At 37.9% G+C, this 250,733-nt stretch overlaps 3 protein-coding genes across 5 annotated transcripts in view; 2 read left to right on the top strand and 1 right to left on the bottom strand.

The window, feature by feature from the left end:
• The window catches only part of ARHGEF38 (Rho guanine nucleotide exchange factor 38), a 145,064-nt gene extending 72,054 nt beyond the window's left edge, over positions 1-73,010 (top strand). Inside the window, exons 3-14 of the mRNA XM_052641982.1 lie at positions 1,140-1,263; positions 19,688-19,835; positions 26,811-26,828; positions 40,681-40,880; positions 44,768-44,901; positions 50,526-50,630; positions 52,787-52,909; positions 57,519-57,830; positions 61,363-61,506; positions 62,327-62,525; positions 62,674-62,933; positions 72,825-73,010. Of these exons, the coding sequence (XP_052497942.1) occupies positions 1,140-1,263; positions 19,688-19,835; positions 26,811-26,828; positions 40,681-40,880; positions 44,768-44,901; positions 50,526-50,630; positions 52,787-52,909; positions 57,519-57,830; positions 61,363-61,506; positions 62,327-62,525; positions 62,674-62,933; positions 72,825-73,010 (1,953 nt within the window). The remainder of the gene's footprint in view (positions 1-1,139; positions 1,264-19,687; positions 19,836-26,810; positions 26,829-40,680; positions 40,881-44,767; positions 44,902-50,525; positions 50,631-52,786; positions 52,910-57,518; positions 57,831-61,362; positions 61,507-62,326; positions 62,526-62,673; positions 62,934-72,824) is intronic.
• Positions 73,011-78,928: 5,918 nt separating this feature from the next.
• INTS12 (integrator complex subunit 12) lies at positions 78,929-100,212 on the bottom strand. Of its 3 annotated transcripts, none has more exons than XM_052641985.1 (7): positions 100,103-100,212; positions 93,285-93,449; positions 90,545-90,697; positions 89,338-89,525; positions 87,755-87,914; positions 82,928-83,074; positions 78,929-79,539 (listed from the first exon to the last, which is right to left on the bottom strand). In XM_052641985.1, the coding sequence occupies exons 2-7, from the start codon at positions 93,438-93,440 to the stop codon at positions 78,955-78,957; spliced, it is 1,389 nt and encodes a 462-aa protein (XP_052497945.1). In that variant the 5' UTR covers positions 93,441-93,449; positions 100,103-100,212; the 3' UTR covers positions 78,929-78,954. The 3 variants fall into 3 exon arrangements, with proteins under 3 accessions (XP_052497945.1, XP_052497946.1, XP_052497944.1); XM_052641986.1 differs by lacking the exon at positions 100,103-100,212 and adding an exon at positions 100,035-100,097; XM_052641984.1 differs by lacking the exon at positions 100,103-100,212 and adding an exon at positions 99,472-99,540.
• Positions 100,213-112,982: 12,770 nt separating this feature from the next.
• On the top strand, positions 112,983-242,475 carry GSTCD (glutathione S-transferase C-terminal domain containing). Its single transcript, XM_052641983.1, has 12 exons — positions 112,983-113,402; positions 114,344-114,811; positions 118,340-118,408; positions 122,416-122,667; positions 128,111-128,204; positions 211,150-211,265; positions 211,426-211,470; positions 213,602-213,730; positions 232,172-232,305; positions 233,821-233,851; positions 238,217-238,286; positions 242,339-242,475. The coding sequence occupies exons 1-12, from the start codon at positions 112,983-112,985 to the stop codon at positions 242,473-242,475; spliced, it is 1,965 nt and encodes a 654-aa protein (XP_052497943.1).
• The last annotated feature ends 8,258 nt before the right edge of the window (positions 242,476-250,733 follow it).

Below are 250,733 nucleotides of genomic sequence, written 5' to 3'. Positions count from 1 at the left end.
TGAATAAAAGACATCTGCTCCTTTTCCCTGTGGCAGCCCAGTGGAGCCTGAACCAAGATGCTGTTTGATTATGAAATGAGATCTGGTTTAAAATCAACAAAAAGATTTTGAGTAGGATCCAGCAAAATCTGGCACATAGGTCACCATGCTCTTCCTGGATGGGTTAGGATCATTGGCCATCCTTCACCCAATGCCTGTGACAGAGATTGGCCTCCACTGCAATTCTTGGTACATAAAAGGACTTCAGGAATTATTTAGTAAAAGAATGAATAAATTATTATAAGCACCAGCTATAAGATCTGGAACTGATTACACTGGTTTTTGAGGATGTGTGTGTGTGTGTGTGCTTAGTCACTCAGTTGTGTCCCTCTCTTTGCAACCCCAAGGACTGTAGCCTGCTGGGCTCCTCTGTCCATAGAAATTTCCAGGCGAGAATACTGGAGTGTGTTGTCATTTCTTTCTCCAGGGGATCTTCTGAACCCAGGGATCAAACCTGCATCTCCTGCATTGGCAGGCAGATTCTTTACCACTAGCGCCACCTGGGAAGCACTTTTGAAGGTGTGCATGAATTTATAAAATGTGATGAATCTTTAATTAGTAGAACATATTTGGTGAAAATTTCCATTCACATTTCTTTTAAGGAAAGAAAGCAGGAAACAACTCAGCACATCTACTTGTCATCACTTTCAGAACATCTGTGATTTTAAAGCAACTTTGAAAATAGTCACTTGCTTGGAGTAAGGTCTGACTTCTGCTGTATAAGCAGTAAAATGTTCTAAATTCATATGTACTCATACGTACCCTCATAGAGGGCAATTAATAAAACACCAACTATGGAGCCCAAATCTTCTTCACACTCTGGTTCTTACAGGGGGTTATGTAGATGTATACTCAACTCATTAAAATTAAGTCAAAATAAAGAAAAAGAGGAAGGTAACAACAGATGCAACATCCCAGTCTCTTGCATGAAAAACTGCACATTTCCTCTAGGAATCCCAAATAAGAATGTTTACAGAAGCAGCTGATGAAAGCAGTATGGGCTGGCATATAAAATGCTTACTGTTTAGCAGGAGGAAACGTCTTAAATGGCGTGCATCTCTCTCTCCATCAGCTGGTGCTCAGTGTTTGCATTTCTTCAGGTTGATCGGCTGGATGTGGATAGCTTGTTTAGTAACATCGAATCGGTGCATCAGATATCAGCCAAGCTGCTGTCATTGTTGGAAGAGGCCACGACAGACGTAGAACCAGCCACGCAAGTAATCGGTACGTTTTTTCTCTTCTCAAGTTCTCCAATACAGCAGGAAATAATATTTTAATAGCCTCCCATTGCTTTGGTTTTATGTTTCTGACTCACCAAGCTTCCCAGGAGATATATAAATGATAAACGCATCTTAGGGCTCATTGTAATTACACACACTCTGTATTTATTTTCACATGGGTTTCTATCTATTTGCTGAAGTCCCTCAGTAGCACTAAGCACACCATTTGCTTTTTAAATTTCCAATCTTTCAACCTCTTTGCCTTCCAGATGTTCTCTTATTTAGTTTTATGGCTAACAGTTACTTGATTCTTAAAGAATTAAACATTTAAATACTTTAATAGCTTTACTGATTTTAGTCACAATGTCTCATTCATCTTATGACTAGGAATCCACTGATTCTGGGACTGTAACATTTGCAAGGAGAGTTTACATGATCATTAAAACTTAACAACTACTTTTCCATGCTTTTCCTTTTTCTCTATATTGTTTGCTTTTCAAATATGTTTCTATTCTCACATAGTCGGAGATAATTTTCCTATGTTGATAAGATTTTGAAAAAAAAATACAGAGAAATCACTGGAAAAGTGGTGGGTCAATTTTTTGTTCCCTCTATATTCTCCATTCATTGGGCATTTATGTATCAAATCACCTAATGAATACCTATTAAGCAGTAGCATATGCCAGGATTCTTAGGAGCTTCAAGGAAATACTGTGTTGTGAACTACTTGAAGGCGATTGCCACAACCAAGATACCACAGACACAGTGCCATGTAGGCCAAAATTTTTTTAATGTACTGTAATCATTTTTTTCTGTTTCACACAAAATATTCAATATATGCTCATGACAAAATATTAAAACAATTTGGGAGTACACAGTGTAATTCAACCCACCAACACAACGAGCATCCCCTTAAATAACCATTATTATCAGTTTGATATGTGTCCTTCCTTTGAGACACACACACACTCACACCTTATATTTTTATTCCCCCTCCTTATGTCTTTGTTAATGGGGCTTCCCAGGTAGCTCAGCAGTAAAAGAATCTGCCTGCAATGCCGGAGCTGCAGGAGATGCAGGTTTGATCCCTGGGTCCGGAAAATCCCTCAGAGGAGGAAAAGGCAACCCACTCCAATATTCTTGCCTGGAGAATCCCATGGACAGAGGAGTCTGGTGGGCTACAGTCAGTAGGATCTCGAAGAGTTGGGCACTACTGAAGAGACTTAGCATGCACACACACAGTGGGAAAATGGCATGAAATTGATTTTGTTTCATATTTAAGGAAGATCCAAAATTTAATAAGCAAGACTGATCTTACACAAAGGTGAAACAACCTGGGCCATTTGTAGTGTTTTACATGTCAAAAGGCCAGCCCACTTAAAAATATTCTCCCACAGACAGTTTTTAATTGTCATTTCTTGTGATTAAATGTCCCCATTATATACTGCAGAACTTGAGGCCACCAAGAGAATACATTTATATGGGGAATCAGAGAATTCTTGAAAATGTTGCTTGGGCTTAAAGTATTAAGTCAGATTTCAGCAAGTGAGGTCCATGTTGAGAAGACTGAGTGGAAATAATAGCGAGAACAAAACCATGGACAGCAAATGCCAAGTGTGTTTAGGAAATGGTGAGTGACCAAGCTGGGCTGGAGTGAAGGATTCACGTAAGGGAGGAGTGAGAAATGAATCTGTTAAGTGTAGAACAGGGGCCAGCTGTACCTGGAATCAAAGTCTGGGATTACTCTGCAGGTAATGAGGAGCCATTAAAAGATTTTTCAGCAAGGATGTGATGAGACACAAAAGTTTCTGGAGAAAAGAAACTATGGCAGGTATGAACAGAATGGATAGAAAGAGAAAATGAGTCCTGGACCAAATAAACAAGTCGTAGATAATTTAGCCATGTGGTAAGAAGCAGCTAGGCTAACGTGGATACACTGAGAATAGAAAATAGGAGTCAGATTAAAGAGAAATGTGGAAAAAGCACAAACAAAATGCAGGGGTTGGTTGTATTTGCTGGAATCAAAAACAGTTCCGGGTGTAAAGAGTCTTGTATTCTGATTTGTCTAGAACATCTTGGTTTTAACCTGTTCAAGCATCCAGTCCGGTTTAGCATTTGTCCCAGACTTCCTCATTTTTTAAGGATGATCGTTATTTATAGTTGCACCACAGAGATTTGGTGAGACCTCTTCATCACGCTTTAATTTCTGACATGGCTTCTCTTAGCAGAGTCAGGTGCATTTGAAAGAGTTCTCATGTGGTAAACTCTGAAAGAGAGCCCGTCGCCCTTTTCCCAACCTTTTCTAGTCTCAAGGATACTTATATCTTCCTTTGAAGTACAGCACACAGGGAATCGACTGATAAAATGAAGCCTTTCGGAAATGAACAGCTAGCAAGAGCTAACTGCTTCCTGGGGGCAGGAGATGTACTTGATGCTATAAGTTCTGCAGCCACTGGGTAGAGCAGCAAGAGGGGTCATGACCCACACTGGGTGGCTTACGCCCTATGCCATGACTAGTGGGAGGCATGAAGCCCCTAGAATGACAGTCAGTGGGTTTAGAGGGACACGTAGAGAATTAAAGATTAGATGCAAATGAAATATGTGTAGGAAGTGGAGGCCATTTGTGTCAAAGGTGAATTTTCTGACCATATTGTAAATGCTACTGTTGACTTTAATTCAGAAAATGCAATGTGTTAATGCAGATTATCATATGAATACATATTTTGGTGGAGCATCACAGTAAAATAATGCTTTTTACTAAAGTAAGAAATCTATGGACCAGAAGTATTGTAGTGCGTATGTAATATACCTGTGATATTCTATTAATTGAAATGGTAACTGTAGTTAAAGTTCATATGCAGTTTTATGTATATAAAATTGAAGTGAACTATATATAATAGTCAGACCATGTGCACACTTTTTTTGGTGTTGGTTGGTCACTAACTGGCTTTTAGAAATTGCATATTGTTCAAAATCAGTTGGAAGTCTTTAGTTAAGATATTCAACAAACAGATGGAAAAAGTAACTTCAGTTTGCTAGTCTTCACGATTGCAATTACTGAAAACAAAATTTATCCCTAGGGAAACAAGGAATTAACTGAAAGATAATTAAACAATGAGAGATCATATTGTATAGCAGATTTAATTGTGAAACTTTGTAATTGTATTTTGGAAGACTTGAATTACGAAAAGAAGCTTTGGCAGAACTTCTATTTAGTAGGATAAAGTTATGTACCCTATACCAGATTTCACAATATCTAGAAAAATATTTCAAAATCACAGAGAGAAACAACTTGTTTAATGAGTTTCACTTTGCAAAAAGAGAGAAGAGAAAATGGAAGCAAGAAGACAAGAACTTTGAAAATATTTAAGCTCAAATATTTATATATTTTAATATAGAGAGATATATAATCTGAATTTTAATATCTTACATTTAGTAGAATTTTCTCTGAGCTTATGAGATGCCTCTGTGTTAGGAGGAAAGTATTTTCACAATTAAAAATATTATGGTTTATATATTTGAGCAGCCAAATAAATAATGCTAGCATTAGATTTTAACCATAGAATAAAACAGAGTCCACACTGATATGAATAAATGAGGAGAAAGGAAAGCTCTTCCTTACTTAAATTTCAACAAGTAAATATAAAGGAAAGAGGAAAATTTTAAATCTCCATTAGGTAAAAACTATAGTCATAGTCATAATTATTACAGAAGATGCTGCTGAGTGATGCCATATTTATTGAGTGAAAGTTTGAGGAGAAATATATTTTCATAGTTTCAAAGTGTCTCCAACATAAGTATTAACTTCAAAGGAAAAGACGGTAACTTTTCCTTGAGAAACCAGGCAACGAGTATCTTAACCAAGCGAGTGATCAAGGTCAACAGTAGCAGAAATAACACACATTCATATCATGAACCTTGTGACACAGGGCACCACATCATATCTGTGGTACTTTTGTCCAGAAAGATGTGCAATCAGGTCCGATCATTACAAAACATTAGACAATAGCAAATTCAAATGAAAGACACTGAAAGTAACTGATTAATATGGTTGTAAAATGCCGAAGTCGTTAAAGACACTGTAGGCTGCAGAGGAGCTCTTGAAGACTGCAGAAGACGAGGGAGGAGTAACAAAAAAATGCAAGTAGGAGCCTATATAGACTAGAATGCGAAAATACCATTAGTGTCAAAATTCCAAGTAAAGTCCTTAGTTAACAGTATTAGAGCAAATGTCATTTCCTATTACTGAAAATTGTACTATATTGATGGAATATTGGGGAAAATGAGTGAGGGATATTTGAAAACTACTGGTACTATTTTTGCGACTTTCCTATGAAACATAAAATTAATTCAAAATGCTTAAAATATAATGGTTTGCAGAGAAAACCCAACTGAAGTTGTTCACATTTTCAAGTTTACTAAGGATAAATTGCAATACTGAGGAAGATTATATAAAATTTATGAAAATAAAAAGTAAACCAGTAAGACCATAGTTGAAAGAGTTGGAGGCATAATTTTAATTCCCTACCCTTTATATCTGGCCTGGCTTCATGACTTTCTTTGACCAATAAAATGCAACAAAGTGATGTTCTACAATGGCCTTGTGACAGTCACTGTCTGCTCAGGGAGAGAGACGTTTCAAGCAACCCAGTCAGGCCAGTCAACACAGTCAAGGCCTTGAACATGTGAGTCAGGCCCTCCTTGGCCAGCTGACTTCATGCTACGGACTGCAAACGTATCAATAAATCCCATTAACACTACAGGGAAACAGGCCATCCCAGCTGAGCTCCACTCATATCATCAACCTGGAGAATCATGAGCAGATAAATGGTGTTGTTTTAAGCCTTTAAAATTTTCTTAGTGTGGGGAAGGGGGGTGATTTCCTGCATCAACAGCTAACTAATACAAAGAAGATACAGCTAAGATACAGAGAAGAAATTAACTAATTCAGCTCAGATAATAAAGAAAAACTTGATTTGAAAGGTGGCTTTTAACCGAGGACTTGAATTTACAAAGATGGAGATTTGAGCAAAGGACTTCTCAAATGACATAGCACAGAGGTAGAAGGCAGAAGAGTATGGGAAGTTCCTATAAAGGACAGCAGTTCAATGTGACTGGAGCACAGTGACAAGGAGAACAAGTCGCCATATCAATGGAGTTCACTGCCACTTTCCATCACTAAATCTTTCATCTTGCATTCCAAAAGGTAAACCAATTTGGGGTGACATTTTCCAAAATCATGCTTCCTAAAGCACAGCCGTTCCATTTCTTTGTCCTTAGATCACACGAAATGGTCTGTGATTCACAGTTCTAGTGCCAAAGGAGAAACTTTCCTGATACATAGATAAGCCAGGAGAGCTTTACTCAACAAAAAAAAAAAAACACAACTTGGGATTTGGATGAGGTTCAAGTTTAAGCACAGCAAAGCACATGTTTGTAGATCCAAGAACTCTGGGAAATTGTCTGGACTATCACGCCAAGATAGAAACTGGATTTTAAAATCTTGACTTAGGCAACCTGCCTAGATAGGAAATGGGTTTGAAATGTTTAGGAAAGGGAGTGTGAGAAGTGACTCTTGTTTCCACTTAAAGATCATTTTGTAACAAATGAATAGTGAACGAGGACCCAACAAGTAAAGTGATAGTGCAGAGTTGGAGAATACACAGGCTGCAATCTCAGGTTGATTTAGTTTATATCCAGGCTCAGCGGTCGCTAGATGTGGGCTTGCAGGCGAGTCACAAAGCCCCACTGAACTAAATTTGAGGCAATAATACCTATCCCACAGAGTGTTTATGAAGATTAAATAAAATAATGTATATGATGATAACCAGTGCCCATCCTTCATCAGTAGCCAATGCACGATGTTACTAACTTGTTACGACCCTGAGAATATTAAACATACCCACCTATTCACAAAGCTTGATTTCTTATATACAAAATGTGAACTTTTTAGAGATCCTGATCATGTTTTTCAATCAAAGATTCCTGGGCGTGTGTGGTTTCCAGGTGTTCCCAATATCTGTGCATCTTGATAATTTACCTATCTATTGATACTTTGGCAACGTGTTTCCTCCTATGGAGGATGATTTGAGATACCAAGTATCATTTCCACATTTGAAAGTGAGCAGCAATTACAGTAGTGGTCCTCAAGGAACTGTGCCTTCTGGTATTCACACTGCCATGCAGTCTGGTCCCATAACGACTCTAGATGGTCCTGAGAGTCATCAGCTAATACAATGCATAGGAAGAGACCCTGTGCCGAAGTCTTAAGGCTGGCATAGCCTTGAGAAAGCTGGACGTTTCTACATTTTGTTGATTTGGGGAGCCTGCCGTTTAAGAAATCCAGCCACCCCAGTGGAATATCACATGGAGAAAGATTAGAGCTGAGACTATCCTAGTGAGAAAGTGGTCCCACTGTCCCAGCCTCCCTGCCAAGGCACCCAGGCTTGGGAATGAGCCATCTCGGACCAGCCAGCCAGTTAAGCCCCTGAATGACCGCAGCCCCAGCAAACCTCAAGTAAAGCAGAACCACTGAGCTGATACCTGCCAACCCACAGAATCAGGAGAAGAGATCAAATGGTCGCTGGTCTTAAGACACTAAATTTTAGGGTGGTTTGTTACATAGTGACAGAGAACCAAAACAGGGCTATGTCCTCTTCTATACATTTTCAACAATGTTGTAACGTTTCAAAGTATTTTTAAAAGACTGAGTTCTGAACATGTGTGAGGTTGGTTACTGTCTCTGCTTACTTCACACACAGGGTAAAGAGAACCAGAGCTGACAGAAGCTTGTGGTATAGGAATTACAGTTTCTCACATGCTTTTTCCTCAGGGTGAGTTTATCCTCGGAGAAAAGACGGTATAGAGCTTTCTGTTCTTTGAAGATGGAGTGGGTGAAGCACTGCTACTCTGCGGCAGTCCTTTGTTCTCCTAAAGCTGTGTCTCCTGTATGTCCCTGAAGCAGGAATCTGTGCCCTTAGCAGTGATTCTGTGAAAAGAGATTAGTCATTGACAATGATGCTGTGTGGGAGATGCCACAAAGTAGTTCACCTGAATCACTGTTCTGGTACTATTATATCGCATGCACATGTGTGTGTGTGTGTGTGTGTGTGTGTGTGTGTGTGTGTGTGTGTATGTGTGTGTGTGTTACTCAGAACATGGAAAGGCCTGGCCTTCTTCATCCTGATCAGTGAGGGCAGGTTTGGGAGCTTCACCCCTGCTCAGTGGGATATGTGAGGCCAGCAGGTGGACAGGGACCCAGACACAGCAGTGAAAGGTCAGGGCGTTTTATTCCAAATACTGTCGGTAACAAGAAAGCTGTCAGCTTCAGAAAGCAGGACAGAAAGAAAGGTGGAGAGGGGTGGTTCAAGGTCAAGTACACACAAATCCACAGAGGAAAGGAAAAATCAGCAGGAGTCAGTCACCAGGATACAATGCAAAAGTTGGACCTCCGGTCTCCTGAGCGAGGTCAGGGTGGGCCCCAGGTCTACCAGGACTTATTTCTCACAATAAAAAGAAAACCGGGAGGGCTTAGTAACAAGTTCTGTAGTTCTGTTCTCTGAGGAGAAAGTGAAGTTCTACAATGTGGAGCTGGCTCCTGGGGGTCAGTGGCTGAGCTGTGCTGTTAGCCTTGAAAGGAGTGGTGGGAAGTCAGATATTGTACAGAATACACGCAGAAGTCCCAACCTTCTGTGAGTGTAAGAGTGCTGTGAGTCCCTGAACACTTTCCCAACTGTTAGGAAGCCAGAAGGAAAAGCTGTTAGCAGAGATGCCACACTTGAGGGACACAAGAGCCTGGCAAGAATGTAGCCAGATCAGTGCCCTGACGCTGGCTCCATCACTGCTGCCTCCATGTTGGGGCAAGTCGCTTGATCAGTGAGACCCACCCTTGCCTGCCTGGAATAGAAACTTCACCAAAAGGACTTAGCTTTTTCCCTCACATAACAAGAAATCCATAACTCAATAGCTAGAACAGAGACAGCTACTTGCTGCCTACTTCCAGCTCTTTTCTTCCCAGTACTTAACTTGTGGTATTTGGCTTCATGGCCTCAAGATGGTTACTCCACTACCAAGCATGCTTCCTGCAGGTAATAAGAGCAAAACCATCTCCTGCTCTGGCTTTTTTCACTTGGGGGAAATAGAAAGCTTTCCCAGTGACTTCTCCTATACCTCATGATCTCATTTTGCACACACATTATTCCATCTCTGTCTGTCTCCCTCCCTCCTTCCCTCCCCCCCCCCCCCTCACACACACACACACACACACACACACACAGAGAGACTTAACCACCTGCACTACCAGAGACTGGGGAAAAGGTTAGTATTTTTAACTGGGTGCATTTGTGGTCCAAACAATAAAAGTTTGGAAGATGAGAGAATAGATAAGCAACTGGCAACAGAAAGCAGGTTCACTGGTTCATTTTTTCCAATGGGGATGGCCAGACCTTGGTGGCAGAGGGGAGACAGAGTGTGCACCTGTCTAGGACCCAAGCCCCAGGTAGGGGGGTGGATTCCTGTCTGTTTTGTTATTGTTGTATTACCAGCACCTAGAATAGTGTCCTCAATAAGTACTTGGTGAATGAATGAAATGGATGGCGGAGACAGTGCTCAGTATCCAGGATGCCAGTTGGTACACTGAGGGAATACAGTAATTGTCATTGCTCTTGTTGTTACCAAGTCCTCCTGTGTCATTTTCCAAGGCTGCCAGGTGGTGAAGAGAAACTAGCAGAGGCAAGCATTCTCAAGAGAGGTATTTACCAAGGTGGTCTGAGAATGGGGTCCTTAGCATTATCACTCCTGAGGAGGGAAAGTTATTGTACCTTTTCCCGACCTAGGCAGCAGAAACGTTTTAACTTTCAACTCTCAGAGAACCAATGTTTCCTTAATGTGTGAGTTGTTATAAAAATCCCAACATGGAGTTGAGGTATCCAGGAAGTCAAAAAGGTTCAGGAAGAGACCTTGAGTTATTATCAAAATAAACAGTTTTATCCTTGAGCGTTAGTGCTAGACTAATACTTGAAAAGAAAAGAAAGTGTAGTCATTCAGTCTTATCCAACTCTGTGTGACCCCATGGACTGTAGCCCACCAGGCTCCTCTGTCCCTGGAATTCTCCTGGCAAGAATACTAGCGTGGGTTGCCATTCCCTTCATAGGGTCTTCCCAACCCAGAGATCGAAACCAGGTCTCCTGCCTTCCAGGCAGATTCTTTACCATCTGAGTCACCAGGGAAGCCCAATTCCAACCCAGCCATCTCACTGTTCAGATGAAAAAGCTAAGAGGCTGAGTTTCTCCAAACAGCATCACTAATTCTAGACACAGTTATAAGGGAGCCCTAGCTCTTCCTAATATAGGTCTTATTACATACTACATACAGTCCATCACTACTGCCTACTATTGCTCCCCAGTTTATCCTGCCCATCTGTTACACTGTCAGTGACGGAATAGCCTTTCCTTTGAGAGACCCCAGCACAATTACGACATTGTCCTCCCTGGCACTGGATGCAACTGTGATCATGGGACAGGACCTCACCATCTGCTCTGGCTCCCTTCCTTTTTTCTTTTTTTCCTCTTATGGTCTATCAACCTCTTACTGGTCTCACCCTGTTCCCTCCTAAAACCACTTCTCTAAAATTGCCGTTACCACATCACCAGAGACCTCAGAATTGTCAAATCCAATGAACACATTTTTCTGAATTTATCATACGGTAGCACTCTTGCCTGGAAAATCCCATGGACGGAGCAGCCTGGTGGGCTGCAGTCCATGGGGTCGTGAAGAGTTGGACACGGCTTCACTTTCACTTTCATGCATTGGAGAAGGAAATGGCAACCCACTCCAGTGTTCTTGCCTGGAGAATCCCAGGGTCGGGGGAGCCTGCTGGGCTGCTGTCTATGGGGTCTCACAGAGTCGGACACAACTGAAGTGACTCAGCAGCAGCAGCAACACTTCTGAAAATTTTTAACCGAATAATTCCTAACATCGGAAGAGAAATTTCATGAGCTCCAGGGAATGTGGAGTTCCAACCTGAAGCCACAGACACAGGCATGAAATAATTTGAAATCTCATTTTATCTTAGGAATTCAAGTAAATTTTCCATGCTATCCTTTCACATGAAAATAATGGGTTTTTTTTTCCTTCAAATATCTTTACACAATTGATACTCAAGGGACACGCTTGTTTGAATCCTGTGGCTGCACATTTCACCTGGCACTTGGGTTTGGATTTCATAACCCTAACTAGCGTCCCTGAAGTATCTCTCAGTAGTCAGTGTTATCCCCAGGCGAGGCAGGAACTGAATGAGACCAAAGGTAAAGGATAGTGGCTTCTGTAAGCTGCATTTACTCTCCAACCTCTTCCTTCTCGCCTCCCTCCTCATTTTGCCTTCCCCTGGAGAACAGAGTAGGCTCAGAATAAAAGGAATAAAACACATACACCTGGCATTTGGGCTGGCTGAACTGCAGCCTTGTTTAGTCCCAGTGGCTGGGCTCCCATCCAAGGAGGACAGCAGACCACGAGAAATTCTCCCAGTCAGTCTGGTGCAAGCTGCCAGGAAAGCTTTTTCATCTGGGGATGGCATATTTACTCACCCAGGAGGTGACATTCAGAGGCCTGTATTATCTTGCTCAGATCTCAGAACTTCTTTTCTGGAAGGGGGTCATACTCCATCCTCGGAGCAGTCCTACTCCCGTCTCTGTATTCTGAATGCTCTGTCCTGACAATCAGGTTTTACTCAGAACTGGAGAACTGCCTTTTGGGATAGATCTTAGATCACAGTTTATGCCTGAGAATTTTTCCTTCCCGTTTCATTGAGATATAATTGATATATTGCACTGTATAGGTTTAAGGTGTATTGCATAATGATTTCATTTACATACATCAAGAAGTGATTATCACAGTGAGTTTACAGACCACCCATCCTCTTATCTAAACACAAAATTAAAGAACAAAACCTTACCAGCTCAAATAAGATGTGTGCCCGCTAAGTTGCTCAGTCATGTCCGACTCTGCAACGCCATGGACTATAGCCTGCCAGGCTCCTCTGTCCATGGATTCTCCAGGCAAGAATACTGGAGTGGGTTGCCATGCCTTCCTCCAGGGGATCTTCCCAACCCAGGGATTGAACCCAGGTCTCCCACATTGCAGACAGATTCTTTGCCAACTGAGCCACAAGGGAAGCCCAAGAATACTGGAGTGGATAGCCTATCCCTTCTCCAGGGGATCTGCCCGACCCAAGAATCAAACCAGGGTCTCCTGCATTGCAGGAGGATTACCGGCCGAGCTACCAGGAAAGCCCTAATCTCTTTTCTAGATCTTCTATCCTGAATCCCAGAATCATATTGCAATTCCATAAAGGGCTCTTCACTTTAATATACTATGGGTGACTCAAATTCAATACTTCTAAAATTAAACTTGTTGTCTTCCCATAAAAACACCCTCTTTATCTTATCATCATTGTCTATCCACATGTTTACTGAAACCGGCTTCCTGAGATATGCCTGGAGTTATCCTCTTCATCTCTTACAAGGTCAATGTACGGTTTTTGTTCTCTCTTCTTCATCCTCCCTGATTTTGCTCTCATGGTTATAACTAATATCTAATGAACATTTGCACATGCCAAGATAGACACATTACATATTTTAACTCATTTAATCATTAAACAACCCTACCATTATGATTATTTCCTACTATAGATGAGGAAATTAAGAAACAGAGAAATCAGGTAATTTTCCCAAATGTCACATGAGTAAATGGTAAAACCAGAATCTGATACCAGGCAATTGATTTGAGAGCATTCTCTCAACCGCTGTAACATTCTACTTTAGCCTCATTATTTATTTCTTGTATAGTTATAGAAACCTCTCAATTGGTTTCTCTTTTCCTATCTCCCTAACTCCTCCCTCAAATTCCATTGTTCAGATAACTAACTCCCACAGTAAACTTTCTAAGATACAGTCTCATCATGTTAATCTGCTGCCTAAACTCCATCAGTGCTTCTCCATGACCTTCAGGTTAAAGTTCCAACTTCTTAATGATGCACAAAGTCTTCCATGGTCTGGCCCCTGCCTACCTATACAGCTTCTGCTGAAACCTCCCCCCAGGTGTGGCACCAGCCAGCCAACTGAGATCACTTGCAGTTTCTGAGCAGAGCTTGCTTCCTCCATGCATCTGTGTGCTTTTGTACTTACTCATAGTGCCTACTTCAAGGGTAGACTCTTACGGAAAGAGTTCAAAGTTTCTCAAGAGCAGAATGGCTCACCCTCTGTATTTATAGTTACTGTCATTCTTTTCCCATAGCATGCTAAATGGAGTTTACTCTTCTCTATCCTTTACTGACCTTCATAAGTCCCTCGAGGGAAGTGTTGATTCTTTTTCTCTGCAGACCTACCAAAGTACTTAGGGCATGCTAGTCCCTCATTGGCTTTCCCAGGTAGCACAGTGATAAAGAATCCACTGCCAAAGAGCAGGAGATGCAAGAGACCCCGGTTCCATCCCTGAGTCGGGAAAATCCCCTGGAGGAGGAAATGGCAACCCACTCCAGTATTCTTGCCTGGAAAATTCCATGGACAGAGAAGCTTGGTGGGCTACAGTCCATGGGGTTGCAAAGAGTCAGACATGACTGAGCATGCACCATCACAGTCACTCATTAAATGGCTATCAAATTAGGATGAACTAAATAAAGACTATAACTGCTTTGCTTCCTTTTATGCCATTTTCCTAAACAAGGCCTCTGATAGGCTTTTTGGGCATCATTGATTTCACCCCAGATCACCTACCTGCAAGGGAAGTTCATCTAGAAGTGGGGTCAGAATAATACATCTTAGGGATGGACATGAGAGTCTGGAGGTAAAGAAGAGGTGGGCCAAGAAGAAAAACATGAATATGTCTACATTAGTGAAGGGAGCAATGTGCCCCACAGGATAGTGAGGCCAGGACATAAAATGTGTTCAATAATCCTGAGAGTTGTTCTTAAAGGAGATAAGTAAGTGCATTTTTAAAAGTGCATTTTCTTCCTCCTTTTGCATGGCAGTTATTCTGAGGGGAAGCCAGTGTAGAAAGTCTTGGGATGCAGAATTTTTTAAAAAGAAGCACACAATAGGTATATTTATTTCATAGGATTCTGGTGCTTTTGTGACAGATATCCAGGAGGGAAATTACCTTCACCGATCTTAGCTCAGTCCCTTCTCCACTCTTAATCATCCCTTCAAACTCACATACAGTAGCAGAGCAGTTGGCCTTCACCACTGAAGAAACGCAGCCCAGAGTTACGTTACCGTGGAAACAGAATCTTTTCTTTTTTTTTTTTTTTTTGCTGCAAGACACGTCGCTTCATCTGCACTATTATGAAGCAGAATACATTGGTAGGGCTGGGAGGGGAATCAAATATTCTGCCCGCCAGTATTGTGCTTGGCCTCTGGGTGAATAGATGACTTTCAATTAGAGCGCTTAAATATCTTTTAACCTTAATCATTGTTATTAGAGGCCCAACAGAATTTTACTTGGAAAAGAGTAAAAAATTCAACTCTGCTGTTCAGGAGAGAGCTATAAATTTTTTCAAGCTAGAACATTTCTCTTAAAGAAAATACAAGAGAATTTACAATTAATGGTTTCATCGTGTGTAAAATAAATGCCTTTGTCCTTTGTGTTTTGACTTTCTGACTTGATCCCATTGTGGATTTATGAGATTGTCCAGACCTCTCTCTTCCTTTGTCTCTACTCTAAGCTGCTTTGTAGTGAACATACATATTTACAATTTTCTCTGGCATTGGGCTGCAGGTATTCAGGTTCACCCCTCCTGACTTATTGCCAAGCCCATCTGAGCCTTGACTCCCTAGCCCAGCCAAAGCCCTCGCTCCCATTTGCTGCCTGCTGCAGTGACTGCAAGGCTTGCCTTTTTGCCTTTTTTTATGCCCAACCCTAAATTTAGCCACTGTCCTATTTTATTCTCTCTGCTCTTAACTCTTCTCTTTTAACTCTCTTTTCTTACTATTTGTGTTGCTAACTGTCGTGAAGGGTGAATCTACAAGACCTCCACTGGCAAAAGGATCAACTCAGTAAAATCCCAGAAATCTAATAAGAAGGCCTCATCCCTTCAGTTCCAAAAATGCTTACAGTCACTGCATTTTTTTACAAGTCCAAAAAAAATTAAAAAAAGAAAACCCCAAGTAAAACATATACACACATGCAGAGTCTAATTTTAATCATAGGGAAATCCCATAAATGAAAAGAAAGAAACATCTTTTATTAGTTGTACGTAAATTAGGAAAATGGGCTTCCCAGGTGGCTCAGTGGTTAAGAACCTGCCTGCCAATGTGGAAGAAGTAAGAGATGTGGGTTCGACCCCTGGTTCCAGAAGATCCCCTGGAGGAGGGCACAGCAACCCACTCCAGTATTCTTGCCTGGAGAATCCCATGGACAGAGGAGCCTGGTGGGCTACAGTCCATGGGGTTGCAAATCGTTGGCCATGACTGAAACGACTTAGCATGGACAAATTAGAAAATAATATAACACTTTATAATACTTTAAAACTATTAGTATCTTAGTAAAATTAAAACAAAAATAAACAAATGGAACATAATTAACTTAAAAGCTTTTGCATAGCAAAGGAAATCATAAACAAAATGGAAAGACAACCCTTAGAATGGGAGAAAATAAATAAAGCAACCAACAAGGGATAAATCTCCAGAATATACTAACAGCTCATGAAATTCAATATTTTAAAAAAAAATCAAAAAATGGGCAGATCTAAATAGACTTTTCTCCAAAAAAAATATACAAATGAGCAAAAAACACCTGAAAAAATGCTCAATATCACTAATTATTAGAGAAATACAAATCAAGACTACAATGAGGTGTTATCTCACACTGGTCAGAATGTGCTTAGCTGCTCAGTCATATCTGACTCTTTGCAACCCCATGGACTGTAGCCCACCAGGCTCCTCTATCCATGGGATTTTGGAGGTGAGAATACTGGAGTGGGTTGCCATGCCCCTCCTCCAGGGAATCTTCCCAACCCAAAGATTGAACCCAAGTCTCCTGCATCACAGGAGGATTCTTTACCATCTGAGCCATCAGGGAAGTCTTGCCATCATCAAAATATCTACAAACAATGATGCTGGAGAGGGTGTGGAGAAAAGTGTACCCTCCCACGCTGTTGGTGGGAATGTAAATTGGTACAGACACTATGGAGAACAGTATAGAGGTTTTTAAAAAAATGAAAAATAGACCTATCATATGATTCATCAATCCCATTCCTGGGCATAGATCCAGAGAAAACCATATCCCGAAAAGATGCATGTATGCCAATATTCTTTGTAGCACTATTTACACTAGCCGAGACATGAAATTTACCTAAATGTCCATCCACAGAAGAACAGATAAAGAAGATTTGGTACATATATACAATGGAATACTACTCAACCATAAAGAAGAATGAAATAAGGCCATTTGCAGCAACATGGATGGACCTAGAGATTATTATACTAAGCGAAATAAGTCAGACAGAGAAAGGCAAATCCCACATGATACCACTTATACGTGAAATCTAATTTTAAAATGATACAAATGAACTTATTTACAAAACAGAAACAGAGTCACAGATCTGGAAATTATACTTATGGCTATCAAAGGGAGAATATGACGGGAAGTGATAAATTAGAAGATTGGAATTAACATATTAACACACTACTATATATAAAATAGATAACTAACAAGTACCTACTGTATAGCACAGGAAACTCTACTCAATATTCTGTTATAACCTATATGGGAAAAGAATGTGAAAAAGAATGTGTATATACGTATGTATATACACCAGTCATATATGTATATAACTGATTCACTTTGCTGTACTCCTGAAACTAACACAGCATTGTAAATCAACTACACTTCCGCAAAATTTTTTAAAAGTTGAAGAACTAGTGTTTTAATTCTGGAGACAGTAGAGCAGCATTAGAAAGCAAGTGACATATATGGAGGAACTAGTCGGTGCCAGCTGATTTTACATCCACATCTCATTTAATTCTCAAATTCATCTCAAGTGTAACTATTATCTCCATTTTACAAATGAAAGAAGTAAGGTTCAAATAATTTTTTTTTTAAGTCATTCCTGTAGTCACCACACAATCCTAGACAATGATTTCTGATTCTGACTCCAGTGTTGCTGCCAACTGTGTCCAGCATCCAGCAAAACTCTCCTATGGGAAGGGCTAAAATCTAAGGAGAAAATGAGGAGAATGTGGCCTCTAATCCTGGCTCTCCACCTCCTGATAGAACTGTGGAAAAACCATTTATTTGTTTTGAAGTTATATTTGTCCATCCTTATTTAATATGGATAAATAAGCCCCTTTCTCCTCATATGTATAAGGATTCAAGTAGTTAATGTAAGCAAAGTATGTTGAAAATCTAAAGGGCACTTTTATTTCTGTAGGAAGAATGCCTTTGTTATTATAATAGACCCAGATTAGCAGTCCATATCACTTGCAGTCAGTTCAGTCCCAGATTTGCAATGTTTTTGAGAGCAGATCTATTACATATTTCTTCTGTGTTTCCCAAATCCCCTTAACACAATTCTGGGTTGGATAGTGGATGCATTTTTATTAGATGAAGTGACAATTAAGTCAAACTATTGTCCAATATGTGCTTGAGCCATCAGTGATAGATCCCATTTCATCATATATCAAAAAGGACTCCTTCAATGCCTGGACATAATTAGCCCAAAATTGCTTTATGAATAGTCAGAACACTGGTTTATAGTATTATCCAACTGAATTGTGACAGGAATGATGGCCAATTTTCACATAAGAGAAAATAGTTTATTTTCCTCAGCTTCATTGCATATGTTTCAGACAAACTCAGGAAATGTTAGTAAAATAAATAGAAAAATAATTGACCTAGAACCTGAAATTTCACTCTCCAAAAATATCTCTAACTAGTGGTAAAGAATCCACCTGCCATTTCAGGAGACATAAGAAATGCAGGTTTGATCGCTGGGTTGGGAGGATCCCCTGGAGGAGGGCATGGCCACTTGCTCCAGTGTTCTTGACTGGGAAATCCCATGGATAGAGGAGCCTGGCAGGCTTCAGTCCTTAGGGTCACAAAGTAAGTAAGTGAAGTCGCTCAGTCTTGTCCGACTCTTTGTGACCCCGTGGACTGTAGCCTGCCAGGCATCTCCCTCCAAGGGATTCTCCAGGCAAGAATACTGGAGTGGGTTACCATTTCCTTCTCCAGGGGATCTTCCCAACCCAGGGGTTGAACTCGGGTCTCCTGCATTGGAGGCAGACACTTTAACCTCTGAGCCACCAGGGAAGATATCATAGGGTCACAAAGAGTTGGACGCAACTGAAGCGGCTGAGCATGCATGCACTCACTCTAACAAACTGACAATATCTGCTCCATTCTGGGCATTTGCTATCTATGTATTGTAATCTGAACGTTGCATACACTATCTCTTTAATTTTATAATGACCCTATGAAACTGGATCTATTAATGTCTCTGTTTTATAGATGAGGAGATAGATTCAAAGAGTGAAAAATAACTTGTCCAAGTCATAACCTGTCCAAGTCTGTTGCACGGCCTGGCCTGTACCATACAGACTGATTCTAAGTGTAGCCTTTAACTCATGTCAAAGAAAAACCCACAATGTACGAAAAACCCACAAAGTAAGAGTCGTGAGTTTTAGTTTTATTCAGGGACTTACCGAGGGCTCTAGCCCAAGAGATGACCTCTCAGTGGCTCTGAGGAAACTATGCCAAAGAGGGGGAAGAAAAGCCAATTCAAACATGATTTTGGGAGCTAGGACATACATGCAATCAAGCATACATCTTGGTAAAAGATTGCTACTAGTCACAAAGAACAGATATTCCAAGTTTTTAGTGCTTTTCTATGAATGGCAAGATGCAAGAGTCTGGGGTCATTGAAATGCTTCCTGAGACACACACCCAACTATCAAAGGGCCTGTTTATCCAAAGCACCAAGTGCCTCAGGTGATTTTTCATCCTCAATTCCTCTCAGGGTGGGCAGTTACAGTGGGTGAGGACAACCCTCATAGAAGCAGGTGGTGAGGGATGCCCTTTTTCTTTGTTTACACCAGGACTGTGTTTACACCAGCCAAGTGCATAATCTGAGAAAACCAGCTTTCTTTTGCTACCCATCTTCATTAAGCTCATTATCCTTTATTTTATAAAAGAAAAGAGGAAAGGGATGACAAGAGAAGAGAAGGAGGAGGGTGCGAAGAAAAAGAAAAAAAAAAGGGAGAAAAGAAGGTGATTCAATGTTGTCTATTGCTCCTCACCCCCTCAACCCGGACTAACATGGGTATAAAATGCAGCCCACCCAACTTTTTAACACTAATCAACATTGTTGTAAAACAAATACGCAAAGTGCCAGTTTGGTCTGACTTGATGTCATCTTGCCTTTGTTTTGGATTTATCAGGAGAAGTATTCTTGCAGATTAAAGGGCCACTGGAAGATATTTATAAAATCTACTGCTATCACCACGATGAAGCGCATAGTGTACTGGAGTCCTATGAAAAGGAAGAGGAGCTGAAACAACATTTGAGCCTCTGTATCCAGTCCTTAAAGTAAGGCCTTTTCAAATGATGGTTTCCATGCACTCTCAGTCGCCTAGCAGGGAACATTTTAACTGGATGTAGATGAAAGGTCTCCCATAAATCTTATGTTTTATGAGGCTTGCTGGGAGCGCTACTTTGTGTTCTCTTGATGAAAAGCTGACATGCCAGAAACCCTGATTGACTTTTTTTTTTTCCCTGCAAGGATGACTAAAAATAACACAGGCAAGATACAGGGCTCTGTAGAGATAGAAAAAAATGCAATATCAAAAATGAAACATAGAAGAAAAGCCCCTCTTAAGGCTGTGGTTACTTGTCTGCTCCCACCTAGGTCAAGAAGTAAGTGGAAGCCGGTGTGTCACCATTGTCACGGGAGCACGTCAAATAATAGAGCTAGGGGATATCCCAGGACCCTCTGAATGCCCCTGGCCGCTCAGAGACTGAAGGGCCCAAGGGGAGACTGGCAAAGACAAGTCAAGCCCTTTTAGAGATAGTTTCAGGAAAATTAGTTATGCCTTCCTCTTCTCTAAATTGTTCATGGGAAGTGCTATGTAACGTACAGTGTTGTTGGTTTTTTTTTAATCTGGTAGAAATATTTGTTTGCTATAAAAATCTGAAAAAGGAAGTTCCCTGGTGGCCTGCTGGTTAGGATTCCAGGCTGTGGCCCAGCTTCAGTGTCTGGTAAGAGAACTGAGATCCTGCAAGCCACATATATGGACCCCCCCAAAAAAAAATCTGAAAAAAATACATTAAAAAGCATGAATAAAATAAGAAAAATAACCCTTACTATTCTATCTATTAATTCTTTACTAACCATGGATTAAGGACTTCCCTGGTGGCTCAGACGGTAAAGCGTCTGCCTACAATGCTGGAGACCTTGGTTCAATCCCTGGGTGGGGAAGATCTCCTGGAGAAGGAAATGGTAACCCACTCCAGTATTCTTGCCTGGAAAATCCCATGGACGGAGGAGCCTGGTGGGCTACAGTTCATGGGGTCGCAAACAGTCGGAGACGACTGAGCGACTTCACTCACTCACCATGAATTAAAAACCACAGCTTGCACTTTTTCTGATCCTATTTGTATGCATAAATATGAAGACGTATTGGATTGATTCTTATAAACGGAATTGGTATCTGGCTTTATCTACAGTTTTCTACCAAATGAAGTTTAAAGCCAAAATGTCTGCCCTACTCTACATCCTACCAAATGGTTCTATTGTGGTTTTTCACTTCTAAGGTTTATCCATTATCAAATGGTCTTCATTAGGCTAAGAATGAACCAAGCAGAGTGCTATGGTATTTAAATCAATGCACCCAAACCCGTCTGATCCTCCCCTTTCCTATACTCTCTTGTAGGGGCAGAGGGTGGTCCTGACATAGTACAACTGAATTAGAGTGAAATCAGGAAGCTAAATGAGACTGCTCTGGATAATGCCTTTCCAGACTGGAACTGGGGCTGAAAATGGGTTTAAATTGGATCTGACAAATTTCTTAAAATTAACTTTATTGCCCTCTACTGGCAATTAAGTAACTGCAGTTCTTTAACCATTTTTCATGCTGTGGAAAAATAACAATTTTGAGTCACTAAATTGCAAGCATTTACATAGTCCTTGTTATAGAAAGCTTTGATCTGGTTCCTGAAAATACAAAAATAAATCAGTCTTTGACCCTGCTCACAAGCAGCTCAATATGATTAGGTAATTCTTAAGACAATATGCAATGAGTAATTTCAGTTCACTATTTCTCCATTAATTACTGTTTAGTTCAGTGTTAGCAAATCAGTTTAGGTAACCTTTAAAGTTGAAGTATCCATCTTAATAAATTCATATATTAGAAGCAACATCTAAATTTACAGGTACTTTTTCCAAAGAGGAAATAATAGTTTTATCCTCAGTGTAAAGGACGACCTTTCTTATCTTAAACTAGTGACAAGATCCAATAAATGTGTATCTTGAGTCATTTTCCTTCTTCAGTTTCCAGAAGTAAAAGAGAGAGATCTTACAGCAAGTAAAAAGTAGCACCTTGAATCCTCACTCCAATCCCAACCCCAGGACTGGAAGTCCATATGGGGAGAGGATGTAGTTTATTTTGGCACGTGCTTCTGACAACTGACCAGAAGTGAAGCAGTCTGTTCAGAGCGGACTGCACAATAGCTTTTGAGTCCTAAGAGGAAGAAATTAACTCTGTCAGAATAGTCCTTCAGTCAGTATAGGTCAGGATCATATCCCCTAAAAAGTAAGCTAAAGCAGAGATGATTTGGAAACTTCCTCATTACTGAAAATTACTTTCAGACCCAGCAGCTTATTTGACATTTTTTTCTGAAACCCTCAAGTTCTTGCCCTGGTGATATCCCAAATCTTGTATATTCTGCCCCGTTCTGATTTTAGGGAATCATTTCAGGCGTTGGAAGGTGCTAAGGTTTACAAAGCACAAAATCCAAAGAAAGTAATATTGGCAGGACTGTGTCTTCAGGGAAAGAAAAATCAAAATAAAATAGTTTAAGTTAGATCTATTTTCTCCAAAGTTGCCTTGCCATGAAAATAAAGTTAATGATGAATTGTACTAGTCTGCCTGAAAGCTGAGGGCAGGAGAATTATTAACATTACTATAATACTGACCTCAAATGAGCTAAGCTTTAAATTCTGAGAAACAGGTTTTCAAACAGGTTTATAGGCCAAAGAGAGTCTGGAACACCCCAAGAGCTTGACTTCCCTTGCCAGGTAATCAGTCAAAGCTATTACTGGGGCTCTGCCTTTTTCTTGTGGCTAAATAACGGAGCCCAAGTACACGGTTGCCAATTTCTAATGGGTATTAGGTGTGGCCTCCATTTTCAACCAGGCTGGCGGGTATTGGAACAAGTGTGTTTGAAGCGGTATCCACGAAGAAGGTGGCTTCATGCCTCAGAAGTTAAAGCCACAGAGGTTGCATTTTAACCAAAATTAAAATGTTTGTTGAGGGCCTAATAAATATTTATTATAAGTACTAAATAATGTTGAAAATATTTTTTTCAGATATGTAAGCATAATTCTTGCCTTCTGGGAACATACCTTCTAGTTGGTAGATAAACAAAACCATGTGGAAAGCTTAACAATAATACAAAAGTTAATTTAAATAACATACTAGAAGCTGTCACGGTGAAGTTCAAGACTAATTTCTGAAAGGAGAGTAGAAAGATTTCCTGGTCCGGTAACCGGGAGACTTACGCGCATAACCTTGGCCTATCCTTTGAAGCCCATTATCTTTCAAATGAACAAATAATATTTGCATCCAGAAAATAATTTTGACTCCCCTTGAAAGGTCAGGGCAGTGTTTCTTGCTGTGTGAGTCCTCCTGCATCAGACCCGAAAGGGATGCGTATTAAAGGAGCAGGTGCCTATGCTCTGCTCCAGACCAGAAAAATTAGGGTTGCTGGGCATCCAGGCCACGAATCTGCACTTTAACAAGCTCCCTTGGGTAATCGTGCATACACACTCAAATGAAGACCTACTTAAAAAAAAAAAGACCTACTTTAGAAGGAGAAAGCATGCCCACAGTACCCATTTCCTGCTTTCCCTGAAGCTGTTTCCATGACTGTAGATACAATCGAAGCAGTAATTTCAGGATTTGGAGACGTTAAGAAAGAAAAGACTAAAACAATCCAGAAGCACAATCCCACATCTTTGTCTATAGCCTATAAATTGGAAATCTGCAAGTTTTTAATTTATTCAACAATAAGTATTTACAGAGTCATATTAGTGACCTGTAAGATGACTTGAAATGTTGATTTAATACCGTTTCTAAATGTATGCAAGTTACTTACTAAGGATCTAGTTCTTAGCCTCTTTGGAGTTATTTAAGGTTTCTGATCTGTGTGAGGAAAATGAAAAATAGAATAGCAATGAATGCAAGTGTAGCTATAATTAGAATAGGCTGTCTGTAGCCTCCTTTGTCTGTTTTTCTAGTTATAAATACCACCAAGGCTCTGATGCCTTTCAGAGGCCCTAGAGACTTATTCGTAATAGGATAAGAATGAAGGAACTTTTCCAAGTTTTTTAGGAGGTAGCAGGAAGATGCATTTCTAGTTTCATGTCTAGTTATTACAAATTTATCTACATTTTTCTTCTTCCTAACCAAGGTCACCATCCTCAGAAGGAAAACTTCCAACTTGTAGTCATCTAGACACTTTGACTGATCAGATTACTGCTATAGTTTCTCCATACAGCAGTAGGAAGGAAGCTAAAAGCTCATGCAATACAGCATCAAAGGAATAGATTTAAATTTGTTCACCATGTTTTATGTATCTTAATATTATTATAATAGGGTGTTCCAAATGAAAATTAAAATCACTTTTGGAAACTCATTCATTTCCTGGTTATGTGGCATCATGTTTGAACAAAGACGATAATCCTTAAGAAATAGCCACATAAAAACTTGTTAATTGTAAGTCAAATTATAATGAACCCATGAAAGTGTAAGGTGGGGTGGTGGATATATTAAGTTACTTTACCCGCCCCAAAAGTGTAAATGGACCCAACTTAACTTCCTCTTTCCTGAAGTGTCCTTGGCTGGGGTTAACTCCTGGAAAATTTTAGCCTGAAAAGGAGATTTTTTTTTTTAATGATAAACAAATAAAAAGGAGTTGTTATAATAAAGTGCCACTATTCCACAACTCCAGATAAATTTCCCTGTTGGAAAATCTCAGGTTCCTTTTCATATAATGTTGTATTTACATTGTAGTAGTGAAAGTCGCTCAGCTGTGTCTGACTCTTTGTGACCCCATGGACTCTACAGTCCATGAAATTCTCCAGGCCAGAATACTGGAGTGGTTAGCCTTTCCCTTCTCCAGAGGATCTTTTCAACCCAGGGATCGAAGCCAGGTTTCCCACACTATGCAGATTCTTTGTCAGCTGAGCCACCAGGGAAGCCTGCATTTACATTAAATACAGTATTTAATATATGTTATAATATGTAGGCTTTATTTCATTGAAATAAATGAGCTTTATTTCACTGACATAAATGAAATTTATTTCATAAATAAATGAAATAGAAAAAAAATTGTCCATGTCGTCTCTAGGAGTTAAAAAGAACAATATTTTCTTTCAACTTCAAAGTATGTGTTTTGGTTCCAAAATGATCACATTTTCATTTGTTTGTTTTCATAGAAAACTGCATTTTTATTTTTACTTAACTTCTGTCCCAAATTTTCTCATCTATGACTCACAGAGCAAAATGAGAAAGGAAATTCCTTAATAGAAGGAGATAAAAAATCAGGGAAAGAATGTGAGTTTAAAGGAAAGGAATGGAAAGAAATACTGGGTAGGGGGTAGTGGTGGAGTATTTTCTCTCTGAAATTGTAGCACCTGCTGATTTTTAAAAGTTTATCATCCTCTGTTGGATTCCCAACTGGGAGGTTTTGGATTCAGTAAAACCTAGTCATTTCAAGATGTCTAAGAATCCATTCATACACTATGTCAGGACAGTGAAGGGTAATTGCCTTACATATATGTACACCATTGTTTTACACACCTATAAAGTACTAGGAGTAATTTTTTAAAACTTATTAATTCCATTAAAATTTATGAAATTCAGCACAGCTGTTGAATCATTTCTTATTGAATATGAACAGACCATCTACTAGGGTGTGATGGTGTCATAACTTTTTTTAATTTATTATTTTAAAAATGTTTATTATTATTATTCTAATTTTATTTATTTATTTGGCTGCATTGGAGCAGCATCTATAGTCACAGCATGTGGGATCTAATTCCCTGAACAGGGATCAAACCTGGGCCTCCTGCACAGGGAGCCTCAAGTCTCAGCCATTGGACCACCAGGGAAGTCCCCATAAAATGTTTCTGTGCTGGAAACAACCATAGTATTCCAAAGGACTGAAAAGCAGAGGCCAAGGTGATCAGTTTTAAATACAGGTTATCACTTTATTTCTCTATATCCACATGAGGCTTCTAGCTCCTTTATTCTTGAAATTTAACTTGAAAGATTCCCATTTTCTAATTGTTTAATTAATTTGACAGGTATGTTTTGTGGTCCTACCATATGCCAGTCAGTTTTTCAGGAACTGGGGCTGCAACACAGAACAAGACAAACGTACACCCTTGCCCTCATTGGGATCGGGGAGTAGAGAGATAAACACAATAAACCAAACAAACATATTATTTCAGAAAATGACAAAGCATTGTGGGGATAAATAAACATAAGGAATGAGGATAAAGAGTACAATGAGAGGCAGGTACCATGGTTAGAATGTCAGGCAGGGAAGGCTTCACTGGGAAGGGGCATTTGAACAAAGACCTGAAGGAGATAAAGAGGGAGTCATGTGGGTACCTGGAGGAAGGGCAGTCAGGCAAGGGCAAGGAAGGCAGGAGCCTGCCTGCCTTCTTTGAAAAGAGCAAGGAGGCCTGCAATTGCCACAGATGGGGAGTAGCTGAATGACAGGGAATGAGGGAGAGAAGGGTTAGGAGAGGCAGACTGCATTGCCTTGGGAGGACTTTAGTTTTGCTTGAGTGAAATGTAAGCCACAAAAGCTAGTGACGCCAAGTGAAATTTTTCATGGAAATTATCTCACTGAATAGATGAATTGTCTATAATCTATCAACCTACATAAAACTTTATGGACAGATATTATAAAGCGCTTGATAGTAGTTTTCTGCATGCCAGTTATACTCTCCTTTGTGATCTTGTAATCTGTTTCTCCTATTACTATTAGTATGTTTAATGGATTCTTATTTCATAATATAAACAAATGTTGACATTTAAATCCATTTTCAAAAGACTAAAATTTACTAACTATAGTTTAAATCAAGAGTTGCTAAGTTCATATAAAGTGTGAAACAAATATGGTAGATGCATACTATAATAAAATTTTAGGGACATGATTATACGACTAATTCTACAAAAACATTCATGAAAATGACTTACCATTTTACACAAGATTTTAAAATTTTTATGTTTGCTCTTTATATTAACTTACTTCTTTTTCCTTCTCTTCTAGGAACATATACATGCAACAGTAAGTACTTTTGTTTAAATAATAGCAAATATAAAAATCAGGGGAAAAGCTGATGAATATTTCTGTGCAAATTAGGATTTTTCATTTTTATAATGATGTTCATTGTTTTTAATAAGTAAGTCAAGATTTCAGACATTTACCCTAGACATTATTGATGCATTTATTTCCAATTTGTCTCAGCTGATTTTACATATTAGATTATTATATTAACCTTATTAAACTTTTTAGAAAAATCTTGGGGAATAATTTACTTAAATCACAAGTTTGCTGGTAATAGGAACTCTTTGGGAATTGCTCATCACACATTTATTAAAGAATCTTAATGTGTCCAAAAACACTTTTTCCTAAGGAAAACATTGGTCTAAAAAATTTTAGATTAATACCATAATGTTTTTTAAGGTTATATAGATTAATGTATAAAAGATTCCTTATTCATTATAGTAAAATATTGAGTTTCTTCTGACTTGGACTCTGATTTGCAGAGAAAAAAATTATACACACACACATATATAGCGTGAAGATGAAATAATTGGACGAGAGACAACTTTACACATAGATATCACCAGATGGTCAACACCGAAATCAGATTGATTATATTCTTTGTAGCAGAAGATGAAGAAGCTCTATACAGTCAGTAAAAGCAAGACCAGGAGCTGACTTTGGCTCAGATCATGAACTCCTTATTGCCAAATTTAGACGTAAATTGAAGACAGTAGGGAAAACCACTAGACCATTTAGGTATTACCTAAATCAAATCTATTAGGATTATACAGTGGAACTGACAAAGAGATTCAAGGGATGAGATCTGATAGAGTGCCTGAAGAACTCCAGACAGAGGTTTGTGACATTGTACAGGAGGCAGTGATCAAGACCATCCCTAAGAAAAAGAAATGCAAAAAGGCAGAATGGTTGTCTGAGGAGGCCTTGCAAATAGCTGAGAAAAGATGAGAGGTGAAAGACAAAGGAGAAAAGGAAAGATCAGCCCATCTGAATGCAGAGTTCCAGAGAATATCAAGGAGAGATAAGAAAGCCTTCCTCAGTGATCAGTGCAAAGAAATACAGGAGAACAATAGAATGGGAAAGACTAGAGATCTCTTGAAGAAAATTAGAGATACCAAGGGAAGCTTTCATGCAAAGATGGGCACAATAAAAGACGGTATGGACCTAACAGAAGCAGAAGATATTAAGAAGAGGTGCCAAGAATACACAGAAGAACTACACACAAAAAGATCTTAATGACCCATATAACCATAATGATGTGATCACTCACCTAGAGCCAGACAGCCTGGAGTGCCAAGTCAAGTGGGCCTTAGAAAACATCACTGTGAACAAAGCTAGCGGAGGTGATGGAATTCCAGCTGAGCTATTTCAAATCCTAAAAGATGATGCTGTGAAAGTGTTGCACTCAATATGCCAGCAAATTTGGAAAACTCAGCAGTGGCCACTGGACTGGAAAAGGTCAGTTTTCATTCCAATTCCAAAGAAAGGCAATGCCTAAAGAATGCTCAAACTACCGCACAATAGCACTCATCTCACACGCTAGCAAAGTAATGTTCAACATTCTCCAAGCGAGGCTTCAACAGTACATGAACCAAGAACTTCCAGATGTTCAAGCTGGATTTAGAAAAAACAGAGGAACCAGAGATCAAATTGCCAACATCCATTGCAAGAGAGTTCCAAAAAAAATCTACATCTGCTTTATTGACTATGCCAAAGCCTTTGACTGTGTGGATCACAGCAAACTGTGAAAAATTCTTAAAGAGATGGGAATACCAGACCACCTTACCTGCCTCCTGAGAAATCTGTATGCAGATCAGGAAGCAACAGCTAGAACTGGACATGGAACAACAGACTGGTTCCAAATAGGGAAAGGAGTACGTCAAGGCTGTATATTGTCACCCTGCTTATTTAACTTACATGCAAAGTACATCATGAGAAATGCCAGGCTGGATGAAGCACAAGCTGGAGTCAAGACTGCCAGGAGAAACATCAATAACCTCAGATGATATCACCCTTATGGCCGAAAGTGAAGAGCAACTGAAGAGCCTCTTGATGAAAGTGAAAGAGAATAAAAAAAGCTGGCTTAAAACTCAACATCAAAAAACTAAGATCATGGCATCTAGTCCCATTATTTCATGGAAAATAAATGGGGAAACAATGGAAACAGTGACAGACTTTATATTCTTGGGCTCCAAAATCACTGTGGACAGTGATTGCAGCTGTGAAATTAAAAGACTTTTTTCTTGGAAAAAAAGGTATCACAAATCTAGACAGTATATTAAAAAGCAGACATTACTTTGCCAACAAAGGTCTGACTAGTCAAAGCTATGGTTTTTATCAGTAGTCATATATGGATGTGAGAGTTGGACCATAAAGAAAGCTGAGTGCCAAAGAATTGATGCTTTTGAACTGTGGTGTTGGAGAACAGTCTTGAGAGTCCCTTGGACTGCAAGGAGAGCCAACCAGTCAATCCTAAAGGAAATCAGTCGTGAATATTCATTGGAAGGACTGAGGCCGAAACTTCAGCTTGAATACTTTGGCCACCTGATGTGAAGAACTACTCGTTGGGAAAGACCCTGATGCTGGGAAAGATTGAAGGCAGAAGAAGGGGTCACATAGGATGAGATGGTTGGATGGCATCATTGACTCAAAGGACATGAGTTTGAGCAAGCTCTGAGAGTTTGTGATGGACAGAGAGTTCTGGCGTGCTCCTTTCATGGGGTCACAAAAAGTTGGACATGACTGAGTGAGTGAACTGAACTGAGGGCAATATAGAAAAAGCAACACACACATATACCTACTTTGAAAGATGTCCATTTTCATAGAAAGAAAGCATATCTAGCCTAATACTGAAAGGATGATATTGACTTAAATATGAACTCAAATTTACCAGGACTTAATAAAGCACATCTACCTTAGCATGGTCAGGAACAACCTAAAGTCCTGAGTTCCTAGTCTGTTTGTGTGTTTGCTTTGTGTGTGTGTGTGTAGGTGTGTCTGTATGTACTCTAAACTGCTGAAAATTTACATCAACAGAATAGATTGAGAGGGGGAAAGTGAGCAATTCTTTTATTTTAATTTTCCTTTAGCCACAGACTTTATTATTTGAATATTTGCAACTACTATTCTATACACAAATTTCAATTTCTTACAAAACTATATATCCCATATTGTTAGATCACATCAGTCTCCATTTTATGCCACACTTCCATCAAGAAGTATTTCACCATGTACCTGATTGTGTGCTTTTGTTATTCAGTTGCTGTTTTGTCCAACTCTTTGAGATGCTATGGACAGTAGCCTGCCAGGCTCCTTTGTCCATGAGATTTCCCAGGCAAGAATACTGGAGTGGGTTGCCATTTCCTTCTCCAGAGCAATTCTTTTAATATGTTAGCATGCACAGGCTCCCACATACAGAATACTTAAAACAATTAGTACCTTGTATTGAAATGCTGCTTGAAAATTGCACTAGCTTTTGCGCAGTCCTGCTGTGTGGGGCTAGCCGACTGCCTGTGCCCTTCTAGCCTGTTCTATACATTAAGAACTCGAAAAGAGGAAGAAGAATCACAGTGTGTAACTGGACAAACATCAAAGCCACATTTGCCTTGAGTTATTTTCCTTCCTGATTCTCTCATTCAGGTCAGGCAGCACACACGCTACTACATAAAAGGGTAAAAGGCAATGTCAAGTGCTATGTAATTGTTGAGCTCCTCAGTAGCTAAGGCCAAAATGTTGCGGCTAGAGTGACGTTTATGGGATGTGGGTTTTTAAATGACTTTTTTAAAAAAAAAGATCTCTTACTTACTGAAACTAAAAACGGTCTTTTTTTTTTTTTTTTGCAATCTACATTTTAAAAAATACAGAAAGGCAAAGATATCATAATTTCTGAAATGTTTACTTTGAATTATAATCTTATGCAAACATCAAAGACAGTATTAAAGTGACAAGAATCATAGATTCTTCTACCAGAGTCTCCCTCAAATCATCTGATCCAAGTCTCATGTTCTAAAGCAAGAAAAATATCCCTATTATAAATTTACCTCCAGAAATAAACTTTATCTTAATTACTTAGACTCTTCTATATGCTTAGAAGTAGTCTGACCAGCTATTTCTACCTTTGCATTGCAGGATTTTAATCAATCTCAAAAGTTTTATAAGTTATTTTATTTGTTAAGTTTTTTTTTTTTTTAACTATTGAAGAAACACTGCAAAACATAGGAAATCAAAATGAAGACACTAAGAACTATTGGTAGTCACATTCCAGAGTGAACTACTTTAACATGACATGAGTCCCTCACTTTCCTGCCCTTTTTTCCTCTATACAGATACATGTCGACTAAAATAGGACAGCTATATATTTCCTGTATGTCAACTTGCTATCTCTTCATCAATACATCATGGACATCTCTCTATGTCAGTAAATATAAATCCATATTGCTGTATGACTACATAATATTCTATTTGATGTATGTACTATAATTTAGTTTACCAAACTCTTACAGATACTTGAATTGTGTCTGTCTTACAGATGACTTTATGTGTTCATTCTTATATAAAATTTTGAACAACAGTTTATTTTCTTTTGATGAATTTCTAAAACTGGAATTTCTAGATCAAAGGGCTTTTGATACTTATTGCCAGATAATTTAAGAGAAGTTGAACTAAGTTTTAGTCCTACTACTAGTTATGAGTTGCCCATTTACCTACTGCTTGCTACTTTGCTTGCACTAGATAAAATATTTGGATCCTTATAATTTATGGCAATATCATAGGCCAAAAGTAGCATTGCAATGTTTTAATTACCATTAAAAATGAGCTTGAGCATTTCTGTGTTTAACCATTTGTATTTCACCACTAATGAATTATCATTTTAATTGATTATTCACTTTTTTGGAGATGTTTGTCTTTTTCTAAAATATTGATAATGGCTCTTTAGTGAGTGTATTACCCATTTTTCTATCTTACGTACTATAAATAATTTTCCTTCTTATTACTTGACTTTTAACATAGTATATAGTTGCTTCTGTTTATGCTTTTATCTGTACAGTTTTACAGAGCTAAATTTTAAAATACATTGATCACGTTTTTCTACTGTAGCTTTTGGATTTTGTTTCTCACTTAGAAACTTCAAGTTTGTTTTTAAACCGTAATCCCACGTTTTCACCGAAGGTCTTGTATAGTTTCATTTTTAACATTTAAATTTTTGATCTGGAAATTATTTTGCTGTAATGAAATTAATTTTTATTTTTCTATATGCTTAGCTAATTATCACAATCCCTGATACTGAATAGTTCCTTTTTTCTACTGAGTAGGAATGTCACATTTACCATGCACTTAATTTCCATACATCCCTGTATTTATTTCTTGATTTTCTATTTTGTGCTTGATTTTCATATGTCCATACCAAATTGCCTTCATTTTTGTCATTTTATATTTTGATATCAGGTATAATTAATCTCTGGGCTTCCCTGGTAGTACAGTGATAAATAATCCACCTGCCAGTGCAGGAAATGTGAGTTTGATCCCTGAGTCAAGAAAATCCCCTAGAGAAGGAAATAGCAATCCATTCCAGTTTTCTTGCCTGGAGAACCCCACTGACAGAAGAGCCTGGTGGGCTACAATCTATGGTGCCTCTAAGAGTCAGACATGACTTACCAACTAAACACACAAACACACACATACAACTAATCTCAGCTTAGTAGTCTTCCTTTTCAAAATTTTCTTGAATATTCTTGCATGTTCCCTTCTTTAAAAACATTCTCTTTTGTTAAAATTATATCTACTCACGGTTTATAGACCTCCCTGGTGGCTCAGACGGTAAAGAATCTGCCTACAATCCAGGAGACCCAGTCCAATCTCTGGGTCAGGAAGGTCCCCTGGAGAAGGGAATGGCAACCCACTCCAGTATTCTTGCCTAAATTCCACTGACAGAGGAGCCTGGTGGGCTACAGTCCATGGTGTCGCAAAGAGTCAGACATGACTGAGTGACTAACACACACATGGTTTGAAAAGCCCAATAGTTCTAAAAGTTTTAAGAAAAATAGTAGTCTACTGTATAGCACAAGGAACTATGTTTAATCCCCTTGGATAAACCATAATGGGAAAACATATAAAAAGAATGTATATATGTATATAACTGAGTCACTTTGCTGTACAGCAGGAATTAACACAATGCTGTAAATTAATTATACTTCAATAAAAAAGTTAGTTAATTAAAAAAAGAAAAGAAAAAGAGTAATCCCTTCCACCTTCCTCTAGTTGCTCCTCACCAGAACACAAGTGTATTCACACCTTTTAGATGACTATTTTGTTATTTACCTTCATGACTCTAAAAACACATTTGACTCTTCCTTCTTATGTATTGACTTCTCTCTATGGAAGACAATAATTATTTTTCTTCCCTAGCTGATATCCATTATACACACACACACACACACACACACACACACACACACACATCCTTCTCACTTCTCCATTCTCCCTATGGAGTTACATTATAATTTGGATAAGAGCAATAATTTGTGTTTGAATTGTTATACCTGAGTCAATTTCTTTTCAGAGATAAACCTTGGAATAAACAAATACTTATTTTGCTGGGAATTAACTATTATCTTTTTCCCCTTTAATTTTCCTTGTGAAAGTGAAAGTGAAGTCGCTCAGTCGTGTCCGACTCTTTGCGACCCCGTGAACTGTAGCCTACCAGGCTCCTCCATCCTTGGGATTCTCCAGGCAAGAATACTGGGGTGTGTAGCCATTTCCTTCTCTATGGGAACTTCCCGACCCAGGGATCGAACCCAGGTGTCCCGCATTGTGGGCAGACGCTTTAACCTCTGCGCCTCACGGAAGCCCAGTTGTCTTTGTGGTAATCATTAATGCCAAACTCACAGCTAATTATCTTGAAGTCAGCCTGATGAAATTTGTAGGCTATCCATTTCATCTCTCTATAAAAGCCTTTCCCAGAGACTTCTGACCTATTGAGTTTGGACAAATTACACTGGACATCACTAACTCCCCTTGCCTGGAAAACTCCAAGGACAAAGGAACCTGGTGGGCTACAGTCCATGAGGTCACGAAGAGTCAGACACAACTGAGCGCATTCATACAAACTGCCGTCACCTAGTTTCTCTTTGCCTCTTGCCTGTTTTTAGTGGAGGACATCCTTCAATAGTTTCCTCTGTTCATCAAAAAATATATGGGAAGGAAATTTTAAGAACATTTACATCCAAAAGGTCTTTATTTTACCATCACACTTGACTTATATAGTGTGGTTTGGAATAGAATTCTAAATTGAAAATCATTCATCTTCAGAATATATGGGTAATTCGTCATCATTTCTAACTTTCAATGTTGCTACAAGAAATTGAACAGTTTTTCTGATTCCTAATTGTTTGTAACTGCTTAGTTTACACATTTCTCTGAAGGACTGTAGGCTTTTCTCTTTGTCCCTGATAATTTGAGGTTTTAATAATTCCGAGGTGTGAGTCAGTTTCATTCACTGTGCTGTGACCTCAGCAAGTTCTTTCAATGCGTTAACTCATTTTCATTGAATTATCTTACAGATGAGTTCCTTCCCATATGTGCCCTGTTCTCTCTCTCTGGGACTTATTATTTTGATATTGGACGTTTTAGGCTGATCCTCTAATTTTCTTATATTTTCTTCCATTTTTGTAGTTTTGCTCTTCGCTCTAGAAAGTTCTTGAACATTTTCTCCAACACTTATGAGTTTTTATTTCTGCTATTATCCTTTTAGTTTCCAAGAGCTCTTCCTTAATCCTCCAAATGATCTCCCTTATTTGTATAGCACCCTAAGAATTACGCTGTTTCTTAAAGAGGTTTTCAACTGGTTCTTCTTCTTATAAAACCCACACCTCTCTCCCTTTACTTCGATATATTTTCAAGGACTCTAGTTAATGAAACTTTGGAGGAGTGATGAAATAACTACTTCATATTACTGGTTCTTTCTGGTCTGCTATGTCAATTACCATTTGCTCATCTCCTTTAAATCTTCTAAGATTTGCTAGTAGTTCTGTATTTATTTTCAAAGCTATTTTAAAATTATGACAAGTGCTATTTGTTTATTATTTGTGCAGCAGTATATACTTTCCTCTAAAGCTGACTTATGATGTTTTTAAAGGAGAGTAAATGGAAAAAAATTCAATAGCAGTATGGATGGTTTGTAGCTTTTGTAGATTAAATATTAAATTTAGGATTCTTGCAGCCATAAAATAGAGGAAATTCAAAGTAGTATGATCAACAGTTACATGATTAGTTTTCCTTTCATTTTCTCCTTCAAATTAAGAAATATAGATACATCTCAGTGTTGAATCTGATTTTTTGTTTTCATCATAGTTTTTACATTGCTAAATATCACTTTAATTTTCATTGTACAACTATTTTCTTATACTTGATGCAAAATCTTTATAGCAAAACTGGATGCTTCTAAAACAAAGCCAGCTGTGTTTACTTGACTTTGTAATTTTTCGATAATAATTTGTAATGAGATTAGTGTAGCTACTTTTGGTACTAAATATTTGCCAAAGTGTTCATGATAATGTACAGGAATATGACACATAATTACAATTTAATAACTACCTTAGTTTTTAGCACAACATGAATGGGGAATTGTTATGCATTTGATTACTTTCTAGAGGGTAGGCATGTGATAATTGGCAGCTTGGCTGAGAAAGTTATATCACATATAAGACTCATCTGCCTTGCACAGCTGTCAGACTCAGTCTTACTGGGAGGGATTAGACTGGGTGAGAATTGTGGCACTGAATGCCTGGAGCATCATTATCTAGTAATACATTCTATCTTTTCTACCACACTGCTTGTCTGTGTAATGCAGGTATCAGAGCATCATCGCTCATCACTTGGGCAACTGTCCAAAGTGCTTATCTTAAGACAAAGGTGTCTGGGAGATTTCTCACTTTTGAGAAAAATTTTTTTAGTATTCACATTTGTGATGCTTTTAAGAGAAACAGTTATTATTTATAATTGTTATTACTGTCATTTGAAACCTGAAAGGGAGAGAATAGAACTTTTATGCCAAAGAGTGATACAAAAAAGTAATGATTAGATTTGGACAGAACTAAAGGGCCTAAGTTGGGTTTTTGATGGATCCTGATAAGGGAAGAAGGAGAGTAGCTCAAAGATACAATTAATATATCTGAGGATTTATTTTTTATAATTAAAAGTTTTAAAATATGTGTATAACAATAGACCACACTGATAAACTATCTTAATAAAATTGACTTTATTTGATTGAATTGTTTGATTACATCTACATTTTGATAGTATTTTCAGTGATTTTAGAAGATTAAATAAACTAATACTGTGCCATGCTATGTTGCTCAGTTGTATCTGACTCTTTGTGACCCCATAGACTGTAGCCCAGGCAAGAATACTTGAGTGGGTTGCTATGCCCTCCTCCAGAGGATCGTCCCAACCCAGAGATCAAACCTAGTCTCCAACATTGCAGATGGATTCTTTACCATCTGAGCCACCAGGGAAGCTCAAACTAATATTGGTGATAGTAAAAAGAAAAACTCAGAAGAAATCTGATCATATTCATAAGGATAATATGATTTTTTTCTAGTCATGTTAGTACCTTCCATATTCCTGACTTGTTCTTATTTAAGGAAATTATTTCTACTTAAGTGTCTAAACTCTTGTATTATTGAAGACCTTACAGTTAAGATATGTAAGGTTGCTATAGTTCAGATTCAAAAGTTCTGCTATTGATATACCAGTTAGAAAATGTTTTTAGTTATTATTTTTTAGTATTCATAAAAGATTACATATTTTCCCATCCATTTTACCCAGTCCTCTTGGAAACCAATAACATCTCTTTCTCCTTCTCCTTCTTTCTTCATTTCCTCTTTCCATCCTGTCTCCTTACCTCCCTTCCTTAGTAGATTTGGTGCGTTTGAGTGGAAAGTGCAAGATAAACCATACTAAAGCAACTGTTTCTCAATAAAGGGGGCAAGAATGTATTGATACAACAGAGAAAAGACAGTGTCTTCAGCAAGTGGTGCTGGAAAAGTTGGATAGCCATATGTAAATCAATGAAGTTAAAACACATCCTCACACCACATCGGCTTCCCCGGTGGCTCAGTGGGTAAAGCATCTGCCTACAGTGTGGGAGACCTGGGTTTGATCCCTTGGTTGGGAAGATCCCCTGGAGAAGGAAATGGCAACCTACTCCGGTACTCTTGCCTGGAAAATTCCGTGGATGGAGGAGCCTGGTAGGCTACAGTCCATGGGGTCGTGAAGAGTCAGATACAACTGAGCAACTTCACTTCTCATACCATACACAAAAATAAACTCAAAATGGTTTAAAGACTTAAGTATAAGACAAGACACCAGAAAACTCCCAGAAAAGAACATAGGCAAAACATTCTCTGATGTACACAGTACCAATGTTTTCTTAGGTCAATCTCCCAAGGCAGTAGAAATAAAAGTAAAAATAAACAAATAGGATCTTATCAAATTTATAACCTTTGAAAACCATAACGAGCAAAACAAATCATAAACAAAATGAAAAGACAACTTATGGAATGGAAGAAAATATTCACAAATGATGGGACTGACAAGGGCTTAATTTCCAAGGTACACTAACAGCTCACACAACTCAACAACAACATCAAAAAAACAAAACACACACACACAAACCAATTTTTAAATATGGGCAGAAGATTCAAATAGACATTTCTCTAAAGAAGACATATAGATGGCCAGTAGACTCATGAAAAGATGCTCAACGTTACTAATTACTAGAGAAATACATATCAAAATGGAGGAGCTTGGTAGGCTGCAGTCCATGGGGTCGCTCAGAGTCAGACATGACTGAGCGACTTCACTTTCTCTTTTCACTTTTGTGCATTGGAGAAGGAAATGGCAACCCACTCCAGTGTTCTTGCCTGGAGAATCCCAGGGACAGGGGAGCCTGGTGGGGTGCCGCCTATGGGTCACACAGAGTCGGACACAACTGAAGTGACTTAGCAGTAGCAGTAGAGATACTCTCTCACACCAGTCAGAATGGCCATCATTAAAAAGTCTACAAATAATAAATGGTGTAGAGAGTGTGGAGAAAAAGAAATCCTCTTACACTGTTGGTGGGAATGTAAATTGGTGCAGCCACTGTGGAAACAGTATGGAGATTCCTCAAAAAACTAAAGATAGTGTTGCCATTGGATCTAGCAATCCCATTCCTGGGCAAATATCCAGACAAAACTATAATTTGAAAAGATACATTCTCTCCAAAGATACATTCTCTCCCATGTTTATAACAGCACTATTTACAATAGGCACAACATGGAAACAACCTTAATGTCCATCAACATATGAATGAAGAAGACACTGTATATACACACACTGAGTAATGGAATATCAAATCAGCCATAAAAATGAAATAATGCCACTCGCAGCTACATGGATGAATCTAGAGATTATCATACTAAGTGGAGTAAGTCAGAAAGACAAGGACAAATACCATATGATATGCTTATATGTGTCTAAAAGATGACCCAAATGAACTTAACTATGAAACAGAAACTGACTCACAGACTCATAGGAAACAGACTTCTTGTCATTGGGGAGCAAAGTATAGGGAAGGGAAAGATTGAGAGTTTGGGGTTGCTGCTGCTGCTAAGTTGCTTCAGTCGTGTCCGACTCTGTAAGACCCCATAGACAGCAGCCCACCAGGCTCCGCCGACCCTGGGATTCTCTAAGCAAGAACACTGGAGTGGGTTGCCATGTCCTTCTCCAATGCATGAAAGTGAAAAGTGAAAGTGAAGTCACTGAGTCGTGTCCAACTCTCAGCGACCCCATGGACTGCAGCCTACCAGGCTCCTCCGTCCATGGGAGTTTTCAGGCAAGAGTACTGGAGTGGGGTGCCATCGCCTTAGCAGAGGCAAACTATTATATACACGATGGATAAACAACAAGGTCCTACTGTGTAACACCAGAACTCTATTCAATGCCCTCTGATAAACTACAATGGAAAAGAATATGAAAAAGAATATAAATGTATAACTGAGTCACTTTGTTGTACAGTAAAAATTAACACAACACTGTCAATCAACTATACTTCAAGAAATTTTAAGTTAATAAAAAGCAATTCTTTACTCCCTGGCAAACCTTTAACATTTATTTTAGTTTTCCTTTAAAAAAATGTTGTCTTTTGGTTTGATTCAGTGTTTGTCCCTATGGCTACCAATTATTATCTCAATATGTAAATAAAACTCAGTTATTTATTCAGGACTACTGTGCAAGTTTTTTGGGGAAAAAAGTTCAATGTAAAATAACAGCACATTACAGAAAATGTAAGTAATCTATCACTTCAAGCTACAAACATTCATTGAGAGAATATTATATGTCATGTTGGACATATAATGGTGACAGACAAATTGAGTATAAACTGGTCAATAGAGGAAAAAGACAATTTCAGATGGTGCTAAGTGCTATAATGAAAATAAAATGAGCACACGTGACAGAGTGATTGGTGTGTGTGTGCACCATATTTGCACTTACATGTGATAAGTTTCCTTAGTTTCTGATTTATCAAATGAAGAGTTCAAATAGATGATCTCTGGGGTATCTTCATTTCTTTTCTAGTGATGTAAATTTTCTAATTCTGTTCCAAGTCTTCAGATCCATTTCGCTATTTCAATTATGTAGTCTGTTGTCCACCCATAAAGTATTTGAAAAATAATTGAAGAATGAAACATTCACCTATCATAATTTGAAAGCCATATCTGTCTGTATTCTCTGTCTTCTAAATAAAAATCTAAAGGAAAACCAATGACTATATCTTTCCATCAGAAGGGACTCAAAACACAATTTTCATCCATGTTCCTCTTACAGTGTCTCTCTTTTTGCCTCTTTGCAGAAAGAGGCTTTTAAAAACCACTGATTTCTGGCTGAAAAAAATATGAATACAGTGGGTTGGACAATGGATGTCCAGAGGACAATGGCATGATCAAGTTTGTAGCTATTTCTTTTCCTGTAAACTTCTTGGCTAGTGGTAATGGCTCTAGGCTCATCTCAGACGCTCTGAAGGGGAGAGCCAGGGGTGAGTGCTCACTTTTGTGTAGCCATTTGAAGATCTGTGGGCTAAGAAGAATTCCACATGAAAAGGCATTGTGTACTAGTAATGATCAGTGATAGTGATGGCATTAATATATCTAGAGAAGTATTTGGAGAAGGAATGGCAACCCACTCCGGTATTCTTGCCTGGAGAATTCCAGGGACAGAGGAGCCTGGTGGGCTGCCATCTATGGGGTCGCACAGAGTTGGACATGACTGAAGCGACGTAGCAGCAGCAGCATTGCATTTATTATAAATCTCTTTTGGGGACTGTGGTAGAACCTCTGAAACACTGTAAATTCAACTTCTCAATTTGGTAGAAGAAAGAAAACAAACTTTGTGTTTAGATTTTTAAATGATGACTTTATTCTCCTCACAATAATATCAGAAATACTATCAAGAAAATGCATTTTTCTTCATTGTCATGGAAAAGTGCAGTCTAAAATTGTTTCCCACTATTATTATAAAGCCTGTTATTTAAAAAACCTGTAAGTGGAACATAGTTGGAAATCATGCTTTCAGTCCTTTTAGGTAGACAAATATACTTGTTTTCTTTTAAATTTTGTTTAGCAGTAGACTCTTTCAGCCTTGCTTCTTTCTGTCACCTATTGCTCTTGCTTCATTTAGAAACTGAACATAGCCAAATCAAAGAAAAGGGTGAAAATCATCTTCAGGATTAATCATTAAAAAAAAAATCACAAAAATAAAAAGGAGTTAAGAAGACAAATGTCTGTGAAACTGATATTATGTATCTTTATTGCAGAGGCAAACCAAACTTACTGGACATGGGCTCTTTGATGATCAAGCCAATTCAGCGAGTGATGAAGTACCCTCTATTGCTGTGTGAACTCCGGAATTCCACCCCTTCCTCTCACCCAGATTTCCAAGCGCTGGAAGATGCCTATGCTGCAGTGAAACACATTAATGTAAACATTAATGAACTTAAAAGACGAAAAGATTTAGGTAAGAGGAGATATGATGAAGTGGGAGTTTGGGGTTGGAATCTTCTGTATATGTTTTGGAGGATCAGAATGTCTCAGCAGTTACAGCAGGTGCCGTGATAATGATCATTTGTGATCTAGAGATACAGGCCAGGGAGGAGAGGATGGCTTTGCCTTTCTAGCTAGGTTCAGAAGAAGATCATGAGACACAAACATTGACAACTTTTCATCGAACAGCCCTACACTCAACCTCTTTTGACCACCACATGCCTGTTGACATATTACGGGCTGAAGAAACCCATAGCATATGATCCTCCTGTTCTTGGTGTTAAATATACATGGCAGGAGGAATGGCCAGGTAGTTGGGAGCAGTGAATAGCTAGAGCTGAAAAGCGGTGGTGAGAAAGGTGGATACAGGTAAGAAGACCTGGCTAAACTAACAGGCTTATTTGGTTCTGGAACACAAAGAATGGGTATTTTTGGCAATAATTGCTTCATGAAGGGAGCAAGTATATTTCTTCCTCAGATTAACAAATTATTGTTAACTATTCATTAACTAAGAGGTCAAGTGTTAGTCACTCAGTTGTATCCAACTTTTTGTGACAACATGAACTATAGCCTGCCAGGCTCCTCTGTCCATGGGATGTCCCAGGCAAAAATACTGGAGCAGGTTGCCATTTCCTACTCCAGGGGATCTTCCCAACCCAGGGATTGAACATGGGTCTCCCACACTGCAGGTAGATTCTTGACCATCTGAGCCACCAGGGAACCCCAGCTAAGAAGTAACATTCACCTCTCAAGGAGAATGTAGATTTTAAAACAGGAAGCACAATTAGATGGTTTCTATCTTCTCAGGGTTAGCAGTGCATTGGGGTAGACCCTGGGTCCTCTCTCAGTGTGATTTGTGTCCATAAATTCTTAATTGGCTTTGTAGTTCTAACTTTAAATCTCAGTTCAACATTTAGAGCAATGGTAGAACTGTGGAGCTAATTGATCCAACCACTGTGTTTATTTTTATTGCCTTTATTTTCTAATTTTTATTTTAAAAATTGTATATATTTGTATTAATAAATTGTAACTATAAAGAAGAGCATAGAGTGAAAAGGGAAAGTTGCAGAACAAAAGATGCCATTAAAAAATAGCCCATAGACAAAGGATTACTATCTAGAATATATAATTATTGATACTAAATAAATAATAAAAACATTCTAATAAAAAAATGTTAATAATAAAAATGAGCAACTCACAGAAAAAAGCAATACATTTTTTAATGCTAAGATCCACTAATAATCAGGGAAATGCAAATTAAAAACATAATGACAAGTGTTTCCAGCCCATCAGATTGGCAATAAGATTTTTAGTGAATAATGTTAAGTGCTGAATATTAGTTTGCAGGTAAGAATGTAAATCCTAAAGGAAATCAGTCCTGAATATTCATTGGAAGGACTGATACTGAAGCTGAAACTCCAATACTTTGGCCACCTGGTGCAAAAAGCTGACTCCTTTGAAAAGACTCTGATGCTGGGAAAGACTGAAGGAAGGAGGAGATAGGGAAGACAGAGGATGAGATGGTTGGATGGCATCACCGACTCAGTGGACCTGTGTTTGAGTAAGCTCCAGGAGTTGGTGATGGATAGAGAAGCCTGGTGTGCTGCAGTCCGTGGGGATGCAGAGTCAGACATGACTGAGCAACTGAACTGAACTGAACAGAAGGATGTAAATTGGAATCATCACTTTGGAGAACAATTTGACAATACTTATTAAGTTGAAATGCACACACCCAAGACACAGAAAATCAGTTTCTAGATATTTGAGAAACTGGCTCACATGCTCATGGAGAGGTGTACAAGTAACTAGCATTGTTCATAATAGCAAAAGGAAAAAAAAAGAAAGAAACAAGCACACAAAGAAAATGGAGAGTGGCTTCCATATTAATTCAGATAGATAAATTGTGTATTATAAACTATGATACCATAAGAGCATAAAATTAAAGTACATGTATCAGTTGGATAAGTCTGAAAAACACAATGTTGAATTTTTTAAAAAAGTAAACTAGCAAGTGACAGAAGAATGAATGCAATATGGTACCATTATCAGAAAGATTAAAAATATTCAAAATAATACTATATGGTATATGACTACATACCTATGAAGTAAAGGCATGAAAATAGGTACAGATATAATAAAGCTCATAATTGAGTATCATCATTTCCTTCAGGGATCAAAGATGGGGATCAGAGAAGCTTCAACTATTATGTGATTTTTTTAAATAAAAATATTGGAAACAAGGCAAAATGTGAAGGTTTGATAAAGCTGGGAGATGGACAATAGCTGTTGTATTAAATTAACTTTGCTGTTTGCTTAATCTTCAAATTTCAAAGTTTTAATAAGGAAAATTTTTCTAGTCCCATGGTTCTGGTTTGCATAGCTAGCATTTTAGTAAGTTTTCTTCAGAATTTTGATGTCTTTTTTTTTTTTTCTATTTTCTTTCATCTCTCTCTGCTTCTTCTTCCCTTCCTTCTGCAACATGTATGACACTGTTTTCTGGGTCTCTCAAAAAACTTAATTGTATATCATGAACATTTTTCAAGTTAATATGGTCTTCTTTTAAATGGCTCCATAGTTCAGTTCAGTTCAGTTCAGTTCAGTCGCTCAGTCGTGTCCGACGCTTTGTGACCCCATGAATCGCAGCACGCCAGGCCTCCCTGTCCATCACCAACTCCCGGAGTTCACTCAGACTCACGGCCATCGAGTCCGTGATGCCATCCAGCCATCTCATCCTCGGTCGTCCCTTTCTCCTCCTGCCCCCAATCCCTCCCAGCATCAGAGTCTTTTCCAACGAGTCAACTCTTCGCATGAGGTGGCCAAAGTACTGGAGTTTCAGCTTTAGCATCATTCCTTCCAAAGAAATCCCAGGGCTCATCTCCTTCAGAATGGACTGGTTGGATCTCCTTGCAGTCCAAGGGACTCTCAAGAGTCTTCTTCAACACCACAGTTCAAAAGCATCAATTCTTCGGTGCTCAGCCTTCTTCACAGTCCAACTCTCACATCCATACATGACCACAGGAAAAACCATAGCCTTGACTAGACGGATCTTAGTCGGCAAAGTAATGTCTCTGCTCCATAGCAGTCCATTTAAAAATGTGTCATAATTTATTAAACTAAACCTCTGTGGATATACTTTTAGATTGTTTCCAACATTCTGCTGTTAGGAAAAATGCTCTAGCAAATAAAACTTTGTAGGCTTGATTATGGGAAGTGTATTTCTCTACATGGACTTCCTGGTCATAGACTATACTATTTTTATATTTAAGGGTCTGCCAAATTATTCTCTACAAAAACTATAAAGATTTACTCTTCATCAACAGTGTATTAGAATGCCAGTCTCACCACATCCTTACCAAAGCTGAAGGTTGGGGATATTCAACATTTTGAACAATATGAGAGGGAAAATAATTTTAAAGATAGAAAGGTATAGCTCAGAGGGATGGCTCAGCTTACCTTAAATCTCTCAGCTAGTGGAGACAATTTTAGGATGGATATGAGGTCTCATGTTGGCTGCAGTTGTCTTTCCATTAGTTAGGTCTTGATGCTTCATTCCGGAGATCCCAAATAACAAGTGTATTGTCCAGGAAGAGAGAAAAGAGCTTATTTTTTCCCCCAGTATCAGGAATTTCCCTAATGTGGGAAGTAATTGCAGTAGGGCTTTGAAGAGCTCAAGTCCTAGGATGGTTTCTGAAGGTTAGTGGGGTGGGCGGCTGGAGCTGTGATGGGGCAGAGCGACTGGAGCATAAGCCAAAAATCAGAATTTTATCTCAAATATAAATATTATTCTTCAGTACTTTGGATGAAACACACACTTTCTGTACCGTATGTGTTCAGATATGTTATTGCCTTCTTCCATTTCAGTTCTGAAATACAAGAAGAATGATGAGGAAGAATCACTTAAAGATAAATTGTCTAAACTAAATATTCATTCAATTAGCAAGAAATCAAAAAGAGTGACAAATCATCTAAAGATTCTGACCAGAGGAGAATCACAGGTAATTTTTCTTCTTGGGCCACATACCTTTCCCTGGGGAACACGACTGCTGATACTTTTGTGAGATTTAATTTTATTGTTATCAGAGCTGTTTCTAGAACACACTGACAATCAAGGGAACTGGCCAGTGCTGTCCTTTCCTTGTCTCTCTCCCCCTCCCTCCCTCTCCCTCCCTCCCTCTTGTGGGATACTGCATTGGGTGGTGATGGTGTGGGGGGTAGTTTTGACTCTATTTTAGCTGTGGTGCTTCCATGCATGGAGAGGATAAAGGAGAGATAAGGACAGGACAGGGATCAACAAAGGATGCCCCAGGAGCCCTGACACCATCAATTAGCACATGAAAGAAAGTCGTGTCCAGCTCTTTGCAAACCCCTGGACTACAGCCTGTTAGGCTCCTTCATCCATGGGATTTTACAGACATGAATACTAGAATGGATTGCCATTTCCTTCTCCAGGGGATCTTCCCAACCCAGGGATCGAACCCAGGTCTCCCGCATTGCAGGCAGACTCTTCACCATCTGAGCCACCAGGGAATCCCAATTAGCACTTAATCTCATCCAAGGCAAGGCCCTCCTTTCATCTCTGTCTCCTTTCTGCTTTTTAAAAATCTCATTTCTTTTAGTACCCTTGGTGTTCATCCTATATTTATTTCACCTATAGTGTTTAGAGGCCTATCTTAGTGTGATTTTTCCTACCTGTTATCCCTTTCCTCTTCCCCTATCCTCAGGTGACATGATATTCCTGGGTAACTCTTTGGTGTCATCCTGAACACTTATATCCCAATCCCTAATAAACAATTAATGGATTAGCAAAGCCTCTCAAGCTTTAATGTGCATGAGAATGACCTGAGTAACTTACCAAAATATAAATTCCTGGGTTCCACTTGGTTCAAACCTGCAACCTCAAAGTTTGTGTTTTTATAAAGACTCCAGCTACTTTTCAGCTAATCGATTTGGAAATTGAAAATCACAAGATAGAAAGGTCAAGGCCCAGAAGTGGTAATACAGTGGGCCTCTAACCAACAGTAGGCAGAACAGTTCTTAAGATACTAGATAGTACTTCCCGACCCCGCTTTTCCTGTGCCTCATTGCATTCTCATTATGTTAGCATCCTAAAAAAAGTTTTTACTTTGAACTAGAGGCAACTGGTTCAGCTCTGACTCTTCTTATCTACCTCACTGTTTGGCTGCTGTCGTCTTTTTTCTTTTCATTAAGTCTTTGCAGCTTTCAGACCACTAAACTAGAAGTGGCCTCTTCTCTTCTGAATGCCTGACACACTTACTCAGTGTATCTCAGCCTTGGCAATGTTAGTATTTGCAGGAGTCAGCACAGAAATTAAGAGCAAAGTTTCTGAAGTCATTCAGACCTGGATTTGAACCTCACTTCTACCGCTTAATAAATATTTGTCTTTAGGTGCTTAAATTCAATGTAACCATCCGTAAATTATAGTAGGGGATTATAGTAGGACCTAATACAGGAAGTGGTTGTGAGGATTCAATTGTTGGGGGAGTGTGTAATGTCCTTGGTTCTGTCTTGCCGCAGCAAAGATTTGAAATGGTGGACCAGTGTTACAGCTCAGTTACAGCTCAGAGTTTTATTTGGCTAACAAAGGATAGTACACCCTCAAGGCATGAGGGCAGGCTGACCCCAAAGGAGAGGCGTCTATCCATCTTGTCTTCCTCTTTTTATGTTTGTCTGCTCCACCCCTTGAGCCTGCCCTATGCAAACTGGGCTGGCCGAGAAAGAGGCCTGTTTGTTTCACCAGAGGTTCTCACGCCTGTCCTCGGATTTTCTTTTGTTTCATTTTTGCAGGGTTTTTTCCTCTCCTTGTCTTTTAGCCACTGCCATTTTGGACTCCTTTTTCCTATTCTAACTACCTAACACAATGAAATGATACATATTTTTAAAAGTACTTAACATAATGTGTAAGCATTCAATATATTGGCTATCATCATCACTATCTTATTTTGCATATAAAATACTGTTATTTGCCTTTTAACCTGCAGACTTCTTACTCCCTTGCAGATAAAACTTCTTTATGCATAATGTATTAATCATATCTCATACTTCCTGTGTTTTATGATGTTTTGCCATCTTAAAAAAGCTTGCAGGCCAAAGAAAATGCCACTGGTAGGGCTAACCCACTCTTACATAGTGCAAAGAACTCAGCTGGAATTGCTTCTTTCATTTCAGACCAACCAATCCTGGGTCTAGAGCCACAACCACCTCCTTATCTAAATCTCACAGGTGAAGCCAATATTTCTCTGCCCTAGATCATTCCAAAGCCAGGTACCAGGCAACCAGAACCACTCCTATAGCCCAAAGCCTGCTGGAATTATTCAAACTGGCTAGTTCTAAACATTTTACTCTGCCCCCAGCTCTTTCTCTGTGGTTTCTCACAGAAACTCCAATAAAGACTCTAGGCTTGACTTTTCCCTTGCTCCTTCCTGCCAAATGACCCAATCTCACTGATTCCACTGTGATCCTGCATGACATACAGTGACCACTTCTCTAGAACCTGTGAGTATACTAAACCTCCAAGCTTCATTCTCTTTTCCTCCTGTGGCTGCACTGTCCATTCCCTACCATACCCAATATGGATATTCTTACATATGGCTTATACCATCCTGTACTTACTTCTTGCTTTTCTTCCATTGCATAGAGGAGATGATTCCAGGCCTCCCTCTCTTCAAAGTGGAACTATAACATGGGAAGCTTGGGACATTTATGGTGTGTGGTCATCGATCGGGAAAAGGAAAATCTAGCTGTTTCAACTAAAGACAATAGTAACAGAATTGAACTGGGAATTCTTTTGAAGAAGAGACTGTAGCCTCCATGAGCATGTGTAAATGTAATGTAAACAGTTCTTCCCTAGTCTTTAGGATGTTGCTTCTGACCCAAGACAATACTACTGAGAAACAATATCCAGGCCTTAATCCTGGGCAGGCTCCTGTAGAAGCTGTTCCAGTCTTTAATGCATTTGCCATCAACTTCTGATATTTTCCAATTGCAAACTGAAAGTGAATTGTAGTTAAAGTAGCCTGAAGGGATATTAATTAGATTTTTTCCCATTAATCTTTTGAGAGGATGTCCTGTCAGCAATGAAGCATTTCACTGTTAATCAGAAAATCAGCTGCATATGCTGGACTGTAGAAAAGATAAATCTCAAATCAGTCAATTTTGCACTTGTCAGCAGCTCAAATGAAATATTTGGTGGAGTTAGGGTATAAAACTGTTACCCAAGAGGAAGATTCTATTCCATTCATCACACATATATTGAACTCCTTTGTACCCAACACTGTTAGAGATTGCAAATGCAAAAAGTTCTAAATTCAGACAGTTTGGGTTGGAATCCTAGTCCTATTAACATGGGTAAGTTTCTTTAACTTCTTATATTAGGTCACAGGGAGATTCCAAAACATAGCATCTTAAGTCAGAGAGTCATTTATTTCTCTCTCTTATAATCATCCAGCTGGGCTGTGCTGCACAAGATCCTCCAGGATCCCAGTTCCCAGCTTTATGCTGTGTTGTTCTCTAAACATATTGTCTTTATCTGCCTCATTAAAGCTGGGTCACTGCCATGTCTTCAGTCAAAGTCCCAAGGACAATGTTGTAAGCCAAGATTCAGAAATGAAATGTATCACTTCCACTCACATCCTATTTGCCCAAATTTGCCATGTAACCCAGTTACCGGGGTAGAACCAGCTGCAAGGGAGTCCAGGAAGGGCTGTCTCTACCAGGGCAGCTGTGTGTCCATCTTAAACTAAAAGTGCAGGCTCTATTGGTGAAAGGTCAACATGGGGAATGTTCAAAATGTCTGCCACACCTTCTGGAACTTCTTTTTCTTTATCTCTAAAATGAGGGTTATCATGGTATCTACTTCACAGGGTTGTGTAAGACTTAAATGAGAAAACAGAGACAGGTTTTAGCATACGTGTCTAAAACACATTTGAAAGTGAAGTGAAAGTGTCAGTCACTCAGTCACTTTCTAACCCTATGGACCATAGCCCACCAGGCTCCTCAGTCCATGGATTCTCCATGCAAGAATACCAGAATGGGTTGCCATTTCCTTCTCCAAGGGATCTTCCCAACCCAAGGATTGAACCCAGGTCTCCCACACTGCAGGCAGGCTCTTTACTGTCTGAAAACGTAGTTAGTGTTTAGTAAATGTTACTGGTTATTATTATTAAGAAAAAATACTTCCTTTCCAATGCTTACAATCCACCAATGGAGAGAACTGCCTAAATCATTAACTAGTGAGAGCACATAGGATGGCACAATTAATTTTTGGGAGTGGAAAGAACAGGAATTAGAGGAAGGAGTTGTAGCAGGGGTGATAGTTGAGCAAGTCCTTAAAAAAAAAATAAACAGGAATTTTCAGAGAAGAAAAGGGACAGCAGCATATTCCAGCAAAATAGCACAGCATGAGAAGGCTTGGAAATAGGAAGTGGAACCGGGCAATATTGTTCATGTCATGATCCTTGAAACTCTTATTTTAGCATCATCTGGGTGCCAGCCAGGACACACAGAGTAAAGTAGTTGGTCCTTGAAAACTACATTTCAAAGAAATCTGTCCAAGCATTATGCTTCAAACTGGCTCAGAGCATAGAGCTCCTAGGGCAGAGGGTGATGAATTTTGTGCAGATTACAAAGAATGAGGCTGCCTATTTGATGAAAAGCTTTGCAGATAAACAATTTTAAAGGACTTAAAAATATTAAAATAAAATGTCACCATTTTCTATGCATTCAGTTCTAAGGTCAACCATGTGAACTAATGGATGTAAGAACTGAGAACAACTTCAGTTATTAGCCAGTACCAAACTGATTATACATACCATATTCCATAAAACAGGCGTGTGTTCACACAGATTTTGCCGATACAAAGCTGGTTCTGATCCTTTTCTGTATAATTTTGAATGTCAAGAAATATTTCTCATCATTAACAGAATAATGTCTTCTTAGAAACCACCAGAAGCACATAAAAAGCATATTTTTCTGAATGCTAACAGGTATACATGTAAGATACCAATGACAACAAAAAACTGAACACATGTGACCACAATCTTAACTCTGCAGAGTTTTCCTACCAGAACTGTTTTCATTAAGATTATTCATCATCTTAAAATTTGAGTTGATAATGAATTATCATATTTCTTTAGCCAAGACCCTAAGAATATTTTCTGAGTAACCACTGGGAAATAAATTGGGATAAATCATATCAGCAAAATGATAAATTCTACTCAATAGCTCAAATTTTTATTTTAATTTTTAATTTTATTATTTTATAGACCTAAAAATGCAGTGTAATTTAGGAGAACACATATAATACATGCCATTATATGCCACTCTAGAGGGAAGTTTTGCATCCCACAGCTACTGTGACTAGGTGAAGCAATGTGAAAAGCACCACACAGCTTTGCTGCACTAATTGAACATCAGTTGTATCGTGTGCTGGATAAAGGACGGACTGTGTTAAGACAGTCAGTCAGCATCGTATGAAAAGTTTTCTTCTAAACAAGGAGTTTTCTTGTAACATGCTGGGCCAATATGGTTTGTGGTTTTCTTAAAAAAGAAAAAAACAGATTCCTTTGAATTATAAAAATAAATAATTTCATCTATATTTTAGGTGAAAGACAATACCTTTAACAGAGAAGAAAAGCTATTTCGATCTTTAGAAAAGACTGTGAGGCACTGTGTGAAGAACATTTCATTCTGTCTCCAACACATACAGGTGGGTGAGACACCACTGTGTTTTTCAATGTTTCTCTACAAGAAGGTCCTGATGTCTCTGGTTTTAATAAGGAGTAGATGTGACTGTTCATTCATTTATATGATGACACCTATTGTACCAAATTTGGGAGGCTCCCAGGTGCTGGTGAAGGAAGCAAATACAAAGACTTGGGTTTTGCTCTCTGTCCCCTTCCTCTTCCATCCTTCCCCTAATCTAAGTCATCATACAGTGGGACAAGCATGGTTCACATGCTTGCCACATGGGGCTGGACCATTAGCATAGTTTCTTTATAATATGCTAAATGGCAGACAAGGTAGAAACGTTATTTGTTTGATTATACCAACATATGTCTTTCCTGGCCCTAAAACACATATTTGCAAATTTAAGATTAGGACTGAGAGAAAAAAGAAAACCAAAAGAGGGGAAAAAATAAAACTAGAGAAATTAAAAAGTAAAAAGTGCATAATCTAAAGGCCATAAGCTCAGTTCAGCTCAGTCTCTCAATTGTATCTGGACTCTGCCACCCCATGGACTGCAACACACCAGGCCTCCTTGTTAATCGTCAACTCCTGGAACCTGCCCAAACCTACATCCATCAAGCTGGTGATGGCATCCAACCATCTCATCCTCTGTCATCCCCTTCTCCTCCTGCCTTCAATCATTCCCAGCATCAGGGTCTTTTCTAATGAGTCAGTTCTTCTCATTAGGGTTAGGGTTAGTATTAGAGCTTTAGCATCAGTCCTTCTAATGAATATTCAGGGTTGATTTCCTTTAGGATTGACTGGTTTGATCTCCTTGCTGTCCAAGGGACTCTCAAGAGTCTTCTCCAAAACCACAGTTCAAAAGCATCAATTCTTTGGCACTCAGCTTTCTTTATGGTCCAGCTCTCACATCCATTTGTGACTACTGGAAAAACCACAGCTTTGACTAGATGGACCTTCGTCGGCAAAGTAATGTCTCTGCTTTTTAATATGCTGTCTAGGTTGGTCAAAGCTTTTCTTTCAATGAGCAAGTGTCTTTTAATTTCATGGCTGCAGTCACCATCTTCAGTGATTTTGGAGCTCAAGAAAAGAAAGCCTCACTGTTTCCATTGTTTCCCCATCTATTTGCCATGAATTGATGGGACCAGGTGCCATGATCATAAAAACCACAAAAACCCACATGTGCATCTCAAATTTAGCTGTAGGCTACCTCCCAGTCAACCCCAAAATGGAGATATGATCACGCAATTTTAAGACAAACCAAATACCTCTATTTATTTTATAACTGGTAGTTTGTAACACCCCCTTTACAGTTCTGATCCTTCTCCAGGGGATCTTTCCCACCCAGGGATCAAACTCATATCTCTTGCCCTGGCAGGCGGATTCTTTACCACTGAGCCACTTAGGAAGTCCTAGTTAATAAATGGTCCCTTCCTATTTTCTAGTTTTTCTCTTGGATATGTTTTGGAAGATGTTTGCATGCTTTAATAGACGATCATACCAACAGAAGATTAAGCTGACAGGCATAGTGATTTGGAGACAAGGTTCTATGTTACATAACCAACAAGCCATATTCTTTTTTTTAATTAACTGATGCAAAACCTGATTTTGCAGTCAGATTTGCTAATCTCTTCCTAAAGCCCTGACTTCTGTGAAAGGAAAATCAAACCATAGTTATAACATCCAGAGGGCAGTGGAAACCCTGTGCCTGATACACTTTTCAAGGAGTCAGTGCCTCCTGGGAACATCTACAGAAAAGTCTTATATTTCCACTAACTGATTCAACAAAAGTGTGATCATCTTCTCTTTAAAGAGAAGATTAAATTCATCAAGGAAAACTGATGACATAAATCAAAGAGGAGTGATTTTTAAAATACGAGATCTGTAAGAATTGAATGATTAAAAATAGCCAATGAGGGAATTGAAGATGGACTCTACTTAATAAAAAAAGGGTGTCATACCAACGGAGCAATATGAGAAAGTGACAAAGGGAAAAGTAAGGATATAGGTCATTACAAGTAACCTGACTGTGCAAAGGTTTACAGAATTTTTCCTTCCCTTTGTCTTTTTCTCTTGGTGGTAACAGTTATATTGATGAAGTGCACATTTGGGATGCACTTCCTTGTACTCACTTCAGAACTTAGCACTTTTGGTAACTTTGTTCTTGGCTTCCAGGATGCCATGCCTTTAGCTCTGCAGAGCATGATGGAGCTCCAGGAGATTTCACACAACAAAGATGAGGAGGAGAGCAGCTATTCAGAGTCTCCAAGTAATGCCGCAAATCCTTCTGAAGACTTTGTAAGTTATTTATATTCACAGGTGAATGCAAATGGAAATAGTAGGTTGAGAAGAAAAGCTGCTTTTCATTTACTTCTTTGGAACTAAAAATAAAATGTGCACTAAAGCAAATACTAATGTCAAAATTAGTAGATTTAAACAGGAGTTTTTTTTAATCATTAAATATTTTAAAGTGGATTTGTGAGGCTTTTATTGTAACCAAAATTTAAGAGGGCTCCAGACTGTGTTTGTAGGATATCCAGTGTCTGTGCAGCTTTTAAAATCAACATTTAGTTTAAGTCTGCAAATGGTATATTAGGGATTTATTAAGTTAGGAAGCTGTGATTTTCTTAGAGGAATCTCTGGAAATGCGTAGAGTTTTTACAGAAGGAGTGAAGATATTCTGTGAGGATGACTTTTATTAACATACTATACACTGGAATGTAAGAGAGTAATAGTAGCTCAGCTGTATCCAACTCTTTATGACCCCATGGACTACAGCCTGCCAGGCTTCTCTGTCCATGGAATTCTCCAGACCGGAATACTGGAGTGGGTAGCTGTTCTCTTCTCCAGGGGATCTTCCCAACCCAGGCATCAAACCCAGGTCTCCCATGTTGCAGGCAAATTCTTTACCATCTGAGTCACCAGGGAAGCCCAAGAATACTGGACTGCATAGCCTATTCCTTCTCCAGGAGATCTTCCTGACTAGGAATCAACCAGGCATCTCCTGCATTGTAGGAGGATTCTTTACCAGCTGAGCTAACAGAGAAGCCAAGTAAGACCTTTCTAATCAGAAGGGGCTTTTGTTTAAGAGTCATAGGTCTTCTGTTCTGTGGTAAAATATTTGTTTCCTAAGCATTATATAAAATATACAGAATTACAAAGCAAAAATTGGGAATCATTAAAAACATGCTTGAGGCAAGAAAGTATTTGGGCAGCAAACTAGTCTGAGTAATATTTATTTTAATTTAGTATCTTGGGTTAGATAGGTATTATTATTTCATAATAATATTTCAAGTATTATATAAAAGATATAATAAACTCCTCCATCATCCCGAAGGTCCTTGAAAATGACATTCTTTTTGTATTGGTATTATTGGCATTTGGGGTCAGATGAATCTTGATTGAGTGGCCCTTGTATTGAAGGATATTTAGCTTTCCTATCAGGCTCCGAACCCCAGTAAATGTCTGCCATCTCATATTTTCAAATCCTGGGAAGTGATACAACACCCACTCCAATAGAAAAACACTCAGAGACATCTAGCTTTCCTGGCACTGGGTAATGGAAAGTCATGATTATATCTGAAACTAACATGGTAGATTAAATGGATGGGAGAGAGGAAGGGGGTGGGAGAGGCAAGGAGAAAGGAGAGGGTTTTTATAACATGTTAAATGGAAAAAATGTGCCAATTCTTTACATGTTTTCTGGACTTAATTACAGTGAGCACATTTTAGAAAAGTCCTCATGGGTTTGCTCTCTGGTTTAATTCCAGCTCATTAAGGTGATAAATATTTATGGAACACTCTTTAAGACCATAGTATATAGCTTCCCCATCATCAAGCATGCTCCAGAACCTGACAGGATGAAGAGATAAGGTGTCCTTCCCTACCTTGCATAAAACCACAGGGATGATAAATTAGGCTAAATTAGAAAGCTCAATATAAAAGTACCTTTGTATGAATAAAATATATTAAACTCTTTTTTAAAAAATCAAATATTAAGCACTCACATCTATCTAAAGGCAGAGCAATTGTTTTTAATCTAACCATGAGAATATCTATCTACAGATTTTGTATAGCACAAAATATTAGAATAAAATCCGATTCTTATTTGTTCCAATAGTAATTCCTATGTACAGATGAACTGGTTCATGTCTGTGGGTCACAGAACATATATAACTATATACTAATATTGCAATTAGTGGAGTAGGAAATGGCAACCCACTCCAGTATTCTTCTCTGGAAAATTCCATGGACAGAGGGGCCTGGCAGGCTATAGTCCATGGGGTCACAAAGAGTCACACATGGCTGAGTGACTGAACATTGTAATTAGATTATTCATCCAACTATGTCACAAACACAGTAATTCATCCCAGAACAGTAAACATATTCTTTGCTCAGTTGACAGACTCATTAAATAATCTGCAGGTATATATTGATTGTTTTATAAGCTAGATATCAAATTTAATCTGTGCTGGCTATTGCTGGCGCCAATATGAGATTGGTTTCCCTCCTCTTCTCCAGTTCCCATGAATTCAGACAAAGTTACCAGAGGTCATGAGTGCGTGCTAAGTCATTCAGTCATGTCTGACTCTTTGTAACCCTATGGACTATAGCCTTCCAGGCTCCTCTGTCCATGGGATTCTCCAGGCAAGAATACCGGAGTGGGTTGCCATGTCCTTCTCCAGGGTATCTTCCCAACCCAGGGATCTAACCCAAATCTCCTGCACTGGCAGGCAGGTTCTTTACCACTAGCACCACCTGGGAAGCCCTACCAGGGATCACATAAGTTATTTAATACAAACTGCTGCTCAGATGCTGATTCCCTAGAACATCTTTCAGGGTGCAAAAGAGAAATCTTTTTCCAAATTGCTATAGCCTAATCATGATACCCCAAGCATATATAATAAAGGGAAATGTTGGGTAGTTAGCAAACATAGGAGACTTAGAACAGAGGGGAGGCAAGAGGAAACAAAAGAAATTAAATCTAGACTGCTCAGGTGCTGGCATGGAGCTAGGCAGGGATTCAGTGTTCATTTTCAATGCCTCAGACCCACAAATATAACAATTTAGGACATAGGATCAGCATCAGCTTAATCCTGCAAGGTATTTAAAGAGGAAGCAATAACTATCTAGCCATTTCTGTAACAGGAACAAAATACCTGTAATAAGGGGGTACTCTCTGTATCAGTTCAGTTCAGTTCAGTCGCTCAGTCGTGTCCGACTCTTTGCGACCCCATGAATCGCAGCACGCCAGGCCTCCCTGTCCATCATCAACTCCCGGAGTTCACTCAGACTCACGTCCATTGAGTCCGTGATGCCATCCAGCCATCTCATCTTCTGTCGTCCCCTTCTCCTCCTGCCCCCAATCCCTCCCAGCATCAGAGTCTTTTCCAATAGGTCAACTCTTCACATGAGGTGGCCAAAGTACTGGAGTTTCAGCTTTAGCATCATTCCTTCCAAAGAAATCCCAGGGCTGATCTCCTTCAGAATGGACTGGTTGGATCTCCTTGCAGTCCAAGGGACTCTCAAGAGTCTTCTCCAACACCACAGTTCAAAAGCATCAATTCTTCAGCACTCAGCCTTCTTCACAGTCCAACTCTCACATCCATACATGACCACAGGAAAAACCATAGCCTTGACTAGACGGACCTTAGTTGGCAAAGTAATGTCTCTGCTTTTGAATATGCTATCTAGGTTGGTCATAACTTTTCTTCCAAGGAGTAAGTGTCTTTTAATTTCATGGCTGCAATTACCATCTGCAGTGATTTTGGAGCCCAAAAAAATAAAGTCTGACACTGTTTCCACTGTTTCCCCATCTATTTCCCATGAAGTGATGGGACCAGATGCCATGATCTTCGTTTTCTGAATGTTGAGCTTTAAGCCAACTTTTTCACTCTCCTCTTTCACTTTCATCAAGATGCTTTTTAGTTCCTCTTCACTTTCTGCCAAAACGGTGGTGTCATCAGCATATCTGAGGTTATTGATATTTCTCCCGGCAATCTTGATTCCAGCTTGTGTTTCTTCCAGCCCAGCGTTTCTCCTGATGTACTCTGCATAGAAGTTAAATAAGCAGGGTGACAATATACAGCCTTGATGTACTCCTTTTCCTATTTGGAACCAGTCTGTTGTTCCATGTCTAGTTCTAACTGCTGCTTCCTGACCTGCATACAGGTTTCTTAGGAGGCAGGTCAGGTGGTCTGGTATTCCCATCTCTCTCAGAATTTTCCACAGTTTCTTGTGATCCACACAGTCAAAGGCTTTGGCATAGTCAATAAAGCAGAAATAGATGTTTTTCTGGAACCCTCTTGCTTTTTCCATGTTGCACTACCAAAACTAACCAGCAAGGTAGACAGGGAAGGGGTGGGGGTGTAGGTGTGGGAGGAACAGGACACAGCCTCTCCTAAGACCAACTGCCCTCCTCTTATTGCTAGCAAAGGAAGCGAATGATATGTGCATTATTAATAATACAGGTTTGGTAGTCCAAGGTGGAGATTACCTGCAATGCCATATTTGTGAGGAGCTCCACTTGGCTCTGAAATTACAAAGAAGGGGAAGGGGAAAGTGTGGAGGGAGATGACCCCACTGACAAAGCCAATGGTTGTGGAGGGAAGGCCAGAGCATAGTTTGGGTGTGCAGGTTTCAACTTTTGTATTCTTCTTCCTGTTCACTCTTCAGTTCCAACCTTAGAGTCTAGAGTTGCTATTTTAGGTCCTTGAACAGGTTTAGCTAGACAGAACAAAAAAAGTTAAAAAGAAACACAACATGATCCTTTGCTCTTCAAACTTGGCTAGGTACTTTCCTGCCTTCCTTTGTGCTCCAGCAAGGAGGAAGTGAGCTATTGATTACAGCCCCGGGCTTGGTATCGGGTGTTCCTCTCCGTGATGGCGTCGTTCTGTTCTTTTGGCAGGCAGCTCATTTGCAGAAGCTCGTCCTGACGCCTCTGTCAGCCCTGCTGTCCCTGTTCCCAGGGCCTCAGAAACTAATCCAGAAACGCTATGACAAACTGCTGGACTATAACAGCTACTTGCAGCGGGCGGCGGCGGATGAGTCAGACTTGGCCAAAAGGGAATATGAGGCCCTCAATGCCCAGCTGGTGGAAGAGCTCCAGGTGTTCAATCTGGCCGCGCGGAAGATCCTCCTCAACTGTCTGTGCAGTTTCATCACGCTGCTCAGGGACCTGATGATCGTGGCCCAGCGGGTTCACACCGCCACGGTGCCGGTAAGCACAGCTCCAGGATCTGTCAGAAACCACGCAGTGCAAAGCAGCCTACTCAGAGCGTGCTCGAGTGTAGTGTGCATGTGTGTGGTGTCCGTTTTAACTGAAGCCAGTCAGAGAGTGTTCTGCTCCTTATCCCTCTTCCCCACAGGAAGCTGAAAGCAAGCTTCCTGGTGCGGGTTTACTGTGACTTACTCACACGGAGTTCTTTTTGGAGATTCCTTTTCTAACACCGAACATCCTTCAGCTTGGCTCCCTTTGTTGGCGGAACCAATGTAGCTCCATCTGCCTGATGCGATCTTGAAGCTTATCAATTTATATTTTGTATTATCTTCCTATTCAACAGTTTCTAAATGTTAACCATGACTAAGACATGGATCCAAAAATAAGGCCATCTCAGTGTAGTGACAGAAATAGGATAGCCGTCAAAGTCTTTGTTTTGCTTTTGTTTTTCTCTGAGGAATAGAAGCCTGATGTGTGTCTGTGTGAGAAATATGTGCATATATATGAGCATATATCTAAAACAGGGCTTCTTGGTGGCTCAGCAGTCAAGAAGCCGCCTGCAGTGCAGATGTGGGTTCCACCCCTGGTTCAGGAAGATCTCCTGGACGAGGAAATGGAGATCAATCCACGCCCGTATTCTTGTTGGGAAAATCCCATGGTCAGAGGAGCCTGGCGGGTTACAGTCCATGGGATCACAAAGCCTCGGACAGGACCGAAGCGACTGAGCATGCATGCATATATAAAATGTAGATATTTTAATACATAAAATATATACCTATACCTATATATCTTAACTTTCCATTAGGGTATAATTTTATAATCATTTTCTGAAGAAGAAGAAACATATTTACAGCCTAATATCAACTTGAAAAAAATTAGCTTTGTTACCTGTCCTTTCAAGTATATTACTTATCTTTCAGCTGGTTAGATATTTAATGGACATTTGGAGAAAAATATGTTGCATAATTAACTTTCAACTTATCCTCTGAATTAAGTTGGATAAATAGGTGCTATATTTACTTGGCTCAAGAGAAAAAGCTATATAAAAATGTATAAGCAGCCTCACACCCATTCTGACTCCAAACCACCTCATCTCCTGCTGTCACCCCCATTGACATTAGTTTATTTTTACTGTGCTATTAAAAGTATAATAAATGCAAATATGTATTTTATTTCTCACCCAAACTATAGTACCCTTCTGCCACTTGTGTTTAACATCCATGTCAGTACATAGCCTCATCATTTCTTTTATATCTTTATATGTCTACTACATGCTGCTACTGCTACTGCTAAGTCACTTCAGTTGTGTTCGACTCTGTGCGACCCCATAGACGGCAGCCCACCAGGCTCCCCTGTCCCTGGGATTCTGCAGGCAAGAACACTGGAGTGGGTTGCCATTTCCTTCTCCAATGCATGAAAGTGAAAAGTGAAAGTGAGGTAGCTCAGTCGCGTCCAACCCTTAGCAACCCCATGGACTGCAGCTTACCAGGCTCCTCCATCCATGGGACTATAACAGCTACTTGCAGCGCTGGGATTTTCCAGGCATGAGTACTGGAGCAGGGTGCCATTGTCTTCTCTGGTCTACTGCATAGTTGTACAATATTTTTTGGTAACAACTTTATTGAGATATAATTCACATACTATACACTCCACCTGTTTAAAATATAACAATTCAATGATTTTTGTAGATTCACAAGAACTGTGCAGCCATCACCACAATTTTAGAAAATGGTCATCACTCCCAAAAGAAACTGTGCCATTAGCAGTGACTCCACTTTTTCCCTAGCCTCCCCAGTCCCAGACAACCACAAATCTCCTTTCTGTATCCACAGATATGCTTATTCTGGACATTTGGTATAAAGAGAAATTTACCACATGTGGTTCTTTGTGACTGGCTTCTTTCACTTAGTATAATGTTTTCAAGTTTTGTCCATGTTGCAATGTGTTTTACAACTTAATTCTTTTTATTGCCAAATATTACATTCTATGGGTATATCACATTATATTTATCCATTCATCAGTTGGTGAACAATTGGGTTATTTCTACTTTTTGACTATCATGAATAATGCTGCTATGAACATTCAAGTTCTTAATAGATATGTTTCCATTTCTCTTGGGTGCATATCTAAGAGTGGAATTTCTGGATCTTAAGCTAACTCTATGTTAACCTTTTGAAGAACTGCCAGTCTGTTTTCTGAAGTGGTTGCACTATTCTACATTCTCAACAGTAATGATTGAAGGTTCCAATTTCCTTGTCTTTTTATTATAACTGTCCTAGTGGATATGAAGTGATAACTCATTGTGGTTTTGATTTGCATTTCTCTGATCCATCCCCTATTTTAATTTTTTAATTCCTCCCCCATTTTTAAACTTCTAAAATTGAAGTGTAGCTTATAAGATTATATGCAGTAAAATGCATCTATCTGAAGTGTATATCTCAATGAATATTTGCACATATATGCATCTGAGTTACCACCACCCAGATCTAGACATAAGCCTTTTGTGGTTCCCTGTTAGGGAACTATAATTTCCAGATTACAGTGCTCCAAAGGTAACCACTCTTCTGACTTATATTACCATAGACTGTTTGGCCCAGTTTTTATTTTATATAAATGAAATCACACAGCATGTATTCTTATGTATATTAATCTGTCCCTATTGATAGATATTTGGGTTATTTACAATCTTTTTCTATTACAAATAGTGCCAGAGTGATTTTATATGTTAGCAAATGTATTAATATCTTTAGGAGAGATTTCTGAGTGTCCACTAGTGTGTGGAGCAATCTGATTGCAATTTCATTTGAGAACTCCTGGTGATAGCCCTCAGCAGGTCTTTCCTCTTGGGTTGTTCAGAATCTTCAGAGATGTCCTTTTAAGTTTTCTGTCTAAAGGGTAATGGTTGACTGTGAAGCCTGGCTGGCAGGGTCTCTGGATCCAGTCTATATCCACTTATTTAATTATCCTCTTTCTAACTTGGGTCCCCACTGTCATTTGTGCCTAGTGTCCAAGTCTAGAGACTTTCCACTTTACCATTTGCACAGAAGAAAACTTTCATCTTCTGCTAAAGTATGAAAGTCACCAAGACTCACTGAGATGGAGAAAGAATCTTGGGATCCAACTGCTTCAGAACAGTTCCAGTTGTCTATATCTGCATAACAGTTTCCACCAAACACGGTGGTGTGAAACAACCAATGGTCACTTATTACTACGGTCTCTCATAGTTCTGGGGTTCACTGGGATCAGGTAATCACTCTCAATGTCTCAGTCAGATAATAACTGGGGCTGAAGTGTCACAAAGATTTTCTCAGGCCACTGTCTAAGGTTGGTGGTTGGATGATGATAGAGACTCAAGCAGTTGGAGATTGGAATAGCTGGGGTTGCATAGATACCCCACTCCTTCCACCCCACTCCCACTGGATCTTTCAACATGGCCTTTTAATATGGTGAAACCAGTGCAACTGGACTTCTTCTATAGTGACTAGAGTCTCCCTAAATTGTCCCAAGAAAAATGTATCATTTCTACCTTTAGGTACCACAGTTGGCTTCAAGCATCTCTGAAATTCAGAATCGAGTACTAGAAGAGGTTCAAAACCTGAATTTTGTAAAGGATAACAATGCTACCTTTATTGAGAGGAAACTTAGTTTTGAAAAGAAGAAGCCTGTGCAGACTCTGGTGAGTTTGGTAGCATTCAGTAACAATGACGACTATCACTTGTTTTCCTTGTTCATAGTATGTTATTTTTCATATAACGTATTTCATTCTAATATCTTATAATTACCTACTTATTACACATGAAATTTCTCATTTATTTCTACCCTCTGCACTGTGAACTCCATAAAGTCATAGGTTTTTATCTGTTTTGTACAAGATGTATACAGAACAAGTGCCTAAATGTGCTTGACGCAGGTAGGCACTGTATAAATATCTGGTAGGTGAATGAACAGAATTTTGTAGAGCAAAATCATTACAGTTTAAACCTTACATTTTTCTAGATAAGGAATCCTATTCTGCAGAGAGGAAGTGGCTTTCTCAATGTCATTTAGTAGTAGAGCTGGGACAGGGGCCAAGCCTCTTGACTCCTGCCTAATTTATTAATATTATTTCCCAGAAAAATACATGCACATATTCATTTAATTAATTAAATATTATTTATCAAGTGCTTAATACATAAGTGCTTACAATATGGCAAAAAATTTAAAAATGTTCAACAACTAAGAAGGATTAGAACCTCTGCCTTTTTATTCTCAACCAAATTTTCTTTCTTCTCGACAACACTGCCCTCATGTGCTAACTAGAGAATTTTTCACTGCATAAGTCAGCTAAATACATTCACAATAATAGCCTGATCTATGCCTCAACATTGAAATAATCCCAAATTAATGTATGGCTTCCATATTTTAAAAAACCTCCAGAGAATAAATACTTACCAGTATTTATTTGTGAGGATTTTATTATACATCTGTCTAAACGAAAATCTCTCCTAACTTTCCAGCCAGAAGTGCCACGCCAGACGGACACTCACCGCTCCAAACTTCTATCCACATACAGCACAGAGGAACTCTACCAAGCTAAGCGCAAGTGCAATGCTACACAAGAATATGACATCAATCTTCTGGAAGGGGAGTTGGTGGCTGTGGTGGAGCAGAAAGATCCACTGGGGAGTACCAGCAGGTGGCTTGTTGACACAGGAAGTGAGTTTTTTGCATAAGATGCAAAGAACTTCCACCTCTCTATTACTTGAGATCTTCCCAGGGGCCTGCCTCTGTGTGCTTCTCCAAGTGCAACCGTTTGGAAAGAGTATATAAATAACCTTGTTTCTTCTTTTTATTTCCTCCCCAGTTATAAAAGGATATGTGTATTCCTCCTTCCTAAAACCCTACAATCCAGCAAGAGTGCAGAAGGTGGATGCTGAGAACAGGTTCTGCGACGATGATTTTGATAACATCAGCCTCTTTGTGTCTTCACGGCCAGCCAGGGACAGTGTCACAGGCACCCCAGAAGGTAGCATAAGTGGGAGCAGCTCATCTCTTAGTGGAACATGTGGGAAGTCTGAAACAAATGGTACTGACATTGACAGTTTTCAAGAGGCAGATGAACAGGTAAGAATTTGAACCTTGGTGTGAAGATGCATGGCTGTTCAAATCATGAAACATGTTCTCTCTTACTGTGAGACTCTGGAAGTGTCAGCTTCCGTTTTGTGTACCTTTTTCAAGGGATTTAACTCTCTGAGTTTGTTTCTTCAAATGAAGAAAAGTGAAGTCACTCAGTCGTGTCCGACTCTTTGCAGCCCCATGGACTGTAGCCTACCAGGCTCCTCTGTCCATGGGATTTTCCAGGCAATAGTACTAGAGTGGATTGCCATTTCCTTCTCCAGGGGATCTTCCCAACCCAGGGATCGAACCCGGGTCTCCGTCATTGTAGACAGATGCTTTACCGAGGAAAAGAAGACAGTAATTCCCACTTGGCCAAGTTGATGTGAGGATTAGAGATAATGTGTAAGTGAACTATTTATGAATCAGTTGTTTTTAGTCTCTAGTGTAACACGACCACATAATGACATATACTATATACTGAAACTTTTAAAAGCTCCGATTCCCCCATTTAACCAGTGCAAAGTCTATTGGCATAATCCTTTCCCAAAATGGTAAGTTAACTACTATATAGGGTTCCTTTTGCTACCTCAGAAAGTTTCAATATATTTGTTAATCCCCAGTGGTGACCAGTTAACTGGTTCCTTTTTTTAAACTTGTTTTTTTTTTTCTTTAGTGGCTTTTTTATTAATATTAACTTCTTCAAAAAAAAGGTTAATACATGTTATTTGTGAAAAGTTAAAATAGTAGAAAAATATATGTAAATTAAAAGTAAAGGTCTTTATTCTCTCCTCAGTCCTACTTTGCAGAGATAATATGCAGGTATATCTTTTCAAATACTGTATTTATGAGTATATTTATACTTACATGAGTGAGAACATATACATTGTACATAAGTTTTTTTCACTTAACAATACATCTTAGAGACAACCATACTTAAATATCTACCTTCTTCCTTAACAAATTCTTTATAGTACTTCATTATTCAGATATATCACAGTTTATGTAACTATTACCATAATAATAGACATTCAGAATATTTTGAGGTTTTTTAAAATTTCAAACAATATTTCAGGCAAGATGCTTATTCATCTATTTTTATACACTTAAATGAGTTTATCTGTAAGGCAAGTTCCTAAAAGTACTGGAGCATCAAAGGAGATATAAAGTCTTGATACACAGTGCCATACTGCTCTTCAAAAATATTTTATCTATTCAGTTTCTTTCAACAATACACGAATGCTGTCCAATTCATGTTCGAAACTTTAAAAATGATTTTATTAAGCACTTACTTACATATCATAAAATTTGTGCAATTTAAATATACAATTCACTGACTTTTAGTATATTAACAGTTACCTGAATCCAACTTTAGAACATTTGCTTTACCCTAAAAGATTCTTTGCACTCATTTGTAGCCCTTCTTCTTTCCCACTTTTAGCCCCAAGAAATCTTTAATCTACTTTTTTCCTCCATAGATTTGCCTTCTTTGTATTTTTTGTATTAATGAAATCACACAGTATGTGGTGTTTTACAGACAGCTTCTTTCACTTAGCATAATGTTTTTTGAGATTCACCCATGTTGTAGTACGGATATGTAGTTTGTTGCTTTTTATTGCCTAATAGTATTTTATTCTTTGAATATAGCTTATTTTGTTTATCCATTCACCAAATGATGGACATCTGGGATAGTTTCTATTATGAATAATCCTGCTATGAACATTTTTGTGCAAGTCTTTGTGTGAGTTTCATTTTTCTTGAGTGGAATTGCTTATTGGTACCATTAAATTTTTAGAAAACTGCCAAGCTGTTTTTCAAAGTGATTGCACCATTTTATGAATCCAACAACAATCTATAAGGATTGTGAACTGCAGTTGCTTCATATTCTTGCCTTACTGCCTATTTTTTTTTATCACAGCCGTCTTAATGGAAGTGAAGTGGTATCTCATTGTAGTTTTGATTTACATTTCCCTAATGACTAATGCTGTTGAATATCTTTCATGTTCTTATTGACCATTCCTGATTTTTTTTTTTTTTGATGAAATGTCTTTTTGGGTATTTGCCCATTTAAAAAATTGGGTTCACTTCTGTTCTTATTATCCAGTTTTAAGAATTCTTTATATATTCTGGATACAGTTCTTTATCAGATATGTAATTTGCAAGTATTTTCTCCCAGCCATGGCTGATTCTAAGCTCATCTCTATATTCCTGTGTGTTTTTACCACTTTCCTGTCTTGAAGTTTCAAAACTCTTTTCACTTATTCACTCTCTTAGCTTATTTAGAGTTTTAATAAGACTATATAATGTTACAATACCAACTGATTAATGAATTTTTAATTTAAGTGAAATCCATATACTTGATTAAATGTCCTGGCTGACTTTGCCTTACCTCAATAACCTGGAAGGACAGACATTGGAGGATGAAATTTGTGAAGACACCCTAAAGCTGGTTTGATGTTGAGTTCCTAGTTTTTACTTGGCTTTACAGGAACTTTTAGATTAAGTGCCTCATTTAGGCTCATCATGGATTTTGTAGTTTAAAACTGCATCTAGTGCCTACTAGCTGCTGCTACTGCAGAGTAATTAATTGCTTTGAGTAATCCTGTCAATATGCATCATGGGAATTAGGTCCATTAGAAGTTTCCATTACTGAGGGGAAAAATAAGAATTTTCTTTTGCTCAAAACAAAGTATATTAATGATATCTTTCCAAACTGCTGTTTGTTCTCCTTTTCCTCCGAGTTTCAAACCAATTCCAAATAGACTATGGTGTCATGGATATAAATACAAATATTATTACTGGTACAACTGAACTAGAAAAGGCAGCTTGGATCTGTGAACATATAGGATCCCCTATACCCTTCCTTTGACTTGAAATAACCCAACTCAAATTTCAGATTTCTTCCATTAAATAATAATGACATGGTCTGTATTAGTTTTCTGTGCTGCATAACAAATTATCACAAACTAAGTAGCTTAAAACAACATAAATTTATTATCTCATCATTTTCTTGGTCAAAAGTCCAGACCACAGCTTAGCCGGGTGCTTTGCTTGGAATCTCATAGTGCTGCAGTCTAGACATTTGCTTGGCTGTGCTTCTTTCCAAAATTCAAGGTTCTCTTCCAAGCTCGTGACGATGGCAGAATTTAGTTCCTTGTTCCAGTAAGACCAAGGCTTCCATTTTCTTGCTGGCACAATCTTTGGTACTTCTCAAAGAAAACCACATTTAATAATGGCTAAAATCCAGTTTTAGAGGTAAGTAATGTCTGAGAATCAGTGCTCTTTTCTTTTTCCATGTGAACAATACTGAGAACATGATTTTTGACTTCTAAAAAGTTGGTTGTTTTGTAATAATTCTAGATTCACTATCTGATCCCCTCTCTTAACGTTTTTCAACTGCTTATAATAATACTATATGTCTAGCATGTAATCATTTAAAAAGTGCTTCAAAAGTTAGCAGGCTGTAACATAATGTATCTAGTCACTAAAATGATGCTTTAGAGAGCTATTTATTGACATGAAAAGATTTTAAAATATATTTTGAAGTGAAAAAGCAGGTTGCAAAAATTATGTGTACTATAATTACATACTTAATACCACTTTAGGTAGGTAGGTAGAAAGAAACAAAGAGGACAAGGAAGAAAGGATAAAAGAACAAGGTGTTCACAGAAATTGGGTAAATTTTCCTGTGTTTACCTTTATTTGAAACTTTTTTCTTTTACAAAAATTACTTGCATGATAACAATTCATATTTGTTAACTAAAGAGCATGAAGGCTTGCTTTTGTGGATGAGAGAGAATGAGCATTTTTCACACAATATGACTATCTTGGCTTCCTGTGCTAATATGATATAATATTGTAAATGCTCATTTTGCAGATTTTTAGTTTTGGAAAGGAAGATTAAAATATGATTTTAGTTGTTGCCAATTAGAGAGCTGGGATGAAATCAGTAAAATGAGATTCAGTGAAGATAGGTAATGTGGCTCACTAAAGCAGGAATAATTAAATGCACAATTATAGAATAAGGAAATGCTGAATTGGCAGTGGCACCGCAAGGAAGGAGCTGGTGGTTGTAAACAGTAAGTAATAAATTGGATATGAGTCAATAATACAATAATACAGGGTGTTATTAAAAAAGGAAATGTTGTGGAGAACTGGATTGTAGTCACAGAATATTGTACATAAAATGAACCAGAGCTTTATATATTGCAAAGAAGTAATTAATAAAATATATTTTATTGAATGCCAAGGACAGGAGATGCTTATGGCTTAAATTTCCAAAACTGCAATAAATGTGTCTGGATCAAAACATAGTAACATTGAAAGTTGAATGATATGGCTTGGAACAATGAAAACATTTTTTAAAAAGAGAGAAAACCTTTAGCTCTTAAATCCATAACAAACTGAAAATTTCTAACTTGCAGTCTAATGTTATCAACTACTATCTCTTTAAAAGCAGATTTACTTCCATTTTGAATATTTATCTTATATTAAATGGAGGTACAAACATATCTAAAAATTGAAAAATTATCATCCTAAGGTAACTTTGGACTATGATCATCTAAAGTATTCAAAGTATATAATTTTGTAATTTAACTTTACAATTTTATGAGTGTTTATATTGAATGTTTAAAATATAAGCTTTGCTAGGTAGATTTTATATTCCCCTTGAGAGTATATGTCCCAAATTGAAGGACCACCACAAATATTTAGGAATCATATTATTAGCAGGTAACCTGACTTGATAAAAAATCTATAGCTGCACTGATAAAGTATGTATATTATGTATGCATGCTAAGTTGCTTCAGTCGTGTCCGACTCTGTGTGACTCTATGGACTACAGCCTGCCAGGCTCCTCTGTCCATAGGATTCTCCAGGCAAAGATACTGGAGTGAGTTACCATGCCCTCCTCCAGGGGATCTTCCCAACCCAGGGGTCGAACTCGTGTCTCATATCTACCTGCATTGGCAGACAGGTTCTTAACCAGTAGCGCAACCTAGGAAGCCCCATAATATGTATAAAAATTGCAAAAGATGACTAGCAACTACTAATGTGGGCTCTTGAAGATTATTTCAGAAGCTGTATTATAATCGATCATATTCCTGAAAGCTTTTGCAAACCATATCTTCCACTCTGTTCTTATGTATATATTCAATGCCTTTACTTTCTAAACAACAAAAACAGCAGCAGCAGTAGAGATTCCAGTCCCTTTCTACAAAAATACACTCTGCACATCCTTGCTAGAACAAGTCTGGTTCCTAAAGTACTATGAGAAATGAATGAAGCACACGATTTGGAGTTGGAAGGTACAGTCCAAGTAATACCAACTAGCTCTATGATTAGGACCATGTTGCTTCTCCAAGTTTCATCTCACAGGGTTGTTAAGGATATAGCACATTTGACATGTAAACTGTTGTGAGAGCTATAAAAGGTGGTCATTATTGCTACCATCTCTCACCTGAGATGGGAATACCAGACCACCCTACCTGCCTCCTGAGAAATCTGTATGCAGGTCAAGAAGCAACAGAACTGGACATGGAACAACAGACTGGTTCCAAATAGGGAAAGGAGTACATCAAGGCTGTATATTGTCACCCTGCTTATTTAACTTATATGCAGAGTACATCATGTGAAATGCTGGGCTGGATGAAGCATAAGTTCGAATCAAGATTGCCAGGAGAAATATCAATAACCTCAGATATGCATATGATACCACCCTTAGGGCAGAAAGTGAAGAACTAAAGAGCCTCTTGGTGAAAGTGAAAGAGGAGAGTGAAAAAGTTGGCTTCAACCTCAACATTCAGAAAAGTAAATCATGGCATCCAGTCCCATCACTTCATGGGAAATAGATGGGGAAACAGTGGACACAGTGTAAGACTTTATTTTGGGGGGCTCCAAAATCACTGCAGATGGTGATTGCAGCCATGAAATTAAAAGTTGCTTGCTCCTTGGAAGAAAAGCTATGGCCAACCTAGACAGCATATTAAAAAGCAGAGACATTACTTTACCAACAAAAGTCTGTCTCGTCAAAGTGAGTTGGACTATAAAGAAAGCTGAGCACTGAAGACTTGATGCTTTTGAACTGTGGTGTTGGAGAAGACTCTTCAGAGTCCCTTGGACTGCAAGGAGAGCCAACCAGTCAACCCTTAAGGAAATCAGTCCTAAATATTCATAGGAAGGACTGATGCTGAAGGTGAAACTCCAGTACTTTGGCCACCTGATGTGAAGAACCGACTCCTTGGAAAAGACCCTGATGCTGGGAAAGATTGAAGGAGGGAGGAGAAGGGGATGACAGAAGATGAGATGGTTGGATGGCATCACTGACACGATGGGCTTGAGTTTGATTAGGTTCGGGAGTTGGTGATGGACAGTGAAGCCTGGTATGCTGCAGTCGATGGGGTCACAAAGTTGGACATAACTGAGTGACTGAACTGAAATGATTGTTACCATTCCATTGCTTAAGAATCTATGGCATCTCCCTTTTGGTTTTCTCTTTACAAGCAGAGACATTATTTTGCCGACCAAGGTCCATCTAGTCAAGGCTATGGTTTTTCCTGTGGTCATGTATGGATGTGAAAGTTGGACTGTGAAGAAGGCTGAGCGCCGAAGAATTGATGCTTTTGAACTGTGGTGTTGGAGAAGACTCTTGAGAGTCCCTTGGACTGCAAGGAGATCCAACCAGTCCATTCTGAAGATGAGCCCTGGGATTTCTTTGGAAGGAATGATGCTAAAGCTGAAACTCCAGTACTTTGGCCACTTCATGCAAAGAGTTGACTCATTGGAAAAGACTCTGATGCTGGGAGGGATTGGGGGTAAGAGGAAAAGGGGACGACAGAGGATGAGATGGCTGGATGGCATCACGGACTCGATGGATGTGAGTCTGAGTGAACTCTGGGAGTTGGTGATGGACAGGGAGGCCTGGCATGCTGCGATTCATGGGGTCGCAGAGTTGGACAAGACTGAGCGACTGAACTGAACTGAACTGAACTTACTTCTTTAAATTGCAAAATGATACATACCCACCAATCTGTCTTGTATGTATCTTGTATGACTCAAGATATCTTGTGTGTTCTTGTATGACATCCAAGCCTTTCAGCCTTACTTTCAAAACAAACCAACATATATTTGAATTCCTACTATATATCATTGATGTGGTCAATGGAGAAAAGTTAAAATGTGGCTCCTCTCCATGAGGTGCTCATGCTAGAGCTATTGAAATGATACATGTCAGTGGTGTCAGAATACCATCAAAAGCTATATAGTTCAAGTTCTAAAGAACAGCTTATGCTGTATCTGTACCACTGACCCTTGAAGAACTCTGGGGTGAGGGAGCTGACCCCTGGGCAGCTGAAAATCCACAAAAAATTTTGATTCACTCCTAACTCCTAATAGTCTACTTTGACTAGAAGCCTTGAGGATGATATAAACACTTGATTAACATATATTTTATGTTTATGTATTTTATATATATATACAATAAAACTGAAAAAATGTTATTAAGAAAATCATAATACATTTTAAATACTTTACTGTATTTACCGATATGTAAGTTTGTCATTTGTTTACAAAATGAATCACTTCTTAATACATCAACATTATATAATATAAAGCAAATGTAGTTTTACTTGCATTACTAATGCTAGACATCAGAAATTAAAAAATTTATAAAAAAGAAAATCATATTTATTTACAGGTATAACAATTTATGCATTGAAAACAAAGCAGCACTCAGATTGTCTTATGGTAGCCTAATATAATCAGCATGATTGCTTCACAGTAGCCTAACCTCAGAGAAGGCAATGGCACCCCACTCCAGTACTCTTGCCTGGAAAATCCCATGGACAGAGCCTGGTAGGCTGCGGTCCATGGGGTCGCAAAGAGTCGGACACGACTGAGTGACTTCCCTTTCACTTTTCACTTTCATGCATTGGAGAAGGAAATGGCAACCCACTCCAGTGTTCTTGCCTGGAGAATCCCAGGGACGGCGGAGCCTGGTGGGCTGCTGTCTATGGGGTCGCACAGAGTTGGATACGACTGAAGTGACTTAGCAGCAGCAGCAGCAGCAGTCTAACCTATTCACTAATGACTAAATCATAAAATTTTTTTGGCATATAGTATTACAGTCATAGTCATAGTATTGGGTGGGCCAAAAAGTTTGTTTGGGTTTTTCTGAAAAATCCAAACAAACCCAAACGAATTTTTTGGCCCACCAATACAAACTGGAAATGTTACACTTTTTTAAAAAATCACTTACCTGTGATGACAGGCTGATATGCAGTCTCTTCAGTTATGAGGCATACTGAATGGTAATATAATTCTTTGAAAGCAAAGTTATAAAACAGTAAGAAAACTAACATTATTAATTTTTGTTAAATATCACTCATCTTATGCTTTAGTAATTTAGTATTTTATGCATTCATGACATTATTAATTTTTTCAATATTTCTTAACTATGTGGTTCATCTGTGAGTTTTTTCAAATAGTCACAAATCTCCCCATTTTTTTACAATATATTTACTGAAAAAAAGTGTGTAAGTGGATCCACTCAGTTGGGTATTGCCCAAGGATCAACTGTAGTCCCTGCTCCACAACCCAGCCTCCTGCTCAATGGATTTATTTTCTCATTTCCTTTTTATCCTGACCCTCAGTTTTGAGAAAGCAAATCTGCCTGCCTTTCCCATGTACTGTTTCTGTGTATTCATCTCTGTACCTTTGAATAGGAACTATCTATCCTCTTTATTAACTTTGTGTCCTATAAAAGGTTACTTCTTCCAAAACCAGCTCATAAATTAGCTTATATTTATATGCACACACACACACACATATATATACACACACATATATACACACATATATATGTGTGTGTGTGTGTGTATTTATCACCTGCATTTGCATGGTGTTTTTTTTGTTTTGCTTTGTTGTTTTTGCATGTACCCCCATTTTTTTCTGGCATTTGTTTCCCCTAGTGAGGTTATAAGTGCTCTGATGATATAACATCTGGCAACTAATAGATGCATAGTAAATTTTAATTAAATGTGAATGAATAAATATTGTTAGCTGACTGCTTAATTTTGTAACACAACTAAACATTTTTATTAACAGTCTTAGTGGAAGAGGGACTAAACACTTAGAGGCTTCTTATGCATCTAATAATTATCAAGTTTTCTTTTAAGATTAAATAAAAATTCTGGTCACTCAATTTAAAATATAAATTTAATAGTCATTATAAAAGTTTATAAAATAAAACAAAAACAAACAAGAAAAATTTAGTAATACTTCTAAATCTTGGAAATCTTTATTATGTTTGTGTAAAATTTTAGGTTCTACTTCTAATAATTATACTATTCAAAGAAAACCATCTAACAGTATTAGACTTATATCGTACATCTGGTTTCTTTTTGACTGAGTATTTTATCATAAACATTTTCCTGTGTTGTCTCAGAAAACAGTATTTTTATGACCACAAATTTCCTTAGTGTAAGCATCTAGAATTTAACTATTGTTTACTGAACCTTTAATGTTATTCCACCTCCCTCCCACTTTTCACCTTGTAAGTGGGTATTACATTAACATTATTATGCAGTAATCTCTTCCAGTGTTTCTATTTCTGTAGAAGAGACTCTTTGAGCTATTACTGAATCAAAAAAAGCTAACATTAAAAAGATTTAATAAAAAGTGCCAAATTGCCTTCAAGAATGAATAATTTAGACTCCTTCCAACAGAACAATAAGAATGGAAATTTAATTGTTTTCATCTTGGACCATACTTTGGCAAAATAAATCCAACAAAGGAGTTGGGAAAATGTAACTTTAGGAAAATTCCAAATCTTGGAAATCTTTATTATGTTTGTCTAAATTTTTAGGTTCTGCTTCTAATAATATCATTTGCTTCTTTGTCTAGATTTTCTATGCAGTTCATGCCTTTCAAGCACGGAGTGACCATGAACTTAGCCTTCAGGAATACCAAAGAGTCCATATACTTAGATTTTGTGACCTAAGTGGTAATAGAGAGTGGTGGTTAGCTGAAGTTCAAGGACAGAAAGGCTATGTTCCAGCTAACTACCTTGGGAAGATGACTTATGCTTAAGAAAATAAGCCTTTGACTTTCATTTTCTGGCAAGTTGTTTGTTGATTGACTACCTCATAAAACTGCCATTACAAAATGTTGGCCTAGAAATCAAGAAACCTCCAAACTATTAATATAAGAACTGACACCATTTCAGATTTTAAGGAAGACTATGCTTCCAAACAAGATTATTTCAAAATGTACTATAAGGAATGCATGTTGAAGGAAACACTAAACACACAGAATGGCAAAACAGCCAAAGCTCCAACTATCAACTCCTTAAAAGTGATCTTCTGAAAGGGTAAATGTATTCTTTATCATCATGAAAGGCTGGATCTAAGGATAAAGGTTTTTCAATTTACTGTATTTTTCTGTATTATGTATTTTGCCTTAAATGTTTTTGTTTTTGTATTTTTCTCTTTTGAACATGCATGCATGTATATACCTACACACACATATATACCATAATGTTACAGGGTTTACACACATATATATGTACTATGTGGTACAGATTATACATATATATGCATGAACCAGAGTGTACTAAAAAGACATAAGAACAGAAATCAATTACTTAATTAACAGTCAACTAGAAGCCTGATGTGGACTCTGTTTAATGGAAGTTTTGAATTTAAAAAAACCCTGAATAACATAATGATAATATCTAACATTTGCTGAATGCATATCAAATGCCAGACATTATTATAAATGCTTTATATGTGATAAATTATTTGATACTCAAAACATTACGAGGAAACTATGGCCTAAATAGATGCAGTAATTTATTTAGTCCAAGTTACATTGCTAGTAAGTGGTAGGGCTGAAATTCAAACCTAGATCTAGTTATAGAGGTCCATACCCCTAAACATTACGTGGTATATATTTACTATCAGCAAAGAACATAGTGGTAAAAATAATCAACACTGATGAGGACCATTTTCCTCTAGGTCCATATTTAAGTATTGAGAAATTTTTCAAAATCAAGGGCTATTGGAACTTCCATGATTAGCTTAGAGAATAGGAAGTACCTACGTTTATTATTTTTACTTTTTGCTTAAACATTGTTGAAAGTGAAATTGTTTAAAAACTATCCTACATGATCACTAATGATACTTTAATGAGAAAAAATTTTTGGATCACTCAATCATGTAGATGATGAATGAGGAATGTGTGTTCCATGTTCTGAGCCAAGATGTAAATATTTTTAGTTGCTGATTTGTACTTAGACAAGGCAGGCATTGAGGATAGCATTTGCTGTAACACAATGTCCTGGGACACTGAACTTTCATTTAGGAATAGCTCAGAACTGTCCTCTAAGATTTCAGGCATATTTTGTCCCAAGACATTTTGTTGAACTAAAGATGTTTCTTTGGAATAGAAAAAAAGATTAAATTTGACTAAGTGGTTTCTTTTAAAAACCAAACTAAGGTAGATTGTCATTGTCCACATAAAATTTGTTACTATATTAAATTTTACAATTTTAAAGTTAAGATTACTCTCAAAGATTTGATCTCAATAATACATATTGTTACATCTATTACTGAGGAATACAAAAAAATGAAGAATGCCATTTTTCAGAGAGCTGTTGACTTTTAACACACACAGGACATGTACATCCATAGAAATTCATGAGAAGACATTACATGACAGAAAAATTTATATTTTATGATATTGTTTCTAAAATTCTTAAACAAGGTTTATCAGGTTCTATTTATAAGTTGTTTCTGCGTAAAACTTTGTTTTGAGTTGGGTACCAAAAGATTGGATGTATAGCAACTTTTTGTCTTTTAAAGGGTCCTTTGTATTCAATAGTGAAACGTAAGTAAATTCCAGTTTGCTTAGGGTAAAGCAAAAGGAAATCCAAACTTGTAACTTGTGGCAACCATGAATATACCAACAACTAGTGGGGAATTTTTATAAAATTTAAATTAGCTGTGACCTAAATACTCCTTCCTGACATGAAGAATTATATAAATAACACATATCTGGGTTTATGGCTGAAATAAGTGACTAGAAGTTCTCTCTACCTGTGTAGTCCTAAGACTGATGCTTCCTATCTGACCTTAGAAGAAACCACACCACTGAAATCACAGCTGCAGTTAGTAACTGAGCAAGACTTATAGTGAAGCCACCTTCTGCAGGCCCCCCACTATTGTGGCAAATATGCATTACTATAAAGCAATGTTGTTGGTATTTAAAAAATATGACCTACATTTCATATGCTATTTTGGCTTTTTTTTAAAATTATACAATATATACATTTTAAAAGTATATTATTTAAAATCAAGTAATTGTAATTTTGAAGTCAGGCATTATTTTGTTGGGTCTAAGGGAAATAAAATCCCATATGTGTATAAGTCTTCAAGAAGTTTAAAAAGACAGACCTGTTGGTGACATCACTGCATTTAAGGGAAGGAATGCTAATGTAATTCTATTCTTTATGTCTTTAAAATTAAATGTTATTATATAGTAGACAATTCTCTGAAATAGGTATTTTTTACTAAGAATGAAGGGGAAATTTTTGTGGCTGTTTTTCTTTATTAAACAAATAAACAAGTATATGTATACACTTTAGTATTTATTTTTAAATACAGATGCCTTAAGCTATATACATAATAAAGTTTAGAAATTATTTTTTAAACTCTAGTAATAAAGAGTTGGACACGACTGAGTGACTTCACCTCACCTCACCTCAATACAATGTTACCATGGGTGCTTAAATCATGTGAAAGAGTCACAAAGCCACTATGTGAACTTTTCTTATATTTTAGAAAAATATCTGATCTTAGTATTTATTAATAAAACATTTCTATGAAGGAATAATTGTGCAGAAGAAATGTAATGCACATTGTTAGTCATATAAATGCAGCATTGCATAAACAGTTTTAAGTATTGGTATATTCTGTATCTTCCCTAGAATAAAACTTGGACTTTTAGAAATAAATGGCTATTAAGTGCCTGTCACTATTTGTGATGAATATCTAGATGATTTACAAACATTTAGTAAACATGGAATTAAAAACTCTTCATTTTTCCATCAACTTCTTTGACGTTTGTTAATTGTAAAACCCTCTCAAAGTTATTGTAAATAAAGAGAGGAAATCTTTATATCCTAAGATGGCAAAACCACTTTATTTAGATCCTATTTGTCAAAACTATATGGCTTCTTAAGGTACTCAGTACACAGTTCAATACTTGAATACATTGAGAAACCTCACAACATTTAAGCTAAATTAAGACATGTACATTTACATTATAGTGATGAGGAAGGAATTAAATTTCACTGACTGGAAGAACACTAGATTTTATATGCTTTATAGAGATATCCTACTATTCACAGAATGCTACTAATTTTAAAGTCTATTTTTTTCAATTACCTCTCATATATATACTAAATAGTATATATATATTAAGTTAGTCATTAAATTCTCTGTGACCTACAAAATCATTCCAATGTAAGAATATTTACTCCAGGAATTCAAGCTGCATCTGTGAGCCAATAACTGTGCTCACAATATTACACTCTAGATACAGACAAAACTTCCTTTAATTTCTCAGGAAGATAAGTCACATTTTTAGTATATGCCAGAACAAGATGTTCTTGTTCAAAAATCTTGTGAATGTATTCTTAGTAAATTAAATACAGCTTCTCTTAAAGAAATAATATTACAGCATGTAAACGTATGGCTTTCTCTACTTGCTTATAATTTTTATAATTATTGTGCCAAATGTATTTCTGTAAAATGATGTATTTCCTATACAACCTATGGTCACCATAGTTTATAATCTGTTACTAATAAATAGTACTACCACATCCTTGTTAAGAGTCAGAATCACCTAACCTTTGACTATTAGAGGCCTTCCATTTTATCTCATTCACTACCATTTATGTTTTATAGAGGAGGAAACTAAGATCACATAACTAACACATGGAGAGACTGGGATTCAAAAACAGGTCTTCTGACTTTAAGCCAGTGTCCTTTTAGAGTTTTAAGTCACTAAAATCTCTGATTAAATAATCTTAACAGAAAAGCACAATATGCAAAACAGAAAAGTGATACTGGCTAAATTTCTGCTAAAATGGGATTTCAACTTACAATCCTAAAAGCTTGCTTTTTGGCTCACCTACATTTCTTTCACTGAGCTAAGAGCTGCAGTGGGAACACCATGATGTGCAAGACACACAAAATCCCTGCCCGCACACAACTTAAAATTCTGTGGCAAAAACAAACGACACATAACAAAATAAAACAAAGGATAATACTCTTAATATAAAGCTGGCTACATTCATCACATGCTCAGTTATAAAGTTCACTTAATGATATGGAAAAATCAAGGTCTAAGAGCTACTTGGGATAAACTCGAATACCAAATATACCTCTATGAAATACCAAACTTAGTTATACACTGCTGGATGTATGTATCCTACACACGTCAAGATTCTAAATATATATTTATACACACACACAATCTATAAAAGAACCATGCTCAGTAAGTTAAATCACTTCCTAAACAAGTTTTCCAAAGTCCTGTCTGAAATACTATAGAAAGTAAAATGCTTCTTTTCAACTCTGTCCAGCAGATGTTTTTGACTATGATTGGATAAAATTTTCTAATCACTGGTAATACTACCAATGTGCAACTGTTTGCATTACTGCTTTAATTTCTTGTAGGTACTGAGGTTATAGTAGCTATTACAGCTGAGCTTGTATCCTATCATTTTATCCAGTTTAGTCCAAGATGACCCTGAACTATATAAACAAATGATGATGAATATACATATATTTTTTGGTCTTTTGACACTAAAGGGGACTTGGAGTTGATGCCAAATTGATATTTAATCAACAGAAAACTGAGTTTCTCAAAACAAAGACATATGCAGGCAGATTTTAAGCATGTAAATAGATGTTTACTGTCCTTTGTAAGTAAGAACTATTTCAAATTTGAGTTGTAACTTACCATTAATTCAGTGCCATTATTTAACAAAGCAGTTTAAAATGTCTTTCCTTAAAAAAGGCCAAGGTTACTTTAAAATGTTTTAACTTCACAGAAAGCATTTACCAATATATTTTAGAACAATAATGTGAGGAAAATATAGGAATTATGGGCAAGGGTTTGAGTTCAGAAGTTTATAGTTTTAGTAGCATACCTCAAAGCTGAAGAAACAGGCTGCTCAAGTTTAGTGAATGTAGGAATTTGCTGGATGTCTAGTTTCTGAATGAAATGAGGTATTCATGAAGTATAAAATGACTGCTACATTTTGCTGTGAACAATGAACTATTTCTCTGATCCAGAAAGCCTTATGTTTTCTGTTAGAATAAGGTAACAACTCAGATCCCTCACAATTTCTGAGAGAAAAGTGAGAAAAGCATTGCACTGAAAGGGCATGGGGTTCACAATCGATTGGAAGAGATAAATGCCTAAATAATTGATATGAGGTGATAAAAAGATAAAAGCATAACACAAAAACATGAAAAATTACTTTTGAAAAGAAGAAGTTGAAATATCTGGGGGGAGAGGGAGAAGCAATTGAAATGAGCCTGGGACTGACACTGAACATTCAGACTATGGTGGGCGAGGAGTGGAAAACTTTATTATCGGGCCATCCTTGTCTTCTTGTAAGGCACCTATTCAGCAAGATCAGTTACTGGGACGTTGTTAGAAGATGCTTTTTTTTTTTTTTTAATCTGCAGATGCACCAGTCTTCTGGGATTTCAGAAGTTTTTATTAAGAATTAGTCATTCTAATCATTGTTTTCACACACTATGAAAACTGTCAAAATAAAAATGTTAAAACAGATTTAAGATAAACATTTCCAAGTTTCACTAAATACTATTTAGCATTTTAAGAAATAGTAGAAATTTCATTATGAAGATTTTTATTAAATTACAGTATATTACAGTTTATATCTTAATAAGATCTTAATCTTTAGGGTAGTATGATAAAAAAAACCTACTTGGCCACATTACTTCTTGAGTTTCTTTTGGGCAGCCTTCTTCTTGACCATCTGTAATCGCTTCATGGCATTGAGTTGTGATTCTTGTGAAGTTGGACCTTTAAGGGATGCCGATGGAGAGGTGCTCGATTCAGAAGTGGTTTTGTTAGTGGTACTTCCACTAGGCCCTGATGTCCCACTATTTCCATTCCCACTGAGTTGGCTGCTGCTTCCTGGAACCAAACTACTCGGACTGGGAAGACCTACTTTGCTAACATTGTCACAACTAACTGAGCGACTAAGGCCAGTTTTGCCTAGAGTGAGAGGTGGAGGTGGTTTCAATGGTACAGTGGGTGAAGTGCTGTTATTGGAACCTATTTTGGAACCTATTCCCCCTTTGGATGTTGTTGCCAGACCAGTCAAACCCACGGGCTTCTGGTTAGCAGAAGAGGTAGCAGGTTTCCCGCTATTGTTTTGGGCTGCTGAACTCAATTTTGCTGTTGATGGACCAGCAGAAGTGCTTTTCGCTGCAAAAGCTGCCCATCCAATTAGGCCACTAGTTGCTGAAGAGGAAACAGTGGTGCTAGAAGAATTTCCTGAAACAACCGTGGATGCCTAAAAAATATAAGATAAATATTAGAGGAAAGTATAATTAATACCTAATATTCTTAAATACATAAGAAGATTAATGGTTAAGACTTTTTATAAAACTAATGATCTCGGAAATTTAAATCATCAAAATTAAGTTCTGATAAACTGATATGACAAAGCACATAGAAGAAAACCTATCCACAGCTAACGGTGCTACCATTTCCAAAGCAGGAATTATGGTATGTCATATTCTTATTCTAATCATTTCAGAAAAAAAATTTCCTTTTTGACGACTGCTTCTAGATTCAGCCACAAGCCACATCAGAAAATCAGATTTAATGCTTTAAGTTGTTTTTCATGCAAAAAGGTTATTATTTAGCTGTAAAACTTCTAATTCTTTAGACCTACTCCAAATGACTTGTGGATCAATTCAAAAACAGAATCCACTCTTAATGGACAAAAATGCTTATGCCCAGGATACTTAGATGTCTGAGATGAGATTCTGAACCTATTTAAAAGAAAAATTCCCCCTAAATTTTGAGCAAATACTTGCATATATACAGGTATACTGCATTAACTACATGAAATTGTACAACTGGTGATATACTAAAAACATTTCATAACTTTATTTTCCCAATTTGTGCATGTTTCCACTGAAACTATCACAAAGAGGTCCCTGTTTCAATATAAAGGATTTTTTATAAACTGCCTCAATAAGCTGTATAGTGACATTTTGGGTATGCCTGACTCACTCCCAGATTTATTCCTTAAAGGTGTAACACATATTAAATTTCTCTAAGTAACTTTCTAGGACAGTCAAAAGCTAACAGAGTACCAATGTCACTACATAAATACTGTTCTTTTTCATACAAAACAATGTTTCTCACATTAACATTTAGGGGAAAATGCACTTTGTTCAAATTGATTGTGAAATGAATTTTTCTATCTTATTTTCATGGGTCACGAAAGTGTTAAATATGTAAAAGATAAAAATCTTACAAATAGTATCTTACTTAATATGCTAGTTATCATGCTTAAAATACACCCAATTATATTTTAGAATTGAACTCCGAATGAGTTGATAAAAACGTTTTTAATTCTTACAAAGTAGTCTTCAATGTTGTCTGCACGAAACATTATAAACCAATGAGAAGAATACTGAAAATAGAGTGCTCTGAGGTCTTTAGAAGAGGAAGGTCCAGATTATTTTTCACATACTGTGAAAAATGATAGGATTTTTTACAGTTACATCATATAATGACTATCTCATAAGGTTATGCAAAGAAGATAAACTTTACATAAACTGCAAATTCCTAGAGAAATGCATATATTTAATGAGAAAAATTTAGTCAAGGTAGCAAAGGACACAGGTATAGTAAACTTAATTTTCAATTATAAAAGATGTTATTTTTTCCTTTTCTTTCTAATAAATATAAAACTGCCTGCCATTTGACTAAATGATCTTTCAACAAACTTTACAAAAGAAAACCCATCTGAAGTAATCAAAAAGACCAAAACTTATGAAGTACAAAGCAAGTTCCGTGTATACGACATTTTATTTTAATGGTTTGCTGTTACTGGTATTGCTTTTCAATTTATTGAATTTCATAGTAAACACTTATTCTATTTTATCATAAAAATATCAAAACCTCTTAATCAGAACAAACATGACAGCCAAGGCCTTAATTTATTTGCTGCAAAATAATTTCATATTGAGTTTCCTAACAATAAGCCTTGGTAGTAATAGGTTGGAGAAGGCGATGGTACCCCACTCCAGTACTCTTGCCTGGAAAATCCCATGGATAGTGGAGCCTGGTAGGCTGTAGTCCATGGGGTCGCAAAGAGTTGGACATGACTGAGCGACTTCACTTTCACTTTTCACTTTCATGCATTGGAGAAGGAAATGGCAACCCACTCCAGTGTTCTTGCCTGGAGAATCCCAGGGACAGGGGAGCCTGGTGGGCTTCCGTCTATGGGGTCGCACAGAGTCGGACACGACTGAAGCGACTTAGAAGCAGCAGTAATAGGTTAGTATAAAAATCTATCTGAAAATAATTTAAGTATAGAATATAGCAACTCTAATTATTTTCAATAAATTATTCTTACTTCTACTCTAGCTCACCAAGTCTCTATGTGACAAACCAATAAGGGCTATCCCTTGGATATCAACTCTTCCTTGGTGGTGGTGAAGTTGCTCAGTCGTGTCTGACTCTTTGCAACCCCATGGACTGTAGCCTACCAGGCTCCTCCATCCATGGAATTTTCTAGGCAAGAGAACTGGAGTGGGTTGCCATTTCCTTCTCCAGGGGATCTTCCCTACCCAGGGATTGAACCCAGGTCTCCCACATTGCAGGCAGATGCTTAACCCTCTGAGCTACCAGCTCAATTAAATTAAAAATGATCTGCAAATAAAATTATCAGTACCTTTCTCCAAAGTACTTTATATTTATATTCTTGATCTTCACTACCTATAGCCAATTGGACAAGGCAGTATCTTTAGAATTTTCTGGGAGTAACCTTTGAGAATCTGGAGCTAACATTTTTTTCTTCCATCTTTAGTATTCTGCTTAAAATTAGAATGTGTAACTCAATAAAAGCATTCCTTTTGTTATAAAATTAATTAGAAAAATATTGTATCCTATGATATCAAAATGCCAGGATAATGATAATAATGTAGCACGATGTCAAGGAGGAAGACCAAGGAATGAGAAAGGTGATACTCTCGCTAGATAATCCAGCCCCTTAGTATAAGAGAGCGCCACTTCATGGGAAAATTCATGATAATAGAAAAATATGAGAGAGAGCAAGAAAACTTCAATAGCCAATGAGTAGGGGGAAGAAAGCTCCCAAGTGATGGGAGGAGCAAAACTACTGCTACTGAGGACGAAGGCATTTAGAATTGAAACCAAATTCCTGACTGCAGAATATTGGCTGACTACATAGGAATGATAAAGGTTATCTCAGAATGCTCACAAATAGTTCCTAACCACAGTAAAAAGAGAAATAGCAGAGTTCAAGATAAGATAATTGCATAAATGTTCTCTTTCCACTTAATGTAAACGGTTTGCTGTTGTTTAGTCACTAAGTCATGTCCAACTCTCTTGTGGCCCCATGGCCACAGCCTGCAAGGCTCCTCTGTCCATGGGGTTTCCCAGGTAAGAATACTGGACTGGGTTGCCATTTCCTTCTTCAGGGGATCTTCCGGACCCAGGGACGGAACCGTGTCTCTTCACTGGCAGGCGGATTCTTTACCGCTGAGCGACCAGGGAAGCCAACGTTAATAGTAATACAGTCTTAATTTCCAACATATGGCCATTTGGTCTACAAAGTTCCTGATTAATTTTTTCAAGTAACTATTACTAAGTCAACTAAATTTAAATCCAATCTTAGATAAAAATAGAATGTACTATACCTTGACTTCTGATCTCTTAAACGCTAGAAAAGTTGTCTCTGGTTTGAGTTTAGTTTCTGGTTTCTTAACCAATGGATCTTTAACAGCTGGAGCTACAGAAACAACTGTGGGGGCTGGTTTCTGTGGTGGTTTCTGAGTTTTCTGAGCCTGCAAAAATCAGTGTTAAGATTACATTAGCTACAAAATCTTAGTTAAATGTACAAAAAGACAATAAAACCTACCACAGGACTCCTCAATGAACTGTAATACAGATAAACATTTAACATTAAAAAATATAACATTGTGATGACATGGAAAATATAAACTCTTGGACAAATTATTTTATCATATCAATTAATGACTTTATAGATTTTATTAGTTTCTAAGCAGTAAAGATAACGTGAGTTTTAAAAATCATGCAGCCTGGAGTTAATTAAATATTTTAATAAAACAGTCCAAAATCATTAAAAAGAAAAAACCATAAAAGCATTTTCAGTTTTATTTTGACCAACAATTGATCTTTTTCCTTTATATTAGGTACTTTACTAAATTCTCTTGTACATGAATCATTTTTCAGTTTATTCTTTAATGTTTTCCAGCTAGATAATATTAACTATATAAACGGAATAGTGCAGTGTTCGAGAGGACAGCTTTTGGAATCAAACAGAACTAAAATTAAAGCCCAGCTAAACTACTTCCCTATCTATGTTACCTCAGGTAAAATATGTAAATTTCCAGAAGTCTCATTTTTCATCTGCAAAATGTGGATAAAATCTTCTGTTCTAAAGGTGGGTTATGAGAATGCACTGTGATTATGTAAGAGTTTACACAGTGTCTGGTACATGTTAAGTGCAGATAATAACAGTTACTACTTATTCATCATCATTATTTACAAATGGTAAGAAAACAAAGTTTTCTTACTGAATCCAGAAGAACCCTTCTCTACTAGGTAAGTAATGATGCTCCCAGCCATCCTACTGTTTTTGACAATCCTAATAAGGTCACGTAAGACTATACCAAAAACTTTATTAATGATGTGTTCCCATTTCTGGAAATTTGAATGTAGCTGTTTTATCTTTGTTTAGACTTTCTTCTGCTATGGTTTGCCATATAATATATTTTCACCCTTAAGTCTCAGTTCATCCCATTTTTTATATTACATATTTTCCACATGAAAGTATACCTACTTTCAGACATCACTTATAAAGCAACACTCAGATCAAGAATATTATAAAGAATGCTGGAAGATATCTATGGTAAGATATCTCTTACTACCAAGAAAGATTATCTTACCTTGTACTGCAAACCATGTTATGAAAATGTAGCCTTCAGAGTATCAGGAGTACATGGTATTCTAATCTTACACTTTCCTCCACCCACATCAGTAGATGAGGTTAGACTCTGAAGACCGACCCAACTTATATGTTTTAGTAGATGAAGATTCATTACTATGAAGCTCAGAAAGAACCTCTGCCCAGGAGACTATGCTTGGATCTTCTGCTTCCTGGCTATTTCACCTACCCATCTTAGAACCTAAGAGATACTCAAAACCCTCTGCTCTTTGCTGGTAGTACTAGTTTAGGGAACTAGGATATTACTCAGTATTGCTCAACAAAGGCACTCTAATTTTTTAATTGGGTGACTGATTCACATAGTGTAGAATGTATGAAATTCACCACTCAAGGCAATATGGCCAGTATGGTAACAATCAAAAATACCACATACTTCTGTTACTGCTGAGTAAGAATGTGTTAGCACCTTAGACTGAGAACCATTGCAATAAGTCATGAGTGCTGGGGCAAATCCCATTGCCTGGTAGAAAGAAAACCACAGAACTAAAGAATAACTCTGGACCCTGCCACCCACTATCACACCATGCTTATCTCTGTCTTCCCGTCTTCCTATACTGCAGAACCTGCCATAGTTGCATAAATTAGTGCAAGGGGAAAGAGGATATAAGATGCTTTTTAAGGTATCTTTGAGATACCTTGGAGCAATAACCAAGGCACACATGAGAACCTCACTGAAAGCAATTCAGTTTAGCATCCCTTCCATTTCCAAACCCCTTTCTCTCGCTAAAGCTTGTGTTTACTGGATCCCGATCTTCAGGTTCACTTCAGATCACGCCCTTTGGTACTTCTCCAGGTCCACTCTTGGTGCACTTAATCACGCTCTGACATTAGTCATTCAGCACTTGACTCTTAGACATACGGACTGAACTTACTGACTGCTGATTTCCGGCCCAAATCTATATTTCCTCTATTAATAAAATGAAACAACAGAATGTGGAATGTGCTCTGGTGCTCTGTGAGTGAATGAGACTTGCTCTTAATACAAATTAATTAGGCATTTAACTTGCAAAGTTGATACAGAATAAAATGTATCAGGATGAGGAGAAGCTGAGAAACAGGACATGTGGGACAGGAAAGTTCACCACATACTCGGAATGAACCACTGGGTCTCGTGTGGCCACAGTATGTGGCATTTATGGTGAAGTGGTGGGAAGAGAAGGATACAAAGGTAGAGCTGGGTCAAAAAGAGAAGGTCCACAATCCGCCCGAACAAGGATAACTTCATTATATAGGTAACTGAGAGCCACTGGGCACGCTTGAACAGATAAAGTTGGGTGATTATCGTAGAAGAATATTCTAATTGTAGTGTATAAAGTGGACTGAAGGGAATCAAGGAGCTAATGCAACAGCAAGAAATGAGCGATTTGTGGAACAGGGTAGTAAAAGTGAAATGAGCAGATCTATGAAATACATATGAGTTAGAATTAACAAGTTTGGTAAACAAAGGGATGTGGATGTAAGAGAGGCATCAAGGATAATATTATCAGTTCCGGCAAAGGAGGAAAAACTGAGTGGAGAAGAAAACAATTTTAATTTAAAAAATATTGCACTTGAAGTAACTGTAGGATATCTGGTCATCTGCCAAAATTCACTTCAGAAAGAGGGTAAGAACTATAAATATAGATTTGGTATGAGTTAACTCACAAAATAAAAGGGAGAAAAAACTTAGGAGAGAACAGTACTTACTTTATTAAGAGACTTAAAATAATAATAAATTTTGAAACTATGTTAAAGAAAGATCACTATCACAAGTTATTTATTTTGACTGGCAATTCTTAGTGACAACTTGCGCCAAAGTGCTGGAACATACTATTCTGCTCACCCATAATTACTTGGGTTGAAGTCCTGGAGGGTAGTTTAAGTAATAAACTAAATAAAAATCAGACAGAGCAGAAAAAATACTGTACCATGTCACAGAAATTTCTTGTTACAAAGTATAAATACTACTGAAATTTTACTACTTTTCATAGGAATAAAAACATAATCTATTTCTGATTTTTTAGTGATTAAAATTTCTTTTTATTTAACTAAGTACTTCTGACTTTAAAAAGATATATTTGGTCAGAAAAATTTATGTAGAAATTCACTTGGTTAACAATGTTAGAACTCTTCTATCAAAAGTCCTTAATCTTCTGGAGAAAGCTATAATTGAAAAAAAATACAGGCACTCCTATATTCACAGCAGCACCATTTACAATAACCAAGACATGGAAGCAACCTACATGTCCATCAGCAAAGGAATGGATCAGTGCATGGAATTCTCCAGGCCAGAATACTTGAGTGAGTAGCTGTTCCCTTCCCTGCTAGCTACCAGGGAAGTCCTGAAGTTATAGTATACACATATACAATGGACTATAGTCAGCCATAAAAAAGAACAAAATAATGCCATTTGCAGCAATGTGGATGGACCTAGAGATTATCATATAAGAGAAGCAAGTCAGACACAGAAAGACAAGTATCATATGATATCACTTATATGTGGGATCTAAAATATGACACAAATGACCTTATTTATAAAACAGAAACAGACTCATAAAGAATAGACTTGCGATTGCCAAAGGGGTGGGAGGGGTGAGGTAAGGATGGATTGGAAATTTGGAATTAGCAGACAAAAATTATTATGTATAGGATGGATAAACAACAAGGTCCTATTGTATAGCACAGGGGACTATATTCAATATACAGAATCACTCTGCTGTACATCAGCAACTAACATTATAAATCAACTGTACTTCAGTTAAAAAAAAAAAAAAAAGAGTCCCTAATCAAAGGTAGGGGAATGCGGATGGGGGAAGTAAACAAGACCCTGAAGTAAATAACAACTTGATTTCTTTAAAAGGAAAATGATAACATTCATCCATCTACTTTTTAAATGAATAAAAGTTAGAAAACAAATCTAGTATAACAGATGAAAATGTTTCAGTATGACATTAAAGGCAGTTATGTTTATGAGCAGTAAACTGGGAAAGTACTTGAGAGAATAGGCTAAATGGTCACTTGAAGACAATGAGAAAGAAAGACAAGGAATAAAGAGAGAAACGCAGAAGGAATGACAGAGATGGCTCTGCACACAGCTTGTAAGTTTGGTGGTTTGCGCTCACTCAGGAATAGACATTTCCAATATTTCCTTACCAGACTCATCAAAGGCTAGGGCTTCGTATCTCACGACTTCTCATAGTGCTTTGTAGTATTTTTAAATGTGCACAAATACACTGACACACCAGTAGGAAATAGTCCTAATTTGTGGGGCTCCAATTTTGTTCATTTATACTAGAATAAGCTAAAAGCTAAGCAGAGAAAAATACATATATATGGTCTGGTCCACTTAGGCATGGACACATAAACCACACATTTATACTATATAAACAAACATTAAAATAATCAGCTTATAAGATTTTTTTCAATAGCATAAATGTTCGGATTTTTATCTTAACAACCACATATTAACAAAAAAAATGGACAGAGATTGTTTAAAATAGAGAAAAATAATTCCTACCATTCTTTTCATTTGTCTGGTACACCGGGCACAATACCACACAAGGCGAGGGTCATTCACTTCCTTGTCTGTCACCTGGGGCTTATGGCAATCTTGGTGGTAGAGATTATGGCATTCCTGACATTCTACTAATTGGTTACCGGATGCCACTGTCATTTGCCTAAGAAAATATATCATTAGATATGACACTTATTTGAATGCAACAATTTAAAGCCACTCTAGGGTTCTTCTGGTGAAGTTTGATATCAGAAAAGCCAAACATCAAACTAACAAATTCCAACGTGTAGCCTGCACAAACAATTCATTTCTTTTAAAGGTTATGCTCAACCAGTAAGAAATATATAAAGTGACTTAGACTAAACTTGGCTATATTCTTGTTAGCATTTTCCATTGTAATTTTTTTTTCCCCAAAAGGTAGTAGACCTTGGCTCCTCCTCCAACAGTCTCATAACATCTTCTTTGTCCCTCTATTAAATTCCTTTATATTTATTGCCTACATATTGTTCTATCTTCTTCATTAATACATGAGTTGCCTAAAGGTAGAAAATGAACCTAATTATCTACAGTGCCTAGCACATTATTGCACAGACATGGGGTGCTCCATAAATAAATATCTTCATCAACAAAATAGAATGTATTAATAAGTGTATCAAAAAGGTAAACACTGCAACAGCAACAGCCTCAGACTATCATAACGAATCTTCTTATGGAGGATTACAATGACTAGTTTTTTCCCCCTTATTACTTTACCATTTATTTCTTTACATGAAAATGATAACCCTTACAATAGATTAAGGTCGAAATAAATGAATATATGTTAAAGCAATGAAGCTCTAACAAAATAATCCTATTCAGAAGTACATTAACTGATGCTCTATAATGTTCACAAAATTTTAGAGCTATGTATTCAGTCCCAATGCACCAGAATTTAATATTTTCATGAAGCAAATAGCAGGAAAGGTGACAATCTCTTCTACCGTGCTAGGCAATGAAAGTCATTAACAACTAAAGACAGAGACCCTGGTATAAAGGAATTTAAAATCTAATTATTCTGATTTTTAAGATGAATCTTCTACTAAGCAGAATTATCTATTTTTATAATTATGCATCCATGTTTCAAAACAATACTCAAAATAACCTACATGATCCATTAATTTCATTTTCCTTATCCTTAGGAAAAGATTTAATGCTATTTTAGAAAATGGTATATATATAACCGTTTACTTTATAAATTCTATGAACACTTCAGGAAAAAAAAAGCAATATAGTCTTCTTAAAAAGAAAGGTAGAAATAATTTATTCTGCTAAACAGTGTCTCACTAAAAATTAAAGCAATAAGTGCTTTTACTCTAGAAGCCAAGAATGCAGAAAATGTTATTACAACATAACTGATTATAAAGATGCCTGTCAGTAATATAAATTTTTGACAATTTATTAGACATTAAGTTGCCACATGGGCAGTTTATCTCCTATCCACCTCCAAATAATGAAAACAGAATTTAAAAAACACCCAACAATTGGTCTATTATTTTTCTTTTTTAAATTGTTTGTTCTTGCCATATTTGTGGCAAGGTACAACTTACCTACAAACAACACAGGCCAATCCCATCTCCATGGCAAAATCATCAGCACTGGTCTCCTCAAAGCTGGAAAGGTCAGCCATGGCTAAATCCTTGCTGGTTTGGACAGTGATGGGAGAGGACCGTGTCTCTGGTTTCTCCAGTCTAGGTTTCTTTGGGACATCAACTCCTTCAGTGATGTCTGATTTCATCTATAAAAAGCACCCAATCAAAAAGCAACACATTAAAATAAACTTTAAATCACTGAGAGATGTACAAGACAGTGTGCAATGACCAAGTCCACTCCACAGATACTTTCACATAGGGACAGAAGCACACACTAAAGACCTGCAGAGACGTATAAGAAATTCATACTCAGTATGTTAAAAGAATCCAACAAGGTAAAAAGAAACAAATCATAACAGTTCAGCATGCATCTGTATCTCTCTTTGTACTCTTTTATTCATTAAAGAATCACAGAAGTTCAATGGATTTACTTACACTGCCCCCACTGGATGCTTTGAATTGAGAAGCCACAGGACTAATAAGGATATTTTTAAGGCTATTTTTAAATATTTTAAATTATGAATTAATGATATTTTATACTGAAAAGAAATGAATAATGAACTTCCACCAGTAACTCAGGCTTAACACATTACCATATTTGTTTCAAAGCAAATTCTGGCTCCTTTCTTTAAAATATAGAGAGAATAATATAATATAGGTTATAAAGAGCCAGTACTTAGAAAAAGTATGGAAATACAACCCCTTGAGGGCCGGTATTACTAAAGTTTTTTAAAATTTTTTTTTTTTTTACTAAGTTCTAAAATCCTAATAATTAACTATATGCAGAAATCATTCACAGTAGACAACACAAGAGTTTTCTGTAACCCTGTTAAAGTACATGCTTTTCTGTAAATTTCATGTCTATTGGTTTACATCTTTATTCTTTCCTTGCCAACTTTTCTTCTCAACAACTGTTCCATCTAGAATATTTGAGTTACAGATTAAAGTTTACACATGAAATCAGTATATCTTCTAGGGCTCAAATATTTGTTGACAATGATTTCAATAAATGGTTCTAAAATGTTTCTAAATTTTAATTTTTAAAAATCCATAACAAAAATATATTTACTGAGTGATTATTACATACTTTTACCAATTATTATACACAAAAAGTAAGCATAAAACAACTGACTGACTGATTTACTAGAGTAAAGCAAAATCTTACTTTATCAGCAGGTCTCTTTTCACCTTCCTTTTTTACCTTCTCAGTTGTGAGGACCTTGCCATTATTATTGCCAGAAGGAAGACTAGATGATGTTTTGGGCTCTTGCTTAACAGAAACAGTTTTTGTGCTTGAAATTTTGGGCGGCTCCACATCCTGTATATGAAATTAAAAGATACCTATAAAGAAATATTCAGACTAGTATATTATTAAAAACAAAACCAGATCACAAATCTAAATTATCAGTTAAAAATTAAGACATCATATGTGCCAACATATTGTGTCTTTTTCTTCAGTAAGTTTCACTATAAGGTTTCACATTTGTGAACCATCACTACAATTAATATAATGAACATATTCATCATCTTGCCAAGTTTTTTGTTGCCCTCTATAATCACTCTTAGAGGCAGACATCCTAGAAAACTAAGCCATCCATTCTCAGGTAACCACTGATCCATCTTCTGTAACTGTATAGGTTGCATTTCCTAGAAATTTTCATAAGTTGAATCATGCAGGATATATTCTTTTTTTTCTGGCTGTTTTCACTCAGTATATTTGAGATTCATGAATGTCACTGAGTGTAACAAAAGTTCCCTCCTTTTGTTGCTGAATAGTACTCCATTAAACAAATATACCATGATTTGTTTATTCATTTACCTACTGCCGGACTACTGGGTTGATTCCAGTTTGAGGCTATTACAAATAAGGATGTTATGAACATTCACGTACAAATCCTTACATGGACACATACTTTAATTTCTCTAGAATAAATACTAGGAGTGGGATGTCTGGACTGTACGGTAGGTTTATGCTTAACTTTTTAAGAAACTGCCAAACCATGTTCCAAAGTGGTATACTATTTCATATTTTCATCAGGAGTACCTGAGAGTCCCAGTTCCTATCTTCAAATCCTATCTTCAAATCCTCACCAATACTTGGTATGGCTAATCTTTTTAATTTTAGACATTTAATAGATATGTAAGGCATATCATTGTAGATTTAATTTACATTTCTCTAATGGCTAAAATGTAAGGGCAGGAGATGTTTTAGTTGCAACCAACTTCTCAGGTACTTTAACAAATGCACTTCCTTCTGTTTTAGAATCTCAAAATACTGCTTCTTGGGGCTTCCCTGGTGGTCCAGTGATTATGAATCCACCTGCCAATGCAGGGTACATGGGTTCAATCCCTGGTCCGGAAGACCCCACATGCCAGGGAGCAACTAAGCCTTTGCACCACAACCACTGAGCCCGCACTCTAGAGCCCATGAGCTGCAACTACTGAGCCCAGGCACTGCAACTACTGAAGCCCTGCGCCCTAGAGGCTGTGCTCCGCAACAAGAGAAGATGCCGCAGTGAGAAGCTGATACACAGCCACGAAGGGTAGCCCCTACTTGCCACACTCAGAGAAAGCCTGAGAGCAGCAGTGAAGACCCGTGCGGCCAAAAGTAAAATAAGTGAACAAATTTTTAGAAAAATACTGCTTCTTTAGTAATAATAGGAATTTCCTATTTGGACAATGTCAATACTCGGAGCAGAACAAATTTGTTAGTGCATTTTGTTGAGCTTTATTAATTTGGTTGGCTTGAGCTCACTGAACCTCCAGAGTGAGAATGGTAAAATAAAGGACATCACAATGGCTCTACCATTCAAAGGACAATAAAAAGGTCTGAGGGTACAAGAGCTTATTTTGAAAGAAGACTGGGAGGAAAACATCACTGCTTACTTGGGCACTGAGTCTGGGACTCGGCCCTGTCTTGAGTTTGAGATTCTGGATTAGACTGAGCTACTCAGGTAGTTTGGTCTTCTCCTTATCAGTTTGGTATCTAGGTGTTCATAGACCTCGGTGACTCGAAGTTTCAAGGCTAGAGTTTTAGAAAGGTTTGAAAGAATGTCTTAAGTATGTATTAAAGAATATAGTAAGAGCTGTCATTCACTAAGAGCTTATTATATACCAGGCAAACACTACACTAGGTGACCAATGTACTTTTTTTCTTTTAACGTTCATCACTTTGCAAGGTTGTTCTCATTATCCCCATTTTACTAACAGAGAAACAGATGCTGGGTGAAATGAAGTTACTATGTACCTCAGTTTCCTTATTGTAAAATAAAAATAAATAATACCTATCTCAAAGGATCATTATCACAATTAAAATTAATTATACATCTATATCACTGAGAAAAGTACCTAGGACACAGTAAATGTTCAAGATATGTTACCTGTCATCACACTAGTAAGAGGTAAGCTGGGATTTAAATCAGATTTGTCTGGTTCCAAAATGTATATTCTTTTCACAGAAAGCTGCTTGGCCACTTTATTTGCAATGGGAGTGACATAGTTCTCACAGTTTATCCATACCTCCTTTTTCCCTTAAATTATCCTATCTATATGTAATTCACTTCATTGTAGAATTCCTGACCTTTTATTTTTTGCCCCTAAAACATTAGAGAATAATTACAAGCTATGGTTTCATTCAGCAGATTAAAAAAATTCTATTCATAAAGAATTAAAATTATAACAAGTAAGTGGGTTTCTATACACAGAAAATAGTAGCAACAAAATACTCTCCACTCTCAGCTAACTTTTCTATATAGTGGCATAGTTCTCTGAAAGCTTGAGAAAGAAAAGAACACTATAAAGTTCTTCATGCCATAAGGGAAGATTATCTGGCAGACTGTTTTGAGATGGCCTAAGCATTAAAGACTTTACAGAACTCCCTCCAAGCCTCTAATTCATTTATATACCTTTTGAGATGGACGGTAACTTGAATCAATGCCCCGAGCCAAAGATTCATCAAGTAGTGTTTTTAGCTTTTCAGCAGAATCTTTACTCTTTGAATGTAAGAAGCCTAATGCTTTCAAAAAAATGGGATCAAGTTCCAAATTCACTGCAGCAGCCATCCCAAACACCTGAAGGAAAAAAAAAAAGAAGGTAATTTACAGACAATGGGCAATTACCTGTCAAAATTTATCTGTTTTGTTCTGTTTAAATGTATTACTGTGTACCTGATACAAAATTCAAACTGTCTAAAAGGTTATTACGGGTAAATTTCCTTCTTATGCCTAATTGGAATTATCTAGTTCTCTTCTCCTAAAGTGAGAGTATTATCAGCTATCAGATAAGCTCCTCTCCACAGAGCCTCTTCCTAATACCGTTTTCAAATAATAAACTTAAAATTTAGAACAGAGAAACTTGATGTGTTTAGGTCAAGCTTATGGTATATCAAAATTTCTTCTCTCAAACCTTATTTATACACTCCGCCCCTTCCCCCCCCACACACATAGATTGGGGGAAGTGTGTCACAGGAGGACAATAGTTAGAGCATACATTAAGCAATAAGCTACAAAAGTCAGTGCTAAAATTTTAACCTCAGATTTCTGTTTTTGCCTCCTTAGTCCGCAGCCCCAATCTTGAATGCCTCAGAAAATATACTTATGACAATTTTATTGCATCACATTTAGCTTGTGGTATCTCATGCATTAACCTATTTTTAAAAAGCAAAGTCTCTGACAAATGGTGCCAAAACACACACACACACACACATATATATGTATATACAGCCTATGATATTCTCTGTGCCCTAAGGAGCTTAAAAAATAGTGAAGATATACATCAAAGGCTTATGAAATTCTAAAACATTAAAAAGTTTTATTTGCAGTTAATACCAATGCTATTATGTTGTTTTATTTCTGGTGTCACTTTTTAAAATACTTCTCCCGGCAATGAATTATTAAAATAAAAATGTATACTTTGTATTCAACATTCTAGAGCTTGAAACTGTCTTCTGTCCTTGAGGTTAATATTGTAATAATGCCACACACTTGTACTTGCTAGAGTTAGGGATCTGTCAGCAATTCCACAGTAATCTCTCATTTTCAGGGATTTATAAAGCCATTAAAACTTGCTGTAGGTTTAATCTTGGCATATGAAAGACCACCCTGAAAATGGATTTTGTTTGTTCCTTCCCTATCAACCTTCCTCCTAATACTTCTTCAGCTTTTATAGGAAACACATATACACACACTCTGAATGGCTTTTTTCTTTTTTAAAGAAGGTATAAGATACCCATCTGATGGCCACAAAATTATTGTCAAATTCTGTGCTCTACTCAGTCACCCACAAGCAGGGGTCCAAAGCTCAATATTAAAAGAAAAATAATCTACCTCAAACAGTTGTATGGGTAATAATTTAATAACAATTGAGAAGCAACCTCTGTTACTTAAGATTGTATTATTACATACATTACCCATATATAATGATAAGTACAGAAAGGTGTATTTTTTTTTTAATTATTCATGAGGTTGGTCACCATAAGCATTCTGAGGAGAAAAGAGTTCCTCATTAAAATGTCCACAATGAAAAGGAGTAAAGTTGTCACTCCTCCTGAGTACACAAGGAAACACAGCCTCGACGAAAGTTACTGACTTAAGTTTTTATAGCTCAAGAGCATAGTAGTTTACTTATCCAGAGCAGTCTGTATTTTGAGGTGCTGAAAGGACTGAAACTTAGCAGAATCCGTTTAATATACTAGAAAAACCATTACTTCAAATTTCTATGCTGAAAATTAGAAGCAAAGTATTTACTGTTGTATATTTCTATAGTCACAGATAGAAAAAGGTTCCTATTCCAGATTAGGTAACAAGAGTCAGCGCCTCCTCTTTTACATCTCCTCCACTGGCAGGTGAATTCTTGACTACCAGCACCACTTGGGAAGCCCGTATAATTGGTAGCAATTACATACATAAAGAAGTGTACTTACTTTTTTACTCATGGAATAAATGATGAGAAAAGTTTGGAGACCAATGGGTTAGCCTTTCTAGCAATTTCCAATTTCCCTTTTCCTATTATATATACATAATGGTTACTTTTGGGTACAAACTAACCTCCCCCTTGAAAATCCCTCCAGTAATCATTTAGCTCAGGGCTTCCCAGGTAGCGCCAGTGGTAAAGAAATTGCCTGCCAATTCAGAAGACATAAAATGGGTTTGATCGCTGGGTTGAGAAGATCCCCTGGAGGAAGGCATGGCAACCCACTCCAGTATTGTTGCCTGGAGAATCGCACGGACAAAGGAGCCTAGCAGGCTATGGTCCGTGGGGTTGCAAACAGTCGGACAATGAAGTCAGACAATGAAGCACGCATGCACGCACTCATTCAGCTCAGTCCTTCCCCCCTCCACACTAATTTCATTGCTAGCTCCCCAGCATCTTCTAGCCCCTACTTATTACCAACATATTCCCCTAGCTTTTTCCGTAGTTTTCTCAAGCACTCCTTTTATTGCTTTACCTTGACTATCCGCTCTCCCCCCGCCCCCCAACCCCCGCCCCCGCATACACACAGACATCACCTGTTTTACAGCCTTCCCCAAGCAGTGAGTTGTTCCTATTCAAAGACCAAACAGAGGTCTACAGAGACCTTACTCCATATTGCTGTTTGAGGGAGAATACTCCCGAACCATCATTGATCAACATCGTCTCTTGAAACCACACCTGCATGCTCACTGTTGCTAATGGACAGAACATTTGTACCAGGTTCATCTTCTTCCTCTCCCCCTTGCCATTATCTCTGGTAATTTTAGCATCTATACTGGTGTTCTTCTCCAAATTCCTGTGCTAGGTTTATTCAGATCTTCAAAGAGCTTCATCTTCAGCTACTGAAACCTGGAACTCACAACTCTTCTCTTTGACTACAGTCAATTCTCCTTTTGAGCTACAATCTTCCACCACTCTATTAATCTCCTCTACTGCTTTGACCCAGGAGCCTCTTCAGGGTACCAAGTCAATTTTTCTTTCTTTTAAAAATGTCTTTATCCCATCCACCTGTACTTTGAATTTACAGAGGCCTCCACTTTGTTTCCTCTGCTTCCTCTTTATTAGCACCTTCTCGACCCAACTTCTGTTCCCCATCCAACAGGAAAAACAGGAGCTGGGCCTAAAATAAAACACTCATCATTATATGTTTCGTCCTTTATTCTTTTGCTCTCTACCTTACTTTCCCTCCCCATGGTCTATTGCTTTCTCCAGTTTCTATGACTCCTCTTTCTTACTGGCAAATACACATTAGCAATCCTCTGTATGTGGATTTTGAGTAGTGTGGTGGAATCACACGCCAGCTTGGCCCATCCTGCGTGGGACGTGAATTATCCCTTTGTCCAGTGAATCCCATCTGTTAGTCACTAGCCAGCTCGGTTATCAGATTGGCTGCCAGGGTACTGCAGTGCTTGTGTTCATGTTACCTTATTATTACTTATTTAATAGCCCCGAAAAGCCAGAGTAGTAACGCATGCGATTCAGATATGCCAGAGAAACTGCAAAGTGCATCCTCTAAGTGAAAAGGTGGATGTTTTCAACTTAATAAGAAAAAGGTTACATGCTCATATAATGAGGTTGCTAAAATCTATGGTAAGAACAGTCTTCTATCTGTGAAACTGTGAAGAAGGAAAAAGAAATTTGAGCTAGTTTTGCTACTGTTCCTCAAGCTGTAAGAGTTACAGCCATGGCACATAAGTGCTTAGTTAGATTGGAAAAGGCATTAAATTCATGGGTGGACATGAACAGAACATGTGTTCAAACTGACAGAAATGTGTTGGGCCAGAAAGCATTGAGCATCTACAAAAACTTCAGCAAGGGATCCCCTGAAATGAGTGACACCAGCCACTTACTGCAAGTAAGACATGGTTACATAGATTTGGATTTAGACCGAAAAATATATAAATTACTGGAGAGGCTATGTCTGCCAATGAAGAAGCCACTGTCACATTTCAGGCAGAGTTAAAGAAGCTGAAGGGAGAGACTACGTTCACGTGACTTTTATTACGGTATGTTGTTATAATCGTTCTATTTTATTACCAGTTGTTGTTAATCTCTTACTGTGCCTAATTTATTAATAAAACTTTATCACAGGTATGTATGCAGGAAAAAATGGTGTATATATAGGGTGTGGTACTATCCATGGTTTTAGGCATCCACTGGAGATCTTGGAACATATCCTACATGGATAAGAAAGGACTACTGAATAGTGAAAGAAATTCCTTTTTCTTCTACGGTCCTAAAGAGGTCAGCAACTGTGGGGTAAATCTGTCACTCAGTAACGCTGGCCAAGAGAATTTACTGCTCTTTCAAAAACCTTTCTTCTCCATGAGAAATACTCAGCTTTTCTGGTTTTCCTTTTCTGTCTTGGGCTCTTCTTTCTGTGAGTCATCTTTTCAACTCCATTGATCTTGGTATTGCCGAAGTAATTGTGTCCTCGTCTATTTTCTTTAGTTCTGCTACCAGTTTCCTATTTTGTAATCTTTATATATCATGTTTTCAACTAGCATCTGTTAGAGAGATGATTTCATATGTTTACTCCCAGTCCATCTCTCTTAAGCTTAAACCCATATTTCCAACTGCTTAATAGACATATCTAACTGGTTGCCCTAATGGTATCTCAAGTTCAGCTATGACTGAATTTGAAAGTATGAATATCTTCCCCCCAAATTTCCCTGTCCTGCACTGTCAATAAATGACACACTCTCCATTAATCAGGTCTGAGGCCTAAACCTTTGCTCACTGAATCCTTCCCAATCCCTTACTCTGAACAATCAGCAGGCCTTTCCTGTGAATTCTGACTCTGCAGCATTTCTCACATCTGCTGCTGTTTTTCATTTCAAGGCTATTACTCAGATTCAGGTTTTCACTTGCTTTCTGTACTACAGCAAAAATCTAGTTATTCTCCTTGACATCAAGACAGTTGCTGTATCAATGTTCCTGCAACACATTTTCTCTCTTTCTTCTTTAAAAATTAAGGCAAGCCACTGCCTTTAAAATAAAGCCTAATTTCTTGGCCTACCATTTAAAAAGATTCAGTAACTGGCACAAAAACTTTAATTCTTCATCCCTAGATCTTCAGTAGGGCAGAGTCATTAGCTGGGCTTGCTACTTATACTCAATTTGTCTGTCTGAGAAGCATTTTACCTTTTTTTATGTTTCCAAATCCTATCAAGACCTGGTTCAAATACTACTTCTCATGAGGACTTGACTCATAGCTAGTGTGTTCTGCTCTACTTCCTGGACTACTAATCCTGCTCTCCAAGGATATCTAGCAGTGCATTCTCATGGTACGGGAGTTTTCTACCTTCAACCACACTTTTCAATTTTTTTGGACATTTGTTATATTCTCTATAAAACTCTCAGTACTTTAAGGGAGGAAGCTATCTTTTTTGCCTGTGTGTGTCTGTGTGCTAGGTGGCTTCATTGGTGGCCAACTCTATGCGAACCTATGGACTGTAGCCTGTCAGGCTCCTCTGTCCATGGGATTCTCCAAGCAAGAATACTGGAGTAGATTGCTGTGCTCTCTTCCTATCTTTTTTGCCTACCATTTTGCTATTTTGCAAAGTACCACAATATAATGGCCATAGAATTATTAGAGATCAAAGTATAATGATCTTTTCTCTGCTTCTACACAGTTCTAAATATTTCCAAAGTCCCTTAACAAAAAGCGACAAAAAAAAGAAACTCAGAGCCATCCCCACTGGCTCGCCCTGCCCTCAAACCCTAAAACATCAAAAAGGGAAAGGCAGTACAAAACAAAAACACCTCTTTCAAGACTGGGGACTTGTACAGTGTTCCTATCTGCAATAGTCTCTTGCCAATCCTTCATCTGGTTTAAATTTTTTAATCTCACTAGGCTGTAAACTCCATGCAAGCAGGGACTTGTTTTAGTCACTGTTATATACCTAGTGTTTGGAACTTAACAGACTCTCACAACTATTCTTGAGTCATTGAACTAGGTTTTAATTGTCACTTTTGAGGGCTTCTGTGATTTCTCCAAACTAAGTTGGGCATTCATATATTAATATATTCTTTCCTCTAGATCCCATTTCCCACTCAACACGCCGATCATAAAAGCAATGCAAAGTTGATCTTCATGTGAACGAGACGCAGGAAACTGACCTTATTCACACAGAGTGCAATATTAGGGTTGTCATCACAGAACGGCTCTAGATAGCTCTGCCTTTTCATCTTTGCAATCTCTTGTAACCCATCCCTTTAAAGATGCTGCCCTTTTTATTGCTTCACCGGGTTCTTGGCCCTAGGTTACACTGATATCGTAGGCACACGTCCGAAACACAGGTGAGGTGGAAAGACCTTGATTCCAAACCAATCAAGTGACAGAGAATCTAAAAAGTGACCACAGACGCGCAGAACAAGAATGCCAATATTTTGACCAAAGTCGTGACACACCCAAGGCCTAGCACAGGGCAAGGTCTTTGACAAGTGAGCCGGAGAGGTGAGAGGCAGACAGAAGGAGCTGTACAGAGAAGTCGCCAAAACCTGCCAAGGAAGGTCCGAGAAAGGGTTCCAAGGACCTAGTCCCTGGGGCTTCCTCTCCGTGGAAGCACGACCCTCACTGTAAGGAGAAAGCGGTCAGCCTGGGCACTCTACCGCCTGCAGACTGCGAGGTGTCCCCACAGGGAGCGAGAAAACTCTAAGACCCCACGGAACCACTCTCCCACCTCGCCCCTCGCGGAGGTCTCAAGCCCCTGAGAGTCGGCTGAGAGCCGGGCAGCCGGTCACTACTCACTATTCACCGCTCCGCCCAGCTGCTCCGTCCGTCGCCGGTGGCCTGGCGAACCGGTGCCAACACCAAAAGCCCGCTCCGAGAGCGGAAAAACAAAGGTTCCCGCAGGAGGCTCGGCCGGGGAACGCTTTGACTGTGCGACGGTAGGAAGTGACGTGAGCCTCTCTTTCCGGTCCGCCGGATTATGAATGACGGCCGCCGCCGCTGCTGCCTTGAAGCGCTTGACGTTCTTTCTCTCTTGGCCTCGTTGGCAGCGAGTGGTCAGCAGACGAAGACTCCCTGAAGTGGCCTCGGGAAACTCGGCTCGGGCGGGGCTGGAATGCGCTGGCGGCCCCTGTCGCCTGCCCACTCACGCACCCTCCCTGCCTGGCCGCGCCTCTGCGACCAGGTAAGGAGGGCGCAGTCCCCGTGACCCCGAAAAACCGCCTCTTAGTATAGGGGGAAGCGGGATGGACGATGCGGGCAAGCGTGGGAAGTCTCCCGTCCCCTTCCCAGTTTTTCCAAGACCAGTGCCCGTGGCTTTCTCTAACGATGGAATGGAGCAACTTCCAGTTGCAGCAATCTAAGGGGTCTTCTGCCATTTGCTGCTAGGTATAGTTGGTGTGTGGACTTCCCTGGTGGCTCAGACGGTAAAGCGTCTGCCTACAATGTGGGAGACCTGGGTTCAATCCCTGGGTCGGGAAGAAGGCAGTGGCAGCCCACTCCAGTATTCTTGCCTGGAAAAGGGAATGGCAGCCCACTCCAGTATTCTTGCCTGGAAAATCCCATGGATGGAGGAGCCTGGTGGGCTACAGTTCATGGGGTCGCAAAGAGTCGGACACGACTGAGCGACACTCACTCACAGTTTGTGTAGATTTCTTGGATCGTCTTTAACTTTTTTTTTTTTTTTTTTTGGCACTTAGGTTTCTCTCCCAGCCCTTCCTCATTGGAGAGAGCAGTTGTATGTGAATGTTAGCAAACTGTTGCTCCAGTGAACTTGCTTCATTCATTTGGGGTCATTTGCTTCTATTGCATCATCAAGGCCGTGTTTCACTTTGGTTTAGGATTAGGTGACTTGGTTTTTTCCTTCATTCTTCATATCATGATCCTATCTTGGATATCAAGAAAATGCCACCACTTAATAATACATCTTGGCAAAAGTATTGCTAGAGGAGATCGAGTACTTCTTTTTTCCTAAGCGTATGTAGAAACAGTGTTTAAAAGGGAACGTGCAAAAGCAGGCAACAACTAGTGGTATGAGAATTTAAACTTTAACCATGGTCATTTAAATAGTGTGGAATAAAGTCTTTGTTATAAGTACTACTGAGTAATTTGCTGTCATATTGAATAAATCGAACATCAAGCTATGTGACTTTTTTTTAACTCCCTGGTGAGTGGTATTTGTAGTTGTTCAGTTGCTAAGTCGTGTTACACTCTTTGCAGTTCCCATGGACTGCAGCACACCAGGCTTCCCTGTTCTTCACTATCTCCTGGAGTTTGCTCAGATTTACGTCCCTTGAGACAGTGGTGCTATCTAACCATGTCATGCTCTGCCACCTCCTTCTCCTTTGCCTTCAGTGTTTCCCAGCATCAGGGTCCTTTTCAGTGAGCCAGCTCTTAACATCAGGTAGCCAAAGTATTGGAGCATCAACTTTCGCATCAGTCCTTTCAATGAATATTCAGAGTTGATTTTCCTTAGGATTGACTGGTTTGATCTTGGGTTCAAGTGACTCTCAAGAGTCTTTTCCAGCACCACAATTCAAAAGTATCAGTTCTTCAGCTCTCAGTCTTCATTATGGGTCCAACTCTCAAATTCATACATGACAACTGGAAAAAACCCTAGCTTTGACTATATGGACCTTTGTCAGCCAAGTTATGTCTCTGCTTTTTAATATGCTGTTTAGGTTTGTCATAGCTTTCTGTCCACGTGTCTTTTAATTTCATGGCTGCAGTCACCAACTGCAGTGACTTTGGAACCCACAAAAATAAAATCTGTCATTGCTTTCTCTTTTCCCCCTTCTATTTGCCATGAAGTGATGGGACCCGATTCCACGATCTTTTTTTTTTGAATGTTGAGCTTTAAGCCAGCTTTTTCACTCTCCTTTTTCGCCCTCGTCAAGAGGCTCTTTAGTTCCTCTTTGCTTTCTACCATTAGAGTGGTATCATCTGCATATCTGAGGTTGTTGATATTTGTCTTGGCAATCTTGATTCCAGCTTGTGAGTCATCCAGCCTGGCACTATATGCAGAGTACTCTGCATATAAGTTAAATAAGCAGGTGACAATATACAGCCTTGATATACTTCTTTCCCAATTTTGAATCAGTCTGTTGTTTCCAGGTCTGGTTCTAACTGTTGCTTCTTGACCTGCATAGAGGTTCCTCAGGAGGCAGATAAGGTGATCTGGTATTCCCATCTCTTTAAGAATTTTCCACAGTTTATTATGGTTCAGAGGCTTTAGCATAGTCAGTGACACTGAAGTAGGTATTTTTCTGGAATTCCCTTTCTTTCTCTATGATCCAATGAATGTTGGCAATTTGATCTCTGGTTCCTCTGCCTTTTTTTAAATCCAGCTTGAACATCTGGAAGTTCTCAGATCACATACTGCTAAAGCTTAACTTGAAGGATTTTAGGCATAACTTGCTAGCATGTGTGCAATTGTATGGCAGTGTGAACATTCTTTGTCATTGCCCTTCTTGGGGATTAGAATGAAAATTGACCTTTTCCAGTCCTATGACCACTGCTGAGTTTTCCAAATTTGCTAACATGTTGAGTGCAGCAGTTTAACAGCATCATCTTTTAGGATTTGAAATAGCTCACCTATTCCATTACCTCCACTAGCTTTGTTGGTAGTATTGCATCCTAAGGTTCACTTGACTTCACATTCCAGGATGTCTGGCTCTAGGTGAGTGACCACACCATTGTGGTTATCTGGGTCATTAAAATCTTTTTTTGTATAGTTCTTTTGTGTATTCTTGCCACCTCTTCTTAATCTCTTCTGCTTTTGTTAGGTCCTTACTACTGAAAGGATTGCCTTAAGCATGTCTCATTATTTCACATCGTGTTTAAGATTTTTTTTATGTGGACCAATTTCATAGTGTTTATTGAATTTGTTTTAATATTACTTCTGCTTTATGTTTCGGTTTTTTTGGCCATGAGGCATGTGAGATCTTTGCTCCCTGACCAGGGATAGAACCTGTACCCTCTGCATTGGAAGATGAAGTTTTAACTGCTGGACTTCCAGAGAAGTCCCAGAATTATGTTTGAGTTATACCTGAAGGCAATATTTTAAGAGATCTAACTTCAGAAATAAATCTGGAAAAATCAGTGAGATTTGAAAATTATTTTATCAATTCCTTTATTTTATTATACTTCGGTTATATGTTTGTCTGCTTTAAACAAAGCTCAGACTTGAACTTTTGTAGTAGAGGACCCATCAAGGGTTTTGGAGGGGTTGTTTTTGTTTATCTGAACATGTGTTTGTAACTTTTCTATCACCTGTGATTTGAAATAAGAATAAATGCTGACTATCCAATTGATCTTTCTAACCAACAATTTAGCAGACTTTGAAACTGAACAAATTCTGAAGCTAGTCGACTAAAACATCCCTAGTATACACAATTCCTTAGCACATGTTGTTCTCATCTTCAAGTTTTTTAACTAGCCTACTGAATTCTGTTATGACTAGTACTTGCAAAGCAAGGATTTGTACCATTCAGTTCATGATGAGCACAGATAATAGTTACTGTGGGAATTCAGTAATTTTATTTCAGGTTTGCTGATGTTTCTAACAGGTTAGCATTTCATGCTGTGGCTCCTTGTTAATTGTGAGGTCAAGCTTATCTGCAAGCATTATGATTCTATGGCAACAGATGATTCCCTGATTCTATGGAGAGAAGATGCCACAGTTCCCTTATGGCTAAGGTTGTAGTAAGCTTTCTTACTTTTAAATACTTTTTCCCCACTTCTTGCCTGGGTAAGAAAACAGCTAATTTTAATCATAGGATTTTGTCCTCTAGGACTTAGTGGTATGTGTCTCAATGTTTCACAACGTAGTGAGCACTGAATAGCTCGGTTTTTTCTTTCTTTTTTAACCTTTAATATCTAAGGTAATAAGCTACTATTTAACTTTGTAGAAGCAGGCTTTTCTTTCTTTTTTAAAAAAGTCTATATTATTGAAAGAAAACAATGTGATATTTGCAACCAAATACTGTTATTTTGGGGATTTCCTTGGTTGTCCAGTAGTAAAGACTCCCTGCTTCCAGGGCAGGGGGTGTGGATTCAATGCCGGGTTGGGGAACAAAGATCACACCTGCCACATGGCATAGAAAAAAACAAAAAAAAACTTGTTGTTTTTATGTATAAAATACAAGCTAGGTTATAATATTCATAATGTTGAACATTTTGATGTAGTGGGGAATTAAAATGAGTTTACATTTAAACTTGAATCTTTAAGGAGTTTGTCATTTTTTTTATGCTTATAAATTGCTTTAAACTATTCGATATAAGCAGTTAATATTCAAGTGAACTTAAGATATCCCATTTATACTCCAGAATTTTGTGACTCCCTGGTTTTCAGCCTTAAATAACAAACATTTTTTTTTTTGATATTTGGTTTCAATCTTTTCTGTTTTTAAAAAATCTTTTTATTTTATATTGGAGTATAGTTGGTTAATAGAGAAAATCTTTTCAACTCAACACAAAATCTCAAATTTTTATTGAGAAGTTTGGAAATACAAAGCGTAATTGAAGACTTGCCCATCAAACTTGGTGTTTTTTGACAGTATCAATGCATAAGGAATTTAGGGATAAATTACAAGTAGATACCAATTGTATTTATTTAGAGGATTACTCTTGTGTTAGGTGTTGTTCAGTTCTCACAACATACTATATGGTAAATATTGTTGTTATTATTATCTCTCTTTATGAATGAGAAAACTAAGGCACAGAAAACATTTATATTACTAGATACTAAGTATCAGAACCAAGATTTAAACCCAATCAGTCTGCACCAGAGTCTAGACTCTTATTCATTACTCAGTGTATGAATATTCTACTTGTTAAGTAAATATATAGAATCTTATTAGGTTCCTAATTCTCTTGCCTAAATATCAGTTCAGTTCAGTTCAGTTCATTTCAGTCGCTCAGTCGTATCCGACTCTTTGCGACCCCATGAATCGCAGCACGCCAAGCCTCCCTGTCCATCACCAACTCCTGGAGTTCACTCAGACTCACGGCCATTGAGTCCGTGATGCCATCCAGCCATCTCATCCTGGGTCGTCCCCTTCTCCTGCCCCCAATCCCTCCCAGCATCAAAATCTTTTCCAATGAGTCACCTCTTTGCATGAGGTGGCCAAAGTACTGGAGTTTCAGCTTTAGCATCATTCCTTCCAAAGAAATCCCAGGGCTGATCTCCTTCAGAATGGACTGGTTGGATCTCCTTGCAGTCCAAGGGACTCTCAAGAGTCTTCTCCAACACCACAGTTCAAAAGCATCAATTCTTCGGCTCTCAGCCTTCTTCACAGTCCAACTCTCATATCCACACATGACTACTGGCAAAACCGTAGCCTTGACTAGACGGACCTTTGTTGGCAAAGTAATGTCTCTGCTTTTGAATATGCTATCTAGGTTGGTCATAACTTTTCTTCCAAGGAGTAAGCGTCTTTTAATTTCATGCCTAAATATCAGTAGACATAAAAATGTTTATGCTTTATTTACAAATTTGAGTGGATTCTAGTTATACTTTTTCCAACTCAGCTCACAGTGGTGTGTTTCTTCATTTTAATTTATACATAGTTTGCTCTTAAAATAGATTTATTTGGAAGGGAAAGAATGGTGTCAAGAAGAATGAAGCTTATGTTGTACCAAGACTAATGTTTTCAAAAATACTATCATTACAGGGATTAGTAACAATCATTTATGTACATTTATTCATTTATACAGTCCTTGAACTAAAATTTGAGTACTGTTTACCATTGGAGACGTGCAGTAATAAGTGCTGTAAAGAAAAAGAAAACAGGATAAGGGGCTAAGAAGTGTTAGGAGTGCTTTTTCAATTCAAGTAGTCAGGAGAGACTGCTCTGAGTTAATATTCAGAGGCCACAGTAAAATAAAGGAGCAAGCCATGTGAATATCTTGAAGAAGAATATTCTAGGCAGAAGGAATCACAAGCACCCAAATTCTCAAGTGTGGGAGCACTGGGTAAATGGTGTTGCTATTTTATCAAGAAGGATATTACTTGAGGAAAGATGAACAGGTTTAAAAAAATGTCCAAGTGAAGATGTCAGGTAGACTACAGGAGTCTGAAGTTTAGGGGAAAGGTTGTGGCAGAGATAAATATCAGAGTCATCAGTGATATTTAAACCTGTAGCACTGTGAATCACCTTTGACAGTGCTGTCATAGTATAAGTTGTAGCTCATGGATCTTGGAATCAATTTAGTGAGCACTAAGCAACCTAGATAGCATATTGAAAAGCAGAGACATTAATTTGCCAACAAAGGTCTGTCTAGTCAAGGCTATGGTTAGGGAAGTCTCAATGGATGTGAGAGTTGGACTGTGAAGAAAGCTGAGCACCAAAGAATTGATGTTTTTGAACTGTGGTGTTGGAGAAGACTCCTGAGAGTCCCTTGGACTGCAAGGAGATCCAACCAGTCCATTCTAAAGGAGATCAGCCCTGGGTGTTCTTTGGAAGGAATGATGCTAAAGCTGAAACTCAAGCAAAGAGTTGACTCATTGGAAAAGACTCTGATGCTGGGAGGGATTGGGGGCAGGAGAAAAAGGGGGCAACAGAGAATGAGATGGCTGAATGGCATCACCGACTCGATGGACATGAGTCTGAGTGAACTCCGGGAGATGGTGATGGACAGGGAGGCCTGGCGTGCTGCGATTCATGGGGTCACAAAGAGTCGGACATGACTGAGCCACTGAACTGAACTGAACTGAAGCAACATTAAAAACAAACAAACAAAAAACAACCCTGGAAAAAAAAGAAGAAAAGATAAACTGTTAGTTATACCTCCTATGGTAGGGTAGTTTTTTGTGAGTCTTTTGTTTCAGTTTTATTCCATGTATGATGACCTTCATTATAACATTTGTTTCTTATTGTATGGCATGATCAAATGTTTGAAAGCCAGTAATGAAAGGTGTGAGTAAAATCAAAGTTGAGACTAGGGCAAAGTGCTAAGCTACAGGTCACTAAGAGGTCTGAGGAGGATCCAATAAAACTTAAGAAGAAATGATCAAAAACCTTAATCCAGTGCTGAGAATTGTCAGATGCTCTGTCTTTAGCATGGAGGTTTTTATCAAGAGTGTACATGAGCAGTCACTCAGTGTCTCCGACTCTTTGTGACCCCGTGGACTGTAGCCCGCCAGGCTCCTCTGTCCATGACTCGTCCCAGGCAAGAATACTGAAGTAGGTTACCATTTCCTTCTCCAGGGGTTCTTCCAGACCCAGGGACAGAACCCGCATCTCCTGCGGCACCTGCATGGGCAGGTGGATTCTTTACTTCTGAGCCACCTGAGAAATTTGCTAAGAATAACATAGTTTCTGATGAGTTTCACTGTGGTGAAATTGTGGCTGTGATAAAATTGCAGTATGGTTCCACTTATGAAGTTTATAAAGTAGTGCTGTTTATATTAGAAAAATACCCATTCCTTAATGTTTTCCCATAAGATCCCTTTATAGATTCAAATAATGCTTTTGGATTAAAGTACAGTTCTTAATCATGTAGTGGAAGTAAAATGTACTGTAAGGATTATGAGGGCTGAAGTAATGCATAAAATTCAGGGTGCTTATGAAGCACATATTTGGTAGGCAATAAAATGTACATAATATTATTTAGAATTGCATTCTTTGTTCCTTTAACATTTATTAAGCTCTTACCAAATTCCAGCCATAGTAATAATGTCTTAATTAAAAAATACAGTCAACTGGTTAATATTTTTGTTGCAGTTATGTACTTTTGGACTTTATTATGTAATAAATAGGGCTTTCCAGGTGACATTAGTGGTAAAGGACCCACCTGCCAATGCAAGAGACATAAGAGAGGCAGGTTCGATCCCTGGGTTGGGAAGATCCCCTGAAGGAGGGCATGGCAGCCCACTCTAATCTTGCCTGGAGAATCCCATAGACAAGGAAGCCTGGTGGGCTACAGTCCATAGGGTGCCAAAGAGTTAGACATGACTGAAGCAACTTAGCATGCACACACACATGGGATATATAACTTATCTATTTATCTGTTATGTAATGTGTAGTTGTCATAGATCCAAACTTGAATTTCAAGCACAAGAAATTTTAAACTTTTTCTTTAGCTTCCAGAGAAGTATGCTTATGTTCAATATTTATGGTGTTTTTTTTCTTTCTTTATATACATATGCACTGAGTAAGCTATTGACAATAAAATGTCTTCAAATAAGAAAATACCTATAAAACCCATTTCCCCTTTCATGTATGAAATGTTTCACTTTATCAGCACCATGATACATTCACTAGAATAAATGAATAAAAAAGGTTAAATTCCAGAAATATTAAACCTATGACTACATTTGTTTAAAAATATCTTTGAAAATTGCCAAGTAATGAAACCAAGGCTTAAATATTTACTCTTCACCTGTTTTTGTGCTTCCCAGGTGACTCAGTGGTAAAGACTCCACCTGTCAATGCAGGAGGCCTGGGTTCTGTCCCTGGGTTGGGACGATCCCCTGGAGAAGGGAATGGCAACCCACTCCAGTATTCTTGCCTGGAAAATTTCGTGGACAGAGGAGCCCAACGAGCTACAGTCCATGGGTTCGCAAAAGAGTTGGACGTGACTTAGTGACTAACAAACAACCTGTTTTTAGTCCCTCTGTGACATTCCCAAGCCAGGGAGGAGATGCACACTCCATCAGCTCTGTTCAGGCATCTCAAGCCTGTGGTTTTATCTTCCGCTGTCTCGTTCCCTCTAAGTACAGTGTGGCACCTGTCAAAGCTGAGCAAAAGCAGATGACAGCACTTCTGTGCTGGGCAGAAATGTAATCTGAAGTAACAAGATCTGTACCCCAGCTCCATGCCTTAGAGACCCCAAGGATGATTCTACAGTACCTACCTTTTAAAAGCTCATGACATAAAAGTGATAAGAGGAGGAATTCTCTAGGTAGAAATGAAGAAGAAAATAGGTTTCTTTTACTGTATTTGCAAACTTTAAACAAAAAATGTGTTCTACTTTCTTGAAAAATTAGACATGGTACATGCCAAAAATAGACAGCAAAATTTTACAGGTTTGCTAATACTTAATTTAGAAATTATAGTAAAATTTAATGTGGAGAAATTGCCCAGGGAAAGTGATTGGTTTTTTAAACCCCAAGATCATTAAGTAATATTTTTAGTCATCAAGGGGGGAAAATACCAATATTTATATTTTAAAAAGTTAATTATGTTGAGTCAACAGTACTTTGCATTTTCTCTTAGGCATCTCATTAATTATTAGTTATCTCCAGGGACAGATTATTGCTATTCTCTTTTGTTGACATTTAGCATTTATTAAGTGCTCACAGCAAAAAAAAAAGTTTATGAAATGTGTAAAAGTTAATTCTCATCAGACTTATGTGCCTCAGTTCAGTTCAGTTGCTCAGTCATGTCCGACTGCAACCCTATGGACTGCAGCACACTAGGCCTCCCTGTCCATCACCAACTCCCAGAGTTTACCCAGACTCATGTCCGTTGAGTCGGTGATGCCATCCAACCCATCTCATCCTCTGTCATCCACTTCTCCCGTCTTCAGTCTTTCCCAGCATCAGGGTCTTTTCAAATGACTCAACTCTTCAAATCAGGTGGCCAAAGTATTGGAGTATGAGCTTCAATATCAGTCCTTCCAATGAACACCCGGGACTGATCTCCTTTAGGATGGACTGGTTGGATCTCCTTGCAGTCCAAAGGACTCTCAAGAGTCTTCTCCAACCCCACAGTTCAAAAGCACCAATCCTTTCACGCTCAACTTTCTTTATAATCCAACTCTCACGTCCGTAAATGACTACTGGAAAAACCATAGCCTTGACTAGAGGGACCTTTGTTTACAAAGTAATGTCTCTGCTTTTTAATATGCTGTCTAGGTTGGTCATAACTTTCCTTCCAAGGAGTAAGCATCTTTTAATTTCATGGCTGCAGTCACCATCTGCAATAATTTTGGAGCCCCCCAAAACAAAGTCAGCCACTGTTTCCATTGTTTCCCCATCTACTTGCCATGGAGTGATGGGACCGGATGCCATGATCTTAGTTTTCTGAATGTTGAGCTTTAAGCCAACTTTTTCACTCTCCTCTTTCGCTTTCATCAAGAGGCTCTTTAGTTCTTCACTTTCTGCCATAAGGGTGGTGTCATCTGCATATCTGAGGTTATTGATATTTCTCCCGGCAATCTTGATTCCAGCTTGTGCTTCCTCCAGCCCAGCATTTCTCATGATGTACTCTGCATATAAGTTAAATAAGCACAGTGACAATATACAGCCTTGATGTACTTACTCCTTTTCCTATTTGGAACCAGTCTGTTGTTCCATGTCCAGTTGTAACTGTTGCTTCCTCACCTGCATATAGGTTCCTCAAGAGGCAGGTTAGGTGGTCTGGTATTCCCATGTCTTTCAGAATTTTCCACAGTTCACTGTGAGCCGTACAGTCAGAGGCTTTGGCATAGTCAATAAAGCAGAAATAGATGTTTTTCTGGAACTCTCTTGCTTTTTCAATGATCCAACGGATGTTGGCAATTTGATCTTTGATTCCTCTACCTTTTCTAAAACCAGGTTGAACATCTGGTAGTTCATGGCCTCAGGAAGTGGCAATATATATGTACTCTAATTTTTTAATATTAACATTTCAGCATATTGTGAATCAAAAGGTGTAAAATAGCATGATGTTGTTTTTAGTCTTCCGTTTTGTGTGTCTTGTTTAAGTGTTAACAGGACTGGTTTTTACTTATTCCCTGAGGAAATTGATTATGTTTTCTTTCAAATCTGCTCCTTAGGAAGGCACTTAGGGATCTTCTTTATAGTATGGCTGAATCCCTTCTCTGTTCACCTGAAACTCTTTGTCACAACTTTGTTGATCAGCTATACCTCAAAACAAAATAAAAGGTTTAAAAAATTTTTTAAAAAGGAAGGTGGGACATGACAAATGTGACATCTATGCACAATAAAACTGTTATTTGCTATTTTTAAAAAGTAGTCTTCTTTACAGTGTCAACAAAAGGAGTTAAAAGGATAAGTAAATTAATCAGCAAAATATATAGAGGGGCAAACTATATCTATATAGTTTAGGTATAGAAATAGCAACCCACTACCTCCAAAGAGACTGTCAATTTTCTACAAAAGGTTGGTTTCTTTTGCCTGTGAGCTTTAACAAATGCCCTTTAATACTTTCTTTTAAAATCAGCTCTAGATGAAGAAAAAAGAAAAAAATCCAAAAGGTAATTAAGTTAGTTCAGGAAGAAAATAGTTTCCTTTGGCTAAAAGTTGTTGCTTTTAAATTACATGAAATAATTTTCTCCTAGATAATCTTAAGTAACAAGCCACGGTGCAGGTCTGTTACGTTTTAATAAAAGAAATATAAACACTAGTGATTATTTACATTACCAAGAAGTTTTCCAAGACAGTAATGTTACTGTGTATATCTTTACTAACTATATCTTTGTTGTAATGAATTATTAGCTCTTTAATAAAAAAAGTTGAGGACCAAGATTAGTGAGTATTTGATTGTTTTGCTTTTAATTAAAAAAAAACTAAGGAACTTATAGTGTAAAGAAAATTTAGTTGATTTTAATACCCTAAAATTCGGGGTACACTAATATTTCAAATATACTTAAAGAGTTGCATGTATACTTTTTAAAGGCTTTTAAAATAATTTTTTTAATTTAAAATATTTTTTCTTTAATATACCAGTTAGTATGTGGCAAATGCTTTTAAAGGGTGCCATCTAGTGTCAGTTTGGAAATTTTGATTTATGGATTTGAACATGGGGAATTTTAGACCCAAGAAATGTAGAAATCAAGCAAAAAGTCATAATTGACAGAAGTCTTAAGGATTATGACTTGAAAGCACCCATCAATAATTTGACCACAAGATTGTATATGTTTGCATCTTTAAAATAATGAACATGTCTATTCATCTGTGCATTCACTCAGTGCTTTTTGATTATACACACACACACATATATATATATATAATATCAGACCTTGTTCCATGATATTACAGTGACTAAAATGAAATTTATAATCTCATGGAACATGCTATTGGAGGAAGACAAGAATAGATACATAGTATGTTGCAATAGTGATAAATGCTAGGTGTTCTTGATTATTTCTTGCATCCTATTCTGTTCATCTTTTATTCTCACCTGTAGTGAGACTGACAAGTACTTGACTGGGAGGGCTATATTACAAAGCACCTGAGGTATGCTCATTTTAAAGGAGCTGTGTATAAAATCCCCTTGCGTGCATGTGTGCTAAGTCACTTCAGTCGTGTTCAACTCTTTGCAACCCCAAGGACTCTAGCCCATCAGCCTCCTCTGTCCATGGGATTTCCCAGACAAGAATATTGGAGTGGGTTGACATTTCCTCCGCCAGGGGATCTTCCCAACCCAGGGATAGAACACACAACTTTTACATCTCCTGCATTGTCAGGTGGGTTCTTTACCACTAGCACCACTTGGAAAGTCCTAAAATCCTCTTAAGACTAGTTAATTGCACAATGTGGGCCTCATTCTTTTGGAAGCCATTTATTCATGCCAAGAACAAATTTTTATAGAATCATATCTATCACAAATCCTTGCTGATTTCTAGAAAAAGTTTTAAAGTGTTCATCTTTTATTTTAGCTTTGCAATTACTATACCCTAAGACCTAAAACCACTTCAATTTATGCTTCAGGTAACCCAATGAAAGAAGAAAATGAAAGGCATTAAGAAAAGCCTTACAGAAGAATATCTGTACTTGGACTTTTCTCACCAAAAAGAAGGGTGCATCTTTCCTCTTCATACATCTGTAACTTTATTTTTGTTAGCATACTGTGACTGCACAGTCTTTAAAGTATTCTTAGTCCTCCCTGGAGAAAGCGCAGTTATTTCAGTACTTAAAAATGTACCATCTGAGGGTGTTGAAATACAGATTATTTCAAGGCAAGAGCTTCCACCAATAGTCCAGAGTTGCTGTTTACCTGCAATAGTAGAAAGACCAGACAATTTCTGTCGAGCAGGACTTGCTGTCGTTCTGAGATACATAATCCAGAAGTCATATGAAGCAGACCCCTCAAAGAAGGAAATTTTGGAACTCCTGGGTTTTAAGAAGACTTGCTTGAAAGCTTGTGCTGAAGTAAGTAGAATGTCTCTTTTCTGTTATTTAAAGCTGTAAGTAATCATTGCAGGCAGATTCTTTGTCTTCTGAGCCACAGGGGAAGCCCATAAGTGATAACACATTCACTTGAATATTTATTTAACTCTCTTTCAGAAAATAAAGTTTAATTTACTTAAAAAGAAAACTTCATTTCTTATATGATATTATATATGTTTCATTGCCATTCTTCCAAATCATCCCACCAGTCCAGGTTCGATGCAGGATACAGGATGCTTGGGGCTGGTGCACTGGGATGACCCAGAAGGATGGTACGGGGAGGGAGGTGGGAGGAGGGTTCAGGATGGAAAGCACATGTACACCCATGGTGGATTCATGTTGATGTATGGCAAAACCAATACAATATTGTAAAGTAATTAATCTCCAATTAAAATAAATTTTAAAAAAAGAAAAGAAAAAGAAAACTTCGGTAACCAATAAAAGAGTTGAAGTAGATTTTCATGTGTACCAGTATTTCAGTGCAGTATTAGAAAATAAGTAAAGATTTAATTTATGAGATTTAGAGATATTATTTTTAGGAAAAGATTTTTTTAACCTTTTATTTTAATTATGTTGAGGATTAAAGGAGCTCAAGTAGCAATGTTTCAGAAACCCAGCTCTTTTAGGGAGAGTGTACTTTAGAGGCTTTGGGAAGTGAGGATTTGCTCAGTAAGAGAATATAAGAGAATAGCATATTTTTCCAGATACAGGAGTGCTAAACCTACATTGTTTAATGTTATCACTTCTGAAGCACTGTGATAATGTCTCTTGATAGAGCATAAAGTCTGGCCCAGGAATGGTTTAGCTCAAGACTTAAATTCTCTAAACCAGGCTTGTTTCCCTGTATGAAGTTGTTTTTCTTCTAGTTCGGTTGGAAGTAAAGAATTGTTTCATTTCTTGTTTTTTTTTGTTTTGTTTTGTAGGTTAGTCAATGGACCAGGCTATGTGAACTTACCATCCCTTTAGCTGTTGAGAATTTTCTCAAAGAATCTTTTGATCAACCCCCAACCATTCCTGCTGCAATACTAGAGCTTGAGAAAAAGCTTAGTGAACCTGTTAGAGTGCATAATGATGACAAACTCCGGCGGCAGAAGCTAAAGCAACAGAAGGCTGCTGGGATTGGACCTTCCCTTGCTAAGGAAAAAACGAAGAGCAAGGGTCATAGGCAGGAAACATCTGAAGAGGGGGACTCTTCATCTGCAAGCCTGGAACTGAAAGTGGCATTCTCAAAGCTCACAATACACAAGGAACCCGCTTCTGCCAACAGAGAGCCTTCTCACATCAGAAAAGCAAAGGCCTCTGACCTGCCACCTCTGGATCATGTGTTTGCAGAAGGCCTGTACTTCACTTTGGCAGATATTGTGCTCTTGCCCTGTATCCATCATTTTTTGGTAAGGTTTATCAGGAGTCGATACACTGTTGTAGGTTTCAGTCCATAAAGCTTCCCAGGTTTGAATTCCTATTCCATTTCTTATTATGCTTCTGGGTGAGTTATTAATATCTGTCTGCATTTCCTTATCTGTAAAACAGTGATGATAGTAGTGCCCATCTATTTGGATCAGTGTGAGGAACAAATGACAATTTGTTTAAAGTAGGAACAACGCTTAGACATAGTTGCTGTCAATAAATTTAGTAATTAGTATGACTTTTAGTTTTGAGTTGCTAAAATATTAGCATTTGTTATGATTATTAGGGATTCCCTAGTGGCCCAGTGGTCAAGAATCCGCCTGCAGTGCAGGAGACCCCAGTTCCATTCCTGGTTGGGAAAATCCCCTGGAGAAGGGATAGGCTACCCATTCCAGTGTTCTTGGGCTTCCCTGGTGGCTCAGACGGTAGAGAATCCACCTGCAATGCAGGAGACTTGGGTTGGATTCCTGGGTCGGGAAGATGCCCTGGAGAAGGGAATGGCAACCCACTCCAGTATTCCTGCCTGGAAATCCCATGGACAGAGGAGCCTGGAGGGCTACAGTCCATAGGGTCGAAAAGAGTCAGATACAACTGAACCACTAAGCACAGCACACAGTACATGGTTATTAAGCTTAAATTCTCTTGTGATTATCTTCTAATACTAGAGGTTCCAGCATTAAAATACTGAAATCTCTGGTCAACTATATTTTATAATTAAGTAGTCACTTCAGATGGCTTGCTTCCCAGGTGGCTCAGTGATAAAGAATTCCCTGCAATGCCGGAGATGTGGCTTTGATTCCTGGGTCAGGAAGATGCCCTGGAGAAGGAAATGGCAACCCACTCCAGTATTCTTACCTGGGACATCTCATGGACTGAAGAGCCTGGCGCGCTACAGTTCGTGGGGCCGCAGAGTCGGACATGACTTAGCAACTAAACAGGTCAAATTCCTTACCACTATGCCACCTGGGAAACCACTAATTTCATTATGTCAGACGCTATTAAATCAGAAATATTTTACCCACATCTCTCTGTTATGTAACAGAACAGTCAGTCCTATTCAATGCTGTGGAAGATTATAAATGGAAAGTTTCCATTTTTAGTTCAGGTATATATATGCACATGCTAAGTCGCTTCAGTTGTGTTCGACTCTTTGCAACCCCATGGGTTGTAGCCCGCCTGGTTCCTCTGTCCTTGGGATTCTCCAGGCAAGAATACTGCAGTGGGTTGCCATGCCCTCCTCCAGGGAATCTCCCAAACCAGGGATTGAACCTGTGTCTCTTAAGTCTTCTGCATAGGCAGGCAGGTTCTTTACCACTAGCTCGGAAATTGTTTTTTCTTTTTCCTCCACTGTCTGTGGGAGGGACAAAGGACAAGGTACAAACAGTATCAAGTGAACCAGAAAAGCTAGAGCTCTTTGTAGCTTTCCTATCGGTTTTCCAGAACTGCATTTTTCCCACTTTGAAGCATTTCACCCTTTCCTTTACTAAGGAATCAGATAATCAGATTTTATTTATTATATATCACCAATACTTCAGGTATGTTTACTGACAGTTGAGAAAATATTTCTAATGAATATCTATGTATTTGGAGACCAGTGCTTCACTAATAAGTTAGGTGGCATCAATCAGTGGGTGTTTTTCTAAAGAACATTGCTCTTTTCTTTAAAATGGGAGCAAAACAAGATTAGAAACCAAAATAACTTCAGAATTAAAGGATGTGAAAACGAGATTTAGGAATTGTTTAGATGTTGATTGGTATTGTAAATGTCGCGTGTATTCCTACTGTCCTTGGAGCTGTAGCTGGATAGGGAGTAAAACATAGATTTTTTTTTTTTTTCCTAGTCAAATCATTTCTAAATTCTCTTGTCACCATTATTACCAACTTTAGTCATTAAAGCAGTCATTTGGTACATATTATAAAATACAGTTGATATTCATGGCTTCTTGGTCTTCCTGGATAACTCTTTGTTTCTAATTTCTTAAAAATTGAATCTTAAGTGGCACAACCATTAATTCATTCATTTGAGAAATTTATTTGAAAGCCTACTGTATATGTCATGTTCTGTTGTATATGCTAGGAATACAGTGATGAACAAGAGAGAAAGAGTCCCAGTCCTTATGGAGTTAATATTCTAGTAGAAATAGAAGAATAGGAAAGATAGAAATGAGCAAATAGACAAATAAAATAATATACATTTAAATAATGGTGAGGACTACAAAGGAAATAAGTTGATAGAGAAGACTTCAGTATTTGCTTTCAAATGTAACAAGACATGAAAAATTGGATTCACCTGCATAAAGATGATTTTTAGATCATTATCCAGACATCCATCTTTTACATTTGATTTTAGCTTAATTTAATACTGTTTACCTGATTAGGATCAACTGAGGTGAAAGTTCCTAATTGAGAGGATTTTTTCCCCCTTCAATCAGGTTGGACATCAGCCTGACCACTGCTGAGTAAATCTATCAAATACAACTAAGGAACTCTGTCTCAGTTTAAAATAGTGGAAAACTTGTACACTCACCCTTTTCTATTACATGTATTCTGTGATTAAATTCTTCTCTTTGGACATTTATATGTAAACTAATTCTCTAAATATTTTCCTTTGTTTGTTTGTATTTTTCCTGGATCATCACATTTTCTTTCAGGAATTAATCTTTCTTTGCCAAAGCTTTGATGTTATTTCTGTTATATTTATTTTCCTCTTATAAGTCATCTTGGGTTATGAAGCAGCCGTTTTAGTTCAGATGGTGGCAATGATGCCAAGCCTTTATACTTGTAGTAACTCACATTGAGGTGATGAAATAGCAGTCCAAATGATCAGAATCAGGATCAAGTTCATGATCAGGAATGAGGGTCAAGTTACTAGGTTTGGATCAGAAACAGAGATCTGCATCTAGGGTCAAAATATTTAGCCATAGAAATAAGATCAAGAATATGAAAGGGCAGTCAATTTTGCTGATTCAAGGTTTGGTATACCAGAGGTCAAAATTAGAAGAGTTAGGGAAAATACCCAGTTTTGCTAAACAAAATGATGGCTTCCTGGTAGCTCAGACAGTAAGGAATCTGCCTGCAATGCAGGAGACCGGAGTTTGATCCCTGAGTTGAGAAGATTCCCTAGAGAAGAGAATGGCAACCCACTCCAGTATTCTTCCCTGGAAAATTCCACGGACAGAGGAATCTGGTGGGCTGCAACGCATGGGACAGCAAAGAGTTGGACACAACTGAGCAAGCAAGCAAGGGAAAATATCCAATTTTGCTAAACAGAATAAAGCCAGATATGCAAAACAATGGCTAGGAGAGGCTGCAGTGTTAGATCTAAACCTCAGCTCCAAGCTCCTTTTCCTCTTCATAGGATATTAGCTGGCAAAGGTAACCCCGGATAACCCAACACTTCTTCCTGGAAGGTGCTTGATAAAATCCTCTCGTTTGGAAAGTTTCAGGAATGGATTTAAAAAGAATAAATTAAAATGCATACTACTTATGATTCCCCCTTCCCTTTGATTTAGTTGCTAGAATCTTCTAGTATACAGAAGAGCAAGCAGATGGGAGTATTGACAGTGAATAGCCATAGTAAGGTAAAATCTTTTCAGATACCAGAAAATTTTGTAGTTATTTTTAAGTTACTACTACTAAACAGGTACACTTTGATCGAACTGTTGAAAAGATTGTTCTACTCCTGGAGGATAAACAAATTGCCACTTTATGAAATATTTTTGTAACCTGCATATGTATGATATAACATACTACATTTTAACTTCTAATGCTTTGAATATAGCTTTTAGAAGAATGACATTTGTTACAAAAGTAAAAACATTGTATAAATTGATTTTTCAGCAAAAATGCCTATGTTAAATACCTCTTTCATTGTTCTCATTGGCACAAAATTGAGAATAAAATGGGAATCTCGCTATTGGCTGACATATTGCAAAAATCATGAATGCTCTGGTTAATTTATATTTTCTATATCCTATCCTATGTTCTAGGTCCTTAAGAATTTTCAGTTTTAACTCACCAGTTCTAGACTGTTAGAAAAACACTAAACTGGGATTTTATTTCCACTTTGTTTACTATTTTTTACACTGCTTACGCTGCTCACCTAAACATTTGTTAGTTATGAGATGCTTTTGAAAGAGTAGATGTGACTAAGGAAATGACATGGAAGAGTTACAACACACTCTACTAAGTTATGGAAAGTAATACAGAGATCTTTTGGATAGGTATAATATATTCTCTTTTTATTTGCACAAGTTTTTTCTGCCCCTAATTGTAATTAACTGCAAAGCCACTCCTGGTGGCTTAGATGGTAAAGAGTCTGCCTGCAATATAGGAGACCCAGGTTCAATCCCTGGGTTGGGAAGATTCTCTGGAGAAGGGAATGGCTACCCAGTCCAGTATTCTTGCCTGGAGAATTCCATTGGCAGAGGAGCTTGATGGGCTACAGTTTATGGGGTTGCAGAGAGTTGGATACGACTAAGCAACTAACTCTTTCATAAAGCCACTAGGATTTCATTTTGTGTTCTTCATAGCAGTTTTTTTTTTAAACCATTACTTTAAAAATTAATTCTCTAGTTTTCTTGTCCTTAAGTAACTTGATTAAAATTTATAATGATTTTGATCTTATCAGCCAAGTAACATTTTTTAAAAATCATTTCTTAGGGACAAATTTAATTCTTGTTTCACACATTTTTCATTAGCTTCTTCGTTAAATACATTTTCTCAAGTGTAATTAACAAATGTGGTGCAGTACCTCCTGAGCTGTCTGGATAATAGCAGAGCAGCCTGGCATGTTGATTAACTGGAATGACCTGTCATGTAGAGTAAAAGTCCTCAGTTTTTTTAAACATGAATTATTGTTTCTTAATTACAGTTTATTTCAAAAAGAGGGAAAGATGTCATATGCATCTAACAAATAAGAATAAATCACTACCAAGGAAAGTAAAGGAAAGTGAGGAAATGAGAACATTTCTTATGTGATTAATTTATCATAGCTTAAAGCTCAATTCCCTTAACTCATAATCTGTTTTCAGGCAACTAAGTATTTTGTTGAGAGAAACATTTTTACTCCCAGAGGGCCATTTAGACAGTATTTTTCAAACTTTTTTACTTTTCGTAGTAAATAATACATTTTACAAGATGATTGAGTATACAAGTATACATCTTTATATTATACATATATACAAAATAATCTGCCTACTACATGCTATTTACCCTGATATTTTCTATTTTATTTCATTTAAAAAACTAGCTATATTGATTTTTAAATCTCTTAATGGGTCATAAGCAGCAGTTTGAGGAAGAGGTGGCAAGAATACACAGAAGAAATGTACAAAAAAAAGCTTCACAGCCAAGATAATCACGATGGGGTGATCACTCACCTAGAGCCAGACATCCTGGAATGTGAAGTCAAGTGGGCCTTAGAAAGTATCACTACAAACAAAGCTAGTGGAGGTGATGGAATTCCAGTTGAGCTATTTCAAATCCTGAAAGATGATGCTGTGAAAGTGCTGCACTCAATATGCCAGCAAATTTGGAAAACTCAGCAGTGGCCACAGGATTGGAAAAGGTCAGTTTTCATTCCAATCCCAAAGAAAGGCTATGCCAAAGAATGCTCAAACTACCACACAATTGCACTCATCTCACACGCTAGTAAAGTAATGCTCAAAATTCTCCAAGCCAGGCTTCAGCAGCACATGAACCATGAACTTCCAGATGTTCAAGCTGGTTTTAGAAAACGCAGAGGAACCACAGATCAAATTGCCACATCTGCTGGATCATGGAAAAAGCAAGGGAGTTCCAGGAAAACATCTACTTCTGCTTTATTGACTATACCAAAGCCTTTGACTGTGTGGATCACAATAAACTGTGGAAAATTCTGAAAGACATGGGAATACCAGACCACCTGCCCTACCTCTTGAGAAACCTGTTTGCAGGTCAGGAAGCAACAGTTAGAACTGGACATGGAACAACAGACTGGTTCCAAATAGGAAAAGGAGTACGTCAAGGCTGTATATTGTCACCCTGCTTATTTAATTTCTATGCAGAGTGCGTCAGAAACGCTGGGCTAGAAGAAGCACAAGGTGGAATCAAGATTGCCGGGAGAAATATCAATAACCTCAGATATGCAGATGACACCACCATTTTGGCAGAAAGTGAAGAAGAACTAAAAAGCCTCTTGATGAAAGTGAAACAGGAGAGTGAAATAGTTGGCTTAAAGCTCAACATTCAGAAAACGAAGATCATGGCATCTGGTCCCATCACTTCATGGGAAATAGATGGGGAAACAGTGGGAACACTGTCAGACTTTCATTTTGAGGGGCTCCAAAATCAGTGCAGATGGTGATTGCAGCCATGAAATTAAAAGACGCTTACTCCTTGGAAGGAAAGTTATGACCAACCTAGATAGCATATTCAAAAGCAGAGACATTACTTTGCGGACTAAGGTCTGTCTAGTCAAGGCTATGGTTTTTCCAGTAGTCATGTATGGATGTGAGAGTTGGACTGTGAAGAAAGCTGAGCACTGAAGAATTGATGCTTTTGAACTGTGGTGTTGGGGAAGACTCTTGAGAGTCCCTTGGACTGCAAAGAGAGCCAACCAGTCCATTCTAAAGGAGATCAGTCCTGGGTGTTCTTTGGAAGGAATGATGCTAAAGCTGAAACTCCAATACTTTGGCCACCTCATGCAAAGAGTTGACTCATTGGAAAAGACTCTGATGCTGGGAGGGATTGGGGGCAGGAGAAGAGGACGACAGAGGATGAGATGGCTGGATGGCATCACCGACTCAATGGACATGAGTTTGAGTGAACTCTGGGAGATGGTGATGGACAGGGAGGCCTGGCATGCTGCAGTTCATGGGGTCGCAAAGAGTCAGACACGACTGAGCGACTGAACTGAACTGATAGCTAGATATATCTGTAGAGATTTTCTATGATTCGACCTTTTCACTTTTTCTGTTCATAATTATAAGTCATAATCTGTTTGTAACAGTATAGCTGTTTCTATGGAAACAGCATTCACTGTCTTACAAAGAACAACATTCTAATTTTTAAAAAAATTGAAGTTCGGAGATGGTGCTAGGGAGAAAGCATCTGACCAAGGCAAAATACATGTTAATTTACATCAGGGGTAATGGTTTCAAATGTTTTTAACTTGAATAAATAAGTCTTTCTTTAAATGCTGCATCATCATGAAAAGCAGCAAACTGCTGATAAATGCAACTACATGGATGAATCTCAGAATCATACTGCTAAATGAAAAGAACCACATTTTGTGATTCCATTCTTTTGAAATTCTTGAAAAGGCAGAATTATACACATGAGAAGCAGATCAGTGATTGCCTGCAACTGACTGGGGAGCAGGGACTGACTGCGGGCAGTCCCAAGGGAACTTTCCTGTGTGACACTGAGTGTTCCAGTAGTAGGTTATGGTGGTAGATGCACCACTGTTTAAATTTACTAAAACTCATTCTGTGAACTGTGTACACTTAAAATGTGTGAATTTTATGGTATGTAAGGTTACTTCAGTCAGCTGTTATAACAAACAAAAATTATGTATAATAATATGTTTTGTTCTTTTTCTGCCTAGGTAATTATCTGCAGGAAACTTTCTGGAAAGCTGGTAGAATTTCCACTGCTGGCTGCCTGGTACCAGAGGATTCAGGAAGTGCCAAGAGTGCAAACAGCAGCTTCTCAGTGTGGGATCCAATTTTTCAGTTTACCAGAATTACAGACCACCTCAAGTCAACAGCCCCCAAACATAGATGAGGCCCCATGTGCAGAGGAGCAAAATGATCCTTCGTTTATTGGAGGACCAAGACCCACTATGACTAAATTAATGGTAATTCAGTTGTTTTTATTAAAATTTTGTTGAAAGATTCCATGTGATAAAAGTTGCTTAGTATACTACCCCAACTTGTAATTATCTATTGACATTTTTGTTATAAATTTTATTTACATCACTCTTATCACACTTTCTGGTAGTCTTTGCATTTAAGTGAAATACTGTAAATTGAAGATGTTTACTATTATGTGTCTTTGGAGACAAGTCAGAATATATATTTTTAAGAGTATTTTTCTCAAAACATTTTGTTTTACATTTGATACACCAAAGTCATATCTCATCTGGTCAAGTTTATTGTTTTAACCTGATGTTTTCCTATTGCGAGGAACTAGTCTTGTTTTTTTATTTTTTATTTTTTTTATATATATTTTTTTTAGTATTAAGTTTTTTATTTTTTTAATTTTAAAATCTTTAATTCTTACATGTGTTTTTTTAATTTTGAGGTGATGATTTGAATTAAAGAAATGAGAATGATTATCTCAATTTATTTGCCAAGGTTTTGTCTAAATTTAAGATTTTTGAATTCTGTTTTTAATTTATTCCTTGATTTTATGACCTTATATAGAATAAGAATGCATATCATTTATTTTTCTCTGTTTGCAGCATAATTTGTTTCTCATGGTACTAAGTGTATATGTTTTCACCAATAGGCTTTCTTTTCACTATCATTCAAAACAATTAGCAACAGAACTTCTCTGGTGGTCCAGGGGCTAAGACTGCATTACTAATGCGTAGGGCCCAGGTTCATGGTCAGGGAACTAGATACCACATGCTACAATTAAGACCTGGTGCAGCCATGTAAATAAATAAATATTTTAAAATATTTACAAAAATGGCTTGCTTTTAACTTAGACTACTTGAAGATTTATTTGAATAGGGAATTCATGAAGTAATTTGAGCTAGTCAGCTGAGTTGTATTGGCAAAAAAATTAGTATGTTTTTCTTACTTGGGTTAGGAAGTATCTGAGTTCTAGTGTTAACAAAGTTCTTTGATTTTGAAAGGCACAAGAAGATGTTAGTAGTAACACCAGCTCCTCATCTCTTCAGCTAAGTTTTGTTAGCCTAGTGGTGAAACAATAAAACAGGAGTTGATTGTGTAAGATATAGTAGTTTGATGTGTCTTGATCGGATGGTTATATTGTTCAGCCATCTTTCGTTTACCTCCTCTGATGGTTTTTGTTTGTAAAAATAATTGCCAGGATAGTAATCGTTGTATTAAAATACTAATTTCTAAAATTTTAGCAAACCAATTATCCGTGCTTTTATTTGAATTCATACTTTTACAGAGTCTTGAAAAAAGATTGGTAATTCACATTTTTCTGCCTATGCTTTTCCAGCAACAAAATGATATTAGGAAAGACATTTGCATTTGTTCCATTATAAAATATTTATATAAAAGAGATAAATATATTTAGAGAAAAGTTAAACAATCATAAAAATAAGTCCTTTGTAATAATATTAAAAATATAAAGGAATCCTGAAATTTTAAATTACAGGGGATGAATTAGTTTAGGTCCTCCAAGAAGCAAATTCCAAGACAGGGTTAGATGTGCTGCAGGAACACTGAAGGGAACATCTGTGAGGGGAAGTGGGGAGGACACCAGAGGAGGGTGCAAGAGCCTTCAGAAGGCGGTGCAGGTTTGACCACTGTGCATGAAAACAGGAAAGGAAGGAAGGTGGCATCAGGAAAGTCAGACTTCAGTGTAATTGCAAAGGCTTGGTCAAGGTAGTGGGGAATCCTCGAGCTTCAGTCCTCTGTCACAGAGTTCCATGTTTCTCAAAGGTGGCCTGCACTCTTAGTCTCTGTGCCTGAGACTTAGTCACTGACTTGGCAATAGTCCCTGGGAAGGCTATATTAGAGACCAGGTGACTTGCGTTCTAGACCCAGCTTTGTAGTCAAGCTAACGTTATTATTATACCTTCAGTAAGGCATTTGACCAAAAGGTCTCAATTTCTCCTTTTATAAATTAGAGTGAGGTATATACCTTTGTATATGAGTCATTTCTAATTTTAAATCTTTATGATTGTATGAAAGCTGACTGGGACATTGCATCAGCAATTTTAAAAGAACAAAGTTTTCAAATCTAAAAATAAATTAAAATTTCAATTTTCTTTTAATTCTACCTAGATTGTGTGTATTGGATACATTTTTTTCTTTTTATCACTTTCCCAGCTTTTTTAAAGTTCACCCAAGTAACATTTTCCCTTTTAATAGGGCATTGTTTTTGCTAAGTTTCTCATTGTTGTATATTTGAAAGACAATATTATATCAAGTTAACATATTCTGTGAATGTATTAATTTTATTTATACTGTAGTTTTTCATTTCTGTATAGTCAGAGTTTGTGTGTGTGTGTTTGCTTTTTTTTTTTTGCCAATTGCATGAGAACACATGAAATTGACCCAGAGTGGATATGTAAAATCAGAGAAGGCGATGGCACCCCACACCAGTACTCTTGCCTGGAAAATCCCATGGACAGGGGAGCCTGGTAGGCTGCAGTCCATGGTGTCATGAAGAGTAGGACACGACTTCAGTTTCACTTTCACTTTTCAGTTTCGTGCATTGGAGAAGGAAATGGCAACCCACTCCAGTATTCTTGCCTGGAGAATTCCAGGGACGGGGGAGCCTGGTGGACTGCCCTCTATGTTGTCGCAGAGTTGGACATGACTAAAGCAACTTAGCAGCAGCAGCAGCAGATGTGTAAAATACAAAAAATTTTCTTGGCATCCGGTCCCGTTACTTCATGGGAAATAGATGGGGAAACAGTGGAAACAGTGTCAGACTTGTTTTTTTTGGGCTCCAGAATCACTGCAGATGGTGATTGCAGCCATGAAATTAAAAGACGCTTACTCCTTGGAAGAAAAGTTATGACCAACCTAGATAGCATATTCAAAAGCAGGGACGAGGGAGCCTGGTGGGCTGCCGTCTCTGGGGTCACACAGAGTCAGACACAACTGAAGCAACTTAGAAGCAGCAGCATAGAGGTTACATTCTGGTGGGGGAGGTAAATAAAAACCACAAGTAAATATGTAACACATTAGCTAATGATAAGTGTTATAAAAATAATGTGGGATGAGGGGAGTGGAGATAATGGAGGTCATGATCATATTTTAGATAAGGTGGTCGAGAAGGCTTAACTGATGAGGTGAAGACATTGATCAGATGACCAGAATGAAGATTTGGTGGATATGTTCTAGGCATATGGTCCAGCTAGTAGAAGACCCTGAACAAATTTACAGAGACAGAAAGTGGATCAGTAGTTGCCCAGGGCAGGGAGCTATGGGCAGAGAACAGAGAGTGTCTGCTATTGGGTATGGGATGTCTTTTTTTGAGATGATGAAAATGTTCTCAAATTAGATAGTGGTGATGGTTACATAACCGTGAATATTTTAAAAACCATTGTATTGTACTCTTTAAAGGGACAGATTTTATGGCATATAAATTATACTTCAAAATAGTTGTATTTTATAAAAGACCCTAAGTTAAGAATGAGTGTGGTAAAATGAGGAATAGCAAGAAGTTCAGTATGGCTAGACTGGACTAAGGGGGTTTTAGGAAAGAGGTGATGATGTCAAAGAATGTGTTTATCTTCCTGGAGGCAGGTAAGTACTCTGGCCTCTATACCTGTGGCTATATCTATGCCCCAACAAAAGAATTTTTTAACTATCCTTTTAGACTGGAATTCAGCTAATCTTCATGGTGGAAAGTAATCTCCTTAACTAACTGATACAAAGGGGTTAATGATTGATTTTCAGGGATTTTTCTTTTGAATAAGATATTCCTGGAGATTAAAAAAAAAAAAAATTCCAGAACCATGGATATCTTTCCTGTGGGCTGTGGACACAGAATGTGATTACAAAGGGGTCTGGAAATCCATGAGTAAGCCATGCCACTGTTTGTAGATCAAATAAATAAATGTACAACATTCAACATGAGAAAGGAACCTGAGAATTTTTTTATATATGGAAGAGGGGCGATCATTTTCTTAAATGTTGGGAACTAGTTGGTTAAACAAAGTGAAGTCGCTCAGTCGTGTCCGACTCTTTGCGACCGCATAGACTGTAGCCTACCAGCTTCCTCTGTCCATGGGATTTTCCAGGCAATAGTACTGAAGTGGATTAGACTTCCCTGGTGGCTCAGACAGTAAAGCATCTGTCTACAATGCAGGAGACCCAGGTTCGAGCCCAGGGTTGGGAAGATCCCCTGGAAAATGTTAAACAAAAGGGATCCTTTTCTATAGACTTTGTAGGCCCTCGTAAGGGACTAGTATGGATGATATTTGGGGTGCATGTTAAAGTGGGGACTTTTTGATCCTTTAAATATAGCTGCTAGGCTGTAGCAACTGGGGCTTCCCTGGTGGCTCAGAGGTTTAAGCGTCTGCCCGCAATGTGGGAGACCTGGGTTCAATCCCCAGGTCAGGAAAGATCCCCTGGAGAAGGAAATGGCACCCCACTCCAGTATTCTTGCCTGGAGAATCCCATGGACGGAGGAGCCTGGAGGGCTACAGTCCACGGGATCGCAAAGAGTCGGACACGACTGAGCGACTTCACTTCACTTGACAGACCTTGATGGATGTATGCAGAGTTAGTTTTGATTATGTGGATTGTTTTTGATAAAAATTTTATTCTCAGGTGACTTTTCTCTTTGACACCTAATATTTCTAGGTGGCTTATTACTTCTGTGTCACTTCAGGTAATAATTTTAGTAGGAAATTTAATAGGAAAGTAACCGTACTGTTAAGAAACTCCACATTTATTTCTTGTTTTGCGGGGAAGAATACTTTTCGAAAACATCTTGATCATTATTTCTTCTGCTTTTACTTGTTTCTGACTTCTGTTTGCAGAAGTCAGGGTGAGCGTTTAAAGAGTTTTAACAGGAAGCAGAGAACAATGTCAAATACAAATTTTCATGGTTGTCTCAGATCCCATAGTATGAATCTACAAAAGAGAATCTATTAGGGTTGTATTTAAGGTCAAGAAACAAGCAAACAAACAAATAGAATACACTGTGATAACAGAATTAGAGAAGGAGAATAAACCACCTATTCATTCATCCACCAAGCATTTATTCAGTGTTACACCAGGCAGTGCATCAGACTCAACCGTGTATTAATATGGCCTATGGAACTCAATTATATCTCTTCACAGATATCTTACTTTTCTCTCTGGGTGGCTGTATATGAAATATTTTTCTGATGTTTATTACAAGTTCCTGCTTCTTTGAAATACCTTGTGATATTCTGCAGTCATGGAATAGCTAGAGATATTTGAGAGAGTATATTTCAACATATATCTCTTATGTAACAATATTTTGAGGAATGCTTGATGTTTATTAAAATCTGTATTTCACCTTGCCAGTGTAGAAAATAGAATTTGGTGTTCTAGAACATAACAGGATTTTATTAATTCATTAATGTGGAAAGGGCCTATCTCCTTTTCCAGGAAAAAGGCATTGAAGTGATGTTTTCTCCCCACCCTTGCCCCACTTGGACCCTTGATTGGGATACACTTCCTGCAGCAGTGAGCCCAAAGGAAGGTAAATTGTTTTTTTGTTTTGTCTCTTTAAATTTTATTCATATTCTGGATACCCTCCTCTGATCCATCTCCCAGTTCTCTAGTTCTCTCTTTGGCTATCTCTAACATTCGGATCATACTATCCATTGAGTTTTCATTTTATTTTTATTACAAAAATTTTACATATATACATTGCTTTAATTTAGTATTTCCCACATTTGCTATATCTGTTCTTTTTTTCTTTGCTGAAGTATTTTGAAACCTATCCCAGATAATATGTCACCCATAATACACATCTAAACAATATTGACATCTTAAATAATCATCATGTCATTATCATGCTTAATAAAAATCAACAAAAATTTCTTCATCATCTAATAACCACTTCCTAATAATTTCCCCCAATTATTTAAAATATTCTTTGAAAAAAATATTTTGATAGATTTTTTAGTTAAATATATTTTTTATTGCTAAAAACTACATTTGGTTTGTTTATTTTGATGATATATTTTCCTTGGTCATGTTTCAGTTTTCTCTTTTTATAATTGTTCAAACATATATGCTGCATATATTATGTCTAATAGCTGATATTCATTGAGATCTAATTCTTCTGTTCATTGTTTCTGTTGACTTCACTCCTGGTGTCTCATATCCCTGTTAATTTTGTAATTTTAGATTCTGAATTCATTTTTGGGGTTCCCTAAATCTTGGAATCTTGTGAGACCTGGTTAGAAATGAATTCCCATAGTTAGGATTTATGTTTGTGTATGCCAGACATCTTAAACTCTTGCATTTAATGCATGGAACGTATTTTTTCAGGTTGCGATTCCTTCAGCCTTTTCTATCTAGAACTGAGGCTTACACAGAAAATTAACTTTTTCACCTTCCTTTGTTGTTGAATAGAGCTTTTTAAAAAAAAAACACAACATCTTTTCATATTGAATATAGTTTTTCAGTTCTCCTTTCATGTAGTGATACTAGTTTCAGCTCTCCACCATGCGAGGGATCAAGGACTAGCCTCTCTTTTTCTTGCTGTTAAAGCGTAGAGCCCTATATCAGTAGATACCCTCCAGGCAGCTGTGGTGTCAGCTTGAGGTTATTACACTGCTTTTCAGTCCCTTTCCCCCTTTTTCAGGTCCTATGGATTTTCCTTACTCTCAAAAGTCCAATTAAATAGGTAAAGGATAATAGTTGAAGTTTAAATGCCATTTTAGGTATTTTTAGAGGAGGAACATTTTCATAGCTCAGCATTCTATTTCTTTAATTGTTTATGTGTTCTGTAGTTTTATACTTATATAAGTTTTGATTTTTAAAGCACTCTTTAAAATTATTTGCCTTCCTTTTTCATGTTCTTCTCTTCTATGATACATCCTGACATTCCTGTACCTCACTAATCACTTCTGTTCTGTTAATCAAGGAAACATTTTAGAATTCTTCCAAAATGGAAGAAGATTATGTTGGATAGTTAAGAATGCTGCTGCAAAGATATTTTATAAAAATGAAATTTATTTCTTGTTTTTATTAACTATATGAAAAATAGTCACTAGTGAATTTGTTAATGTTTTAATTTAGATTTTTTTTGGCATTTTACAGAGCTTAGATGTTTTTATTGTACATGCAATTAAATTTTCTATACTCTTCAGTTACAGATTTTGAATGGGTTAAACCTATAGTTTACTAAATAAAAGTCAAATTTTTATTAATACTTATATTAAAATGAAAACAGTGTTTTAAGTGCCACATGTTTTTCTTTAACTATAATTAATTTAGTATGAAGGCAAAATGATATTTTCACTTATTAATATGAACACTAAATTATATCTGCTAACAACTCAGAAATTTGACATTAAGCGTTCATGTCTGGTTGTTTTACTGGTTAGAAGTGCATATCTACTGGAGCTCATGGAATATATTGCTTCTTACATGCCTTTAATTGGATCACTTTGTTTTAATAAATATTATGGCAAAGATGGAGCTATAACAGTGGATCTCATGGTATACTCACATTTTACTTAGGTTTGTAGTCTGGTTTAACTAAGGTAGTCTTAGTTCATTTAGGTTCATTTAGTTCACTTAGGTTTGTAGTCTGGTTTAACTAAGGTAGAGTTGTGGTATTTTTCAATGTTCTGTTTTCAGTTCTGATAATTTCAATATTGCACAGTTAATAGGATCTTTGTGAAATGAAATTATTGTACATTGTGGTACAGATGTCACTATGAATGTGTTCTCATGATTTGTGCTCTGGTACTATCTTTTAGGAGAAATTAAATTCTACTAAGGTATTATTGGTACTTGGTTCATTTGAATGTTTCAGAAATCAACTCTATTTACATCAAGATTATGGTGCATGAGAATCAGCTTCTTTACCATCAGACTGTATTAGTTCTCATGATAGAGTCTAACATAGTTCATAAACCTATCTAATCTCGTTCACTGTGCTCACCCGTTTCTCCCCCTCCATCTTATGTGCCAGCCCCTAAATTTCTTGCTGCTTTCCTTCTAAGATCTGTATTTTCTCTCTCCATGACTTCACCTTTATTTTTCTTGCAGCCTTAAATATTCCTCTATTTCCCATTTCTTGAAATTATATTCATCTTTTAAGAATTAGCAAAGCTTTTTCATCAGTTATGGGATCAGACTGCCTGGGTTTGAAACCTGGGCTAATAGCTAGCTAGATAACCTATGGCCAGATTCCTTTCTGAGAATGTCTGAATTCTCTGTATTCTCAATAGACAGTTCTCTGTACCTCAGTGGCCTCATCTGTACATAGTGATAATACTACTACTTACCTTATGAGACTGTTGGTATATTCAGTGAACTAATATATAAAAAGTACAGTGCCAAACTATAATTAATAGCTGGTAAAAAATACTTATATAGTAGTCAGAATTAATCACTTCCTTTCAATATTCCTTTAGTATTTCTTATATTTCATTTTTGATACTTACAGAATACTTCTCTTATACTATGTTTACATGCATATTTTCCTTCTCCAACAAACTGTGAACTCTTTAAATACAGGACTTCTGTGAATAGGTCCTCAATACGTTTTTTTTTTTTTTTAATTGAACTGAATTGAGACCATAGGTCCTTTTTTATCCCCCCTTGTGTGTGTCAGTCACTCAGTCATGTCCAGCTCTTTGCGACTTCATGGACTGTAGCCTGCCAGGCTCCTCTGTCCAGGGAATTCTCCAGGCAAGAATAATGGAGTGGGTTGCTATTCCCTTCTTCGTTTTTTCCCCCTTGGTGTTCAGTAAATATTTACTGAGAAATGAACAGCTTCAGGGTCTGTGGAGGAGTGTTCTGCCTCCAACACCACTTTCCATCCACGTGAGAGTGAGTTTTTTGCTTGACCCCAGACGTTCCTGGAGAGGAGGAAGTTTTCGACTGGGGAGTTTGGTGACTTCTGAGTCAGGACAAAACTTGTGTCAATCCAGATGACAAAGGAGCTGTGACACCTAGGATGGAGTTACATCCAAAAGATATGTCTGGGGGCCTGTCTTTACCATTTAATTTCTGGTCCTGATGAAAGTAAAAACAACTAAAGTCCTGGACCTATAGAGGTTCCCAAAATTCTGGTAACCATACACAGCCTTTTCTTTTTTTAAAACTTCCAGGCAACTTTTTTGTCTCATAGGGATTTAAAAGGCTAAAATAGTTGGGATTATTTAGCTTTAAGAAAAGAGAAGTGGGTATTTAATTTACATTATTATTTTTATTGTTGTCACTATTATTAGTGTATGTTTTTAAAGGGACTGTTTGGGAGTAAGTTGCAGACATCATGACTTCACTTCTCTATACTTTCCTTCAAGAACAAGAACATTTTCTTATATAGCCGTAGTACAATGATCAAAAGAGGATATTTACTTTAGTACCTACTTTTATCTAATGTAGAGTTCAGAAGATTCTAGTACATTTAGTTGTCATGTCACTTTAGTTTCCTTTAATGTTGAATAGTTTCTCAGATGTTTTTTGTATTTCATAACATGAACTTTTTTGAAGGGTTCTGGCCAAGTTTTTGGTAGACTGTCTCTCAATTTGGATTTGTTTAATGTTTCCTCATAATTAGATTCACTTTACGCATTTTTGGTGGAAATGCTACAGAAATGATGTTGCGTCCTTCTCTTCATTATCAGAAGGCATATTATGTCTGTTTGGGCCCAGTTATGTTAACTTTAATCATTTGGTTAAGCTGGGGTCTTCCAGGGGTTTCTGTCGTATTACTATTTTGCTATACTGACTTAAGTAGTTTGTAGGGAGATATAAGGCTACATAATAACTTGTTTCTTTTTAATCTTTCACTTAGTAGTTTATATTCATTTGATATTTCTTGCCTGTGATAGTTGCAAAATAGTGATTTTTCAACTCCATCATATTTCTATATTTATTAGTTGTCGCTGTACTATAAGAAAGCCTTCTTTCTCCTTTTAGTCTTCTATCTTTCCTTTTTTTCTTTCTTCCTTTTTACTCATAAATTTTTTAAATTAAGTTTCAGTGCTCAAGTTGTTGTAGCTGCCTTCAGGCTAGCTCCTGATCCTTTGGAAATGCCCCAATTGTTCCATTACTATGTCCTTAATTTTTGGTATAACAAAATATTACAGGCTCATTTTGTCATTTCCCTGCTGAAGCCCTAGCATCAACTATTTCTCCAAGGAACCCTGGTTCCTTTTAGTAGAGAATGGTATTTAGAAACTAAGATTTGGGCACTAGGTATGCTCATTGTTAGCAGTGTTGCTTCTAAGTTCTCTTGGCAGAAAGATGTGGGCTTCCCAGGTGGCGCTAGTGGTAAAGAACCCACCTGCCAATGCAGGGTTAGACCTAACAGACACAGGTTCGATTCCTGAGTCGGGAAGATCCCCTGGAGGAGGGCACAGCAACCTACTCCACTATTCTTGCCTGGGGAATCCTATGGACCGATGAGACTGGCAGGCTGCAGTCCATAAAGTCTCAGAGTCAGACACTACTGAAGCCACTTAACACACACACAGCAGAGAGATATAGATTGATCCATTAGGAAATAGATGTATGTGTGTATGCATCTATGTACACACACAAAATCATACACATCAGCATCTACTGCTATATCTATATATCAATATCTATAATCTATATATATTGAAAGTCATGATTTTATACTGATACTGTTGCTGCTGCTGCTGCTGCTAAGTCGCTTCAGTCATGTCCGACTCTGTGCGACCCCTTAGACAGCAGCCCACCCGGCTCTCCCGTCCCTGGGATTTTCCAGGCAAGAATACTGGAGTGGGTTGCCATTTTCTAATCCCAATCCAGTACCATAAGATTCTTCCTAGTTTTTCTGAATTCAGTGTCTATATCTACCTTTCACAACAGTAAAAATTATAGCACCCAATATCACCTGTGGTTTTGCTCACTTGTTCAGTCCCTCAGTGTTTAGACAGTAATTTAAGAATTATTTTACCCATATCTATGTGAAAAATATACCTGCTAAGTTGAGTTCCAGTTTGTTCGCGGTTATTTTCACTTTTGAATTTTATGGTCACAGTTCTCAGGCAGGTAGTTGTGATCACATGGTTCTACAGAAGATGAATTGTGAAAAGTGAAATGTTTGAGTCAGTATCAATCATTGTCCCCTGATAGAAAATCTTCAACCAGCAGTCTGCACTGAGAAGATCCAGGCAATAGCATAGTTCCTATTCCCGTTTGTCCTCAAATAGCTGTGATTTCCTACTTTAATGAACTAGTATATATACTGTGAGCCTGAAGACTACTTTTGTTAAGTCCAGAGACACCTCTGTCCTTGCCTTTGGCATTTTTGCCCTCTGAGTATGAAGGAGAGAATAAATAGAGTCTTTTGCCTCAAGACCTAGAATAGAGCTGCTTTAAGACACTCCATTGATAGTTCCCTGCAGCCTTTCTGTTCTCCAGTAGTTTTAGGTGGATGGTTCCTGTATTAGGAGTGGCTCCTAGTCCCTAATAGCCATATCACTCATATAGAAGGGAGGAGTCAGAAGCATGACCTTATAGGAGATAAAAGCAATAGAAGAAGATAGTTACTTAGGTATTGTTCCAGCTATAATCCCTTTTTTTCTTATATTCAGAGTTCCACTATCTTAGAAATATCGTGCACTTAGGTATCCACGCAGCCTTGGTTTTGCTTTTGAGCTGCATGAGAGCACTAACTCCTAGGGAGACTGATATGAGGGTGATATCTAAAAACCTTAAACATCTCTACTCATTTAGCCCCCTGCCACCCAGATTAGAGTATATACTTATCAGTTGAGGAAAAACACAAAAAAATTGATGTTAGAGTTTTACTAGAAGGAGATAGTAAAATCTCATCTATCTAGATCTATCTGTCTTATAGATTTCATTTGCTTGGGACAGATATTTATGAATTCTTAATCCCATGAACGGAGAAGCCTAGTAGGCTGCAGTCCATGGGGTCGCTAAGAGTTGGACACGACTGAGCGACTTCACTTTCACTTTTCACTTTCCTGCATTGGAGAAGGAATGGCAACCCACTCCAGTGTTCTTGCCTGGAGAATCCCAGGGACGGGGGAGCCTGGTGGGCTGCCGCCTATGGGGTCGCACAGAGTCAGACACGACTGAAGTGACAGCAGCAGCAGCAGCAGCAGAACAAGAATGACAAACTTGTGTATTCTAGTTCCCGTTATATAACTCACTGATTAAATTTATGGTTCTAAGGGAATGTATAATTTTTCAATCCTAGTGGCAGATTATTCAATTAGTAGTAAGGTATTCTTTTTTATCAACTTCTGTTTACAGTAGATGACTAAGGTTTTTAAATTTGAGAGCTTATCCTGATGAGGATCATTTATGTAAATACAAATTTTTTAATTTCCCCTACTGTTTTCCAGAGAGTATTTGGGGTATAAAAGAATGATTGACCTTAACATTAGGAAACAATATAAAATAAGATGGTGATACATGATAAAGCTAGTAAAAGTTGGCCTCAATGCAAAGTCTCTGCCTTTCCCTGACCCTTGTGTTGTATGCTTCTAGAAACCAAAGGGATCACTCTTTCTTTTTCCAGCAGAAGTGATTGGGAAGGGAAGGATGTGGTCAAGGTCTTTGGATAGAGTTGTAGCCAAGATGCAAAATGGAAGGACACAAATAGAGCCTTTTCCTCTATCAGTGAGTCTTAAGGTTCTTATGAAACTCTTAAGGGGTATGGTAAACAGCATTATTTATTGCTGTTGGTGCCAGAAGGTCAGGGATGCTAAAAGTTCACCATAATGAAGAACTGTCTCATCTGTAATACAAACATCATCCTCCTTTGGGGAAAATGAAACAAAAGTTTGTTTTAGGATCTTTAGTCAGAATGTAAGAATGCTATATTGTTCTAAATCATTGCTTTTCAAACTAGGACATCTATCAGAACCATTTGTATGGCATGTTATAACAGAATGCTGAGCCCTATGCCAGAGTCTGAGGCCAGGCCCTAGAGTTTTCATTTCTCAGAAGTATCACCACGTGCTGCTTCTTACTGTTTAGGGACCACAGGTGGGAAGTTATACCCCAGGTAGCTGGCACAGTGAGCACATGGGCTGCTTTGATTCCACCAAAGTAAGATGAGCAAGATCAAAGTTTTCTAGTTTTGTTTTTTTTCTTAAAGTGAAAGTGAAAGTGAAGTCGCTCAGTCGTGTCCAACTCTGTGACCACATGGACTGTAGCCTACCAGGCTCCTCCATCCATGGGATTTTCCAGGCAAGGATACTGGAGTGGATTGCCATTTCCTTCTCCAACCCAAAAAATTATTTTTTGCCTCTTAGCACAAAGTCCATCAAATATAAGCCTTTGTGCATACCGTTGAACCATTTGGTAACCATGAAACTTCTACTTTAAGCGAAATATGCTAGCAAATATAAGTCGAAGTAGAAATATCTTAATAATGTAAATAAAAGTAACTGTCTCTTTCAAGAAATTTTTTTCTTGAAATACTAGTCTTAGATTCTTAAGATGAGATTCAAAATTAGCATAATGATTTCCTACTTTTAAAAAAGTATTCTCCAGTGAGACAGTAAAGATATAGTCTGCTCAACAACTTTTTGTTTATATTGAGTAACTTTATATTATAAGGCAGTTACATTTTGAACTTTTTGGCATTTAACATACTAAAAGTGCACCAAGAGAATGAGATCAAAGGCATTTTTTTTTCTTCTGACTTTTATGGAAAAAAAATTCTCTAACATAAATGTTTTTCATTTCTCTAAGTAATACTTAGCTGTGAAACTCAAAACTTGACCATATTTGACTCAGAATTCTACAAATTTATAACTGTTTTCTCTTTCAAGAGTGAGGTTCTCAAGCATTTTGGTGCTTTACCAAAAGTAATGCAATCTTGTATTTAAACTGCTTTTTAATCCAAAGCTAAAAGCCTCTAATGCATAGTGTATATATATATATATATATATATAGAGAGAGAGAGAGAGGATTTATATTAAATGGTTTAAAATATAACAAAGTTGCAAAGAACAAGTTTGCTATTTGCTTAGTGGTGCTCTTGGTTTAGTGCCAAACACGAATACAAAGAGGTATAGAGTCTGAGATAGAGAGGTATATCACATATGTATTACATTATTATATATTGTATGTATAAATGATGTAAAGCAAACCATGTGTTAAATTCATCTCTTTTTCTAGTAGAAAGTGAGAGAAGTCAGCTAAAGTAATAGTAGAAAGAACTGAAACTGACAGAGATGTGTAAATTTTTACTTGGTAAATTCTTCCAATTATCATAGCATTAGACACCCATATAAAAATGTTGGTCTTTTATAAACTACTAGTTAACTGTACTTGGTAATCAAAAGAAGTAGTGCTGGTAGTAGGAATATTTTTATATACATTTGAATGAGTAACCATTAGATGAATTTTTTAATTAAAACGAATTAATACATCGTGTTGTAATCTTTATTTGAAATGAAGGTGACATAAAGCGGTAGAGAAGTAGTGGAAAGGTATCTATTTTTTCAGTGTTAGTTTCTTCATGTGGGATTTTAAAAGGTTTAAAGTTTCTTTGTGTGAAATGTCAAAAGTTTAAATAAGAAAAAGAGAACCATGTAAAATACACACTCTTATTACACAGTTGACCTTTAAAAAATGCAGGGGTTTGGGTGCCAATTCTTCTTGCTGTTGAGAATCCCTGTATAGCTCACAGTCTGCCTTGGGAATCCAGGGGTCCTCTCATATCTGCAGTTCTGCATCCACGCATTGAACCAACTACAGATTAAGTTAGTACCACACTGTTTACCGTGAAAAGAATCCACATGTAAGTATACCTGCACAGTTCAAACCCAAGTTGTTAAAAAAGTCCACAGTACTTGTATAGTAATAACACATTGATTTATATTTATTTAAGCCTTTTTAATTTAAACCTTTTAAAAAATGCTATACCTGTTCAAGGGCTTCCCTGATGGCTGAGTGGTAGAGAATCCTTCTGCCACTTCAGGAGACGCGGGTTTAATCCCTGGGTCAGGAATCTTTTGGAGAAGGAAATGACAACCCACTCCAATATTCTTGACTGCAGAATCCCATGGAGAGAGGAGCCTGGCGAGCTACAGTCCATGGGGGTCACAAAAGAGTCGGACATGAGTTAGCAACTAAATAAGAACAACAGCAACCAATACCTGTTAAAGTTTCACGTGAAGAACACTTTAAATAATTTAATCAGATTCTCTTCAAATTTACCTATATATTTAGCATAACTTTTATCAAAATCCCAACAAGATTTTTAGTAGATATAGACAAGCTTATTCTAAGTTTTATGTGAAAAAAGAATTTGGAAAAGAATGATAGAGAGAATCATTCTACTCAATGTTGACCTCCTGTGTAGCCACAGTAATTGGAGAGATATCATATAGATCAATAGAATACAATAGAGAACCTACAAAAAGGCGTAAAAGCAACTCATTTGGAGAAGGATAGTCTTTTTAGCAAATATTGCTAGATCAATTGGATAACCATAGACAAAGAATATGAATATCTAAGTTGCATCCCTTATATAAAAGTTAACTCAAAAAGAATCATGGTTTTAAATATAAATTTTTAAATTGTAAAATATTAGAAGAAAAATATGAAAAAGCTTTGGGATCTGGGGATGAAAAAGAGTTCTTACACATGACACCAAAAGCACAGTGCATTAAAATTTTTTGATAAGTTGGGCTTCATCAAAATTTTAAATGTTTGCTCTGCCAAAAACTTTATTATGAGGGTGATAAAAACAAGCTAAAGACTAGAAGAAAATATTTGCAAACCAGAAATATTTGCAAATCTGACTCAGGTCTTGGATCTGGAGTGTATAAAGAACTCTCAAAACTCAAAAATAAAAAACAAACAAAAAAGAATCCAGTTAGAAAATGGGCAAAAGACATAAACAGTCGTTTTACCAATGAGGATATACAGTTGGTACACGTGCACATGAAAAAAACTTTCTGCTTCTTAACCATCAGGGAAATGTAAATCAAAACTACAATGAGCTATCTGATAGCTAACATCAGTCAGAATGGCTAAAAGAAAAGTGACATGACCACACATTGATAAGGATGTGGAGAAACTGAATCACTCATACATTGCTGGTTGGAATGTAAAATGGTACAACCACTCTGAAAAATAATGTGTTTCTTTCTTATAAAACTACAGATACAGTTACCACAAGACAGTTGCACTACTGAGCATTTATCCCAGGAAAATGAAAACATATTCATTCAAAAACCTGCACGTGCATGTTCCTAGCAACTTTATTCATAATAGCCCCAAACTGTAAATAACCCTAATGTCCTTCAGTGCATACATCATTAAACAAATTCTCATGTGTCTTTGCTATAGAATCCTACTCAGCAATGAAAAGGAATGGACTGGTTATACTTGTAACAACTTGGATGGATCTCAGGGGCATTATGATTAATGAAAAAAGGCCCATCTCAAAAGATTACCTATACTATGTGTTAGTTGCTCCATTGTGTCCGACTCTTTGTGATCTCATGCACTGTGGCCCACCAGGCTTCTCTGTCCATGGAATTCTCCAGGCAAAAATCCCCTCTCCAGGGGATCTTCTGACTCAGGGATCGAACCCAGGTCTCTTGCATTGAGGGTAGATTCTTTACCATCTGAGCCACCATGGAGGCCCATATGAACCTATAGGTGGGATCAAGTTCCATAAAACTGCACATATGCTCATGAATACAGACATGTTAAATCTGATGAAAACTAAGCAAGGTCTGTGGTTAATAGTGTTGTAATAAAAATGATTTTCTAGCTTTGATATTGTACTGTAATTATATAAGATGCCGCCATTGGGGAATCTATTGATAGTTGGGTTCACAGAAGTCTGTGTACTATTTTTACAACTTTATATGAATCTATAACTATTTTAAAATAAAAAGTTAAAAGTAAAATTTAAGTAGAAGTTGGAAATGATCTAGAAAATAAAGAATATTGCAATATTTCTCAGTTTACCTTTTTTGAAAAATAACAGAAGACTTCTGGAGACTATAAGTCAAATGATAATTTGATACAAGACCCCACCTATAAAATATTCAAATTGCAATGCAATTCTATTATACATAGTAAAACATTGATTTTCACTTTTGATAATCCATTTTGTAAGTTGCTATTCTCAAGCTCCTAGAGGAATGGAGAAAGTCAAACGTAACATAATTTGAGTTTTTTATACTGAGATTGCTTCAGGAGAGTGGTTAGTATGATCTTGAAATAGCCCTAGTATAAATCCTGGCTGATAGTTTGCACTAAGGCTCATACTCAGTCACCAGAAAACTTCAGGTTTCCTTGGAGATGTCATGGTGTTACATATGTTATGGTTGATAGAGAGGGATGTTGCGTTTATGAGAAGCAGAGAAAGTTCTTTCATCCTGAAAGCTTAGTTATGTCCAATTTCAATTATATACTTGCAATACGAAGTACTGAAAAGTGGGACTGAGGATTTTGTTTTGGCTTTCAAAATGGTTGGTGAATAAGTTTATTTTATACTTTAGATCAGCACAGGTGTGGAAATGATCCAGTTGTACAACATTGTACCGCTAATGAAATTGTCTGGAACCACTTTGCTGTAAGCAAGGCCTGACAAAGAGTAGCAAGATTAAGTTTAAGTTTTATTGCTTCCATGTCCTCAACGAAAATCAGTGCAGAGCCAGTATCTACACAGAGGCACAGTTCTTTAACTAGGGGAGCACTGGTACAGTGGGTTCACAGCTTCGGTACCTTATGTCTGCTCAGCGCTGGGCTCACTGGGTTTCTTTCTTTATTTCTTTTGCTGTTTTTAAGCCACGAAACCAGATTGTCTTAGAAAAATATAATCCTTTCTTTTCTTTTTTTTTAAAAATTAAAAAAAAATGGTGTCAAAAAGCTAAAATAAATAAATAAATAAAAAGTTAAAAGTCTTTTTTCCTCCTGGAGTTACATTTGCTATAATTCTTCCCACTGTTATGCTATGCTTTGTTCTATCCTTTAGAATTAGATTTCAAGCACCCTATTTATAGACTATGTTTTTAGTACTTTGCAAGCGGAGCCCACGACTGGTTACCAAGAAAGGTTTTAATGGCCAGTTTACCTAAGGTGGATTACATAGAATATTTTGATAGTGTTGCTTGTTAAAACAAATAAAAGTATTTGACATGAAGAAGTATATATAGTAATTTCATCAGAATTAAATTAGCTCACATATGGAGTATTAAATTATTTGGAAAAGTTTTTGTGTACAAATGAGCAAATTGAGAATTTATTGAACAGTCAAGGATATTTAAATCTATTCCTGACTCCACTAAGTCATTTATTATAGCCCTAAGCAAGTTTGAAAGTTACTATGGTTTGTTTTAAGAATATGAATTCACTGATGAGAAACCTTAAATTACCCATTCAAATGAATATTGCTTATGTTTCAGAGATCAAATTGCTTTATCAAATAAGTTTGTGTGAATAATAAAATACTTATTTCTGAAAACCAGTACCAGGCAGAGGTTCAGATCTCAAAGGGTATTGAAATGTAGTTAGGATGGTACCATTTTCATTCAACAGGACCTTTCCGGTGAACAGATCTGGAGCACCCTTCCACTCTTGCTTTGCTTTCAGCAGCGCTAGCTCAGCTGGTAAAGAAGCCGCCTGCAATGCAGGAGACCCTGGTTTGATTCCTGGGTCGGGAAGATCTGCTGGAGAAGGGATAGGCTACCCACCCCGGTGTTCTTGGGCTTCCCTGGTGGCTCAGCTGGTAAAGAATCCGCCTGCAATAAAAGCAAAAATAAACAAATGGGACCTAATTAAACTTAAAAGCTTTTGCGCAACAAAGGAAACTATAAGCAAAGTGAAAAGACAGCCTTCAGAATGGGAGAAAATAATAGCAAATGAAGCAACTGGCAAAAAATTAATCTCAAAAATATACAAGCAACTCCTGCAGCTCAATTCTAGAAAAATGACCCAATCAAAAAAATGGGACAAAGAACTAAACAGACATTTCTCCAAACAAGACATACAGATGGCTGACAAATACATGAAAAGATGCTCAACATCACTCATTATCAGAGAAATGCAAATCAAAACCACAATGAGGTACCATCTCACGCTGGTCAGAATGGCTGCTATCCAAAAATCTACAAACAATAAATGCTGGAGAGGGTGTGGAGAAAAGGGAACCCTCTTACACTGTTGGTGGGAATGCAAACTAGTGCAGCCACTATGGAGAACAGTGTGGAGATTCCTTAAAAAACTGGAAATAGAACTGCCATATGACCCAGCAATCCCACTGCTGGGCATACGCACCGAGGAAACCAGAATTGAAGGAGACACATGTACCCCAATGTTCATCGCAGCACTGTTTATAATAGCCAGGAGGACATGGAAGCAACTTAGATGTCCATCAGCAGATGAATGGATAAGAAAGCTGTGGTACATATACACAATGGAATATTACTCAGCCATTAAAAAAAGAATACATTTGAATCAGTTCTAATGAGGTGCGTGAAACTGGAACCTATTATACAGCGTGAAGTAAGCCAGAAAGAAAAATACCAATATAGTATACTAACACATACATATTGGAGAAGGCAGTGGCAACCCACTCCAGTAATTTTGCCTGGAAAATCCCATGGTCAGAGGAGCATGGTAGGCTGCAGTCCATGGGGTCGCTAAGATTCGGACACGAATGAGCAACTTCACTTTCACTTTTCACTTTCATGCATTGGAGAAGGAAGTGGCAACCCACTCCAGTGTTCTTGCCTGGAGAATCCCAGGGATGGGGGAGCCTGGTGGGCTGCCGTCTATGGGGTCGCATACAGTTGGACACGACTGAAGCGACTTAGCAGCAGTGGCAGCAACGCATATATATGGAATTTAGAAAGATGGTAACAATAACCCTGTATGCGAGACAGCAAAAGAGACACAGATGTAAAGAACAGTCTTTTGGACTCTGTGGGAGAAGGCGAGGGTGGGATGATCTGAGAGAATAGCATTGAAACATGTATAGTATGTTTGAAACAGATCTCCAGTCCAGGTTTGATGCATGAGACAGAGTGCTCGGGGCTGGTGCACTGGGATGACACAGAGGGATGGGATGGGGAGGGAGGTGGGAGGGGGGTTCAGGATGCGGAACACATGTACACCCGTGGCTGATTCATGTCAATGTATGGCACAAACCACTACAATATTGTAAAGTAATTAGCCTCCAATTAAAATAAATAAATTTTAAAAATTTTTATTAAAAAAAAAAGGAATCCACTTGCAATGCAGAAGACCTGGGTTCAATCCCTGGGTTGGGAAGATCCTCTGGAGAAGGGTATGGCTACTCACTCCAGTATTCTGGCCTGAAGAATTCCGCAGGCTATCCATGGGGTTGCAAAGAGTCAGATGCGACTGAGCTACTTTCACTTTCAAATTCTCTTAGGGATGGAGATGTGTACCCATTTCAAGATAAGACTTTTCCTAAGCATTTCTTTATGTTTTGTCTGTTTTGTCAAGGCTTTGATGTTTTAGAATGAGGCAGCTTTGGATAAAAATTTATAGAAATTTTACATTAATAATTAACAGTAATAATTAACTTTTCAATAATTACCCATTTAAGTAGAACAAAACTTACTATTGGTGTCATTCAGAAGCAATGAAGAATAGAGAAGAAGCAAAGATATGTGTAATAAAAGGTTTACTTCAGCCTTTAATATCATTTCTAATGAAGACAAATGAACAAGTAACCGAAAGCACTTGCCACGTTTATTTTCAGAGTTATAGATAAGCTATGTATAACTACTCTGAAAGCTCTGAAAGACAACTTCTGTTTATAATTAATGCAAAACCAGCTCTACACTAATTCCATTTTGTGCATTTGCCAAGAGGTATTTCTTCATATAATTTACCTCCTGGATTGACTTTCCAGACTACTTTTGAATATTTCACATCAAGTAACTTAGTTTTTTTAAGCTTAAAAAACTTGACTTGCTTTTCTTGACATTGCTTAACTTTCAAGAATTATTTCTTTAGATGATAAATGTTTATAATCACATTTAGGAGATAGAGGGAACACTAATGATGTAGATCCTTATTTTTCTGCTAATGTAAACTAATTAGTGTTATTTATTTCCATTTAAATTAGCATTCTCTGTACTATTCCAGATATTTATGATTAAAATCAGCTTGGCTGTACAATGAACTATTTTATTCTGTGCTTTGCACAGGTTCCTCTCAACACCCAAACCCATTCATTATTTTTATTTAATTAAGCCTGACTCACATTGGAGAGATATCTGAAGCAAGGAAATTTCCCTAATAGCTGTGCAATCACAGTAGCTCACAGACTGTAAGAATATGATATTAATGAAAGAAGAAATTCAATAAAAACTGAATCATTGGGAGAATTTTTAAAAATTACCCTTACCTATAAGACAAAAGGGGAGAAGGAAATGGCACCCCACTCCAATACTCTTGCCTGGAAAATCCCATGGATGGAGGAGTGTGGTAGGCTGCTGTCTATGGGGTCATACAGGGTCGGACACAACTGAAGTGACTTAGCAGCAGCATAAGACAAAAGTATAGTCATTAATAGAAAACTGTTATTTAAAGAGCATAAATATATAGTATTAGTAATCAATAGCATAGTGTTTGCATATATGAATATGTTTATTTGAGGAAAATTATTCAATTAGTTTTATGCTGAAACCAGTGATTAGGAAATTGGCTATATTCTATATTGGCTATATTAGAAGTGTGAACTTATATGCATCATAGGGGAGAAAATAGGAATTTTGCATATAATCCCATAGCAGATATTTTATAAATCTAGGGAAAGCTGAATTTCCAGGACAATTCCTTATTTTAAAAGAGTCTTTTTTTTTTTTTTTTTGAGTTTTTTAACAAAATATTTCACATGTAAGTGAGATCATGCAGCATTTGCCTTTGACTTGTATCACTTGGCATAATGAGCTCTAAAACCAGTTATTTCACATGATGGTTTTATTCTGACATGTCTTCTGTAGTGAGGAAACAGAAGAATTTTGGTGGCAGTGTTCACATCTAACAAACTAGACATGAAAAACTGCAGGTTTTTTTTTTTTTTTTTTTGCGAAGAAGAGAGACTAGATGGGGCTAAGCCCTCTTTTTAAAAAAAGGAAAGAAAACAAACTTCATTGACTAAACACTTTCATGCCCTTGGGGACATATTCATACTTAATTTTTTTTTTTCCAACAAAACAAGGAAAGGAAAGAAAACCAAGCCGCCAAAGGCAGTGTTAGAGAAAATGACAGAAAATTGCTTTCCAGTCATGCTTATCTGCTTTCATCTAATCTAAATGGTTTACTGTAAAATTGAGTAATTGTTGGATTACAATAATCTAACCAAAAAAAAGTTTTAAAATAATTTTTTTTGTAAAATAGTGTTTTTAATGTTTCTTTCAAGTGACTTTATATCTCATCAATAAGCAATAGATATTAGATTCTGACTTACATCTTTGATCAGATTCTTAAAAGTGATTGTATGAATCAAATTCCAAATAGGAAAAGATGGCATATTCAAATTGGGAATATTCGAGGAGGATTTATATGTAAAGACATTAATTTTCAAGTCATAGGCAGGATGTCCTAAACTGAAGGGATAGATCAGGAAGTAGCCACAATGCTGTTTCTACCCCTAATCCTGATTGGAGAGGAAAAAGAAAAGAGAAAGTCCCATAGAGTGAGCTGCTTTGAGAGGGGCAGTAACCTTCAGGCAAGAGACACAGGCAGCCTCAAGTGTCTGTAGGGGTGAGAGCAGAAGAAAATTACCGTGCCCTCATTCTTCTTTATCATTTACCTTCTGTCTTATCTCCTGCTGCGGCTTCTCGGTGATGAAACCCATCTAGGTGCCAGTGGGCAAGGAAGTCTGTTGATGTAGCCGATTCAGGTCACTGTCTGGGCAGAGAGCTAGTTGAATTTGGAGGAGGCAAGCCTAAGATATCTGGCAGAGTAATTCAGAGCTGAGAGAGACATTAGCGGTCATCTTGATGGTGGGAAAGATTGATGGCGGGAGGAAAAGGGGACAACAGAAAATGAGATGGTTGGATGGCAACACCAACTCAATGGACATGAGTTTGAGTAAGCTCTGGGAGTTGGTGATGGACAGGGAAGCCTGGCGTGCTGCAGTCCATGAGGTCGCAAGGAGTCAGACACGACTGAGTGACTGAACTGAACTGAGAGTGAGGAAATCTAAAGTTTGTGGAGAGGTTAAGCAGCATGCATTGAGTAACATACAACCAAGACTCATTGTCTATCAGTCTGCTGTGTCCAAAACAGGAGCTCTGCACCACTATGCTTTGTAATTATGCCACTGTCCTCTTAAGCATCTGTGCAGATCTCTTGTGCAAAGTTAAACTGACTTGTATTGCTGCCATCTTAACAAAATTAATAAAATTTGAAATTTATTTACCTTGCAGGTAGGATTTGCACTTATTGGAGGAAATGTTTTGGAATAATAGTTTGCCCAATAAGGCTTATATCAGCACTTACTCTAATTGCCTGAAAATTACTTTAAGTGACCATACCTGTCATAGAAAATTGTTCCTTAATGTGACTTTTCTTAAATCCTAGAACTGTGGAGGTAAGATAGAGAAAACAGAATAACCCTGTAACTATTGGAATTTTGCATTAGAGGTTTAAAATTTGAAACTTGTTTGATTAAAATTAAAAGCAGTCTACAATTCTTATCATATTAAGAATTTCTGTTCCTAAGATGAATTCTGTCTTTCAATGAGTCAACTCTTCGCATGAAGTAGCCAAAGTACTGGAGTTTCAGCTTTAGCATCATTCCCTCCAAAGAATACCCAGGACTGATCTCCTTTAAAATGGACTTGTTGGATCTCCTTGCAGTCCAAGGGACTCCCAAGAGTCTTCTCCAACACCACAGTTCAAAAGGATCAACTCTTTGGTGCTCAGCTTTCTTTACAGTCCCACTCTCACATCCATACATGACCACAGGAAAAACCATAGCCTTGACTAGACGGACCTTTGTTGGCAAAGTAATGTCTCTGCTTTTGAATATACTATCTAGGTTGGTCATAACTTTTCTTCCAAGGAGTAAGTGTCTTTTAATTTCATGGCTGCAATCACCATCTGCACTGATTTTGGAGCCCAAAAAATAAAGTCTGACACTGTTTCCACTGTTTCCCCATCTATTTCCCATGAAGTGATGGGACCAGATGCCATGATCTTCATTTTCTGAATGTTGAGCTTTAAGCTAACTTTTTCACTCTCCTCTTTCACTTTCATCAAGAGGCTTTTTAGTTCCTCTTCACTTTCTGCCATAAGGGTGGTGTCATCTGCATATCTGAGGTTATTGATATTTCTCCTGGCAATCTTGATTCCAGCTTGTGTTTTTCCAGTCCAGCGTTTCTCATGATGTACTCTGCATAGAAGTTAAATAAGCAGGGTGACAATATACAGCCTTGACGTACTCCTTTTCCTATTTGGAACCAGTCTGTTGTTCCATGTCCAGTTCTAACTGTTGCTTCCTGACCTGCATACAGGTTTCTCAAGAGGCAGGTCAGGTGGTCTAGTATTCCCATCTCTTTCAGGATTTTCCACAGTTTATTGTGATCCACACAGTCAAAGGCTTTGGCATAGTCAATAAAGCAGAAATCCATGTTTTTTTTGGAACTCTCTTGCTTTTTCTATGATCCAGCAGATGATGGCAATTTGATCTCTGGTTCCTCTGCCTTTTCTAAAACCAGCTTGAACATCTGGAAGTTCACGGTTCGCGTACTGCTGAAGCCTGGCTTGGAGAATTTTGAGCATTACTTTACTAGCGTGTGAGATGAGTGCAATTGTGTGGTAGTTTGAGCATTCTTTGGCATTGCCTTTCTTTCGGATTGGAATGAAAACTGGCCTTTTCCAGTCCTGTGGCCACTGCTGAGTTTTCCAAATTTGTTGGCATACTGAGTGCAGCACTTTCACAGCATCATCTTTCAGGATTTGAAACAGCTCAACTGGAATTCCATCACCTCCACTAGCTTTGTTCGTAGCGATGCTTTCTAAGGCCTTCGCATTCCAGGATGTCTGGCTCTAGGTGAGTGATCACGCCATCGTGATTATCTGGGTCGTGAAGATCTTTTTTGTACATTTCTTCTGTGTATTCTTTACTTGTAACATTTTCAGCTGCTTTTTACCTTATTCTTTTCACTATTCTGTTAATACATCTGGTCATATTATCTCAAGGAATTTTCCACTTGTTAAATGCATTTGTATTTTACTAGAAGTAAAAGTGGTAGATTATGGAGCATTGTTTCAGATTTTCCCTACGTTCTGAAAACTCTTGATTGAAATGCTTACTTTTCATTAGAAATTATTTTTGTGAACAGAAGTTTTTATGGTTTCTTCACATGAATGATCTCCTTGTATTCCAAGTCTCTTCCTCCTTTCTCATATAGCTTGTGTGAATATAATGTGTAAACTCTTAAACCAAAACACTAGATTATCGCTAAGGTCTTTTATATCTCTGTATCTAGGATTAGAAGTCATCAGTGTCATCTGGACTTTACTGCTGTGTCTGTGGTTATAACATTTAATTGTAAATGCTGCATTGTACCCTACCTACTATACAAGAGATACATTCTGTTGCTTTTCTACTAGTAAGGTTTGAATATCTATAGAATATAAACGTTTCTGATTTAAAAAAAAACCCTATTTGAGTATAAATGCAGCATTTTCTCCTTTTTAGAATGCAATAAACTATACTTAGCTAAAACGTACTCTAGCTTCATGAATACTTTCCCTGGATTTTTAAACATATTCCTTTCATATTTTTCCTTTTATCAGGCAGTGTAATAGATCTTGTCATTGAATGTCAAACCATATTAAACAGTTCAGCTACTTTAATATATTTATAATATTGTTTGCCTTTGAAAAAATTTTAGAATTTTGATACTTAATACAACAGTGCTCTCATAACAGCTTGTTTTTAATGATTTCATAATATTTCATGAGTAGATGTAATGTATTTTGCTTAGTTATCTGTAGTTGAATTTAAAATTACTCTCAATCCTCACACTACAGATAATACTGTAGTGAATATGTCCTACACATAACTTTTCCTACACTTTGAATTGTTTCTCAGAAGTGAGATTATGGGATCAAAGGAAATGTGAACATTTTTGTCACTGATGATGTATATTAATAGATCAATTTCCAAAAGGGTTTTAACTTGTTTATTTTACCATGGCAATGTTCAAGAGCCCCTGCATCACTCCCACTTTCATTGGCATTGATTCACCAAATAATTTTTGTAATTTTCACAGACTAGTAGACATACCTTGTTTCATTTTATGTTATATTATCATAGCAAGGTTAAATATGTTCATTTATTCAGTATTTTGCTTAGTATCTGTTTCTTGCCAGTTTGAATGAGTTCCTCAATAAAAATATCAATCTTCTGTTTATTTGCTAAAAAATATTTTTTTCTCAGATTATTGTTTGCCTTTTTAATTTTAATTATCAACATGCTTTTCTTAAAGCTGAGTAATACCACAGGTTTTATGTATTAGTTCTATTTTGTATACAGTAAACTACTGCAGAAGTGGACCGTTTCTGTAGGTCCTTAAGAGAATGGCAGTCTCAGATAGTCTTAACACTAGCACAGAGTCTGTAAGCTCTAGAAGTCAGATAGCAATGGTAAAAGCAGAAATCTGAGATTGTTTCCTATCCTGCATATTTTTTATTAATTTCCTATTTGTTCTACCTGGAGTATTTAGCAAAGTCTTTCAAAAATGGCAGCCTGTCTCCACTGTGCTAATAGGAGCCAAAGAAAGATTTTTCTGTTATTATTATTGTTTTAATTGAGAAAGAATAACATACCCTGAGAAGGGAGCGTGAAGGTGGAGGTGATAATTCAAGTGAAACTCATGTGAAAGGAGAAGCTGAAGGGGACAAAGGGAAGCTACTCTGTCCAGTTGTCCTACATGTGGAGTGTTAAATGTTAGTAGTTGGTTTTAGCTCAACAAGGAAGGTGATTACTTACCTTCCCTGATACTGTCCCGCCCCCAATGACCAGTATAAAGAGAGCAGAGATTTAATGAATTCCTGAATGAAATAATAAATGAATCAAATGAGGAGAACTAGAAATAGGAATCAATTGGAGTTGAAAATATAATATTGATTCTGACTACTGCAGGTCCTCAGAGGAAGAAAATAAAGATTACATTCTTGTTAAAATGGCCACACTACCCAAAAAAATCTATAAATTTAGTGCTGTCCCATGACATTTTTCACAGAACTGGAATAAATAATCCTAAAATGTATATGGAACCACAAAATCCCATATTCAGAATTTACCAAAGCAATGCTAAGGAAAAAGAACAAAACAGGAGGCACTACCCTTTCAGACTCTGGACAATACTATAAAGCTACAGTAATCAGAACATCTAAAGGATGCAAGAGGCAGGTTGAAAGGGCCTACTGGCCAAATCTGGGACAATTTGGATATTAAAATCAATAGTAATGGAATGTAACCAATTGGAAAAGTTGGATTCCAGAAACCCAAACTGATACAGAGAATGATAATAAATGAATGAGGGAGAAGGGAAAACTTTTCCTTAATTGCCAATTAATAAATATAGAAGGAATTGTGAAGAGCAGAAAATCACCATTTTGTAAACATTATAGTAATAGTAATTGATCCAGGCAAGAATCATTCATGGATGCTAAATGAAATGTGATGAAGAAAAAGGTACAGTCTCAAAGTACTTCCCCATAAATCATTTGTTAATTACAAAGGGGAAAATAGTAACTTTATACTGGATAAACCTGCAGATGCCATCTTAATTCAGGTAAACATCACCATTACCAATGAAGGGATAAACTGACATCATGTGCCTTTTCTGTGAACATCACTTCTGTGGTACTTCTGCCCCAAATCTACTATATATAACCTGAATCTAAATATGAAGCGATATCAAACAAATTGACATTTGATGGAAATAGTCTTCAAAATAACTTGTCTATACTCTTCAAAAATGTCTCATCAAAAAAAAAAGTCAAGATCATAAATAATACACAAAAGTCTAGTAATCATTTCAGCTTAAAGGTAACTAAAGACACATAAAGACTGAATACAGTATGATCCTAGAGTGTGTTCTAAACCAGGTAAAAAATAAATATAAAAGATATTATTGGGACAGTTGAGGTAATTTAAATATAGACTATTGAGATAATAATATTGTATCAAAATTCTTGATTTTGATCATTGTACTGTGGTTACATAAGAAAATGTGTAGAGGCATTAAAAAGGGGCAAAACATTTTCAGCTTGTCACTGGTTGAAAAAATACGCATATACATATGTATATACAGACACATATAGAGAGAGAGAGAGAAGAAAAGAGTATAAATGATAAAGCAAATGGGGCAAAATAATTGGTGAATCTGGATATCTCTTGCACTATTTTGGCAATTTCCTTTAAGCTTGAATTATATTAAAATAAAAAGTTTTAAAGCCCACATGCCAACAACTCCCCAAAAACATTGAATTTAATCAAGAACATGCCAAGGAATTAAATTTCAGAAAATGTGTATATCACTTTGCTAAAGCAAAACGAAACTACTTTATTGTAAGACCAAAGATTCTATGTAGCATAGTGAAGTTAAAAAAAAAAAAAAGCTAACACCGTACCCAACATACTTATTTCAGAAAGCTGTTTGTTCTAAAGAGTAAAAGGAAAAAGTTCAATTTCCTGAAGATGTAATCTAGTCTTATCCACACCAGGTGCAATATCCAATCTTATCCAAATAAATCAGTCCAAACATATGCCTCTAAGAGCAAGAAAGGTCAAAATTCGTACAAATTGTCCATTTCAAACAGAAAGAAAGAATGTGAAAAGTGCTTTGTACAAATAAGGTGTACTTGTGTTCTGGCACGGTTAGCAATGAGATGACTTTGACATTAAAGAAAAAATTACTTGAGGTTCAGCTAAATTGGCACTTTTTTTTTTAAAATACACAACATGCAAACAAAAACACAATAATTCGTTTTATACAGATTAAAGTGAAAAACCCAAAGTGAATTCTTTGTATATTTATTAAGGCAACAGATCAGAGGTATTTATTAAAAATTCTGAAACAATCATATTTCCCATGTGTTATGAAGCCATAAAAGATTGGTCTGGCTCCATTTTATTTGTTTTTATCTTCTCCTGTTCCTCGTATTCTCTTCCTTTCTTTTTCTCTCAACTACCCTGCCTGTGCAGGCTAACCTGCATGGCTTACCATGGCCAGGGATAATCAGCTACAGAGGTTGCTGACCTTGTACAAGGCAGGCACAAGAAGAAGCACATTTATCCTGACAGGGCATTTACATGATGCAAACCATCTTTCAGAGCATCTTACTGAAAAACAGCTCCTGCTGGGAAGAGTCTGTGGGCTTCAGACTGTGAACTGCCTCCTGCTGAGCTTAAACTACACACCTTTCGGATCAGCAGCACCATGTCAGTCTCTGACAGCTGTGTAAGGTGGATTTTGATTTACATTTGCTTTCCACAAACCTGTATTGTCCTTGTCAAAGAAAAATTTAAATAGGTTAAGAGACTATGAGGCAGAGTCTAAATGACCAGAAAAAAGAAAAAAAAAACAAAAACCCTGAAAATTTAGATTTCCTATTGGTGAGATTGTTAATCTTCCTAAAAAGACATTTGTGCTATAGGTCTCTGGTAACAAATATTTTCACCTTTCCCTGCTTATTCTACTTCCTAGGAATGCTAATAGAATACTTTCTAGGAATGCTAGTAGATTCACAAAGTTATTTTTGTTTCAAAGAAAGGAAAATCAAATTTTAAAAGTTCAAAGAAAAATCTTTAGCATAAAATAAAATACCAGGTAAATTAACATTCCTTTTCCATTTTCTGTGTCTCAACAAAAATACTATAGTACTGGGTGAGAGGACAAAGTAAGAGCTAGGCACTGAATAAGATACTTTACATATTATTTTACTTAATGATGTGAGGTAAATATTATGGTTTTCTGAGCACTGAAACATGGAAAAATTGGGTAATTTACTTGAGATTATACAGCTAAGAAATGGCTCTAAAATTAGACCTACGTGAAATCTAAGTTTACACTTGCATGCCTCTCTCCTGCCTCCCTGGAATTTCTTTAAATATTTCAGTAATATAAGAATATCTTGACTTTTCAAATAAACCAGGAGGAAAATAACTCTAGAAATAAAAAGTTTGAAATGAATTTTCAGAATGTAGTATATACTGGCCTTTCAGACTCTGACAGATTAATCTGTATATAATTTGACTAATTGACCAACTTGATAAGTCATTAAAAATTAATACTTCTTATTGAAAAAGAATGTCCAGACTCATGTTAACTGTATGAATCAGTAACAGACTCATCTGTAAATGTTTTTTTAAAAAGGGTAGAGGTAATAACAGTGCATTTCCTCTGATGTTATAATATCTTCCTTGGTGAAAACTATGCTCCGCATTATGACTCACTCAAATATTTCATTCTCTGTCCAATCAGCTTTTGTATGGCTCAGACTTCTTGTTACCAGCTGGGGAACAAGACATAGTACAATTTCCTAGAAGCTTTATCCTAGCAGTCTGGTTGATAGCCAGATTCAGTAGCACATATGTTACCTTAGCCAGGAAAAATTTTCCAGAGCATCGTGAAGAGAGGCCTTCGGGGAGAGCAGTGAGCCAGTGAACACAGCGGTTGAATATTGTAAGACAGCTCTTCCCTAGTCTGAAAGGCTCAGTTTGAATTCCCTGCAGGGCCATCAGTTTCACACTTCATCAGCTAGAGCAGGTTGCTGTTAATAAGCCATGGGCCACCAATATGGTGAGGGCACCATTTCTGAAGAAACCCTGAGTCTGTCCATCATGGGAAATGGCAGAGACATATTTTGTGCTGCCCTTGTTAAGCAAGGTTGATTATTCATTATTATTAACATGTATTTGTTGGCAAAGAACAATATGAAACATGTAATTAGATACAACATCTGTGCAGCAGGTTTTCTATTCAGGCAGGACTTTATTCTCTGTAGAGGGGAAAATAAGGGAAAAAAAGAAAGATCCAGTTTTAAAGTCTGAGTATTACATATTTAGATAGAGAGCACCACTAATTTAAAATTCATTCTGACCTAACAGAAAACAGCTTTTCTGGAACGTCTTTGAAAAGCTAACCAGTACTAACTGAACATTAGGGATATACCGCAATTCTTTCCCTGTCAGTGGCCCTAGAATTTGGTGGCAAATTTTGGTAAAAATAAATTCCCTCAAACTACTTACTTCCTTCAACATTTTGGTTTATATCGGACAAAAAGAAAAGAAAAACTTGCCATAAGATTCTGTTTCATCTCAAATTCATGTCATTACTTATTGCCATAGATACTAAGTTTCTTTCTAAAGAGTCGCTACCTTTACCTTCATTTAACAATAAATATAGGGCTTCTCCGATGACTCAGTGGTAAAGAATCTGCCTGCAACACTGGAGACTTGCAGGAGATGCAGGTTTGATCCCTCAGTCAGGAAGATCTCCTGGAGAAGGAAATGGCAACCCACTCCAGTATTCTTGCCTGGGAAATCCTATTAACATAGGAGCCTGGTGGGTTATAGTCCATGAGGTCACAAGAGTCAGACATGACTGAGCAAATAAACAGCAACACAATAGCAATAAATATGCGCGACAAACTGCAATAATCTGACAGAGAATATTGCAGGGAAAGTGTTATACAATACTAATACTTTACTAATAGGCTAAAAAATGAGAAACGTGAAATAAAAGAATTGAGAACTATAAATCTGCAAATATACTAAAAATTATAATGGTGTTTCTTTTCAAAACTAAAATTCATCTTTAAGACTTCTGATGTTCTCTTGATATGATGCACTGAGTAGAAAATAATATCACTTCTGTAGTATTCCTGCTCAAAGTGCATCACCTGAATCTAATCATAAAAAAAAAAAATCAGACATCCAAATTGAGGTGCATTCTTCACAGAAATTGGCGTGTGTTCCTTAAAAATGTCAAGGAAAGACTGAGAAAGTGTTCCAGATGAAAGGATAAAGATATGACAACTAAATGCAATTGGTAATATGAGATTTTTCTGTTACTATAAAGAACATTATTGGAGCAAATGGTGAAATTCAAATAGGGCCTGTAGTTCTATATCAATGTTAATTTTCTAATTTCGATGATTATTTTTTGGTTATTTTAGAAAATGTAATTGTTTTTTTGTTTTTTTTCTTGTTTTCAGGAAACAGTCTGAAGTATTCAGGAGTAAATAATGGGCATCATGCCTGCAAGAATCTTTAATAGTTCAGAGAGAATGAGAGAGAGAAGGGAAAGAGAAAGAGAATAAGGCAAACTGTTAATATTCAGTAAAGGGTATCTGAGACTTCTTAGTACTATTCTTGCAATTTTTGTAAGTCTGGAAAGTATATCAAAAAGTTTAAAGAGACTATAACCAAAAACTTAGTTACATTGTTATAGAAAATACTATAATTCACAGCAATTTTAATTAAAGTGACTGTAAGCTTCACATAATATACATCCCTCGATTGTTTTCACATATCGTGCAGTTGCAGCTGTCGTAGCTGTCACTTAGTTTTCTCTCAAATTTAGCTAAACCAGTGGGAAACAACGGCATGATAATCCCAAACAGCTGATAGTTTAAAAACCATTTGCCAAGTATTATCTCACTAACTCAAACAAACAGGAAGAATAGTGTATACCTGGAATAAACGCTATCTTGTTACTTTCTGACAGGTATTGCAAGCAAAAATATTAAACAAATGTTGCCATACAGAGGTCCTTCAAGCTTATATGAAGGAATGTGTGTTTCATACACACACACATATACACATATATGTGTTTTTGTTGTCATGTAACACATAGTCTATAAATGGCTTATTAAAACAGCAGCTAATACTTACTGCATTCTTACTAAGCCAGTACTTTTAGATAATTTTATTCTCCAAAAATAATCCTATGAAGTAGGCTCTATTATTAATGTTAAGCTATGACTACACTACTTTCTGAAATTACATGCTATTGTCTTGGCTTCAAATGCCCTTTTTTGCTCATTTCTTCCCATCAAAATCATGCCTCAGATACAAAGTTCAAATGCCAACTGCAATCAAGTGTTCCTCAATCCCACAATCAAAATTAATCACTCCCTCTTCTTAGTTTCTATAAGCCTTTCTTTATTCATTAGCATTCATTAAAAGTTTTCTAAAAATACGCATTAGACACTAAGCTATTTACACGGGGTCACAGTGAAGAAGGAGGGATTATTAACATAATTTTAGTTATATAATAAAACATTGGTGTTATTAAGAAGTCCTTGAATTTATTGGATGCTTATCAATATGCCCAGCAAGGTACTAATCACCCTACAAAGAAGTCATTATTAACATCTCCCTTTTGCAGATGAGGAAAGTAAATCTTAGAGAAAACAATGAACTTGTAGGCATAACTGATAAATGAAAGAACCTGGTCTGAGTCTAAAGCCTGTGCTCTTAAACTATTTACTGCCCTCAGGCTGATGGTTCAATGGAGAAGAAACCATGCATCTAAATATATTATAGCATGCAGTGAAAAAGTAATGTTTTATTAAAAAAAAAAAAAGAGGTTAAGAAAAAGCTTATAGGTAGCATGAGTATTGAAAGATAAATAGATAAATGAGAAAGAGAAGAAAGCCATTCTGAACTAGCAGTGACGGAGAGGTGTTGGGAATTCTGGGAATGTTTGGAGGGTCCATAGTCTGTATAAGGGATAGTAACACTAGAAAGACAAGCATATTTATCCCTTATGAAAGTTAAATACAAAATTATAGGATTTGAATTTTCCCAGTAGTGTGAGATGCATAAACTTGAAATCAATTCAATATCTCTAGCTCTAAAAATATACCAGACAAAATATATTATGTACCAAAAACATATTTGTGTTTAACAAGTATTTCAGTTCATTTCAGTTGCTCAGCCATGTTCGACTCTTTGCGACCCCATGAATCGCAGCACGCCAGGCCTCCCTGTCCATCACCAATTCCCGGAGTCCACCCAAACCCATGTCCATCGAGTCAGTTGATGCCATCCAGCCATCTCATCCTCTCTCGTCCCCTTCTCTTCCTGCCCCCAATCCCTCCCAGCATCAGAGTCTTTTCCAGTGAGTCAACTCTTCACTTCAGGTGGCCAAAGTACTGGAATTTCAGCTTCAGCATCAGTCCTTCCAATGAACACCCAGGACTGATCTGCTTTAGGAAGGACTGGCTGGATCTCCTTGCAGTCCATGGGACTCTCAAGAGTCTTCTCCAACACCACAGTTCAAAAGCATCAATTCTTTGGCGCTCAGCTTTCTTTAGAGTCCAACTCTCACATCCATACATGACCACTGGAAAAACCGTACCCTTGGCCAGACAGACCTTTGTTGACAAAGTAATGTCTCTGCTTTTCAGGAGGCTTTTAATAAGTTGTACGTGAAAATCCTAATACATGAAGAAAGCTACTGCCATTTTAGTTCTTTTTCCATTCCAGAGCAGCCGTTAGATTTGATCAGAGTTATATACACTGTAAAAATAAATCTGACAGCAGTCTTACAGTGAGTTGGAGGAAAGCAGAAAATGAAGGTTGTGGGAACAATTATAAAGTAATATGACTCCCTAAATTGTGCTGTAGCATATTAGAGATAGATGGCCCCATAAAGATCATCCAGCGAAATTTTCTTGTCCCAGAGATGAGGAAACCAAGATAAACATAGAATCCTTAAGGTTATAAATAGCAGATATTAATAGTTAACTTTTGTCAAACAAGTAATTCTCAGGTATATGTGGGGAAATGCTGAAATGGAACCTACTGAGCATGAAAGACTAAATGGAAGGCAAATATAAGAAACAGAACACAGAAAGAACAGCTATACCTGAACTTTTAAGAACTGCCTGAGCTTGATGTTCAATGCAATTTACCACTCTGAAGTTGTTAAATTGGAATTTTACACAAGTTCCCCCTCTTTCCCAGCAGTCTCTGTCACGCCTGTAAAAATGATATGGATAAACAACTCTGTTTTCCAGTTGTAAAAGTTACATATACATACTAATGGCAGAAAATTTGAAAAACCAATCAACCAAAAATAAACCAAACAAATGACAGAATCAACTGTAAAGTTTGCCAGCCAAAAGCAGCTACTCTTAACAATTTGGCTTGAAGAACTGGTAACAATTCTGTGGATTCTGGGAAGAAAAAACAGCAGTTGTAAAGGTACAGAGCCAAGAAATCATATGGGGCCTTTCAAAGATCTGAAAATAGCAAATTGGAATACAGATCTGGGGAAGACATGGAGATAGTGGAAGATGACACAACAGATAATAAACTGCAACTTCCAATTATGGATTCATAATGTGGTCACCAATGATATGTTAATTGTACCCATGCATTACTGTCTGCTTCCTTCACCAATAGGCTTAGTCCACAAAGACTGGTCCTCTGTGGCTCTCTGTCCTCATGTCAGGGAGTGACACAGTTGGCCATGTATAGTGTAGACGTCAGAGAAGGCGATGGCACCCCACTCCAGTACTCTAGCCTGGAAAATCCCATGGACAGAGGACCCTGGTAGGTTGCAGTCCATGGGGTCGCTGAGTGCCGGACACGACTGAACGACTTCACTTTCACTTTTCACTTTCATGCATTGGAGAAGGAAATGGCACCCCACTCCAGTGTTCTTGCCTGGAGAATCCCAGGGACGGGGGAGCCTGGTGGGCTGCTGTCTATGGGGTCTCACAGAGTCGGACACGACTGAAGTGACTTAGCATAGTGTAGATATACATTTTTCTTGAGATAGAATTGACACATTAACATTGTGTTAGTTTCAGGTGTATAAACTAATGATTCTGTATTTGTGTATATTGCAAAATGATCATTCCACTAAGTCTAGTTACCATCTTTCACCATACATAGTCATAGAAAATAGTATTTTCTTGTGATGAGAACTTTTAATATACACTTTCCTAGCAACTTTCAAAAGTACAATACCATATTATTAACTGTAGTCACCATGCTGTACATTTTACATCCCCTGACATTTATAACTGGAAGTTTGTACCTAGAATATATTTTTTTAATGAGAGAGAATGTGTTTTGTGAGAAGAATTAAGTCTGTTCGTTACTGAAAACAGCTGAATTGACTAATTGACCTTTCAAAATATAAAATTTCTTTTTACTTAGAAATATGCAGGAAAGAGTAAAATGGAAGACATCAGTTATTACTCTCAAGAATAGAAATGTTCAGACAGATTCAGATAACCTTATCTGAAATAAAGGCATAAATCAGTTGAAAATTGAGAATCAATTTTTAAAAGTTTATGTGGGTCTGAAAGTAAAAAAAGCAGAAAGTTCATGAATAGAAACCAGTCACTGTAAATGGCAACCTGGAACTCTGAAATGTCAATTTCACACTGCACTAAGCATATCCTTCCAAACACTACCAAACTGCTGTTTGGAAAAATATCAACACCTGATGCTACATTCCTTGGAGTAATAGGTCAGACACATTAGCCAGGTCAGGTACAAAACTGCATCCACTAGGACCTGCCGCTCAGGAATCATTTTCCGTCTGTTTCAGTGCTTTATGACTTTTAAATCAGGTGTGTTAATTGACCTAGAAAAGCAGCTAACTCCAAACAACTCCATGGTTTGGCTCAGTACAAGTAAATGCTAAGAATATCCTAAAGAAAGCAGGTGGGGGAACTTACAGTGAGTTAGAATATATTCACCTAGGATTTCAGGCTGATGGCCGAAATACATAACCTATTGCTGCAATCTGCCACTCATATACCCTCTTCAGTCAGGTGCCCACCAAGTGCTGACAGCCCCAATCTGAATCACTTATTAGGTGATAACAATTATTCAGGGGAGAGCTGACTGTTTTCCATATGAGAAGTTCTTTGGGGAAAACACTTGCAATCTGGCCTCAGGAAGTGAAGGCAAAGATACTTCCAGTCTGACAAGAAAGCAAAAGAATGTGTTGCTGCCTTACTCAGAACCTCTGGGGAATTTTCTCCCTCAGGGAGACTGGGGCTGTGGGGTACCCAGCACTACCCAGACCCTCCCTAACATGAGTAAATGAGGTCTGTCAGTGACATGCAAGTAAAGAACAACTCCAGAAATAGAATTTTCAGACTTAAAGAGATATAATTGAGGGTGATAAAGCACACAGACACAGAAAAAGGTGACTTAGATTTAAGGCATACAAAAAGGCCAAGAACCCTTAGCGAAAGTAACAGGGTGGAATTCTCTCCATGTGCTTTTGGTCAAGTTTCTTTCCCTGGTGTGTGCGCACATTGCTACACCCCAGAAACAAACGGCAAACAAGCCAGGCTAGCTGTCCATTGCACCGAAATACCAGGTGTCTATTATATCATCAACAAATGGCAGTCAAGGAGGAGTCCATAAACATGCTTTAGCTCTTAAGTGAAAGACAGCTGGCAGAGTCAAAGGTTTGCAGAATCAAGAAGCCAGATAAACACAGCTTCATATTCAATAAATGTAGTAAATTTACTGTAGCCTTCTCACAGAGAAAGATTATTTATTCTGCCCTTTTAATAGATAAGTTATTGGTCTCTAGTACTCACACTCTAGAATGTCACTTATAATGTCCAGAGGATCAGAAAACTAGGAGATTGTATCAGTACTGCCTCTGTTTTTCTCTAGAAAGTTCATTTTTAGGAATTATATAAGCATATAAAGAAATACATAAAATTATTGTTTTCCCTTAAGAGTTCTGAAATCATAAAAAAGATTTTGAAATCAAAAGAATTTGAATTCAGCCACCCCACTTCACCGCCCCCAAAAGCTCCACAAAATAAATTGGCTTTTATTACAAGAGAGAAAAGGCATAAAGTATGACATTAAAGGCTGTCAATGAGCTGATTCCCCTTAACCAATCATCCACAGTTGGCATTACTTCATAAAACTAGTTTTCTGACATTCACTTGAAGTTCCCTTTCCATACCCATTCTCTCTAGTCTTGTTAATGCTATTCCCTCTCAGTAAAATACTTCACATTCTTCTTTCTTTTAATCTAAAGTTTACTCTATTTCAAGGCCAGATTCAAGAACTGCTTGACCTGCTTGACACCTTTCCCAACCGAAAATCAGCATCCTTCTTTTCTGGCCTTTTCTAACACCTACTGTTCAGTCTTTCCAATTCAGTAATCTTTCACTGCAGAAATTATCTTCCTAAAATGTAATATAGTTGGCAAGACCCAGCTGGTAAGATCAAAGTCTCACAGAAACAGGGTATTAAGAAAAAAAAATTCTTTTAGATCTGTTTTCCTTGAAAAGAAAGTTCTGAAAGTCGTCTGTTCCAAGGCATGTAGATTTACTGGAGCTATCTCCTCGTATGGGCTTCCAAATAGGAAATCCTGCTACTGAAGTTGACTCTCCAAGTTCAATGTCAGGAGGCTGTTATCTTCTTGAGGCAGTCCTTACTGACTTAGAACACTGTTTTCTACATGAATTTTCCCTTGTTTTTTTCATTGTTTGTTTCTTGGTCTCTCTCTCTCTTTCTTCCATTCTTCTTTGCAAATCTTAGCAAAATGCTTGTTCTATTAACTGACCAAATTACTAGGCTACATAACAGTTTTCTGGACTGGTTTTCTTCATAGAGTGAAGGTAGAGAGAACACAGGCTTCACAGAGGGGGATGTACTAAATTGATCATGCTCTGTTGTTTAGGGACACGTAATTATAAGAATGAGTTATCTCAAAACACTGGTTTTTAAGAATTAATGCAGTATTGACTTTTAATAGTAAAATATATGTCTTTCTCATGTCAGTCCCAATTTTTTCTAATACAAAGGCTCGCAAACCTGCTTTGTTCCCTCATCCAATTCCTAAAGTGGACAAATGTGAGTTTCAGAATATTTAGACTTCCCTGGTGGCTCAGAGGTTAAAGTGTCTGCCTGGAATGCAGGAGATCAGGGTTCGATCCCCGGGTCGGGAAGATCCCCTGGAGAAGGAAATGGTAACCCACTCCAGTACTCTTGCCTGGAGAATCCCATGGAGGGAGGAGCCTGTAGGCTACAGTCCATGGGGTCGCAAAGAGTCAGACGACTGAGCGACTTCACTTTCACTTTCACTTTATAGACATACCCATTAATAATACATACTTCATAAGGAAAACTTTTTTTAAGATTTTCTTAACTGCAGTATTGCTAAGCAGACTTGGGGCTGTAGCATATCCAAAGACAAATGAGCAAATCTTGAATCTTTCTTCAACACTATTGTGCATTTTGAACTATGGATTTTACTATAAGAACATGAAATTGGACTTTGTGATTATAAGTGATTTCTCTACGCTTTTGTTACCAACATAGAGTCATTGAAACAGAGCCATAAAGGGACTAAAAAAAAGCACAAACTTTTTTTTAATAGAGGAGCAAACAGGATGTATTAGTTATGTATTGCTGCACCCCCAAATTTAGAGGCTGAAAACCGTGAACATTTATTACATCACAGTTTCTATGGTTTAGGAACCTGATGCAACTTGATTGGGTCTTCTGGCTTAGAACTTCTCACAGGCTGCTTTAAGCTGTGGTTTCACTTCAAGCTCAACTTGGAGATGTTTTACTTCCACACGTATATGTATGCCAGTTGGCAGGATTCAGTTCTCGAGCACTATTGGAGTGAAGACCCAGGCCCTCACTGACTTCTGGGCTTTGTTCTCATAGGCTTCTCCATAGGACAGCTCACAGCATGGCAACTGGTTTCTCTTTAAGAGTGAGCCAGAAAGATAGCAAGCTAAAGAGAGAAATCACAGTCATCTTATGACTTAAGCATTGAAGTAACATCCCGTTACCTTTACGGTATTCTGTTTATTAGAAGTCACTAGTTTCAGCCCACAATCAAGGGGAGGGGATTGCACAAAGATGTGAATACTGGGAGGGGTGATTGTAGAGCACCATATTGGAAGTGCCTCCCATAGACATCCAGAGAAGTGAAGCATCCAAAGTTACACATGCAGTTTCTCAGTAGAAGCATAGGGTCAGCTCTCTGATTTCTCAGTTCCCAGTCCACTATGCTTTTGCATTTTAGTCATTAAAAAGGAGTTGATGACATAACTCTTTTCTCTTTGAGAAGAGAAATGACTTTTCATTTCCTCCAGCTCATGAGATTACTTATAATATTGCAGTAGGGGAAAGATGCAGAGAGGGAAGCATAAATAATATTACTGAATTGGCTTTCCTACTCACTGGAAATCATGCCAAGTTTAGAAACAAGGTTGTAAGGGAGAGCTTAGAGACCTCCCAGCTAAGCCTTTCAAATATGCAACTTTGTTAGTTGGGCACTTCTATAATAAGCTCACATTTTAAAAGAAAATAATTGATGAGAACATTAGTATGCTCCACAAGTCCTTACATAAATTAAATTATAGCACCAGTAAAGTATAGGCAAGTAGGAGTGTTAATATAATTTAAAAATATGAAAGGCATCAGTAATACTGTGCTTGAATCCAGTGGCACTGTTGCCATCAAATGCTGGGGAATAAACCTTAGAATGTGGTGGGAATTGAAGTACAGAGGGGAGCATGCATCCATTTGCAATTTGTAGAACAGATGCATAAAAAAAATAAGCAACACAAATTGTCACCATTGTTCTTAGAGCAGTTAATTCAAGAAGAAGTGGTAAGAATCAACATCAAGTCAAACTTATTGTTTAATCACTGTAATAAAACATGGCTAGCTAATATACTGGTTTCCCAGGTGGCTCAGTGGTCAAGAATCTGCCTGCCAAAGCAGGTGACACAGATTTGATCCCTGGGTCAGGAAGATCCCCTGGAGAAGGAAATGGCAACCTCCTCCAGTATCCTTGCCTGGAGACTCTGATGGACAGAGGAGCCTGGCAGGCTACAGTCCTGGGAGTCACAAAGAGTCGGACATGACATGGAGATTAAACAACAACAGCAAGCTAATATACACATAGCAAACAATGATTACGTCTCTCACAAGAACTTGAGTTTTTTTGTAGTCTAAAAAATAGGCCATGACAAAAATAGAAGACAGACATTCCTCTGTTATAGATTGTGGAGACTGCTAAGAAAAAAGAACAGAAAATGCTAAGATATAGAACTTACTTGGTTGATGAGTAAAACATGTTTGTTTTTAAAAATGTTTTGAGTAACTCTGTCTTGTCACTGATATTTCTCTGTGCAAAAATTACTTATTTGGAGAAATATTTCTTGGCCACTCTGTCTAAACTTATTCCTTCCCCTCTTACTGTCATTATCAGGTTATCCTGTGTGATTTTTCATAGCAGTTGTCTAGTTTTTAAAATTGTTTGAGACCAGATTTTCTATCTCATTCACTACTGGATTCCCAGAATTTAAAATAATAACTAGAAAGGACTTCCCTGGTGGTCTAGTGGTTAAAACTCTGTGCTTCTTCCACAGGGGGCATGGATTCAGTCCCTAGTGGGGGAACTAGCATCCCACATGCCCTATGCTGTGGCCAAAAAGTTAATTAATTTATGAAAAAAATAGTACCTGGAATATGGATAGTAGGTATTTTATACTTATTTGCTGAATGAATAAATACAGTATTCCAAACACATTGCAGTAAAAGAATCTATATGTCAGAGCTTTCCAGACTTTCACCCTCAGTGTGCCTATAGTGTTTTTGACAGCATCTCTAAACCAGTGAAATTAATGTGGTGTGATTTACTGTTGAAATTGTGAATTATTTCATCTAGTAATTTGTGTGGTAACCAACAGATGTTCAGTATAGCTATGTTTCCTTAAAAAATGTAACATATTCCACAATTCTACTGTAGTAAGTTCACTATAGCTCCCTGGGGAACCATAATCTAACATGGTTTTTCTCATTTGTTAATGCCATACATTGAAAGCTTGGATGTCCAGGAAAGAGGCTCAGTCTCCTATGAAGCCATGCGATCCAGTAAGCATCAGAGTCGGTATCAGATCAAGGCCCAATGTATTGACCTAGAATGAATCAATCTTAGTAAATACCTAACTAAATAAAATCAAGACGTATTAAATAATTCTAGAGCAGAGTCAGGCTGCCAAACAACTCAAGAACCTCTAAGTCTAGAAGTGAGTTGTTGTTGTGTAATCTCTAAGTTATGTCCGACTCTTTGCGACCCTGTAGACTGCAGCAAGCTAGGGTTCCCTGTCGCTCACACTCTCCGAGAAATTGCTCAAACTCATGTTCATTAAGTCTGTGATGCTATCCAATCTTCCAATCTTCTGTCGCCCCTTTCTTCTGCCTTGAATCTTTCCCAGCATCAAGGTCTTTTCCAGATAGTTGACCTTCACATCTAGTGGCCAAAGTATTGGAGCTTCAGCATCAGTCCTTCTAATGAATATTCAGGACTGATTTCCTTTAGGATTGACTGGTTTGATCTCTTTGGTGTCCAAGGGACTCTGAAGAGTCTTCTCCAGCACCACAACTCAAAAGCATCAATTCTTTGGCACTCAGCCTTCTTTACAGTCCAACTCTCAACTCTCACATCCATAATGACTACTGGAAAAACCATAGCTTTGACTAGATGGACCTCTGTCGGCTGTCTAGGTTTCTCGTAGCTTTTCTTCCCAGGAGCAAGCATCTTTTAATTTCATGGTTGCAATCACTGTCTGCAGTGATTTTGGAGCCCAAGAAAATAGAATCTGTCACTGTTTCCACATTTTCCCCTTCTGTTTGCCATGAAATGATGGGATCGGATGCCATGATCTTCGTTTTTTGAATGCTGAATTTTAAGCCAGCTTTTTCACTCTCCTCTTTCATGTTCATCAATAGGCTCTTTAGTTTGCTTTGCTTTCTGCCATTAGAGTGGTATCATCTGCATATCTGAAGTTGTTACTATTTCTCCTGACAATCTTGATTCCAGCTTGAGAGTCATCCAGCTCCACATCTCGCATGACGTACTCTACATATAAGTTAAATACTCAGGGTGACAATATACAGCCTTGATGTACTCCTTTCCCAGTTTGGAACCAGTCAGTTCCATGTCTGGTTCTAACTGTTGCTTCCTGACCTGCATACAGGTTTCTCAGGAGATAGATAAAGTAGTCTGGTATTCCCAACTCTCAAAGAATTTTCCAGTTTGTTGTGATCTGCATAGTCAAAGACTTAGCATAGTCAACAAAGCAGAAGTAGATGTTTTTCTGGAATTCCCTTGCTTTCTCTATGATCCAATGAATGTTGGCAATTTAATCTCTGGTTTCTCTGCCTTTTCTGAATCCAGCTTGTACATCTGAAAGTTCTTGGTTCACGTACTGCTGAAGCCTCGATTGAAGGATTTTGAGCCTTATCTTCTAGCATGTGAAATGAGTGCAGTTATACAGTAGTTTGAACATTATTTAGCATTGTCCTTCCTTGGGATTGGAATGAAAACTGACCTTTTCCAGTCCTGTAGCCACTGCTGAGTTTTCCAATTTTGCTGGCATATTGAGTGCAGCATGAAATTAAAAGACGCTTGCTCTTTGGAAGAAAAGCTATGACCAACCTAGACAGCATATTAAAAAGCAGAGACATTACTTTGCCAACAAAGGTCTGTCTAGTCAAAGCTATGGTTTTTCCAGGCATCATGTATGATTGTGAGAGTTGGACCATAAAGAAAGCTGAGCGCTGAAGAATTGATGCTTTTGAATTGTGGTATTGGAGAAGACTCTTGAGAGTCCCTTGGACTGAAAGGAGATGAAAACAGTCAATCCTAAAGGAAATCAATCCTGAATATTCATTGGAAGGACTGATGCTGAAGCTGAAGCTCCAATACTTTGGCCACCTGATGCAAAGAACTGACTCATTTGAAAAGACCCTGATGCTGGGAAAGATTGAAGGTGGGAGGAGAAGGGGACAACAGAGCATGAAATGGTTGGATGACATCACCAACGCGATGGACATGAGTTTGAATAAGCTCCGGGAGTTGGTGATGGACAGGGAAGCCTGGCATGCTGCAGTCCATGGGGTCACAAAGCCTGGCGTGCTATAGTCCATGGGGTCACAAAGAGTCGGACACGACTGAGTGACTGAACTGAACTGAACTGAGTGCAGCACTTTAACAGCATCATCTTTTAGAATTTTAAATAGCTCAGCTGGAATTCAGACACCGCCACTTGCTTTGTTTGTAGTAATGCTTCCTAAGAAGTGAGTGAAATACCTTAATTTAAGATGTTGATAGGTAGATGTGTAACCTTGCTGGCGTTTGTATAATGAAGAGACTTCTGGGCTTATTTTCAATCGGCATCTGAGAGGAGGGCCTAGCACCTTGCTTCCTAATGGATCCTTTCTTCCCTGGCTCTGTTTGGAGTATTTTCCCTCAGTGTTCTGCCCACCTCCTCACCCCTATCCTCCCTGGGTTCTGCACAGGATCATGCTTTGTAATGAGGATTAAGATAGATACAGATTAAAATTGTTTATGAAACATAGAATTAAATAGCTTGTATTTCCAAACATGCTGCAACACCAAGTGCATGTTTTGCTGCCTCTCTTTGATTTTGTTTTAATAAAACGTCAAATTAATATTCACCTCTACTCAAAACACTTTAATCAATTTATATTTCATTTCTTTCCCTTCTAACAGTTTAATTGCAAAGTCTTCAATGGTTATATTAATATATATCTTAATAATTATATTAACTTTTATATATTAACTTAAAGTTGATGTATATCGTAGCTTTTCTAAGAATAAGATATAACTCATAAATGTGTACTACTTTAAAGATTCAACTGCATTGAATCAAGGAGAGTGAAATAATCTTAACTGTTTCCCAAAGAGTCAAGTGATAAATATATTTCTGCTAGAAAAAAGAGAACTTCCTAAATTATAGTTTTCAGCCAGATCCACACTGCTGTGGTAGAAAGAACATTTTAGAAGACAAAATCCATGCCCTACCCCAGCTCTGTGCTCATTAGTGCCTTAACTTTGGACATGGCTATGAGGGCGTGTGAAATTGCTTTCAGTTCATTTCAGTTCAGTCGTGTCCAACCCTTTGCAACTACATGAACTGCAGCACGCCAGGCTTCCCTGTGCATCACCAACTCCCGGAGCTTGCTCAAACTCATGTCCATTGAGTCAGTGATGCCATCCAACCATCTCATCCTCTGTCGTCCCCTTCTCCTGCCTTCAATCTTTCACAGCATTAGGGTCTTTTCCAATGAGTCAGTTCTTCGCATCAGGTGGCCAAAGTTGCAGCTTCAGCATCAGTCCTTCCAATGAATATTCAGGATTGATTTCCTGTAAGATTGACTGTTTTCATCTCCTTTTAGTCCAAGGGGCTCTCAAGAGTCTTCTCCAACACCACAGTTCAAAAGCATCAATTCTTTGGTGCTCAGCTTTCTTGGTGGTCCAACTCTCATGTCCATACATGACGACTAGAAAAAGCATCGCTTTGACTAGAGGAACCTTTGTCGGCAAAGTAATGTCTCTGCTTTTTAATATGCTGTCTAGGTTGGGCATAGCTTTTCTTCGAAGGAGCAAGCATCTTTTAATTTCATGGCTGAAGTCACTAACTACAGTGATATTGGAGGCCCCAAAATAAAGTTTCTCACTGTTTCTGTTGTTCCCCTATCTATTTGCCATGAAGTGATGGAACCAGATGTCATGATCTTAGTTTTCTGAATGTTGAGTTTTTAGTCACTTTTTTCACTCTCCTCTTTTACTTTCATCAAGAGGCTCTTTAGTTCCTCTTCACTTTCTGCCATAAGGGTGGTGTCATCTGTATATCTGAGGTTATTGATATTTCTCCCAGCAATCTTGATTCCAACTTGTGCTTCATCCAGCCCAGCATTTTGCATGCTGTATTCTTCATATAGGTTAAATGAGCAGGGTGACAATATACAGCCTTGATGTACTCCTTTTGCTATTTGGAACCAGTCTGTTGTTCTATGTCCAGTTCTAACTGTTGCTTCTTAACCTACAAACAGATTTCTCAAGAGGCAGGTAAGGTAAGATCTGGTATTCCCATCTCTTTAAGAATTTTCCACAGTTTGTTGTGATCCACACAGTCAAAGGGTTTGACATAGTCAATAAAGCAGAAGTAGATGTTTTTCTGGAATTCTCTTGCTTTTTCTATGATCCAACAGATCTCTGGTCCTCTGCCTTTTCTAAATCCAGCTTGAATATCTGGAAGTTCACAGTTCACTCACTTTTGAAGTCTGGCTTGGAGAATTTTGAGCATTACTTTGCTAGCGTATGAGATGAGTGCCATTGTTTGACCATTCTTTGTCATTTTAGCCATGTCCGACTCTTTGCAACCCTATGGACTGTAGCCCGCCGGGCTCTTCTCTCCATGGAATTCTCCAGGCAAGGATACTTAACTGGGTTGCAATGTCTTCCTCCAGGGGATCTTCCCGACACAAGGACCCAACCTATGTCTCTTATGTCTCCTGCATTGGCAGGCGGTTTCTTTACCACTAGCACCATCTGGGAAGCCCAGCATGGCTATAAACTTGCATAATTTTTCCATTTGTAAAAGTCAGCAGTTTTCCTACCTTGGTTACCTCACAGTATTGTGGTAATAATTTCTAAAAGTTGTACCTATGTTGCACAAGGACGTAGAATATGAACTCAGAAGAATTTGATACACTGCTTTCTTTTCCATTTATTGGTTGTGTGGGTCAGGCTAGCCACTTTCTCTCTCAGTCTCAGTTTCATATCTGTGAAACGGACATGCTATTCTGTAGAAATTTTGGGAATATGAAACAAGATAATGCCTTGTAAGTCGTAACAGACTAGGCGAGGATGAGTTTCTAGAAGTGTCAAATTTGACGTCTAAGCATTAAGTGTTCTTATCATATTGAGCAGGATTTCCCTACATTGAAAATGAGATTGGCCCAGATGACCCATAAGATCCTTTGTAAATCTCTTTTACATCAATGATCTATATAATATGGCAATATTATGATCTACCTAATATGGCAATATTTTTTATACTTGTGAGCCTTTTCTAATAGAAGGAAACTTAGGAATCATCTCCTTATATTTCTTTCTTAAATTTCCTCTGTGTGTGTGTGTGTGTGTGTGTGTGTGTGCGTTGCTCAGTCATGTCTGACTCTTTGCAACCTCATGAACTATAGTCCACCAGGCTCCCCTGTCTATGGGGTTCTCTGTGCAAGAATACTGAAGTGAGTTGCCATTCCCTTCTCCAGGGAATCTTCCCAATGCAGGGATCGAATCCAGGTCTCCCACATTGAGAGCAAATTCTTCGTGTGTGTGTATGGTAAGAACTCTTAGGGTTCTCTTAAAAATTTCATGTATAAATTACAGCAGTGTTTTTGTATTTTTAGCACATTATTTAATATGTCAGTACTGTATTTCATAAGACATGTGATATGGGTGTATTTTTATCTTCTCCCAGACAACCAGCTGTGTTAACCTTTATTAAATGATTCAGATTCTTTATCATCTGAGCCACCAGGGAATCCCACATTTCCTCTATATTATTCTAATTGTCATGGTGCTTAGCCCAACAGTCAGCATCACACTGAAACTCAAAAAGCTTGCTTTTATGAACAAGAAAAGCCTACAGTTTTCATGATATAAGACTTTTAAATATTGTAATTTTCAATGTAATTAAATCTGTAATCTCAATGTACATAAATTTAAATTAGAATTGGTTAAAATAGCCAAGCTTATAGTGAATATTTTTTATAAAAGCATAGCAATAATACTAACTAATGTGCATTAAATTCTTACTATATGCTAGGCTTCGCAATTGTCGTCTAATTTTTAACCCTCTTTTAATCGGCCAATACCAATTAATTCGAATTGAAACACCCTAACTTGTAGCAATCTTTTACAGTAAGATGCCTGCTAGTGTGTTTAGCATTCACTAACACTAGACTTGTATCATTTAACAAGCTCTTAATAAAGGTTCTTTTTATTCTGTTAGCTTATTTCCTAATTCTATCTGTAATCAAAATGTGTTCAAGCAAACAAATACATTTAAATGTGTTTTTTTACTTGAGTGGATCCTGGCCATTCCTCTTACCACCTATCTTGTAACTTGGTTAAATAAGGCAAGAAAAGATGTGGAGAGCTGAAAAGCAGCAGCTTTCTTCCACGTCTCTCTTTATACTTGGAAATTCAATGCCCTTATCCCCAGCCCCACTGTTTTTTTGAGAAACTTTCTGAATGGGACCTCTATTATCATCCTCCAGAAAACAAAGAATTTAATACCACTTTGTTTAAAAATTCGCCTTGATTTCTGCTCCAAATGATAAATTAGCTGGATGGGAGCTGATTAGCAAACTAAACCTGGGAGGATAAGCAACCAAGAAGCTTGAGTGGCAACAGCAAGAGATGTTATTGTCAGTTGGTCCCTCTTAGCTGTGTGATCTACTTTTGTTTAAAACCAGTCAAAAGTGTCCAGAAGGAAAATGAATAGGTAAAGCCAGCCACTTTTGTGAGGAAAAAAAGAATGAGATAATGGGTAACTGTTATAGAATAAAGAGTGTAAGAGGTATGTTGACTCAGTCAATAAAGAACTCATTTCAATCTTGATTTAAATAATAAATACATTGCAAAAATGCGATTTTGAGATAGCTGAGGACTTTGCACACAAATTGGATATTAGGTGATATTAAGAAATTATTGCTATTAACTTATTGGATATTATGAATTTGTTAGAAGAAAGAAGGCTCTTATCAACCAGAGATACATACTAAAATATTTACAGGTAAAGTAATATGATTGTCTGGAATTTTCTTTACGATTACATCAGTGGAAAATTCAGGTTGGAGGCAGAAGAAATAAGATTTGCAAAATAGTGCTATTTATTGAAGCTGGGTTAAAGTAATGTAGAATTTCATTATACTACGCTATCTAATTTTGTATGTTTTTAAATTCTCATTTTTATCTTTTCTAAACTGAGAAACAATGTTAGCCACTTTCTCTCAGCAAAAAATTTATCATGGTTGTTAGTGGTTATCAGTTGCAAAGTTAATTATACCACAGGATGGTTTCAGAGTTAGAGTCTAACCTCAGATATTCTGCAGCATTGTTGGAGAAAATGTCTAGTTTTTCTCTGAAAAGCCCATATTTCTTGGTAGAGAACAGAACCAAAATCTTTACTATTAACTTTATATGAAGATGTCCTCCTATCTATTTAGTTTCCAAAACCTATCTCTGTGTGTAATCTTTTAATCTTCAAGTTTAATTTTAAATAAAATAGACAAAAATAGAGAATAGGCAAAATCATGGTTAATGTGGAGAGGGAAAAGCAGGAACAGATGGGAGTACATGATGAAACAGAACTAAATTGCACAAACCATCAATGACTGGGACCAGATGTGACTGTATTTTCAGGTGAGAAAATTCTCATGGGAGGGCTAATTTCATATATAATAAAGCTGTAGACACATGATAAAAATATCATGGAAGATGTTACCCAAGACCTTCTTCGGTCAACTCAAAAATTACGCTTAGCGGCTATTTTATATCTATTCTGAAAGAAATGTTTTCTTTTTTTAAAAAAACTGTATCTTAGGTTTAGTTTTAATATTGCTCAAATGGCATAATAGTATAACTGATAGCTTTTTGAAAAGAGAAAATTCTATGTAAACCAAATATACTAAATCACTTCAGTGGTGTCCAACTCTCTGCAACCTTATGGACTGTAGCCCACCAGGCTCCTCTGTCCGTGGGATTCTCTAGGAAAGAATACTGGAGTGGGTTGCCATGCCCTCCTCCAGGGGATATTCCCTACCCAGGGACTGAACCTGCGTCTCTTGCATTGGCAGGTGGGTTCTTTACCAGTAGCGCCACCTGGGAAGCCCAAACAACTGATACCATTTGTGTATCATTCTTTCCAGTCTTTTTATTTGCATATGATGCATTCATACAGACAAAATACCTCTGTGATTTTTTTCACTTATAGTTATTTCATTTCCAAATTTATCTTAAATCCCTTGCAACCTCTCAGGTTTTTTGAAAAGTACATTTATTCATGAGTACATTAACAAAGGGATATCAGACATATTCTCAAAAGTCCTAATTATTATTTGGACTTTAAAGAATAGTTAACCATTAGTTTTTAGTTCACTCAAATATATATTCAATTTATATAAAATGTATTTCCTTAGCTGGGTTTGTAGGGCTTCCCTGGTGACTCAGTGGCAAAGAACCCACCTGCAATGCAGGAGACATGGGTCCAATCCCTGGGTCAGGAAGATTCCCTCAAGAAGGAAATAGCAACTCACTCCAGTATTCTTGCCTGGAGAATCCCACGGACAGAGGAGCCTGGTGGGCTACAGTCCATGGGGTTGCAAAAGTTGGACACGACTTACCAATAAACATCAGCAGCTGGGTATGTGGGAGAGTGGTATTGAGAGATTAAAGAATGTGAAAATCTATGGAATGGCTCTATTTTGTGCACCAAGACTTGTGCTTTGCTTGACATGTCTGCTTGTTAGACTGAACTATACAGTTTGAAAGGTTTCACTCCAGTACTCTTAGTTGAGATAAAACCCCTCTTGAATATATTATATGGTTCAAATGCCTTGCTTATCTAGTGGAAAAGCAAGGCACGGTGATATCTGGGGCATAACCACATATCCTTGCTTATGCTCCAGGATATCACTGAAATCAGTGGTGTGATACACAGTTCCATGATCCTCAATTGAGATTTGCCTTGGTAAACTCTGAGTAAGAAGAAGGTAAATTCTCCACAGAAGCAGCCAGTTTACTTTTTATCTTGAAGACCAACAACTGTGCACCTCATCTTTGGAGCATTACTTATTCACGGTTGTAAGGCGAACCCTGCTGAAGCACTATAAATATTTAAGTAGTGATCACTAACAGAGAAGATACAAAAGAGGAAGTAAGAATTATAATGGGAAAAATTAAAGGCAAAATTATTTGTCTTTTGATTCTGTTCAGTAAGTTGGTACTGACATAGGAGAGCTTCAGCCCCCTTCCCAAGTCATGGAAGAGGCTCTCAATGGGACTGGTAATCACAGTTACTTCCTAAGGTTGCTGTGAGGATGACATGAGATAATGTACGTAAGACACAGCCCTTGGCACACAGTGAAGGCTAGGAGCAATGGTAGGCATTATCCTTGATTCCCCTCTTCCTCTCATTCACCCTTCCCCTATCCAGTTAATCACCGTGCTCTATGGTTGGGCTGTTTTTTGAATTATATGTGTCAAATTCTTTCACACTCTATGTCCCCTGTCGTTCCTCTGTTTAAAGGCCATCATTGTCTCTCAGATGGTGTGTTACAACAGGCTGTTAGTAGCTCTCACTGCCCACCATCCATTCTCTACTTCACATCTAGGCTGATCCTTAAAAACACAAACCTGAGCATGTCATTTCTATGTTTTAAAATTCTTCAGTGCCTTTAGGCAAAGTGCTGCTTCCTTAACGTGACTTCTGTGTTGCTCCTGCCTAATTCTCCCCATTCTCCCTACCTTTGCTGCACTATTTTCAGCTCCACAGCCTGAAACACTCCTTCGCAGCCCTCTTCACCCTATCCTTAAGCTCCCCCTATTTTAGGTATTTCTGTTATCATAGTTCTAAGTACCATGTGTTTTAATTATGGGTTTTCTTGTCAGTGCTTTACACTCACTAAGATCACAAGCTTCTTGATCAGGGATAATGCCTGTCTTATTGGTTGCTAAGCTAAGTCACTTCAGTCGTGTCCGACTCTGTGCAACCCCATAAACGGCAGCCCACCAGGCTTCCCTGTCCCTGGGATTCTCCAGGCAAGAACACTGGAGTGGGTTGCCATTTCTTTCTCCAATGCATGAAAGTGAAAAGTGAAAGTGAAGTTGCTCAGTCATGTCCGACCCTCAGCGACCCCATGGACTGCAGCCTTCTGGGCTCCTCCATCCATGGGATTTTCCAGGCAAGAGTACTGGAGTGGGGTGCCATTGCCTTCTCCTGTCTTATTGGTTAGAAGCTTTATAAATATTGGAAGAGAAAAGTAACAGGAAGGAAGAGAGAGGGGTGAAAAACAAAATTTATTGTAACGTACGTACTATTTTGCTGTTGAATTGAGTTGCAAATAAATTCTGCCTTTACTTTAAATTCCTATTCTATTTCACATTTGCCTTTCCTAACACCATACCTATATTTTTACTTGCATAACTAAGGGGAAGTGTTTTATTTACAACATGCATCTTCATTCTCAAATCTCAGCAAACAACATAATCTTGCTTTTTGCCCCTCCACCTCTACCCACTCCAGTAAAAGTCTGTCCTTTTTCTGTTAACCAGTAAAAGGGATTAATTGGTTGCTAGATATTTTTATCTGTATGAATTATGTGAGTGTAGCACGAAGCCCTCCCTGACAGAGCTGTGTTGTGCTCTTTTATAAGTTAGATGAAGGGTTCAGTAAGCTGGGTGTACCCATTAAATTATAATGTCGAAAAACTTGAATCCTAGAAGCATATGCTGCTGATATTCAGGGTTTTAATAGGATTAGCTCTACTATGAAAGAATTTGAGAATTCATGTTCCTGTGAAACTGTGTTTGTGGGTTAATTTGATATGAAAAGAGATGAGCTGCTTTGCTTTCTATGTCTAAAAAAGATTTGTTTATACTCTGGGGATTTGAGAACTATATAGGAAATTATCATCATAAAGTATTTTAATCCTTATTAAAATATGTAACAATATTTTCTTATTCACGTTCTTGAAATATAACACTAAAAACACTTCTTAACTGCATGACATTGTGGGAAAGGCAAAATTACGGCGACAGTAAAGAGATCAGTGGTTGCTCTGGAGTTAGGAGGGAGGGGTGAATAGGTGGGACACAGGATTTTTAAAGCAGGGAAACTATTGTGTATGATGCTGCAGCTGTGGGTACATGTCATTATACATTTGTCAAGACCCACAGAACATACCACATTAAGAGTGAACCCTACGACTTTGGGGCTATAGTGATGTAGGTTCATAACAAATGCACCACTGTAACAAGCATACCACCCTGGTATGGAATGTTAGTAGTGGGGGGAATGCGTGTGGAGGGGAGAGGGACTATGGGAACTCTGCAGTTTCTGCTCAGTTTTGCCGTTAACCTAAAACTGTTCATAAAACAGAAATATAATACTATATTTAGTGCATTTTTTCCTGAATTGCCCCAGAACTTTAAATTACTCTGATCTATAGAATGTCTTCTGTTGTAAGTTATATTCCTGCCAACAAAGTATATTCATATGTGGAGAAAATTATTGAAATCTTTGGCATGTCTAAAATTTGAGTTGAATTTTTCTTTTCCTTTCCACCATGTTTTTTAGATTATTTCTGTTTTTATCATACTATTTTCTTCCTTGTGTATTGTGGTTATTATTTGCTTGGTTTCATGGATCGAATGCTTTAGTCATGTACAGATCCATGCTTTTTGTTTTATAATAGATTTATTTCTAATAAAAACACTTGGCTTTTTTTTCTGAGACCTGCTTTGGCTGTATCTCATACATTTTTATATACTGTTCTCATTGTTCTCTATTTGTTAATAGTATGTAGTTCATTTTTATTACTATTTTAATCCTAGAGATTTTTCAGTTATATATATATAAATATATCTATTATTTTTCAGATTCTTTTTCATTATAGATTATTGCAATATATTGAATTTAGTTACCTGTGCTATATAGAAGTTCTTTGTTGTATATCTGTTTTATATAGTAATCACAAACTCCTAATTTATCTCTCCCCTACTTCTCCACCCCCCTCCCCCATCCTTTTTGGTAAACCTAAGTTTGTTTTCTTTGTCTGTGTCTATTTCTGTTTTGTAAATACATTCATTTGTATCATTTTTTTTTAGATTTCACATTTAAGGGATATCATATATGTTTTATCTTTCTCTTACTTCACTTAATATGATAATCTCTAGGTCCATCCACGTTGGACTTAGTTGGCATTATTTCATTCATTTTTATGGCTGAGGGTAGTATTCCATTGTTTATATATGGCACAGCTTTATCCGTTCATCTGTTGATGAACATTTAGGTTGCTTGGCTGTTTTAAATAGTGCTGCTATGAACATTGGGGTGCATGTAGCTTTTTTAATTAGAGTTTTCATCTTTTGTGGATATGTGCCCAGGAGTAGGATTGCTGGATCATATGGTAACTCTATTTTTAGCTTTCTAGGGAATCTCCATACTTTTCTTCATAGTGACAGCACCAATGTACATTCCCACCAGCAATGTAGGAGGTTTCCTTTTGCTCTATATCCTCTCCATCATTTGTTATTTGTAGAGTTTTTAATGATGGCCACTTTGACTGGTACAAGGTAGTATCTCATTGTGGTTTTAATTTGAATTTCTCTAATAGTTAATGATACTGAGCATCTTCTCATATACCTTTTGGCCATTTATATGTCATCTATGTAGAAATGTCTGTTTAGGTCTTCTGCTCAGTTTTCAATTGGGTTGTTTGGGTTTTGTTTGTTTTTTGTTTTTTTGATAAGCTGTATAAGCTGTTCATATATTTTGGACATGGATGCCTTGTTGGTAGCATTGTTTGCAAGTAGTTTTTCCCAGTCTGTAGGATGTTTTTTCATTTTGTTTATGGTTTCCTTTGCTATGCAAAAACTTTTAAATCTAATTAAATCTATTTGTTTATTTTTTTATTTTTTATATTGGGTCATTTTTATTTTCACTACTGTAGGAGACAGGTTCAAAAATATATTGCTGGCAATATATGTCAGAGATTGTTACCCCTATGCTTTTCTCTAGGAATTTTATAGTATCCAGTCTTACGTTTAGGTTGCTAATCCATTTTGAGTTTATTTTTGTTTTATGGTATGCAAGAATGTTCTAATTTCATTCTTTTACAGGTAGCTGTCCAGGTTTCCCAGCATTACTTGTAGAAGAAGCTCTCATTTGTCCATAGTACATTCTTCCCTCCTTTGTAATAAATTAACTGACTCTAAGTGTATGAGTTTGTTTCTAGGCTTTCTATCCTATTCCATTGATCCATATATCTGTTTTTATGCCAGTGCCTTACTGTTTTGATATCTGTAGCTTTGTAGTATAATCTGAACTCAGGGAGTCTGATTCCTCCACCTCTACTTTTCTTCCTAAAGATCGTTTTGACTATTCAGGGTCTTTTGTATTTCTGTACACATTAAAATTTTTTTGTTCTGGTTCTATGAAAAAAATGTCACTTATAATTTGATAGTGATTGCATTGAATCTGTAGACTGTCTTGAGTAGTATGGTTATTTTGACAATATTGATTCTTCCAATTCAAGAACAGAGTATATCTTTCCACGTGCTGTGTTGTCTTCGATTTCTTTTATCAGCATCATATAGTTTTCATACAGGTCTTTTACCTGCTTAAGTAGGTTTATTCCTAGATATTTTATTCTTTTGAATGTGATGCTAAATGGGATTGCTTCCTTAATTTCCCTTTCTGATCTTTCGTTGTTAAGTATATAGAAATGCAAGAGATTTCTATGTATTAATCTTGTATCCAGCAACTTTATTTAAATTCATCAATGAGCTCTAGTAGTTTTCTGGTAGCATCTTCAGGATTTTCTGTATATAGCATCATGTCATCTGCAAACAAGTGACAGTTTTACTTCTTCTCATTTTTTTTTCTTCTCTGATTGCTGTGGCTAGGACTTCCAAAACTCTGTTGAATAAAAGTGGTGAGAGTGAGCATCCTTGTCTTATTCCTGACCTCAGAGGAAACACTTTTAGCTTTTCACCCACTGAATATAATGTAAACTGTGGGTTTGTCATATATGCCTTTTATTATGTTGAGGTATGTTCTCTCTGTGCTTACTTTTTGCAGCTTTTATCATAAATTGATGTTGACTATTATCAAAAGCTTTCTCTGCATATGCTAAGATGGTTATATGGTTTTTAGTCTTCAGTTTGTTACTGTGGTGTATCATATTGATTGATTTGCAAATTTGAAAAATTCTTGCATCCCTAGGATAAAATCCGCTTGGATCATGATCTGTTTCTTTTAAGTTGTCTGTTTTGTTGGCCTAATTTTCTCATAGTATTCTCTTATGATCCTTTGTATTTCTATGATGTTGGTTGTAACTTCTCCTTCTTAGCTAAGTGCTATCCAACTCTTTTGTGACCTCATGGATCTCAGCCTGCCAGGCTACTCTGTCCATGGGATTTCCCAGGCAGGAATGCTGGAGTGTGTTGCCATTTCCTACTCCAGGGGATCTTCCTGACCCAGGGATCGAACCCATGCCTCCTGCATTAGCAGGCAGATTCTTTACCACTGAACCACCAGGGAACTCCATTAAAAAAAAATTTTTTTTTAATTTATTTGACTGCACCAGGTTTTAGTCTTGGCATGTGGAATCTAGTTCCCTGACCAGGGATTGAACGTGGGCCCCCTGCATTGGGAGCTTGGCGTCTTATCCACTGGACCACCAGTGAAATCCCTGACTTCTTTTTATTTTCTGATGTTATTGATGGGGACCCTCTCCCTATTTTTATTAAAAAGTCTAGGTAAAGATTTCTCAATGTTGTTTATCATTTCAAAGAACCAGATTTTAGTTTCATTGATTTTTAAATATTTTTTTAGCCTCAGTTTCATTTATTTCTGCTCTGATCATTATTATTTTTCCTTCTACTAACTAACTTTCAGCTTTTTTGTTCTTCTTTTGTTGCTGTACACATAAGATTAGGTTGTTTGAGATTTTTTCTTGCTTACTGAGAGAAGCTTATATCACTGTAAATTTCCTTCTTAGGACTGCTTTTTCTGTCCCATAGGTTTTGGATCATTCTATTTTCATTTTCATTGTCTCTAAGTACTTTTTTATTTCATATTTAATTTTTTCAGTGATCCATTGGTTGTTTATAACATACTGTTCAGCCTCCAAGTGTTTGTGTTTTTAATAGTTTTTTCCTTGTAGTTTTCTAATCATGTAGCATCATGGTCAGAAAAGATGCTTGATATGATTTCAGTTTTCTTGAATTTAGCAGGTCTCGCTTTGTGGCCCTGCGTGTGATTCATGCTGGAGGATGTTCTATGTGCCCTTGAAAATAATGTGTACTCTGCTACTTTTGGATGGAACGCTCTGCAAACATTAACGTTCGTCTGGTCTAATATGTCATTTAAGGCCTGTGCTTCCTTACTGATTTTCCTTCTGGATAATCTGTCCATTGATACAAGTGGAATATTAAAGTCTCCCACTATTATTCTGTTACTGTCAATTTCTCCTTTTATGTCTGTTAACGTTTGCCTTATATATTGAGGTGCTCCTGTGTTGGTCGCATATATTTATAGTTATTATATCTTCTTGGGTTGATCTTTTGATTATTATGTAGTGTCCTTTGTCTTTTCTAACATTCTTTATTTTTAAGTCTATTTTTTCTGAAGTATTGCTACTCCAGCTGTCATTTGATTTCCATTTTGCATGGAATGCCTTTTTCCATCTCCTCACTGTGAGTCTCTAGTTTAGGACTTAACCACAGTGCATCGTAATGGTCTGTTTACCTACCTGTCTTGTATATAGCCTTCCCTACCCTTTGAGATCCCAAAGGGTAGTGACATATCATATTCATCTTTGCAACCTCTGGGATATATCACAGTGCATGATTCATGGCAGAAATAAATGCTTATGAATAAATTTAAATTAGAACCAAGAGATGTCCACCACTGAAGTAGGTTTCACAGAAGGTTGTGAAATGCTTTTTGACCTTATATAAAAATTTGTAGGAATTCCCCTGGTGGTCCAGTGGTTGAGACTCTGTGCTTCCTCTGTAACAGGCCCAGGTTCAATCCCTGGTCAGGAAACTAAGATCTCACAAGCCACACAACCAAAGAAAAAAAAAAAAAAGCAAATACGACATAGGCAGTTTTCCCTGATCACTGTGATTTTGGGGGACTTTACTAGGTCCTAAGAATCTTAAGTTCAAAATGTCTTTCAGATATGGACATGAAGAAAAAATGAGAATATACATTTTATTCTTATAAGGTAAAATAATGATTTTTATAAATTCACATGACAAAAAATGGTAAGTTCAGTTCAGCTGCTCAGTCGTGTCCAACTCTTTGCGACCCCATGGACTGCAGCATGCCAGGCTTCCCTGTCTATCACTAACTCCGGAGCTTACTCAGACTCATGTCCATTGAGTCGGTGATGCCATCCAACCATCTCATCCTTTGTCGTCCCCTTCTCCTGCCTTCAGTCTTTCCCAGCATCAGGGTCTTTTTCAATGAGTCAGTTCTTTCCAATTTCCAATGAGTCAAAATGGTTAAGTATTTTAAATTATTTCCCAGAGAGGCAAAGTGTGAAAGGGAATATTAAAAAATAATACCAGTTGCTATTGATACATAATATTTACCCAATAAATACAATAAATTTCATTATTCATAGTAGTCATGTTCTATAAAATCATTGGAAACACTCAAGTTACTAGGTACTAAACCACTGCTCTAGGAAAAATATTGGATTAAGTTCCTGCAAGCCTCTGATCACATTTTTTTCAAGCAAGCATATATAACTTTATGTGTGTTTCTGTTTAAAGACACTTTATTTAATATGTACTCTTGTCTAACATTGAACTTAAAGCCAACAGTACTGTAATATGTGCCTGAGTAAGCTTATCTAATGCACACACTTTCTCCATAAGGCACATCACAACCTTCTTGCACTTAGAACACTAGACAGTGCTTCAGCACTGTGCTCCAGAGCCATTTTAAGCTGCAAAATCACCAACAAAATAAAAGCACAGAAATATGAGAAAATGTGGGACCAAATTGACCGTGAATAGGAGACTTGTTTATAGTATGTCTCAGCTCTTGCCTGGAGAATCCCAGGGACGGGGGAGCCTGGTGGGCTGCCGTCTGTGGGGTCACACAGAGTCGGACACGACTGAAGTGACTTAGCAGCAGCAGCTCTCATACTATAAACAAGTCTCCTTTTCATGGTCTATTTGGTCCCATATTTTCAGATCATCACCTCATTCAACCTCAACTGGGACCATGTGTGTTAGGCAACTCTGCTACTATGTGCATGTCCACAAATGACTCAAAAGCGCCACAAGTATCAGTTTTGAGGTTACAAATAAATTTTAGTAAAAAATAATTCACAAATACAGAATCTGTGAACAATGTGGTTGACACCATTTGATTTTTTCATTCAGTGCTAGGCCATGGAGACATCAAGTTGAATGAGGGCAGACCTTTGTGAAATGAATTGTGTTAAGGTTTTTGTGTTAAGATGGTCTTCCCTCTCTTCCCCTCCTCCTCCTCTTCTTGTTTTCACCTTCTTCTTCAAAATTTCTTTAATAAAATGACAATTAAACTCTGATATAATTTTATAACGTTGAATTATGAAGTCTGCCATACACCCTCATAGCTCTGTTGGTAAAGAATCTGCCTGCAATGCAGGAAACCCAGGTTTAATCCCTGGGTCAGGCAGATCCCCTAGGGGAAGAAATAGCAACCCACTTCAGTATTCTTGCCTGGAGAATCCCATGGACAAAGGAGCCTGGCGGGCTACAGCCCGTGGGCTTGCAAGAGTTTGGCACAACTTAGCAACTAACATCGGAGAAGGCACTGGCATCCCACTCCAGTACTCTTGCCTGGAAAGTCCCATGGATAGGGGAGCCTGGTGGGCTGCAGTCCATGGGGTCGCTAAGAGTTAGACATGACTGAGCGACTTCACTTTCACTCTTTGGAGAAGGAAATGGCAACCCACTCCAATGTTCTTGCCTGGAGAATCCCAGGGACCGGGGAGTCTGGTGGGCTGCCGTCTGTGGGGTTGCACAGAGTCGGACACGACTGAAGCGACTTAGCAGCAGCAGCAGCAGCAGCAGCAACTAACAGGAGTGTGAAGTCACTCAGTCAAGTCTGACTCTTTGAGACCTCTTGGATAGTCCATGGAATTCTCCAGGCTAGAATACTGGAGTGGGTAGCGTTTCCCTTCTCCAGGGGATTTTCCCAACCCAGGGATCAAACCCAGGTCTCACGCATTGCAGGCAGATTCTTTACTAGCTGAGCCACCACCACCACCAATTAAGAAGTAAATAGTACATATTGTGGGTAGCAGGACTTCTGTATGAAAGAACATGAAAATGAAAGTCAGTCATTCGTGTCTGACTCTTTGCAGCCCCATGGACTATACAGTCCATGGAATTCTCCAGGCCAGAATACTGGGGTGGGTAACTGTTCCCTTCTCCAAGGGATCTTCCCAACCCAGGGATCCAACACAGGTCTCCCACATTGCAGGCAGATTCTTTACCAGTGGAACCACCAGGGCAGCCCTTCTATATGAAGTTCATCAGTATATTATTTGTTTTACCCTTCTGCCATAGTAAACCCAAAATAGTCTTTGATTTTTTTAACAACAGAAGAAAGTGGATAATACGTCAGGACAAAAATTTAAATAACTAAAATTAGAAACAAGCTTTTGATGCCATATTTAGGGAAGGCTACCCACACCAAGATTACATAAAACCACCTGTCATTATCTTGTCATGATTTATGTTTACTTTTCTCTCTTCTCTTTTTATAATTTTCTCTTCCAAGAGACATTCAGTGGGTGCTTATGAAACTACATTGATGGAGTCTAACAGACATGGTTTCTAGTCCCTCTTTTTTTGTACTTATTATTAATAGCTCTGTGCCTGGGCAAGTTGATAACTTTCCTGAGTTATTTCCTATTCCATATCCTATTTCCATATCCTATTTCTTCAGTTACAAAATAAAGATAATGAAGGATTTCCCCAGTAAAATGAGAATAACATTAATGAGAATATCTTCACTTATAGAATGAAGATAACAGTATGAGGATGAAATGAGATACTATATAAAAACTATGTAGGCTAACTGGAGCCTGACATTGCCCTGTTTTTTCATTTCCCAAAGAGGGTGAGTAGACTCTTTTAACACTTGTATATTAGAGAGGATGGTTCTATTGCTGTCTGGGAAAATTTCTGTCCCTGAAGACAATATTTCTTCAAATAAAATCTTCATTCCATTTATTCTGGTCTTTTCAGGATGACTCGTTGTCCGCAATTGACTTTTCGTTGTCCTTTACCACACTGCTCAGTTCTTTCTTTAACTTTTTTTCTTTGTGTTTCTTAAACTGATTTTTCTGCAGTAGCAGTTCTGCTAACATTTATAATGAAGTGCTTGCTGTGATTTTTAAAGCTATAATAATACCCTGCTCCCATGGAGATCATATGTCTGAAATTATATAGAACACATCTGTGGGCCGGGGGTGAGCCAAAAATACTCTGGTCTCTTGAAGTAGTTGGGCAAATACCATGCTCTAATGTAAAGTAGATATGAAGGAGAAGCAACCTACATTTCCTGAAGGCCAGTGACTTAGCTAGAACTATGTATGCTACAGTGCTGTTTATTTCTTGCAATAGTTCTATCAGATAGGATTGTTACGTGCATTTTAAAGATGAGAAAGCAGATACTCTCAGAAAGATTTGGTAACAACAAAGTCAGACAACTAATAAATGCCTGAGCCAGACTTGAAATACCAAAATCTTTATTCTTCCCATAATACCATTTTATCTCATGATTGTACACATTCCCTCTAGAAAAGCTCCCATTTGGCCTTTCAGTCATAACCTATTTTTTCTTCCTGTTGGCACTGCACTCACATTTCATTGGCTAGGCTCCAGGTCTATGGAGAGGAAATTGAAAATAGAGAATGTTAGAATAAACATTGTAGCAAAGAGAAGTTTCTTGCCAATAGCCGAAGATTAAGAGAGAAGAACTATAAAAAACAGACTAAATATATTAATTCTAGTAAAAATTAGAATATACATCTGTATAACCTCTGAAGGCAATGTTATAATGCTGTATTGTATAAAATTGATAGTCATAGTCTTGGCCTCAGTAAAGAAGGTTTAAATTACATTCAAGTTTTTAAAATAAGGTTAACAAATATGCGGCCAGCTTTAAAAATTCCAAAATTATAGATGTTTTCAGTTGTTTGTAATTGAAAAAAGAAAAAACAAAAATGAAACATTTCAAATGACTAGCAGCAAGAAAATAGATAAATTATATTAAAACTCTACAATGGAATACTTAGACTAGTGAAAACAAAGTATAGTTTTATATATATACATGAATGACTGTTAGAAAACAGCAAGAAATTAAATTTGCATAAATTATGTATAAATACAATTCAAAACTAAATAATATAGCATTAGGGTTATACATGTATGTAGCAAAAAAGAAAGCCAGTGCAATGATAAGCACAAAATTCAGAATAGTGACAGTCTCAGGGCAGGGAAAGATGAGGGAGATACAACTGGGTAGGGAAATATATATAGGATTTAAGAGTATTAGTAATGTTCTATTTCTTAGGATACTCCAGTAATCATTTTATTACCAATAGTATTATTTATAATATACATATATAAAATACATTTGTATGTAGGGGATATTTAATGACACAAATTATACTTTTTAAGAAAGTTATGTTTTAGTTATCTAGAAAATGTTGGTTTATGAGAAATATTTCCAAAGGTATCAGATATGTGATTTATTATTATTATTATTATTATTACAAAAGAAATATAAAAATAACCAGATGACTATATCATGGAGCTCACTTAAAAAACAAAATTTATTGGTTTACTTACCTACAGATATCTCCTTTATATTAGACCATTGAGTACTAATGTACAGAAGGTGGTTTCTATAGGGGGAAATTTTTGAAATAGAAGTCAAATCCCATAAATTATGATATGTTCTGAGAAAATCTGCTTTCTGTAACTTATGGTACTTCGGGTGAATAAGGAACAAAATTCCAGTAACAAAATACTCCCTTAAATTATAGAGAAAAGTTCACCCAATACAAAGAATTTACATGTTATGATATTTAATATTGTGCCCTGAGGGTGTTTTAGAAATCTGAGTGGCCTTTTTGGTCCCTAGAAGTGACTGAGCGTATTACGATATTGTCCTAGAAAATATTTTACTTCTTTATATTATAGTCAAGTGATTATTTTTATTTTTGATTATATAGGTAGGTAAGCTATATTATCTTTGCATTTTACTTTGGAATAGTTAAGGAGTATATTATAAAACATTTGTTATAAAAGAGGTATTAAAACTATTAGGGCTGAGATAAAAGTAATTGTACCCACTTAGATATATGGACAAATTATTCTGAAGGGTTAAGATCAAGCCAGAAGTCTCCAAGAAAAATTAAATTATGTGAATATTTAGGAAGCTTTATGTATTTCCCCATTGTGTTTGAATTTTAATTGCATTTTAATCCATAATTAATAATTAATGCAGATTGACACCCATGATTAAAAAGATAGATCTATTAATTTTCATATCCTGCTTATGCATGAAAGAATTCATCTTTCTGGTTAAAACGCTAAAAAGCATATATGTATTTTGCAAGATTTTCAGATATTTTTCACTGAGAAATATTTTCTCATACAAAATAATTTAATTTAATTTAATTTCATCTCTGATTTTGGGAGGGAATAAATATTGAATACTGTTTTGTTTTTATTTGTTTTTAACAGGTGATTTGGGAAAAGAGTACACTCTGATGCCTTGTATGAGGTTCTCTCTTTATATGCAAAATGCTTTACTTTCCCTGGAAACTAATCTCCTTAAAAGCTAATACCCAAATCAAACAATGTACCCTTTTCAGTGCTGAATAAAAATAGGTCAGGAAGGGATTAAAAGACTGGCACTGCACTAAAGTGAAGCAATGAAACTCTTTAAGCTCTCCCTTGTTACGTGAGAATTTATAAATTACCAGTTAATTCAGACCCCTTCCTTCTGCCTACTCTAGCTTGCCTCTGAGTATGTAAGCCTTTATTGTTCATATATGTATGAAACCCTGTTTTCTTAGAAATGTTCTCATTACTGTTAGATATTTATTAATATCAATCAACATGGAGTCCACTTTACTTCATCTGTGTATTTAATCGGTGGAGAAACTTAGGTGGATTCTGCATAATATTCATTTCTCAGTTTCTGCCGGTTTCTTCTTCCTTCACGTCTCCTTTCCTCTTAAGTACCTGGTGATCAGCACTGTGTCCTGAATAGTCTTAGATTTCTTAAGACATTTAAGTTTGCTGAAGTGTTTGATTCAATAGGCATACTTGAAAATCTGCTAGGTACAAGGGAATATGAAATCAGTATCGAGTTGGATAAGATTAAAGTTTGAAGTCTTACTGAGAAGTCCTTAAAATAAGATCGCAATAACTGCAGCACACGTGTAAATTCCATCAACTGATGCAAATAGTTATATGACTTTGGGGATAGTATCCAAACTTTTTGAACCTCCTTTATTTACATGGAAAATTGAAGGTAACATGTATACCTTTTTCAAAAACTTTATTTTTGAATTGAAGGATAATTGCTTTACAGAATTTTGTTGGTTCCTGCCGAACATCGATATGAATCAGCCATTGGGTATACGTATGTCCCCAATAGCTTTAAATAAGTAGTTTTCAGTACAGGAGATGCTGTAGACAAAACACTTGTCATGGCTCTGTCGTGTCAGAGGCTTCCAGTAAATGGTTTATATTCTTGTCTGTGCTTGTGTGCTCCACTCAGTCGCTTAGTCGTGTCCGACTCTTTGTGACCCCGTGGACTGTGGCCTGCCGGGCTCCTCTGTCCACAGGATTTTTTCAGGCAAGAATACTGGAGTGGGTTGCTATTTCCTCCTCCAGGGGATCTTCCCAATCCAGGGATCTAGCCTGCATCTCTTATGTCTCCATGGCAGGCATATTCTTTACCTCTGAGCCATCTGGGAAGCCAGATATTTAACTTTGGGTCCACTTAATTCTAGTTTCATAAGTGACTTTAATATCAGGCTGTGAATGATCATCAGCTGCATCTTGAAGAAACTATAGAGACAGAGATTGGTTTTAGTAACAGCGTTAGAGGTGTGGTCGGGTTAAATTATCTTTAGCTGTCTTTCCGAATCTGAGATTCTGGGATTCTTTTTGACCTTGTATCAGATTTGTCCTGAATTGCTGAGGCCTGGAGCACCTGTTGTCTTCACATTTTTAAAGAGAATGAATTTTACACACTTGCCCTGCATTGTAATACTTGTGTGCATGCATGCTTAGTCATGTCTGATTCTTTGCAACCCCACGGACTGTAGCCCTCCAGGCTCCTCTGTCCATCAGGGTCCTCCAGGCAAGAATACTGGAGTGAGTTGCCATTTCCTCTTCCAGGGGATCTTCCCAACCCAGGGATTAAACCCCCATCTCTAGCATCTCCTGCCTTGGCAAGTGGGTTCTTTACCACTGCGCCACTTGGGAGATTTTTTCTAAAACATCAAATAATGTCACAAAATCCATCTAACTCAAAATAAAACCCAAAGTTCTTGCATAGATTTTACAGTCATGCATACTCTGGCCTCTGGCTGTTTCTATGACCTTCTGTCCATCTCTTATTTACTAACTCTATCTGTTATCCCCTTTACCTGGAAAACTCTTCCCCAAACAATCCATGTGCCTGACTCGGTCACTTCCTTCAGATCTTGCATGTCACCTTATCAGATTAAGGTTATTATTTAGACTTATCAGTCTAAAATAAGTCTCCTCTCCTTTACGCTTTGACCCCTTTCTCTGTTTATGTTTCTTTTTAGCCCTGATGCAGTATATGTTTGTTTTGTGGGTATCATCTGTCTACCTTCACTGGAGTACATCTTCTGTGGCAGCCTGAACTGCTATATTCCCAACCCTGAGAGCAGTGCTTCAGTTGAGTTCAGTTCAGTCACTCAGTCGTATCTGACTCTTTGCGACCCCATGGACTGCAGCGCACCAGGCTTCCCCTCTATCACTAACTCCCAGAGCCTACTCAAACTCATGTCCATTGAGTCGGTGATGCCATGCAACCAACCATCTAATCCTCTGTCATCCCCTTCTCCTCCCGCCTTCAATCTTTCCCAGCATCAGGGTCTTTTCCAATGAGTCAGTGCTTAGCACCCTATAAATATTTGTCAGTTGGCTGTTGAAATGACTGTCTTACTTGTCTGTTAATGATAGAAAGAAAATGTGTTGGGTTTTTTTTTTCCTACTTCTAGTGACAGTTTTAGTTTTATAACTGCTGTTCTTTTCCTCTTGAAATGTTTGCAGTGTTTCAAAATATACTTTAGTAAGAAATTATTTTTTGTGGGTTGTATAAATTAATGGATTATTTTTAGTTTCGCTGCTTCTTATTCCTAATCCCAGTATGTTTTTTCTCGATGTTTGGGTATGATTCCTTAAAAGGCAACTAAAATTCTCAAATGTTAACATTGTGTTGTTTCTTTTATTATAAGTGGAAGTTCAAAGTCTTTTGCTAAATCATCCATATGTGAATTTTAAAGCCCATCAGTACAAGTGTTTATTTTAATGTCCTATTCTTTAGGAGGTATATCTATTTTTCACTAGCGTATGAAGAGAGGAGTTCTCACTTCTTTTATTAACTTGAAAGTAGAAACTAATTACAGGCTTGTAAGATTTGAGTAAACTAATGGAAATTGATGGAAATTTTTACTAACTGCCATCTCCAGATGTTTTTTGTTCTGCATGTTTGGTGTCTCTGAGTATCATATATATGTGTGTTCTAAATAATGCGTGGAAATATATGAGTTCAAACCTGACTTTAACAGTTCTTGAAAGTGACCCAGATATGTCTCCCTGTTTTAAAGAGTGAGGAGATTCGCTTGCCTGTTTTGTGGGTATGGAAATGCATAGGTGTTACTTGTAAATGCCCTATGCTACCATGTCCGTATCACAAACGTCAGCTGATATATTTGGGGGCTGTTGATTAGGGAAGATATTTTGATGTTTATATTATATATATGTTTCACTGGGTATCTAGAAAAGTTGTTTTAAACATCTTCAAGGGTTCTCATAAGGAATTCGTTGTTTCTGTATATAACTAAACAAAGCATCTATTTTAACTGTGGTGACCACTACTTATGACTGTGTTCTCAGAATATTTCAAAAGTTTACATTAAATATGTCATATTCTTTTTCTAAATTAATATTTAAGAAGAAATATTGTAATAACTATTGTCTTTGTGCTTCTAAATATATTTTTTATAACTCACTTTCAAGGAAAATGCCTTTTGTTGCTTTTTGTTGCTGACTTAGTGAATTGAGCCTAACTAGTATGTGACTAAGTTTTGTATACTAATAATTTCTGGATATCCCTGGGTCCTGTGGTAGAACGGTTTGTAGTCTCAAGAATCTGGTCTGTGTCTTCATTGTCTCACTACATTCATTGTAAGTGAATTTGAAGGGTGAATAGGCATTTCTAAGTGAAGAAGTAGATAAAGCAATGTTTTCTGAAATGGGTTCTTAAAATAGTGCCTAAGGAGAATCAGATAGTAAAGGTATTCAATTGTCAAATAATTTGGGAGAACACTGTATTTCCACACCGAGACTCTTTAGAGCCTTTACTATGCTGATGAGCATTGTGATTCTCCAAAAAAATAAATAATATATGAACTGCCTAAGGCTACCTGATTGTGGAAGTGACCTTGTTTCCCTCCCAGTAGCTCTGAATATCTTGAGGAGCTAATGTTCCAGAAACAGTTTGTGATTTCTGAGACAGTGGTATGCATGACAAAACAATGTATTTTTAAAACTCAGAAAGGTGAAATCGCATGATACATTCAGGCTGTATCTGGGGGTTCTGTCTGACCAACGAATGGTGAGTGTGCAGGACTGAAGAGGCAGCAGGAAGTAAGCTGCGTCAGACACTGATGTCGCAGTGTTTGACATCTATTCTGCCAGGCCACTGAAGGCTTGCAAGGAGGGAAGCAGCATGGATGCACTGGCGTTTTTCAAAGGATAGGTGTGAAAGGCTGAATTCATAGGATAGTGTTTAATTCTGAGTCACTGGCGGTAGTAAAAGTGAGAAATAAGAAGACTGTGAAATGAGGATATGGCTTTGGGTGATGCATAAAATGGTGTTATCACTAACAAATAGGATTCCAGAAAAGAAACAGGTTTCATAATGGAAGCTAAATGAGTTTGGTTTGTGGATATGTTTGGTTTGAGGTCCCTGAATGGCATAGACAGACACAGGTAGGATGTAATTAGAAAACTTGATCTAGATCGAATACCCAGTTTCAGAGGACAGTGTTAGCTGAATTATAGATTTGAATGTCTTTGCTAGAGATGTGGTATTTCAAACTACTGGAGGAAGGAGAGAAAAGAAACATCTTTGTAATAAGAGAAGTCTACCCATTCTGAGTTACTTCAAATTTACTTCCAAGTTCTTCTGTTCTGAATTTCTGAAAATTCTTTTTAATGATTATGTGAATCCAAGAAGCGTTCCTTTAACAAGTAAACATCAAGCATGCTGTGATTATTTTGGTTCTTTGGTTGGTTGGTTGGTTTTGTGTATGCACATTTGTACATACCCACACACTGTAGTTTTTAATTCACTACTGACCATGACTTTTGCACTTGAAAGTCTAAGCAATGTAGACCTAGAACTATTGCATTCAGTTCAGTTCAGTCACTCAGTCATATCCGACTCTTTGCAACCCCATGGACTGCAGCATGCCAGGCTTCCCTGTGCATCACCAACTCCCAGAGCTTGCTCAAACTCATGTCCATTGAGTCAGTGATGCCATCCAGCCATCTCATCCTCTGTCGTCACCTTCTTCTCCTGCCTTCAGTCTTTCCCAGCATCAGGGTCTTTTCCAGTGAGTCAGTTCTTCGCATCAGGTGGCCAAAGTATTGGAGTTTCGGCTTCAGCATCAGTCCTTCCAATGAATATTCAAAACTGATTTCCTTTAGGATGGACTGGTTTGATCTCCTTGCAGTCCAATGGACTCTCAAGAGTCTTCTCCAACACCACAGTTCAAAAACATCAATTCTTCAGCGCTCAGCTTTCTTTATGGTCCAACTCTCACATCCATACATGACTACTGGAAAAACCATAGCTTTGACTAGATGGACCTTTGTCGGCAAAGTCATGTCTCTGCTTTTTAATATGCTATCCAAGATGGTCATAGCTTTTCTTCCAAGGAGCAAGCATCTTTTAATTTCATGGCTGAAGTCACCATCTGCAGTGATTTTGGATCCCAAGAAAATAAAAGTCTGTTACTGTTTCCATTGTTTGCCCATCTATTTGCCATGAAGTGATGGGACCAGATACCATGACCTTAGTTTTCTGAATGTTGAGTTTTAAGCCAACTTTTTCACTCTCCTCTTTCATCTTCACCAAGAGGCTCTTTAGTTCCTCTTTGCTTTCTGCCATAAGGGTGGTGTCGTCAGCATATCTGAGGTTATTGATATTTCTCCTGGCAGTTTTAATTCCAGCTTGTGCTTCATCCAGCCTGGCATTTCGCATGATGTATTCTGCATAAAAGTTAAATAAACAGGGTGACAATATACAGCTTTGACATACTCCTTTTCCTATTTGGAACCAGGAAGACATTTATGTACATATGATTCAACTCTAGCACTCTCATTGCATGACGCTTCTCTTGTTCCATGTCCAGTTCTAACTGTTGCTTCTTGACCTGCATACAGGTTTCTCAGCAGCCAGGTCAGGTGGTCTGGTATTCCCATCTCTTGAAGAGTTTTCCGCAGTTTGTTGTGATCTACACAGTCAAAGGATTTGGCATGGTCAATAAAGTAGAAAGAGATTTTTTCTGGAACTTTTTTGCTTTTTCCATGATCCAACAGATGTTGGCAATTTGATCTCTGGTTCCTCTGCCTTTTCTAAATCCAGCTTGTACATCTGGAAGTTCTCGGTTCCCGTACCATTGAAGCTTTGCTTGGAGAATTTTGAGGATTACTTTGCTAACATGTGAGATGAGTGCAGTTGTGCAGTAGTTTGAACATTCTTTGGCATTGCCTTTCTTTGGGATTTGAATGAAAGCCTACAAATTGTATTTATCAAACTTTGGTTATGACCAAAAGAAACACTTTCCCTGAATATACAGTAACCACCCAGTCAAGTTTTGAATAAGTTATTTTACTATGTTAAAGACATTTATGTACATATGATTCATCTCCAGCACTCTCATTGCATGACGCTTCTCTTAAAAGTTGACTTTAGCATGCCTTCCACTCCAGTACTCTTGCCTGGAAAATCCCATGGACAGAGGAGCCTGGTAGGCTACAGTCCATGGGGTCACAAAGAGTTGGACATGACTGAGGAACTTCACGTTCACGTTCACACTGACTTTGAGATTGTAATGGGTGGTGGTGCATGGCCGTTCTTAGTTGGTGGAGCGATTTGTCTGGTTAATTCCCATAACGAATGAGACTCTGGCATGCTAACTAGTTACGTGACCCCCGAGCGGTCGGCGTCCCCCAACTTCTTAGAGGGACAAGTGGCGTTCAGCCACCCGAGATTGAGCAACAACAGGTCTGCGATGCCCTTAGATGTCCGGGGCTGCACTGGCGCTACACTGACTGGTTCAGCGTGTGCCTACCCTATGCCGGCAGGCGTGGGTAGCCCCTTGAACCCCATTCGTGGTGGGGATCGGGGATTGCAATTATTCCCCATGAACGAGGAACTCCCAGTAAGTGCGGGTCATAAGCTTACGCGTTGATTAAGTCACTGCTTTTGTACACACCGCCCATCGCTACTACCGATTGGATGGTTTAGTGAGGCCCTCTGATCGGCTCCGCCGGGGTCGGCCCACGGCCCTGGCGGAGCACTGAGAAGACGGTCGAACTTGACTATCTAGAGGAAGTAAAAGTAATAACAAGGTTTCCGTAGGTGAACCTGCGGAAGGATCATTAACGCCTAAGGTCGGTGCGGAGAGCGGCGCAGTGGCCTCACCCCACCTCGACCGGCTCGCGAGCCTCGCCTTCCAAGACCTTACCTGGTGGCTCAGAGGTTAAAGCCTCTGCCCGCAATGCGGGAGACCTGGGTTCGATCCCCGGGTCGGGAAGAGCCCTGGGAGAAGGAAATAGCAACCCACTCCAGTATTCTTGCCTGGAGAATCCCATGGACAGAGGAGCCTGGAGGGCTACAGTCCATGGGGTCTCAAAGAGACCGACACGACTGAGCGACTTCACTTCACTTCATATTCCCAAAATACAGAAGACTGATATTCAATAATGATGAATAGAAATCTTGTGTTGAAATACAGGTGAAATATGTATTTATACCACACAAAGGAAGCAGCAGTGTATACTAAAATAGAAAAAAAATAGTTCTATTTGTTTTTTCTAAAAAAGACAGTAACTTTAGCCAAACAGTGTTTAACAAATAGATAGCCCTGTATATACTTGCGTCCTGTTCAAAAAAACTTATAAAGATTTGTCATTCCTGGGGTAGTGGATAGGAGCCTTGGCCCTGCAGTGAGACTGGCAGAATTCAACCCTGGCTCTACCGTGCTATAACTATGTGACCGAGGCAAGTTACTTTTTTTTTTTTTTTCAAGATTTATTTATCTCACAATGAAGTAACAGTACCAACCTCATGACAAAGGATTGAAACAGTAAATAAAACATGTTTAGCACATAATAATCATTCAGTTGTGCTAATACCAACAAATAAGAATATCTATTCAGTGACTTTATTTGTATATTAGTGATGAAGAAATATATATTTGTATAATTATAATTATCTTCCTCAAACATTCTTTCCCCGATGACCACATCAGTAGTTCTTTCTCTATGAAGTGTTTTTTCCTATTGTTTCCCATGGCTGGATTCCTGTCATTCAGATCTCAGTTTTGTTGGTTGCTCAATAGGACTTTTCTTAGCCACCTAATCTAAAACTTCACCAAGTCAATTTCAACCATATCATTCTATTTTCATTTCCTTCATATGATTTCTCACTTGATTTAACTGCTTGTTGTCAAACTCTCTTCCTTGAAATATCGGAATCTCCCTTGTTTTCCATTGAGTTGTAGCTCCTTGATCAGGACTAGACATATAATGAGTGCTTAAAGTTTTTTGCTAAATTATTAACTACTCTGCAGAGGTGATAATGAAAGAACCAGAGAGAGGGAGGAAGATAACGAAATTCCAGTTTAGGAAAAAATGTCAGTACCTGCCTTCACTGCGAGTCAGACACGACTGAGCGGCTTTGCTTTCACTTTTCACTTTCATGCATTGGAGAAGGAAATGGCAACCCACTTCAGTGTTCTTGCCTGGAGAATCCCAAGGACGGGGGAGCCTGGTGGGCTGCCGTCTATGGGGTCACATAGTGTTGGACATGGCTGAAGCGACTTAGCAGCATCAGCTGCCTTCGCCTGCTCTACCCAAGCCCTGAACTAGTGTATCCCATATATCAGTAAACTCCAACCTCCCAAATGGTACAGTTTCAGTGCAGCCTTATTCTTTTTGATATTTCCTCTCTTGTGATTTAGTATAAGTTCTGCCATCCATAAGTGCCCATTGATAAACCTACTTTTCCCTCAATGCTGCTGTCTGGAGACCCCTGTTGGTCTGCTACCGACCACTCTCGCTAGACCTCTGTGAATATGAATACCACATTTGGTATCTCTTGAATATGTATTTGGATCACTGTCCCCATCTCTAGCCATGCCTACACCTGGGTTCCTTCAGTTCAGTTCAGTTCAGTCACTCAGTCATGTCTGACTCTTTGCAACCCCATGAATCGCAGCACGCCAGGCCTTCTGTCCATCACCATCTCCCGGAGTTCACTCAAACTCATGTCCATTGAGTCCGAGATGCCATCCAGCCATCTCATCCTCGGTCGTCCCCTTCTCCTCCTGCCCCCAATCCCTCCCAGCATCAGAGTCTTTTCCAATGAGTCAACTCTTCGCATGAGGTGGCCAAAGTACTGGGGTTTCAGCTTTAGCATCATTCCTTCCAAAGAACAACCAGGGCTGATCTCCTTCAGAATGGACTGTTTGGATCTCCTTGCAGTCCAAGGGACTCTCAAGAGTCTTCTCCAACACCACAGTTCAAAAGCAGCAATTCTTCGGCACTCTGCCTTCTTCACAGTCCAACTCTCACATCCATACATGACCACAGGAAAAACCATAGCCTTGACTAGACGGACCTTAGTTGGCAAAGTAATGTCTCTGGTTTTGAATATACTATCTAGGTTGGTCATAACTTTTCTTCTGAGGAGTAAGCGTCTTTTAATTTCATGGCTGCAATCACCATCTGCAGTGATTTTGGAGCCCCACAAAATAAAGTCTGACACTGTTTCCACTGTTTCCCCATCTATTTCCCATGAAGATGCCATGATCTTCGTTTTCTGAATGTTGAGCTTTAAGCCAACTTTTTCACTCTCCACTTTCACTTTCATCAAGAGGCTCTTTAGTTCTTCTTCACTTTCTGCCATAAGGGTGGTATCATCTCCATATCTGAGGTTATTTATATTTCTCCTGGCAATCTTGATTCCAGCTTGTGTTTCTTCCAGTCCAGCGTTTCTCATGATGTACCCTGCATATAAATTAAATAAGCAGGGTGACAATATACAGCCTTGACGTACTCCTTTTCCTATTTGGAACTGGTCTGTTGTTCCATGTCCAGTTCTGACTGTTGCTTCCTGACCTGCATACAGATTTCTCAAGAGGCAGGTCAGGTGGTCTGGTATTCCCATCTCTTTCAGAATTTTCCACAGTTTATTGTGATCCACACAGTCAAAGGCTTTGGCATAGTCAATAAAGCAGAAATAGATGTTTTTCTGGAACTCTCTTGCTTTTTCCATGATCCAGCGGATGTTGGCAATTTGATCTCGGGTTCCTCTGCCTTTTTTAAAACCAGCTTGAACATCAGAAAGTTCACGGTTCACGTATTGCTGAAGACTGGCTTGGAGAATTTTGAGCATTACTTTACTCGCATGTGAGATGAGTGCAATTGTCCAGTAGTTTGAGCATTCTTTGGCATTGCCTTTCTTTGGGATTAGATTGAAAACTGACCTTTTCCAGTCCTGTGGCCACTGCTGAGTTTTCCAAATTTGCTGGCATATTGAGTGCAGCACTTTCACAGCATCATCTTTCAGGATTTGAAATAGCTCAGCTGGAATGCCATCACCTCCACTAGCTTTGTTCATAGTGATGCTTTCTAAGGCCCACTTGACTTCACATTCCAGGATGTCTGGCTTTAGATGAGTGATCACACCATCGTGATTATCTGGTCGTGAAGATCTTTTTTGTACAGTTCTTCTGTGTATTCTTGCCACCTCTTCTTAATATCTTCTGCTTCAGTTAGGTCCATACCATTTCTGTCCTTTATCGAGGCCATCTTCGCATGAAATGTTCCCTTGGTATCTCTAATTTTCTTGAAGAGATCTCTGGTCTTTCCCATTCTGTTGTTTTCCTCTGTTTCTTTGCATTGATTGCTGAAGAAGGCTTTCTTATCTCTTCTTGCGATTCTTTGGAACTCTGCATTCAGATTCTTATATCTTTCCTTTTCTCCTTTGCTTTTCACTTGTCTTCTTTTCACAGCTGTTTGTAAGGCCTTCCCAGACAGCCATTTTGCTTTTTTGCATTTGTTTTCAATGGGGATGGTCTTGATCCCTGTCTCCTGTACAATGTCACGAACCTCATTCCATAGTTCATCAGGCACTCTATTCACCAAATCTAATCCCTTAAATCTATTTCTCACTTCCACTGTATAATCATAAGGGATTTGATTTAGGTCACACCTGAATGGTCTAGCAGTTTTCCCTACTTTCTTCAATTTGAGTCTGAATCTGAATCTGGTAATAAGGAGTTCATGATCTGAGCCACAGTCAGCTCCTGGTCTTGTTTTTGTTGACTCTACAGAGCTTCTCCATCTTTGGCTGCAAAAAATATAATCAGTCTGATTTCGGTGTTGACCATCTGGTGATGTCCATGTGTAGAGTCTTCTCTTGTGGGTTCCTTACCATTATCTTTTTCTTTCCACGGTCCCTTGCTGTTTAGATCCCAACATTCTTTACATTTAGGCTCATAAGGTTTAGGACTGTCAGAAAGAGAAAAGAAATAGCAGGACTGGAATTCAAGACTGACTTTGAGGTTTATAGAGGATTCCCTGTCTAACTTGTAATGAATACCATTGCCTTGGACTATTAATTCTTAGGTATAATAACAATCCTCTATTTCGGTTGTTGTCATAGTATCCAGCACCATTTCTTATTTAGGTTGTTGGTATTCAGTCACTCAGTCATGTCTGACTCTTCCCAACCCCATGGACTGCAGCATGCCAGGCTTTCCTGTCCTTCACCATCTCCTGGAACTTGCTCAAACTCATGTCCATTGAGTCAGTGGCGCCATCCAACCATCTCATCCTCTGTTGTCCCCTTCTCCTCCTGCCTTCAATCTTTCCCAGCATCAGGGTCTTTGCCAATGAATCAGCTCTTTGAATAAGGTGGCCAAAGTATTGGAGCTTCAGCCTAGCATCAGTCTCTCCAGTGAATATTCAGGATTGATTTCCTTTAGGATTGACTGGTTTGATCTCCCTGGAGTCCAAGGGACTCTCAAGAATCTTCTCCAGCTCCACAGTTCATATATAGGTAGATGCCTTAATAAGTACTGTTCAATTATGATAATCCTCACAAGCCCAATGTTAGGACGTCATTCAGATAATCTATAGCGGCATAAATGTACTAACAAGCTTAGTGAATTAAAAACAACTCTTATCTATTTTATTCACAAATCCTCAACTCAGAAGGTCATCTCAGTTGGTGCTAGCGGTGAAGAATCTACCTGAAAATGGAAGAGACGCAGGTTTGATCCCTGGGTCAGGAAGATCCCCTGGAGTAGGAAATGGCACCCTACTCCAGTATTCTTGCTTGGAAAATTCTATGAGCAGAGGAGTCTGGTGGGCTTCAGTTTATGGGGCCACCAAGAGTCGGACACAATTGAGCAAGTGAACACATACAGGCAACTCAGGTAGGACATGGCAGGAGAATTTGTTTGTTCACATCATCAGCTAGGGAGAGTTGGCTTCCTAAAGCATGGTTCTGTGTTCCGAGAGCAAGTGTCTCAAAAGATAGGACGTGGAAGGCACCAGAAGCGTGCACAGTGTTTCTTCTCGGTTACGCCAGTCAAATCTGCACGGAGCTCAATTCAAGGGAGCCGGCATAGATGCCACCTCTTGAGGGAAATACTGTATATTAATATAGTAGTAATATTATAAAAGAATTTGGGATCATGCCACCTTAGATATACACCATTTTCGTTTTTTTAATCAAAATGAAATATTTGAAAAAAATCAAACAAGAAAACCTACGGGTCATATCATAGTAGAAGTTAGAATACTATGCATATGAGAAGCTATTTTTAAAAAATAGGAAAGTGTTAACTTCAGGAAAGTTAATAGTCACTATTCAGGTTACTAGTGTTTCATTTAACCTAAATACAGTGAAACACATCAAATGAAAAGTCAAATTGAGGATTACTTGAATGATCTCAAAAGTTAATGGAAGTATTAAAAGCCCTTACTTTTGTTAATTTAATACCCTGGAAAAGAAATAAATACCTCTATTCTAGAGTTAACTTTTGTTGTTTTAAAGCATTTCAATTTGGTCTTGTGGGCAACTTGGAAGATATTGTGAATTTTTTTTTTAACTAAATTCCAGGGCAAAGAAATGTTTATTTTGTGTGTGTAAATAACATTTGAATGAAATGAAAATATATGTGTTCAATTACCTGTGGTATTCTGAAGTCAAAAGTTTTATTCATCTTAGAGAAGAAAATAGCAGCAATAAGAAGTTTTTTAAAAAATGTCCACTATTCAATGTATCTAAGCTCTTTTATAAACAAAACCGAAGTTTTGATTTGGCAAACAGTGTGGCTATACTTTCTTCGATTTTCATCCCTCAATTCTGCATCTTGCTTGAATACTTTTAGTACTTATTTTTTTAAAAAGATGCTTCGGAATTAGATATAGAAGGGTGAAGGTGCATGCTATATTTGTCAGCATCTATAGTACTATAACATGAAAGATCATCCCAATCTATTTTCTCTTTTTTCTCCTGGATAATCTGATTTTGCAACAAATTGATTGCTCAGCCTCCCCATGTCACTTTTCTATAAAATTTAAAAGGTTGCTGTAGTACAAGGTGAGGAAATGGTCTTTTTCTGGAAAGGGTGACAACCATAGGTCAACTCATTAAACAGAGTGACTTATGAGATCTTCAGATAATACCTTAGTGATATATTCTGCAATATTGAAGTTCAGAACTTAAATTGATCCTTTTTACTGGTAAGCCTGCTTTTAGGGAATTTTATTTAGAGGAAAACTAAAATAAAATAAATTTTATGACTGATTCTTAAGAATTAACTTTTTTTCCCTAAGATATGATTGTTAGAGGCTTCCCTCATTTCTCTGCTACAAAATAACCTTGTTTCCTTGAACACGTAAGAAAAGGAACCAGGCCTGAGATTCTGAAATCGCAAAGTCACCTGTGTAAGAAACAGAACCCTCTTGGAAAGAAGACTGAACCTAAAGTTCAGTCGGTTCAGTTCAGTTCAGTCTCTCAGTCGTGTCCGACTCTTTGCGACCCCATGAATCGCAGCTCGCCAGGCCTCCCTGTCCATCACCATCTCCCAGAGTTCACTCAGACTCACCTCCATCGAGTCAGTGATGCCATCCAGCCATCTCACCCTCTGTCGTCCCCTTCTTCTTCTGCCCCCAATCCCTCCCAGCATCAGAGTCTTTTCCAATGAGTCAACTCTTCGCATGAGGTGGCCAAAGTACTGGAGTTTCAGCTTTAGCATCATTCCTTCCAAAGAAATCCCAGGGTTGATCTCCTTCAGAATGGACTGTTTGGATCTCCTTGCAGTCCAAGGGACTCTCAAGAGTCTTCTCCAACACCACAGTTCAAAAGCAGCAATTCTTCGGCACTCTGCCTTCTTCACAGTCCAACTCTCACATCCATACATGACCACAGGAAAACTTAAAGTTAGAATCATGGAAAAGGCAAGAGAGTTCCAGAAAAACATCTATTTCTGCTTTATTGACTATGCCAAAGCCTTTGACTATGTGGATCACAATAAACTGTGGAAAATTCTGAAAGAGATGGGAATACCAGACCACCTGACCTGCTTCTTGAGAAACCTATATCCAGGTCAGGAAGCAACAGTTAGAACTGAACATGGTACAACAGACTGGTTCCAAATAAGAAAAGGAGTACGTCCAGACTGTATATTGTCACCCTGCTTGTTTAACTTCTATGCAGAGTACATCATGAGAAACGCTGGGCTGGAAGAAGCATATGCTGGAATCAAGGTTGCCGGAGAAATATCAGTAACCTCAGATATGCAGATGACACCACCCTTATGGCAGAAAGTGAAGAGGAACTAAAAGCCTCTTGATGAAAGTGTAAGAGGAGAGTGAAAAAATTGGCTTAAAGCCAACTTCAGAAAACAAAGATCATGGCATCTGGTCCCATCACTTCATGGGAAATAGATGGGGAAACAGTGGAAACAGTGTAAGACTTTCTTTTTGGGGGGCTTCAAAATCACTGCAGATGGTGACTGCAGCCATGAAATTAAAAGACGCTTACTTCTTGGAAGAATAGTTATGACCAACCTAGATAGCATATTCAAAAGCAGAGACATTACTTTGCCAACAAAGGTCCGTCCAGTCAAGGCTATGGTTTTTCCAGTAGTCATGTATGGATGTGAGAGTTGGACTGTGAAGAAGGCTGAGTGCCGAAGAATTGATGCTTTTGAACTGTGGAGTTGGGGAAGACTCTTGAAAATCCCTTAGACTGCAAGGAGATCCAACCAGTCCATTCTGAAGGAGATCAGTCCTGGGTGTTCTTTGGAAGGAATGATGCTAAAGCTGAAACTCCAATACTTTGGCCACCTCATGCAAAGAGTTAACTCATTGGAAAAGACTCTGATGCTGGGAAGGATTGGGGGCAAGAGGAAGAGGGGATGACAGAGGATAGGATGGCTGGATGGCATCACCAACTCAATGGATGTGAGTTTGAGTGAACTCCCGGAGATGGTGATGAACAGGGAGGCCTGGCGTGCTGCGATTCATGGGGTCACAAAGAGTCGGACACGACTGAGCGACTGAACTGAGCTGAATTGGAAGTTAGAAATCCTTGGTTGAAAACCCACCTTCTCTGCCTATCAGCTGTGTGTCTTTAAGCAAGTGCTAAGTCTGAGCAGTCTCTTCAGTGAAAAAAGGAACAGGTTATCCACCTGACAACCTGACAGTCTTGAAGTTAGATGCTATATCAAATGTTCAAGTGCTTAATAAACTGCAAAGCATCTTATAAACAGAAACTGTTATCAATCATCTTAGAAGGTTTAATGAAAGAACTATGAATTTTTTAAGTTAGGGCTGTTAAAATGTCATAAAATTATTGTACAATGTGTTTAATAATCTCCTAAGGCCAAGTGTAATGGTTTTTCTACTATTTTAAATAAGGTGTAAGTTCATTAAGGATAGAAATCAAGTGATAGGCATCTTTGTGTCCCTAACGTTGTCTAGAACAAGTCTATGTAGGTTAGTTTAGTTGGTTGATTTGTTGGTTAAATGATTGATTGAGAAAGATAGTTTATGAGGTCAATATTCCTCAATTTAGAGAAGAATAAATTGGCTTCTTTTAGCATTTTGAATTTCTAGCTAATAATTATTGCTCTAATAATATCTGTAACAAAACTGTCAGAGTGAAAATGCCGTCGCACTGATACACTATTGTTGATTTCATAGACTGCACTGTGTGATGGGTGGATGGGCTGGAGGTGGGAGACAGAGGGCAAAGGTAATAGATGATTAGTATCTATTGTTAGAAGAATACTGCAGCTCTGAGGTTAGTATGGCCAAGAGGGTTAGTGAAACCTGCTGCTGCTGCAACTGGCTTTAAAAATTGCAAATTCGGACAATTCTAATTTTCAGTATTTTCAACAAGTCATTTCCAAAATTTAAACAAGTGTGCCCTAACCTAAAGTATAAACTTTACATTGCTGCTTAGTTTCATGCATCTTCTCAGGCGTTTCTTTAGGAATTGTATTCATGCTTTTCTAGTTTTTGGTATAGCTTTAAATGGCAGCTTTCTTATTTCCTCTTAAAGGTTTTCAGAAACTTTTCCATCCCCACCTAGAACACTGTTTCATAGTTGATTCCTTTTTCTATTTCAGTACAGTATACTTTCAAATATGATTGAATTTGTTTTCATACTTAGTACCTTCAAAAGTTAAGGTATTTTGAAGTACCTTAAAATGCTGTTTAAGTCATAATTATAGAGAAAATTCATTCATTAAACTTTTCTTGAGCATGTGTTATGTGCCTGTCAGTCTCCTAATAGTCTTTCCACTTAATTGGGCCCAAATTTATGTAATTCCAGAAAAAATCATCTGTATCTATTTCACATAAACAGAAGCAGTTTTAGCTAACAGTCCTTTTTGGGGTAGTTGGTATAATGAATAATGCCTTAGAACTCCTTATTACCAAATTCAGACTCAAATTAAAGAAAGTAGGGAAAACTGCTAGACCATTCAGATATGACCTAAATCAAATCCCTTATGATTATACAGTGGAAGTGAGAAATAGATTTAAGGGCCTAGATCTGGTAGATAGAGTGCCTGATGAACTATGGAATGAGGTTCGTGACATTGTACAGGAGACAGGGATCAAGACCATCCCCATGGAAAAGAAATGCAAAAAAGCAAAATGGCTGTCTGGGGAGGCCTTACAAATAGCTGTGAAAAGAAGAGAGGCGAAAAGCAAAGGAGAAAAGGAAAGATATAAGCATCTGAATTCAGAGTTCCAAAGAATAGCAAGGAGAGATAAGAAAGCCTTCCTCAGTGATCAATGCACAGAAATAGAGGAAAAGAACAGAATGGGAAAGACTAGAGATCTCTTCAAGAAAATTAGAGATACCAAGGGAACATTTCATGCAAAGATGGGCTCGATAAAGGACAGAAATGGTCTGGACATAACAGAAGCAGAAGATATTAAGAAGAGGTGGCAAGAATACACAGAAGAACTATACAAAAAAGATCTTCATGACCAAGATAACCATGATGGTGTGATCACTCTTCTAGAGGCAGACATCCTGGAATGTGAAGTCAAGTGGGCCTTGGAAAGCATCGCTGCGAACAAAGCTAGTAGAGGTGATGGCATTCCAGTTGAGCTATTTCAAACCCTGAAAGATGATGCTGTGAAAGTGCTGCACTCAATATGCCAGCAAATTTGGAAAACTCAGCAGTGGCCACAGGACTGGAAAAAGTCAGTTTTCATTCCAATCCCAAAGAAAGGCAATGCCAAAGAATGCTCAAACTACCGCACAATTGCACTCATCTCACATGCGAGTAAAGTAATGCTCAACATTCTCCAAGCCAGTCTTCAGCAATACGTGAACCGTAAACTTCCTGATGTTCAAGCTGGTTTTAAAAAAGGCAGAGGTACCAGAGATCAAATTGCCAACATCTGCTGGATCATGGAAAAAGCAAGAGAGTTCCAGAAAAACATCTATTTCTGCTTTATTGACTATGCCAAAGCCTTTGACTGTGTGGATCACAATAAACTGGAAAATTCTGAAAGAGATGGGAATACCAGACCACCAGACCTGCCTCTTGAGAAATCTGTATGCAGGTCAGGAAGCAACAGTTAGAACTAGACATGGAATAACAGACTGGTTCCAAATAGGAAAAGGAGTACGTCAAGGCTGTATATTGTCACCCTGCTTATTTAACCTATATGCAGAGTACATCGTGAGAAACGCTGGACTGGAAGAAACACAAGCTAGAATCAGGATTGCTGGGAGAAATATCAATAACCTCAGATATGCAGATGACACCTCCCTTATGGCAGAAAGTGCAGAGGAACTAAAAAGCCTCTTGATAAAAGTGAAAGTGGAGAGTGAAAAAGTTGGCCTAAAGCTCAACATTCAGAAAACAAACATCATGGCACCTGGTCCCATCACTTCATGGGAAATAGATGGGCAAACAGTGGAAACAGTGTCAGACTTTATTTTGGGGGGCTCCAAAATCACTGCAGATGGTGATTGCAGCCATGAAATTAAAAGACGCTTACTCCTTGGAAGAAAAGTTATGACCAACCTAGATAGCATATTCAAAAGCAGAGACATTACTTTGCCGACTAAGGTCCGGTTAGTCAAGGCTATGGTTTTTCTTGTGGTCATGTATGGATGTGAGAGTTGGACTGTGAAGAAGGCTGAGCACCGAAGAATTGATGCTTTTGAACTGTGGTGTTGGAGAAGACTCTTGAGAGTCCCTTGGACTGCAAGGAGATCCGACCAGTCCACTCTTAAGGAGATCAGCCCTGGGATTTCTTTGGAAGGAATGATGCTAAAGCTGAAGCTCCAGTACTTTGGCCACCTCATGCGAAGAGTTGACTTACTGGAAAAGACTCTGATGCTGGGAGGGATTGGGGGCAGGAGGAGAAGGGGACGACAGAGGATGAGATGGCTGGATGGCATCACGGACTCGATGGCCATGAGTCTGAGTGAACTCCGGGAGATGGTGATGGACAGGGAGGCCTGGCGTGCTGCGATTCATGGGGTCGCAAAGAGTCGGACACGACTGAGCAACTGAACTGAATCATTTTAAAATAAGAAAACTTTTTTCAGTAGTTAATAATAACAGCCTTTACAACATAAAAAACAGCCATTATAGTATAAAAGCCTTTTGGATAATGACAAAGAATTTTAAAAAGTAACGTTTTTGGTTTTGTCTTTAAGAAAAAAAAAAAAACTTATTACAATAGAAATTCATGTCAGTGTAGCCAGGAGTGAGGAATAGGTTTCAAGCAAAGAGGAAAAAATCTATATAGCAGCTGACTCACCAGCAGTGATATTTTGAAGGAACTATAGCCATTGTTCAGAGAGGCTGAACATAGAGGGTATAGTATGAAAGCAGCAGAAAGGAGGTTCAGCAAATTAACAGGGCCCAGATCATTTAAGGCCTTGCTTTCTTTCCAAGAAGTTAGGACTTTTTTCGTAAGGCAGAGGGGAGCCTTTAAAAGTATTTTAAGTAAGGACAAGTATTTTCATGGGTAGTTTTGGAAGGTACTTTTTAGTAATATACTCCAGAAAATCACCCTCAATGATGAGCTATGGCAGAGAGAGAGAACCTGGTGTGCACAGCATTTCAGGGACCGCCATGTGGAGAGAAGCCTGGGAAGGAGAGTGAGAAGAAGAACCCAGTAAGGATCCAAAGGCACTCTTGGTCTAGAACAGCAGAGCTCAAAATGATTCAGTGAGTTCAATTTGTTTAGTTTCATTTTCTTAATTACATCATTTAATGACATTAGTATCAGTTGAGGTTGAATGCTCCACATAAATTCATGAATAATTCTGTCTGATTTGTGGATATACTCTATGCAAAATTTAAAATGTTGCAGGATAGCAGTATAAAAGAACATCTTAATATGGAATAATGTAAAAATAACAAAGCTGTCTACTCAAAGAGAACTTACCTCTAAGGAGTTCTAAGCATACATGTTAAGTGTAAAGTAAGACTGTTTTCTCTGCAGCACAGAGAGACAAGATAACAAGCAGTGCCCTTTCCCATCTGGCCCTGCCAAATTCTTAGATCTATCCTATGCCCTACCACTTTCCCATGGATCCTCATTTTTGAGCACAAGCGAGCTAATTGCAGTTTCTCCCCTAAGTATGCCATATCACACTTTTTAAAAAAAATAATAATTTCATGTTATTATTCTTTTGGTTGTGCCAGGTCATTGTTGCTTTGCACAGACTTTCTCTAGCTGCGCAAGGCAGAGCTGCTCTTCATCGCTGTGTGTGGCCTTCTCACTGCCGTGGCTTCTCTTGTTGCCGAGCACAGGCTCTAGGGCACATGGGCTCAGTACTTGTGGCCCACGGGCGTAGTTGCTCAGTGGCGTGTGGGATCTTCCTGGACCAGGGGTCGAACCTGTGTCACCTGCATTGGCAGTCAGATTCTTTATCACTGAACCACCAGGGAAGTGCCTGCCGTACCATTTTTAGCATGCTTTCCCCACCCGTTCTACCTGGCAAGTTTCTGTTCCTCCTCAGAGACTCAGCTGAAATACCCCATATCTCAGTAAAATCCCCAGTTGATGTCTCAAACAGGTAGTTCTGTATCTGCAGTGCACATACTTTGCACATAATGAATACTCGTAGCTGCATACCATCTTCTTAGGCACCCTCTTAACTCCTGAGGCACAGGGACCCTGTCTTACTTTGCGTTGTGTCCTCAGCCTGCAGACAACTCCTGGGCATATACTTGGAGCCTAGTGACTGTTCCAAGCATGAAAACCACAGCTACCCTGAAGGTGGAATTTGGGCATCGCTGGCCATTACCCTTTGGAACATGTTTGTCTTAATGTTGTTAGGCTTCTTGAAAACATGAACCTGTGTGGTTATTACGTCCCTTCTCACCCACCAAAGGCCCTATTGATGCACCCTGTGTATTCAGCTGTCTCGTACCTACTCTGCAAACTCTCTATTACAGGTGCTCTGCTGGGGAAATTTACTCTTGCCCTCTTGATTTGATAAAAAGTGTATTTTTAAAAAATCCCTGCACCATTAGTTTTAGCCATCCCCTTTATCTCCATCTTTAATGATTTAAAAAAAAAATTCACAGAATGAGGGTGGGGTGCTACATCTCAAAGAAATACTTAGAAAACAAAACAGCAAATGAATCTTTTTAAGGCTAAAATGTATCCAAGCACCCATCCATTTTCCTTTTTACCAGTAATTTATAACGTTCAAGGTACTTTGTTGCTTCAGACCAGGAAGAAATAAATTAAGAGCTGCCTATGTTGGTGTATGGCAGAAACCAGCACAATATTGTAAAGCAAATATCTTGCAATAAAAAATTTATTTTAAAAAAGCTGCCTGATCTTGAGCACTATTTATTAATACTAGACTGAGTAGGTGTCCTGACTGCACACGTGCACATTTTCCATCCATGGCTTTTTTTTTCGGTCCTGCTTTATTTGATGCTTTGAACTGACCAAAAATGCCAGTGTCCTAATATGACGCTTCCTTAGTTTAAAAATTGGCTCCTTTACCCTGTACTTTCTTTTTGCGTAATGCAAACAATGAAGTTGTCTAAATAATCAGGTTCCTCCTAGCTTGAATTAGACAACAGACTCTACTGTAGAAGAATTTACATTGCAGGATAAATAGGATCATTTATATTAAAACACTTGATTCTTGGGTTTTGATTTTTCATGATGACACCTAAAGAACCATCATTTTTAGTCAAGTTAAAAAAATACTTTTATACATGTAAATGGTGTCAGGCACAAGAATATTGGGTTTAAATAAAAAGTATAATTTGGTTTTTAAGTGAATACCATATCTCAAAATACGTCTTTCTTTTTTTTTCTGATTTAGTTTCTTTATTAGAGTTATTATAGCCCTTAAAACACCAGATTTGCTAATGTATTGTCATCTGACAAAGCATAATCAAAATACCCCTTTCTTACCTGGTTAAACATATTTAAGATCCTATTCATGTTTCCAGGAGCTTCATAATATTTATAAAACTAGAATGGTGAGGAGGAATGCTTTATTAGAGGCAGTTTTTGCATAAAGCACCTAGGCTTCATGCTACTGTATTTTTAGTTCAACCTGTGAATGTTATGGGCAACTTAATAGTCTCTGTATTGAAACAGAACCCTGAAAGGTACCTTTTTGGCTTCATTTAAGCACAGGTTCTTCATATGCAAAGAGGCAGGTTTAGCAAGTGAAACAGATCTTCATCAACATTTGCTTTGGAAGCAGACCTGAGAAAGTTAGGCCACGCTAAATATCTGATGTGCTAGTTTCTTTGCCGCTTGATGGCTCCATTTAATGGCAGCATTTGTGACTCTCACTCTCCCCAGGGCCTCAAAAGTACTTTTCCTTTTTGCCTTCTGATTCCTGCCCCTTCTTCCCCTTCCTTGTTCTTATTCTTCTTCCTCCCAATAAAAACTACAGTGCCATAATAAAAATAGACAAATAGGTGGATTTATGACTGGATGCATAGAGGGGTGGATGGATAGCAGTGTGATGAACCAACTCTAGTAGGCTGTTAATGGTAGAATCTAGGTAGAGGGTGCAGAGTCATTCACTGAATGTTGATTCTTTCAACTTTGCCTTGTGTTTAAAAATTGTCATAATAAAACCTCTTAGGAGTGGCTGTCCACAAAATCACAGGGGCTTTCACTAACTGTTTAAATAGTTTGCTATTATATTATTAGATAAAAATAAAATAAGTGCATGAAACGGTCTTCACAAATGAAGTCACCAAACTATTGATTTCAATGCATTTTATGTTTGAAATTTACATTAGGCCATGCTAAATAATTACGAATGCACACAATGAGTCAGGTGTATGATAATGACCACGTTGTTACAGTAGGAAATTGGTTAAATAATCTGGGTATAGATAGTTAATAAAATTTTCACAGCCATTAAAAGTTACAGTGTAGAAACAAATTCATAGACACAGAAAGATTTATAATGTTTTCTATGCTCTCTAGATAATTATGAACTTACGGGTATAGTTGGAAGTACATATATTAAAAACAGAAAACTACATAGAAAAATGATGTTTTATCTCATATAGATCTTTTTAAATTCACATTTTCTGTTTTTTCCTAAAAGTTTCCTAATGTTTTAATTTTAGTAATAGAAAAAAGAAAGAAAGAAAAATGGAAAAAAGGAAAAAAGAAAATGGAAAAAGAAAAAAGCATGCTATTTTTCTGTGAAAATGGAGTGGTTAAACTTGTTATCTGTAAATAATTTTTGATCATGCCCAAAAGATTATCTGCATTTTTCCTTTTATATTTACCACTGAACTTCCCTGTAGCTCAAACAGTAAAGAATCTGCCTGCGATGCGGGAGACCAGGATCCGATCCCTGGGTTGGGAAGATCCTCCAGAGAAGGGAATGGCAACCCACTCTAGTATTCTTGCCCGGAGAATCCCGTGGACAGAGGAGCCTAGCAGGCTACAGTTTGTGGGGTCGCAAAGAGTGAGACAAGACTGAGCAACTAACACACACACACGTCACTGAAAGCTGCCCTTATATTTTTTAAATCTTGCTCTGATGAACAGTGCATTTGAAATATGTTAAAACAAATACTTTTATTCATTCTTCCGAAGATATTTTAGTGGACTTGACTGGTGGCCTTTGAAAGGAAAGTTAAGATGTTCTCATACTGCTAGGCCCAAGGCGTTTCATGCTTGGAAATGCCCTATCTTCTATCTCTAATTACATTAAATATCTGTGTCTGACTCCTGAGGAAAGGAAGCTTCAAAGCAGAAATAAGAAAATCTAATTTATTTCTAAATGCAATAACAATTGATATATTTTAGACAATGTGACACCTGTGTTCCAAGTGTCTTAACCAGAAGAATTAAGAGTTCACAGATGTGCCAGTTAGAGAATAAAAATGTTTTTATTATTATAGGGCTCTTTTCTCCAAGGAGATTTAAGCAATGTGCTGAAATTAGATAATCTTTATACTAAGTCTCTGAGAGGGATAGATAGAAGAGACTATTACTGTTAATTTTTATTCTTCCAGTAACAGACACTACCCTTATGGCAGAAAGTGAAGAGGAACTAAAAAGCCTCTTGATGAAAGTGAAAGAGGAGAGTGAAAAAGTTGGCTTAAAGCTCAACTTTCAGAAAACTAAGATCATGGCATCTGGTCCCATCACTTCATGGGAAATAGATGGGGGAACAGTGGAAACAGTGTCAGACTTTATATTTTTAGGGCTCCAAAATTACTGCCAGATGGTGATTGCAGCCATGAAATTAAAAGACGCTTCCTCCTTGGAAGGAAAGTTATGACCAACCTAGCATATTAAAAAGCCGAGAGATTATTTTGCCAACAAAGGTCCGTCTAGTCAAGGCTATGGTTTTTCCAGTGGTCATGTATGGATGTGAGAGCTGAGCTGTGAAGAAAGCTGAGCGCCAAAGAATTGATGCTTTTGAACTGTGGTGTTGAAGAGAAGACTCTTGAGAGTCCCTTGGACTGCAAGGAGATCCAACCAGTCCATCCTATCCTGGGTGTTCATTGGAAGGACTGATGCTGAGGCTGAAACTCCAATACTTTGGCCACCTCTTGTGAAGAGTTGACTCATTGGAAAAGATCCTGATGCTGGGAGGGATTGGGGGCAGGAGGAGAAGGGGACGACAGAGGATGAGATGGCTGGATGGCATCACCAACTCGCTGTACATGAGTTTGAGTGAACTCCGGGAGTTGGTGATGGACAGGGAGGCCTGGTGTACTGTGATTCATGGGGTCGCAAAGAGTCAGACACGACTGAGCGACTGAACTGAACTGAACATTTATTAAACACTTTATTTATGACTCTGAAGTTAATTTTACACTTACTGTTTCCTCTCTTTCAAAGACATTTTTTCATAGATTTTTCTGTCGATGACAATTAAAAGAATAGTTGTGTTAGTCCCTCAGTCGTGTCCGACCCATTGGGACCCCACGGACTGCAGCCCAAACAGACTTCTCTGTTCATGGAATTCTCCAGGCAAGAATACTGGAGTGGGTTGCCATTTCCTCCTCCAAAAGAATTGTTAGGTAAGGATAAAAGTAAAATTAAGCAAAAAGAGATTTCACCTCTGGGTTCCAGTTCTCTAATCCACTCTTAGTGGGTCACATGGAATGGTATTCACTTACATCTGTACCACTCTTTGTATACGCTGCTGGCCTAGTGCACCGGTGCCTTCCCAGTCCCTGCAGGACCTAATGTGTCACTGTCTTCATCTCTTTCCAGGTAAAATGTCCAGTGATCGAGCTTTGAGGAAGCAGCAACAGTTGAACAACCTTGTTTATATGGTGACAAATCAGGCCAAACCTGGTGACAGAATTGTGGATTTCTGTAGTGGTGGGGTACCGTATCTCTTCTTTATTCTCTTTAGCCTTTCCAAGACGAACTGACTTTACTACCTTACACTCAAGGACATGTTTTTATATGACAAGACTGTTGTCTCAGAATAAACAAAAGCCTGAGGGACCAAAGTTAACTTGTTCCTTTTCTTGCCTTTTTCAGGGCCACGTTGGGATTGTCCTAGCTCACATGCTGCCATCATGCCAGGTAAGGTCTGAATGATAGATGATAGGAAACTGCACAATTCAATTAGCTGAGTCTGACTTATCCCTGTTTGAGCTGATAGTCATTCACTGAGGTCAGATATGAGGCACAGTCATTTTATTTTTCATTGAACTACACTTCTAAGTTTCAGAATCTTAGGGGAAAAGAGTAGGGCCACGTACAGTTTTTATTTTTTATAAAAGAAATAATTATTTCACTGTTAATTAATGATGAAACCAGTTTAATTGTCAACATAATTTTGTACTTGAAATACTAGCTTCTGGAACTTGTTGAGCATATTCTTTGGTGCCTTGGTTTTTAGTCATTGTATCAGAATTGTAAAAATATTTTCTAAAGAAAAAGATAAACCCCAGATCTACCACTCTGATCCACCAAATGCATTTCCCCCCATGTGCTCATTAAACCATTGTTCAGAAGGATGCTTGTTGCTGCAAATTCTAAGCCTGCAAATACAATTTCAACCACCTGCTTTCACTCAATCTTATGTCATAAATGTTTTTCCCTATTGCAAGTAGTTTTAAATATCATCACTGAAATGTAACTTCATAATGTTTTTGAGTAAATATACTGTAATTTATACAATCACCATCACCATTTGTTAGAAGTTTGTGCCGTTTTTAGTCTTTTGTCATAGTAAATCATTTCCTCCCAGCTTTTAGCATAAAAGCTAAAACTTGATGTCATTTTTTCAAATTACAATTCTTTGCTTGTGAGCTCTCTGGAAATTACAAAATAATTAAAGTGATTATTCTCAGAAGAAAAACTGTGGAAGAACTCATAGACTGGCCAGAATGATAGAGAGTGGAAAGTATTATTCTTTATCTTTCTTAGTAAATAAATGAGGAACATAAGGAGAAACAGACAGGCAGCTGTTTCATCACCAAGGAAAACAACAATTTCATGGTTGGAGTAAGAGGAAGAGAGCTCACGGAGCAGAATCCTGGAGATGCAGAGTCAGAGTCTGGTGTCTTTTTTTCCCTTCCTAAAAGGTCTGGAAACTTAGAGATGTTGAAATTGGAGAAGGATAATCTTGGTTAGAATAAAGGCTGGAAAACCTTTGACACCAACTATCCTCTGACAAGCTTTTTATACAAAAAGATCCAGAATTTTTCCATAAAGACAAATGTAAGGACAAAATAAGGACCAAACTAAGAATGAGAATGATGAAAGTGACCTAAGTCTGCCCACTTTTCTTCATCCAAATCAATGATGTCTCCTCTCTTCCTTGGCCTGGCTTACTATTAGAAATTTGTGACTTGTTGCCGTGCCTTTTGCCTTGGCCCCACCAATCCATACTTGCAAGCAGCTGGTTGTCCTTTTACCCCACGTGATCTGGCTCCCATTACCTCTCCAGTCTGATTTCTTCCCTCCACACCCTGTCTCCCCACTCCAAGCTCCAGCATCGCTCACTGTACACCAGCTATACCAGTCTTCTCGGTTCTTCAAACCCACTGTATCTTTCTCACCTTGGGCCTTTATACATGTTTCTCTCTCCACCACAAACTCCTTCATTCCTCCAGCTAATTTCTATTCATTTTTCAGGCCTCAATTAATATGTTACTCTTAAATATTAAATGACTGAAACCTCTCTTAGTCATCAAGTTTACATGCTTCGATAACACATTTATGTCTTTCATTAAACACTTACCACTCACTGTATTATACTTACCTTTCTCACTTATATCACCATATCTGTAAGCTCCAAGGGTTCAAGGACCTTGTTTGTTTTTATACTGTACTATCTGGCGTATGTCCTAGCACAGGATAGTGAAAATGAAGTGAAAGTGAAAATCACTCAGTCGTGTCTGACTCTTTGCGACCCCATGGACAGTATAGCCTGCCAGACTCCTCTGCCCATGAAATTCCCCAGGCCAGAATACTGGAGTGGGTAGCTGTTCCCTTCTCCAAGGGATCTTTCCAACCCAGAGATCCGACCCAGGTCGCCCACATTGCAGGCAGTTTCTTTACTGTCTGAGCCACCAGGGAAGCACAACGATAAGGATCAATATAATATGATCAACATTATTAAAGCTAGTAAATACAGTAATAATACTTGGCTTTAATGTCTAAATTAGGTTACTGAATATACTATTGTTTCCTGTGTGAAATCTAGGTTATACTAATAGAAAACAAGGAATTGTCATTAATTCGTGCTAAGAAGAGAAGTGATGAACTAGGTTTAAGCAACATTTGGTTTATTCAAGCAAATATGGAGTATTTTACAGGGATGTTTAATATTGGGGTAAGTAATCATGCAATTTCAGCTTCTTTAACTAAATAAGAGGAATGAAATGTCCTAGAGTAAATAAAGGAGATACATTTATTTTCTTTGCTAAACAAGAAATGTATAACTTTTGTTTTCTACTATCTATAAAGTATACCTTATTAATGAATATTACTTCATTCACAGCATTTTATTATTACATGGTAAAGATAATATTTGTTCCTCTACCAGACAAGAACTGTATTTTCTTCACTGCGAAATCCGCAGTGCCTGAAAAAATGTTTGACACATGGCAAGTACTTTAAAAATAGTTACTAATTGAATGAATTCTAATGAAGATGACTTCCCTTTGGTTTATTCTACATTTTTAGAAGGAAGTGAAAGAAAAGAAAAACAGAGAATATAATAGAGTTTGTTTATATGTGTAACTAATTCACTTTGCTGAACACCTGAAACTAACAACAATATTTAAATCAACTATACTCCAATAGAAAAAAAAAAATAAGCTGCAAATACTTGAGTTGCTTTCAGATAATTCATTCTTTAGCAAGGATTTGATATCTTCATGTATTCTGAGCTTCTAGTATAAAATGTATTGGTGATGTTTTTGAAACCTTCAAATCAAATTGTTACTGTTTGATACCACTAGAAGACCAAAGATAATGTGATTGTGCCAGTTCATTTAAATCCAGGGTTGTACACTCTGGTGGAGTTTGAGTTTCAATAAGATGTTAGCATCGCTGCTGTTCTTATATCTGTTTTGAATATTTTTTCTTATTTTTATAGTACTAAATGCTCAATTAGAAAACTACATAATAATATAAGGAAGAATCACCAGTATTTCTGCTAGTGACAGATAATACTACCAAAACCCTTTGGTCTTTGTGTATTCATACACACAAACAAATGCATATTTACATATACCTTGAGATCCTGCTTTACTTGAAATTGTCATAAATGCTTTCCCTACTCATTAATCATGTTCCTTTTCTATTGTTATTATACTTGTTATTTATTATATGTGTCTAATGATGTATCAGTTAAGACTTTTGATTCGTTTGCCTAATCACTTTACAGGAAGGTTATGCTAGCTTGCATTCCCAACTGTGTATGGTTACATAGCATATACAATGGGCTTGTCTAGTTGAAATTCTTGTCCAATCTTAGAAGTCCAGACTTTTCGTAGTACTTTCGATTTTTGTTCAGTCAGTGAGATTCATTTTTTAAATATCAACTTCTGAAAAATTGTGAGACTTATTGTTATACAGCCTGAAAAGAGTGCAGTGTGTTTCCTTTGTGGACATAATATAGATTGGTTATCTCAAGCGAAGCTTATGGAAAGAGAAGTAGACTTTTAAGAAACCTGTTAGAAAGGATATTCAGGAAAATATAGACATCTGATACAGCAAGTTCAAATTAAATATATATTTGCGTACCACTTAAATTTTACATAAACGTTGAGGTAGAGGATAAAGCTTCTTCCTAAAACAGGCCATTAAACCAATGCGCATGTTACCAGTACACCAGGAAGAGTGTATAAGGTACCATTTACTCTCCTCTCAAATCACAAAATTCCCAGCCGATCAACCATGTGTCCCTTTACCCTTCCATGGCTTGTAGGTGATAAATCATTCTGGCACATTCTTATACCTTTCAAGGTCATGTAATTCACTAACACAAACTAGCAAAGTCTATGTCTTTTGGGAAGTGACATTTTTCTCTATATCTCATAATAATGTACCCATAATGGGTTTTTTTTCTTTCATAATTACCTTTGTCAAGATATATGGAAAATGAATTAAAATTACTTGGAGGATTAAACCAAAATTAGATTTAAGAATATAATTTGCCTAGGAGGATAATTGAAGTATTGTCAGTAGATAAATCAAACCCAATGCATCAGTGGCTCTTTTATATGAAATAGACTCTAGTGAAAACACTGTAGCTAGAGAGGAAATCAGAATAACCAGGTATCAGGAATGTACTAAAGCTCTATTAATTCAGTTTTGTGGTATTTCAAATAAGGGTTTGCTGCTGCTTAGTTGCTTCAGTCGTGTCTGACTCTGTGTGACCCCATAAGTGGCAGCCCACCAGGCTCCTCTGTCCCTGGGATTCTCCAGGCAAGAACACTGGAGTGGGTTGCCGTTTCCTTCTCCAACGCATGCATGCATGCTAAGTCGCTTCAGTCGTGTCCGACTCTGTGCGACCCTATGGACAGCAGCCCACCAGGCTCCTCTGACCATGGGATTCTCTAGGCAAGAATACTGGAGTGGGTTGCCATTTCCTTCTCCAAAATAAGGGTTTAGTTAGTGTTTATGCTGCCCCACTTTTCTGAGTCTAAAACTGGGATGACAACCTAGGGCTTTTGGTGACAGGGTGTGCAGCTCTAAAGCACATGTTCCAGCTTTCTTGCGTGTTTAGCTTAGGTTTTGTGAGTGCATTGCTATTTACCCCATGAAATCACGTGTACAACACTCTGCTTTGTAACTGGACTTGTATTATCTCTTTTTTCTGTTACCACCCCTTTCATATTAGCTGCATGGTTAGTCAGCTTACTATTAAATTAACTGTGAACCACTTTAGCGGCCTGTGAAGTAACTAGTCTGTTTTGTGGTCTTTTGCCACACCATTTTTATAATTTGCATCATTGGCTAATTAGTTGATATTTAAAATTCTTTGACGATTTCTCTGTGGTTTCATGCTTGATTTCTTTCTGAATATTTGTTAAAGAACAGTTCTGTATGTTTTCCTTGCTGTTGGAGTTCTCTGACAGTATGTCTGCTTTCATCATTGGTTTTGATTTCCTGTCTCATCCTGTTGTCTGCTTAGTTGTCGTCAATCCAGACCACCTCCCGCTCCGCCCCCGAGGCTGTAGTTTACCCATCCATCTCCCCTCCCCCGTCCTCCCACTTGCTCTGGTCATGGCCGTGCTGTGGCCCACAGCATGTGTCCCCTTAGTCAGGTTTGTGCTTTGTCTTCATGTCTCATTAAATGGTGTTTTTCCCCCATAGCAGTAAGTTGAATTGGTGTATCACTATGCAGTTACAGGAGAAGGCAATGGCAACCCACTCCAGTACTCTTGCCTGGAAAATCCCATGGACAGAGGAGCCTGGTAGGCTGCAGTCCACGGGGTCGCACAGAGTTGGACACAACTGAAGCGACTTAGCAGCTTAGCTAGTGTTTATCTCTGCTTAGTAAATGCCTTTTATTTTGCTATTTTTCTCTGGACATAAAAATGAATGCTGTAAACAAGATTTTAAGGGGAGATTTTTAAAGTCCTCAAACCAACTATCTTTAGAAACTTCAAACAAATCAATTATATGTAAGAACTGAAATACTATTATTTGTCTTATCTCCATTAATACAGTGACCTGTATCAGGCAAAAATGAATAGATTTACTAACTTTGTAAAACTAGTGTGACTTGAAATAGTGGAAGGAAACAAATCTAAATACTTTTACGTCTTTCAACAAGGTCTTCCATCACCCCAAGGGCTGTGCTTCCCCCTTGTAACCAGAATCAGTGAGGTAACACCACATATTCCAAAGAACGTTTGTAGTTTCTGATTTCCCTTGTGTTTATTTGAGAAATGTATTTCCTTAGAAATACAAATATCTAATAAGCTTATTAGAAACATTCAAAGTCTCTAGTAACCAAATGCATTTTAACTTGAACAACAATGATATTCTGTTCTTGTTCTTAATATTTGCAAGGATTTAAAAAATATTACTCATTGACTGTAAGACTTCTGTGAGGAGCCCACATCATATAGGAGCTTTGAAATTTTTCATTTATATGGTATTTGTAATGATATGTTAATGGCATGAAATGTTAGTTATAATGGTAAACAGAGAAAATTTTATTAACATAATTGTTCTGTGCGTGCATGCTCAGTCACTCAGTTGTGCCCAACTCTTTGCAGCCCCATGGACTGTAGCCCACCAGGCTTCTCTGTCCATGAATTTTCCAGGCAAGAATACTGGAGTGGGTTGCCATTTCCTGCTCTGGGGAAACATACTGGTTAAGAGAATGCACTTTAAGATTGAATTTAACTTGTGCTACAATCTCAGTTCAGCCACTTACTCGTTGTATTGCCTTGGGCAACTTATTTAAACTCACCCTCAGTCCTTAGTTTTTTCATTTATGAAATGAAAATAAAATATCTGGCTCATGGGATGTTGATACAATGTTCATGAAGCACTTAGGTTGCCTCCCATTTAGGAAGTACTTAAAAAATTGGGCTTTTACTCTGTGCAGTGTGATCTCAACCATGTGAAAACTGCATTGAAAAGGATTGGGAGAAAAGTATGTTAATTTTTTTTTAAGGCAGCTATCTCTATATACTGTGTAATAATATTTTTTATTCAGTATTTTAAAAATATTCCAAATTTAACATTGTCATTTTTATATTCATAATAATGTAAACAGTAAAATTAGAAGAAATAAATATATGTGCTTAATATTTTATAGATAGATACCTAGCTTATTTAGCCAAGAAAGAATAATAGAGCCTGCTGCTGCTGCTGCTGCTGCTAAGTCGCTTCAGTCGTGTCCAACTCTGTGCAACCCCATAGACGGCAGCCCACCAGGCTCCCCCGTCCCTGGGATTCTCCAGGGAAGAACACTGGAGTGGGTTGCCATTTCCTTCTCCAATGCAGGAAAGTGAAAAGTGAAAGTGCAGCGCTCAGTCAGGTCCGACTCTTTGCGACCCCATGGACTGCAGCCTACCAGGCTCCTCCATCCATGGGATTTTCCAGGCAAGAATACTGGAGTGGGGTGCCATTGCCTTCTCCGATAATAGAGCCTAAGGAGCACTATAAGATATCTAAGAATTCTGAACCTATCAGATATATATATAATTCACTCAATCGTGTCTGACTCTTTGCAACCCCATGGACTGTGGCCTGCTAGGCTCGTCTGTCCGTGAAATTCTCCAGACAAGAATACTGGACTGGGTAGCCATTCTCCGCTCCAGATATGTGTATGTAATTTACTTTAAAACAAGTAATTGATTATTATAGAAACACCTTTCGATTGCCTTATTCTGATTTTTTTTTTCTCTATCATAAATAATGGTGCTTTCAATATCCTGTGCATAAGTTTGTTCTCATGTGAAAGTATTTCTGTGGAAAGAGTTCTAGATGACTAAAAGATACAAATTGAAATTTTGTGATACTGCCAAATGCTCTTCAAAATAGGCTTATTAATTTATACTCCCACCAACAGTGTATGAGAGTACTTATTTGTACTTATCACTGCCAGCTCTGTATATCATAAATCTTATTTTTATTTTTTTTTATTTTTTTATTTTTTTAAGTTTTTTATTTTTTTAATTTTAAAATCTTTAATTCTTACATGTGTTCCCAAACATGAACCCCCCTCCTACCTCCCTCCCCATAACATCTCTGTGGGTCATCCCCATGCACCAGCCCCAAGCATGCTGTATCCTGCGTCAGACAGACTAGCGATTCAATTCTTACATGATAGTATACATGATAGAATGCCATTCTCCCATATCATCCCACCCTCTCCCTCTCCCTCTGAGTCCAAAAGTCCGTTATACACAGCTGCGTCTTTTTTCCTGTCTTGCATACAGGGTCGTCATTGCCATCTTTCTAAATTCCATATATATGTGTTAGTATACTGTATTGATGTAATGGCTATTAATGTCCTAAAGAAAATACAGAAGTCTTTTCAAAATTAAGAAACATCTGAGAAGGTTTTTTTCCTTCCAGTTTGGATATATGCAGCTGTATGACTCTGAAATGATTATGTGTTAGGACTGAATGTTTGTGCCTTACCTCCACCATCAAAATATTCATGTGTTGAATTCCTTAACCCCTAATGTGATGGTATTAGTAAGTGAGACATTTGGGAGGTAATTGGGTCATAAGAGTGGTGCTCTCCTGAGTGGAATTAATGCCCTTATAAGAAGAGAAAGAAACTTGCACCCCTTCTTAGCTTTCCACCATATAGAGATGACAGCCATCTGCGAAGCAGGAAGAGGGTCCTCACTAGACATCAGACCTGCCAGCACTCTGATCTTGGACTTCCCAGACGCCAAAACTGAGAAAAAAATAAATATTTGCTGTTTGAACCACCAAGTTTATGATAGTTTTTAAAGAACATCCCAATCTAAAACAATATATCTTTGTGACCACATGGACTGTAGCTTACCAGGCTCCTCAGTCCGTGGAATTTTCCAGGCAAGAGTACTGGTGTGGGTTGCTGTTTCCTTCTCCTGGGGACCTTCCCAACCTAGGGATTGAACCCAGGTCTCGCGCATTACAGGCAGACGCTTTACCATCTGAGCCACCAGGGAAGCCTATATATTTCTTTGAGCCCCTTTTTTGGGGGTGGGGGTAAAAATACTGGAGTGGGTTGCCATTCCTTTCTCCAGGAGGTCTTCCTGACCCAGGGGTTGAACCCGGGTCTTCCACACTGTAGGCAGACGCTTTACTGTCTGAGCTACCAGGGAAGTCCTTCAAGGTTATATATCAATTACCATACCCTAAAAAGGGCAACCTAGACAAGATTATTTAAGTCAACCTTTTAAGACTATTTTTTTAAACTAAAGATTTATTTTATTTATCTAATTTTTTGGCTGTAGTGGGTCTTTGTTGCTGCACACAGGCTTATGCTAGTTGCAGCGAGCTACTCTAAGTTGCATGGGAGGGCTTCTCCTTGCAGTGGCTTCTCTTGTTGCAGAGCACAGGTTCTAGGCGTGCAGGCTTCTGTAGTTGTAGCAGTCGGCTCAGTACCTGTGATTTGCAGGCTCTAAAGCACAGGCTCAGTAGTTGTGGCGCATGGGCTTAGCTGCTCTGAGGCATGTGGGATCTTCCCAAACCAGGTATTGAACCAGTGTCCCCTGCACTGCAAGGCAAGTTCTTGACCACTGGGTCACCAGGGAAGCCCTTTAGAGGTATTTTTTAGAGAAGTCTATTATTGCCTTCTTGTCTAGTGCAAGATAATCATTATTATGAAAACTTACTTTATAAGATTTTACTTTTTAAGACTTAATTCATAATATGTATTAATACCTAGTCTCTCAAACAATATAACAATAACCTTGTTCCCAAACAGTATTAGTGAAAGGGCCATGACTATGGAAAACACACCTTGTGTAAAAACAAAAATTGTGTCAGTGTTGAACAACTTGCCCACAAAAATGTCTTGGTTGGGTAATTTCAATCATAACATGGGATCATCTCAAACAGGTGATCAGGTATTGATTCCTAACAATATTGGTGAATATTTTCTACTTATCAACATATATCACAGTCTCTAAACAGTTTATTTTTGAGTTATCTATATTTACCTTTTTCTATTTCACCCATAACAATTTTTAATATGATATTTTATCATTCATCAGTGCTTAGTGCTTAATTACAAGTTCATTTCTATATGTTAGTATACAATAGAATATGCAGTTATAGAATGTGATTCAGTAACACTTTGGATGAATGATTTATATACTTCTCATTTTAAAGGACAGATACTTGAGAAATGTAAATGCAATTTTAAAAAAATCATTAAGGCAATGAAAAACTCTCCAGGTGAGGGTGGCAGATTGCAACCCCCTTCTCCCCAAGAAAGATCAGACCGCTAAATAAAGAAAATAAGAGCCAGAAAAATCATACTCCATCTCTGATGACACAATGTTCAAGATTCTGTAACTTGAGCTATAATATTTGAAGATAGAAAGCCGATGAAGGAAAAATTACTGAGTAGAGAAGAGGAAAATCAAACGTAATGCATGGGGAGAGGGAGTCTCAAGAGGGCCATCAGGATTGTTTCCCACAATCCCAGAAAATTTCAGGAATTTAGGATGCCAGAAACTTCATAGGAAGAGGATAAGAAGGGGCTGAATCATGTTTAATTAAACATTTTATTTAGAGACCCAGATTCCTGCCACCATCTTGTGTAGACAAGTAACTATTTCCCCAGTATAGGGAGAAGAGAGAAAGAATGATGTGACTCTGAAAATAAGTGCCCTTAATTCCAGGATTCCTTCAGAAGCTAGAATCATCTCCTTAATCAAAGAGGTTAAAAGAGCCTCCTCTACAGAATCAGAACGATCCCCAGAGAAAATACTATAGCTATAATTTGGAAAAAAAAAAAAAAACAACAAAACAGCTGACCACCTGATTACACAGTCACTAAGGAAGCTCACCTTCAAGCCTTTCACTCAAACTTCCATCAACTTTTTAGAGATTCACTCTTGTATGAACAGACAATTGAGGAATATCAAGTGTGGAAAACTTCCAAAATAGAGGAGATCAAAGTAAAAACCATGGCAAAGTGTCTCCTTTTTATTCAAGGAGAGCTCAGAGAAGATACTGCATGAATGAAACAAAGGTGAAATGAAAAAGAAGTGAACCACCAGAGAACAAGAAAGAATAAAGCATGCTAGCCCACAGAAAAAGCAGGTGGAAAATCTAAACCATGACGTATAGGACATCATCTGAAAAAACAGGACAAAAAAAAAAAGAGATAGGGACTGAAAGAAGCATTTTTTTCCAATAGAGATTTAGTACATGAATCCAATACATCAATAGTAGGAGAACCAGAAATAGAAGACATATGATGGAGAGTAAAATATCGAAGAATTAATATAAGAAAATGTGTAAGTAATGAAAAATATGTTTCTCTTATCTGAAAAAGCCCACTTAAAAAAATGACCTAAAGCAAGGCACATTGTTGGGAGGCGGGATGGGAGTGGGGGAAGAGTTTTGTGATAAAAAGAAGTTCCTGACGGTTTCCAAAGAGAAAAAACAAATAGGTCACAAACAGAAAATTTGAAATCAAAATGCCATCACACTTCTTAATAGCCGCATGGAAAGCTAGAAGACAGTGAAGCAATGCCTTCAAAATTCTAAAAGACAGTTTCCAACCTAAAATGTTATGCCCGACCAATCAACAATCATGTATGCAAGTAATAAAGAAAATGTCAAGATCTCAAAAAAATGTATATCAGGAAACTACGTAGAAGATGTGTTTCACCAAAATTAAGAATAAATAATAAAAAGGAATCAGGTCAGTCACTCAGTTGTGTCTGACTCTTTTCGACCCCATGGACTACACCATGCCAGGCCTCCCTGTCCATCACCAACTCCCAGCGTTTACTCAAACTCATGTCCATTGAGTCGGTGATGCCATCCAATCATCTCATCCTATGTTGTCCCCTTCTCCTCCTGTCTTCAATCTTTCCCAGAATCAGGGTCTTTTCCAATGAGTCAGTTCTCTGCATCTTGTGGCCAAAGTATTGGAGTCTCAGCTTCAGCATCAGTCCTTCCAATGAATGAATATTCAGAACTGATTTCCTTCAGGATGAACTGGTTGGATCTCTTTGCTGTCCAAAAGACTCTGAAGAGTCTTCTCCAACACCACAGTTCAAAAGCATCAATTCTTCAGTGCTCAGCTTTTTTATAGTCCAATTCTCACATCCATACATGACTACAGGAAAAACCATAGCTTAGACTAGACGGACCTTTGTCAGCAAAGTAATGTCTCTGCTTTTTAATATGCTGTCTAGCTTGGTTATAACTTTTCTTCCAAGGAGTAAGCATCTTTTAATTTCATGGCTACAGTCACCATCTGCAGTGATTTTGGAGGCCCCCCCCAAAAAAAGTCTGTCACTGTTTCCACTGTTTCCCCATCTATTTGCCAAGAAGTCATGGGACCAGATGCCATGATCTTAGTTTTCTGAATGTTGAGTTTTAAGCCAAATTAAACTCATGATTAAACTTAAACTCTCTTCTTTCACTTTCACCAAGAGGCTCTTTAGTTCTTCGCTTTCTGCCATAAGGGTGGTGTCATCTGCATATCTGAGGCTATTGATATTTCTCCCAGCAATCTTGATTCCAGCTTGTGCTTCTTCCAGTCTGGCATTTCTTATAATGTACTCTGCATATAAGTTAAATAAGCAAGATAACAATATACAGCCTTGACGTACTCCTTTTCCTATTTGGAACCAGTCCGTTCTTGCATGTCTGGTCCTAACTGTTGCTTCTTGACCTGCATACAGATTTCTCAGGAGGCAGGTAAGGTGGTCTGCTATTCCCATCTCTTTAAGAGTTTTCCACAGTTTGTTGTGATCCATACAGTCAAAGGCTTTGGCATAGTCAATAAAGCAGAAATAGATGTTTTTCTGGAACTCTCTTGCTTTTTTGATGATCCAGAGTATGTTGGCAATTTGATCTCTCATTCCTCTGCCTTTTCTAAATCCAGCTTGAACATATGGAATTTCATGGTGCATGTACTGTTGAAGCCTGGCTTGGAGAATTTTGAGCATTACTTTACTAGTGTGTGAGATGAGTGCAATTGTACGGTAGTTTGAGCATTCTTTGGCATTGCCTTTCTTGGGATTAGAATGAAAACTGACCTTTTCCAGTCCTGTGGCCACTGCTAAGTTTTCCAAATTTGCTGGCATATTGAGTGCAGCACTTTCACAGCATCATCTTTCAGGGTTTGAAATAGCTCAACTGGAATGCCATCACCTCCACTAGCTTTGTTCCTAGTAATGCTTCCTAAGGCCCACTTGACTTTGGACTCCAGGATGTCTGGCTCTAGGTGAGTGATCACACCATCATGATTCTCTGGGTCATAAAGATCTTTTTTGTATAGTTCTTCTGTGTATTCTTGCCACCTCTTCTTAATACCTTCTGCTTCTGTTAGGTCCATACCACTTCTGTCCTTTATCGAGCCCATCTTTGCATGAAATGTTCCCTCGGTATCTCTAATTTTCTTGAAGAGATCTCTAGTCTTTCCCATTCTATTGTTTTCCTCTATTTTTTACATTGATCACTGAGGAAGGCTTTCTTATCTCTCCTTGCTATTCTTTGGAAGTCTGCATTCAAATGGGTATATCTTTCCTTTTCTCCTTTACCTTTTGCCTCTCTTCTTTTTACAACTATTTGTAAGGCCTCCCCAGACAGCCATTTTGCCTTTTTGCATTTCTTTTTCTTGGGGATGGCCTTGATCCCTGCCTCCTGTACAATGTCACGAACCTCCGTCCATAGTTCACCAGGCACTCTATCAAATCTAATCCCTTGAATCTGTTTGTCACTTCCACTGTGTAATTGTAAGGAATTTGATTTAGGTCATACCTGAATGGTCTAGAACTAACATCCAGAAAAGATGTTCTTTTCATTATAGGGGACTGGAATGCAAAAGTAGGAAGTCAAGAAACACCTGGAGTAACAGGCAAATTTGGCATTGGAGTACAGAATGAAGCAGGGCAAAGGCTAATAGAGTTTTGCCAAGAGGACACACTGGTCATAGCAAACCCCTTTTCCAACAACACAAGAGAAGAGTCTACACATGAACATCACCAGATGGTCAATACTAAAATCAGATTGATTATATTCTTTGCAGCCAAAGATCAGAAGCTCTATACAGTCAGCAAAAACAAGACCAGGAGCTGACTGTGGTCAGATTTAGATTTAAATGGAAGAAAGTAGGGAAAACCACTAGACCACTCAATGGACATGAGTTTGAGTAAACTCCAGGAGTTGGTGATGGACAGGGAGGTCCGGCGTACTGCAGTCCATGGGGTCACAAAGAGTCAGACACGACTGAGTGACTGAACTGAACTGAATTGGATGGTCTAGTGGTTTTCCCTACTTTCTTCCATTTAAATCTGAATTTGGCAATAAGGAATTCATGATCTGAGCCACAGTCAGCTCCCTGTCTTGTTTTTGCTGACTGTATAGGGTTTCTCCATCTTTGGCTGGATGAAAGATGTAATAAAAGGGAATGCTGCTGCTGCTGCTGCTGCTAAGTCGCTTCAGTCATGTCCGACTCTGTGCGACCCCATAGACAGCAGCCCACCAGGCTCCTCCATCCCTGGGATTCTCCTGGCAAGAACACTGGAGTGGGTTGCCATTTCCTTCTCCAATGCATGAAAGTGAAAAGGAATAAGTGGTATCTAATACACGAGTGGGTGAAGGGAGTTCTTAGTCTGATGGCAAAGAAAAGTCACAGGACCAGACAGAGCTAGGTGTTAGGCCTAGAAAGCTGTGAATCCAGGTTTTAGTAAAGGGTCAGAAGGCACAGGAAAGATGTCTTCAGGAAAGAAAAATGGAACTGGCCAATTATTTGACAATTTTCACACAGTGGAAAATTGTACCATAGGACATTTTACAGAACTTTTGTGCAGGGAAAGTCTTGGATGTTAAGAAGAAAAAATTTTCCAGCATAGTTAGCTCAGCAGTGAACTATACATACAGTTAATATACAAAGAAATAATAATAAAAGACACTGCATGAACACTTAACTAAAATTTAGAGTTAATATTAAGAGGATGACCAAAGGGAAAGGACATATAAATTATGCAAAAAAACACCCCACTTTATCTCCTGTAACAGAAAATCAATAGATGGTGTCTAATATTTACAAATCGAAAGAGCAGTATACGTTTTTTAATTGCAGTATAGTTGATTTACAATGTCATGTTAGTTTCAGGCATACAGCATAGTGATTCAGATATACATATATTTATGTAAATATATATACATATACATATTCTTTTTCAGATTCTTTTCCCTTATAGATTATTACAAAATGTTGGGTAAAGATCCCTGTGTTATACAGTAGGTCTTTGTTGGTTACCTATTTTATATATAGTAGTGTGTATCTGTTAATCTCAGTCTTCTAATTTATCCCTCCTTTTCCCTTTCATAACTGTAAGTTTGTTTTCTGTGTTTGTGGATATTTTTGTTTTGTAAATAAATTCATTTATATATATTTTTTAGATTCTACTTATAAGCAGTATCATGTATTTGCCTTTCTCTGCCTGACTTACTCCACTTAGTATGATAATCTGTAGGTGCATCCGTGTTGCTGCAAATGCTGTTTCATTTTTAAAGGCTAAGTAATGTATATATTCCATTGTATATATCATATATAACATTGTTGTTTTTCAGTCACTAAGTCATGTCCAACTCTTTGCAACCCCATGGACTGCAGCACATCAGGGGCCATATATATATAACATATATAATTATATATTATATGTATATGTTATATGTGTGTGTGAAAGTTGCTCAGTCATGTCCAACTCTTTCCAACCCCTTGGATTATACAGTCCATGAAATTCTCCAAGCCAGAATACTGGAGTGGGTAGCCTTTCCCTTCTGCAGGAGATCTTCCCAACCCAGGGATCAAACCAAGGTCTCCCACATTGCAGGTGAATTCTTTACCAGCTAAGCCACCAGGAAAGCCCATATGTTTTATATATATATATATATATATATATATATATACACACACACACACACATTAATATATAATGTATAATTAGTATATAATATTATATTAATATATTAATCACACATATATTAAATCCATATAATAAATATATACATTATAACATATCTATGTTATATGTGTATATTATATATATTATATGTATAATGTGTGAGTGTATATATGTTATATATATGTTACATCTTTTTTGTTTTTCAGAATTGCCCTCAGGTGTCAGAACCTCTGCTGAACTGTGAGGGCAGATAGCTCTTTCTCTTTTAATGTGTTTGTTTTTTTGGCTGTGCTGAGTCTTCGTTTAGTCTCAGCTCTTGAAATCTCTGGTCTTCGTTGCAGCATCTGGGATCTTTCCGTTGCAGCCTGTGAACTTAGCTGTAGCATGTGGGATCTAGTTCCCTGACCAGGGATTGAATCTGGCCCTCTACATTGGGATCTTGGGGTCTTAGCCACTGGACCACCAGGGAAGCCCCTATCTCACATCTTTGTTGTCCATTCATCTGTTGATGGACACTTAAGATGCTTCCATGTCTTGGCTATTATAAATAGTACTGCAGTGAAAATTGAGCTGCAAGTATCTTTTCAAATTATGGTTTTCTGTGGATATATGCCCAGGAGTGGGAGTGCTGGATCATATGGTAAATCTATTTTAAGTTTTATAAGGAACCCCTATACTGTTCTCCATAGTGTCTGCACCAATTTATTTTCCTACTAACTGTGTAGGAGGGTTCCTTTTTATCCACACCCTCTCCAGCTTTTATTATTTGTAGACTTTTTGACGATGGCTGTTCTGACTGGAGTAAGGTGATATCTCACTATAGTTTTGATTTGAAATAAGCAATATACATTTATTTGTATAGAAAAACAGAGATGGATTTCAGGAAAGAAAACCAATGAGTTGAAAAGCATTATCTGTTCACCAGATTTTCTCTTTGAGTGAAGTGTTTACAGAGCAAGGAACTGTTTTTGTCATTCCTTCCTTTTTAGCATTATTTGAATTTTAAAGCCAATTACCTATAATATATTGCATGAAAGTTTTTGAAGAGGGAAAACAGATCAATTGAAACCAAGCTTGCTTCTAAGATATCTGGTTAAGAATCCTTCTTTGAGAAGCAGTGGCTCAGAGCATGATTGGGTTGAGGCAAATTTAGAGATGATTCAGTTTAGCTTTCTCATTTTGTAGATATAAAAGTTGAGGCTGCACTTGGGGAAGAGGAACATAGCAAGTTAATGTGAGAGCTGGGATTGGAGTAACTTCCTGTTTGCTCCTCACATCTAAAGAAAGAGGTAGACAAGGAACATAGAGAATTAAAATAATGGTGTCAGAGAGACTGAGATTAAACCTTGTCTTCGTCACTTATGACCTTGGACTAGCCACTTGGTCTTTTTGTAAAATGGGGAATACAACATCTATATTTGTGGTTTGGACTAGGAAAAGACTATTAAATGTTAAATTAATCTAAAAAAAAAAAAAACCAAAGCAAAGAAAAACAACCCGAAGGATAGGATGCCTCGTAAAATCATAAATCTAGCACAAGCTTAGTTTTGGGGGTATGAATAAGGCATAGGCTTACTGTCTTTACCAATACATATTCTTTTAGAATATATATGTCTTTATCAACATAAATTTTCTTAGAGAAGAATCAATCAGTTTTGTCTAGAATCTTGCCTTGTTTTTTAGAAGCTGCCAGTTGAAAGACATTCTGAGAGTGAGTGATGATTAATTTCTTTTATTTACTACCACATATAGCAAAGATACATGGTTTGAAGTTCTTGGCTGTTCATCATAGGATGATGAACTGGCTTACATCATAGGATGTGTTATACTTAGAATTTTTAGGACATGTATTAAATAGATTAATTGAAATAAGGAAAAGTAAGGGAAAAGCCCTTAATTTATAGTCCCTGAATTCTTCAGCCTTTATTTGGGTCAATAATATTTACATATACTTTGGAATGTGCATTATCTTGGCCAATAGGTACTTTTACAATTCAATATTTTATCTTTTGCTAGAATTCAGTGTATTTACAGAGAACCACAATACCGAATTTGGGGGATCAGTGAAACACTTGTTTGCTGTGTTCTCCACTAGTTGTTGATTAACTATGGTGTTTTCCCCCAGCATATTAACCTTTATTAGATACTCATAGTTTATGTTTTATGCTCTTTCTACAGTTGTCAGATCTCTCCAGTGTGTATATCAATAATCTATTTATCTTTTATATATTATATTACAAAGTCTCTGGTCAGATGTTTGAAATGTAATTAGAAATTAGATTTCATACCAGTTTCTGTAAATAGTAATGGTTTAAGAAAAAAAAATTGGATGTATTTCTCTTTGTCCCTTCCTTCCTTTGTGACTCCTTTATGTGTAACTAGAACATATTCCATTCCTTCTTCTCTTAAATCAGTGGTGAACCTAAGCCTGACACCCAGAAATTCTTCATTGAAACAGATGGTCTCTAAGGGTTCCTTCCAGCTCCAAATATGTTGGTTAGGGAAGACATAGCGTGATGTAGTGGAAAGCCTGTGAGCTTCAGACCTGGATTCAGAGTTCATCTAGAATGCTTGCTGTCTAGGTGACCTTGTCATGATATTGCAAGAGACATAGTAAGAGCTATTTAAAGTATTAATTTTAAAAAGAAAAAAATTAAGTGATTAAAACAAGAAAAAATATCTATGTAAAGATTTTTCAGTTCACTTCATTTCAGTCGCTCAGTCGTGTCCAACTCTTTGCGACTCCATGAATTGCAGCACACCAGGCCTCCCTGTCCATCACCATCTCCCGGAGTTCACTCAGACTCACATCCATCGAGTCAGTGATGCCATCTAGCCATCTCATCCTCTGTCATTCCCTTCTCCTCCTGCCCCCAATCCCTCCCAGCATCAGAGTCTTTTCCAATGAGTCAACTCTTCACATGAGGTGGCCAAAGTACTGGAGTTTCAGCTTTAGCATCATTCCTTCCAAAGAAATCCCAGGGCTGATCTCCTTCAGAATGGACTGGTTGGATCTCCTTGCAGTCCAAGGGACTCTCAAGAGTCTTCTCCAACACCACAGTTCAAAAGCATCAATTCTTCGGCGCTCAGCCTTCTTTACAGTCCAACTGTCACATTCATACATGACCACAGGAAAAACCATAGCCTTGACTAGATGGACCTTTGTAGGCAAAGTAATGTCTCTGCTTTTCAATATGCTATTTTTACATCTTGCAGACACTGAATACATGCTAGTTCCCTATGGTGTTGTAATTCCAGAAGATAGTAGGACCAATGAGATAAAGAAAATGAGAAGGAATGTACAATACTCCCCCCACCCCCATCTTTGTAATTTTGCTTTCCTTGGTTTCAGTTACCTGTGGTCACTTATGGTCTGAAATATTAAATGGGAAAAAAAAAAAAAAAACAGTTCCTAAATTTGAAATTATACACTGTCCTCCAACCAGCCCAGGACATGACTCATTCCTTTGTCCAGGGTATTCACACTATATACATTCTCCCCCCGCCAATATAAGAATAAGCATAGTACAGTTGACCCTTGAACTACATGGGTCAGGCTGGGGGTCAGGATCCTGCCCCTCAGGAGCTGCTTTGTTGAGAGCATATACTTAATTTCCCCAAGTTTGAGTTTCCTCGCTTCTTGGATGGAGATAATAAAATCTTTCAGGGCTGTTGTGAGCATAGGAGAATGTGCGTGCCATCACCCAGCATAGTTGCCAACACATAAAGGGCACGGGGTGACTGTTGGTTCTCTTCTCTCTCCCCCCAGGGGAAAGTGCATCTACAATTTTTACTATGAGGCTTTCTCCAGCCACTCAGTGAGAATAAGAACTAGCCTGAATTTCACCCTGCAAAACTGATTTTTAAAAAAAGTGGGCAGATGAAAAAATCCAGGTTCTTTCCGATCCATTAGTTGTTGCTCCCTTCACTGGCCAGCAGCCTACCTGGGTGATACTTGCGGAGTGAAGAAAGGTGATTGACAGCAACCACGGAGATAGTTGACCTCTACGGAGCTGATGCAAGCCTGCAAGGAGGGGAGAATTCAGGAGCAGGTCCGAGAGCAGAGAGCCTGCTTTCCTCTTCTCAATACAGCTTTGTCTTTGGTCTGCCAGTTGAAAGGGGGAAGCTGACTTACACTACTTAATCTCCAGAAATTTCCAGAAAACCTCCTTGTCTTCACCCTAAAAGCCCTTCAGCCCCCTCCCTACCCTGAAGTTGAAAGATTTGTGTCTAGAAAGGACAATTATAATCCAGTACAACTTGCCTCTGTTCAGAATGAGATCTGAGCATTTTTCTGACAAAATGCTTCATCTTTTAGGATCTCTACGTCTGATTTCCTTTTGGAGTCCTAATTTTCCTTATTTAGCCTAATAATTTGCAAAATGGTCTGCTTTAGATAATGGTACAGTATAGATATATTTAAGGCATTCATTCTAAAAACATTTTCAAATAATTTTATTTTTCTTTTCATGAATTATTGATGCACTAATCATGACTTCAGTCCACAGTGTTTTTCCTTTTTAAATAAACTCTTTAAGACTATTTCACACAAATCATCATTCAGTGTTAAGAATTGTAATTCTGTGAGTATAAACAGGAGCTACATAAATATGATTTGATCGGTTTTATACAACACTGATGAGAATATATTCAGACGGCATTTGAAAAAGTGTTTTCAAATACACTTCTGTTTAGTGTTGCAACAGCATTGTGATGTATCAGTATTATTAACCATAGTTTATGGTGGAGGACACTGAAGCCCAAAGATTTTCAATTTCAAGCAGCCCAGGATCATCTAGCCAATTAGAGTTCTGAACTAGAAATTCTAATTTCCAAGTAGAGTTCTTGCCAGGATGCCACAACTGAGCTAAAGTTTCAATCAGTAAGAGCCTTAGTTTAGACTTGCATACATACTGAATCCTCCATGCTTTACATGACATCAGCTTTCCCATTGAATGAATCTTATGCTCCGTTATAAATGTTCCATTTGTAATCTTTCAACCTCTTGCTTAATTCTCTTAATAAATATGAATACCTAATTAGTCCTTTGGCATGTCCAAATGAGAACTATTTAAACTACTATGACATAAACTCTTAAGGAACAATGCTTACAGTTTTGTTATTTTTTTTCTAATGGCACGAAGTAGCACTGTTAGTTAAAAAAGAACTTAGTGCTGAGGTCTGGTCTTATTTTCCAGGTGGCGCTGCATGCATGTGGAGTGGCAACAGACATGGTGATCGAACACTGCCTCAAAACACGGGCTTCCTTTGTCACATGCCCTTGCTGTTACGGTTTCATTCAGAACACCTCCAATTTTAATTTTCCAAAAAGGTGAAATCTTGTGTTCTGCCACAAGGTATCAATATGGGTGTTAAATCAATGCACAAAACTCTTTTGATATAAAGTCGCAATGAGATTTCAGGCTCTAGCTCATTTCCTTTTTCCACAATGGCAAGCATTGTTCATAAGCTGCATAAGGAAGAGAGGATCTCCTCCCCCTCTATATCTACCCCTGGATCCAGCTCTTGCTGAAGTTTAGAACAGATCTGTCGAGGAGTTAGCAGACTGGAAGTCAGCATTCCTGTGTGTACTTCTCAGAGAAAATTATCACCCTTGAGAGGCAATAGAGGGCAGTGGTCAAGTGCTTAGAACCTGAAAGTTTTCTGCCTGGTGCTGATAGTGGCTCCTCATTCTTTTGTAAATTGTTTCACCTCAGGCAATTCACTTAAACTCTTTTTGCCTACATTTCCTCATCTACAAAAGGGAGATTATAATAATATCTACCTCAGGGTTTTTATGAGAATTGAATGATATACATGTAAACCACTTCGAAGTGGCACAAAGTAAGTACTCAGTAAACATGAACTGTTGCTAACTACGGCAGTAGTTTAAATTCTTCCCGAGAGTGGTGACGATTAACCTGCAAGCTCAAGGGCCGTATTTACTGTCCTCCTTACCTCACACAGAAAAGGGAGACATTTTCATTGTCATCACTTTAACTCAACACGCTTGCTGACTCAGTTACATCCGACTCTTTGTGACCCCATGGACCGTAGCCCGCGAGGCGCCGCTGTCCATGGAATTTTCCAGGCAAGATTACTGGAGCGGGTTGCCATTTCCTCCTCTAGGGTATTTTCCCCACCCAGGCATCAAACCCATGTCTCCTGCATTGGTAGGTGGGTTCTTAACCACTGAGCCACCTGGAAAGCCCTGCACTCACCCTAGTTGGGGGGCCATTCTTGGTGTTTATGACATTTCATTTGATTTATGGTTATTGAGAATCCAGCTGATCATATTAGGCCTGTTAAATATAGGATAGGTTAAATATGTTCATTTGAGCTGTTCGGTCTACAATCTCACTTAACTGATTTTAAAGTCTCAGTTTAGTGTCTGTCAACTTTTCCACTTCTCTGTGGACTCACTGACACTTACCCCCTTTGTCATTAAGGCACCACTCCCAGGCCCCACTGTCCCCTTGCCCTAATCACCCTAGGGCCAGGTACCAGACAACTCGGGACAGCCCCTATGCTTCAGAATAACAGTAAAACCTACATTTTTAACATGCCTGAATCTGTGTGCACCCATGCAAGGAAGAGAGAAAAATGATTGTGCTTCTCTAATACCATAAACAGTCTTTGAAAGAAATTCTTTAAAATGAATCACATACAGATAACGTGCTTTTGTCATTTTATGAAGGTACTTCAAACTGGCATTGTTTTTACTTCAAGATAGCATTATACCCTTCAGATAAAATACATATTTTTGTTTATGGTTTAATTTCTCCAAGACTATTTCCACTCTTTAATCTTCGGTATTTAAGTAATTCATTTTTCTTTTCTATTTCAGTGAACAATTCAAGAAAACATTATCATACAAGGTAACTTTTTTAAAAATTTATTTTAATTGGAGGCTAATCACTTTACAATATTGTAGTGGTTTTGCCATACATTCACATGAGTCAGCCACGGGTGTACATGTGTTCCCCATCCTGAACCCCCCTCCCAGCTCCCTCCCCATCCCATCCCTCAGGGTCATCCCAGTGCGCCAGCCCTGAGCACCCTGTCTCATACATCAAACCTGGACTGGCAATCTATTTCACATACGATAATATATATGTTTCAATGCTATTCTCTCAAATCATCCCACCCTCGCCTTCTTCCACAGAGTCCAAAAGTCTGTTCTTTACATCTGTGTCTCTTTTGCTGTCTCATATAAAGGGTCATAATTACCATTGATCTAAATTCCATATATATATATTAATATACTATATTGGTGTTTTTCTTTCTGACTTACTTCACTCTGTATAATAGGTTCCAGTTTCATCCACCTCATTAGAACTGATTCAAATGTATTCTTTTTAATGGCTGAGTAATACTCCATTGTGTATATGTACCACAGCTTTCTTATCCATTCGTCTGCTGATGGACATCTAGGTTGCTTCCATGTCCTGGCTATTGTAAACAGTGCTGTGATGAACATTGGGGTACACGTGTCTTCTTCAGTTCTGGTTTCCTCAGTGTGTATGCCCAGTAGTGGGATTGCTGGGTCGTACACGCTATCATACATGGGGTCTCAAAGAGTCGGATGTGACTGAGCGACTGAACTGAACTGAACACTATCATACAAGGAAACTTTTAAAAGATCTAGATGTTTTGCTCATATACTTTTTATTACTTCTTTATATTTTCTCTCTCAAATTTCTAATGGAGTATATAATCTAGTTACACTTGAATCACTCAGGAGCATCTAACACAGATTTTTTTTTTTCTTTTTGGCCAGTCAAGATTAATCTTCAAGTAGCTGACAAGATTTGCAAAAAGTCTGAGAGTTGACCCTACTCACAAGCTAACAAGTTGGCCTGGCACAATTTTCATGGATGCTAGCAGAAGATAGGAAACCCCTGAGTCAGAGGCAAAGGGCAGTATTGCTCACAGCAGTAGGAGTCACTGGACTATCATCAGTTTCACAGGGACTCCCTGAGCCCCAGTTCCCACAGGGCAGCACAGAAAGGGCCAGGTGATACCTACATGTACAGTGAATTGCATTACAGGGACGGAAACCTGAGCTAGGAAACCCGAATGTTTTAAGATGTAATCTTTAAGTAAGCATGCCTCCCCTTTTCTGCAGAGGGAGAGAAGGGGAGTTTCCAAGTCTGTATAGTTTCCAAGACTGTTCACTTTGAAAGGATTATCTGAACAGAGGCAGATTTTTTCTGTAGAAGGTAGTAAATACTTCAGGCTTTGCTGGGCACTTGCACATCTCCCACATACTCTACATCGGCCTGTCATTGTTGCTGGTGTACACCTCTTTGAAAGTGTGACAACCCTTCTTAATTCGCAGGCCATGCAAAAACAGTTCATAGACTGAATTTGGCCAATGGGCCAGACATAGTTTGCCAGTCCCTGGTCTGGAACAGAGACAGTGTCTCTTCTCATAAGATGTAAAGAAACACAAGAGGCCCACAGAGAACTGTCTCCCAGCAGCAGTCAGAACATTGCATAGTTTTGAGTCACCAGTCTGGGCAAAACAGTTTGCAGCTTTCTGAGCATCACTATGAACTAATTAATTGATCAGTGATGTTGATATGATACAATCTAAGAAATGGTGATTTTGAGAGAAATATACAGATAAGCCCATTAAAAACTAATAAATTAGTCTGTATTCTTAGTTTGATTAATTCCACTTCTTGTGCAGACTCACTAAAAATATGCAATCTCAGTCTCATTTTATATACCAGCCCCTGCTTTCTAGGAATTTTACCTTCTTGCCCATCCAACAGAGAAACTGTGAGATAAAGTAACCTAAAAATGCTCATTTCTTCCACCTTGGCCTCTATGTCTCCCTCACCTCTGATTTACAACCCTTAAACACCACCTCTAGCTCTGTCTCCTGCCCCATGTCCTGCCTTTGCCTCTCCCCCTTCCCCAACTCTCCCACCCCCACCCGTCCAAGTACAGATCTTGAGTGTTCATGCATTCATCCAGAACCAGAATCATTTCATCTTGGCTTACTGGATTTAAAATCTTCATATTCTAGGGAACTACAGGTTTTGTGGGAAACATTAAGACCTCAGGGACTTTATTTTCATAATATTTAAAACACCTCATCTTTTTGCCAAAGGCCTTAAAATAAAAAATGAACTGAAAAATAAACAAAGAACAAACACTAGAGCCTTGCTTGAATCCCTCCTCTAGGAGGCTAGGTGAAAAACCTAGGGTGCCACAGCCTCACTGTCTGGGAAAAGAAATCTAAAATTTCTAGAGTCAGAAGACACAGGGCACCCAGGTACTTCCAGAGAACATAAAACTCCCTGGTACCCCAGTTCTGTTTATTTCCTCTTCCTCGCACACCCCGAATCTGCTTGGCCACCCCACCCGCCCTTTGAGTATCTTTTAAGTGTGAATGCACTATGAAGTCTTCAACCTCTTCCATGCTGTTGCAAGATGGTATCTCAGTACTTCTTAACCATGGTGGGCAGATGGCAGGCAGAACCGAATGGACTTAATGCCTATTATCTTGAGAGTCACTTTGCAAGTATTTTTCTCCACAGTTCAATTTAGCCAGCAAACCCTTACTGAGTACCTCCTATGTGCCTTCCCCTTTCAGAATTTAACTTCTACTGGGAAGAACACATACATAGGTAATTCCAGTAAAATATGGTGAGACTTATCAGGACAAGGAAAACGAACCTCATCTGAGGTTCTGATTGTCACAACATTGTCTTTACTTAAAGTGAATCTTAATTTATAAACGTGGACAAAGGGCAGGCTTTGTGTTGACTTTTCTTCCAATTATAGAGTTATAAGCTTTTCTTCTTCCCCTTTGTTTATGCCAGTTTGCAGGACCTTAATAAAAGTTATTCATTTGAATCATTTTATTAGTATCGGGCTTCCCTCATAGCTCAGTTGGTAAAAAATCTGCCTGCAATGCAGGAGACTGTGGTTCAATTCCTGGGTCAGGAAGATCCCCTGGAAGGAAATGGCAATGCATTCCAGTATTCTTGCCTGGAAAATCCCATGGACAGGGGAGCCTGGTGGGCTACAGTCCATGGGTCAGAAGAGTCAGACACGACTTAGCAACTAAACCAACACCCATTACCACTAAATTTTATAGTGAGCATTAAAGTGGTTTTTTTTTAATAAGTTAATCAGAAAAACCCTTTAGAAAAAATTGAGTCCTCAAATTGAATGTCCAAAAACCCAAGGAGACAAATGATAGATCTGAGGAGACAAATGATAGATCTGAGTTTAGCGAGTTTGCAAGCTGTCAGGTAAGATCATTTACACACTTGGAAACCACAGCTGCTCTGAATGAACAGTTGTCATGGGAACATTGCAGTTATCTTAGCTCCTAATCACTCACCTTTGTGTAGTTGCAGATTTAAGAGTGCAGGGCAGACCCTTCCCCTCTCTGTCCCTTTAAAACCTTGTTCTTCTTCAGTAAGGTAATCTTTCCTAAAATTGTGAAGCAGAAGCAATAATGTCCCTTCCGTTCTTTCCAGTCCCCTTTACAGTCTGATGTAAAGTGCATCTGCGTGCCTGTGTGGGTCACCATGCCTTCCTCCAGGGGATCTATCCTCCTCCAGGGAGCAAACCAACACTCATGTCTTCTGAGTTGGCAGGCGGGTTCTTTACCACAAGTGCCACCTGGGAAGTGCTAAGCACATCTATGTGCATCTAAATAGATGCACTTCCTGCAGCCTTCTGGAGTGAGTGAAAGGAAGGAGTGACCCAGCCTCCTTTCCTCTGAAGGGACCAACTGAAGGGAAGGGTAGGGCACTGTGCCGGGGACGTGGGAGAACTACAGAGGCCACAGCCATGAGCTTCTCGAGTACTTCCTTTCCTTCTTGTAGTGGAGGAAAAGCCACTTAGAATGTCTTCCTGGAGCCATGTTCCTGAGACTCAAATTTTATTAAAAGGGAAATATAAGTGACCTTTAGGTCTCTGAGTTTAACACATTATAACCACAAATTGTAACCATATTTTGGCTAAAAGCAGCCGGTTAAGGAGCCCCGAGGACCTTCCATGCATCTGTTCTTAAGAACTACATCTGAAGAGCACTCTACTTAAAGGCAGAAAAATTATTGAGTGCTATTTTCTGAAAATGTGCTGCTTTCGAAAGTGCTATCTGTGCAGCACTTTATTTAATTAAGCGATGTAGAGTTCCAGAAAAACAAGTGAATTTTTTTTTAACTTTAAAGAAGATTTTTTTAAAAGCCACATTCTATTGCTTTTTCTTTCAGGAACACATGATTCTATGCAGATTTGCAGACCAGACAGCTGTCCAGCTGCCACCCCAGCGAAGGCTCATAGGTATGTGTTTTCACAGAGGAGCTGTTGCATAGATTATGTCCACCATGCCTAGGAATGAGTGAACCAACGCTATACGGCAAAGTGGGTAGCTGCTACATGGTCCATTTATCAGTGAGACACTAAAGTTGTTTTTCCCAGAAAAAAATCCATCTTGAAAAGAGCTCTAACTATAAGAATATTTTATCCTATTTTTTGTTAATATTAATACTTCCAAATGTATTTTCAGTGTTCATACATTGAGTAGATTTATGTTAAATATTTTTCTTACTGTTACAAACAAACTGAAGAATCTCTCAAAAGCCATAGAAAAAATACTAAAGATGGAAATATCAACTATGCATACCAAAATTGATATATTACAAAATGTATAAACAAGGATGATAATGTTTTCTTTCACAGAAAATATATACTCGTATAATATTAATCATAGACCAATTTATTTGACATTTGTAATATTAAACATTACCTAACTTGGAAGAAAAATAGTATTTCAAGTTTAAGTAATGAATTTATCCAAGACTTTGCTTTAGAAAGAGAAATCATGTTTAGAAATTTAATAGCAGCTAACAGGAGACGGCAATGGCAACCCACTCCAGTACTCTTGCCTGGAAAATCCCATGGATGGAGGAGCCTGGTAGGCTGCAGTCCATGGGGTCACGAAGTCGGACCTGACTGAGCGGCTTCACTTTCGCTTTTCACTTTCCTGCATTGGAGAAGGAAATGGCAACCCACTCCAGTGTTCTTGCCTGGAGAATCCCAGGGACGGGGGAGCCTGGTGGGCTGCCGTCTATGGGGTCGCGCAGAGTCAGACACGACTGAAGTGACTTAGCAGCAGCAGCAGCTAATAGCTATTGCACATTTTAGCTCTGAGCTAAATGTCCTCCACCCACTATCTCAGTAAATTCTTATAAAAATACATGTGGAATATGTGCTGTTATTCACATTTTACAGGTAGGAGAACTGGGGCAAAATCTTGCCTAGGACTGGTGGATGGTGAAGCCATGCTGTAAACCCAAATTATTTGATTCTAGACATAAGGCTCCATTTTTGCAGTGACCATCAGTGACAGAGTGACATTACCGGAAGGTTAGGTTCCAAAATTAGGGCTTAACATGATCGAATGGAGTCAAAACTATCTTAAAAATGATTCAAAAGGCCACCCATTGAAGACTGTCATGACGGAGCAGAAAATGGATTGTTGATTCTTTGGCCCAGCACTGGGTGTAGTAATTAGCTTGCATTCAGAGACTACATTGTACGCGAAATAGTTATCTGTAAACTCTGAAGTCCAAGTCAACGTAGCTGTATCATCATGGTTGGAGAAGCATTTGAGACCTGAGTCTGAAGGGACAAGTGGTTTCCTTCTTTGTCTCACACCCTGGGGCGTGAACATATGGAAGAAGCTTGCAGTCTCCCTCTTTGATTCTTTTTCCTTCTTCCTCCTTTTTCCCATACTCACATTTTGAGTAGCTGAATGCATATTTAAATGCACAGTCAAATATATGTATATAGAGAGAGATAGAATTTGTACATATATATCAAGTTACATTTGCTACAGCTCCACTAGACTCAATGAAAGAATAATCGGTGTGGTGGGTGGGGGTGTACCTGTTGATGTTTTTAGGCATCAAATGAGAAGGGAGTGGCTGGAAGGGAAATTGCTAGAGCTGAGGAGGAGCCTTTGGCAAGATTGCTGGCATGAAGGGAGGGAAAGTCAGGTTCAAAGTCACTGACTCCATCATTTCTACATCTCTTCTTGGCACAAGCCATGCTTTTGTTCTGTAAACATTTGAGGAAGCTCCCCAGACCCTAAAAGGTAGACTACCAACAACTGAATTTCAGTTGTGAAGACACTTCTTCAACATGTAAAAACAAGAGACTCTTCCATGTAATGCAAAAGGAAAAATTAACCGGGCTGGGATCAAAGCCAAGGGTAAATGAGCTGCAGTGTAAACCTAGGGTGGGTACTGAAGGAATGCAGAGCATCCCATTCTGACAGAGAATGTTTCATTTTAAATTGAAGGGTAGGTGGGGAACACATTTACAGATGTCTTAAAGGAGGAACACTGTTTCAAGGAAAAAAAAGAATGACAGCCATGCAGCTGTTGCTGAAGAAGGGGCCATTTAGCCTAAATGGAATTCTAGACATCTCTTTTTCTAATGTTTCCATCACAGTCCATCCTTTATGGCATGGGGCCTTTTGAGGGAAATGTACAAAATATTTTGAATCTTTCGTTGTCAGTTTCTTAGCTACTGATTTTGTTGCAGGAAGGGGGACCCCTTCCAGGGTCTGAAACTGGGCTCTTGTCTAACACTCGGAAATGAATTGTCCGAGGAGACACGTGCTGACAAAGCAAGAGATTTTATTGGGAAAGGGCACCCGGGTGGAGAGCAGTAGGGTAAGGGAACCCAGGAGAGCTGCTCTGCTGCGTGGCTCGCAATGTCAGGTTTTATGGTGATGGGATTAGTTTCCGGGTTATCTTTGGCCAATCATTCTAATTCAGAGTCTTTCCTGGTGGCGCACCCATCGTCCAGCCAAGATGGATGCTAGCGAGAGGGATTCTGGGAAGTGGATGGACGCACGGTGTCTCCTTTCCACCTTTCCCATATTCTTCTGGTTGGTGGTGGCTTATTAGTTCCGTATTCCTTACCAGGATCTCCTGTCATAAAACAACTCAGGCGAATGGTTACTAAAGGGCCTGGCCAGGGTGGGTGGTTTCAGTCAGTGTGCTTCCCCTAACAATTTCACCTTCCTCTGTTTTTCTGGGCCGATTCATATCTTCCACAGAAGAACTTTTCTATTTCAGTTATGCCTTCACTTGTAAGGCTGTTTTAGCTTAGCAAATTCTACTGTCATTCAAACAAATCATTTTAAAATGATGCATAGGCCTTATTTATAATTGTTGAGGGAAAAAATGGAATGAATGAAGTTCTGCATAGTCAATAACCTTTTTTTCCAAGATGATGAAAAGTTTATATATTGAATTTAAAGAAATTGAAAGTGTAGAAGTAAACCTTGGCTTTGAATGTATTTAACCTCAAATCAGTTTGTTGGTTTTTTTCCCCCTGCTGCTGCTGCTAAGTCGCTTCAGTCGTGTCCAACTCTGTGCGACCCCATAGACAGCAGCCCACCAGGCTCCCCCTTCTCTGGGATTCTCCAGGCAAGAACACTGGAGTGGGTTGCCATTTCCTTCTCCAATGCAGGAAAGTGAAAAGTGAAAGTGAAGTCACTCAATTGTGTCCGACCCTCAGCGACCCCATGGACTGCAGCCTTCCAGGCTCCTCCGTCCGTGGGATTTTCCAGGCAAGAGTACTGGAGTGGGGTGCCATTGCCTTCTCCGTTTTTGCCCCTAGCTACTTTGAAATAGAATTTTGCATTTGCCAAAGGACACAAAATAGCTGCTTTACTTGCCAGTCAGGTTTCCTCTTTTGTTTTCCAAGATTAGAAAGAAAATTGAATACCACTGTTTCATAGGGGTGTGGGCACTCCATTAAATTAGATTATATTACACTCAGCATTACACATCCACCTGAAATAATCAGCACACAATTGAGAATTTTCTCAAATATATTCTATTTCTCATTTCTTCATTATATTCTAAAAACCCCAAGTGGAAAATATAATATGTCTTTGAAGGGTCCCTTTGTCTGGATGTTATTTTGGACATTCTTAAAGAAAGATTTTTTTTCTTTTTTTTACAATATGGCAGATAATGTCTTTTCATAGAGCATGAAGAGAAAAGGTCTTAACATGGATTTTTACCAAAGTGGGAAATTTGTAGTTTTTTTATTTGAGATTTATTTATAAATACATCTTAAAAGATTAATGAGGTTTAAATTACTAGCAGCAATAAATCTGTGAAATTGTCTTATATTTGTTATTGTCTTCTCTCCATACTAATCAAGAATTAAATTGAAAGAGACCAAACAGGATGTGGGGGCAAACATCATTCTACATAATAGATTTTGTCATTGTGTAGAGCCCCTTAAACAAACTGACTCTGCACTATTAGCTGAAGGGCATCTCATGATACTATTTTCACATATTTCAGGAAAACAGTGCATGTTCCTGGTGGATCTGGATCGAGCAAGAGCTGCAGAAGAACATGGCTTCTCCGTTCAAGTGATATCCATGGAGCCAGAGAGCTGCTCTCCCAAAAATAACATGATCGTGGGAGTCCCCATTTAGAACAAGATATTCACATTTGATGTTTTGCCATCCCTCTCCGTGATAAAAGCCCGGTGGCATTCAGGAGAGTCTTAGCATAACTAGGAAACAGCAGTAGCCATCTCGACCCTATTGTGCTCAGGAAAGAACCCAGCAGGAAAGTCTTAGAGGAGGGCTGCCTGCGAAGCATCACAAATGCTCTTGTAATGTGTGATTAAAGGACTGCTGATTTTCATAGTGAGAATCCTCTGAAGTCTCAGCTGCTGGCAGAGTGATACTCAGGAGAGGAGGTTCCATCACTGGAATAACAATTTCCTTCTCATCTCACAGCTTTTCTGATCTTGCCAGTGTGGTGTTCAGTGCAAAATAGTGTACTCGCACTGTTATAATCATTTAGAGATTCAAATGGAGACCAAAACTTGACTTGGTGGGGTTTTTTTGTTTTTTTATATTTTTAGCAATTGTACTTTTTAAATTTTTTTTTTTTTCCCAAAAACCCAGGCAGATAGTTACAGTATGCTTGTATTTTTAAGCTGGGGTGAGTTGGACTTCTATATCATTCCATGTACTCCTTTTAAATATACCTCTCATAAATTACCAAATGAGATCATTGCTGGTTCAAACATTTTATATGAAGATATTATATAATAATTTTGGTAAATTTCCCATTACAAGAATGAGTAATTAGGACCTAAATTCTAACTAATTAGTCAGCACATTGATTTATTAATTCAAGTCAATAAATAATTATTGCAGACCCATTAATTTCAAGATCATGGCCTAGGTTATTCTAAGGATATAAAGATGAGTTGCAGGAGATACAGTGCCTTGCCTGTAGAAGTAAATCATGATTCAAAAGAAAGGTTCATGAATTAAGTTCTTTATATCATAATGTGTGGTCCCAGGATTTGTTTTTCAGATACCAATCATTTTTTATTAATTTTTTGAGGGGGTAAAACTTACTGAGTATAACTTGAGATAGAAGGGGTAGAGTACAGAGGCTTATTTGAGTAATTCTCCCCACTCAAATTGTTCTTATTGCACCAGCCAAAGTTTTTAAAACCAGCTGCCATGTCCTTTCTCACATGCTGCTGACTATTCCTTTACATGTCCTGAGTTATTCCACTTGAGATAAAATTTATTTCATTGATTTTGATGTTTTCAACCCCTGTCCCCTATATGACACATATGATGAGAAAGGACTTTAATAAATAACTCTTTCATTGCTGTGGATTAAAACACAGGAATTATTTATCATGGGGAGAGGGGTTTGAACTCTTGCTTTCTAGGCTAAAATTAAATAAAAGAAGCAACCATCACCCCTGAGTATCTTAGTCATTTGCACCGATAAACATACCATGCTCTTTTATCCTAGAATGTCTTTTTTTTAATTGAAGTATAATTACACACAATAAAATAACATATTTTAAGTATTCAGTTTGAGAATATTCAAGTATTCTTACTTAAGTATGGGGCTTCCCTGGTGGCTCAGAGGTTAAAGCGTCTGCCTGCAATGTGGGAGACCTGGGTTTGATCTCTGGGTCGGGACGATCCCCTGGAGAAGGAAATGGCAACCCACTCCAGTATTCTTGCCTGGAGAATCCTGTGGGCAGAGGAGCCTGGTGGGCTACAGTCCATGTTGTCGCAAAGAGTCCGACACAACTGAGCGACTTCACTTTCACTTAAGCATATTTAATACAGTTTGTACAACCACCACCAGAAATAAAGATATAATGGATTTCTATCAGCCCAAAAAATTCTCTCATCTGCTTTTTGTCCAATTTCCCCCACCCCAAAGGCAACCACTCTCTGATTTCTATCATCCTACATTTGGTTTGCCTATGTTTGTCCTTCATGTAAATGCAATCATTTAGGATACTGTCTTTTGTGTCTGGCTTCTTTTGCTCAACATGGTATTTTTTGAGAAATAGCCACTTTGTTACGTGTATCAATGGTTTCTTTTTATTCCTAAGTGTTATTTCATTATATAAATGTATCAGAATGTGTTTATGCATTCTCCTATTTGTATTTATATGGATTGTTTTCACTTTGAGGATGTTATGAATAAGGTCTATGAATATGCTTCTACAAGCCTTTTTGTAGACATATATTTTCCTTTCTCTTGGATAAATACCCAATAGTAGAATTGCTGGGTTGCTGAGGAAGTGAATGTCAATTGCCAAACAATTTTCCAAAGTGGTTGTACCATTTTAAATATATTCCCACCAGCAATGTATAAAGGCTCTAGTTCTCCACATCCTCACCAGCTCTTGATGTTGTCAGTTTTTAAAATTTTTACCACTCTAGTGGATGTGAAATGATATCTCATCGTGGTTTTAATTTTCATCTCTCTGATAACTGGCATGTGAAGTATCATTTCTAAAGTGTCTCCTCAAGTCTTTTGCTTACTTTTTTAAATCAGGTAATTTGGGGTTTTTTATTTTCATGTATTCTGAATTTGAGTCCTTTGTCATGTATTGAGACTATTTTTCCCAGTCTGTGGCTTACTTACTCATTTTCATAATGAATGTTTCAATTTTTAATAAGTCTAATTCATCTGTATTTTCCTTTTATAGTTAATATTTTCTGTGTCCTCTCTAATAAATCTTTACTTATCCTAAGATTATAAAAATTCTTCCTATGTTTTCTTATAGAAACTTTATGGTTCCAGCTTTTTATATTTAGGTCTGTGATTCATCTCAAATCAATATTCACTTACACAGGTAGGCTTTGAGGAACATACAGTTGTTTCAGCGGCATTTGTTTAAAAACTTTTCCTTATTGAATTTACTCGGCACTTCAGTTGAAAGTCAGCTGATGTATGCGTCTGTTTCTGAATTCTCTAGTCTGTTCCATTAATCTGTTTGATTACTGGAGCTTTATAGTAAGTCTTGACATTAGGTAGCTTGTCTTACAATTTTTTTTTTTTCCAGATCATTTTGTCTGTTCTAAATCCATTGTTTTTCCATATAAATTTTTAATTGGTTTATCAGTTTATTTTAAAAACAAAAGGCCTGCTGAGATTTTTGGTGTTGCCTGGAATCTTTAGATCAATTTAGGGAAAATGAACATATTAACAATATTGAATCTTACAATCCATGAATATAACGTGACTTTCCATGCATTTGGGTCTTCTTTAATAACTCTCAGCAGTATTTTATAACTTCTAGTATAGATGCTTTATTTACTATTTGATATCAATAGTTTTTATGCTGTCACCTTGAGGTTTTCCAGCTGGGGTGGCTGAGGCCAGTCCTAGACATGGGTAGTAACAATTGCCCTTGGATCATGATTTTTCTGTGCAAATTCTTGCCAAGATTTCTTCTCAGCCAGAGCAAATAAAAGGAGTTGGATGCAGGCAACAGGAAGGCTGTTGCAGTGGCAGCAATCCGAGTAAGTGACCTGGTCTCACCCCTACCTCCTTCCATCAAAAGTAATGCTACTCCTCACTGATTTGTCTCCTGCCATGGTGGTAATATTAGAAGCCAGAGCTTAATGTTTATTGACTTTTGAGCCTGGCCCAGAGAAGCAGGGATATAATTATTAATGACTAAACAACCTTATCTTATTTAAGGAGACAAATTTCAGTTCTATTAGAAAACAGTATTTTCAGGCCATGCATGCAAAATAAAATGCATGTGATGATAATTATTTCACCTCCTTCTCAAGAATTTGGCTTCAAGTGCTGCCTACCCCATGGTTCCAGAAAATTGGCATTAATAGAACTTTCATATAGTGACACCTGTTTTCCTGTTGATTTTCACAGTTAGAGATACAGTCCTGTGGAAGTAATGAAATCGTAATAAAACATACATTTTTTTAGGTACAATTAAAAAATAAAACCAGACTCTCAATGCAAAGTAGTTTTTGAATAGATGTTTAAAATTATACCAGAAATACATGTGTGTTGGGGAAAAAACTAAAAGACGTGGATAAACAAAAAGAGGAAACACTTTAAGGTAACTGTTAATCCTGTATCATATTCCTTCCTAGACTTTGTTCTGCACACACACACACACACACTCTAATACTGTATTTTGGAGAAGGAAATGGCAACCCACTCCAGCATTCTTTCCTGGGAAATCCCGTGGACAGAAGAGCTTGGTGGGCTACAGTTCATGGGGTCACAAAAGAATTAGACGCAGCTTAGCAACTAAAAAACAACAATACTGTATTTGCTAGGTACTAAATACCTTAGTCTCTTTTTAAAGTCATTCAATCCTCATAATGACCCTCAAAGGCAGCCACCATTAGTAATCCCATCTTATAGAACTAAGACCAATGTTTCATAGTAAGAACAGACCTAGGTTTGAATTTAACCAGTAATTGGCAGAGATACTATTCAAATTCAGGCTCTTCAACAATCCTCTTAGGGTTGGCTGAAACAACCTATGGTAACTACATCCTTGTACCATTTGAAGTTCTACACAAGAAAGGTGTATTTTTTGCTTATACTACATATCCATCCAAGTTAGCGCTGACTACACTATCATCATGCCTGACCAAGCAGCCTCTACCAGGAACATAGCTCGTCTGGTGGCAAAAGAAGAAAAGACACGGCCCACTGTCAGCTGCCTACTAAAGATTCTGCTCAGGTCTCTTACACTTCCCTTCCCTCAGTTTGTTGACTAATGCAAATTACATAGCCCCTCCTGAGTTTAAGGTGGGGAGATACATATATAAACCCTTGGCAGGGGTGGAGGTTGCAGGTAATTTCAAACTATAATGTACCGTCAGCAATGTATTTGAAGGAGAAAGAGAAGAGGAAAAGAAGGAAGGAAGAAGTAAGCAAAGAAAAGGCCATTGCATCTTCCAGTTGAGAAAGTGTCTGAATCTGGTTGCAGCAAATCCGGGATACTGTTTGTTGTGGTGTGCGGGCTTCTCATTGCAGTGGCTTCTCCTGTTGCAGAGCTTGGACTCGAGGGCACAAGGGCTTCAGTAGTTGCAGCCCATGGGCTCAGTACTTGTGGCATTCAGGCTTAGTTGCTCCATGGCTTGTGGTATCTTCCTGGACCAGGGACTAAACCTGTATCCCCTGCATTGACAGGTGGATTCTCAACACTGGACTACCAGGGAAGTCCCTGGACTTTTCATACTTAGTTTCAGAAAGGAATTTTCCAGAAAGAAACACTCAAAGGAGTTGTTTTTGTTGTTACCAAAGGTTGGAGAAATTTCTATTAAAAGGAGTTTCAGATTTGCAAATTCTGCCTCTTTTGTTAAAGTGCTTGATCTATATAATGCCAGGTATTCCTCCAGTAAGGTATCAGTTTACATACCTAGGAATGTAGATTATATCCCTGTACCCTTACCTGGGGCTTCCCTTGTGGCTCAGTGGTAAAGAACCCACCTTCCAAGCAGGTTCAATCTCTGGTTTGGAGAAGTTCCCCTAGAGAAGGAAATGGCAACCTGCTCCCATATTCCTGCCTGGGAAGTCCCATGGACCGAGGAGCTTGGCAGGCAATGGTCCATGGGGTAGCCTGAACCTGTCACAAATAGTCAGACACAACTTAGCCACTAAACCACCACCACCACCCTTAACCAACATAGGTGTTATCACAATTTTGTTTTAATCTTGGCCAATCTGATGCTCAAAATCCTATTTTGTTTTGATATTCATTCTTGACATTATTCACATAATTGCATACTCTTCATATGTTTACTGGCCATTTAAATTCTGCCTATTCATCAACTTATTCATTTAATCAACACATATGTTGACCTCTTGCGTTAAGACCAAGTATTGTGTACATATTTCTGGCTCATTTTTTATCTAGCACTTTCATCTTTTACATAAAGATTAGTAAAGGTTTATTCCTTGTATATATTTATATATGTATTTATTTATGAGTTTTTTTATTTTTTATTTTTATTGGATTATAATTGATTAACTGTACAACAGACTGGTTCCAAATAGGAAAAGGAGTACATCAAGGCTGAATATTGTCACCCTTCTTATTTAACTTATATGCAGAGTACATCATGAGAAATACTGGGCTGGAAGAAGCACAAGCTGGAATCAAGATTGCTTGATCAATAACCTCAGATATGCAGATAACACCACCCTTATGGTAGAAAGTGAAGATGAGCTAACGAGCCTCTTGATGAAAGTGAAAGAGGAGAGTGAAAAGGTTGGCTTAAAGCTCAGCATTCAGAAAACAAAGATCATGGCATCCAGTCCCATCACTTCATGGGATAAAGATGGGGAAACAGTGCAAGCAGTGTCAACTTTCTTTTGGGGGGCTCCAAAATCACTGCAGATAGTGAAATCAGCCATGAAATTAAAAGATGCTTACTCATTGGAAGGAAAGTTATGACCAACCTAGATAGTATATTAAAAAGCAGACACATTACTTTGCCAACAAAGGTCCATCTAGTCAAGGCTATGGTTTTTCCAGTGGTCATGTATGGATGTGAGAGTTGGACTGTGGAGAAAGCTGAGAGCCGAAGAATTGCTGCTTTTGAACTGTGGTGTTGGAGAAGACTCTTGAGAGTCCCTTGGACTGCAAGGAGATCCAACCAGTCCATCCTAAAGGAGATCAGTCCTGGGTGTTCATTGGAAGGACTGATGCTAAAGCTGAAACTCCAATACTTTGGCCACCTCATGCGAAGATTGACTCATTGGAAAAGACTCTGATGCTGGGAGGGATTGAGGGCAGGAGAAGGAGGGGAGGACAGAGGATGAGCTGGCTGGATGGCATCACCGACTCAATGGACATGAGTTTGAGTGAACTCCGGGAGTTGGTGATAGACAGGGAGGCCTGGCGTGCTGCGATTCATGGGGTCGCAAAGAGTCGGACACGACCGAGTGACTGAACTGAACTAAACTGAAAGGTATATTTATGGATTAAGGACTTTTGTTAATTACACTGCAGTTTAAGTTGGCCTTTCCAGAGGAAGGTGTTGTGTCTGTTTTTGTTTAGTTGTTATAAAATTTAAAATACACATTTGTTCATATATTGTCACTCTTTTTCTTGTGATTTCTACTTAGAAAGATTTTTCACACACAGTGATAAAAAAATACCTGTATTTTTGATGTTCTAATTCTTTAATCATTTTAGTTTTTACATTTAAACCTTTTACTCAGCAAGAATTTCTTTTGGGTGTGGGGGGTAGTTCGAGGTAGAAATCTAATATTTCTTTTCATGTTATTAGTTACTTTTTCCCGTACTATTATAAAAATCTAACTTTTTCCATTTATTCCAGATGCCTTTAGAATATTAAGTATGTGTTGGGCTTTCTTCATTTTTATTCTTTCTATTTGAATTCTAGTACTAACCAGAATCATACTCGGTTTGACATCTAGCAAGGTAAATTTTATCTTTGGTAATAATTTAAAGGGTTTGTGACCTGAGACAGATAATGTGTGAACCTCTCCTGAAATTGTACCCCATGTTTCAAATGGACATGTGTTTTCCTAGTCTTAGACTCTTAATTGGATTCTCTGAAGAATCCATGACCCCAAATAACATTATCACTGATCGAAAGGAAGCAAAACTGTAACAGAACTCAATGTTCTACCTGAAAGAATTAGCCAAATATTAAAATCTTTTTTTCAATATTTATGATAAAAGAATCATTGTTTGCTTTTCCAGACTTCTGTTTCATAGCTCTCTTAAGCCAGGTTTTGTCCATTTGTGTGTGTTTGTTTGCTTTTCGATCTAGTTAATCTGACCTAAACAACAACAGTTTATAATTAAGCAAGAAAACAAAATTCAGCAGCAAACAGAGAATATTTACTGGATGACTAAAGTGTCCTGAACATTTCTGTAATGTGAGTCAGATACTGTGTTAGCTGCTGTCACTTTCTAGAAGGAAGCTTTCTGCCCAACTAATCCACAGTGGCCTCTCCTGGTTGCTCGCTTTCTCTGTGTAATACGTTTGTATATATTTATCAGTTTGTGTCTCTCTGTAGAATTTAAGCTCCAAGCAGTCTGTTTTATCCACCATTACACTTTCAGTACTTTGTCCAATGTCAGGCACCTAGTAAGAACTCAGTAATTGTCCACGGAATGAATAATATATTTTAATACCTTCCACGTGGCGTAAAAATACATATAAGATTTCCCTTTACCATCTGTAGACGCATATCCAGGCATCAGGCCTGCGGACTTTTCTTATTGTTTGGGCTTAATGTTGTTTTTATTTTGTTTTGTTTTGTTTTTTCTTAAAACTCATTTAGCAAATCCAGTTCTAAAGAAGACTAAGCAGTGACTGTCATTGCCTGTGTCATCTGAATAGTTTTGATGCAGAAGTTACTGGTAAATGATTTTCCCTGCCTA

The sequence above is a fragment of the Budorcas taxicolor genome, chromosome 6 (assembly GCF_023091745.1).
Source record: "Budorcas taxicolor isolate Tak-1 chromosome 6, Takin1.1, whole genome shotgun sequence".
NCBI lineage: Eukaryota > Metazoa > Chordata > Mammalia > Artiodactyla > Bovidae > Budorcas > Budorcas taxicolor.
Note: the sequence above shows the minus strand (reverse complement) of the source record. Positions and strands in the feature narration are given on the sequence as shown.

What these genes read in the sequence shown, in the direction of transcription:
- INTS12 (XM_052641984.1), bottom strand. Translation starts at nt 99,540, where the DNA reads ATGAAAAGGCAGAGCTATCTAGAGCCGTTCTGTGATGACAACCCTAAT. An exon ending in GTTACCGTCCATCTCAAAAG is followed by an intron (nt 90,698 to 93,284) that starts GTATATAAATGA and finishes TTTCATATACAG; the next exon opens with GATGTGGAGCCGCCCAAAAT. An exon ending in TTGGCCTGTGTTGTTTGTAG is followed by an intron (nt 87,915 to 89,337) that starts GTAAGTTGTACC and finishes ATATTTTCTTAG; the next exon opens with GCAAATGACAGTGGCATCCG.
- GSTCD (XM_052641983.1), top strand. Translation starts at nt 112,983, where the DNA reads ATGAAAGGCATTAAGAAAAGCCTTACAGAAGAATATCTGTACTTGGAC. An exon ending in AGCAGTGAGCCCAAAGGAAG is followed by an intron (nt 128,205 to 211,149) that starts GTAAATTGTTTT and finishes ATCTCTTTCCAG; the next exon opens with GTAAAATGTCCAGTGATCGA. An exon ending in AATTTTAATTTTCCAAAAAG is followed by an intron (nt 232,306 to 233,820) that starts GTGAAATCTTGT and finishes TTTCTATTTCAG; the next exon opens with TGAACAATTCAAGAAAACAT.